Source organism: Trachypithecus francoisi, unplaced genomic scaffold (genome assembly GCF_009764315.1).
Source record: "Trachypithecus francoisi isolate TF-2019V2 unplaced genomic scaffold, Tfra_2.0 Lachesis_group15, whole genome shotgun sequence".
NCBI lineage: Eukaryota > Metazoa > Chordata > Mammalia > Primates > Cercopithecidae > Trachypithecus > Trachypithecus francoisi.
In genome coordinates this window covers 72,329,688-72,549,796 of record NW_022681460.1, presented here as the reverse complement: position 1 = coordinate 72,549,796, position 220,109 = coordinate 72,329,688, and the positions used below count along the sequence as shown (strand labels likewise).

Here is a 220,109-nt window from a genome sequence, read left to right as displayed (position 1 = left end):
CCACCCGGAGAGGGAACCTGAAACTTGGCGACCCCAGCACCCCAGCGGGGTGGTCGCCTCCCTTCCGTGTCCGTGGCTTTGTTTTATGGTTGGGAATAGGTAAGGGACACAAGTCAACGGCGATGCTAGATTCGTCCCCTCTGGTCTCCGTAGAGGGAGTTATAAAAGGAGGTTCGTCCACAAGCAGAAACCCCTCTGTAGCGCCTCAACGCTAAAGAGGCCCGCCATTCCCTTTCCCCGGCGGGAGACTAAAGTCAGGAAAAACACAGCCCGCTCAGGGTTGAGAGCTAAGCCAGCCCCACCTCCCGGTAGCTTCTCGCGATCGTGTAGACGCAGCGAGTTACGTAACTTCCGGCCACGACCCATCAGCTCCTCGGCGATTGGTCCATTTCCATGGCCCACTGGGTGGCGTTATCGCCGGGTGCTGGGGTCGCACGTGTGGTGAGGCCTACAGAGGCGGCCTTGGGCTGGGCCTTGGTCTCCCCGCCGGACTTCGAGGGTGTCTTCGCCGCCCCTGTTGGGGGTGAGCGCCGCGCGGCTGCAGCATGGTGAGCAAGCCTTACTTGTTTCGGCGGCCGGGCGCTGCCGTTTTGCAGAGGCCAGGCTGCTTCCTGTAATGCCTTGGCTATTGCGGCCTGGGTCTGGGTCGTGCCAGAGGCTGCTTGCGGCACAGTACTCTGAAATGGGCCATCCTCACTACCCCGGGCATTCTTTGCTAATTACAGTCTCGCACCGCCGAGCCTCCCTGCGATGTGGCCCGGAGAGGAGAATGGCCTCCTTTTTATCCCTGGGAGCCTGCAGCCCTGTGCGCTTTCTGTTAGCTAAAAGCTTGTGACTGCGGACACAAACGCACTACCCTGGGCTTCTTGGGGGGTCGAGCAGAGGGAGCTGCTGGTCTCCCTCAGCATTGGAGTGGCAGTTTGCTTTGAGAAAGGGAACTTGTGGGAGAGCATAAGATTGGGCCCAAAGTAAAGCCACTTAATTGGTTTCACAGTTTAGAGAATCAAAATTGAATAGCGAAGTAAGAATGTAGAACTGGATGATGGATCTTACTAAACTTTAGCTGTTTGTATCGTGATTTTATTTGCTGGTTGGTAGATGCCCTATGTGGAGCTGTCTACTCCAAATTATGTTGTGGCAGGCTTCTTGTCATTCTGGTTCAGTCGGCCAGGGGCCTTCCCTGAGCAGCCAGTGTAAAGTAGCTTTTAAGTCATTTTCACGTCACTGTCTTATATGTTTTCACCGGAAATTATCTTGATTTTCTTGCTAAGAACAGGGACTTTATCTGACTTTCCCACTTCTGTATTATCAGTTCCCATAACAAGGTCTGGCACAAAGTAGGTGCTCAAGGAATGTATGTTGAAGGAAGGTTAAGTATGGATTCTACAGAACACAGCTGATGTTGCCTGCCCTAGAAGTGTAGATTTTTAAAAAGTATTTATCTTTAACATGACTACTAAAGATGGATATGTGAACTATGGAATTGTTCTCTGTCGTTTTGTTTTGTTTTAACTAATTGTGGTTTTGTTCCTTTGAAGCCTCACAGGAAGAAAAAGCCCTTTATAGAGAAGAAGAAAGCTGTGTCTTTTCACTTGGTCCACCGGAGCCAACGAGATCCTTTAGCAGCAGATGAGACTGCACCCCAGAGGGTTCTATTGCCCACACAAAAAGTAGGTCCTGTTCTTTGGCCAGTCAGTTTGTAGGTAGACAATAGTTTTTGTGTGTGTTTGTTTCTTTTTCTTAAGTAAATAGTCTCGGCATGTTGCCCAGGCTGGTCTCGAACTCCTGGGCTCGAGCAGTCCTCCCAGCTTGGCCCTCAAAAGTGCTGGGATTACAGGCATGAGCCACCGCGCCCGGCCATGTTAATAGTTTTAATAAATTGTTAAGTCAGCTGTTATTCTCAGATAACTTATATTCTGGGAAATAATCTATAAGTTAATTTTCAGTACAGTTTGCTGATTTTTACATCATTCGTGTTATTTTGATTGGGAAGACAAAGATCTTTATTAGAGGTGTTTAAATGAGCAAATCCTGTAGAATAATGGTAAATATTTACCAAAGCACCAGCTACAATGTGACATGATGTTATTTGGGGCACCCGTATATGCTCAAACTGTGCTTTCTCTAAGATCCTGCCGTTTTATAACCACAAACTGCATTTTGCCTCCTGGTTGCTCATCTTAGGAAATGATTAGCTTGGTTAGCTCAGGGAACTTTGCAAGGGAGCCTCGAAAAGATTGACTTAATGTTAGACTCTACTTATTAAGTGTAGATATTATGAAACAGAGTGTTGGGAAGCAGAGTATTGGGAGACATGGGCCATGTTTAGCTTTTCAGTAAAACCAGTTTTATTGTATGTTGAGAAGGTTTTTTTTTTTTGCATATAAATACAAGAAATTGTACTTACCTTTCAAGGCACCCAAATATCTGTTGCCCAGGCTGGCATGCAAAGTGGCTCCATCTCAGCTCGCTGCAGCTTCTACCTCTTGGGCTCAAGCGATCCTCCCACCTTAGCCTCCAGAGTAGCCGGTACTACAGGCACATGCCACCGGGCCTGGCTGATTTTTAAAACTGTTTTGTAGAAACGAGGTGTCACTATGTTGTCCAGTCTGGTCTTGAACTCCTAGGCTCAAGTGATCCTCCTACCTCAGCCTCCCAAAGTGCTGGGATTATAGGCATGAGCCACTGCACCTGGCCCCCCAAGTCTTTTCTTATAACCCTCCAAATAGACGATAAAATAAGTTGTATGTATATTTTGTGACTCAGAATGTTGCACATAAATGTCTAGTGGAAGGAGCAATTGTTATTTATTTTTATTGCCCTTTTGAAAGCATGAGTGTTTTCATTCCTTTTTAATGTTATGTAGCACTCTGGTTTTGAAGCTGTACATTTCCTGTTTGTCAAGAATTGTCTTTTTCCCATCAGCCAAAACGTTCATGTGCCATCCGCTTCCTACTTGGAAAGCTATACTCATTGTAATATTCCCTTGCCTTATCCTTGGAAGGTGTACTGATTCCATTTTGTTTATAGGTAAACAGTGAAGAAAGTACTAATTCCATTTTGTTTATAGATAGACAGTGAGGAAAGGCGAGCAGAACAGAGGAAGTATGGAGTGTTCTTTGATGATGACTATGACTACCTGCAGCACCTGAAGGAACCATCTGGGCCCTCAGAGCTTATTCCCTCAAGTACCTTCAGTGCACACAACCGGAGAGAGGAGAAAGAAGAATCGCTAGTCATTCCAGTAAGGCTTTTCAGCAATTTAAGTGTGGGAGTGAGGTGAAGAAATCATTTTTAAATCAAGATAACTGTTTGGGGCAAGAAATGGTGTCCATATGAAGAGCACAAAGATAGACCATGCCTCCACTTAAAATTATGTATGTGTATGCACGTGTGTACCATCAGGAGAGAATAGGTCACCTCTTCTCTGGTGGCAGGTGTCAACGCAACAGCCTTTTTATAGGTTTAGAACTTTCGATTGATAGACATGGCTATATTAGCACTTTTCAATAGGAGAAAAGCAGCTGACATTCTACATGTTAACAACATAACTGTTTCAGGATCATAAACTCTGTTCTAAGATAGGACTTAACTTTTATGGAATATTTAGATCTTTAACACTTTTATAAAAGCTGCAGGCTACTCATAAATCAAAAAAAGAATGAGTGGATGATAATAACATTCCTGTCTTGTAAACTAATGTTCGGTCCACTTTAATACTTTCAGGAGAAATGATAGTACGTCTTTATATGAAATTAGTGCTGTTAGTCTAAGTTCTGTTTTCTCTCCCGTTTATGTGAAGAATGCCCATGTTGTATGCCTTTGTGACCTTATTTTTAATTTGATGTAGAGTAAATTTCCCTGTGGGAAACTTTTACATCACCTAGCACTTTAAAAAAAGGAGACATTCATTAGGTTTATAAGCAAAAGGTAAGAGATAGAAAGGGCACCAGTTTACCCTGCCCCTTATTCCCCAATTCTGTCATGGTCTAGGCATGCCTTTCCTTGGGGAAGATGTGATTGTAGTTCTTAACAGGCAATAGCTGGTTGCTTAAGGAGACTTAGAAAGGTTAGATTTCAGGATATCATCCCAAAGAAAGATAGTAACTGCAGCTGCTTCTTCACTAACTAGGTTGTGACTCTTTTGTAACGCCCCAAATCCCACCACATCTCTGTCATAGAGAACCAACTTCTTTATTTCTTCTTCCTCAAGGCTTTATTGGTAGTAGGGACTTACTGGCTCACTTCCTTCTATAACCTATTGAGGGAGAGAAGGGATTCCATAGTAGCTCAACTTGTTTATCTAAGGGAGAAAATTCTTAGTAAAGTCTTGGCTGGCTTGTATTGACCAGTACTTTTAATCCTTAATTCATTTTGAGTAAAAGCAATCACTAATTGATTTTTTAACAGGACAAGGCTCTTAAATGGACAATTCAGTGATGTTTACAGGGACAACTGAATTGTATTTAAAAACAAAAGTGTCGTTGGTTTTCTGTACAACTATGAAAAAATATGGATTAGTCCCATGTACTTTTTTTACTTTAGTTTGTAACACACCACCAAATTCAAATAGATTAGAAATAATGAATAACCCCTAGAAACAGTGTGAGACAGTGTGAAAAGGCAGCATAGAAATGATTGATGCTTGAGCAGGCCCTGATTTTGACATGAAAGAAAGAGGGTGGTGCCATTGTGGAAAGTAGCTGGGCAAACACCATGTAGTTGAGAAGTACTGCAACCAATGAAAACACAGTACTCCTCTAAAAAAAAAAGCAATTCCTCTTTAAACTCTAATCGTGTATGTGATTCTTTTCTTTCAAGATTTGAAAAATATCTCACAAAGGTAAATTCATTTAACACAAGCTGACCTTGTGTTTAACCCCAGACTTCTAAGGATAAATATCACAAAGATACCTTTTTGAAAGCCTAAAGGCTAAAACGCTATGTAGATTTTACTATAATTTTAAGTAATTAATAATGTAATATACTTAAAAAACATTAAATTGTACATTTTAAATAGGCAAATTGTGTGTGAGTGATGTCTCAGTAAAGCTATTTTCTTAAAAATATGCTCTAAAGCAAAATAACAGATCTTTGCCCATGTTTATGCTACTGAGAAACTCATTTTGGAAGCCATAACATCTTGCTGTGTGTACACTGCCATATGTAGCCTTTACTCATGCTCCTCAGAGGCTTCCAATTCAGAGAGCTTTCTCAGTGAGCCAATGAGGATGCACATTCCAGCTTTGTGCCTCCTCCTGGGCTAAGGATAGGGCAGGTGGTAAGGTGCACAGAGATAAATAACACATGGTGGTTGTCCTCACATTATCAACTGTTTGGTCAAGGAGAGGAAACAAGCATAAGAACCAGTCAGGGAATGTAGGCTAGCACATGTTTAAGTAGATTGCAGTGTGTGAAGAAGGCGGGGAGTTCACACAAGGGAAGTTCTAGGACAGTGATCAGAAAGAGCTTCATGTGGGAGGGTAGGAACTGAGCTGGCCACCAAGTGGTGGGTACTGTTGACAGGAGAAGGAACTTTTTCAGTCAGGGTGCTGAGACAGCTAGCATTGTGGTTCAGTGTCAGGCACCTGCATGCCAAGTAAAGTGTTTTGCATTATTGCATGACTGAGGAATGAACTTGATTTGCGTGGTCATATAGAATAACTGAGAAATTTGGATACACAGAGTAGCCTTGATTTTATAGGGCCTTGAGAACCAGGGCCTTAAATACAGAGTGAAAAATTGAGACCTGTTAGAAACTCAAGAAGGTCACATGATAAAATTATTAAAGGAGCTTAATCTAGCCATGGGTATGGAGGTTGTACTGGATATAGACTAGCTATATGAGCGGTTGCAGTCATTTATGTTTTGGTTAACTATAAATGAGATGATGCCCCCAAAGAATAGAGTGAAATCACTATAAGTAAGAGATTTCTAGGGGACATAGGACAGAGCAAAATGATTTATAACCACCCAAGGATTTAAGAGAGCCAATTCATACAAGGGCTGTGCCATTACTAGAGATTAGGACATTATCTCTAGTTTAAGAGGAAAAAGTTTAATTTTGTTTTGAAACTTCAGGCAAGTGGAGTTAAGAAACTCTGGGATTTGAATCCCAGAATCTCACTTACTGATCATTCTCAGGGAGGTGGACCATTTAAACTTTCTTAGTTCTCGTTCTTTTGCTAAAACATGGTGAAAACTCATGGGATCTGAGGGATAAATGGAATAATTTACTAGAGAAAGCGCTGTGATGAATTATAAAGAGTTGCTTTTGAGTTTATGATGGCATATACATGTTTTGTTTTTTCTTTTTTGAGACGAAGTTTTGCTCTTTTTGCCCAGGCTGGAGTGCAATGGCACGATCTCAGCTCACCGCAACCTCTGCCTCCCAGGTTCAAGCGATTCTCCTGCCTCAGCCTCCCGAGTAGCTGGGATTACAGGCATGTGCCACCATGCCTGGCTAATTTTGTATTTTTAGTAGAGACGGGGTTTCTCCATGTTGGTCAAGCTGGTCTTGAACTCCTGACCTCAGGTGATCCACCCGCCTCGGCCTCCCAAAGTGCTGGGATTACAGGCCTGAGCCACCGCGCCCAGCCACATGTTTAACATATATACAACCTGGAGCACAGGTGAGAGAACACAGAATGTAGTTGTAACAGTTTCCTAGGACTGCAGTAACAAATTAGCACAAACTAGGTGACTTAAAACAACAGAAATTTCTTCCTTCATGGTTCTGGAGGTCAGAAGTTTGAAATGAAAGTATTGGCAGAGTTGGTTTTTTTCTTGGGGGCTTAGAGGGAGAGGCTGTTGCATGGCTCATTCCTAACTTCTGAAGGTTACCAGTGAGCATTCCTTGGAGTTCCTTGCCTTATAGAGGCCTCACTCCAGTCTGCTGTCATCTGCACATGGCATTCTCCCCTGTGAGTCTCTGTCCTCATTGGTCTCGTTACAGGACCATGGTCCAGTAAGACCTCATCTTATAGTTGAGAGGACCCTGTTTCAAATATGGTCACAGTCTGAGGTTCTGGATGGACATTGATTTTGGGGGGACTTCAACCCAGTACACTAGTTAAGAAGTATTTCCAAATAAACCTAACCATTGTGCAATTTCTTTTTCAAGAGCACTGGAATTAAGTTGCCTTCATCGGTGTTTGCTTCAGAGTTTGAGGAAGATGTTGGATTGTTAAATAAAGCAGCTCCAGTTTCAGGTATTTTTAGTTCCTTTATCTTTTTATGTGGATAAGTGTATTTTGCAAAACATAAATGGTCTAGGATTTTTCTATCCCCGTTGAAGTATTGAAACAATTGAGATATGTCTGGAATTCAGATCAGGGATTATTAGGAAGGGATGAGTGTGATCTTTGTATTTTTGTATTCCTACCATCAAATCCTTGCATCTTTTGAGTTCCTGTTTGGAGAAGAAAGTGGGGAAACTATTCTTGGTAATCTAGTAGGGGAATTGTAACCTTCACGTAACCTCTTACAAACATAGTGGTATTTATTATTCATTACTTGTAGTGTAATTTTGAAAAATAATCTGTTGTCTTTCAGAGTTTCTCCCAAGAGCATACAGGTATTTTTATAGAAGTTCATTTTACCATCTACACATATATTGGGGGAAAATGTTTTTAATTTTTAGTACCAACATTGTATTTCAGAACAAACACAAAAGTTCATAGAAGTGGTGTTGGTATTTTCTCCTGAGTTGCCTTAATTATTAACTAACACCTGTCCTGTGACATTCATTCATTAATTTATTCTACAGATTTTTGAGTTGCCACTGTCTGTGTGGTAGAGCCTTGGGTTAAAACAGAATCAAGCATAGTCTCGGACCCAAAAATTTACCTCGTTTGGGAAAAATAAACAGTAAATGATAAATTACAGTATAGATAGATAATACTAGTGGGGTGAGGAGTACCAATCCCAGCCTCACAGAGTTGAGCAAGGCTTTCTAAAGGAGGTGATGTCTAGTTTGTTTCTTAAGTAAAAGTTAGGTAGATAGAAGAAGGAGGGGAGGGGTGGGGACAAGAGAATGTTCCAGACAGTGGACTGTATGTGCTAAGGCAACAGAACATGAATATAGGTGACTGTACACATTTTAGCAGGCCCAGAAGGAAGGGTATGGATTAAAAAGAAATGAGGCGGGAGGGTTAAGCAATGGCCATGTAGCAGAGGGTGTTGGAGGCCATGTCAGATGATAAATTTGGAGTTGAAAGTTTGTCTTGAACTTGAGTTTTGTTGTTGTTGTTTGTTTTCATTTTCTCCTTGTGGAGCCGGGCTAACTCCTAAGCAGTGTGCCTAGAGCTAGTGTTTTTATAGATGGAAGGATATATCTGAATAAACAGGTAGATATTTATTAAAATCTCATAGTCAGAAAAGACAAAGTATAACAGTCTAAAAATTATTCATTTGAGTTACTTTTAACAGGTGAATTTAAAGCCCAGTTTCTTCCTGCAGACAAAACCTTTGAATTATGCTAGACAAGGTTAAACATTATAGATGTATAATGGAACAGTATTTTTACCAGTGGATATTAAAAGGAGAAGCATCATTGCTTTTTTCTTTTCTTTCTTTTTTTTTTTTTTTAGTTATACTTTAAGTCCTGGGATATATGTGCAGAATGTGCAGGTTTGTTACATAGGTATACACATGTCATGGTGGTTTTGCTGCATCCATCAACCCATCATCTACATTAGACATTTCTCCTAATGCTATCCCTCCCCTAGCCCCCCATCCCCCAACAAGTCCCAGTGTGTGATATTCCCCTCCCTGTGTCCATGTGTTCTCAATTGTTCAACTCCCTCTTATGACTAAGAGCATGCAGTGTTTGGTTTTCTGTTCCTGTGTTAGTTTGCTGAGAATTATGGTTTCCAGCTTCATCCATGTCCCTGCAGAGGACATGAACTCGTCCTTTTTTGTGGCTGCATAGTATTCCATGGTGTATATGTGCCACATTTTCTTTATCCAGTCTATCATTGGTGAGCATTTAAGCTGGTTCCAAGTCTTTGCTATTGTGAACAGTGCTGCAGTAAACCTACGTGTGCATGTGTCTTTATAGTAGAATGATTTATTATCCTTTGGGTATATACCCAGTAATGGGATTATTGGGTCAAATGGTGTTTCTGGTTCTGGATCCTTGAGGAATCACCACACTGTCTTCCACAATGGTTGAACTAATTTACACTCCCACCAACAATGTAAAAGCGTTCCTATTTCTCCACATCCACTCCAGAATCTGTTGTTCCTGACTTTTTAATGATTGCCATTCTAACTGGCGTGAGATGGTATCTGCTTGTGGTTTTGATTTGCGTTTCTCTAATGAGCAGTGGTTTGTAGTTCTCCTTGAAGAGGTCCTTCACATCCCTTGTAAGTTGTATGCCTAGTTATTTTATTCTCTTTGTAGCTATTGTGAATGGGAGTTCACTCATGATTTGGCTCTCTATTATTGGTGTATAGGAATGCTTGTGATTTTTGCATATTGATTTTGTATCCTGAGACCTTGCTGAAGTTGCTTATCAGCTTAAGGAGATTTTGGGCTGAGATGATGGGGTTTTCTAAATAGACAGTCATGTCATCTGCAAACAGAGACAATTTGACTTCCTCTCTTCCTATTTGAATATCCTTTATTTCTTTCTCTTGCCTGATTGCCCTAGCCAGAACTTCCAATACTATGTTGAATATGAGTGGTGAGAGAGGGCATCCTTGTCTTGTGCCAGTTTTCAAAGAAATGCTTCCAGCTTTTGCCCATTCAGTATGATACTGGCTGTGGGTTTGTCATAAATAGCTCTTACTATTTTGAGATATGTTCCATCAATACCTAGTTTATGGAGAGAGAGTTTTTAGCTTGGAAGAGGTGTTGAATTTTATTGAAGGCCTTTTCCGCATCTATTGAGATAATCGTGTGGTTTTTGTCATTGGTTCTGTTGATGTAATGGATTACGTTGAACCAGGCTTGTGTCCCAGGGATGAAGCCGACTTGATTGTGGTGGATAAGCTTTTTGATATGCTGCTGGATTTGTTTTGCCAGTTTTTTATTGACAATTTTCACATTGATGTTCATCAGGGATATTGGCCTGAAATTTTCTTTTTTTGTTGTGTCTCTGCCAGGTTTTGGTATCAGGATGATGCTGGCCTCATAAAATGAGTTTAGGGAGGAGTCCCTCTTTTTCTTTTGTTTGGAATAGTTTCAGAAGGAATGGTACCAGCTCCTCTCTGTACCTCTGGTGGAATTTGGCTGTGAATCTGTCTGGTCCTGGGCTTCTCTTTTGGTTGCTAGGCTATTACTGCCTCAATTTCAGAACTTGTTATTGGTCTGTTCAGGGATTCGACTTCTTCCTGGTTTAGTCTCGGGAGGGTGTATGCGTCCAGGGATTTATCCATTTCTTCTAATTTTCTAGTTTATTTGCATAGAGGTGTTATATAGTATTCTCTGATGGTAGTTTGTATTTCTGTGGGATCAGTGGTGAAATCCACTTTATCATTTTTTGTTGTGTCTATTTGATTCTTCTCTCTTTTCTTCTTTTATTAGTCTGACTAGCGGTTAATCTTTTCAAAACACCAGCTCCTGGATTCATTGGTTTTTTTGAAGGGTTTTTTGTGTCTCTATCTACTTCAATTCTGCTGTGTTTTAGTTATGTCTTGTCTTCTACTAGGTTTTATATTTGTTTGCTCTTGTTTCTCTAGTTCTTTTAATTGTGATGTTAGGGTGTCAATTGTAGATCTTTCCTGCTTTCTCCTGTGGGAATTTAGTGCTATAAATTTCCCCCTAAACACTGCTTTAGCTGTGTCCCAGAGATTCTGGTATGTTGTGTCTTTGTTCTCATTGGTTTCAAAGAACTTACTTGTTTCTACCTTAATTTTGTTATTTACCCAGTAGTCATTCAGGAGCAGGTTGTTCAGTTTCCAAGTAGTTGTGCAATTTTGAGTGGATTTCTTAATCCTGAGTTCTAATTTGATTGCACTGTGGTCTGAGAGACTGTTATGAGTTCTGTTCTTTTGCAACTGCTGAGGAGTGTTTTACTTCAGTTATATGGTCAATTTTAGGATAAGTGTGATGTGGTGCTGAGAAGAATGTATATTTTGTTGATTTGGGGTGGAGAGTTATGTCGCTGTCTATAAGGTCCACTTGGTCCAGAGCTGAGTTCAAGTCCTGAAGATCCTTGTGAATTTTCTGTCTCATTGATCTGTCTAATATTGACAATGGGGTGTTAAAGTCTCCCATTATTATTATGTGGGAGTCTAAGTCTCTTTGTAGGTCTCTTAGAACTTGCTTTATGAATCTGGGTGCTCCCATATTAGGTGCACATATATTTAGGATAGTTAGCTCTTCTTGTTGCATTGTTCCCTTTACCATTATGTAATGCCCTTCTTTGTGTTTTTTGATCTTTGTTGGTTTAAAGTCTGTTTTATCAGAGACTAGGATTGCAACCCTTGCTGTTTTTTGCTTTCCATTTGCTTGGTAAATAACCTCCATTCCTTTATTTTGAGTCTGTATCTGTCTTTGCACATGAGATGGGTCTCCTGAATACAGCACACTGATGGGTCTTGACTCTTTATCCAATTTGCCAATCTGTATCTTTTAGTCGGGGCATTTAGCCCATTTACATTTAAGGTTAATATTGTAATGTGTTAGTTTGATTCTATTATTATGATGCTAGCTGGTTATTTTGCCTGTTATTTGATGCAGTTTCTTCATAGTATTGATGCTCTTTACTCTTTGGTATGTTTTGCAGTGGCTGGTACCAGTTTTTCCTTTCCATATTTGGTGCTTCCTTCAGGAGCTCTTGTAATGCAGGCCTGGTGGTGACAAAATCTCTTAGCATTTGCTTGTGTGGAAAGGATTTTATTTCTCCTTCACTTATGAAACTTAGTTTGGCTGGATATGAGATTCTGGGTTGAAAATTCTTTACTTTAAGAATGTTGAGTATTGTCCCCACTCTCTTTTGGCTTGTAGGGTTTCTGCTGAGGGATCCGGTCTTAGTCTGATGGGCTTCTCTTTGTGGGTAACCTGACCTTTCTCTCTGGCTGCCCTTAACATTTTTTTCTTCATTTCAACCTTGGTGAATCTGACGATTATGTGTCTTGGGGTTGCTCTTCTCAAGGAGTATCTTTGTGGCATTCTCTGTATTTCCTGAATTTGAATGTTAGCCTGCCTTGCTAGGTTGCGGAAGTTCTCCTGGGTAATATCCTGCAGAGTGTTTTCCAAGTTGGTTCCATTCTCCCCGTCACTTTCAGGTACATTAGTCAAACGTAGATTTGGTCTTTTCACATAGTCCCATATTTCTTGGAGGCTTTGTTCATTCCTTTTCTTTTTTTTTTTTTTTTTTGAGACGGAGTCTCTCTCTGTCGCCCAGGCTGGAGTGCAGTGGCCGGATCTCAGCTCACTACAAGCTCCGCCTCCCGGGTTTATGCCATTCTCCTGCCTCAGCCTCCCAAGTACCTGGGACTACAGGCGCCCGCCACCTCGCCCGGCTAGTTTTTTGTATTTTTTAGTAGAGATGGGGTTTCACCGTGTTAGCCAGGATGGTCTCGATCTCCTCACCTCGTGATCTGCCCGTCTCGGCCTCCCAAAGTGCTGGGATTACAGGCTTGAGCCACCGCACCCGGCCTCATTCCTTTTCATTCTTTTTTCTCTAATCTTGTCTTCACGCTTTATTTCATTAAGTTGATCTTCAATCGCTGATATCCTCTCTTCCACTCGGCTATTGTTATTTGTGTGTGCTTCACAAAGTTCTCTTGCTGTGTTTTTCAGCTGCATCACGTCATTCATGTTCTTCTCTAAACTGGTGATTCTAGTTAGCAATTCCTTTAACCTTTTTTCAAGGTTTTTAACTTCCTTGCATTGAGTTAGAACATGCCTCTTTAGCTCGGAGGAGTTTGTTATTACCCACCTTCTGAAGCATACTTCTGTCAATTCGTCAAACTCATTCTCCATCCAGTTTTGTTCCCTTGCTGGTGAGGAGTTGTGATCCTTTGAAGAGAAGAGGCATTCTGGTTTTTGGAATTTTCAGCCTTTTTGTGCTGGTTTTTCCTCATCTTCTTGGATTTATGTACCTTTGGTCTTTGTTGTTGGTGACCTTCAGATGGGGTTTCTGTGTGGACGTTCTTTTTGTTGATGTTGATGCTATTCCTTTCTGTTAGGTTTATTTCTAACAGACTACTCTGCTGCAGATCTGCTGGAGTTTGCTGGAGGTCCACTTCAGTCCCTGTTTGCCTGAATATCACCAGCGGAGGCTGCAGAACAGCACTGATTGCTGCTTGTTCCTTCCTCTGGACTGGGTATCACCAGCGGAGGCTGCAGAACAGCAAAGATTGCTGCTTGTTCCTTCCTCTGGAAGCTCTTTCCCAGAGGGGCACCCGCCAGATGACAACCAGAGCTCTCCTCTGTGAGGTGTCTGTCGACCCCTGATGGGAGGTGTCTCCCAGGCAGGAGGCATAGGGGTCAGGGACCCACTTGAGGAGGCAGTCTGTCCCTTAGCAGAGCTTGAGCACTGTGCCGGGAGATCTGCTGCTCTATTCAGAGCCAGCAGGCAGGAAGGTTTGAGTCTGCTGGAGCTGCGCCCACAGCCGCCCCTTCCCTCAAGTGCTCTGTCCCAGGGAGATGGGAGTTTTATTTATAAGTCCCTGACTGGGGCTGAGGCAGCATTTTTTTTTTGTCTTGGAATGATCACTCTATTCTTCACTAGACTGAACTTAGTTCTTAATCATTCTTTTATCTTCAATATATTAATAGACTCTTGCTATCATAGGTCCTTATATGAATGAATTGTTGCTACTTTGGGAATTGTTGCTCAATTTTTGTTTTCCTTCTAGGACCTCGACTGGATTTTGATCCTGACATTGTTGCAGCTCTTGATGATGATTTTGACTTTGATGATCCAGATAATCTGCTTGAGGATGACTTTATTCTTCAGGCCAATAAGTCAACAGGAGAGGAAGAGGGAAGAGATATACAGTATGTGTGGTTTGTTTCAAAGCAGAGATGATGACCTAAGTGTTACTTCTTCAGTGGGATGGTAACCATAGAACGTTACAGTTGGAAGAGACCTTCAAGAGCATTTAATCTGAGACTTCTGTATTTTAGAGCAGAAAATGTGAGATTTATTGCTTTTCCTACCAAACCGGATTGATCAAACACCCTCCTGCCTAGACAAGAACCTTTCCTGAAATACTTTCCAGTTTTACTTGTGTAAAGTGATTTTGTTCTGTTACTTTTTAAGTTGTTTTGGTAGGTAATTTATGACCTTTACTTTAGGAAATCTGAGAATGAAGATGACAGCGAGTGGGAAGATGTGGATGATGAGAAGGGAGATAGCAGTGATGACTATGACTCTGCAGGCCTATTGTCAGATGAAGATCGTATGTCTGTGCCCGGAAAAACCCACAGCGCTATAGCAGATCACTTGTTCTGGAGTGAGGAAACAAAAAGTCGCTTCACCGAGTATTCGATGACTTCCTCAGTCATGAGGAGAAATGAACAGCTGACCCTACATGATGAGAGGTTTGAGAAGGTAAGGTCCCCAAATAAGGGATGCTTTAGTACTATCTTATGATATATATATATATTTTTTAATACCTGTCAACTTTAGCCCAGGTTGAAGTGCTCACCAACCGCAAAGTCAATCATAGGAAATTTGCAACTATCCAGCTATAGGTTCATGTAGCCAGCATAAAGCAGAAGGGTATCAGTGCAGTACAGGAGCACAAAGACTGCAAAGGGAGCATAGAACTGTGCAGAAGAAAAGTAATCGTCTAGGAGGATGTGACTTTTCCAATTGATATCACACGCTTACACCTGGAGGTGATTCAAATGATGCCTCATTCAACCTGAATGGATAACCAAAAGTAGCTGTAATCGTTTTATTCTCAGTAACTGTGGTAGGACAACTCACATGAGTTTCTATTTGGCCCTTAAAACCCCCAGAAGTGGCCCTGAAAACCCCCATCATCTCTAATGTTGTGCTTCTTTATTGTGTGTGTCATATAGATTTGTCTCAGATTAGAATGTGAATACCCCAAGGGCAGAGAGTTTTTTGTATTTTGCTCACGGATACATCCGAAAGCCTAAAATGGTGTCTTGGCATGTAGTAGAAGTTTAAAGTGTTCCATAAATGATAAATGTATGAAGGAATAGTTTCCTTCAAGGTGAATCTAAAGATAGAAGCAATCCAGTAGAGGACCTTGATGAAGCCAAGCGGGTTGAGGTTGATCTGGAAGCTGGACCATCCTCTGGCCAAGTCAACCAATCCGCCCGTGAGCTAAGTAGATGTTAGGCACCTTGCTTTGTGCCTTATTTTTTAAATTTTTTTAAAAAGAGAGATTGGGACCCAAAGCTAAAACTTTTGAGTGTTGAAAACAACGTATCTCTTTATTAAAACAGAGCATAAAAGCACCCTAGTTATTGTTGTTTTCCTTTACGCACTCTGTGAGGCCAGTCACCCTAGTTTTGATTCTGGAAGGAACGTGTATAGGTCAAAAGGAGTTGACTGATCAAACGTTCTTATTGTCCCCCTTGAATTCTGACATCCTGATTCTGAATTTCTCCAACAGTAATCCGTAAGATGTATTTCTGAAGTATTGGCCTCATTGAGCACATCAAAATTCCATTTCTTTCCATTTCTCATCTGGAGTTTTCAGACATAACTAACACTGAGGAACATAATGGAAGTAGAGTATAAGACGCTTTTGCCGGGCGCGGTGGCTCAAGCCTGTAATCCCAGCACTTTGGGAGGCCGAGACGGGCGGATCACGAGGTCAGGAGATCGAGACCATCCTGGCTAACACGGTGAAACCCCGCCTCTACTAAAAATACAAAAACTAGCCGGGCGAGGTGGCGGCGCCTGTAGTCCCAGCTACTCGGGAGGCTGAGGCAGGAGAATGGCGTAAACCTGGGAGATGGAGCTTGCAGTGAGCTGAGATCCGGCCACTGCACTCCAGTCCAGGCGACAGAGCGAGACTCCGCCTCAAAAAAAAAAAAAAAAAAAAAAAGACGCTTTTGAAAGTTTGAATTTTCATATACTGTATTTGGTTCTGTTGTAACAGATTAGCTCCAGGGTTTGTGATCCCAGCCTATAGACTGTTTATAAGGTTTTTAATCCCACCTATCCTGTTGTTGGTTCTGTAGCACATAACACCTCCTAACATCATGTCTAATGTTGTGCTTCTTTATTGTGTGTGTTGTATAGATTTGTCTCAGATTAGAATGTGAATTCCCCAAGGGCAGAGAGTTTTTTGTATTTTGCTCATGGATACATCTGAAAGCCTAAAATGGTGTCTTGGCATGTAGTAGAAGTTTAAAGTGTTCCATAAATGATAAATGAATGAAGGAATAGTTTCCTTCAAGGTGAATCTAAAATAAAGGCTCTTACCTTGCTACCTTCTCACCTAATACTATTTTCCCTCTTCTCTTGAGGGAGAAGCAAACTGTTGCTACACATCTCACACTTCAGGAGATATATCCCCCCCATTTACTCTTTGTCAAAGCTTAACAGTGTCAACACCATTTGCATAATATGATAATTATTGTCTAGACAAGAACGAAATATGTACATTAGTGGGAAAATTTTCAGTTGCACAATCTTTTAGTTTGCATAACTAAGGAATTTGAAATATCTTCAGACTGGGCATAGTGGCCCATGCCTATAATCCCAGAACTGTGGGAGGCCAAAACAGGTGGATCACTTGAGCCCAGGAGTTTGAGACCATCTTGGGCAATGCAGAGCCTGTTTCTATTAACAAAAATAAATAAAATAGCTGGGTGTGGTGACATGTGCCTGTGGTCCCAACTGCTTCAGAGGCCGAGGAGGGAGGATCACTCGAGCCTGAGAGTTTGAGGCTACAGTGAACTATGGTCGCGCCACTCTACTCCATGCTTGGAGACAGTGAGATATTTAAAAAAAAAAAAAAAAGAAAAGAAAAAGTATCTTCAAAAATGTTTTGATGTAATCTGTGCTGCCTAGCATTTTGTTCTCCAAGCTGAGTAGAATAATGCCTTTCATTTACATGTTAAATGGAAGCCTATTTTTAGTCTAAATGTAAGTCTTAAAGTACTGAGCAGAAATATCTTCCACATCCTATAGCATTAAATCCCTACTAATATTTTAATGGTAATTGTGATAGTACCTACTGATATTTTAATGGTAATTGTGATAGTACCTACTGATATTTTAATGGTAATTGTGATAGTACCTATTGATATTTTAATGGTAATTGTGATAGTACCTAAATAACTATTATGTAATAATAAAATTAATGTAAAAAATTTTAAATGTGTAGTCTTACTGAGTACATTTGCTTTTCATGGTATCTTTTCTCTGTTTATATTCAAGTTTTATGAGCAATATGATGATGATGAAATTGGAGCTCTGGATAACGCAGAATTGGAAGGTTCTATTCAAGTGGACAGTAATCGCTTACAGGAAGTTTTGAATGACTACTATAAAGAAAAGGCAGAGAAGTACAGTGACTTTTCTTTCCTTGTTTATTTGTTCTTTTTTTAAAAAAAGAAAAAATTCCAAAGAAAGGTCTATAGTATAACTGAATTGAGGAAAAAATTAACCTAGTCAAAATCCATATTAAGAAAATGAAGAAGGAAAAAAAAAGATAGGAGGGGGGAAAAAAGAAAGTGGTACATTTTCCATAAACTTTGGCTCATGTATAGCTCATCTGTTTTGCCTACATTTTGGTGTTAAGCATTCTGAAGTAGAATGTAATGGGAATATACGAGGAGCCACTTTTCCATATCTTTGACTTGAGAAGAGTCATGGTAGAATGTGTTTCGTTTTCTAATTTTTTTTTTTTTTTTTTTTGAGATGGAATCTTGCTCTGTTGCCCAGGCTGGAATGCAGTGGTGTGATCTCAGCTCACCTGCAACCTCTGCCTCCCAGGTTCAGGTGATTCTCCTGCCTCAGCCTCCTGAGCTGATGTGATTACAGGGGCATGCCGCCATGCCCAGCTAATTTTTGTATTTTTAGTAGAGACGGGGTTCCACCATGTTGGCCAGGCTGATCTCAAACTCAACCCCATGTAATATGCCCGCCTTGGCCTCCCAAAGTGCTGGGATTATAGGCGTGAGCCACTGCGCCCAGCCCATTTTTAATTTTTTTTCCTTTGGTTTATTTTGCTTAAAAGTTTTGATAGAAGCATGAGTATTATTAGAGTGTGAAATATAAGGACAAGCCAGGCATGGTGGCGTACACCTGTAATCCCAGCTATTTGGGAGGCTGAGACAAGATCGCTTGAACCTGGAAGACAGGGATTGCAGTGAGCTGAGATAGCACCACTGCTTCCAGCCTGGGTGACAGGGCGAGACTCTGTGTCAAAAAAAAAAAAGAAATAAAGGGACACATTCCCCTTGGGAAATAAGATGATATTTTTAGTCTTTTGGGCTGAAGAATTATTCCAAGTATATGCTCTTTTCATCTTTCTGAAATGCCAAGTGTTTTGAGAAGTAGGTATTTACATCTCGTGGAAAGATAAGAATTTGTCTCTCCAGCTAGATTAGAGGAACTGACCAGCTGGTTATTTTGGCAAATCAGCATCCACATCAGGGTGACTCTTCTCTGAGAGAAACTGATGAAGTGTTCAAATCTGCTAGAAAGGTCTGATGTTCCATGATCACTATAATATATAGATCCCATAGCAGGACAAGGAGCTGTATAGTTTGAGTAAAATATTTGAATACTTCGCAGAGAAAGATGAGTTATGCTTTTTTAGGCTTTAAAAACCTGTTTTCTTAGGAAGCTGCCTTGGAAAGACACAGCTAGATGTTACCTTCCTATCAGCTAAGTGAATATCCAAAACTCACTGGAGGGAAAAGGCAGGGCTGGATAGAACAGAGTTTGACAGAAAATGACAGATAGGTCACTGGAATATGTGCGTTTTAAAACGCTGGTTTTTTTCCACAGCTAGAAATTGCAGTTTTAGTGACATAGTATATAATAAGAGGTCATTTTCTCCCTCTCTCGGTCTTCACTTTTAAAAACTCATCCAAAAGTTGTGTAAAATTGAATACCCTTGAACCCTTGGAGGATCAAGACCTGCCAATGAATGAGCTTGATGAGTCTGAGGAGGAAGAAATGATTACTGTAGTCCTTGAAGAAGCCAAAGAGAAGTGGGATTGTGAATCTATTTGTAGTAAGTATATTCACTTTATGATAGTAATTTTAAAGTATTAAAGTATATCAACTTTAGTCTGGGCGTGGTGGCTCACGCCTATAATCCCAGCATTTTGGGAGGCTGAGGCAGGTGGATCACCTGATGTCGGGATATCAAGACCAGCCTGGCCAACATGGTGAAACCCTGTCTCTACTAAAAATACAAAAATTAGCCAGGCATGGCAGCGGGCACCTGTAATCCCAGCTACTCGAGAGGCTGAGGCAGGAGAATAGCTTGAACTCGGGAGGTGGAGGTTGCAGTGAGCCGAGATCACACCATTGTACTCCAACCTGGGCAACAAGAGCGAAACTCTAAAAAAAAAAAAAAAAAAAAATCAACTTTGAAAAAATGCTTATATTTTAATAAGAGTTACGCTTTTAGGAAGTTTGTGAAAAATTATTTAGAAAGAGTAATATTCCAATATTGAGTTGTAAGCAATTTATAAAACATTGATCAGAGACTCCAATGTTATTTTGCACCATGAAAACACAAAGTCAGAAATATAGTAGGAATTCAGTAATGCTTGGTGGAACTGAAAGTGTGCTTATTGATACATGACTTTTATTTGTTTGTTTAGGTACATACTCAAATTTATATAACCATCCACAGCTAATCAAGTATCAACCAAAGGTAAGTCCTAGTGTGCTAAGCTATTTGAAGGATGCAGTGCCTAAAAAATAGAGTGCACATTTTCACTCAGTAACTTTTTATCTTGGTGGCTAGCCGTGATATTAGAAAAAGCATCTACAGTATGCCATTAATGAGCTATTTTTTAATAGGAATGAGAAATAACTCTAGTACCATTTTATCTGTATTTCAGCCCAAACAAATTCAAATATCTTCTAAAACAGGAATACCTCTCAATGTCTTACCAAAGCAAGGACTGACAGCAAAGCAAGCTGAAAGAATACAGATGATTAATGGCAGTGACCTTCCTAAAGTATCAACCCAGCCACGTTCTAAAAATGAAAGCAAAGAAGATAAAAGAGCAAGAAAGCAAGCTGTCAAAGAAGAGCGCAAGGTAAAAAATACTTTTCAAATGTGAGGTTTACAAAGAGCTGGTGGAGGGGAAATTAGGGGAATTTTGTAAAAGCAGCCTGTATCAGTTTAAAGATAAGAATAATACAAGTATATTCTTGTACTTACAACAGGAACGAAGAGTGGAGAAGAAAGCTAACAAGTTAGCATTTAAACTGGAGAAAAGAAGGCAAGAAAAAGAGCTGCAGAACTTGAAGAAGAATGTTGAGGGTCTAAAGCTATAGACAGTGGAGCATACAGGGCAAGGCACTTTATTAGGGGCTCTTCATTATCTTTAGTCATTGACTAGAACCTTCAGAAAGACATAACTGTTTGCCATTTTACTGGCAGATAAGAGGAAAATACAGTATTTGTATTATTTTTATACCAGCAAGTGTCCCCTGCCAACTGTCTTGTAAATACTGTAATGTTTTAATTTTTAATATAAGCTTACATTTGCTCTGAAATAAATGACTTCATGAATGTGAAATGTTTGGATAAATTAAAGGAAAATATCTTCATAACTTGAATGGAATTGTATTCATTTATTTGTATGGTTGTCATAGTTGTTTTTTGCAGATGTTTTCAAATATTTCTTTGAATCCTCTCCATGCCTTTTCAGGAATTACATGGTTTAATTTGCTGTAAATAGAAAAGTGGCCTGGTTAAACTCAATTTTGAAATGCTGACTTTATTCTGTTTAGTGTAAGATGAGTTTTTCTGAGAAGTTTCCACTGTTAGGAAGCTAAGTTTTTCCTTGCTGTATACAAAGGACTATTTCAAAAGGGTGGTAAAACTGAATATTAAGGTTCTTAAGATTCATATTTCCTGTTATATTACTGGATGGCTTGCTTTTGAGATTTAGGAACAGTGAAGGCAGGAAACAGAATAGTCAAGGAAATAAGAAAACTTATTTGACTTCAGTGAGTCCCTAGTTCAAAATCAGAAGTATTTATTTCAGTTTAAACTGGAGAGTTTGTCTTTTCAACATTAGTTAATCCTCGGAACCATTCATGCTTGATTAAAATACATAGTTGAAAACTTTCCCTGTTTTTGATGAGTTGATTTTTGTTTTAACTGATTCAAACTTTTTCAAGGTTTAGGCAATGACATCATCACAGTTGTTGATTATTTGGTAAACTGTGACTTCTTGCAACAGATTAGTGGCCCTGGTTTATGTTCTTGACTAGTATGTTGTTATCTGGACTAAGCTGTAAAAATCTGTGAACACTGTTGCTCTGAGTTAGGAACAGAATGGCTGGGGCAGAACCATTTTTGGCAGGTGAGCTGCACTTGGTATCTAAATTATTAGAAAACTGCCTTCATCTGTAATCATTTGCTTAGGCTTTTCAAAGCTGGTTGGTATTAGCTTGTTCTACCATGTGTGATCTGTTTAAATCTAAGTACTGTAGGATTTTTAAAGAGTTGTCAAAACTGATGGCATTAGGTATTCTACCAACATAGGCTAGAAAAAAATCTTGACTGGAGCTTGTCATTGCAGAAGTAGGATACTGGAGAGAATGTATTTACGTGCCAGCCTGTGAAGTAAAGGGTCAGATGATGGTTTATGTCAATATTGAGAACGTAAGTACTAAAAGGATTGGCCATTTATTTTGATAGCTGTCTCAACTGAAGATTCTCAAAAACAGCAAGAGTCTTATAGGCATTGGATGTTCCTTTGTCATGTTACTCAAATTCTGTGTTATGAGGTGCTAACTTTACTTCACTGTGTTTAAATCCATGTATTTTATACTTTGCAATTAAGAGAAAAAGACTAGGCCATGAGTCTTGATGAAACATACTGTGATTTAGGCAGATTATACTCCAAACTTAAATATTTTAATTTTATTCTGAAGAACAAATTCATGATACTGTAAATGAATTTTCTGATATCTTTGTTGTCTAAAAATCTATAAATGATGATTGGGAACTGAACATAAAAGCTCCATGTTAAATGTTGGGAGCCCAAGAGATCAGAGGGTTTTTGCCTTCAGGAGCCACATGGTCTGAGGAGGCAGGATAGGTGCAGTGAAATGTAACTGGCGATACTATCACTGTTGTGGTAAGTACCACTTTTAATGAGAATCTTGGTACTTGCTGTTCCCCGGGAAGTGCTCTCACTGCAGACAGACCTTCCTCATGGTTGGTGCTCAGCTGTCACCTTCACTCTAGGCTATTCCCTGAGCTTGTATTTAAAAATACTGCATGCATCCCTCTCCTGCATCCTTGACCCTCCCTCCCTGGTTTATGTTCTCCACAACATCTGTTGACACAGAGGACTGGTTTTCAGTCTCCTCTTGCAGGACAAACCCTGAAGGCACAGTGTTTTATTTATTGCTTTATCCTCCCGTCTGGAATGGTGCCTGGCATTCAGTATACAGTCACAAAGTAGTGTATGGATGCATGGATAGATGGGAAAGATTTCAGAAAAGAATTAAATGTGGAGAAAACCATAGCAGGGCCTAGACTCACTGGGGTTAGGGAGGAGAGAAAGGCCTAAGAGATCCCAGGCAGGGGGCAAAATCTTGAAGAATTTGTATCTTAAACCTTTTTTGTTTGTTTGTTTGTTTTGCCAAGATGGAGTCTTGCTCTGTCACCCAGGCTGGAGTGCAGTGGTGCGATCTCAGCTCACTGCAGCCTGCAACTTCCAGGTTCAAATGATTCTCCTGCCTTAGCCTCCCGAGCAGCTGGGATTACAGGTGTGCGCCACCACGCCCAGCTAACTTTTGTATTCTTAGAGACAGGGTTTTGCCACGTTGGCCAGGCTGGTCTCGAACTCTTGACCTTGTGATCTGCCCGCCTCAGCCTCCCAAAGTGCTGGGATTTCAGGCATGGGCCACCAACACCCGGCCCACCTATTTTGTTTAAGCATTGCCTGTGATTGGTGTTAAAACCACCTGGATATTGTGGTACCACAGATGCTCCTTGACTCATGGTGGGATTATGCCCTGATAAACCCACCATAAGCTGAAAACATGGTAAGTCAAAAATGCATTTACTATACTTAACCTACTGAATATCATAGTTCAGCCTAGCATACCTTAAACTTGCTCAGAATAGTTTCCATTAGCCCACAGTTGTGCAAAATCATCTGGCAATACAGTACGCTGTAGAGTTACCAGTTTGCCCTCGTGATCACGTGGCTGGCTGGGAGCAGTGGCTCGCCTCTGCTGTCCAGCATCATGAGAGAGGATTGTACCACTTTCTACTGAATACGTATTGCTTTCTCACCATCATGGAAAAATTGTGAAGTTGAACCATCATAAGTTGAGGACCATCTGTACTGTTACTTTACAAGTCTAAGTGTCTGAAGTGCAGTTACCGCTTGTGTGTATTACCTGTGATGCCCTGTATCTACACCTCCATTGTGATGTCATCAGGTCACCTCAGTTGAAAGAACTCTAACCTCTTGTACTTTACTGTTATATTTTCAATACTTTTATGTTACTTCTTCATATAGGTTGACATTGCTGTGCTTTATCAGTCTTGTTCCAGTTAAAGGGCAGAGAAGGTAGAAATTCTAATGGCCTTGCATTTTTATTGTGAAACTTACAGGAGAATATTTAAAGCAAACACAGGGCCACTGTTAAAGTTAAGAAATACAACATAGAAGTCCCCAGTGAATCCATCCTTGATTTCTTTTTTTTTTTTTTTTTTGAGACGGAGTCTCGCTCTATCGCGGGGGCTGGAGTGCAGTGGCCGGATCTCAGCTCACTGCAAGCTCCGCCTCCCGGGTTCCCACCATTCTCCTGCCTCAGGCTCCGGAGTAGCTGGGACTACAGGCGCCTGCCACCTCGCCCGGCTAGATTTTTGTATTTTTTAGTAGAGACGGGGTTTCACCGTTAGCCAGAATGGTCTCGATCTCCTGACCTCATGATCCGCCCGTCTCGGCCTCCCAAAGTGCTGGAATTCCAGGCTTGAGCCACCGCGCCCGGCCCATCCTTGATTTCATTTCACTCTTTGCCCTCAGATAATCCAGCTGTCATACAAGTTGAACATCTCTAATCCAAAATCCAAAACGTTGAGTACCAATGTGAGACAACAAATAGGAAACACCACGCATAAGTACTTAATACAAGCTTTGTTTCATGCACGAAATTATTTAAAATATTGCATAAAATTACTTTCAGGCTGTATGTATAAGGTGATATCTGAAATAAAGTGTTTAGACTTGGGTTCCATCCACATGATATCTTGTTCCAAAATCTGAAAGAAAAATCTGCAACACTTCTGGTCCCAAGCATTTTGGATAAGGGATACTCAACCTACATTAAGTATTTCCTTCTTTTTTAAAGCTACTTGTATAGTATCCCTAAACACAACACCTTGTTTCATTTTGAACAACTGAAAAAAACAAACCTAAAAATATTGCTTTTTGAGGGCAATATTTGCTACCAATTAGATGAAAGCTTCCTAGGGAAGATGAACTGTGAACAGTCCCTGGGTCTGACTTCCACTTCTAGAGTTTACAGGAACCCATATTTAGATGTCAGTGAGCAAGGTGATGAGTGAGTTTTAGGGAACTTGTCACAGTTTAGGCATCCAGAATGTGCAGAAATATGCTTAGAGGATTGTATTCTTGTTTTATATTTTCTGCTTCTAAACTCACCCTGACCTCTCAAGATCAATGCAGAACCTTCCTATGGGGTGAAATGAGTGTCTCCAACTGATTTAGAGATCAGGATATGGAAGGGAGAGCAGGCACTTTATTGGAATGTGGCCAAACATACCAAGTGTAGAACAAAATGGGAGCCAGGACTTCCTTGAATATACTGTCTTGAGATTATGAAGGCAGTGAATATCTTAGTCGTGATAGCCTTCAACACGTCTGTTTCTTTAATCACACACCTCAGACCTCGACTGGTTGCCTTGGTTGTGGTGCCTAGCTGTCATACTGGGAATTCTCTTTTCTCTATCCATTGTATAATTGCCTTTTCCTATATCTCATTCACATGCTTGTGGATCACATCCTCCAGTAATTCATGAAATGGGGTACAGGGGATGTAGACTTTTTGGGAACTTGGATGTCTGGAAATATATTCTACTCTTATGCTGGATTGACAGCTTGACTGGATATATAATTCTTGGTTGTAGATTACCTCAGAAGTTTAAAGGGTTTCTTCCATTAGTTTCCATTTCCAATTTTGCTTTTTGGGAATCTGAAGCCATCCTGATTGCTGATCGTTTGTATCTAATTTTTCTGTGGAAGGCTGTAGAATCTGTCTTCAGTGTTCTGAAACTTCCATTTTACTGAGTATTTTAAATCAGAAGGTGTATTAGGGTTCTCTAGAGGGACAGAACTAATAGGATAGATCTACATATAAAGGGGAACTTATTAAGTATTAACTCACAATCACAAGGTCCCACAATAGGCCGTCTGTGAGCTGAGGAGCAAGGAGAACCAGTACAGTGCCCAAACTGAAGAACTTGGGAGTCTGATGTTTGAGGGCAGGAAGCATCCAGCACAGGAGAAAGATGTAGGCTGGGAGGCTAGGCCAATCTAGTCTTTTCACATCTCTGTTTTCTGCCTGCTTTAGATTAGATCCACGCTGGCAGGTGACTAGATGGCGCCCACCTAGATTAAGGATGGGTCTGCCTTCCCCAGCCCACTGACTCAAATGTTAATCTCCTTTGGCAACACCCTCAGAGACACACCCAGGATCAATAACTTTGCATCCTTCAATCCAATCAGGTTGACACTCAGTATTAACCATCACAAGTCCACCTCTTGTCAACTTGAACCCATACCCATCTCCTGAGATCATACGTAATCTCCAAATAAAGACAATAATGAGGTCATAATTACGCCTAACGTAATACAACTATCCCTCCTACAATCAGAAATGCACCAATCCCCAACCCAAATACTATTACATACTATACTATATAGTATACTTACTATACTATATACTATATATAAGTATACTATATGTAAGTATACTATATAGTATATACTATATACTATATAGTATGTAAGTATACTATAGTAAGTATAGTATATAAGTATACTATAACAATACTTAAATGGTGATGTGAAGTCAATAAATCTTATGTCACATGATGAAGGAAAAAGGAAATAAAATGAAGATATCTTAGTATAAGTGTGTACGTGCACAAACGTGTTTTAACAAAAGAAGGAGGAAATACTCATGACAATTACAGTCCTCGTTTCTGCAGCTGGTCAAGTGGTCATAGCTGGTATTGATGACCACATTCTTCTACTACCCATTCTGTATTGCCTTTGCCTTCAGCAAGCACCTCAGCAGGTTGTGGTTTTTTCATGGTGGAGTGACCCAAACCTTCATTCCTGAAGGGTCTGGGCCATTTGTAGTTCTGCCTGGATTGGGCTGTTGTAGTTTCCCATTGACCTTAATCACAGGGCATGATAATACTAAGAGACACCCTAATGAATCTCCTGTATTCATGCATACTCTTCCTTACCTCTGTTGTGGAGTAGTAGAGTATACACGGCCTTCTAGAGAACTTTACCCAACCCTTCAAAGTATTGTCACCTAGTTGGTGTTGTGATTGTGACTTCAAAAGGCCATTCCACCGTTCTATAAATCCAACTGCTTCAGGATGATGAAGAACGTGGTGAGACCAGTGAATTCCATGAGCATGAGCCCACTGCCACACTTCTTTAGCTGTAAAGTGAGTGCCTTGGTCAGAGGCAATGCTTTGTGGAATACCATGACAGTGGATAAAGCATGTTATGAGTCCATGGATGGTAGTCTTGGCAGAAGTATTGCATGGAGGATAGGCAAACCCATATCCAGAGTGAGTGTCTATTCCAGTGAGGAGAAACCTCTGCCCTTTCCATGATGGAGGAGGTTCAACATAATCAACCTGCCAGCAGGTAGTTGGCTGATCACCCTGAGAAATGGTGCCATATCGAGGTCTCAGTGTTGGTCTCTGCTGCTGGAAAATTGGGCACTCAGCAATGGCTGTAGTCAGGTCAGCTTTGGTGAGTGGAAGTCCATGTTGCTGAGCCCATGCATAACCTGCGTTCCTGCCACCATGGCCACTTTGTTCATGGGCCCATTGGGCGACAGGGTTGACAGGGTTGGCTGGGGAAAGAAGTTGAGTGGTGTCCACAGAACAGGTCATCCTATCCACTTGATTATTAAAATCCTTCTCTGCTGAGGTCACCAGATGGTGAGCATTCACATGGGATACAAATATCTTCCCAGTTTTTGACCCCTCAGAGAGGTCCATCCACATACCTCTTCCCCAAATTTATTTGTCACCAATTTTCCAATCATGCGTCTTCCAAGTCCCTGACTATCCAGCCAAACCACTGGCAACAGCCCATGAATCAGTATATAATCACACATCTGACCAGTTCTCCTTTCATGCAAAGTGCACAAGCAAGTGCACTGATTAAAGTTCTGCCCACTAGGAAATTTTTCCCTCACCACTTTCAGGAATGTCCTAGGAAGGGGCTGTCCTTCAGGGATGTCCTAGAAAGGCAGCTGTCCACTTTTGGGTGGTGCCTCCATATTGTGCAGAACCATCTGTGAACCAGACACAGTGTTCTCTTTTTCTGTCAGCTGATCACCAGTGGCCTCATAGGCCTCCCTATGAGTCCATCGGTGCAGGCTGGGGGAGAGAAGGCAGGGTGGCAGGAGTGGAGACCATGGGCATTTGAGCCACTTCCTCATGTAACTTACTTGTGCCTTTAGGACCTGTTTGAGCCCGATCACGTGTATACCACTTCCATTTGATGATGGAATGCTGCTGTGCATGACCCACTTTATGGCTAGATGAGTCAGAAAACACTCAGTTCATGATAGGCAGATCAGGTTGCATGGTGGCTTGATGACCCACAGTCAAACGTTCAGTTTCACCAAAGCCCAGTATCAGGCCAAGAGCTGTCTCTCAAAAGGAGAGTAGTTATTTGCGGAAGATGACAGAGCCTTACTCCAAAATCCTAGAGGCCTCCGCTGTGATTCACCTTTGGGGGCCTGCCAAAGGCTCCAAACAGCATCACTATCTGCCACTGACACCTCAAGTACCATTGGGTCTGCTGGGTCATATGGCCCAATTGACAGAGCAGCTTGCACAGCAGCCTGGATCTATTGCAGAGCCTTCTCCTGTTCTGGACCCTACTCAAAACTGGCAGCCTTTCAGGTCACTCAATAAATGGGCCACATTAACACACCCAAATGATAATATGTGTTGCCTCCAAAATCCAAATAGACCCACTAGACATTGTGTCTCTTTCTTGGTGGTAGGAGGGGCCAAATGCAGCAACTTATCCTTCACCTTAGAAGGAATATCTCGACAGGACCCATACCACTGGGCCCCTAGAAATTTTATTGAGGAAGAAGTTCCCTGAATTTTCATCAGATTTCCCATCCTCTGGCACACAAATATCTTACCAATAAGTCCAGTGTGTTTACTACTTCTTGCTTACTGGATCCAATCAGCATAATGTCATCAATGTAATGGACCAGCATGATATCTTGTGGAAGCAAAAAATGAGCAAAGCCTCTCTGAATAAGATTGTGACACAAAGCCAGAGAGTTAATATACCTCTGAGGTAGAACAGTAAAGGTATATTGTTGGCCTTGCCAGCTGAAGGCAAATTGCTTCTGATGGGCCTTATGGACAGGAATGGAGAAAAGGGCATTTGCCAAGCCAATGGCTGCATACCAGGTATCAAGAAATGTGTTAATTTGCTCAAGCAGTGAAACCACATCTGGTACAGCAGCTGCAGTTGGAGTCACCACTTGGTTAAGCTTATGATAATCCACTGTTATTCTTCCAGATCCATCTGTCTTCTGCACAGGCCAAATGGGAGAGTTGAACAGGGATGTGGTAGGAATCACCACCCCTGAGTCTTTCAAGTCCTTGATGGTGGCACTAATCACCACAGTCCCTCCAGGGATGTGATACTGTTTTTGATTTACTATTTTTCTAGGTAAAGACAGCGCTAGTGGCTTCCATTTGGCCTTTCTCACCATAATAATCCTCACCCAACCAATCAGGGAGCTAGGGTGGGGCTTCTGCCAGCTACTAAGTATGTCTATGCCAATTTTGTATTCTGGGGCTGGGGAAATGACCCGGATGGTCCGGGAACCCACTGGACCCACTGTAAGTCAGACCTGAGTTGAAACTCCATTATTACCTGACCTCCATAAGCCCGTACTTTTAACTGGAGGACCATAATGATGTTTTGGGTTCCCTGGAATTAACATCAGCTCAGAGCCAGTATCCGGTGGTTCCCAAAATATCTGATCATTTCCCTTTCCCCAATGCATAGTTACCCTGCCAAGAAGGCCAGAGGTCTTCTTGGGGAAGGATGGGAGAAAGATTAACAGCATAAGTTGTCAGTAGTGTAATGGAGTCCTTTTTCAAGGGGACATGGCCTCCCCTTCATTCAAGCAGCTCTGGGTCTGTAAACTGGCTCAAGTCTGGAAATTAAGGGGCCATGATTCTCTGTTTTTATAATTCAGATTGGTCTTTTGTTCATTTGACCTAGAAGTTTTCTGCTTATATAAATTAAGTAAAAATGCAGTAGGCTTCGTATCAATTTCACTTCTAGAAACACTGTGATTAATTAGTCAGTGCCAGAGCACTATATGAGTCAGACTATTCTGATTGTTGCCACTTTGCCTCTGTAGTCCATTACAGTAGCTAAGTGCACCTTGCCTTTGATGGCTGAGTGCTGCCACTTGACCCCTGCCACCTTGGGATCCAAATATTCCCACTGTATTTATTTCTTACTTTTTAAATTTATGTATTAGTCTGTTTTCATGCTGCTGATAAAGACATATCTGAGACTGGGAAGAATAAGAGATTTAATCAGACTTACAGTTCCACATGGCTGGGGAGGCCTCAGAATCATGGCAGAAAGAAAATGCATTACTTACATGGTGGCAGCAAGAGAAAATGAGGAAGAAGTAAAAGTGGAATCCCTGATAAACCCATCAGATCTCATGAGACTCATTCACTATCACGAGAATAGCATGGGAAAGACCGGACCGCACTTAGTTATCTTCCTCTGGGTCCCTCCCACAACACATAGGAATTCTGGGAGACAAAATTCAAGTGGAGATTTGGGTAGGGACACAACCAAACCATATCATTCTGCCCCTGGCTCCTCCAAATCTCATGTCCTCACATTTCAAAACCAATTATACCTTCTCAACCATCTCCCAAAGTCTTAACTCATTTCAGCAATAACCCAAAAGTCCACAGTCCAAAGTCTCATCTGAAACAAGGCAAGTCCCTTCCACCTATGAGCTGTAAAAATCAAAAGCAAGCTAGATATTTCCTAGATAAAATGGGGGTACAGGTATTGGGTAAATACAGCCATTTCAGATGGGAGAAACTGGCCAAAAAAAAGGGGTTACAGGGCCCAAGCAAATGTGAAATCCAGCAGGGCAGTCAGATTTTAACGTTCCAAAATGATCTCCTTTGGCTCCATGTCTCACATCCAGGTCATGCTGATGCAAGAGGTGGGTTCCCATGGTCTTGGGCAGCTCTGCCTCTGTGGCTTTGCAGGGTACAGCCTCCTTCCTGCCTGCTTTCATGGGCTGGTGTTGAGTGTCGGTGGCTTTTCGAGCCATACAGTTCAAACTGTCAGTGGATCTACCATTCTGGGGTCTGGAGGACGGTGGCCCTCTTCTCACAGCTCCACTAGGCAGTGCCCCAGTAGGGACTCTGTGTGGGGATTCCAACCCCAGATTTCCCTTCCTCACTGCCCTAGCAGAGGTTCTCCATGAGGGCCCCGCCCCTGCAGCAAACTTTTGCCTGGGCATCCAGGTGTTTCCATACATCTTCTGAAATCTAGGGGGACGTTCCCAAACCTCAATTTTTGACTTCTGTGCACTCGTAGGCTCAACACCATGTGGAAGCTGCCAAGGCTTGGGGCTTCCACCCTCTGAAGCCACAGCCTGAGCTGTACATTGGCACCAATCAGCTACAGCTGGAATGGCTAGAACACAGGGCACCAAGTCCCTAGACTGTACATGGGGACCCTGGGCCCTGCCCCACGAAACCACATTTTACTCCTAGACCTCCGGGCCTGCGATGGATGGGAGGGGCTGCTGTGAAGGTCTCTGACATGGCCTGGAGACATTTTTTCCATGGTCTTGGGGATTAACATTAGACTCCTTGCTACTTATGCAAATTTCTGCAGCCAGCTTGAATTTCTCCTAAAAAAAAAAAAATGGGTTTTTGTTTTCTACTGCATCATCAGGTTGCAGATTTTCTGAACTTTTATGTTGTTTCCCTTTTAAAATGGAATGCTTTTAACAGCACCCAAGTAACCTTTTGATGCTTTGCTACTTAGAAATTTCTTCTGCCAGATACCCTAAATCATCTCTCTCAAGTTCAAATTTCCACAAATCTCTAGGACAGGGCAAAATGCCACAAGTCTCTTTGATAAAACATAACAAGAGTCACCTTTTCTCCAGTTCCCAACAAGTTCCTCATCTCCATCTGAGACCACCTCAACCTGGACCTTATTGTTCATATCACTATCAGCATTTTTGGTCAAAGCCATTCAACAAGTCTCTAGGAGGTTCCAAGCTTTCCCACATCTTCCCGTCTTCTTCTGAGCCCTCCAGACTGTTCCAACCTCTGCCTGTTATCCAGTTCCAAAGTCACTTTCACATTTTTGGGTATCTTTTCAGCAACACCCCACTCTACTGGTACCAATTCACTGTATTAGTCTGTTTTCACATTACTGATAAAGATGTACCTGAGACTGGGAAGAAAAAGAGGTTTAATTGGACTTACAGTACCACATGACTGGGGAGGACTCAGAATCATGGCAGGAGGTGAAAGGCACTTCTTACATGTTGGCAGCAAGAGAAAATGAGGAAGAAGCAAAAGTGGGAATCCCTGAAAAATCCATCAGATCTCGTGAAACTCATTCACTATGAGGAGAATAGCATGGGAAAGACCAGCCCCCATGATTCAATTACCTTCCCCTGGGTCCCCCCCACAACATGTGGGAATTCTGAGAGATAAAATTCACGTCGAGAGTTTGGTGGGGACACAGACAAATCATATCAATTTATTTATTTATTCTTTTATTTTTTTTTTGTTTTTGAGATGAAGTATCTTTCTGTTACCCAGACTACAGTGCAGTGATACAATCTTGGCTCACTGCAACCTCCACCTCCCAGGTTCAAAGGATTCCCTGCCTCAGCCTCCTGAGTATGTGGGACTACAGGTGCCCAGCACCACACCCAGCTAATTTTTGTATTTTTAGTAGAGATTGGATTTCATCATGTTGGCCAGGGTGGTCTTGAACTCCTGACCTCAAGTGATCTGCCCACCTCAGCTTTCCAGAGTGCTGGGATTACAGGCATGAGCCACCACTGCACCTGGCCTATTCTCATTGTATTTAAATTTTGTAGTTGGGTGACTGTGTATCCCACTGTTAGATCTGACATACAGAGAAGGGCAATTATAAGACTCTTCAAAGATACAGGTGTATTTGCAAATTTACCTACTTGCTAAAACTTACTTGTAACCCTAACATCATGGCACTTTTACGGTCATTTGCAGACATGCACATAGTGATAAAAAAGTTGTCATCCAGCACATTTTCCCAGCTGAGGCTGAACAAGGTAATACTCTACTTTCTAGTTTTAATGCTCATAATGTACTCAAGTTCCTTCCATGGGCTATATAGTGCCACATTTTCCACATCTTTGTGCTTTTTCTTTGGTGATTTCACTGTTTAAAATGGCCGTGTTAGTGGCTCACACCTGTAATCCAAGCACTTTGGGAGGCTGAGGCAGGAGGATCACTTGAGGCCAGGAGTTCGAGACCAGCCTGGCCAACATGGTGAAACCCCATCTCTACCAAAAATACAAAAAATTAGCCAGGTGTGGTGATGTGGGCCTGTGCTCCCAGCTACTCGGGAGGCTGAGGTGGGAGGATTGCTTGAATCCAGGAGGCAGAGATTGCAGTGTGCCAAGATCGCACCACTGTACTCCAGCCTGGGTGACAAAGCAAGACCTTGTCTCAAAGGTGGAAGGGGATGGGGAAAGGCCACCTAGCACAGTGCTGAAGTTCTGTCTGGTGTTCCTAAGCTGAAGGCTGTGATTTGCCCTAAGGAGAAAATATGTGCATTAGGTAAACATTCAGGCATGAATTACAGTGCTGTTGGCATGAGTTCAACATTACTGAATCAACACTATAAAGAAGGTGTCTTTAAACAGAACTACACATAAAACAAGGTTTTTGTATTGATCCATTAACAAAAATGTTGTGACCAGAGACTAACAGAAACCTAACTCTGTATTTCCCCTAGGAGCCACAGTTCAGTATTTGCTAATTCAGTGCTCACAGTGACTTTATAGAACTTAACTACCAAAAATAATGAGAATTGACTGTATGTATGTCTGTATCTATACCTACCTGTCTGTTTTTGCTGTAGTAATGCCTTCAGATGTGCCTCATATTGACTAATGCACAGATTGCTTATTTTTACCTTTCCAGAAAGCAGAATCACCTAGAGATGGGGAAGGGCATGTATCCAAGGAGCAGGAGAGTTGCAGTGTGGGGCAGGGATTGGGGGCGGGGCATGATCTAGAAATCTTAACTTCTTTCAAAGAGTTTCCCCTTGGTCCTCCATATTTTGACAGTCTCTTCCTCCTCATTCGCCTGCCCCAGTTGTCCAGGAGTTCCTGTGACTTTTAAGAGTCTGTAGGGTGAATCTGGATCGTTCTCAGTTCTCCCTTACTGTTAGTTTGGGAAGTAGAGTTTGATGTTGCTTTAAGTCCTCCAAGTCAGTTACAATGTCTATTTGCTTTCCAAATTTTAGGTTTCTTGTTTTCTTTCCTCCCTGTCCTATGTTTCTCTGTCCCTTTGTCCCTTTACTATAGCTTTGTTGGAGTTTAGGGGGAAAGCAAAATTAGATGGGAAGCTCTAAATTAGATAGGATCTGCTATCCTAACTGAGTCTTTTTTTTTTTTTCTGAGTCTTAATTCTTTTTCTTGTCTCATGACTCATGTTCCTGAGATAAATTTTATTGATAAGTTGAGGCCATTATTCCACCCCCTTGCCATAGGGCCTTGGAAGATGTTGATATTGCTAAATATTTGCATGTTCTGGACTGCAAAGAACTTAAGAGTTCTGTGATTTGCAGGCATCTGAATGAGAAAGTGTCTTTCTTTTTTCTTCTCTACCTTGTTCATTTAAGAAAATGTGGATAGCTTAGTTCTCTACGAAGCATTCTTTTTTTTTTTTTTTTTGAGACGGAGTCTTGCTCTGTCGCCCAGGCTGGAGTGCAGTGGCCGGATCTCGGCTCACTGCAAGCTCCGCCTCCCAGGTTTACGCCATTCTCCTGCCTCAGCCTCCCGAGTAGCTGGGACTACAGGCGCCCGCCACCTCGCCCGGCTAGTTTTTTGCACTTTTTAGTAGAGACGGGGTTTCACCGTGTTAGCCAGGATGGTCTCGATCTCCTGACCTCGTGATCCGCCCGTCTCGGCCTCCCAAAGTGCTGGGATTACAGGCTTGAGCCACCGCGCCCGGCCAACAAAGCATTCTTAACAGAAGTAAAACTTCTTCAATTTTAATCTAACCCTAATTCTCTCCATGCTTCTTTGTAATGTTTGTTTGTTTTTGTTTTTATTTATTTTTTCCTGCTCATGTTGTCCCTGATTTTTGTTTGTTTGTTTTTTGGGATAGGGTCTAGCTCTGTTGCCCAGGCACAATCAATCATGGCTCACTGCAACCTCAGCCTCCTGGACTTAAGCAATTCTTCTTTGGCCTCAGCCTCCTGAGTAGCTGGGACCACAAGTGCATGCTACCATGCCTGGCTAATTTTTAAATTTTTTTGTAGAGATGAGGGTCTCACTGTGTTTCCCAGGCTGGTATTGAACTCCTGGGCTCAAGCAACCCTCTCGCCTCAGCCTCCCAAAATGCTGGGATTACAGGTGTGAGCCACCATTCCTGGCCTATATTTTATTTTTGATGTGTTAAACAAAGCTTTATCACTCCCAGATTACTTTCTGTTACTCATTTTTAACATTTTCAAAGATTACAAACCAATGTTTAAAAATAATAGCCACTATGATAGTTTACCAAGTATGATTCCAGGTAGACAGGAAAAAGAAATTGCTGAGGTGATACTCATTGTTTTAGAACATTTTTTACCAAAGGGGTTCTTTTTTATTTTTTAAAAGGCACTCATTTGTTCTGATTTTTAAAACAGTAATGCATAATTCTCATTAAAAGTTTGGAAATACAGAAAACTAAAAGTAATATTCATCTTTATTCATACCCAAAGTAATTACTCTGTGTGTTCCCTTCCAGTCTTTATTAGTAAATATATGAATAAAAATGTTTCATTAATATTTTTCCATGTTATTCTCCCACAAATTCCTTTAAATTAATATAAAAATGGTTCAGCAATTTTTGGCAACCTATTTCTGTCAGAAGCCAAGTAGTATAATTTTTGGCTTTGTAGGTCATATGGCCTTCATTAAAAGTATTAAAATCTGCTCTTGGAGCAGGAAAGCAGCAATAAATACTACGTATACAGATGAGCATGGCTGTGTTCCCATAAAACTTTATTTACAAAAAAAAAAAAAAGGCTCAGATTTGGTCCACTGGCTACAGTTTGCTGACCCCTAGATATTATTTTTAAACTTTTAATTTTGACATAATTATAGTTTTACAAAATGTTACAAAACAACACAGAGAGATGCTGGATGCCATTTACCCAGTTTTCCCCAAGTTGTATCTTAAATAACTATAGTACAATATCAAAACCAGGAAACTGGCATTAGTACAAGGTGTGTTCACAGTCTGCACAATTTGATAACATGCAAAACCACCTCACAATGAAGATACAGAACTATTCCATTATACAGAGATCTCCCTCATTCTAACCTCATAGAGTCACAATCACCTTCCACCCCACTCCCAATCATCTTTATCATTTTACAGTCTCTAATCTGTGTCCTGTTTCTCTAATTTTGTCATTTTTTAATAAGTTGTGTAGGTGAAATCACATAGCATGTGACCTTTGAAGATGGGCTCATTTCACCCAATATTGAAATCCATCCAGGTTGTTGCATGTATCAGTGGTGTTCTTTTTCGGCAGGGCACGGTGGCTTACACCTGCAATCCCAATACTTTGGGAGGCCAAGGTGGGAGGACTGCCGGAACCCAAGAGTTCGAGACCAGTCTGAGCAATATAGTGAGACCCCATCTCTACAAAAAATAAAAAAAGCTAGCTGGGTGTGGTGGCACATGCCTGTTGTCCCAGCCACTCAAGAAGCTGAGGTGGGAGGATTGCTTGAGTCCAGAAGGTAGAGGCTGTAATGAGCCGTGATTGTCCCACTGTACCCTAGCCTGGGCAAAAGACTGAGGCCCTGTCTCAAAAAAAAAGGCATTTTTATTGCTGAGCAGTATTCCAGGCTCACCATTCACCTATTGAAAGGCATTTTGGGAGTTTCAAAAGGTTCTGTTAATGTTCTAGCAATCACCTATTCCCTGTGAATCAATATACAAAACAAACACTGCAGACCTCATTGATCTCCATGTTTGATTCAGCTGGCTAGCTAGGTGTTCCCTTCCTTCCTTATACTCAAGCTTCTGAGTTGAATGTGGTTCAGAATGTGGTGGTCCATCTGTATCCAAGTATTGAATTGAATCATATCATTTGTATCTGTCAGTATTTTAAACTCATTGAACTCACTGATTTCAACCAAAGGTCATTGATCCTCTAGGGACTTCTAGTTGCTTTGCAGGTGAGTACTAACATCTCTCTAGTTGTGGTGATGGTTGAATTAATAGTCTTAATACTTGGAAAGAGACTCAAATTCAAGACCCAGTATTACCACTTACTACCTGCAGTCTTAGAGAAGTTACCTACTTGAGCCTCCGTTTGCTCATTTGTAAAATAAAAATAGTACTAACCCTGTCTCATAGGGTCACTGTGAGGATCACATGAGATAACATAGGAAAACACCACACAAATGTTACTGTAATATTCATAAAAATAGATTATCCTTCACTAGTGTTTTAGAAAGAAGAGCAATAGTTTTATAATCCAGATGAGTAGTTTCAGGTTGTGGTATCCTTGCTTAAAAATATGTATACATATTTTATATACATTTATATATATTTAGATGAAGTTTTACAAACTGCACCAAAAGAACAGGGAGGGCAAGAGGTATTTCTGTGTGCTGTGATGGACAACCTGTGTTAAAAATACAATACCAATTAGCAGATGTGAGAAGAAATCATTTAAATCAACAATGTCTCTAGCAGGCTACCATCTGCTTCCTGTTAACTAGGGCTTCCTTTTTCAAACTGTCTTCCTTGGTTTCCATGACCCTGTTCTCTCCTGTTTCTCCTCCTGGCTTATCATCATCATTTTCTTGGCCCTAAATATAAGTTTCCCTAAGGATCATCTCTGCACTTCTCTTTCCATGACTTCTTCCCTGGCAATATCATGCCTTTACTTCATTTCTCAAAGCCTACATCTGTGTCTCTAACCCTGACCTCCCTCATTTCCATCCTGCTGGCCGGACAACTCTATTTCAACTCAGTGTTTCCAAAGCTGAGGTCATTTTCCTTCCTAAGATGGCCCTTCTTTTCAAGTTTCCTGTTTCTATCCCACACCCCAGCATCTTCTCAGTCCTTCTGCCTCTAAACATAGAACGATCCTCAAGCATTCTTCTCTCTTTGCCACCTCCTACCCCCCAAAAATCTAATCATGCTGTTGACTCTGATACAGAACATTCATCTCCTCTTTCTTTTCCATTTCAGGCCTCCACCTTCAGCTTTTTTGTGTGTATGTGGGGGAGACAGGGTCTTGCTCTGTCTCCTAGGCTGGAGTGCAGTGTTATGATCATGGCTGACTGCAACCTCTGCCTCCTGAGCTCAAGTGATCCTCACCTCAGCCTCCTGAGTCGCTGGGACCACAGGTGTGAGCCACCAAGCCCCACTAATTTTTTATTTTGTGTAGAGACACAATCTCCCTATGTTGCCCAAGCTGGTCTCGAATCCCTAGGCTCAAGCAATCCTCCTGCTTCAGCCTCCCATAGTGTTGGGATTACAGGCGTGAGCCACCACACCTGACCCACCTGCAGCTTTTTCACTAAACTCTGCTTTACTCCCACTGTACTCGCAATCCATTTGTCTTTCCTTGCCTTTCTCACATCAGTCTTCCACAGTTCTGTTTAGGTTCTTCCAACTTAATGTCCCTTGTTGCTTTCCTTGCATGTAGAGTAAAGCCCAGATGATTGGTCTAATATAAAGTTTATGCTCAGACCTCAAACTGCTGTCTTTATTAACCTAAGATATCATAGCTTTGATCAAAGTGCTTTTGAAATCTTTACACATTCGACTCCTGATGAACCAAAAGGAAGTAATACAAAAAACCCTTTTTCAGAATTTCATAGTATTTTGTTTTTCTCATGATACTTTTCTAATGTCATTTATTTATCTGCACACTTTTTTCTACACTAGTCCCATGTATGATTTCTCCCAATATTTCCACAGAATTGCATATAGCCAATATCTATTTATCGAATGAATGACTGTTTCTATGTTATAAATTCAATTCTTGCTTGGCCCATGCATTCAATCAATAATTATTGAGTACCTTACTATGGTTCAAGTACTTGGAGGCATTGGGCATAAAATAGGCACATTCTCAGCCTTCATAGAACTTACCTTCTAGTAGGAATCCCAAAGATGTTACCACTGGATTATTTATGACTGACCTTATACTAAGGTATTTTTTGCTTATGTCTCAAGCAAAGTTATCAGGCACTTCATTTAAGAATATATTAGATATTAAATCAAATAATTATACTCTGGTTGCCTGAAGATATGGAATTTACTTGTTTAGTGATATGAGTTTATATCAGGAAAGGAAAACACAGGTGAGTTTACACAGGGTCTTCCCAAGGGGAAGAAGCAGTTGGTGGGGAGGGAAAAGAGAGTGAGGATATCAAACTATTGAGGTCACCTCCAGTCAGTCATTTCTTCTTGGCCAGGCAATTCCATGAAACTAACATAATGTGCTCTTGAATTTTACACAGATGGCAATCAGGAGTTATTTCCCTGTGAAGTCTGTGGAAGACGCTTTGCAGCAGATGTTCTGGTAAACATAAAGACGTTTTGTAGATGTGTTTCATTGGACTTAAATGAACTGTCAAGTCAATGAGGAGGCGGCAGTGCAAAGATTAAAGACAGATGTGGAGGGGAAGCAAGGGAAGAGAAGTACATAACCTATGGCTGGTGGGCCCAGAGAACACTGAGGCAGACTGATGCTGCCTCCCTCAAAAGCGACCCTGTTGAACATGGTCCTCCTGAAATGACGCCAGATGGAAGTCTCTTGGTATGGTCAATGATCCCTCAAGAGGTTTTGGCTCTTCCGCCTTTTCTTTAAGCATCAAAAATTCAAATTTCAAGGCCAAAGCACCAGGGAAATTAGCTAGTCAAGAGGAATGAGCATTGAATTTTAGACATCTGGAAACTTGGCTTTTAGCCGCAAATTTGTCACTAATCCTGACAAGTCCTTTAACCTTCCTGTTTTCTGCTTTGCCACGTATACAGAAGCTTCCAATTTCAGGGTTTTTATACCATTTGAACAAAATGATACGTGGATGTAAGGCCTGTTCCCAGATCTAATTGTTGTCCAGATTCAAGCTAATGACATGTCAAGTCCCCTGATTGATGACTATAAAGTTGAATAAAAGCTTGATTTATTTCAAAATTAGGGAATCAAATAGATGACATGCCCCAATATTATAAAGGGGTTCCCAAGAAAGATGATTTTTTTCAAAAAGAAAATCTAAGATGATAATACAGCTGTAAGTTGGGACATTTTAGATAAAGGAGACTTATCTGGAACTTAAAGGATGTGAACTGTAAGCCTGACTATGTTTGGGACAAAATACTATTATAAAATTAGGTAGTAGGTTTTATTTTTCTGGGGAATTTAAAAAATGAAACAGCTGTCTTTTTTTTTTTTTTGAGACAGAGTCTCTCGCTCTATCGCCGGGGCTGGAGTGCAGTGGCCGGATCTCAGCTCACTGCAAGCTCCGCCTCCCGGGTTCCCGCCATTCTCCTGCCTCAGTCTCCCGAGTAGCTGGGACTACAGGCGCCCGCCACCTCGCCCGGCTAGATTTTTGTATTTTTTTAGTAGAGACGGGGTTTCACCGTGTTAGCCAGGATGGTCTCGATCTCCTGACCTCGTGATCCGCCCGTCTCGGCCTCCCAAAGTGCTGGGATGACAGGCTTGAGCCACCGCGCCCGGCCGAAACAGCTGTCTTTTAGTTAACTGTGGTTAGAGCTTCCTGAAACTAGAGGGAGAGCTTGCGGAGCTGGTTGTGGCCCTGTAGCCCACCAATGTGTGTCACTGCCTTTGCCAGCCTGGAGCCGCACCCCCCCCAAGAATCAGTTTGAGACCTGGGAGGTTCCATTTTCAGAGGAAACTCTAAATGTCAAGTACATCTTGGATACTTTTGAGTTTCATTTCCTAAGCCTATTTCTAAGCTATGGAGGGCATTGATCAAATGATTTGATCTTTCTCTCTCCTTTAGCTTAAAATGCATGGGTTGTTCTTAGGCAGTGCAGTGATTTTTATAGAGCTTGTATTTTGTGGGGTCTTACAAAGCTACTGTATCAATGACAACTATTACGTGTCACACATCCACCAAGGGAGAGGGCAAAGGTCCCATAGTGGTACAGTAGCGTACTTTATACAGGTGGTACACAGGCAAAGCTCTGCGTGTTAGCTCCTCAGTTTTTGTATCAGAAATGTTGAATACTTGAAGGATTACTGGTTGGAGTAAAATGTATACTGCCCACATTTGAGTTAAATATATAAACCCAAATTTGAAGTAAGTCTTTGAGCTATAAAGGCATTTTATTGTCTTTGCTCAAACACAATATCCAGTTATATGTAACATGGATGAGAAGAGCCAGATGGATTCGCTCTGCTGTGATCTGTTAGAGAATGAACTAGGCTCTGAGGAGCAAACATCGTCCCTGGAGTAGGGGCTGTCTAGGAATGCCTAGGCATTAAAAACTGATTGTGCACTTTAGAAATTCCAATCCCTACCCTTCATTTTCTAGGAAAGGCATGGACCAATATGTAAAAAACTCTTCAACAGAAAGCGTAAAACTTTCAATTCTCTGAAGCAAAGATTACAGGGCACCGACATTCCTACTGTGAAGAAGACTCTGCAATCCAAGGTACTCCTGATATCTTCTTTATTGTTTGTTATTACATTCTGTGGCCTATTTCTGGTTTCATTTTTGCTTGATAATGCAGTAATGTAACTGTAATCCACCTTTATTGTTTTCTTTATAATCTTGCTCACTTAGATTTCCAAATATACGTCAGAAATTAATCTTGTTTATGTTTTCGTTAGAATGGCTTTAAATCTAGCAATTAACTTGAGAAGAAAGTAACTTTTAATCTTATATTTGTCTTTCTTTAAAGTTTTATAGTTTCTTTATTTTTCTGATTTTTCTTTTGTGTTTTCCCTCACTATTGTGGCCTGCAAATTATATTACTATATTTTCCAAACCTCTTTAAGGAGTACTTTTGAAAAAGAAACTCTCCTTTTCTCCAATTTTCACAGTTCTGTTTCCTGTGAATTCAAATTCCAGCTTTAAACAAAATTGTAATGGAGAGGTATATAGTCTAGGGTATTGTTTGTTGGTTTTATTTTTTACAGTCTCCACCTGTGAGGAAGTCTAACTGGAGACAACAACATGAAGACTTTATTAACACAATCCGATCAGCAAAGCAGTGTACGCTAGCCATTAAAGAATGCCGACCCCTCCCACCTCCACCCCCTCCATCCTTGAACCCAGGTGTGTGGACATTTTGGGTTGCTTTTGAGGCTATGCTTGACTTTTGACCAAATCATCATGCCCTCTATGCACTCTGAAATTGACAATAACAATTACATAGAAGTAATTTTATTAATTATATAAAAGTAAACTTATCCTATTTTTTTCAGTTCTGCATAAAGATTCTGTCTCAACACGGGAACACCAGTGTAGCTATGCTGTAGTATTACATAACTCCAAGGGACACCAGACACCTCTTAGCTGATAGGCATGGAGCTATGCAGAGCAAGCTAATCAACTCTGCAACAGCTCCGTCGTGTCAGATACCCACAGCTCTTTTTCTTTTCCCGGGTAAAATTCCCAAAACATGAAATTTAGCATTTTAACCATTTGAAGCTGTACAATTTAGTGGTCCACAGCTTTTTTTTTTTTTACTGGAAACATTTTATTTGAAAATTTAAAAATCTGTAGAAAAGAGGAAGGAATAGTACACATGCCCTCCACTGAAATTTGGCAATTGTTGATGTTGTTGTCATAATTTCTCCCTTTCTCTTTTTTATCTTTGGCAGAACCATTTAAAAGTAAGTTCCAAGCATCATCAATACTTTATCTTTAGCTATTTTAGTGTGTATCTCTTAAGTTCATTTTCCTGCATAATCTCAATACTATTATCACACTTGATATATATTAATATGTTTTCCCAATTACTTTAAGAATGTTTTTTAAAGCTTTCTTCTCACCCATATTCAGCCACAATCCAGGATCCAATCACAGTTTACATATTACCTTTTGTTATCTCTTCAGTCTTTATTAAATCTTGAACAACATCCCTACCAGGCTATTTATCCTTTACAACGTCTCATGTTCTGTATTTCTCCACTTATTTAGTCATGTTGGTAAACTTTTTCCTCTATCTCATCTTTCTGTAAACTGGAAGTTAGGGCTAGAATCTCAATAAGATGAACATAAATATTAATATAAGATTATTAATATGTCAATATTAATCTTATCAGATACAATATATGATTTGCAAATATTGTCTCCAATTCTGTGGACTGTTTTTTCTCTCTCTCGATAATGGCCTTTAATACACAAAAGTTTTTTGTTTTGATGATGTCCAATGTATCTGTTTTTTCTTTTGTTGCCTGTGATTTTGATGTCATATCCAGAAATTAATCACCAAATCTACATCATGAAGCTTGCCCATGCTTTCTTCTTTTAATTTTAGCTCTTATGTTTAGATTTTTAAAAATTTATTTTGTCTATTTTTGTGTGTAATACAAGTTTCCAACATCATTTTTTGCATATGGATATCCAGTTATCTCAGCACCATTTGTTAAAAAGACTTTTCTTCCCCATTGAATAATCTTGGCACCATTATCAAAAGTCACTCGATCATATGTTTGAGGATTTATTTCTGGGCTCTCTGTTCTATTCCATTGGTCTATATGTCTGTCTTTATGCCAGTACCAAAATGTTTTGATTACTGTAGCATTCTAGTAATTTTGACATCAGGAAGTTTGAGTTCTGCAAAATACACTCAAGACTGTTTTTGCTATTTAAGGTCCTTTGAGATTCCATATGAATTTTAGGATTTTTGTTCTGTTTCTGTAAAAATATTATAATGAAATTTTGTTAGGGATTGAATTGAATATATAGAATGTTTTGGGTAGTATTGTCATCTTAATAATATTAAGTTTTCCAATCCATGAACATAGGATGTCTTTCTATTGTTTACATTTTCTTTAATTTCTTTTAGCAAAATATTGTAGTTTTCAATGGACAAGTCTTTCACCTCATTGGTTAAATTTATTTCTAAGTATTTTATTCATTTTGACATTATTATAAATGGAATTTTTAACTTTCTTTTCAGATTGTTCATTTTTAGTGTATGAAAATGTAACGGATCATTGTATGTTGACTTTGTATCCTGTAACTTGTGGTGAATTCATTTATAATATTATTTATGATAGTGTTTTTGTGGGATCTATAGGATTTTCTACAATAAGATTATGTCACCTGAAACAGAGATAATTTTGCTTCTCCCTTCCCAATTGATATGTCTTTTATTTCTTTTTTGAACCTAAATCCTCTGGCTAGAACTTTTAGTACTATTTTGAATAGGAGTTGCAAAAGTAGACATCCTTGTCTTGTGTTTTCCATTGAGGATAATATCAGTTATGGGTTATGACTTACTTTTTAAAGCATAAATGATAGAATATAATGGGTATTATAACATGGAAGTGAAATGTATGAAAACAATAGCACAAGGTTGAGTGAGGAAAATGGACATATATTGTAAGGTTCTTACATTATACATGAATAGGTATAGTGTCATTTAAAGGTAGACTATCATGTGGTAAAGATACCTATTGTAAGCTCTAGAGTAACCACTAAAAAATACTGCAATTTAGCTAATAAGACAATTCATGGAGTAGAGATAAAATTGTAAAAAAATTCAATCAAAGGGGGAAACAGGCACAAAGAGCAGGTGGGATAAAGACAAATAACAAGATGATAGACTTAAACGTAACCGTATGCATAATTGCATATTAATGGCCCACACACTCCGGATAAAAGACAGAAATTGTCAAATGGAATAGTAAAGCAAGGCCCAACTATAAGTTTTCCATAAGAAAAATACATTGATATAAAGACACAAGTAAGTTAAGAGCATGGGAAAAGATATACATGCAGACAATAATCATAAAGCTGGAATGAGTGTATTAATATAGCACAAAGTTAACTGTGGGGCAAGTATTAACAGATGGATTCAAAAGATAAATACGTCAAGAAGACCTTTCAGTTTTAAATATTTATATGCCTAGTAACAGCTTCTAAGAATGTGAAACAAAAACTGACAAAACTGGAAGGAGATGTAGACAGATTCACAATTATATTTGGAGATTTTATCACTCCTCTCTTAGTAACTGATAGAATACACAGCAGGAAAATCAGTAAAGATATAGAAGAGTTGAGCAACAGTAACCAATTTGACCTAATTGACATTTATACTTATCCTATGACACATAGCCATAGCAGAAGACATAGTGTTTTCAAGTATACATAGAACAGTCACCCAAGAGAGACCATATACAGGACCACAAAATAGGTCTCAAATTTAGAATTGACATCATACATAATATATTCCTGGATCAGAATGGAATTAAATTAGAAATGTATGACAAAATATATCTTGACTATTTGGAAATCAACAAGTCATTCCTAAACCTGTGGATCTAAGAAGAAATCACAAGATAAATTAGAATATATTTTTAACTGAATGATAATGAAAACATCTAACTTTGTGGGATGCAGCTTAATTAATTCTTAGAAGGAATTTTATAGCTTTAAATGTTTGTAATAGAAAAGAGAAAAGGTTTACTTCAATTATCTTAAACTTTCTCTTTAAAAGATTAGGAAAAGAACAAATGAGACCTAAATTAAGTCAAAAGAAGAAAATGACATAATTCATTAAATTAACAAAATATTTTTAAAAGCATATGATCATCTCAATAGAGAAAAAGCCTTCCACAAAGTGTAATTCCTTACACATTAAAAACAATACAAAAAAAAAAAAAATTCTCAGCAAGATAGAATTATAAAGGAACTTCCTTCATGAAGGTCATTCTTGAGAAATCTACAGCTAACATCACACTTAATAGTGAAAAACTGAACACTTTCTCACTGAGATCAGGAAAAAAACAAGGTTGTTCATTCTGACCACTTCTATTCAACACTGTACTATTGATAATGCTCAGTGTAATAAGGCAAAAAAAAATCAATTAAAATATTATATTTATATGTAAAAAGCAGGTAAATTGGGGAAGAAGATGTAAAACTATCTTTAGTCACAGACAACATAATCATGAATGAGTATATATAGAAAAGTCTAGGGAACTACAAAAAAGCTACTGGAATTAAAGTGAATTCAACAATGTTTCAGGATATAAGGTATACACAGGTGAGTTGTAGTTCTATATACTAGGCATAAACAATTAAACAATGAAATTTAAGGCTGGGCGTGGCAACTCATACCTGTAATTCCAGCACTTTGGGAGGCCGAGGCAGGTGGATCACAAGGTCAGGAGTTTGAGACCAGCCTGGCCAAGATGGCGAAACTCCATCTCTATTAAAAAAAAATACAAAAATTAGCCAGGTGCAGTGGCGGGTGCCTGTAATCCCAGCTACTCCGGAGGCTGAGGCAGGAGAATCACTTGAACTGGGAGGCAGAGGTTGCAGTGAGCTGAGATCGTACCACTGCACTCTAGCCTGGGCGATAGAGCAAGACTCCATCTCAAAAAAAAAAAAAAGAAAGAAAAGAAAGAAATGTAATAAATGTATAATAACATAAAAAATAGTAAATATTTAGGGATATATTTAATGAAATATATGAAGAATCTATAAAATGAAAATCTCATAGCATTCCTTCAAGAAATTAAAGAGGACCAGACTAAATGGTGAGATTTACCATTTTTCTGGTTTGGAAGACTCAAGATTGTGTTATGATGTCGGTTCTACCCAAATTAACCTATGGATTAAATGCAATTCTAATAGAAATACTTAGAAGTTATTTTTGCTGAGTAGAACTAGCTGGCCAGGTGTGGTGGCTCATGCCTGTAATCCTAACACTTTGGGAGGCCGAGGCAGGTGGATCACTTGAGGTCAAGAGTTCGAGACCAGCTTGTTCAACACAGGGAAACCCTGCCTCTACTAAAAATACAAAAAATTAGCTGGATGTGGTGGCGGGCATCTGTAATCCCTGCTACTCGGGAGGCTGAGGCAGGAGAATCCAGGAGGCAGAGGTTGCAGTGAGCAGAGATGGTGCCACTGCACTCCAGTCTGGGTGACAAGAGCGAAACTCAGTCTCAAAAAAAAAAAAAAGAAAGAAAAGAAAAGAAAGAAATTGACTAGCTGATTCAAAAATCTTACGGAAATGGAAGGATCTGGAAGGATCTGGAATACACAAAATAGTTTTTTAAAAAGCATAAAATTAGAGTATTTACATTACCTGATGTCAAGACTTATTGTAACAGTGATCATGACAACTTGGTGTTGGTGTATCAATTTAACAGAAAATAGAATCTAGATACAGATACCCCCTTATCTGTAGGTAATCGATTTTCTTAAAAGATGCCAAGGTAATTCACTGGGGGAAAGGCTAGTCTTATCAACAGATGATGGTGGAACAACGGATATCCATATGGAAAAATGAACCTTGATTCTTATACCATTGTCTTAATCTGTTTGTGTTGCTGTAAAGAAATACCCGAGGCTGGGTAATTTATAAAGAAAGGGGGTTTATTTGGCTTACAGTTCTGCGGATTGTACAAGAAGCATGACACTGGCATCTGCTTCTCTTGAGGATCTCAGGAGTCTCCAATCATGATGGAAGGTGAAGGGGAGCAGGCGTCACATGTCAAGAGAGAATGCAAGAAGGAGGGGAAGGAGGTGGGAAGGAGGAGTGACAGGCTCTTCTTCTTCTTCTTTTTTTTTTTTTTTTTTGAGAGGGAGTCTCACTCTGTCACCCAGGCTGGAGTGCAGTGGCATGATCTCAGCTCACTGCAACCTCCACCTCTCAGGCTCAAGCCATCCTCCCACCTCAGCCTCCCTAGTAGCTGGGACCACAGATGCATGCCACCGTGCCTGGCAAATTTTTTTGTATTCTTGGTAGATGTGGGGTTTCTCCATGTTGCCCAGGCTGGTCTTGAATTCCTGGGCTCAAGCAATCCGCCTGCCTCGGGCTCACAAAGTGTTGGGATTACAGGTTTGAGCCACTGCACCCAGCCCAGGCTCTTCTTAACAATAAGTTGTGATGGGAGGTAATAGAGCAAGAACTCACTCCATACCAAAAGGACAGCGCCAAGCTTGTTCATAAGAGATCCACCCCCATGATCCAAACAGCTCCCACTAGGCCTGCCTCCAACATTAAAGATCAAATTTCAACATGAGATTTGAAGGGGACACATATCTAAACTGTATCAACCATATATAAAAGGTCATTCAAAAAGGATCATTGACCCAATACAATTGTTACAACAAATGGCCAACAAAGATTTCCCAGGCAGAACACAAAATCCACTAATAATTTTTTTAAAAAAAAGGAAATTAGCAAATTAGGCCTTACCAAAATTAAAAATTTCAGTTTGAGACTTAAGAAAATGAATCTGGTCTGAAGAAATGATCAATAAAGAAAACAACAACAAAAAAAATGGAAAGGCAAGTTACAGACAGGGAGACAAATAGTCATAATATGCATATCTGACATAACAGGAGCATATAAAGAACTCAATAATGAGACAACCAATAATGGGACAACCCAATCAGAAAAGGTCAAGAGATGTATTTAAACAGACACATCACAAAATAATAGCCAATAAGCACATGAAAAGATACTGAACATCATTTTCGTTAGGAAAATGAAAATTAAAAACCATAAGATACCACTATACATCCACTTCAATGGCTAAAATTAAAGACTGACAATACAATGCCTGTAATCCCAGCACTTTGGGAGGACGAGGTGGGTGGATCTCTTGAGGCCGGGAGTTCGAGACCCGCCCAGCCAACATGGCAAAACCCTGTCTCTACTAAAAATACAAAAAATTTAGCCGGGCATGGTGGCTCACTCCTGTAATCCCAGCTACTTGGGAGGCTAAGGCATGATAATCATTTGAACCTGGAGGCAGAGGTTGCAGTGAGCAGAGATTGTGCTAATGCACTCCAGCCTGGGTGACAGAGCAAGACTCTGTCTCAAAAAAGAAAGAAGAAAAAGACTGACGCTGTAAGTGTTTGCTGTGATGTGGACCAACTGGAAGTCTCGTATGCTGCTGATAGAAGTATAAAATAGTACAACCACTTTGCACTGGTATGTTCTTAATAAGTTAAACATACACTTAGCCTATACTGCAATTCCATTTCTTGATATTTATACAAAAAATGAAACGTGTCCATAAAAAATATTTACATGAATGTTTATTCATTTAGCATAAGCAAGCTTTATTCATATAGCATAAACTGGAAACAACTAAAAATATCTGTCAACAATTGAATAGGTAAACAGATTGTGGAATATTTACAAAATAGACTAGTATTCAACAATAAGAAGGAAATACATGCAGTAACATAGACGTTCTATTATATGAAATTATAGGTCAGGGAAATCTTATGAATAGTAACAGGAAATGGATAATTGGTTGCCTGAGACTGGGTTTTGCAAAATATTGACTGAGAGGGGGCATGAGGGAACTTTCTGGGGTGATGAAAATGTTCTATATTTTAATTAGGGTGGTTAAAATGGATACATTTGTCAAAACTCATTGAACTGTACATGTAAAATAGGTGCATTTACTTGTGTGTAAATTATTCCTCAAAAAGACTATTTAAGAAAGTGCAAAAACGAAAAGCCACAGTGTAGTCATACTATAAAATCATCTGAAAAATAAGTCATCTGAACTTCTATACCAGAAAATAATCCTCATATTTGCTTCCCTTTTATTGAGTGCTAATGAAAATATGTCTTGAAATAATGTGTTGTCTTAAGATATTCAGTAGAAAGATCTGTGCTGTGATTTTAGTAATAATGTAAGTACTTTGGTAACAAGTTTCATATAACAAAAAACATCTTTTATAAGAAACATATTCATGTTAAGATCAGAAGCTACAGGGTTGATGGCTACCTTATGGTTCTTTAATTGAGTAAGTGAAACCATGTCAGATGTCCTGCTGTGTGAATTTCTCTCATATTTTAGATCCAACTTGGATCTAACTTGGATCTAAAATGTAGGGATTATTGTTTCTCCAAAAAAAATTCCTTTTGTAAGGCCTCATCAAATGTTCAATTTATTTTTCTTTTCTTTATATTTCTATGCTAACATATCATTTTATAATGAACTTATTTCTTGTGCCCTTAACATAATTTTATGCAACAAACCAAATGATTATATACACTCCCAACATTTTCACCACAATTGGATGATTTTGTTTGTGCAGGGATTTTATATTAGCCCAGAATTCTCAGGCTTAAGTACTAGAGAATTTATTTGCTGTTGTTGTTGTTCTTTCTTTTTTTTTTTTTTGAGACAGAGTTTCGCTCTGGTTGCCCAGGCTGGAGTGTAATGGTAGGATCTCAGCTCACTGCAAACTCCACCTCCCAGGTTCAAGCAGTTCTCCTGTCTCAGCCTCCTGAGTAGCTGGGATTACAGGCACCCATCACCACGCCCAGCTAATTTCTGTATTTTTAGTAGAGATGAGATTTCATCATATTGGTCAGGCTGATCTTGAACACCTGACCTCAGGTGATCCACCCATCTCGGCCCTCCGAAGTGCGGGGATTATAGGCATGAGCCACTGTGCCCAGCCAGTTTGAGAGAATTTATATACGTATAACTAGAATTATATATAACATGCCCTAATATGCATGAATGTGCCAGTAATTTCCCTTTTTTTCTCAGCATGATTCCCTATTTTCATGATTCAGTTTTTGAGACATGCCTATATTCTGCTTTTTAGTGACTTAGCTAAGCCTGTCAATGATTTAAATTTCTCGGATACTGTGACAGTTTATGGGGACAGTGATATAGAATATTTATAATTGTTATTTTTCTGTAAGACCTGGGACATTCAGTTACCATTTTATATAGCTACATAGACATGGATATACAGCACAATGTTGGCATTTTAACATAATGCTTGGTTTTCCACTTTTCTGTGAGATCTGGCCACCATATTCCTCATAAGAATTCATTTGTACTCTGACTTTTAAAATCATTACCTATTGAAATAAATAGGACGTGGTGATTTTCTGAAAACATTATTGATAGAGGAAGAGAGGTGACTCCGATTGAAATGAGAGTAGAACAAGTAACTCGGTCATGCTGGGTTCAGATTATTGTTGCAGAAAACACAACAATTCTCAAAGTATGTGAAGTTCAACATAAATAGAATCAGCAACCTTGAATGCTCAGCCACGGGACCCTCTCCTGCCTGCTCTCTGCCCCTCTGGTGGGGACTTATGTTCCTTCTGTAGGTTCCCAGAGGCCCTAGTGCCTCCTCTTCTACAGTTTATCCCACCAAGGAGTAATTGTCTGTTTGCCTAGTCATCTCTGAGATTTTCATTGGCAGAGAAATAGACTTCAACTGCTGTCTCCATGGTGATATGTAGTACCAAACACACAGAAGGGTGGCAGTGAGTGAATGAGCAAGTGGGATTGAGGAATCTACTCAGTATTGCCATGATCATTGTCTTTGCCTAATGTGAGTAGGGTTTATGGTTGCGGCATTTCTTATGTAAGACTTTGATTTCCAGCTGGCAAAATTGAAGAAATAACCACCAAGCTGAGAGCCATGTTCTAGATGGTTCTTCTAAACCATTGTAAATGAATTCTGAATGATAATGGCACTTTCTATTGTACTTTTTTCCTAGGCAGTTTCACTTCTATTTGGTAGTTGGAAACATAACCTTGCTGAACCTGTTTCCTTATAGCAATAGCTAGCATTTATAAAACATTTAGTATATTCCACCCTGCCCACTGTGCCAAGCCTTTATGTGGATTATCATAGTTAACTTTCACAACAACCCGATGAAACAGGTGATATGTAGGTGCTGGGAAAATGGAAGCTTAAGGAGGTTGGGTAACTTGCCCGAGTTCACACAGATATCAAGTAAAGAACTCAGGCAAGCTCTAGCACTGGGCTTTTTATCATTTCCCAATACTGTCCTGTTCTGTCTTTTTCAAAGCATTTATCTCCGTGTGAAATTTTTATTTATTTGTTTCTGTACTAGAATGCTTACTCTTTGATTTCAGAGACATTGCATCCCCAGGCGTAAGACAGCACCTGGCACCAAGTAGATGCTCAATCAGTATTAAATTAATGATGAGGTACTGCCTTCTGGATGGAGTAAGAAATAAAGGATAAGGTTACCAGATAATTTGTAAGTGCTTAACAATTGTTACATTTTATGAATATACATTTTAGGAAATGATTTGTTCAAATAGAAAACTCCCCAAACTGCTTTAAAAGGTGGCTTACAAAAAATTCTTAATATCTCTTCATGAAATATCCATCCACACATGTAGGAATTTTGACTATACACTAACACAAGTTCTACACTGAGTTTGAGGTTGATGCAGTTTCACAACCTTCTTGGGGTGCGGGGCGGGGGATTGTTTTATGTTGCTGATTTCTAGTGTGTTATCCCTTTAAGGTGCCTAAAACAAAACAAAGCAAACATCAATCCCTGCTTGATTTAGAGGGGTAGGTGCCAACCTAGTTTTGCTATGAGCAGCTCCACGTTCTAAGAAGATCTTGGCTCTTTCCCAATTCTCATTTCTCTCACTCGCCAATTATGTCTGGTAATTGCAAATGAAAGAAGAATTTAGACAAAAAGATATTATACAGAACCACAGAGAACCTGAGGCCGACAGGAGCTGCCTGGGCCATTGCATCTCTGGAAGCTAAAGCTGTTTTTGGTGAACTTTCCTATCATCCCTCCTTTTCTCCCTTTTCTATTTTTTGAGTCCTCACCTTTTATCCTATTACTATCTCCTTCCTGAATATAGCCTGCTCACTTAGTAGTTAAGTGAAAAAAAAAAATCTAGCCACTGCAAAAGCAGTATGTCTTTCTGCCAGTGACACAGTCCCATTGACTTCCGTTCACATCTCCCAAACCCACATTTTGAAACATCCCATCTCCCTCTGTAACTCCATAACTTCTGTAAGACCCACCCAGCACTACAACCTAGGTTTTGAATATTCTATGCCCTTCTGTGCCATCAATATTAACATTCTGTGATTCTAGAACTACTTTCTTTACACAGGATTTACTAAATAATTCATTTCATTGAGAAGTTCTTAAGTATAATCTTCTTTGTTTTTCTGGAAAAGTACATCACTTAAACATTTCAAGGGCACATACTTGAAATGAATGCACAGGCTGTGACATTTTTCCCTGCCATGTCCTTTAGTTGAGCCCTGCATGTCTCCTCCTTTGGAATAGTCTCAAACCAGAGTTTGGGACCTTGTTCTTTCATGTTGGAGCAGAGTTCATATCATTGCTTATATATATATTTATTTATTTACTTATTTGAAATAGTGTCTTGTTTTGTTGCCCAGGCTGCAGTGCTGTGGCATGATCACAGCTGACTGCAGCGTTGACCTTCTGGGCTCAAGCTATCCTCTCGAGTGGCTGGAACCACAGGCACACACTACCACACCTGGCTAATTTTTTGTAGGGACAGGGTTTTGCCATGTTGCCCAGGCTGGTCTCAAACTCCTGGGCTCAAACAATCCACTCACCTCACCCTCACAAAGTGCTGGGATTACTGGCATGAGCCATCGTATCCTTACTTCACTTAATGTAGTTCACTCTATAATTCTGTAGTTGTTTTTGAAATGTTAATTGCCATTTGTTATCTTTACATTCAGATTATATTCAATGCCCATATTGTATGAGGAGGTTTAATGAAGCCGCAGCCAAGCGACATATTAATTTCTGCAAGGATCAGTCTTCTTGCCGAGTCTTTAATCCAGCTCAGCCAGCAGCCAAATTGACATCCAGAGCTCAGGTAACTATCTCTCCCCCGGTGTTGGCTCTTGTGCCCTTGCATGCCTGGGGTGAGCAGGTAGAATTCCCTAGAGAACCTCAATTACCCATCCTAAGAAGTGTAAGGGTGAAGAGAACTGATCACCATTGCTCATCCCTATGGGAGCTGACTTCTTTTGAAGGAGAATGTTTTCCAGCTAACGGCACCTTTGGGTGTTGTAGAAAAAAACATTTCTAAAGTATTTGAAGCCTTTGGGTGAAGACTTGAATATATAGTGTTTCTATAGTATTATGGCAAAACTCTTTATCAAACAGTAGGTATCAACCTTAACCATCCAGAAAAGAATCGTGAATCTAAAGTGAAACTGCCTGAGTGGGACAGGCTGTCCCAAGGCAACTTCCCCACAGGTCATGTGTTTTGCTCTGTAGAGGAGGGGTCTTCACCTTTTATTTAAAGTCACAGAATCAGCAAGTTAAAGGGATATGTGAAAGAATGGAAGCAGCTGTTATAATTAGGTGCAAATCAGTAAAATAACAACCTGAAGTGGAAGACAGTAGATTTATAAACCACAGAACTGGAGCCAGCAAACAGCACCATACACATCAAAGGTCTCAGGTACATACCTACAATATAGCATGAAAACTATTCATTTCATAGACATGCTTAGATGCCATGAAAAGTTGGTTTGAATACTTTAAGTGTATACTGACTGTTTGTTTATTTTTGAGACAGGTCTCACTCTGTTGCCCAGGCTGGAGTGCAATGCTATAATCATGGCTCATTGCAGCTTTGACCTCCCAGGCGCAGGTGCTTCTCCCACCTCAGCCTCCTGAGTAGCTGAAACTACAGGTGCATGGCACCACGTCCAGCTAATTTTTTGTATTTTTAGTAGAGATGGGGTCTCACTGTGTTGCTCAGGCTGGTCTCAAACTCCTGGGCCCAAGCGATCTGCCCCCTTCAGCCTCCCAAACTGCTAGGACTGCAGGTGTGAGCCATCGTGCCTCACCCCTGCAGCCGGTTTAGAAAGCTTCTGGTTAAATCTGATATCTAATGGGGTGGGACCCTTTCCAACAAAAGCGGATCCCACAGACTGTGGATCCTGAGCTCTATTCCCATAAGCATTAGAGAGTTATTGACTATCACACATGTGCCAGAAACTGTGCTAGCTACTGGTTGATCAAGAATTTGTCATTGAAAGATGGAGGAGGACTTGGAGCTGGTACAGTTAGCATATATAGGAGAGCTATGGAAGAAGTCACTGCAATTCCTGGAAGTCTTCAAAGGCAAGCAAACGTTTTGCCCTTAAATATCAAAATGGGTTCACCAGCCTAGAGTTGGGGTTGGGAAGCGCTTTATGCACAAAACATCCAGCTTGTGGCCTGAGGCACCCATCTGGGGGGCTAAAGCATACAGTACCTATGAAAGAGGTACAGGATGCTGGATGTGGTGGCTCACACCTGTAATCCCAGCACTTTGGGAGGCTGATGTGGGCAGATCACCTGAGGTAGGGAGTTCGAGACCAGCCTGACCAACATGGAGAAACCCTGTCTCTACTAAAAATATAAAATTAGCCGTGCGTGGTGGCACATGCCTGTAGTCCCAGCTACTTGTGAGGCTGAGGCAGGAGAATCACTTGAACCTGGGAGACGGAGGTTGTGGTGAGCCGAGATCACGCCATTACACTCCAGCCTGGGCAACAAGAGCGAAACTCTGTCTCAAAAAAATAGAAAGAAAGAAAGAAAAGAAAGAAAAAGAAGGGAGGGAGGGAGGAAGGAAGGAAGGAAGGAAGGAAGGAAGGAAGGAAGGACGGACGGACAGACAGGGACAGGCAAGATAGGCAGCCAGATCTAGAAAGGCTTTAACTCAAGTCCTTTAACTCAAGGAAGAAAAGAGGAATTGATTGAAGAGACATCCTAAAATCCAGGACAGCCAGACCTGAGGTCCCGGAAGCAGGAACTGGAAAGTCCTCAGGAAGTCAGGCAGTCTTCCTTTGCACTTTGCCATCCTGTCTCTTCCTCCTGCTATTCACTGCCTTCTGTTCTCTCTGAAGATGGGGTTTCTTGGCCTTTCTGTCCAGTTGGCCTCATGTGTCATCCTGCAGGCGGTGTGGGTTGGGTGAACAGTGGAGGCTGGAGTGACATGGAACTGGCTTTTAAGGAAGGTCACTTTTGCAACTACTGTTCCACATGGATTAATGAGAGACCAAGTAGGACCCACCACAACAGGGAAAAAATGAGGGCCTAGAATAGGAAGATTAATAGGGTGTGTGGGAGGGAGAATCTAAGAAATAATTGGTGAGACTGAGAAAATGATTAGACATAGGATAAAAGAGGGGATCAGGGTTGACAATAAGGTTTTCAGCTCCAGAGCCTGGACAGATAGGAAGACAATCTCTGTAGATAATAGAACACAGGAAGGAGGACATATTTGTGTTGAGGGGCAGTGGTTATGATAAATACAGTTTTATAGATTCAGTTTTGTTTTTGTTTTTGGTTTTGCGATGGAGTCTCACTCTGTCACCCAGGCTGGAGTGCAGTGGCGCAATCTCGGCTCACTGCAACCTCTGCCTCCCCGGTTCAAGTGATTCTCCTGCCTCAGCCTCCCAAGTAGCTGGGATTACAGTCACCCACCACCACTCCCAGCTAATTTTTGTATTTTTAGAAGAGACGGTGTTTCACCATGTTGGCCAGGCTGGTCATGAACTCCTGACCTCAAGTGATCTACCTGCCTCAGCCTCCCAAAGTGCTGGGATGACAGGCATGAGCCACCACACCTGGCCTAGATTCAGTCTTGACATCTGAGATAGCATGGGAAGAAGTGCAATGTAGAAAAAGCCAGGATTCTATATTCAGTTGTCAGGGTTTGAATTTTTTTTTTTTTTTTTTTTTTTTTTTTTTTGAGATGGAGTCTCACTCTGTTGCCCAGGTTGGAATGCAGGGGTGCAATCTCGGCTCACTGGAACTTCTGCCTCCCGGGTTCAAGCAATTCTTGTGTCCCAGCCTTCCAAGTAGCTGGGATTACAGGCGCCAACCACCATGCCTGGCTAATTTTTGTATTTTTAGTAGAGACGAGGTTTCCCCATGTTGGTCAGGCTGGTCTCGAACTCCTGACCTCAGGTGATTCGCCTGCCTTGGTCTCCCAAAGTGCTGGGATTACAGGCATGAGCCCCCGTGCCCAGCCAGGGTTTGAATTTTAATTCTATAATTTACGTAAACTTGGCCGAGTTACTTAAATTCTTTGAGATTCACTTTAATCTGTCAAATGGGGTTAATCATGTGTGCCTTGCTGAGTTGTTGGGGGACTTATAGATAAGTGAAGGACCCAGTTCAGTGTCTTGCACATAGGGGCTCCTCCTTTCCTCTCTCTACATTACCCCACCCTCCCCTTCTCCAGTAGCCTTTTTCTAGTTGATACAATTGGCACCACACCTTTGGAGGAATATGACTACTTTGGGCTTGATTGCAGCCTAATTATGGAAAAGTTTCTATGTATAAGTCTACCTACATTCTGTAAAGCAGTAAAGGATGAGTTACATTTCTGCAAATGGTTCCTCTTACCAGTCTCCACAGTTAGTCGGCTTTAGTGGGGCCAAAGAGAGCACAGGAAAGCAGCAAACGGAAGTGTTTTTATTCCTGAAGAAGGCCAGCTGGCTGTCAGTGTAACTAGTGACTTGGCCCCATTCCTCTCCTTGTTTTCCAGAGCTGAGTGGTGATTGGGAACACAGAAGAAAACTTGCTTGCTTTGTGAATTCCTTCACTCACTGTAGAGTATATCTGAACAGCCGTATTTGTTTCCCTTGTGCCAGCTTCACCACTTTGGGGCCTTGTCTAATAGCGAGGCTTACTCAAAAATGGAACAGGAAAGGAGGGGTTCTTTCAGTTTTGAAGGGCTGTTAACAACACAGCCGAAATATGTTTCTATTTTAAACATAATCAGCTTTTAAAATGTGTCATACCCTTAACCAAAAGACACCAATATGGGCCTCTAAAAATAGCTTTATTTGTGTGAATGGGGATGAGCTGTGTGTTATAGTCTCTCAGCCATTCTTACCCAAGTGAGAATTCTCACTTGGGGTAACAGGTTATCTTTATACTGCAGTTTCCATGGAACTGGAGGTGGGATCAGTGACAAGGTGAAAGGAGCATGTGAGAAACCTTTTGGTCCTTATTTTGTTTTAATATAACTATTCTGCTGCTGCTGCTCTGCAGGGAGGGGGATGGTATAGGGATGTTGTAATTTCATGCTTAAAACATTTGCTGCCTGCCAATCTGTTTTTCTTCTCTGTTCATGTTAAAAAAAAAAAAACAAAAAACAAAAAACAACTGTCTTCAACTGTAATGAAAAAGTAAAATGTTCTTTAACCTTTATTGACATTGAGTGATTTCTTATGTCTCCATACAACTAATTTTATAGGATAAATATACCACTAACAACCCCAAGGGCTTCATTATGGAAGGGAAGCTTCAAAACCCAGATATGGCTTTGAGCACCAGCTGGGAGGACAAGAACCAGGCTAACTGAAGTGCAGGGTGTGTGTCTGTCCCCTTCTCCTAGATTCAGGGAGTCCCTGCAGATGATGCCAGTCTGCTGCTGGTGAAGTGGGAACAACTGTACCTCCTATGTGGTACCTGAGGTTACAGAAGGTGTTCTCTTTGTCTCTCTTTCTTTCTCTCTCTATAGGGTAGGGCTCAGATGGGTCCAAAAAAAGAACCAACTGTTACTAGTGCCGTGGGAGCTTTGCTGCAGAACAGGGCCCAGGTGGCCACAAATGAAGTCCCAACCAATTCTGGTGAGTCAGAGAGTGCATTTCAGCTCTCAAATGATGGGGGTCAGAGGAGATCACTGTTGGGTTTGGGATTCACCAGTAGTCTGCAAAGGCTGTAAGACATTCACTGTTGCTTCTGGATGCAAAGATATTTGGGTTAGAGGTTAAAGCTTATTTGCCAAAAGGGAGTATTTCTTAATTTATCAGGATTACACAATTTTCACAATGTAGAAGTCAAATTCCATTACTGCAATGGGAGGCTAGAACCGTTGTTCTCCGGTCTAGTAAAATTGAAGAGATTGAAAACAAGAGAAGACCATGTGTCTTATGTTTGTGTTGAAAATAAAGGGAAAGTTTCTTCTCTAGAAATAAATACAGATCCTCCTTAATGTATGATGGGGCTATGTCCTGATAAGCCCATTGTAAATAGAAATATTGTAAGAAAAAATGCATTTAACACCCCAATTTACTCATGTAAAGTTGAAAAATCTTATGTCGAACTATCATAAGTCAAGAATTTCTGTACAGTCATCCCTCGGTATCCACAGGGAATTGGTCCCAGGGCCCTAGTGGATACCAAAACCTGAGATGTTCAAGTCCCTGATATAAAATGGTGTAGAATTTGTATATAACCTAGGCACATCCTCCTGTATACACTAAATCATCTCCAGATTACTTATAATACCTAAGGCAATATAAATACTATGTAAGTAGTTGTTATGCTATATTAAAATTGTTGTATTATTTTTTACTATTGGTACAGTTGTGTTTTATTTATTTATTTATTTATTTTTAAATGTTCTCCATCTGTAGTTGTTAAATCTGCAGATGTGGAACCCATGGGAACAGAGGCTGACTGTAATTTCTTCAAAGTAGCAGCAAGGCAGAACCATAGGAGCCATCCTAATGGGGATGAGGTGGTATCTCATTTTAGTTTTAATTTGCATATCTCTAATGATTTGTGAGGTTAAGCCTCTTTTCAAGTGCTTATTGATCATTTGTATATATTGGTTGAAAAAATGTCTGTTCAAGTCCTTTGCCCATTTTTTGAATTGTTTTTGTTGTTTTGGTTTTTGTTAACTTAATCCCCAGTTTAATTAGTTGTTTTGTTGTTGACTTTTAGGAATTCTTTATGTATTCTGGATATTAACCCCTTATCAGCCATATGGTTTATAAATATTCTTTTATTTCCTATTCCATGGGTTGCCTTTTTACTCTGTTGATATTCTTGTGTGTGTGTGTGTGTGTGTGTGTGTGTGTGTGTGTGTTTTGTTTGTTTGATTTTGAGACAGGGTCACTGTTGCCCAGGCTGGAGAACAGTGGCACAATCATAGCTCAGTGCAACTTCAACCTCCCAGGCTCAAGTGATCCTCCCACCTCAGCCTCCCAAGTACCCAGGACTACAGGCATGTGCCACCATGCCCAGATAATTTTTAAATTTTTCATAGAGATGAGTTCTCACTATGTTGATATTCTCTTGATTCATAAATTTTTAAAATTTTCGTGAAGTCCAATTTGTCTATTTTTCTTTGGTTGCCTCTGGTGACCAAGAAATCCAAGAAATTGGATTAATCTTTGCCTAATCCAGGGTCAGAGAGGTTTACTCCTATGTTTTTGTCTAAGCTAAGGCTAGCTTTAGATCTTACATTTTAGGTCTTTGATACATTTTGAGTTAATTTTTAATATATGGTGTTAGGTAATGGTTCAGCTTCATTCTTTCGAATGTGGATGTCCAATTTCCCCATTCAACCAATGGTCTTGCACCCTTGTCAAAAATCATTTGACTATGTATACAAGGGTTTATTTCTGGTCTCTGTTCTGTTTCATTGGTTTATATGTCTGTCTTTATGCCAGTATTACATTTCCTTGATTACTATAGCTTTTAATAAGTTGTGACATAAGGAACTATGAGTCCTCCAAGATACAGCCAAGATTGCTTTGGCTATTTGGGATCCCTTGAGATTCCATGTGAATTTTAGGTTGGGCTTTTTTATTTCTGCAAGAAACATCATTGAGATTTTAACAGTGATTGCACTGAATCTGTAGATTGCTTTGTTTAATATGGACATCTTAACAATAGTAAGTCTTCAAATCCATGAACATCTAATATATTTCTGTTTATGTCCTATTTGTTGGTGTGTTTTTTTTTTTATCATGAAAGGGTGTTGAATTTTCTCAAATGCTTTTTTATGTATCAATTGAGTTGGTGGTGTAATTTTTGTCCTTTATTCTGTAAATGTAGTGTACGTTGATCAATTTTCATGTGTTGAACCATCCCTTTATCCCAGGAACAAATCTCACATGGTCATGGTGTATAATCCTTTTAACATGCTACTGAACTTGATTTGTTAGTATTTTATTGAGGATTTTTGCATTAATGTTCGTAAGGGATGTAGTTTTCTTATAGTGTCTTTGAAGTCAGGATACCCTTGGCCTTATGGAATGAATTAGGAATGTTCCTACTTCTTAATACGTTTGGGAAAAGTTTGAGGTTTGGTATTAGTTCTTCTTTAAATGTTTGGTAGAATTTACCAGTGAAGCTCTCAGGTCTGGAGCATTTTAATGTCATAAGATTTTTTATTATTAATTCTATCTCCTTACTAGTTATAAGTCTACTGAAATATTCTATTCGTTCATGATTTGCTGTAGGTAGGTGTTTTGTTTTTTAGGAATTGATCCATTTCATCTAGATTATCTGATTTTTTGGTATATATTTTTTCATAATACTTTCATGAAATCCTTTTTTATTTCTATAGCATTGGTAGTTATATCTCCACTTTCATTTCTGATTTTAGTAATTTGTGTGTTTTCTCTTTTTTAATTTTAACTTTTTTTTGAGAGAGAGAGAGAGCCTCACTTTGTTGCCAAGGCTGAATTGCAGTGGTGAAATCTTTGCTCACTGCAACCTCCCTCTCCTGGGTTCAGGTGATTCTCCTGTCTCAGCCTCTCCAGTAGCTGGGACCACAGACACACACCACCACACCTGGCCAATTTTTGTATTTTTAATAGAGACAGAGTTTTGCCGTGTTAGCTAGGCTGGTGTTGAAATTCTGGCCTCAAGTGATCTGCCTGCCTTGGCCTTGCAAAGTGCTGGGATTACAGGCATTAGCCACTGTGCCTGGCCCCTCTCTTTTTTTTTAATTAGTCTATCAAGCTAATGGTTTTCTTTTTAAGTTCAGGGGTACATGTGCAGGATGTGCAGGTTTGTTACATAGGTAAACATGTGCTATGGTGATTTGCTGCACAGATCATCCCGTCACCTAGGTATTAAGCCGAGCATCCATGAGCTATTCTTCTTCATGCTCTCCCTCCTTCCCCCGTTCTCCAACAGGCCCCAGTGTGTGCTGTGCCCCAGCGTGTGTCCATGTTTTCTCATCATCCAGCTCCCACTTATAAGTGAGAACATGTGGGATTTGGTTTTCTGTTCCTGCATTAATTTGTGGAAGATAATGGCCTCCAGCTCCATTCATGTCCCAGCAAAGGACACCATCTCATTCCTTTTTATGGCTGCATAATATTCCATGGTGTATATGTACCACATTTTCTTTATCCTGTCTACCATTGATAGACATTTAGGATGATTCCATGTCTTTGCTATTGTGAATAGTGCTACAGTGAAAATACATGTGCATGTATCTTTATAATGGAATGATTTATATTCCTTTGGGTATATATTCAGTAATGGGATTGCTGGGTCAAATGGTATTTCTGCCTCTAGATCTTTGAGGAATCAACACACTGTCTTCCACAATGGTTAAACTAATTTACAGTTCCACCAACAGTGTAAAACTATTCCTTTTTCTCCACAACCTTGCCAGCATCTGTTATTTTTTAACTTTTTAATAATAGCTATTCTGATTGGTGTAAGATGGTATCTCATTGTGGTTTTGATTTGCATTTCTCTAACGTTCAGTGAAGTTGAGCTTTTTTCATATGTTTGTTGGCTGCATGTATGTCTTCTTTTGAGAAGTGCCTGTTCATGTCCTTGGACTACATTTTAATGAATTTGTTTTTATCTTTTAAATTTGTGTAAATTCCTTGTAGATGCTATGTATTAGACCTTTGTCAGATGGATAGATTGCAAACATTTTCTCCCATTCTGTAAATTGTCTGTTCACTCTGATGATAGTTTCTTTCGCTGTGCAGAAGCTCTTTAGTTTAACTAGATCCCATTTGTCAATTTTTGCATTTGTCACAATTGCTTTTGGTGTCTTCATCATGAAATCTTTGCCCATGCCTATGTTCTGAATGGTATTGCCGAGACTTTCTTCTGTGGTTTTTATAGTTTTTGGCTTTACATTTAAATCCTTAATCCATCTTGAGTTGATTTTTGCAGATGGTGTAGGGAAGGGGTCTAGTTTCAATTTGCTGCATATGGCTGGGCTGTTATACCAGCACCATTTATTAAATAAAGAATTCTTTCCCCATTGCTTCTTTTTGTCAGGTTTGTTGAAGATCAGATGGTTTTAGGTGTGCAAACTTATTTCTGGCTTCTCTATTCTGTTCCATTGGTCTCTGAGTCTTTTTGTACTACTGTAATACTGTTTTGGTTACTGTAGCCTTGTAGTGTAGTTTGAAGTTGGGTAGCATGATGGCTTCAGTTTTCTTCCTTTTGCTTAGGATTGTCTTGACTATCTGGGCTCTGTTTTGATTTCATATAAATTTTAAAACAGTTTTTTTTCTAATTCTGTGAAGAATGTCGGTGGTAGTTTAATGGAAATTGCATTGCATCTATAAATTGCTTTAGGCAGTATGTCAATTTTCATGATATTGATTCTTCCTATTCATGAGCATGGTATATTTTTCCATTTGTTTGTGTCATCTCTGATTTCTTTGAGCAGTGGTTTATAGTTCTCTTTGAAGAGATTCTTCACTTCCCTTGTTAGCTGTATTCCTGGGCATTTTATTCTTTCTGTGCCAATTGTGAATGGAGGTTCACTCATGATTTGGCTCTCAGCTTGCCTGTTGTTTGTATATAGGAATGCTAGCAATTTTTGCACATTGATTTTGTATTTTGAGACTTTGCTGAAGTTGCTTACCAAACTGAGAAGCTTTTGACCTGAGAAAATGGGGTTTTCTAGATACAGGATCATGTCATCTGCAAACAAAAATAGTTTGACTTCCTCTCTTCCTATTGGAATCCTCTTTCTTTCTTTTGTCTGATTGCCCTGGACAGAACTTCCAATACTATATTGAACAGGAGTGGTGAGAGAGGGCCTCTTTGTCTTGTGCCAGTTTTCAAGGAGAATGCTTCCAGCTTTTGCCGAATCAGTGTGATATATGCTGTGGGTTTGTCATATAGGGCACTTATTATTTTGAAGTGTGTTCCTTTAATAACATAGTTTATTGAGAGTTTTTTATATAAAGGGATGTTGAGTTTTATTGAAGGTCCTTTCTGCATCTATTGAGATAATCATATCTTTAGATCTGTTTGTGTAATGTGTCACATTTATTGATTCGTGTACATTGAACCAACCTTGCATCCCAGGGATTGTAGTGGATAAGTTTTTTGATATGCTGCTGGATTTGGTTTGCCAGTATTTTGTTGAGGATTTTTGCGTTGGTGTTCATCAAGGATATTGACCTGAAGTTTTTGTTGTTGGTGGTGTATCTCTGACAGGTTTTGGTGGTGGGCTCCTGTAATCCCAGCTACTCAGGAGGCTGAGGCATGAGAGTCACATGAACCTGGGAGGCAGAGGTTGCAGTGAGCTGAGATTGACCCACTGCACTCCAGCCTGGGTGACAGAGTGAGACTCCATCTCAAAAAAGAAATGAGTTAGGGAAGATTCCCTCCTTTTCAAGTTTTTGAAATAGTTTCAGTAGAAATAGTACCAGCTCTTCTTTGTACCTCTAGTGGAATTCATCTGTAAATCTATCTTGTCCTGGGCTTCTTTTTTTTTTTTCCTGACTGGTAGGCTATTTATTTCTGCCTCAATTTCAGAACTTGTTATTGTTCTATTCAGGCATTCTGTTTCTTCCCGGTTCAGTCTTGGGAGGATGTATGTGTCCAGGAATTTTCTTCTAGAATTTCTAGTTTATGTGCATAAGGTTGTTTATAGTATTCTCAGATGGTTGTTTGTATCTCTGTGGGATCAGTGGTGATATCCCCCTTATCATTTCCAATTGTGTTTATTTAAATCTTCTCTCCCTCTTTATTAGTCTAGTTAGCAGTCTATCTATCTTATTAATCTTAAAAAAAAAACAGTTATTGGATTCATTGATTTTTTTGAAGGGTGTTTTTGTGTTTTTACTTTCTTCAGTTTAGCTCTGATCTTGATTATTTCTTGTCTTCTACTAGCTTTGGGTTTGTTTGCTCTTGGTTTTCTAGCTCTTTTAGTAGTTAAGTTGTCAATTTGAGATCTTTCTAGCTTTTTGGTGTGGGCATTTAGTGCTATAAATTTCCCTCTTAACACTGCTTTAGCTGCAACCCAGAGATTCTGGTACATTGTATCTTTGTTCTCATTAGTTTAAAAGAACTTGATTTCTGCCTTAATTTCATTATTTGCTCACAAGTCATTCAGGAGCAGGTTCCATGTAGTGTTCAGTTTCCATGTAGTGGTGTGGTTTTGAATGAATTTCTTAATCTTGAGTTGTTCAGTTTCCATGTGATGTAGTATGGTTTTGAGTGAATTTCTTAACTTTGAGTTCTAATTTGATTGTGCTGTGGTCTGAGAGACTGGTTGTTATGATTTCAGCTCTTTTGCTGTTGCTGAGGAGTGTTTTACTTCTGATTATGTGATCAATTTTAGAGTTTAGTGGCAATGAGAAGAATGTATATTCTGTTGTTTTGGGGTAAAGAGTTCTTTAGATATCTATCAGGTCCAGTTGATCCAGAGCTGAGTTCAAGTCCTGAATATCTTTGTTAATTTTCTGTCTCAATGATCTGTCTAATAGTGTCAGTGCAGTGTTAAAGTCTCCCAGTATCACTGTTTGCAAGTCTAAGTCTCTTTGAAAGCCTCTAAGAACTTGCTTTATGAATCTACATGCTCCTGTATTGGGTGCTCATATATTTAGGATAGTAAGCTCTTCTTGTTGAATTGAACCCTTTATCATTATGTATTGCCCTTCTTTTGTCTTTTTTGATCTTTGTTAGTTTGTTTATTTTTGAGATGGAGTCTCACTCTGTCTCCCAGGCTGGAGTGCAGTGACACAATCTTGGCTCATTGCAGTCTCCACCTCCTGGTTCAAGTGATTCTCCTGCCTCACCTTCCCAAGTAGCTAAGATTACAGGCACCCACCACCATGCCCAGCTGTTTTTTGTAGTTTTTGTGGAGACAAGGTTTAACCATGTTGGCCAGGGTGGTCTTAAACTCCTAATCTCAGGTTATTCGCCTGCCTCGGTCTCCCGAAGTGCTAGGATTACAGGCATGAGCCACTGCGCCCAGCCCTTTGTTGGTTTAAAGCCTATTTTGTCAGAAACTAGGATTGCAACCCCTACTTTTATCAATTTTCCATTTGCTTGGTACATTTTCCTTCATGCCTTTGTTTTGAGCCTATGTATGTCTTTGCAAGTAAGATGGGTCCTTGAAGACAGCATACTGATGGGTCCTGGTTCTTTATCCAGCTTGCTGCTCTATGTCTTTTAATTGGGCCATTTAGTCCATTTAAATTGAAGGTTAGTATTGTTATGTGTGAATTAGATCCTGTCATCATGACGCTAGTTGGTTATTTTGTAGACTTCTTTCTGTGTTTGCTTCATAGTGTCACTGGTCTGTGTATTTCAGTGTGTTTTTGTAATGGCTTGTAACGGTTTTTCCTTTCCATATTTAGTGCTTCCTTCAGGAGCTCTTGCAAAGCAGGTCTGGTAGTAACAAATTCCCTCATCATTTGCTTGTCTGAAAAGGATCTTGTTTCTCCTTTGCTTATGAAACTTAGTTTGGCTGGATATGAAATTCTGGGTTGGAAATTCTGTTCTTTAAGAATGTTGAATTTTGACCCCCAGTCTCTTCTAGCTTCTAGGGCTTCTGCTGAGAGGTCTGCTGTTAGTCTGATGGCTTCCCTTTGTAGGTGACCTGGCCTTTCTCTCTGGCTGCCCTTAACCATTTTTTCTTTCGTTTCAATCTTGGAGAATCTGATTATTATATGTCTTGGGGATGATCTATCTTCTCATGGAGTATTTTAATGGGGTTTGCTCTATTTCCTGAATTTGAATATTGGCCTGTCTTGCTAGGTTGGGGAAGTTCTGGATTATATCCTAAAGTGTGTTTTCCAACTTGGTTCCATTCTCTCTGTCTCTTTCAGGTACGCCAATCAGTTGTAGATTTGGTCTCTTTACGTAATCCCATATTTCTCAGAGGTTTTGTTCATTTTTTTTCATTCTTTTTTCTCTATTCTTGTCAGCCTGTTTTATTTCACAAAGATAGTCTTCAAGCTCTGAGATTCTTTCTTGCTCTGAGATTTTTTCTTCCACTTCGTCTATTCTGCTATTAATATTTGTGATTGCATTGTGAAGTCCTGTAGTGTGCTTTTCAGCTCTAACAGATTAGTTATGTTTCTCTTTAAACCGGCTATTTTGGCTCTCAGCTCCTGTATTATTTTATCGTGATTCTTAGCTTCTTTGCATTGGTTTACAACACGCTTTTTTATCTCAGTGAAGTTTATTACCCACCTTCTGAAACCTACTTCTGTCATTTCAACCATCTCAGCCTAGCCCAGTTCTGAGCCCTTGCTGGAGGGGTGTTGCAGTCATTTTAAGGAAAAGAGGCACTCTGGCTTTTTGAGTTTTCAGTGTTTTTGCATTGATTCTCTCTCATCTTAGTGGGTTTATCTACCTTTGATTTTTTACGCTGCTGACCTTTGGATGGGTTTCGTTGTTGTTTTCTATTTGTTTGTTTTTCTTTTAACATTCTGGCAACTCTTTCATAGGGCTGCTATGGTTTGCTGGGGATCCACTCTAAACTTTAGTTTTCTTTTTTTTTTTTTCTGTACCTTGAGATATCACCTGTGAAGCCTATGAAATAGCAAAGATGGCAGCTAACTTTTTCCTCTGGAAGCTCTGTCACAGGGGTCCTGACCTATTGCTGGCCCAAATTTGCCTGTAGGAGGTGGCTGAAGACTCCTGTTGGGAGGTCTTACCTAGTCAGGATCAGGAACCCTCTTAAAGAAGCAGTCTGCTTTTGATAGAGCAGCTATGCTGTATTGGAGATCCCTTCAGTCCCTGATCTGTTTGGGCTCTCCAAGGCCTACAGGCTGGACAAGATGATAAGCCAAATGGCCAAGTTGGCAGCCTGCCCCACCCTTCAGACACTTTGTCCCAGGGAGAACACAGGCCAGGGTGACCAGAGGACACTGTGGGTGGGACCTGACTGGGAGTACCTGCCCCACAAGGAGGAGTGGATCAGGGTCTTGCTTAAAGAAGCAGTCTGGCCATACCTCAACAAAACAGCTGTGCTGTGGTGATGAGCTGCCTCTGCCCCTGTCAACTTGGCCTCTCCAAAGCCCAAAGGCCAGAAGGGCTAAGTCATCCAACCAACCCAGGTGACAGCCCTCCCCTCCTCTGGGCACTTCACCCCAGGGAGAGATCAGAGCTCTGTCTCTAATATGTGCGGGCAGGCATGGCTGGAGGGTCCAGCTGGAAGGTTCTACCCAGTGAGGAAGAAACAATCTGGCCATGATCTGGCAAAGTTGCTGTGTTGCACTTCTAGGGAAACCGTTCCTCGTCTGGACCGTTTTGACTTTCCAAAGCCCACAGGCTGAAATGGCTGAATTCACCGAACAGCAGAGGTATTGCCCTCCACTCTCCTCTTGAGGCTCCATCCTGTCTCAGGCAGGCTCCACCCTGTTGCTGATGGCTTGCTGGAATTCCAAGACAGTGGGTCTTATCTTGTGAGGTGCGGTGGAAGTGGGGTCTACAGAATGATGCTTTTTGGCTCCCTGGATTCTGCCCCCTTCCTAGGGGTATATGTGGACCACCTACCTTGCCTGAGTTGCAGAAAGACTGGTGTGTTTAAAGTTCCTGGGTTTCTGTGTGTGCCTGAGCAGTTGCTGTGCCAAGTCTTTACCCAGTTCTAAGTGACAGATCCAAAGCTCTGGTGTGTGGGCTCACAAGGGGATCTCCTGATCCACAGGTTGCAAAGATCCATGGGAGAAGCATGGTTTCTTGGGTCACATAGTCACTAATTGCTTCCCTTGGCTGGGGGTGGGGGTTTCCTTGGCTCCATGTCAGTCCTGGTGGACCATCGCACCACCCTACTCTTCTTCATTCTCCGTGTATTGAGTTGATTCCCTAATTAGTACCAATGTGAGAACCTGGATGTTTCAGTTGAAGGTGCTGTCTTCCCTTGCCTGTTTTGTTCCTCTCTGTGAGTGCTGTGGACCACAGCTGCTTCTAATCAGTCATCTTGCCCCCTGCCCCCATGGTTTTTCAATTTATTGATTCTTTTCAAAGAACCAACTTTTGGTTTTATTGATTTTTCTCTCTTGTTTTTCTATTCTTGATTTCATTTCTCTCTGTCTAAACTTTATTATTTACTTTCTTCCACTGGCTTTTGATTTCATTTGTTCTTCTCTCTTTCCATAATTTGCAAAGTTGGATTGTTGATTTGAAATCTTTTTTGTTATTTTAATGTAAGCATTTATAGGTGTAAATTCCCCCTTAGCACTACTAAGTCCCATAAGTTTCAGTGTGTTTTTTCTTGAGCTTCATTCATCTCCAAATATTTTCTGATTTCTCTTGTGATTTCTTCTTTGATACATTGGTTGCTTAAGAGTATGTTGTTTAATTTCCACAAATTTATGAATATTATAGTTTTATTTCTGCTTTATCTCACTGTGGTTGGAGAAGACACTTCATATGATATATGTCTTTTTAAATTTACTGAGACTTAATTTGTGGCCTAACATGTGGTTCATTCTGAAAAATGTTGCATGTGCCCTTGAGAAATATATATTGCTGTTTTTGAGTAGGGTGTTCTGTATATGTCTGTTAGATCTAGTTGGTTTATTGTGTTAAGTCCTCTATTTTCTTACATATCTTTATCTAGTTGGTATTGGAGTGGGGTATTGAAGTCTCCAACTATTATTGTAGAACTATCTATTTCTCCCTTTAGTTCTGTTGATTTTTGCTTCATATATTTTTATGGTCCGTCAGTAGGTTCCTCTTTGTCTCTTGTAATCTTTTTTGATTTAAAGTTTGTTTTTGTCTAATATTAGTGTAGCCACTAATATTAGTGGCCTCTGCTCTCTCTGGTTATTATTTGCATGCTATATCTTTTTCCATCCTCTCAATTTCAATCTATTTGTGTCTTTGGATCTAAAATGAGTATTTTATAGACAGCATGTAGTTTTATTCATTCTGCCAATCTCTGCCTATTGCTTGGACAGTTAAATCGATTTACATTTCAAGGAATTACTGATAAGGAGAGACATTTGTCATTCTGATATATGTTTTGTATATGCCTTATAGCTTTTTTGTTCCTCATTTCCTGCATCACTGTTCATATGATTTGGCTGTGTCCTCACCCGAATCTCATCTTGAATTCCCATGTGTTGTGGGAGGGAACTGGTAGGAAGTAATTGAATCACGGGGGCATGCCTTCCCTGTGCTATTCTCATGACAGTGAGTAAGTCTCATGAGATCTGATGGTTTTAAAAAGAGGAGTTCCCCTGCATAAGCTCTCTGTTCTCTTTGCTGCCGTGTGAGATATGCCTTTCACTTTCCACCATGATTGTGAGGCCATCCCAGCCATGTGGAACTGTAAGTCCAATAAACCTCTTTCTTTTGTAAATTGCCCAGCCTTAGGTTTGTCTTTATCGGCAGCATGATAACAGACTAATACAGTAAATTGGTACCAGTAGATTGGGGCGCTGCTGAAAGGATACGTGAAAATGTGGAAGTGACTTTGGAACAGGGTAACAGGCAGAGGTTGGAACAGTTTGGAGGCCACAGGAAAATGTGAGAAAGTTTGGAACTTCCTAGAGACTTGTTGAATGACTTTGATCAAAATACTGATAGTGATATGGACAATGAAATTCAGGCTGAAGGGGTCTCAGATGGAGATAAGGAACTTGTTGGGAACTGGAGCAAAGGTTCCTCTTGTTATGTTTTAGCAAAGAGACTGATGGCATTTTGCCCCTGTCCTTGAGATTTGTGGAACTTTGGACTTCAGGGAAATGACTTAAGGTATCTGGCAGAAGAAATTTCTAAGCAGCAAAGCATTCAATATGTGACTTGGGTGCTGTTAAAGGCATTCAGTTTTAAAAGGGAAACTGAGCATAAAAGTGTGGAAAAGTTGCAGCCTGGAACTTTTATAGCACAGGAAAGACTTGCCCCCATGATTCAGTTACTTCCCACTGGGTCCCTCCCAAAACACATGGGAATTCAAGATGATATTTGGGTAGAGACACAGCCAAACCATATCATTTTGTACCGGCCCCCCCAAATCTCACATCCTCGCATTTCAAAACCAATCATGCCTTCCCCACAGTCCCCCAAAGTCTCAACTCCTTTCAGCATTAATTCAAAAGTCCACAGTGCAATAGAAAAGAAAATCCCATTTTCTGGGGAGAAATTCAAGCTGGCTGCAGAAATTTGCATAAGTAATGAGGAGCTGACTGTTAGTCCCCAAGACAATGAGGAGAATATCTCCATGGCATGTCAGAGCCCTTTGTGGCAGCATCTCCCATCATAGGCTCAGAGGTTTAGGGGGAAAAATGGTTTTGTGGGCTGGGCCCAGCATCCCTCTGCTGTGTGCAGTCTAGGAACTTGGTGCCCTGTGTCTCAGCTGCTCCAGCCCTGACTAAACGGGGCCAAGGTACAGCTCAGGCTGTTGCTTCAGAGGGTGGAAGCCCCAAGCCTTGGCAGCTTCCACGTGGTGTTGAGCCTGTGGGTGCACAGAAGTCAAGAACTGAGGTCTGTCTAGATTTCAGAAGATGTATGGAAACACCTGGATGCCCAGGCTGAAGTTTGCTGCAGGGGTGGGGCCCTCATGGAGAACCTCTGCTAGGGGAGTATGGAAGGGAAATGTGGGGTCAAAGCCCCCACACAGAGTCCCGACTGGGGCACCGTCTGGTGGAGCTGTGAGAAGAGGGCCGGCTGCCATCCTCCAGACCCCACAATGGTATCTCCACCGATAGTTTGCACCATGCACCTGGAAAAGCCCCAGACACTCAACACCAGCCCACAAAAGCAGCCAGGAGTGGGGCTGTATCCTGCAAAGCCCCAGGGGTGGAGCTGCCCAAGGCTGTGGGAGTTCACCTCTTGCATCAGAGTGACCTGGATGTGGGACATGGAGTCAAAGGAGATTATTTTGGAGCTTTAAGATTTGACTGTCCCTCAGGTTTCAGACTTGCATGGGGCCGGTAGCCCCTTTATTGGGCCAATGTCTCCCATTTGGAATGGCTGTATTTACACAGTGCCTGTATCCCCATTGTATCTAGGAAGTAAATAGTTTGCTTTTGATTTACAGGCTCATAGACAGAAGGTAATTGCTTTGTCTTGGATGAGACTTTGGACTGTGGACTTTTGAATTAATGCTGGAATGAGTTAAGACTTTGGGGGACTGTTGGGAAGGCATGATTGGTTTTGAAATGTGAGGACATGAGATTTGGGGCGGGGGGGCAGGTACAAAATGATATGGTTTGGCTGTGTCTCTACCCAAATATCATCTTGAATTTCCATGTGTTTTGGGAGGGACCCAGTGGGAGGTAACTCCCACTGGAGTTACCTCATGGGGGCAAGTCTTTCCTGTGCTATTCTTGTGATAGTGAATAAGTCTCATGATATCTGATGCCTTTAAAAAGAGGAGCTCCCCTGCACAAGCTCTGTGTTCTCTTGTCTGCTGCCATGTGAGACATGCCTTTCACCTTCCAACATGATTGTGAGGCCTTCCCAGCCATGTGGAACTCTAAGTCCAATAAACCTCTTTCTTTTGTAAATTGCCCAGTCTTGGGTATGTCTTTGTCAGCAGCATGAAAACAGACTAATACAATTGTCTTATTTTGTTTTTAGTTGATTTTTGAAGCAAAACATTTATATTCCTTCCTCATTTCCTTTTGTATGTATTCTGTAACTATTTTCTTAGTGGTTACCATGGGGACTACATTTAACTTCCTAATCTTATCACATTCTAATTTGAGTTTATACCAGCTTATCTTCATAACATACAAAAACTGCTCCTTCAGCAACTTCTTTTCCACCCATTTTGGTTGTTGATTTCACAAAATTATGTCTTTATACAGGTTGAATGTTCCTAATCTGAAAATCTGAAATGTAAAATGCTCTAACATCTGAAACTTTTTGAGCACTGACATGACATGCAATTGATTTTTGGATTAGTGATGTTCAACCAGTAAGTATAATGCAAATATTACAAGATTTTAAAAAATTTGCAACACTTTGGTCCCAAGCATTTCAGATAAGGGATCCTTAACTTGTGCTTTGTATACTAAACTATAATTCCTCTATTTGGCCTGTTAAATTATGTATAAAACAAAATGTGGAATTACAAACCAGTTACAATACTAATTTTTAGACTAATAATTGTTTTTAAAAATGTATTAGTCTCAAATCATGCAGAAAACAAAAAAGTGGAGTTACAAACCATTATTACAATAGTACTAGCTTTTATAATTGTCCATGCATTTACCTTTATTGAGATTTTGATTTATTCATACAGCTTCAAGTTTCTGTCTCGTATCCTCCCACTTCACCTTGCAGGATTCCCTTGAGTATTTCTTGCAGGGCAGGTCTCATGATAATAAACTCCCTCAGCTTTTGTTTATCTGGAAATGTTTTAATTTCTTCCTCACCTTTTTTTTTTTGGAAGAGACAGGACCTTACTATGTTGCCCAGGTTAAACTCAAGTTCCTGGGCTCAAGCAATCCTCCTACCTCAGCGTCCTGAGTAGATGGGACTAGAGTCATGCACGTCTGTGCCCATCTCCTCCCTTACTTTTTGAAGGACAGTTTTTTTGTATATGGGATTTTTGGTTGACAGTTTTTTTCTTTTAGCACTTTGAATATATTGGCCCACTGTGTTTCATTCTCTAAGGTTTCTGTTGAGAAGTCTACTGATCTGATTGAACATTCCTTGTTTGTGACAAGTCATTTTTTTTTTTTCTTGCTACTCTGATTATTTTCTTTCTTTTTCTTTTGGAAGTTTGATTATAATGTGTCTCAGTGTTGGTCTCTGAGTCCATCTTACTTTTAGTTTTTGAATGATTCTTAAATGTTTATAGTCATGTCTTTTGTTAAATCTGGCAAGTTTTCAGCCATTATTTCTCTCCCCCCTTTTCTCTCTCTGCTCCTTCTGGTATTCCCACAATGCATATGTCAGTCAGTTTGACAGTGTCCCACAGATCCCTAAGGCTCTGTTCACCTTTCCTTAATTTTTTCTCTTTCTCTTCCTCAGACTCAATAATTTCCATTGTCCTGTCTTTAAGTTTGTTGAGTCTTTCCTCTGTTTGCTGAAATGTGTCCTTGAATCCTACCAGTAAAGTTTTCATTTCATTTAGTCTATTTTTCAGTTCTAGAATTTTATTTGGTTTCTTTTCAGGATTTATCTCCGTGGATATTTCCATTTTGTTCACATATCTTTTTCTTGAGTCTCTTCACATCTTTCTTTGAACATCTTCAGTTGTTTGAAAGTATTTGTTTAATAGATCTGTTTAGTATATCTGTCATCAGGTCTTTTCTGGGAACAGTTTGTGTTGGTTTTTTTTTTCTTTGAAGGGGCTAGACATTCCTCTTTCTTTGTCTGGCTTGTGATTTTCTTTGTTGTAAATTGGACATTTGGACCTAATAATGTATAACTGTGGAAATTAGATTTTCTCCGTTTTGCAGGGTTTGCTATTCTCTCTCTCTCTCTCTCTCTCTTTCTCTCTCTCTCTGTGTGTATGTGTGTGTGTGTGTGTGTGTGTGTGTGTGTGACTGTCTCTGTGCCAAGGATCAGTCTGAGGTGTCAACTTAAGTAAGGTTTTCTCAGTCTTTTTGAGTCTGTGCCTTTCTCTGGGTGTGGCATGTTCACTTTCTAATTTCCTAATATATGTAATTGTTTTTTTAAAGCCTAGTTTTTAATGTCTAGTTTCCAAAAGGGGGAAAAGACAAAAATAAAAGGAGAGAAGGGCACTATCCCTTTAAATCCCCTGGAAGTTACTTCAGCCAGAGGAGAAGGGGCTTACAACAATGATGGAAGGTACGACAACAATGACCACCTGCCCCTTTGTCCCTCTTTGATCAGAAACAACAATCAGTGATCGGAGAATAAATCTCTGATAGTTAGAAATTTTATTTGGGTTCCTATTTGCCTACCATGGCTCCCACAGGCCATGTCCAGATTGATCCAGGAATATGTGCAGAGCTGCCTGCCACACAGCTGAGGGGTGGAGGATGTGTAGCTGTTGCTATGCTAAGATCTGAAATTGATGAAATTAACCGTATCTTACTGTTCAAGCCTTGCCCTGGAAGTTTCGAGTCTTCAATAGACTCCAGAGTCCAAAATAGTTACAGGGGACACATTCTGCCAGTGCAATTGTTATCTAGGAGGGGAGACAAATTCCTGGTGCTTCCTACTCTGCTATTTTTCCAGAATTCTGACAAGTCATTAGTTTTTTCCTCATTTGGGAAAAACTTAACAATCAGGTAGATATTAGTTTTAAGTAAGAAAAAAATTTAAATTGTATTCATTTGGTAAAACTTTTACTAATAAACTCTTTTCTAAAGTACGATGCTAGTGTCCTTCAGAAAAATAAAAAACAATGTCTTTATATTATGGTTTCTTTTTTTATTTTTCAGAGATAATACATATGAGAATGCTTAAAGGGGCAAAAAACACTCCTTGAAGTTTGAGGTCAAATCTTATTTCTCAAGAAGGAATATTTCTTAAGTTATAAGAATTAGATAACAAATCAACACGAGGGTCTAGAACCATTGAGCTCTTGTTTAGTAAACTTGGAAAGAGATCATGAATGGGAAAAGACAGCATGTCAGTTACGGTGTTGAAAATCAGAAAAGAATTTCCTTCCTTGAACTAATTTCTTTAAAATAGCAACAAGACATAAGTGAAAAGGTCCCAAGTTAGGAATCAGAAGTCCTGTGTCCTAGTATGTGATGTTAAGCAGAACGTTACAAAGATACCATTCTAATACATAAGAAAATAGACTAGTAGATCAGTAAATCTAAGCAAAATGGTATTATGTTTGCTCTTGACTAGTTAATGATAATTTGTAAGTACTGTGATGTCACTAAGTAAAAGGCAAAGTTCTTAAAATAGTTGGCATGACTGGGCACGGTGGCTCATGTCTGTAATCCCAGTACTTTGGGAGGCCGAGGCGGGCAGATCATGAGGTCAGGAGATGGATACCATCCTGGCCAACATGGTGAAACCTGTCTCTACTAAAAATACAAAAATTAGCCGGGTGTGGTGGCACACACCTGTAATCCCAGCTACTTGGGAGGCTGAGGCAGGAGAATCGCTTGAACCCAGGAGTTGGAGGTTGTAGTGAGCCAAGATCACCACTGCACTCCAGCCTGATGACAGAGTGAGACTCTGTCTCAAAAAAAAAAAAAAAAAAAAGAGGTTGACGCTAGGTTCCATAAAACTATCTGAGCTCACCTTCTTCTATTTCTTCTTTTTCTTAAAAAACTGAATCCCAAATGTAATACTGTGCTCTTTCTTCTTAATCCTGCTCCAGCTTCAGGTGACCCCAGGTTGTTCCTTGACCATAGCAACCATGCACACTCCTGTCTCACGACCATTGCACTGGCTGCCCCCTCTGCTGAAAACAAAAACATTTTCCCAGTAATCTGCACTGTTCACTCATTCACTTTCTTCAGTTCTTTGCTAAAGTGTCATCTCAGTGAGACTTCTCCAACCTCTGTATTTAAAACTAACCAAGCCTTCCCTAATTCCTTTGTTATTATTTCCACATAACATTTATCACTATCTAATATTCAATATATATTTAACTCATTTGTCTCTCCTGCACCAAAAAGAAATGGAATGTAAGTTTCAAGAAAGAGGAATTGTCTACTGTATCTTTCTCTATTGTACTGGAATATCCCTACTTTTTAGAGTTGTTTGTGGCACACATGAGGCACTCAATAAATACTTGTTAAATAAAATGTATGAGGAGAAGTGGAAATCTTGATTCCATAATTTCACATCCAAATTATTATCATAGAATAGAATTATCATGTTAATTAGCTTCAGGAGATAGCTTTATTTTATTTCAAGTTCAAGATGCTTTTTAAATTTAATTTCTTACTCTCTACTTGCTTACGTTAAAAAATATAATTGCTGGCTGGGTGTGGTGGCTCACATTTATAGTCCCAGTGCTTTGGGAGGCCAGTCAGAGGATCGCTTGATGCCAGATGTTCAAGACCAGCCTGGGAAACATAGCAAGACCTTGTCTCTACAAGAAAAATTTAAAAATTAGCTAGATGTGGTGGCACCCACTTGTAGTTCTTGCTACCCAGGAGACTGAGGTGGAAGGATTGCTTGAGTCCAGTACAGGTGTTCAAGGGTGCAGTGAGCTATGATCGTGCCACTGCACACCAGTGTGGGTGACAAAATAAGTCCTTTTCTCTTAAAACAAAATAACAAAAATAAAGTTGCTAGGGTTAATGTGTCTTTAAATTAGTCGCATGCAATTTGAAGTCATTCCAGGGAGGAATTAGAAGCATACTGGGTGAAGGTGAATCTCTAAAGTGTTTAAGGACTTGGAGAAAAGTACCAAATGCCTTTCATTGATGCAAACAAGCTCGTGCATTACTTAGAATCTCACTTGGTGAGATTTCCTTTGTTCTGTTCTGGTATTAGTCTACTTGTAATATAGTGGTCTTTTTGTTGATATATACTATTTGTACATATTTATGGAATGCATGTGGTATTTTTGATACATGAATAAAATGTGTAATGATCAAATCAGGGTATTTAAGATATCTATCACCTCAAACTTGTATTATTTATTTGAGATGGGAACATTTCAAATCTTCTTTTCTAGTTATTTTGAAATATACAATATACTATTGTTAACTGCAGTCACCCTACTGTGCTATCAAACACTAGAACTTACTATTTCTATCTAACTGTTTTTTGTACCTACTAACCAACCTCTCCACCACCACCCTGCCACACACATACCCTTCCTGGCCTCTGGTAACTATCATTCTATTCCCTACCTCACTGAAAAAAACTTTTTTAGCTCCCACATATGAATGAGAACAAATATTTGTCTTTCAGTGTCTGGCTTAATTCATTTAACAATAATGACCTCTAGTTGCATACACATTGCTGCAAATGACAGGATGTCATTCTTTTTTATGGCTGAATAGTATTCCACTGAGTATATATACCACATTTTCTTTTTTTTCCAATTTTATTCACATTTTTTATTCATTGATCCATTAATGAACGTTTAGATTGATTTCATATGTTGCTATTGTGAATAGTCTTGCCATAAACAAGAGGATGTGGGTATCCCTTTGATATACTGATTTCCTTTCCTTTGAATAAATACCCAGTAGTGAGATTACTGGATTTTATGTTAGTTGTATTTTTAGTTTGTTGAGGAAACTTCATACTGTCTTCTGTAATGGCTGCACTAATTTACTTTCCAACAACAGTGTATAATATAGTTTCCTTTTCTCTGCATCCTTACAAGCATCTGTTATTTTTTGTCTTTTTGATAAGAGCAATTCTAACAAGGGTAAGATGTTGTCTTATTGCAGCTTGGATCAACATTTCCCTGATAATTCATTATGTTGAACATTTTTTCCACATACCTGTTGTCCATTTTTAAGTCCTTTTTTCCCCCCACCTTTAACCAGAGGTGAGAGAGGTATGTCTTCTTTTGAGAAATGCCTACTCAGATCCGTTGCCCACTTTTTCATGGGATTATCAGTTTTTTTGCTGTTAAGTTGTTTGAATTCCTCAGTTGTTTTTGTGTTGTGTTAGATAAAAAACACAAAAGATTGTTTGAGTTCCTTGCTTATTCTGAATATTAGTTCCTTGGCAGATGAATGGTTTGCAAATATTGTCTCTCATTCAGCATGTTGTCCTTCTCACTCTATTGACTGCTTCCTTTGCTGCATAGAAGCTTTTTAGTTTATATAGTCCCATTTGTCTATTTTATTTTTGTTGCCTGTGCTTTTGAAGTCTTAGCCATACATTTTTTTGCCTAGACCAATGTTTGAGAGCATTTTCCCTATTTTCTTATAGCAATTTCGTAGTTTTAGGTCATATGTTTAAGTCCTTAATCAATTTTGGGTTGACTTTTGTATATTGTGAGACATAGGAATCTAGTTTCATTTTTCTGTGCTTGGATATCCAGTTTTCCCTGTACCATTTGCCTTTCCCCAATTTATATTCTTGATGGCTTTGTTGGAAATCAGTTAGCTGTAAATGCATGCATTTATTCCTGGAGTATCTATTCTGTTTCATTGGTTTGTGTGTCTGTTTTTATACCAATACCTTACTGTTTTAGTTGCTACAGCTTTTTAATATATTTTGAAATCAGGTATGTGATGCCTCCAGCTTTGTTTTTTTTTTTTACTCAGGAACACTATGGCTATGTGGGCTCTTTAATAGTTCTATACAAACTTCAGGATTTTTTTGTATTTATATGAAGAATGTCATTGCTGTTTTGATAGGGATTACGTTGAGTCTGTAGATTGCTTTGCGTAGTATGGTCATTTTAACAATATTAATTCTTCTGAGTCATGAGCATGGGATATCTTTCCATTTGTTTGTGTCTTCTTAACATTCTTTCATCAGTGTTTTGAAGTTTTCCTCGTAAAGGTCTTTCACTTTCTTGGTTCAATTTATTCCTAAGTATTTTATTTTTCTTAGCTATTGTAAATGAGATTGTTTTCTTTTTTAGCCAGTTTATTATTGGCACATAGAAATGCTGCTGATTTTTATATGTTGATTTTGTATCCTGCAATTTTACTAAATTCATTTATTGGTTCTAAGAGTGTTTTTGGTGGAGTCTTTAGGTTATATACATGCATACACATAGAGGTATATATGTATTTTTTTATATATATACACATATAGGTATATATGTATTTTATATATATATATCCATGTATATATAATACATACACACACACACATACATATATCCATGTTATTTACAAAGAGGGACAGTTTTACTTCCTCTATTCCAATTTAGATGACATTTATTTATTTCTCTTGCCTGATTGCTCTGGCAAGGACTTCCGGTACTATGTTGAATAAAAATGATGACTCAATCTCTAAATAAATAATAAAAATGAAGTGATGGAAGTGGATATCCAATATCTTGTTACAGTTATTTCAGCTTTTCCCCATTCAGTATTATGTTAGCTATGCATTTGTCAGATATGACCTTTATTATGCTGAGGTATGTTTCTTCTGTGCCTAGTTTGTTAAGAGTTGTAATCATGAAAGGAAGTTGGATTTTATAAAATGCCTTTTCTCTATCTATTGAAATGATCATATTGTTTTTGTCCTTCATTCTGTTGTTGTGAGGTATCACATTTATTGAGACTTGCATGTGTTGAACCATCCTTTCATCTGATATATTATCCTTTTATGGTGCTGTTGGATTCACTTTGCTAGTATTTTATTGAAGTTTTTTTGTGTCTGTGTTCATCAGGGGTATTGGCTTGTAGTTTTCTATTTCCATTATGTTCTTGTCTGGTTTTGGTATCAGGGTAATACTGGCCTCACAGAATGAGTTAGGAAGAATTTCTTCCTTTGAATTTTCTGAAGTTTGATAGCATTTGGAAGTAAAACCATCCGGTGCTGAGCTTTTCTTTGTTGGGAGACTTTTTATTACTGATTCAATCTCATTACTTGTTATTTTATTTTTATTTATTTTTTTGAGATGGAAGATCGCTCTGTCGCCTAGGCTGGAGTGCAGTGGCACAATCTCCCCTCACTGCAAGCTCCACCTCCCAGGTTCACGCCATTCTCCTGCCTCAGTCTACTGAGTAGCTGAGAGTACAGGCACCCGCCACCATGCCCGGCTAATTTTATGTATTTTTAGTAGAGACGGGGTTTCACCATGTTAGCCAGGATGGTCTCGATCTCCTGACCTCGTGATCCACCCGCCTATGGCCTCTCGAAGTGCTGAGATTACAGTCATGAGCCACCCCACCCGGCACATTACTTGTTATTGGTCTGTTCAGGTTTTTCTTTCTTCCTGATTCATTGTTTTTTTGTTTTTGTTTTGAGAGGGAGTTTCGCTCTTGTTGCCCAGGCTGGAGTGCAGTGACTCAATCTCGGCTCACAGCAATCTCCGCCTCCCGGGTATAAGCAATTCTCCTGCCTCAGCCTCCCAAGTAGCTGGGATTACAGGCATGTGCCATCACACCAGGCTAATTTTTTTTTGCATTTTTAGTAGAGACAGGGTTTCTCCATGTTGGTCAGACTGGTCTCGAACTTCCGACCTCAGGTGATCCACCCTCCTTGGCCTCCCAAAGTGCTGGGATTACAGGCATGAGCCACGGTACCTGGCCCTGATTCATTCTTGGTAGATTGTATGTGTCCAGGAATTTATCCATTTCCTCTAGCTTTTCTAATTTGTTAGCATATAGTTCTTTATAAGTCTCTGATGCTTTCTTGTATTTCTGTGGTATCAGTTATAATGTCCCCTTTTGTTTGTGATTTTGCTAATTCACATCCACTCTCTTATTTTCTTGGTTAGTCTAGCTAGTGATTTATCTATTTTATCTTTTCAAAAAACTAACTTTTCATTCCATTGACCTTTGTATTTTTTTTAGTCTCTACTACATTTAGTTCTGCTCTGATCTTTATTATTTCTTTCCTTCTGCTAATTTTGGGTTTGATCTTCTCTTGCTTTTCTAGTTATTGAGGGGTATCATTAGCTTGGTTATTTGAAATGTTTCTACTTCTTGATATAGGCATTTATTGCTATGAAATTCCCTCTTAGCACTCCTTTTACTACATCCCATGGGTTTTGATATGTTGTGTTTCCATTTTCATTTGTCTCAAGACATTTATTTCCTTCTTTCTTCTTCATTGACCCAATGACTGTTAAGCATGTTATTTAATTTCCAAGTATTTGTACAGTTTCCAAAGTTCCTGTTGTTATTGATTTCTAGTTTTATCCCATTGTGATCTGAAAGGTACTTGATATGATTTTGATTTTTTTTAAATTTAAACTTGTTTTGTGGCCTAGCATATGGTCTATACTAGAGAATGTTTCATGTGTTGATGAGAAGAATGTGTATTCTGTCACTATTGGATAAAATATTCCATGCATGTCTTTTAGGTACATTGATCTGAAGTACAGTTTAAATCTAATGTTTCTTTGTTGGTTTTCTGTCTTGATGATCTGCCTAATATGGAGAGTAGGATGTTGAAGTCTTCAACTATTATTGTATTGGAGTCTATCTCTCCTTTAGATCTAATAATATTTGCTATATATTTGCTATATAAGCTAGAGGAACTGGATGTTCTGGTGTTAAATTCATATATATTTAGAATTGTTATATCTTCTTGCTGAACAGATCCCCTTATCATTATACAGTGACCTTGTTTATTTATTTAAAATAGATTTAGGGGGTACAAATACAGCTTTGTTAAATGAGTATATTGCCTAGTGCTGAGGTCTGGGCTTCTAGTGTAACCATCACCTGAATAGTGTTTATTGTACCCATTAGGTAATTTTTCATCCCTCACCCACCTCCCACCCTCCCACCTTTCCAAGTCTCTAATGCCTGTTATTCCAATCTGTATGTCCATGTATGCATACTATTTATCTTTCTCTTACAAGTGAGAACATACAGTATTTTACTTTCTGTTTTTGTTATTTTACTTAGGATAATGGCCTCCAAATCCATACATATAGCTTCAAAAGACATTATTTTATTTTTCATGGATACATAGTATTCCATATATATATATACCACATTTTCTTTATCCAATCATTCATTGATGGTTACTTAGGTTGATTCTGTGTCTATTGTGACTAGTGCTGTGATAAACATGAGTGCATGTTTCTTTTTGATAAAATGATTCTTTTCTTTGGGTATATGCCCAGTAGTTGGATTGCTGGATCAAAGGGTAGTTCTATTTTTAATTATTTGAGAAATCTCTATACTGTTTTCCACAGAGGTTGTCTAATTTACATTTCTACCAGCAGTATATAAATGTTCCCTTTTCTCTGCATCTTTGCCAACATCTGTTATTTTTTGACTTTTTAATAGTAGCCATTCTGACTGGTATAAGATGGCATCTCATTATGGTTTAAATTTCTATTTCTCTGATGATTAGTGATGTTGAATATTTTTTCATCTGCTTTTTGGGCATTTTTATGTTTACTTTTGGAAAATGTCTGTCCATGGTTCTTTGCTCACTTCCTAATCCTTTTGTTGTTGTTGTTGACTTGTTTGAATTCCTTGTAGATTCTAGATATTAGTCCCTTGTCAGATGCATAGTTTGCAAATATTTTCTCCTGTTCTGTAGGTTGTCTGTTCATTGTCTGTCTATTTCTTTTGCTCTATAGAAGCATTAGTTTAAGTCCCATTTGTCTATATTTGTTATTGGTGCATTTGCTTTGAAATCTTAGTCTTGAGTTCTTTGCATAGGCCAATGTCCAGAAGAGTTTTTCCTAGGTTTTCTTCTAGAATTTTTAGTTTCACATCATACATTTTAGTCTTTAACTCATCTTAATTTTTGTATATGGTGACAGATAAATCCAGTTTCATTCTTTTGCATGTGGCTATGCAGTTTTCCCAGCACCCTTTATTGAGTAGGATGTCCTTTCTGTGATGTATATTTGTCAACTTTGTTAAATATCAGTTGGCTATAGGTATGTGGTTTTATTTCTGGTGTAGCAGGAAGAGCCATAGACAAAACCCCTCAGACACCGAGTTAAAGAAGGAAGTGGTTTCTTCAGCCGGGAGCATCGGCAAGACTCCTGTGTCAAGAGCTGAGCTCCCCGAGTGAGCAATTCCTGTCCCTTTTTAGGGCTTGCAACTCTAAGGGGGTCCATGTGAAAGGGTCGTGATTGATTAAGCAAGCAGGGGGTATGTGACTGGGGGCTGCAAACACCGATAATTAGAGAGGAACTGAACAGGACAGAGATCTTCACAGTGACTTTTTAATGCAAATAACCAATTAGGTCGGAGTGGATCTTTAACTTCCAGGCCCAGGGTATGGTGCCGGGCTGTCTGCTTGTGGATTTCATTTCTGCCTTTTAGTTTTTACTTCTTCTTTCTTTGGAGGCAGAAATTGGACATAAGACAATATGAGGGGTGGTCTCCCTTACTGGGTCCTCTATTCTGTCTGTTGATCTATATGTCTATGTTTATACCAGTACCATGCTGTTTGATTACTATAGACTTGTAGTATAATTTGGAGTTAGGTAATGTGATGCCTGCTTTCACTAATTGGGTTCTTTTCAGTTCCATATGAAGTTTAGGATTTTTTTTTCTAATTCTGTGAAAAATGTCATTGTTATTTTGATAGGAATTATATTGAGTCTGTAGATTGCTTTGGGCAATATGGTCATTTTAACAACATTGATTCTTCTTTTTTTTTTTTTAACAGAAACTCTAAGTTTATTAGATAAAATGATACAAATGTCCACAGACATGTGAATGAACAAAATTTGATATTATTTATTAGCTTACATAAAAGTAAAATAATCACCAATAAAAATTAACTAATATACACAATTGTATAAATAAATATCAAAAAAGTATGCTGAGTTAAAGAAGCTACACACAAAACAACACTTTATGCTTTTATTTAATTAAAATTCTAGAATAGGCAATACTAGTCTATAGTGATGGAAAGCAAAAGAATGGTTGCCTGGGATAGGGAGTTAGAGAAAGAGACCAAGACAACTTCTGAGGGTGATGTAAGTGTTCTGTAACATAAGGATGATAATGATCACACAGTGTTGAATTCATTTGTCAAAATGCATTACATTTACGTTTAAAATGAGTACTTTTTTTGTTTGTTTGTTTGTTTTTTGAGATGGAGTCTCGCTGTCTCACCCAGGCTGGAGTGCAGTGGCGCAATCTCTGCTCACTGCAAGCTCTGCCTTGTGGGTTCACGCATGAGTACTTTTTTTTTTTAATTAATTTATTTTTATTTATTTATTAATTTTTTTTTTCTCGTCAGCACCCATCAATTCATCATTTATATCAGGTATTACTCCCAATGCAATCCCTTCCCCCTCCCCCCTCCCCATGATAGGCCCCGGTGTGTGATGTTCCCCTTCCCGAGTCCAAGTGATCTCATTGTTCAGTTCCCACCTATGAGTGAGAACATGCGGTGTTTGGTTTTCTGTTCTTGTGATAGTTTGCTAAGAATGATGGTTTCCAGCTGCATCCATGATTCTTCTAATCTATGAGATTGGAATGTTTTTCCATTTACTTGTGTCCTCTTAACTCTCATCAGTATCTTGTAGTTTTCCTTATAGGCATCTATTACTCCTTGGTTAAATGTATTCCCAGAGTAGTTTTCTTTTTTTTTTTTTTTTTGACTATTGGAAATGGGATTGACTTTTGGTTTGGTTCTTAGCGTGATTATTATTGCTGTATAGAAATGCTACTGATTTTTGTCAATTTTGTATCCTGGAACCTTACTGAATTCATTTATTAAATCTAGGAATCTTTTGGAGAGGAGTCTTTAGAGTTTTCTAGATATAAGATCAGAAATATCTTATATCTAGAAATCTTTTATCTTTTATCTTATATCTTAAATCTTTTATCTTATATCTAGAAAAATATCTTTTATTTAGATAAATATCTTATATCTAGATCAGAATTTTCTAGATATAAGATCATCAGCAAATAGAAATAATCTAACTTCCTCTTTTCCCATTTTGGTGGCTTTTATTTTTTTCTCTTGCCTGATTGCTCTGGCTAGGACCTCCTGTACTGTGCCAAATAGCAGTGGTGGACATGGACATCTTTGTCTTGTTCTAGTTCTTAGGGGAAATTCTTTTAACTTTTTCCAAGTGTGTTATTGGCTGTGGGTTTGTTATACATGGCTTTTATTATTTTGAGGTATGTTCCTTCTATGCCTTGTTTCTTGAGGGTTATCATCATGATAGGATGGTGAATTTTATTCAATGTTTTTTCTACATCTATTGAGATGATAATATGGTTTTTGTTTTTCATTCATTTGATGTGATGAATCACATTTATTGATATGCATATGTTGTACCATCCTTGCATCTGTTGCAAAACCCACTTGATCATATTGTATTATCTTTTTGATGTGCTGTATGATTTTGTTTGCATGTATTTTGTTAAGAATTTTTTTTTCTTTTGTATTATACTTTAAGTTCTAGGGTACATGTGCACAACGTGCAGGTTTGTTACATATGTATACTTGTGCCATGTTGGTGTGCTGCACCCATCAACTCGTCAGCACCCATCAACTCGTCATTTACATCAGGTATAACTCCCAATGCCATCCCTCTCTCCTCCCCGCCTCCCCATAATAGGCCCTGGTGTGTGATGTTCCCCTTCCAGAGTCCAAGTAATCTCATTGTTCAATTCCCACCTATGAGTGAGAACATGTGGTGTTTGGTTTTCTGTTCTTACGATAGTTTGCTGAGAATGATGGTTTCCAGCTGCATCAATGTCTCTACAAAGGACACGAACTCATCCTTTTTTATGGCTGCATAGTATTCCATGGTGTATATGTGCCACATTTTCTTAATCCAGTCTGTCACTAATGGATATTTGGGTTGATTCCAAGTCTTTGCTATTGTGAATAGTGCCGCAATAAACATATGTGTGCATGTGTCTTTATAGCAGCATGATTTATAATCCTTTGGGTATATACCCAGTAATGGGATGGCTGGGTCATATGGTATTTCTAGTTCTAGATCCTTGAGGAATCACCGCACTGTCTTTCACAGTGGTTCAATCAGTTTACAATCCCACCAACAGTGTAAAAGTGTTCCTATTTCTGCACATCCTCTCCAGCACCTGTTGTTTCCTGACTTTTTAATGATTGCCATTCTAACTGGTGTGAGATGGTATCTCATTGTGGTTTTGATTTGCATTTCTCTGATGGCCAGTGATGACGAGCATTTTTTCATGTGTATGTTGGCTGTATGCATGTCTTCTTTTGAGAAATGTCTGTTCATATCCTTTGTCCACTTTTTGATGGGGTTGTTTGTTTTTTTCTCGTAAATTTGTTTGAGTTTTTTGTAGGTTCTGGATATTAGCCCTTTGTCAGATGAGTAGATTGCAAAAATTTTCTCCCATTCTGTAGGTTGCCTGTTCACTCTGATGGTAGTTCCTTTTGCTATGCAGAAGCTCTTTAGTTTCATTAGATCCCATTTGTCAATTTTGGCTTTTGTTGCTGTTGCTTTTGGTGTTTTAGACATGAAGTCCTTGCCCATGAGTATGTCCTGAATGGTATTACCTAGGTTTTCTTCTAGGGTTTTTATGGTTTTAGGTCTAACATTTAAGTCTGTAATCCATCTTGAATTAATTTCCATATAAGGAGTAAGGAAAGGATCCAGTTTCAGCTTTCTACTTATGGCTAGCCAAATTTCCCAGCACCATTTATTAAATAGGGAATCCTTTCCCCATTTCTTGTTTTTCTCAAGTTTGTCAAAGATCAGATGGCTGTAGATGTGTGGTATTATTTCTGAGGACTCAGCTCTGTTCCATTGGTCTATATCTCTGTTTTGGTACCAGTACCATGCTGTTTTGCTTACTGTAGCCTTGTAGTATAGTTTGAAGTCAGGTAGCGTGATGCCTCCAGTTTTGTTCTTTTGACTTAGGATTGTCTTGGCAATGCGGGCTCTTTTTTGGTTCCATATGAACTTTAAAGCAGTTTTCTCCAATTCTGTGAAGAAAGTCATTAGTAGCTTGATGGGAATGGCATTGAATCTATAAATTACCTTGGGCAGTATGGCCATTTTCACGATACTGATTCTTCCTATCCATGAGCATGGTATGTTCTTCCATTTGTTTGTGTCCTCTTTTATTTCACTGAGCAGTGGTTTGTAGTTCTCCTTGAAGAGGTCCTTGACATCCCTTGTCAGTTGGATTCCTAGGTATTTTATCTCTTTGAAGCAATTGTGAATGGAAGTTCATTCATAATTTGGCTCTCTGTTTGTCTGTTACTGGTGTATAAGAATGCTTGTGATTTTTGCACATTAATTTTGTATCCTGAGACTTTGCTGAAGTTGTTTATCAGCTTAAGGAGATTTTGGGCTGAGATGATGAGGTTTTCTAAATATACAATCATGTCATCTGCAAACAGGAACAATTTGACTTCTTCTTTTCCTAACTGAATACCCTTGATTTCTTTCTCTTGCCTAATTGTCCTAGCCCGAACTTCCAACACTATGTTGAATAGGAGTGGTGAGAGAGGGCATGCCTGTCTTGTGCCAGTTTTCAAAGGGAATGCTTACAGTTTTTGCGCATTCAGTATGATATTGGCTGTGGGTTTGTCATAAATAGCTCTTATTATTTTGAGATATGTTCCATCAATACCGAATTATTGAGCGTTTTTAGCATGAAGGGCTGTTGAATTTTGTCAAAGGCCTTTTCTGCATCTATTGAGATAATCATGTGGTTTTTGTCTTTGGTTCCGTTTATATGCTGGATTACGTTTATTGATTTGCGTATGTTGAACCAACCTTGCATCCCAGCGATGAAGCCCACTTGATCATGGTGGATAAGCTTTTTGATGTGCTGCTGGATTCAGTTTGCCAGTATTTTATTGAGGATATTTGCATTGATGTTCATCAGGGATATTGGTCTAAAATTCTCTTTTTTTATTGTGTCTCTGCCAGGCTTTGGTATCAGGATGATGTTGGCCTCATAAAATGAGTTAGGGAGGATTCCCTCTTTTTCTATTGATTGGAAGAGTTTCAGAAGGAATGGTACCAGCTCCTCCTTGTACCTCTGGTAGAATTCGGCTGTGAATCCATCTAGTCCTGGACTTTTTTTGGTTGGTAGGCTATTAATTATTGCCTCAATTTCAGAGCCTACTATTGGTCTATTCAGGGATTCAACTTCTTCCTGGTTTAGTCTTGGGAGAGTGTAAGTGTCCAGGAAATTATCCATTTATTCTAGGTTTTCTAGTTTATTTGCGTAGAGGTGTTTGTAGTATTCTCTAATGGTAGTTTGTATTTCTGTGGGGTCAGTGGTGATATCCTCTTTATCATTTTTTATTGCATCTATTTGATTCTTCTTTCTTTTCTTCTGTATTAGTCTTGCTAGTGGTCTATCAATTTTGTTGATCTTTTCAAAAAACCAGCTCCTGGATTCATTGATTTTTTGGAGGGTTTTTATGTCTCTTATCTCCTTCAGTTCTGCTCTGATCTTAGTTATTTCTTGCCTTCTGCTAGCTTTTGAATGTTCTTTGAATGTTCATTCAGGAGCAGGTTATTCAGTTTCCATGTAGTTGAGCAGTTTTGATTGATTTTCTTAGTCCTGAGTTCTAGTTTGATTGCACTGTGGTCTGAGAGACTTTGTTATAATTTCTGTTCTTTTCCATTTGCTGAGGAGTGCTTTACTTCCAACTATGTGGTCAGTTTTGGAATAAGTGCAATGTGGTGCTGAGAAGAATGTATATTCTGTTGATTAGGGGTGGAGAGTTCTGTAGATGTCTTATTAGTCTGCTTGGTGCAGAGCTGAGTTCAATTCCTGGATACCCTTTTTAACTTTCTGTCTCATTGATCTGTCTGATGTTGACAGTGGGGTGTTAAAGCCTCCCATTATTATTGTATGGGAGTCTAAGTGTCTTTGTAAGTCTCTAAGGACTTGCTTTATGAATCTGGGTGCTCCTGTATTGGGCGCATATATATTTAGGATAGTTAGCTCTTCCTGTTGAATTGATCCCTTTACCATTATGTAATGGCCTTGTCTCTTTTGATCTTTGATGGTTTAAAGTCTGTTTTATCAGAGACTAGAATTGCAACCCCTGCTTTTTTTTTGTTCTCCATTTGCTTGGTAGATCTTCCTCCATCCCTTTATTTTGAGCCTATGTGTGTCTCTGCATGTGAGATGGGTCCCTGAATACAGCAGACTGATGGGTCTTGACTCTTTATCCAGTTTGCCAGTCTGTGTCTTTTAATTGGACCATTTAGTCCATTTACATTTAAGGTTAATATTGTTATATGTGAACTTGATCCTGTCATTGTGATATTAGCTGGTTAGTTTGCTCGTTAGTTAAAGCAGTTTCTTCCTAGCCTCGATGGTCTTTACATTTTGGCATGTTTTTGCAATGGCTGGTACCGATTGTTGCTTTCCATGTTTAGTGCTTCCTTCAGGATCTCTTGTAGGGCAGGCCTGGTGGTGACAAAGTCTCTAAGCATTTGCTTGTCTGTAAAGGATTTTATTTCTTCTTCACTGATGAAACTTAGTTTGGTTGGATATGAAATTCTGGGTTGAAAATTCTTTTCTTTAAGAATGTTGAATATTGGCCCCCACTCTCTTCTGGCTTATAGAGTTTCTGCCAAGAGATCTGCTGTTAGTCTGATGGGCTTCCCTTTGTGGATAACCCGACCTTTCTCTCTGACTGCCCTTAACATTTTTTCCTTCATTTCAACTTTGGTGAATCTGACAATTATGTGTCTTGGAGTTGCTCTTCTTGAGGAGTATCTTTGTGGCATTCTTTGTATTTCCTAAATTTGAATGTTGGCCTGCCTCACTAGGTTGGGGAAGTTCTCCTGGATGATATCCTGAAGAGTGTTTTCCAACTTGGTTCCATTTTCCTCCTCACTTTCAGGCACACCAATCAGACGTAGATTTGGTCTTTTCACATAATCCCATATTTCTTGGAGGCTTTATTCATTTCTTTTTCCTTTTTTTCTCTAGACTTCTCTTCTCACTTCATTTCATTCATTTGATCTTTAATCATTGATACTCTTTCTTCCAGTTGATCGAGTTGGTTACTGAAGCTTGTGCATTTGTCATGTATTTCTCGTGTCATGGTTTTTATGTTGTCGGGTTGTTTATGACCTTCTCTGCATTGATTATTCTAGTTATTCATTCATCCATTCTTTTTTCAAGATTTTTAGTTTCTTTGCGCTGGGTACGTAGTTCCTCCTTTAGCCCTGAGAAGTTTGATGGACTGAAGCCTTCTTCTCTCAACTCGTCAAAGTCATTCTCCATCCAGCTTTGATCCATTGCTGGTGATGAGCTGCGTTCCTTTGGAGAGGGAGATGCACTCTGATTTTTTGAATTTCCAGCTTTTCTGCCCTGCTTTTTCCCCATCTTTGTGGTTTTATCTGCCTTTTGTCTTTGATGCTGGTGACATACTGATGGGGTTTTGGCGTGGGTGTCCTTTCTGTTTGTTAGTTTTCCTTCTAACAGTCAGGACCCTCAGCTGTAGGTCTGTTGGAGATTGCTTGAGGTCCACTGCAGACACTGTTTGCCTGGGTATCAGCAGCAGAGGCTGCAGAAGATAGAATATTGCTGAACAGCGAGTGCTGCTGTCTGATTCACGCTCTGGAAGCTTCGTCTCAGGGGTGTACCCCGCCGTGTGAGGTGAGAGGTGCGAGGTGTCAGTCTGCACCTAGTGGGAGATGTCTCCCAGTTAGGCTACTCAGTGGTCAGCGACCCACTTGAGCGGGCAGCCTGTCCATTCTCAGATCTCAGCCTCCGTGCTGGGAGATCCACTGCTCTCTTCAAAGCTGTCAGACAGGAGTATTTACCTCTGCCAAGGTTTCTGCTGCTTTTTGTTTAGCTATTCCCTGTCCCCAGAGGAGGAGTCTACAGAAGTTCCTGGGTGGCATGCATGGGGTTGGCAATAACATCAATAGTGGTAGACCAACCCTCTGGCTCCTAGGCAGCATCCATAGAGTACTAGTGGTGGCAGTAGCAAGCTGGGTGGCTCCATCCTTAGTCCCTTAGGAGGATTATGTGGACGCTGCTGATGCTGGTGGTGGTGGGCAGGGTGGGTCAATCTCCAAGTCCATGGATGATGTATGCAGGTGCCAGCAGGCTGAGCAGACTCACCTTCAGGAACCTGGTAGGAGGGGGTAGAAGCTGATCACAGTCAGAGTGAGTTGATCCCCAGGCCCCAACAATGCACAGAAGCACTGCTGGGCATGACACCAGATGGGTCAAGCCTGTCATCAGCCTCCAAATGGTGGGCACAAGGCTGTGGTGGTCAGGGCTGCTCAATCCCCAGGCCCCCAGTCAATGTCTGTTGGTACCAGCAGGGTGGGTGGTCCTGTCCTCAGGTCCAGTGAGGTTTTGCATGGGTTTCTGTGGCAGGGGCAGGGCAGCTCATGAGAGTTTTTTTTTTTTTTTTTTTCTTTTTTTTCATTATGCAATGCCATTCCCATAAAAATAAAGGTCTTTAAAAATTGCTGTTGTTGGTTTTTTTTGCTATTGCTATTAATATATTCAGACTGAGAATCAGTAGTTTAGGCCACTTGCTGTCACTTCTTTTTTTTTTTTTTGAGACAGTGTCTCTCTGTTGCCCAGGTTGTAGTGTAGTGGCTCAATCATAGCTCACTACAGACTTGACTTCCTGGGTACAAGTGACCCTCTCACCTCAGCCTCCTGAGTATATGGAATGACAGGCATGCACCACCATATCCAGATAATTTTTTTTTATTTGTGCAGGTGAGGTATCACTATGTTTCCCAGACTGGTCTTGAACTCCTGGGCTCAAGCAATCCTCCTGCCTTGGCTTCCCAAAGTGTTGGCATTACGGATGTGAGCTAGGTCTTCTTTTTAAAATAATATCTCTTTACAGTATCGTGTATTATAAATCTAGTTGTTGTCTTTCATCTAGATAGCAGTTAGCCTCCTAAAACTCTGACTTGCATCCTTCAACTCTCTTGAGTAAAATAAGCATTTAGTACCTCCTACCTCCCACATATAAGTTTTAAAATTCTTACCAGAGGAGATGCATGCATATACAAGTCAACAGCCTTATTGATCCCAGAGTCTTATGAGAAGACATAGCATGCACAGGAAAACTTCTAATACAGAAGAGCACCTGGTATTAAGTGAAGTTATCATGCCAGGTAAGCAACTGGCGTATGAACTCATTTAATTCCCACAATAGCATGAGGAGGCCAATGTACTATTCATATCTCTATTTTACAGATGAGGAAAGCACAGAGAGGTTAAGCAACATGGGCAAGCTACTTAATAGGAAGGGGCAGAGCTTTTTCCCAAAGCTTTGTATGCTTTGGGAGAAATGGGTCCAAAAATACAATTATGAAGGCTATTGATACATATTTGGAAATTATTTTAGAGAAAGATATGGCTCTTCTTGCATTCCTAAAAGATTCTAATGTTCAGATGGGAAATGAGTGTATAGCCTAGTCAGCAAATATGTACTGGTGGCTGTTTTCTGGAGGTTTTTGTTATATGAGTGGTAAATATACTGGAAGGTACTGCCAAGAAGCTGCTTCTCCGAGATCTTTGTACAGAGACTAATGTCATGATGAGCATGTAGTTCTGGGATCTAGACCTGCATTGCTTTGCATATTTAGTAGTGGACTGGATTAGTACAGCTTTGCTGGTGTGGGCTCTACTTTACTTCTAGAGCCAGTGGAATTTTATCAACTTAAGCATTTTACCTGCACTAGCATTCCATTCTTTACCTAATTTACTTGTGTAGCAAACCTGTTGAGCATTAAAGTGTCAGTTGTGGATTCTTTGGCAGAAGTAAAACCAGTTTATGTTTCAGTAAAACTAACACCGAAAGCTCTTTCTATTCCTATCCTTTGAGAGTTTGATCCACAATTTCCTTGTTATTGCTCCTTCATAAAACACTGAGTAGAAAGGAGGCTTCTTAGGACAGAGGGGACTTGTTCCTTTTTTATTTTTTAACAAAAAAGAACCTCTGAGAATCCTGTCCCCTACGATGTGGTCAAAACTAAGTCATGCTGTGGTGTGCCCATATCCATAAACTTGTGTATCTCCATACCTAACAGCGCTGCTGGGCTCAAGGGAAAAGAATACTGTTTGCGGAATGAATCCATTGTCACGTAGACAACCTCAAGCAGGGAAGGAAGCTTGTGCTTCCATAAGGCTTAGCAAAGTCTTCTCATATGAGAGCTAGCAAAGAATTTGAAGATCCAAAATATCAGGGTCCATTTTGAAAGCTGGGGCAATAGTGGAGGGGATGTCGAAAGTCCTAGTGTATAAAAGGTGGGTTACCTGAGGTACAGTCCAAAGTCCATGAGTAAACAGAGGCTAGGGGCAGAGGAAAGAAGACACCTGAGGGAGCCCCTGTTTTCCTTATTTGGTTCAGGCCAGAGAGTGGGTATTTGTCTATAGCTACCCCACCCTTACTACCCTCCCCACAACACTCCCCCACCTCTCACCAAAAAAGAAAAAAAAAAAAAAAAAGGAAGAACAGAAACTTTTGAACCCATGTGGGGATTTCACAATCATGTCTTTTTTTCTTAATAATGTTCTGCTTTGACATAATAACAAATCTGTTTGTGTTTGCAAAGGATTAGCTATGGACCCTGCTTCTGGAGCAAAACTCAAGCAAGGATTTAGTAAATCTTCTAAAAAAGATTAACTCCTAGAAGCCAGGTAAGAAAAAAAAAAAAATCACCTCTACTCCAGGTGTTCCTGGTCAGTTAATGACCTTTAAGAGAATGGATGCATAGTAGGCAAACTGAAGAGACGTTTAGACAAACTCCAAACTGGGTTAACAAAATGTATGCTCTTGAAACTGACTCTTCTGTTAAACATACAGTCCAAAGAGGATATTCAGTTTTCAATTTATGACTTAATAGGAAAGGGGAATGATCCTTCACTTTTGACCGGAAAGGTTATTGCCTTGTCCCTTTTTCTAAGTACTTACTCTCAAAAAGAATAGTTCCCTGAGAGTGTGAATTGTTTGTAAAACAATTAAAAGTCTAAAGAGGCCTATGTTATTTACCATTCTCAATGTGGAAACAATGACGTTCTAAAGTAAATGCCTCTTCTTTCTGCTTTCAGACTGGCTCCCTGAAACCCATCAGCCTGGATGGCTGTGTACCCCGGAATGCCACCTAAGGGGAGGGAACGGTAGATGTGACGTCGGTTTATATACCCTCGATTATTCTTGAAGCATCACTTAGAACAAGTAAAACTAGCTTCAAATTTTTATTTACTCCCTTTGAATTTTTCAAAACAAAAGCATGAAACACATCAACCTGTATAATGCATGATTCAAATTCACTTGATGTTTTTTAATTGGACATTTGATGGGTTTTTAAAGACAATGTTGCTTTGATATTAGAACCTTTTTAGTAGACTAGTAATTGGAGTACTAACATTATTTACTTACTAGGAAAATCTTTCTTTAACTAGCTTCATTTTATGTACTAGCTGTGAAATCTCAGTTTTGATATTGGCATCTAGTAAGTATTAAATTATAGCTATTATACTTATTTTAAATGTTTATGTATATACTGTGTAGAAGTGTCTTACATATACCAGTCACACAGACCATATTTGGTGGGAAACACTGAAGTGGAGGAGAAAAGATGACCAAAATCTTCCATCCTGTGGGAAGAATGTTCTCAGTGGCCTCAAGGCATTTATTTATCATGGCCAAATCAGAAGCTATCTATTCATTTCGTTAGCATTGATTTATACAGAGCTCTGTTGGGAGGTGACTCTCTCTTCTCTTTACAGTGGTTTTTTTTTTTTTGAGACAGGATCTCAGTCTGTCACCCAGGCTGCAGTTGTGTGATCTTGGCTCAAGCAGTACCTTCCACCTCAGCCTCCTGGGCAGCTGGGACCACAGACTTGCACCACCACAACCGGCTAATTTTTTCTATTTTTTGTAGACATGGGGTTTCGCTATTGGCCAAGCGAGCCTTGGATTCTTGAGCTCAAGCCATCTGCCTGCCTTGGCCTCCCAAAGTGCTCGGATTACTGGCATGAGCCACTGTGCCCGGCCTCTTTGCAATCTTAAGGGTCAATAGACCTCTTTTTGTAGAGTCAGTTGTACTTATACTTTCAAATCCAAGAACTTTTTCTTAACCTCATAAAATTTTAATTAGGACAATTAAACCGTTTCTTTCTGTCCAAATGTAAGTAGGAGAATCCCAGCCTACCCCGGCTTGTAATGCAGAATATCTGAAATTCTTATGCTCTGTATTGTGGGGACCAAACTCCAAATGTTATGTTCTGTGTTCAGGAAAATCAAGTATGTGTTGTGGAACTGACAGGAGACAGTAGTAAGCCATGTAAAAGTATCTGTGGAAGCTTCTATAAATGGAAGTCAGGAGGTTTTAGCTGAGATGAGCTACTCCTTTTTCCCCTTTTGCTCTGGGAGATTGCTTTGCCTCTGAGAACAAAGAGGGAATATGGGAACTGACTTAAACATCCCCAAGCAGTGGACTCCTACTAATGGAATAACTTACATCACTTTGTCTCATTTCCTCCCCGCGGGTTTCATTGTAGTTTAAAGACCCAGGTCTGTCTGGCAGGTGGGTCTCACAGATTAAGCTTCCTTCTCAGTTCCAACCCTGGGTAGCGGTTTGCCCCTTAAGTGGTCATCAGCATCATTGTTAAGGACTGTGAGTGGGTCAGGTTTTTCTCACATTTGACCAATAGGCTTCTTGGATAGACAGATGAATTCGTCTTCCCTTTCTCTACCTACCCCCACCCCATTTAGTGGTAAAATAAACAGAAATAGGCCTGTCAGATTTAAGGGGCATAATACTTTGAGGAAATCCCAATAAGAAATAAGTAAATTTCTAATTTGGCTAGAAATTAATGGTAAACACCATTGTAAAAGTGGATCATGGTAGCCCAGGTTAGACTAAACTCTGGTAGATAGTATTCTGATCTATACATTAGAAATAAATTATGTCACATTATAGACTGATTTAAAATATTGTATAGTATTTTTAGAAATAAGATCTTAGCACTGTGAATTTAACAGAAGCATATAAGCTTCTATCTTAAGTCATAATTATTTTACTCAATAAAAGTGAAGTTTCTAATAGATGCTCAGTAGAGCTCCAAACAGTAGTTTCTGTGGGGGAAGTAATGACCAGGAGGGAGCAGGAGGGGGCAGGAGGGGGCAGGAGGGGGCAGGAGGGGCCATGAGGGAGCCAGGTGGAGCCAGAAGTGTTTTCTGTCTTGATCTGAGTGTATGTAGTTCATGTTGACACAGGTGGAGCGGTATGAAAAATTAATCAAGCCAAATTGCAAGATTTGAAAAGTTTATTATATGTAAGATATATGTTTATGGAAAAGAAAGCCTCTAAAAACATAAGCCAATGGAGCTTTAAAAAAGGTTAGGTTTTACATCTTTAAAACTCATTAATAAGATACCAAATTCAAGAGATTATAGTTACATTGTAAAACATAATCCTCTTTGAATAAAAGCTAATAATGACAAACTGATGAATTACAAATGCACTTATTTATTGGTGATTAAAAACAATACTTAAGAACTTAAGCAGCTTGAGTAGTAGTTTAAGCTAGACAGAGCGAAGAAAATTCTTGTTTAATATATATATTTTTAATTCCAGTAATATTTTCTTAAATTCCTGTTAAAAATATAATCATCAATATTATAGTCAGCAAAATGCCTTTGACTGACGCCTGGATTATTTTACCACTTAACCTGGTTACACAGTGATTTTTTTTTTCTGTCAGATGTAGCTGACAACCAGTTTAGTCTTTAAGATAAATGAAGTGATAACTCACATTGCAGCATCTTGTGGAAAATATTCAAACTACGTTTAAAATGCTTCTGTAAAATGGAGAACTCTATTGCTCCACAAGAAATTGTATATGTAAAACTACAGGTTGGCTATGGTAATAGTAACTAAACTACATCCAACCCTGAAGGTAGAAAAATCCCTGAAAAGAAATACACAGCCTAGTCATAATATATCATATAAAGGTTATTTTCTTATTTTTAAAATTCTCCCAATTTGGAGAGATCCAAACCTTTCCATAGTTCCCTTACTAGGCAGTGCCACATAAAGTTATTTAGTTAACATTATGATCATGGCTTACGATTAAATTCCATACAACAAACACTTATATATAGCAGCCGTCATTTTGGATGGTTATGACAATATTTGCAGTTTGATTACAGAACACGCGTTCATTAAATTTGGTACAAAGCATGAACACTCAGGACAGATTGGCACAATACATGCAGTTTGAGAATTCTCTTATTTCAAGCCAGTCATCACTGAATAAGCCATAGTCTCAGTTCCGTTTTCCAAATCTTTCTCATATTGTAACTGATATTTAAAATGCTTCTTAAAACATCTTCCAGAATATGAAAAATACACTTTAAAAATCATTTATCTGAATGCATGATGGAAATGAGGCAGGATGGCAGAACCAGTGCCAGCTGAGAACACATGAGGGATGGGGGGCAGGGGGAGCTGGCCCAGGCTCACAGTGCCCATGGCAAGTGGGGGTTCTTGCTGCTGCTGCCCCAGACAGCTTAACCTGTGGGGCAGAGATTCCCCAGGCCCCAGGGCAAGAGTGCTATTCCCAAAGGTATTTTGGGTAGCAGGAGGAGGCAGCTGCCAGAAGCCCAACAGGGGGGACAGGTCCAGAGAGGCAGGTATTGTTAGGTTCACAGCATCTGCAGGCAGCTCCTTGGGCAGGTTTACTTTACCAGCATTTCCCTTAGCCAGATCAAAACCTGGGATGAGCTTTTGAGGTGACTGAGGCTCTTGCAGAGGCAAGTCCTCAAACAAACTGATATTGCAAAAACCTTTAGTATCTGCTTTGAGAGGCAGGCTTGCAAGTGGGGAGTATGAGGTAGAAGTGGTGTACTTGTGACTGGGAAGGGGTGGCGGGGGAGAGCTAGGGGATACCGAGGGGTGGAGGGAGGCCAGGGACTCTGGCAGCGGCTGCATAGGCTGGGCGGCTTGTTCTGGGGGACTGAGGGTGAGGCTATGGACCTCAGCTGGCAAGCTACTTGCAAGCCCGTTCTGGGCAGAAGCTCCTAAAGGGAAAGGAGGCAAGGCAGCAGCCTTCAGTTGGAATGAAGGCGAGATGGTGTGGAAGGTGCTCAGAAGGTCTCCGGTCTGCAAGCTCTCTTTCATCAGCTCCTGTGAGTGGGTCTTCTTGGTATGCCGGGTAAGGTGATCCTTGCGCCCAAATCTCTGGGCACAGAACTGGCACAGGAAGTCCTTGCATCCTGTGTGGACCACCAGGTGGCGTCGCACATCCTTCCGGGTGTAGAAGCATCTTTCACAGTGGTCGCACTGGTGCTTCTTTTCCTTGGTTCCGCTAGGGGGCTTCTCTTCCGCATGGGCTTTGAGGTGGTCCAGAAGCACCTCGGTGCTCCCTAGCTCCAGGGCACAGACCCCACAGGTGAGGTCCCCACTGCTGGCCGCATGGAGGGCCAGGTGCCTCTTATAGCCCAGCATGGTGTTGTACTTCTTCCCACACTCCTCACACCCAAAGGCCATTTTGTTGGGGTCGTGGGTCTGGAGGTGGTTTTTCAGGTGGTCTTTCCGGTTGAACGTCTTCTCACAGTGAGCACACTGGTGAGATTTCTGGGGAGAATGGGTAGCCATATGCCTAGGAGCAGAAGGAGAAATTTCACAATACAGAGTTGTTTTAAAGAGCTGAAGAAAGGTGTAGAAACAATATTATATCAAAATGTTAATAGTTTTCTCTGGGTCTTGGTATAATTTTCAAAATTCTTTCTTATATTTTCCAAATATATAAACTTTTGTAATTAAAAGAGCAAGCAATACTAAAGCCATAATACATTTTTCACACCTATAAAAAACATTTTATGAGACAGGATTTCAGTCTTTTGCCCAGGCTAGAGTGCATTGGTCCCATCATGGCTCACTGCAGCCTCAACCTCCTGGGCTCAAGCAGTCTTCCCACCTTAGCCTCTCAAATAGCTGGAACTACAGGCACACACCACTAGGCCTGGCCAGTTTTTTAAATTTTTCATTTCTTATTTTTTTTGTAGAGACAAGGTCTCACTATGCCCATGCTGGTCTCAAACTCCTGGACTCAAGTGATCCTCCCGCCTTGGCCTCCCAAAGTGTTGGGATTACAGACAAGAATCACCCTGCCTGGCCAGAATATTCTTTAAGAGAACATGTTTTTTTAAATGTTCTCTTAAAGATGTATACAGATTTCTAAACAAAGTATGCAAGTATTTAAAAATATGTGACCATGAAAAATCTTTTTCAGGAAGGGGTTAAAGGGGTCTTTTGTACTCTGGAAATTCAAGTGACTCAATTTGCCTGCTACCCAGAACCACATAAAGCCCCAGTTTTAGGTTATCGCTCCTAGTTCCTATGTTTCTGTTGTTTGAGACAGAAAGTTCAGGCCATGGACAGGTAACTCTTAGGAGACTCTTAAAAAGTCCATCCTTAACCTCAGAAAAGTGTCTAATAGGACTGTGAACATCAGCCCGCTGCCTGTGCTTTCAGCCTCAGCCTCTGCCCACCGTGAGATCTCACCACTGTCTTGATTTCCTTCATTCAAAGCTTGCCTATCAGCTCTTATCTCTGATGCTGCTGCCTGTCTCCATTACTTCAAATTTTCCCTCTAAGACACCTTCAACTGACTTCTTAAAGGTCACTGGTAATTTAATTGGCAAAATTGAAAAAGACTTTCTGCTTTAAATATGAAGCTGCTACTCCTAATAAGAGTTGTAAGTCTGTCTTCAACAATGGCTCAGGGACAAGCCATAGTCCATCTAGTCAATTTGGAATTTCAAAATAGCTATTTTATATTTGTGAAGAAGAAATTGTTATGGAAAGCCATCACAATTCCATCTCTTTCACAGTTCCACTGAATTGCTAACATCTAAACTCAACATTGGCTTTTAAAAGCTCAGTGGATAAGGAAACCCTGAGTTTGTCATCCTTAAATTTAAAAGGGTTCATTTTAATAACTAAAACGCAGAGCACTATATATGTTAGCATCTCCTATAAGACAATCCTTCATTACAACTTGTAGCTTCATATCCCTCAGGGCAGTTACCTCCTTTACGGGTTTTGTCATGAGAGGCTAAAGTTTGTCCTAACTGACAATTTAAGTGCAGTTGTACCCTGTGAGCTTTCACATTAGATACAAAAGAATTTCTAGTAACTCATTCCATAAAAGAGATAGGATCTCTTTAAGACAGTATGTTTAAGTCAAAAGTGTACTGAATTACACCTTTCAGCCAACATCTGCCCTATACTGTTTATTCCTGCTCCTCTTGTGGAGCCAGGATTGGTGAGGGGTCTACAACAGCAGCTGTTGAGTGGAGGCCCCCACCTAGAGGCCGACTGGAAGCCAGTTCAAAAAATATAAAGCTAATCTCAATCAAACTGTCATTTTCTTAAAAATAAAGTACAACCTCATACTTCCCTCCTTCCATTAAAAATAAAAAATAAAAAAGCCTGCTGTGTGCATCCCTTCCCTTCCCTCCAGGACACCACGGCTGGTTTGCACATAAATGATAACATGGTGGGTATTGTAAGGCAGGGACAGGAACCAACACGATGGGCATCTGAGAAATCAGATTGTGCTCGTGTCTCCACGTTCTAGGTCTATCTAAATAAATGCACAGGTTGGAGAAAGGGTTTTTAGAGCATGTTAGAGGGCAAATAGCCATGTTGTTCTACAAGATATCTATATGTATACATATATCGCAGGCATAAATATGAAGTGGGGCTGGCTTACACACTTGGTATTTAAACTTTTTTTTTTTTTTGGCCCAGTACTGGTGACCCACAGCTCTTGGGTCAGTTTGTACCTCTTTCTTTTCTTTCATTATAGAGGATTTTCATCTGATTTGATTTCATTTATCACCCATGGGTAGATCAATACCAGGTTAATGACTGCACCTGGTTATTTCCTACCCACTCTTTCCTGTCCTACACCTGTACTACCTGTAAGTGGGGTGCAAGCTGACACCCCAGTAGTACTTGAGCAAGACCACTGCCTTCCAAACTTCACTAGCTCCCACACTTCTGAATTGCTTGACTCTTTCCCTTGCCTGGCATCTACTTCTTTCCCTTTTAATTTATCCCTTACTTACTTATGCAACAATCCTGATCTAGAACATTCTCATCCTATAGCTGAAATTACTTCAACGACTTGTTTCTTTCCCTCAGTTTTTCATCTTACCTTATAACCCGTGAAAACAGCTTTAGTATGTCCTAGAGTCAGTACCCAATGCCACCATCTTTGGGTATCATCTGGATCATATCCATGATCTTAGAATTATTTAGAGGTTGATTGCTCACATTAGGACTTCCAACCTTGCCAAATCATCTGTTCTTGCCTGTTGCTGCCTCTAACTGGTTTCATTATTTGCTGCACTGGGACCCGCATTATGTTTTCTGGTTAATCAAGTCAGTTATTTTTTCCTTCAACCTCTGTTGCCCCATCATTTTTTTGTTTGTTTGTTTTTTGAGATGGAGTCTCGCCCTGTCATCAGGCCGGAAAGTGCAGTGGCTCGATGTCAGCTCACTGCAACCTCCGCCTCCCAGGTTTAAGTGGTCCTCCTGCCTCAGCCTCCCGAGTAGTCGGGACTACAGGCGTGCACCACCACGCCCAGCTAATTTTTTATATTTTTAGTAGAGACAGGGTTTCACCATGTTGACCAGGATGGTCTCTATCTGTTGACTTCATGATCCACCCACCTTGGTCTCCCAAAGTGCTGGGATTACAGGTATCATCCTTTTTTTAAAAGCAAAACCGAAAGCATCCTGACATCTCACACTCTTCCAGTCCTTTATTATATCACTGCTTCAGGCAAGAGAGGCAAGACATGCTGGGGGCTGAGGTAGGGAAGGTGGTTCTTACATAAAGTACACTGACAGTTTCCCTTTTTGCCTCTCTTTATGCCCTTAACTGAACAAGCCAGTTTCCTTGCTCAGAACAACTACCTTCTAAACATGACTTAAGACTTCTTTTTCAGTGCAGTTTACCAGAGTAAATTATTTCTTGGAACATGCAGGGTACTGATTCTACCTGTCATACCCAAATACACGTATACTCAAGTCCTGCTGTCCACCCTGTGGACCACGTGTGTATGAAAAGTCAGCCTTCAGTATACACAGGTTTCACACCCTGCAAATACTGTACTTTCAATCTGCATTTGGTTGAAAAATATTTGTGTATAAGTGGACCCGCACAGCTCAAACTTACGTTGTTCAAGGGTCAACTGTAATCCTAATAGTTCTACCCCACTAATTCTTCTTTTCTAAACATTAATCTCTTATATGTGTCTCAGTCTTTATCCACAGTTTTAGTGTCCTCACTGTGACTCAGCTATAGCCAGCGCTGCTCTCATGTTTGGATAAGGACCCTTACCCTACGCACACGCAAGAAGCTTCATGCAAAACAGGGAGCCTCTGCAACAAAATCATGCACATGATCGGCACTCAGTACTTCTGCTCGTGACAGCTAGAGGGGGGCCCATGTACAGAAGACATTTGAATTTTAAAATACGTAAGCATTTGCAGGCTAATTTTTAAAACCAACTTATTACATTACATTATGTATAACAATGGTATTCTTAAGGGCCAGGAGCATAATTTCCATCTTTTCAATTCTTTCAAGTGCCTTCCTCCAGGGTCACTCCAAGATTTCATAATGTGGTCTATGGTAGTACCAGTCAGATGGAAAGTCTCACTTGCTAAAGCCTGGCTGTCTCCAGGCGTTTGTATGTGAACAGTCAAAGTTGAAACTTCAAAGTTTATTTCATGAAATTAAGGGCAAATGGTGCATTTTCCTTAACCAAGTATCAAAAGCAGCGCATGTGAGTGGGCGTGGTATGTGTGTGGCTCTGAGTGCACAGACACAACACACACCATGCTCATTACCAGTTCCGGTACTGTGCAGCACAGCCACTGCATGTACACGGAGTCTTTCCTGTGATATTAAAAAGATCCTCTGGGGCAGAAACTACATCAAATGTGTTCATATCCCTCATGGAAGTAGGTACCTAACAGGCATTCAATAAATAACTTAGATTAAATGTAATTTTTTTTAAAGACTCGTCTGCTAAAACAGTGCTTTTTATCCTTTGGTGTGTCATGGATGCCTTTAAAACTTTGATTAAATGCGCATGCTCTTCATCTGCATACCACCTGAACTCCACTTCCTAGGGTGGCTTTCCACCCAAGCTGAGAAACTGTGTTCTAAACACTTAAACTTGGAGATGTCTCCTCCTAGCCTCACTCTCAGGACCCGGACCAGCTCCCCACATTTCATCCCTGGACTCTGAGAGCAGGTTTCAAATCAGCCTACCTGCCACTTCTTCAAATTATTATCAGAGTCCTCTTTCTAGGATACTAAACAAATCATATTACGTCACTACTTACACACCTGAATGAGACAAACCCTCTCAGACAGAGGTAAGGCCTGCTATATGTGGTTTCCTTCCTGCCTGCACTATTAGCCTCATCTGCTCCTCCTCGGGTAGTACCCTCTGAACATGGGTGCTTTAAGGCCAAGACTTATGGCTTTCCCAGAACATCCTCTCTGCCTCCTCCTCTTTCATTGTGTCACAGCTTAAAGATTGTCCCCATCTGGGAAGCCTTCCCAGGTTTCATCAGGCAGTGAAGAACAACTTCTTCCACCTGTATAGCTCTGTCAAAGCAGTGAAGTTGCATTTTAATTGCGTTGTCCTATTTCTCCAGCCATGGGAAGAGGCCTGGTATATTGTAGGTGCATAAGAAATCTCTATTGAAGGAATGAACTGACGCTACATAACAAGACTGTCACATAAAACCACAGGAATCACTGGATGCAGCTTTAAAGAATCCCTCAAAGGCCAAAATGCATCCGTATCCTGTGTTCCTTTCACCTTGCATCGTGTGGTCTGAGGGCTAGAAAAGCCATTTAAACATACTTCTAAAAGTGCATACCTTTGCTAAAGCCTCTCACCTCATCAATTTATATCTGGAAACAAAGGCTTTGCCACAGTCAGGCTGCACGCACTTGTACGGCCGCTCCCTGGAGTGGGAATAATTGTGAATCGTGAACTTCTCCAGGGTGAGGAACGTCTTGCCACATAATTGGCAGGGGAACGTGGCCATGGGCTTTGCTTCTCACACCTTCCTTTTCAGATGTGCTGACCAAATGCTGTGCCATTTAAGCACAAACAGAAGGATGGTGCTGGGCACATCAGCAGAGTCCCTGCAGCTGAACTCCAGACCACGGGAAAGGCAGCATCGTGGGCCTGGTTCTACCCAGACACGGGCCTCTCAGCTGTCACTAGCTTTGCTTCCTGCTTTCACACATCCCAGTTTACATGCAGTCTCAAGCTGGGGGGAGAAAGTCTGAGGCACAGGTGCGATTCAGGAGCAGAAAGGTAATCTGCATCACTATAGCTGGGGCATGTCCTGGGTCCCCGGATTGGCTGTGGAGAGAAGAGGAACAGTTTTCTTGCATTAGCCATTTGAAAACAATGCTTTTCCTCCCTGACCGCTTCAGAATCAACTACCCACAATCACCACGTTCCTTTAAATGGTGCTCATGGAACATAATTCTCCCTGCGAGAGGGCCGTCTGCATATAAATCTACACATCTAGCTTCTCAGAGTGTGAGGAGTCAAGCACTGATGGCCAGTGGAGCACACTTTTCCTCTGATAAGGACAGTTCTTTCCACAGATCCAGTATTGTCTATTTCAGGTCAGTGTGAAGCTCAGTTGACCAAAGAAGAAAACAACAACAACAACAAAAACCTCCCTCAGTGTGTTCAAGTGTTTTTACTGGTCCATAAACAAACATCACCCATGCTTATTCAAACCATGGCCTCTTCCTCGTCACTCATTGTTGGCATAACATTAGTTGCTTATCACACCTGTTTAAACTTCCAGAGGATAAGAAATAATTTGTATATACCTAAGTTAATTTGTTTGTAAGATTACTCTGCAGAAGGGCTGATATAAACAGAATGTGCATAAAGCTAGTCTAGTCTGTCTATTTGCACTGATGTGGTGGCACAAAGCTGATAGCTCAGGAACCAGCTCAGGCCACATTCAGATTTGTAGGCACCATCCTCTAGTAAGTTCTACTAATCTCTTCCTCTTTTGTTTGTGGACCTTTCTTCATTCCCTGGCCCTACCCTCGAGGGCCCATCCAGCTACCTGCTGGTAGGCCACTTCCAGGAGGTGGGCCTACTGCCTCCTCAAACCCAACTTATCTCAAACCCAAATCATTATCACCCTTCTGACTCAGCCACAGTCACCAAAAACCATGTTCTCTTTCTACCAATTGGCCATCATTGGAGGAACCTAAAGTGTCTGAGGCTGCATCATGAACAATACTTCACTTACTAGGGTGGCTTTCCAGCCGAGCTGAGAAACTGTTTCAAAAACTTACACTTGGAGATGTCTTCTCCTAGCTGCACTCTCAGGACCTGGACTAGCCCCCTACATTTCATCCCTGGACTCTGACAGCAGGTTTCAAATTGGCCTCAACCTGCCACTACCTGCCAGGGTAAGGCCCTGGATCACTACCACCCTGTGCTATTCTAGAGAGAGATTCTCAGGTGGGTAAATGCTCACCTTTCAAGTGCCAATACTTAAAAAAAATAAGAGTACTGTATGCTTAGGTGAAGTACACTTAAGTAGCTTTTGTCCACAGGCCAGCATTTGCTGAACTTTGCCAGTAAGCAGAGCACTCATGGTAAGCTGACCAATTGCAGTGAGTCTTTAAAACCCTCCCTGCTCCTTGCAGTCATTTATTGCCATGTCTCTAGAGTTGCTCTTTATTGTTAAAAGTTAATTTTTACTTACCTTTTTGGTTACTTTCAGATCAGAAAGTATGAGTCTAACTAGATGAAACTTTATTGCAATAACAGTTTAAGCATGTTTAAATATAGTATTACGTAGTACACAGACATAATCAAACACATATTCCTTTTCTAACCAGCAAAAATTCCAGGAAACTTGTAGAGTTCCTCATCTTCTGTTGTAGATGTTTTCAGTGTCTGGACAGAGTTCACAGTGCCAAGCAAATGCCCCTCACCATCCTGCCCCACCCACTTGGAAACTTGAAAGCTGACTTAGGCACCTTTGGTCAGCACTAATCCAAACCAGGGGACACACAGGCATCCTCGGCCAGCACCTTGGCACCACGACTTCTTTCTGATGGCTTTGATTCTAGCAGCACGCACAACCTCTGCAATTATGTGTGACTTTAACTAATTACCTGTCCTGGCTCTGTCCAAACCCCTTTCCCCCAACCCCTGGTTCCCTTCCAGTATTCTAGTTCATGCCTAAGGCCCTACCTTGAGGAATCCTCAACAGACCTGGTTACAAACAAAATAACTCCTTCTAGGAATTCTATTCCGCCTGCCGAGTTTGCTCTGCTAGGTATCATGAGCTGTTCTACTTCTCATCCAGCCTAAGTTTGACCATAATACCGGCCCAGCTATAAAACACACTCATTCACTTGGAATTGCTCTGTGTTCTTTTTAATTAAAAAAGACTAACACACACAGAGTATGAAGTTTGAAAATGCATCTTTTTCTCCTTCCCTTTATAACTGAACTCAAAATAGCCTTCATCCCACTCGCCCCTTCAGAGAAGGAGCTGGTTTGTTGGGGAAGGTTTTGTATTTCTCTCACCTACTTAAGGCCCTGCATATATACTTTTTCCAACTTATCTCAGTAAGCTGATTCTCCCCAACTCTTGCTTTATGAGATGACCAGTATGTCCAACAGAACTTTCTGCAATATTGGAAATGTTACAGATGTGATGGCTATAGAACACTCAAAATGTGCCTCTGAGAAACTGAATTTTTTTACTTTAATTTAAATTGCTACATAGAGCCAGTGGCTCCTGTACTGGATGGCACAGGCAGACTCTTGGTGTCCCCATGAAAGGAGATGAAGGCAAGGCTATGCTTTCCTTGCACACAACTGTGCTACTGATTCAGCCTCAGGTGTTTACCCTGAAGCTGTAAATCCAGCCACTTGTTCTGTGAATCCAGTGGAAAGATTCCCCAGTTCAAATTCCAGCTTATCCATGTTATCTGTGTCCTGAGTTTCAGTTTCCTCATTTGTGATAGTTACCTGATGTATGTAAACAGGTTGCTGGGACAATTGACTGAAACAAAATGGATGTGAAAGCACACTGTAATCTAAATGAACACCCTACAAATATGCAGTATTTATGAAACACTGGCATTAAAAGTACTGTAGAACCACGTGTCAATGTACAGCTCACGTTCTAACCATTTAGCTATGGATGTAATGGGAAAGAGACACATTCTCTCCCTATGGATGCTATACTGTATCAATTATATAGAAAGAAGTGGCAGTTTGGACAACACATGTGCAGAAAGGACACAAGAGGTGGCAAGTAAAACGCCGGCATTCTTTCTCAGCAGATGTAAACCTTGACTAATTGCTTACCAAACGCACTGGGAGTACAAAGAAAAAAATAAAGCTTATTCAATTGAAAAACTTGCCCTTTGGCACTGAATGAGGTTTTCCAGATCTCTTTCCAGCCACTTCTTCTCGAGATTCAAAACGCCAGCAGTCATAGACATCGCCCATGCCTACATTTCCCCTGAGCCCTCAAAGATGAAGGGGACAGTCTGAGCGTTAGACATGGCCATGGTTTATTTAAAGATGAGACACATTTCCTCCAACTTCAAGTTTCCCTCAAAGACCAAAACATTTCCCTCAAAGACCAAAACACAAAGCCTCTCGTTTTTATGCTTATTTCATGATATCTTTCCCCAAGGCTTTATCTTGAGTTCCAGATTCGTGTGTTTAATATACCTAGCCTAACACTAAGTGCAAAGTTGGTCCTCAGAACTAAATTAGTTATATGATAGTGAACATTCTTTAATTTCTTCAGAGAGTCCTTAATGAATTCAAGTTCATAGTAATTTTTAATCACCATAACTATGTATTTCTTCAATATGGGCCTTAAAATACAAATATTTGTTTTCATGATATAATAATAAACTTCTGCAAAAATAAGACTGTCTTCCCCAACAGACTATAAACTCTTTGTGGCTGAGGGTCAAAGCTTAGTTATTTAAAAAAAAAAAAAAAAAACCTGTGTGGATATATACAACATCTCTTATCACCATGCACTTGATCGGCTCTGGCTGTTTACTGATGAGCCCAATCTTTGGTTGAAACCCGATGCACTTTCTGGCCACATCCTTAAAACAACTTAGGACAGCTTTCCATTATCTGGCAGACCACCATCGATCCTAACAGAACTGACAGAGCAATGGTCCTGATGAGAGTCAGTCTGTTCTGACTTCACATAGAGATTGCATTTGAGTCTTAAATACGATGCTGTTTCAACACCTGTCACCCTGGAAAGATAGTAAGTCTTACCCCAAAACATCTCAGGACATAATTTTCAGTCCCCTTGATTCTAAAAATACTGAGTGAGTGATACAGATCTGCCAGTATGCCAAAGAAGGCTTGTGCCATCTGCTTCGTTCTGCTCATGTTGATTATTTTGGGGATGAGAGAGGATCAGACTGGAAGAAGAACATATATATATATGGTAACAGCCAGGAAAGACTGTGTTCCCAGGGGACAGGGGTATACGAGGGTGGAGGGGGAAGTCAGAACACACGTGTAGTTCCAGGACTTCCCCAATGCTACGTAACACAATCATCTAATGGGGGCACAACTGCTTTACAACATTCTTAAAATAAACTGTGACTTCTGGCTTCTATTTCTATTGTCCCCACTGACCCAATCAATGCAAGACCCATTTCTGAGAGGAAATTGAATTTCCACTTTTGATCTTCCAACACAGTTGTTTTTCTCAATATCAGTTCTTCGAAGGACTTTGGTAGCAGTCTCTATCAAATTTTAAAAAAGCTATTTAGAAATGTCATCAGTAGAAAGATGATGTCCAGACCCTCCAGGTAGTCATGGCTGCCATGTCTGCGGACCTTACTCCCATCATGGCCTAAAGGCAAGGACAAAGCTTAATCCACTTGCTGTTTCCTTCTAGTGCTACTTTCTGTCACGCTTCTGTCTTTCTACCTCCTGGAATGTCCTGGGAACCCTTGTCTACCTGGCAAATTTCTACTTTGTCACTCCCAGGCAGAGACATGAGTTCCTCCTCCACACAGTGAGGCCCAGTAGAGATCTCCACCTTAATGTGTTTGAAGAGCTTTCATTCTAGTTTATCCTTATTGTAGGAAACACTACCTGCCCTTCTATTCTGCTCTGAGAGAGCCACCTGCTGAGCCATCAGGTTTGTTGCCTATAGGTTCTTTTCAGCTGTCACCTTGAGAGACTGAATTTTAACCCAGTGACTAAGCTCTTACTTTCTAAGAAATGAGGCTTAAGATAAACAAGAAAGACAAAGTGAATTATTTCTTTAGTATTCAGGGAGAAAATTGAGAAAGCTGTCCAGATGATGATGCTACAGCTTTGGAACATCAAATCCACATCCTAGCCAGAACATCTGCAAAGGGACAGGGTGTGTTCTGTTTACAAATAGTGTAATATCTAGTTAAAGATGGCCAATTGAATAAAAGCATGTAGCTCTGGTCTCTCCAAAAATTCTACTAAAACAGTAATGGTGGGATTTTTCTAAAACATAGCCTAATATAAAAGGGGGAAAACAATAAATTTTGGAAGCTAAAAAGCAGGTAAACAAGCAGTGATCGACTTGGCCATCCTAAGAAAGCTAAACTTTAAGCCAGCAATAAGAGGCAACAAAACAACCTGCTATACCCTGCAGCATCTACCATACGTCTCCGCAATTTGGTACAGTAAGTACTTCTGGAAGTGAGGATGAAAACAGGTATGAAAGCAGCAGGTGAAAGTCTGTTACTGAAGCACTGAGCCCTCCTGACCTCTCCTGGTGCCTGCAGTGGGGCACTTGCCCTTCCTTCCCCTAGCACAAGTGCTCACTATGGAGAGTGTATGAAAGTGGGGGAGTATTCTGACACAGGGTGAATGTCCCCTCTCTCAGGGCAGGAGGATGGAGGAGTCTTCCCTGGGAAGATGACCAGCCCAAGAGAACAGAGCAAACCATAAGGACAAAGGGGGGTTCCTCCAGGGCTCGCCACCTCACCCTATACAAGGCTCCAGCTGACAAGCCCCACCTAAGTATACAAAGCTCCCATCAGGTCTTTACTGGTTCGACTCACAAATTAGTAGGACAAGGATCACCAGAAATCAGAGGAAGGCACTTAATAGGGAAAACTGACACAAAAACTAACGAGGAAAAAAAGACTATGGAGGGAAGGAAACTTCAAAAAAAGAATCATTAATATCCTAGAGAGAACAGAGGTCATTAAAAGAAGAGCAGGATATTATTTTTTAAAGAGAACAACACCAACAAAAAGGCAGTGGCAGTGCAAGACCCCAGGGGCTGGGACAGGCATTTGAGTCAGACTTTCAAGGGGAACACTTGAGAACCCAGAGAGCATCTGAGAGTCAACACCATGAAGCAACCTCTTATAACTCAGCTAATATAATCCAGAGACTAACATTCATTGACTAAATGGTTAAAATATGTATCATTACACCAAAAAACATGAAAGGAGAGGGGATGATTTTTAAGGCTAGCCCCTGACTGCATCTACATGGAAATGGAGTGAGGCGGTAGAGGTAGGTAGAGGATGCCAATAAAACATTCAAGAGGGAAGGGATGACTCCGATGAGCAGGGAGCTGGAATCTGACACCACAGAAGTGCTTCATCTCTCACAGATCTGGGGCCACTTCCACCACTGGCCTTCCTCATCCGTACAGCACGGAAGCAAGGGGCTGGTGCAGCCAGGATCCCCACGAAAGGGCCAAAGGCCTTCTTCCAGATGGGTCATCCAGTATAGTACCCACCAGGGGAAAAAAAGAGGAAAAGAAATACTGTTGCAGACTCTTGGATCTTTAACACGCCTCCTCACCTCTCCCTACCATATGCATTGTATTTTTAAATAGAAACATTCACACACACACACACACACACACACACACACACCACACACACACACAAAAAAACAAATGTCTACAAGTAAGTAAAATAGATGTGTGCATTGAGAAAGGCAAGGGTTAAGCCCAGGCCTGGTTCTCAAGCTGAGATGGGACTGCCTTGTTTGAAGAGGACTATTTATTACAGAAGACTCTCAGTAGCCTGGTGGGGGGTGAGGGGTGGAGAGCAAGTTCCAAAATCCAGACAAGAGCCTTTCGTATTAGGGGAAGATTTTCTAATCGTTATAGTCAGGAACGGGGATCATTCCTTTATGACAGCTGAAAATATATCCCCCTCCTCCCTCCCTAGAAACCCTTGAGTCTCGCCTTTAGGCCCTTTTAGGGTCTGCTTCTATAGCTGATGGTGGTGATCTCTTTTCCTGGGACTTTAAGTATAGGACATGGAGGAACTGCAGCTCTAATTAGCAGCAGGACCTATTATTTTTCCAATAAGGTTACCATTCAAGGGAAAGAAAAGCCTGTTTCTTTCTCAGGAAGTGTGTGAGAATATAGGCTCACACTGAGAAGAGAAATGTGAAAAGCATATTAGTTGCATTGACCGTGGGATGCCCGGTTTGTGAGTTAAAATGACCTGAATGACCTTGAAGGATCTGAGATCTAGAAATGATGCTCAAGACTTGGGTGGACTGTTTGATCCTAAAATAACATATCACTAAATAAACAGAAAAAGGCCTTGAAGTGCAGATAACTACATGGCAGCAGGGCATCTTGACAGTGGAATTACAGATGACCTCATTTTTTATTTTTATTTTTTGAATATCTGCACTTTCTAAAGTTTGATAATGACTATTTAGGCTGAGTCTAGGAGTATACCAGGTTGATAAAAGGGAGGAGGTATATTGCAGACGCAGAGGGGAGAATAGAGAAGAAGAGCTCGGAGTCATGAAGCAGTATGGGGCATTGTGGAACACGTGGTGCAGACTGGCTGGGATCAACAGGAGAAGGGCCCAATTCAGAAGACCAATAACAGGGACAGCGCACCTGGCAGGGGACATTGGGTTTATCCTATAGGGAACTGGGACCCAGTGAAAGTGAGGATGTCCCATCTACAGAAGAATTGCAGAGAGGAAAATGTTACATATAATCACTTATCCTTCCCACATGGTAATTCAGTTACCTGGAGAGAACAGCAGATTGAAAGGTACTATTCTGAAATGCTAACTGGTTCTTTTTACATGAGATGAACCCAAGACCAAATCGGATTGCCCTAGACACAAATGTGATGGGCAGTTTTAAAGTAACATGCAGTATTTTTTTCAAGCTCGATGTAGAACTATCCAGAACTTATAGTAAACTGTGTACATGCATGGTTATGTGAGAAAAGTGAAGCCACTGCACCTGTTCCAAAGCTCACCCCACTTCCTCCAGAAGCATGCCCGTCTGCCTCTCGGGACACAGGCCGTATTTTATTAGACACAATTATTGCCAGAAGCTTGAGAATTTTCTCTTTGCTTTTCCATGTCATGTCCAATAAATTCAAAGGATGCAAAGCAAATTGTTCATCCAGGAATACTTAATTTGAGAAATAAAAATATTTATCACTGGTCCTTTAAGATTATCCTGGTTCTTGATTTTTTCTTTTTAAACTGATTAACATTTCATCGGGTTTCCATTTTAAAAGAAAATGGCACTGAAGGGACAAGGCAAGTTTTCCAAGCGACAACACTGGCTTTTCTGAAAGGGGAAAGGAATGTTAAGGAAATGGGGGAGAAAGCTTAAAAAGAGTGGAACACTAGCAAGCAGGGCCTCTTCTCCTTTTCACCTTAAGTCTTTTTTCTCTCCCATTCACAGCTTTAGGTCCTTTGTTTGTTTAACAAACCATTACAATCATACCCAGTTCACTGGGGGAGGAATGTGAACTCTCTGAGTAGCTGTCCTTGCAATCCACATGTGTGGTCCATCTCCCGGCTCATCCGCAGGCGGCTTTCATGTGCTGCTCTGCGCTCCCCGTCACCCTGGAGGCCAGCACCTTGCTCACAATAAGCCTCAATTTCCCACCGCTGCCTGCTCGCGGCTCCTCCCCAGCAGCCGAGAGCAATGTCTCAAGTGGCTCTTCCTCTCCTGCTTGCCTTGCAGTCATACTGTCCACCCTGCTTTGGCTGGCCCCCTTCAGCTCCTGAGACAGACAAGGCCTGCTGTGTTAGCCACCCCCAACCTGTTCGCAGCTCATGGACTCGCCACTGAATACTGGGCAGACACATTCCAGGATCTTCCTGGCTAGCCCTCCTAGTCTTCTAATGTCAGGTGCACTGTAAACAGAAGATACAGGCAAGACTCTCCCCCACTTCACCCCAACTCCCAGCCCTAACTAGAACTGCTAGTGCCTCTCTCAGGTCCTAGTAGATATGTTGGCCCTGTTGGGATTAATTTCAATTTCTTGGTCAATAAATCAAAATATTTAGTGACAATATTGTATTTCAGTAGGAGTCGGAATACTATTTAATAAACTATTTCAGTTGAGCTCATAAAGCTTTCTCATGCTATTCTAATAATTTCCATCTCACAGCCCTAAGAGATAGGTAGAAAAGCATCATTGTCCCCATTTGACAAATGAGGAAACTGAGGCTCAGAGGATTTAAGTTTACTGTCCTTAAGCATGGACTAATGAGATACTGCACTACACTATTCTAAGCAAAGCGCCTAGCATAGAGTGAGTGCCCCAAAGGCATTAGCTTCCATTAATATCATTATTTGCTCCCAGGTGTTCTGAACTAAGCCAAGTGCTCTTTCAACTTACGCTTTGCCATCCCTTCTAGCCACACTGTCTACGTGAGCACTGAAGTTCAGCAACAGCTTTTACAACAGTGTTTTCAAATAAAGCCTCAGGAAGTATGACTGGATTGCCTCGTGTGGCTGGGATGTGACCAGCATCTTTCCCAGGCTTATCTTTCAGTCTACATCTGCCACAAAGAGAGGACAACCTCTTACAAATCCTGTGTACACAAGTTAGGAGTGTTGGCAAGGGGCAACTTTCTTCTTTTGAACTGACAGGGTTGTCTTCAGAAAATTCCATAGATCTATGTGTATTACTAGGCTGTGGATGTGGGACAGCAGAGGTCATGAAAAGTTGCTAACTGCATCATCAAATTCCCTGAAACGCATGTGCACTGAGCTTTAAAAAATGAAAGGGCTAAAAGAACCCTGTTCTCGGGTATTTTGCAGTTTGTGGAGGAAATGTGTTTATTTTCTACTAGAACCTTTTTGAAGTACCCTGAACCTCCAGCATGTTCTTGCCTATGATGTGTTTCCAAGCAATCGTTAATAAACATGCCCAACTAGAAATAATCTTAAAACATGCGCACCTACTGAGTGACAGGAAACATCTGCTGCGAGGCAGGGACCGAGTCCTCCCAGAAGTTTGTCTGAAGATTCAAACCTGTGAGAAGAGACCTTGTACATCGTCAGGGAATGAAGCTAGGAAAACATTCCTCCATTATGCTACCCGCTGAAAGCTTCACTTCTAGAGCACACACACAACTGGCAATGTGCAGAGGAGATTTTCTAGTGTTTTTTCATGCATTTTAATAGATGATCTTTAAGTACTTATATCCTTTGTCCTACTTGCAACTGGATTAAGAAAAACTCTCAACTTTTCCCCTGCTTTCTGCAAGTGGAACAAAAAGAACACATGAAATTGCTTACATAAAATATTCAAAACAGCACTCAGAGGAAATGGTATTTTTTTAAACCAACAGTATTAAAATACCATAAAACAGGTATGCAAATCTATGCAATAACAGAACCTAAAACAAATTCTGAATTGAAAGAAAGTCAGCAAATAACCAGTTGGCACTCAACAAAGGGGCTTCATATAAATAAATATTTATCAAATTTGCAGTACAAGAAGGTTGAAGTCTCCACATTGAATATTGAATTAAATGGTTACTAAACCTGGCTATGCATTAGAATCAGCAAAGAACACTTTTAAAAATACAGATTCCTCGGTGGCCACAGGGCAAATCAGTGCAGACTAAAACAGCATCACTGGGACCCCAAGAATTTATGTTTTTACCAAATCTACAGAAGCCAAGTCTACAGCCAGCTTTGTGCCACTGAACCCTGATGAGCATTTGGAAACCAGCATTTCTGTTCACCAAGTAATTATCAAACTTGGCTTCTTCCTACCAAGACTATTCCAATCAATTGCTCCTCTTACAGGAAAGCTTTTCAGGATTTTCTTAACTAGTACAAAGGCAAATCTGTTATGGAATGAAGCCAATTAATATCTCACCTAAGTGATTTATTCACTTGCCTATTTTCTTCTGTGAATTTGATCAAAAAGGCTATGTCCATTTATTTTGTATGATAACATCCTTTTAAGTTAAAAATGGAAAAATCAAGGCCATTTTTGGACAACTGTTTTAAAAATAATGCATCACAATACAGGAAAAAACTGGAGGTGAGCAGGTTATTTGTCTGAGTCATTTAGGGAAATTGTTTCCAACGTATTCCTTGTTTTGCTTATATAAACACTTTACAAATCATCTTCATGGTCCATCTCTTTTCTCAAAATGCTCAACATTTATTGTGGTGGTTTAATTGGGTGGTCTCCAAAGGCTTGTATAAAAATTTTTTTGAAAGAGCTTTAAAAAGACATTAAAGCAAAAGAGTAAAATTCTTCCAGATGATTCTTCCTTTGCGCCTACCCATCTCACAAACGGACAATACCAATTTATGTATTCAAAGAGGCAGGGGTTCTTCTGCTTCCCAGGAAAGGGTGCACATAACGTGAAGTACGCAAACCAGGCAGTGAAGTAGCTTAGCTTCATTGTGAAAATATTCAAATTATCACAAAAAGAAAGCGATTCCTTTCTGAATTCAACAATACTCCTTGGCCTCCGAGGGCTCACACAGGAGCTTATTCTTAAGCTGTTCAATGTAAGCAGCACTCGTGAAAGAGGAGAACTCTGGCAGGGAGGAGATCAAGTCCCTCAGCTTTTCCCACCTGCCATCTCTGCCCCAGTCTAATGCTTAAATAGTTAACAATGCAACAGAGAGCCCAAGGCAGGCCCGACCTGGGGGGAAAATCATGTGCAGTATATGACGATTTAATAAAGCAGAGAAGAGACAGGAAAAATAACACATCTCAGTTTGACAGGATGCTACTTGCAGACTGCTTTTCAGGTCAGAATTTAATTTCTAAAGCAGAGGGAAAAAAGGATTTTCATAACGTCAATTATTCTTTTTTAAGTATGTGGTTAAAAATGACCCTATAAAATTAAACAATCCTACAGATAAATGTTTCCGAGTTCCAGAGTAACAAGAAGAATCACATTTTTCTAGGAGTGAAGACTGGCAGATGGTAAACAGATTAGTTAATTGTTTTAAATGAAGGGGGAAATATTTTTTGGTAAGTATGTTTATTCGTTGATGACAAAAACCAAAGTTTCACGAATCTAGGGTGTATGAGTTCCAGGATGTGTTTTTGCTGTCACAATATGTTTTTCTAGGCATTTGCTTCTGAGAACAGCATTTAAGAACATGTCTTTTTCTCTCTTAATGAACTGGTTTAGCCGCCTGCTGGGCATTCACTGAAACCCACATTGAACAAAGGGATTTCCTTCCAGTTTCAGCTCGTTCACTTCTAGCGACTCCTGGTTTTACTTAAGCAAATTCTCCAGACTGACTTTTTTATTTCTAATGATTTGAGTGGGAAGGAATTGGGCAACCCTCAAACACTGGGAAGTCTGCCCTGGTTCTCAGTGAAAGAATCCTCTAGACTGACCATGTACAAGGTTTGTTTTTGAAAAGTCTCTCAAATATGTTTTATTTTCCAGATGGAAAGGAGCCCACCGGTTTGGTAGATTACAGACAACTAAATTTTATTTCAGCAAGATGGATCATGGTGAACAATGAGACTACATCTTTGAAATGAAGACCCTGAGTGGGATATTCAGATTCACCTCCAAGCAATGATGTCATTTTAAAGGTGACACTGAGGGGCATGGGGTCACTCGAAGTTGGAACAGATTTGTGGGCCTGGCAGCTGGTCTTCTACCTTCTCCCATTATACATGATCTCCCTGGGGGACCCCATGCATAACCCAAGGTTACAATTACTCCTTGAAGTCAGAAGCCTCCCAAATCTCTATCTTCAATCCTGAACTTTCTTTCAAATTCCAGACTAATACATCTACCTCCCTCCTGCAACTCTCGGATACCTTGCAGTGCCCCTTCAAGGTCACATGGTGGGCTTCAAACGTTAACACACAGACTTGCTCCTCCTCCAGCACTGCCTGTTCTAATGGCACCGTTATGCAGTAGCCATCGGGGCTCCCGGATCCTCACCAGGTGATGGCTACTGTTTTAGGAACTTTACTTAATACCCTTAACAACCACATGAGTAGGTAGCATTAACCCTATTTGACTAATGGGGAAACTAAGGCTTAGAAGTTGTGCCGATTTGCCCATCATCCTACAGCCAGCAAGCAGTTAAGCTGGGCTATGAATCCAGGGTGCATGTCAAAAGTCAACCTCTTCCCATGTCACTTCCCAGCCTCTCCAAACTTAGAAGCTCTGCAGTCTAGATTGTTCTCAGAGATTAAGCTTTACAACCTTATTGTCTCTCAAATCTGTTTCCTTCTCTTAATTCCCATAGCTACCTACTGTTCGAGTGATGTTTTGCCTTTATTAGGGCCTCCAAATTGGCATAGCACGACAACTTTGGAATTTTACTTTGTTTGAATTCCCAATGATTTTCCTGTCTAGCTCATTTAAAACAGGTGGCAGCCTTTGTAATCCCTTGTATTTTCATCCAGCTGAAGACAGAAGCATCCTGAAGAAGTCTGTCTTTGTTAACAATATCTAAACCTAGAGAAGAAATTCTGCTGGACTTCTGGGAGGGGAGAAGGAGAAGCAGAGGAGAAGCTGCCAAAATGACACTCTTCCTACCATCCCCCCATGGCCAACCCCCCCATCCCAGGGCCTGATAAGGAGATATGTCAGCCCCCAGCAAGAGAGGCCCTTGCACCCCTCTGTTCCCTAAGGCAATGAGTAGAATCCTTGAGAAGACAGCTACATGAAGAGTGTGCCTCGGGAGGCCAGACCTGAGGCAGGTTTCCAGCCCTCACTGGTGACCCTGAGGCAGACAGCTACAAGGATTCAATAAATCACTACTTTGATAAACTGAAGGTCAGAGGTGGGTTCCTCATCTTCCAGAGGCCATGAAAATCTCCAGGTCCTAGGACACACTCCATGGGGGAAGGGGAAGCACCTAAAACTTACTGACATGAAATTTTCCTCTAGGTTGGCAGAATGGGAACTGGAGTCCGTTTTCATTATGGGGAATGAAAACAGTAATGCTTCTTGCATACTTGACGATCTGAGGTGAAATGCAGACTTGTGGGGCACCTCAATAAAGTGCAGAATCTTAGAACAGTGCATATCTGTGCTATAGACTAGCTACAACTGCTGGAACTGGAGCTGATCTAGTTTTCAAAAAAAGCCACTGCTTGGTTAGAGAGAGGAGCACGGATTCTGCTTAGGCTCTGGTGACCTAGGGCAGAGGGGTGGGGTGGCGGGGAGGGCAGCAGGCTTATGCTTTAAAACCCTGATGCAGATAGAGAAGGAAGGAAGGAAACAAGGGCAGATGTTAGAGTATACTCACAAGATTAACTCCTCTGATTCCTATGCAAATACCTAGAAAGGGAGAGACACACAAAGTTATCTTTAAAGTCTTTATCATCAGCTCTGAATTGCTAAAATAAACAAAAACACCCAAGTGGGGGGGTGGGGGGAACGGAAGTCTACTTGGAAGAGGAAAGAGAGCAGCTGGTGCTGAAGTCATGAGATCCAGGACACCCCTGTTTCCCAAGCCTGGACGTGCCTCCCAGTGTAGCATGCTGGCACGGAGCGGGAGGGATGATTTCCATAAGATGGAAATGATTGTGTGCTGGAAAATGAGGTGCTTTATGGGAGAGAAGATTCCTAACCCAGAGGAAAGGATATAAATCTTTAATATGTCAAATTTGTTGACTGTAAGATGTTGCAGTAATGATTGGTACTTGCAGCACTAAATGGGCATGTCTAAGGGGTCCGGGCTTTGAAATCAGTCATGTCATCCAAACAAATTCCACTTGAGCTCCATGGCTGAATGTTTGAGACCTTCAGAAGGAGCTTATAAAGGCCCTGGTGGAAACTGAAGAGGATTTTAGATACGCCAAAGACGTGCTGGCCATTACACAGAGACTAGAACTTTTAGTGCCGAGAGCTCTGGCTAGGAGAACCTCACATTCCCGAGAATCAGCAACCAGGGACCCCATTTTCCTACCAAGTAGGCACACTATTAAATCTGATGGGCATGTCCAGGGGAAAGATGACCTGGGAAAGGAGCTGCCCGGGGAGCAAGTGCCCTGTCGCGGAGGCAGAGATTGCCAAGATGGTCTGCTAGGGATTGAGGCACAAAGCCCCCTCTATGTATTTTAGTTATAAGGAGGTGAGAATGCTGTGTTAAATTGTACCCAAGAAGATAACTCATAAGCCAAGGAACATGGAAGCTAGGGTGTGTTGGGCAAGTAAGCAGAGGTTGCTTGCTTTACTGAAAGTGGGGCTGCTCTGGTCTCTCAAGGGTCTAGCCTTGGTTGGCACATGCTTCCCTTGTCACACCAGACAGGTGAGACCAAGAAGGGAAGACAGAAAGAGACAGTCAGTGAACACCTGCATGGCCCAGCCCTAACCCCACCACTTAACATGGACAACTACCTACAGGAGGCTACTTTCCAATCTGTGGTGCCCAGAAACTTGGCAGAGATAGGGGGTTTGCATGGAGAGGGATCCTAGAGAATGGAGAACCAGTTCACTCTATTGTCCCAAACTCAATTTTCATGTGCTTCCTTTAAACAAGCCACAGGCTTAGTGTGTCAGTTACGTCACTGGAGAGAGAGATTTCTGCACGCTAGAGGCAGATCCATATTGCTTCCCCAGTCTCTCTGTTTTTGGATGGTTCCCCTTCATTCTAATCACAATGCTGCTGCCAGGGTGATTCTTCTAACATGCAGACATGTTCCTGTCACTTGCCTGTTTGGAATTCTTCAATGGTCCCATTAGGTTTCTGTCGACTGCAACGAAAAGTCTTGTCTAATCAGAACCACTGAAAGCTTTTAATCAAGAGAGCAATATGTTCAGGCTTGTGTTATAGAAAGAAACTGAGAGAGCAGACATACAGATTATCCTCCTGGATTTATGAGTTATATACATTAAAATGGTCAAACAGTAATTCACATAGCAAAACAAACAAAAAACCCGACTGTGCACACACACACACACACACACACAAATAAGTGCAATAACTGAACTCTGAAGTTCAGTATACAGCTGTTCACAAAGCATTCTAAATCTTCCCTGACTTAGAACAACATCTTCGTGCAGTCTGATTTGAATATGTGGGGCAAATGAGAACCATTTTAGGGAAACAACATAAGATGACTATGATCTTTTTATTTTTATTTTTTTATTTATTTTTATTTTTTTGAGACGGAGTCTCGCTCTGTCACCCAGGCTGGAGTGCAGTGGCCGGATCTCAGCTCATTGCAAGCTCCGCCTCCCAGATTCACGCCATTCTCTTGCCTCAGCCTCCCAAGTGGCTGGGATTACAGGCGCCCGCCACCTCACCCGGCTAGTTTTTTTGTATTTTTTAGTAGAGACAGGGTTTCACCGTGTTCACCAGGATGGTCTCGATCTCCTGACCTCGTGATCCGCCCATCTCGGCCTCCCAAAGTGCTGGGATTACAGGCTTGAGCCACCGCGCCCGGCCATGACTATGATCTTAAGGTGGTTTCAATTTACATGGTGATTGTGTGTTTTATGAACCCCCTCTAATTCCTACTGCTGGAACAAAAAGTGAAAAATTACCTTGGTAAACACCACATCATGGATCAATTAAGTTATTCCCCAAATAAAGTATCCTTTGTTATAGTATAAGCATGTATAATTTCTAGCATTTTAAACATTGATAGAGAAATGTACTTTTTTTCTAATTTTAATATTTAACACTCCTATGTTATGATCCCCAACTCCCTTCATCCCACCACTGATTTCATTTTAACTTTTTGTTTGTTCATGGAAGGAAGTAAGGAAATTTTAATGATATTCCTTAGATAATACATTTTCTTACCTAAAAGTAGTACAATAATGAGTTTTACTCTACCTCAGTCTACTATGCGGCATGCACACTCTACTTAATACTAGGTTGTGTTCCTACAGTTAGTTAAAAAAAACCAACCAGCTGGTAGAAAGACGGTGTGGTCTAGTGTACAGGGCACTGGCTTTGGAGTTGGATGGATCTAAGTTCGAATGCTGGCTCTGCTACTTGGAAGGTATGTAACCTTAGGTAAGTTGCATAACTTCTCTAAGCCTCAGTCTCCGTCACCATAAAATGGGTATATCTATATATCTTGCAGAGCTGCTCTATGATTATGCATAACACATGTATATTTAGAGGCACAATGACTGGTACCGAGTCCAAAATACATGTACGAAGTAGATGTGGCCTGTGAATAAAAAGTGTTAGGGCTGATTTTACATGATGGGTAAGCTCACAACTAGGAAACATGAATAACTTTTTTTGGAGTAACATATATATATATATATATAATAGAAAGTCAGAGTATACATAATGGATTCGCTTCAATCATATTTCTTTAATGTGGATCATCATGACACAATTCCATCTCCTAGCATGTGTTTATAAAATAAATTTCTACTATCCCTGTGCTTTCACATTTTCTCACATATTTGAGAAATTCCTAGATTCTTAAGCATCGTAATCCTATTTACTGAGATTTTAATGGCAATATCATGTTTAACTAGAGAAAACAGTTACAAATGGGCCTGGCATGAACTGGTCCTGCAGGTGCCATAAAGTTACTCAAATGGTATAATGAAGTGATTGAGGGCATTTGGGGATTTTGCTACATTTTTTTCCTTCTGAACATATTGGTGGGGGTAATGGACTAGTTTTAATTAGAACCGTTTGGAGAACAGGAATCCAAACACACGACCTAATATTCTCCTAGTTAGCCTTCTGACTGGGGCAGCTGTGGACAGCCTTCCTTTTTTTTTTTTTTTTTTTGAGACGGAGTCTTGCTCTGTCGCCCGGGCTGGAGTGCAGTGGCCGGATCTCAGCTCACTGCAAGCTCTGCCTCCCGGGTTTACGCCATTCTCCTGCCTCAGCCTCCCGGGTAGCTGGGACTACAGGCGCCCGCCACCTCGCCCGGCTAGTTTTTTGTATTTTTTAGTAGAGACGGGGTTTCACCATGTTAGCCAGGATGGTCTCGATCTCCTGACCTCGTGATCCGCCCGTCTCGGCCTCCCAAAGTGCTGGGATTACAGGCTTGAGCCACCGCGCCCGGCCGCGACAGCCTTCCTAGAAGTCAGCCTCACGATAAAGAATAGAGCGGGAAATGGTTTATCTAGTGAGAGGTTTGCAGGGGGAATCGAATGTAAGATGGGACATAAGAAAACTTACAAAGACAACTGGAATTTTTAAAAAATACACCATTACGACCTTCAAGGACATTTTGCAAAGAAAAAAAAAGTCTGGAGAGAGGCCAAGAGTTATGGTTAAGCAACAGCACTGCAGCTGCAAAACAAGTGAGGGCTGCTTTAGGGTGACATGGCCTTGAACCTAGAATTAATGTATATGACAGGGAAAAACAACAACCATGTTAGATATGAAATTTAAGGCTGGGATTTGGAATCATTATCTTGAAATAGGCGGTTAAAACAAATCCTAATCTTTACATGAGTGGTAGAAAATAAGAAATAAAAACTTCTGATATATAATGGGCCCCTGCCAACCATGAATTCCCTCAAATAAACACTGGATTGAGCGACATAACCTATTTCATAACTCCAGAAAATTTGGCAAGCTGAGAATCATCTCACATTATGATTTTAGAAGAGTAGTTTAGAGACTCTGAATTGTAACATATGTTACATTCTGGATGTCTGATTCTAAATAGTGGACCCTATCTCAGTTTTTTTCCTAATATTTCTTTAAGATAAAACCATTTAAAAACACCTTTTTAAAATATAACAGAAAGAGAACAAGAAGTTTCTAGTGAGCAAGTCATGATAAGTAAAAATCAACTGTACAATGCCCATGATTTCTAATTTAAGACAAATAAATAGCAATGATCATTCTTAGCGTGTCCTCTTGATTTTTTTAGAGTGAAAAACAGGCTTTCATTTAAGTCCACATCTTAATCCCCCAACCTTATTTTCCCCTCAAAGCCTGAAGTTCCTCAAATGTAAATTCTCTCACAGAGTCTCTTCTGGGACATAAGCCCCTCTCCTGTGGAGGAGGCCAGGGCTCTGGTTTGTGCTGCAATGTGAGGAGAGAATGAGAACAGAGCCATGACTGATGGCGGGAGTGCTGGGGGGCAGGAGTTGGAGGGTGTGGCACAGACGTATTTACCTTTCTAAGTGAGGTACAGATGAGTTTCAGATGTGACACGAGACAGAAGCCACATTAGACGTAACAGCAATCCTAAAGAAAAAAACAGTATCAAAAGTTTTTTTTTTTTTTTAAAGCATCAAGAAAAAAACACATTGGTACTATGAATGCTGAAATTTACCCAATCAGAATATGAGTTCAAGGATACCAGGGGTCAAAAATCTCTCTCCATCAACATGCTATGCTATAATGCCATATCCCAGCATTGCAGAGGCACACATTTAACTCCTTAGGGGATCTTTAGTTTTAGAGAAGGCTATACAGTGATGTGGTGAAGACCACAGTATGGTGCCAGAAAGCTTAAATTTCAATCTTGGTGCTACGTGGAGCCACTTAGAGACCTCATGCAATTGGTTTTCTCTCTCTACCTCAGCTTCTTCTCCTGTAAAATGGCAATAATGATTACACCCACATCACAAGACCCTTTTGAGAATTAAATAACCTAATTTGAGATAAATGCTTGACACTGTCTGGTAAGCAGGGAGTATTCATGTATTTGTATTTATTTTTCAGAGACCCCAAGTAAAAATACCTCACAGCTTCAAGCAGAAATTACAAGATAATCATGGCTGGGCACAGTGGCTCACGCCTGTAATCCCAGCATTTTGAGACACCAAGGCAGGAGGATTGCTTGAGAGCAGAAGTTTGAGACCAGCCTGGGCAACATAACAGGACTCAGTCTCTACCAAAAAAAAAAAAATTTAAAGATAATCAGAACCTTTTTAAGAGTGTCAACTAATCTTTTTAAGAGTGTCAACTAAGAAGAACACTATTCCTTTGGGTAAGGGAAACAAGAACCTCAGCAGGGATGAGGGTGAAGAGGGGGAGGGAAGTAAACGCCACTAAAAGACAAAATATGGGGGGAAAAACACCCCACTTTGGCTTGACTTCAGATTTTTTAAAAAGTCAAGACCACTATTATCAGCAGAGGCCTGGAGACAAGAATTTGCTGTGCAGACCCAATCATTCACCTTGAGATAAGGAAAAGGACAGAAACTGGACAGCAAATGATGAGAGGGCAGCAACGAAATGTTTACAGACTGAAAAGAGATGGAAATATAGCTTTCAGTGAAAATAATGAAGACAGGAAATAGATCAATAACTTAAACCCATCAACCCTCACCTCCACAGATATAAATTAATTACTGATTAGCAGTGTAATCCAATTGGATGAATACTTGAGCACCAACCCTAAGTAACCTCCTTCTCTGAGTAGCCCACATTTATGCCTTGAACAAAAAGGCTGCTGTTGTATGTGTTTTTAAAATAACAGAACGATATGAATTTGAATCTTACTAATGCAAAAGACATAAACTTTTAGGTATAAGCTGAGTTGGGGTTTTTCCTCCTGAATTGAGGTTTTTCCTTCAGAAAAATGTCTCACTAAAGGAGACAATATGTAATGTTGCAAAGTAAACATTTGAACTACTTAAAAAATTTTAACAACCTCATTAATATACAAATGATTAATTACAAATGATTAGGTATCTAATTATTACAGATGATCTTTATAATAGTCATATCTGATCTTATACAACTGACACATTAATTTTAAATAGTTCTGTATTTCAGAATAGCTTTCTTGCAAATAAATCTAGTGGTAAGGAGGATGTCTTGTTTTCAACGGCTAGATACATGTTTATTAGGGCTGCTTTATTTGGTCAGTCTGGGTGGACGGGAAACTGTCTAAGAGGGAAATATCTGGTATTTTTCTACTAGGAAGTTAGCTTACGTAGATTAACACACATGTAAACAAACAGACATAACATATGTCCATTCCCAAACTTATTTTGAGAGTTTGACTCTTAAGTTACTTGAAATTATTCTTCTGGGATATTACAGCAGTCTTCAGTCTAAAGAAAAAGGCTCTTTTCTGAAGAATCACATAGTTGAAGTTATCTGATTCTACAAGCAGAGCAAGAACACAATTTTTAACTGCAGTTACTTTCCTGGACTGTCTGTAGTTCTTTTTTTATTAATGTAGACAAAGATATGCCTCACTGCTGAACGCTGAAACATCAAATGGAAAAGATGCAGTTTGATTTCCTACATTCCCTCCACTCTCTGCCTCTCCCTACTTCGGTATAAGTCACACAGAATTACTTCCAGAAACTGGGAGGATTGAGCAGCCAAGTGATGAAGCCTAAAGTGCTATGCTTCATGCTTTTTTTTTTTTTTTTTTTAATCTTCAAGTTAATACTTATCAGGGTGACAGTCTACCAATGATCAAAGTCATGGTAATTTTTCTGTTTCATGAGAAATCTAAAATCTCAGAATCACAACCCGCTGACTCGATCTTATTTGTAACAACCTATCATACAAGTGCCCCTTCCTCTAGGAGATTCCTCCTGCAATTCACAAATGTGAATTTCACCTCTACCATTAATCAAAACAGAACTGCAAATAAGTTTCTTTAAAAATAATCTTGGTAGTGAACATAAAACAAAAATAACATGGAGAGTAAAGTATTAGCCCGTTCCTGTACTTGTCTGCTTACTTACTCCCTCCTACAACACTTTCTAAAAATTTCCATTATGATTTTAAGATGTTATTTTCCCAAAAAATGTTGACAATAATTTCCCACTTCAAGCTCTGGCTTTAAAAAGAAATAGGTTATAAGTTGAGAATAGCTAAAAAAATTGTTTTTGTCCTAGGGTTCTGTGAAATCAGACTAGTCAGTGCTCTAGAATCAAAATTTCCCTTAGACTTTTCACTAAGAAGCAAAGCTGTTTGTTTGCTTTATCTGATAAGGAATTCAAAACATGCAGTGGTAGTAAATCTGGTTAAAGAAATTGTCAAGGGAGGTTTTGAGTTTTGCCATTATTTAACATTACATCATAGAATTAAATCATGTAAAATGGCAGCCTTATCCATCTCAATCACTAAATTTGGTCAAGTGAAAGTCTACAAAATTCTAAATGAAAAGCTTTTTCATCTTCTTAATGGAAATATCTAAACATTACATTGAGGTTTATTTTTAGGAAAGAATAACAGAGAAGAGAGCTTGGATCTGAAAAGAAAAATGCCACACACTGGTGTTGCTTCTTTCTAGAGGCTGTGAACTGCCTGACAAACTTGCTAAAGCAAAAAAGGGCGTAATAGTTCTCCACAGAGGAAGAATTTTAAAAAGCAGTAGCAACAATCAGGTAACAACGGACCAATCAGGTCCTCCTAAAATTTAGTATTTGCAGTTGAAACTGGGATAAATAATTACTTTCTAAGGAATGTAGAGAGAGCCAGCAATCCCTATTCATTCAGCTCGCATTTACTGAGCCAAGAGCTCTGCTAGGCTTGAGATATAAAAATGAATACAACACAGCTGCTTTACTTCCAGCTAAAAGAATACACCTAAATAAAGAGCTACAGGGCCATGTGTTAAGTGCTATAATAGAGGTGTACACAAAGGGCTGGGGGCCAAAGGAAGAAGCCATAAATTCTTCCTGGGAAATCAAGCGAGGGGAGATGTGAAAGAAGGTATCTCAGAGATGTTTCCTTGTGATAAACTCAAGACTTTTTCTTTAGTGTGTACTATAAAGGTGGTAATTTTAAGACTTATCAACTATTGCAATGCCAGGCACTAATCTTGGTCTACTAGCCAGTTTCTGTTTGACACACACTTCCAGTTACAATATCCCAGGAATATAAATATTTTAAAATAAATATATTATTGTAATATTCCCATGCAATGCACACAATCCAGAATGGCATGAATCACTGGCTTGAGTGGAACATAGCTTCCAAGTTCAAAGATGTTTTAAAATATAACGAATGAAAGATGAATTTTAGAGAGTTTCCATATAATATCAATAATGCTTACTGTATCACTTTTCTTTTCTCTCAAGGCAAAAATAAAAGAATCACCTGATTGTATCATGGTTAATATTTGTTTTTCTCTACTTCTGTGTTTAAAAAAAGAGGGAGGGTAGAGAATCAACTTCTACTTAACATTATTTATTATGCAGACCATATTCCTACTTATAACATAGTTGTGACAAAACCTCCATTGTTCATTACACACTAGCCCCAAACTTGAGTAATTCTAATGTAAGCATGAGAAACTCCCGTCTCCTTTGGGGTGAATTTCCCAATTCCTCTGTGTTAAATTGAGGTCTAATTTTCCCTGTGCCTGGTTTTCACAAGAAGGTCCCTTCCACCCCATGTGCTCCTTTTCAGCTGTCAATAAACAGAGGCAGTGAATTCCCCACGGCTTCACAAAGCTAGTTAGGCAGAGCCATTCATTCCTTCAGGAAAACAGGGCATTGATTTCAGCGAGTTCCCAGGGAGCAGCTGCAACAAAGAGATCAAAGGCCCACCTCTCTTTCCCTCCATTGCTTTCATTAGGCCCAGCCCAGACAAACAGCGACAGGTTTCCTTGAGACAAGGAGAGGGCCCAGCAGACCACCTCATGGTTCAATTCAAATTCATCCGTTTCCTACATTCCAGTGACAGTCCAGAATGCTAACCATGACAAACCAGCACAATCACCCAGCATAATATACTGCTCGCTAGTTCATCCAAGGTCAGAGGGAGAAAACAAGCACGGGGGGAAGTCCTCTGCTTCTAGGGCCTGCTGAGCTTCAATGGCCCCCTGACATTCCATAAATAAACTTCTCCCTCTCACTCTCCCTTTCTTCCTCCATCCTACAACCCTACAAGCGACGATCTCACTGAACAATCTGCAACTTCTTTCATGTCACCATATCCAAACTATATGGAAACTTTATTCTCAGTTGAATAGTTCGTTTTAATAGTCAGAGGAAGCTGGCTATACATGCAGCCTCTATTAGTTCACTGCTGTGCTAAAAGCCAGTCTGCTACACCCAGTAAGCTACTACAACGTGATGAATTCAGAGCTGCAGTTTCTAGGATTACCCAAGGGGTGATCTCCAGGGAAGGCAACACAACTTAAAGATGGAGTTAGTTTGCATAAATTCTGTTTGTACAACAAAAGTGTGAACAGACATATAATAGTTTTTTTTTTTTTTAATTGGATCCAGGTAATCACCCAAACTGGTTAATCCAAGCTCCTGTGTATAAATGAGTTGTGTGTTTGTTGGGGTGAGAATGGTTAGTCAAGGAGAGAGGGACAGCAAGAGGGACTATGAAAGAAAATGAATTATTCTGACTGGTTTACCTACACGGAACAAATACAATTAAGAGGTTTCAAAATTCACCGTTGAATTCTGAATTGCTTATTTCTTTTTTTTTTTTTTTTTTTTTTTTTTTGAGACGGAGTCTCGCTCTGTCACCCAGGCTGGAGTGCAGTGGCCGGATCTCAGCTCACTGCAAGCTCCGCCTCCCGGGTTCACGCCATTCTCCTGCCTCAGCCTCCCGAGTAGCTGGGACTACAGGTGCCGCCACCTCGCCCGGCTAGTTTTTTGTATTTTTAGTAGAGACGGGGTTTCACCGTGTTAGCCAGGATGGTCTCGATCTCCTGACCTTGTGATCCGCCCGTCTCAGCCTCCCAAAGTGCTGGGATTACAGGCTTGAGCCACCGCGCCCGGCCCCCTGAATTGCTTATTTCACACCTTCATGGAAGTCTATGACAGAATGCTTTTATTTCATTGTGCTCCATTCCATTTGTCACTAATCCTGAGTACACATGGGAATCGATGGGTTAAGTTTCAAAATTGTGAAACCAAAAAGAAAATAAACAATATTGGTATGAAAGGTATGAACCCACTGGGTGAGGCAGAACAAAACCTTCCCACGTGCCTACAGGCGTCAGTACTGACCTCGGTAGTGGGGTGGAGGGGCGGTCACCAGTGACCTCCAGGGCCATCTATTCACCAATTACTCACCTTAAACTGTCAAAGATGCTATTTTGTATAGAGAGCTGAACAGCCCTCAAGGAGAAAAGACATTCCTTATATTCAAATTAGGACAGAAATGGACTTTGCATATACAGAACTCTCAATTGCACAGGAAAGGTAGCTTTGACAAAAATGGTGTGACAATTAATTAGGAACCTTAAAGCTAACTCTGGCAATGACTTGCTTTGGGCCTAGGGGACACATTTAACCCCTCTGTCTTCCCACTCTTCCAAAATGATGACAGAAATATCTGTGAAGAATTCCTTGAGGCAGTCCAATGAAATAACATTCCTCAAAAACTATGTATCTCGTCAAAGAAACCGGCTTATGAGTAGAACTTCCTTCTATAATGATCAGTCTGTAACTCAGTAGAGATTCTCTGGAAACTCGCTACATTTCTATAAATCAAATTGCTTTTTTTAAAGCACTCAAGAAAAATACTACTGAAAGAAAGTCTATGGCAAATGACCAAAACCACTTATCAATCTATTTATGTATCTTTCAAAAGCATTTACAAAACACTGAGAAACATTATCCACTGGATCTCCGCCTCAACCACCTGAGAGAGATGGTTTTATTAATCTATTTTTGAATGAGGAGATAATAGGCTCAAGAGAGGTAAACTGACTTGCCAAGGTCATGGAACTAATAATCAGCAGTTAAAACTTTAAATTCAAGTATTCTATCTTTGAGTCTCATGCTGTTTCCATTATACCAGCTACCATGTACTGGGGATATAATTATTCACTGAAGTTCTCTCACCAAGGCTATATTAAATAAGTCATCCTAGTTTTTGAGGCCAATGCATTGTACCACTTCCATTCAATGAGGTAGTTGCTTAAGAGTATGGACTCCGGAGTCAGATCTGTATTTAAATTTTAGTGTCACTTTGCAATAAGTTCATAAATTAAACAATTAACAATATATTTGGAACCTTAGTTTCCCTATTTGTAAAAGAGGAATAATAACCTCACAGGGTTTGTGGAGGATCAAATTAGATAACTTATATAAAGCTCCTAAAACAGTGTTGACATACAACAAAAGTTCAATAATTATAGCTATTATCAATGCTGAAAATCAAAACAGTGTAAAGCTTGTTAAAAGGAAAAATTTCTTTTAAAGAAAAAGACATAAAATTTAACATCCAGTCTAGATTGCATGATTCCTTGCATTAAAAGTTTAGCTTTCAAATCTAGGATTTTATGGGGGGCAACTAATGAACCAAGATCAAACTATTATAAAAGAGAAAGAAACTACTATACAAAACAGAAACACTAATTGAAGTGTCGTTTTAAAAGGCTAATTGAGGCAAATCCTTGCTACTATAAAGCAGCAGTGTGGTTTTTCTGCACCATTCAGCTTTACTTCTTGCCACTTAGCCATTTCAAGTAGAAATGTATTGGTAACAGGAAGATATTCACAGACTATTACCACTTGAAGAGAAAAATACACACAGGGATATTTGTTGTCTGTAGATAGTGCTTTCATGTTTTTAAAGAACTAACACATATCTTACTTCATTGACCCTCACATTACTAAGGGAAAACAGATTAATTTTCTAGCACAAGAGAAGACTGCCAGTGGTAAACAGCAAACCTTATGTTTTATTCCTTGTCTCATTTTTCATGACATCCTATTACTGGGTGGTGGCATAGAGATGTCACAGTACAGGGTGTACAGAATACTGTGGGAAGACAGAGGCCACTAAGACTGGGAGAACCAGAAAAGGTTTTGCAGAGAAGGTGACATTTATCCAACCTTTTATCTACTACAGACGTACTTCTGGAATATTCCTGGTCACCCTTGAGCCTGAGATTTCTTTTTGTTTGTTTGTTTTGGTGAATTCTGAATATCTCATTCAGTGATTTAGTTCTCCTTATACTGCTTTTTGTTCATTTGAAAACTTACATGGATGCCCTCACCCCCTTTTAAAAATTTCATCCAAGGCCTTGATATTAAAGAGGCCGGGAGCTGAAGCCACTATTGTTTGACTTAATAATATTAATACGTAAGGCACCTTCTAATTCTACAGTTCTGTGACTTTTAAAATGACTGCTTGTTCTGTAATAAGTAGTAGGTATATTGCATTCTGTAAGTAGGTTTATTGCATTACCTACTATACAATACATCACTTGAAATGTGCAATTTACTCCCTGTTAATATTTTAGAATATTTTCTTTATTACCATTTATATCAGAAACAGTTTAAAAGAACTCTTATGAACATCTAAAGGACTATGTCTAGCTAAAGAAACTCAGCCCAGAGTTAGTGAAGTATGACAACTGTTTCTGTCCTAAGAGCCGAGTTCCTTTATGTAGGTAACCACCCCTAATTCTATCTTCTCTCACAACATGAAAGAAACACATTTTTTAAATGAAAGACATTCAGATGTTTGAAGATGATTATGACAATCCCTGATGAGTTATTAATTTGAGATCATTCTTCTTTTCGAACATAGGCATGTAGTGCTACAAATTTCTCTCTGAGCTTTGCTGTAAGTTGCATCTTAGTCACTTGAAAATTTGGTTTCATTTTCATTCAGTTCAAAATATTTTCTATTTCCTTTTTGATTTTTTTAAAAAATAGGCTACTTTTTAGAGAAGTTTATGTTCACAGCAAAATTGAGCCTGTTACAGGAATTTCGCATATACTCCCTTCCCTCCCAACACACTTAGCCTCCTCCATTATCGACATCCCCCACTAGAGTGGTACATTTGTTACAACTGATAAACCTCCATTGACACATCATTATCACCCAGAATCCATGGTTTAGAGGTCACTCTTGGTATTGTATATTCTATGGGTTTGAAAAAATTTGTGACAGTTCTCCATCATTATAACATCATACAGAGAAGTTTTGCTGATCTTTTTCCTGTCTAATTTTGCATTTTCTAAAATGTCATATAGTTGAAATTATATAGTATGCAGCCTTTTGAGACTGGCTTCTTTTACTTTAGTAATATACATTTAATTTTCTTCCATGCCTTTTCGTGGCTTGATAGCTCATTTCTTTTTCTTTTTTCTTTTTCTTTCAGTGACAGAATCTGGCTCAGTCACCCAGGCTGGGGTGCAGTGGGGCAATCTCGGCTCACTGCAACCTCCACCTCGCAGGTTCAAGCAATTCTCCACCTCAGCCTCCCGAGTAGCTGGAACTACAGGTATAGTCTGTATACCTGAGATTACAGGTGCCCACCGCCATGCCAGGCTAATTTTTGTCTTTTTAGTAGAGACACAGTTTCACCATGTTGGTTGGCCAGGCTGATCTCGAACTCCCAACTTTCAGTGATCCACCTGTCTCGGCCTCCCAATGTGCTGGGGTTACAGGCGTGAGCCACTGCACCCAGCCAGCTCATTTCTTTATGGTGCTGATTGATTTCGTTTGTGTCACACTTGTTGGCTGGTAGAGTTCACCAGTACAACCATCTGGGTGTGCTGTCTAGAAGGTGTTTTAGTTTATGTGTGTATTTCAAGGAACTAGTCTATTTTATCTAATTTATCAAATATGTGGGTGAGAGCTTATTTATATTCTTCTCTTATTAATCCTGTATTTTATCCATGGGATTAGCAGAATAACACCTCTTTCATTCCTAATATTGGTAATTGGTGTACTCTTTTTTTCTTTGGTTGCCTGGCTAGAGATTTATCATTTTACTGATCATTTCAAAGAACCAGCTTTTTATTTTGTTGATTTTCTCCATTGTTTTCCTGTTTTCAACTTTGTTGATTTCTGCTCTAATTTTCAGTATTTACCTTCTTCTGCTCACTGCAGGTTTAATTTGTTCTTCTTTTTCTAGTTTCCAAAGGTGGAAACTGAGGTTATTGATTTTAGGTTCTTTTTCTTTTCTAATAAATCATTTAATGCTGCAAATTCTGAAGTACTGTTTTAGCTGTATCCCACACGCTTTCATAAACTGTATTTTCATTTGCAGTTAACTTAAAATATTTAAACATTTTTTCTTGAGATTTTTCTTTGATCCATGGGTTATTTGGAAGTATACTGTTTAATTTCCAAATATTTGGAAAATTTCCAGCACTTTTTCCGGTATTAACTTCTAGTTTAGTTCTGTAGTCTGAGAAGGTATTTTGTATGGTTTCTATTCTTTTAAATTTGTTAGGATGTTTTTAATGTCTCAGGATGTGTCCTTGGGTTATTTGGAAGTATGATGTTCAGGTACAAGATATTTTTCCAGATTCCTTTCTAATTAAATTCCATTATGGTCAGTCAACACTCTTTGTATGATTTAAATCCTTTAAAATTAATTGACTTATTTTCCCACCCAGAACATGGTCTATCTTGATAAGTGTTCTGGCTATGCTTGGAAAAAATGTGCAGTTTGCTGTTGAGTAGTGTTCTATAAATGCCAATTAAGTCAATGTGGTTGATAGTGTTGTTCAAGCCTTCTATAGCCTTATTGGTTTTCCAACGACTTGCTCTATTATCTGTTGAAGGAAGGGTGCTGAAATCTGACCATAATTGTGAATTTGTCTATTTCTTCTCATGTATACTGAAATTATTTTACTAGGTGCATAAACATTTAAGATCATTTCTTCATGATGAATTCACCACTTTATCATTATGAAATAACCCTATTTATCCCAGTAATATTTTTTGTTATAATTTCTACTTTGTCTAATATGAATATAGTCACTGCAGTTTTAAAAAATTAGTACTCAAAATGATATTTTTTTCATCCTTTAGCTTATAATCTATTTGTGTCTTTACATATGAAGTGCATTTTTCTGTAGGCAGCATAGAGTTAGTTCTCAGGGGGTTTTATATGTATTAAATCTGACTGTGAACAATCAATTGAGATAACTCACTACCTTTGGACCGGCCAATGTGTGTATTAAATCTGACATTCTTTGCCTTTTAATTATGATAGTTAGACCATTTATGCTTACTTAATGTGCTTACTGATGTGATTAGGCTGAAATGCACCATCTTGTTATTTGTTGTCTAATGGTCTCAATTATTCTTTGTTCCTTTTCTTTCTTCTTTTGAATTGATTATCTTTCTCTAATTTTATCTTCTTTGGCTTATAACTATGTTTTGATATCTTAGTGGTTGCTGTAGAGTTTATAGTTATATCTTTAACTTACCATGGTGTACTTTCAAGGGATATTATACCAGTTCATGCAGAGTACAAAAACTTTATCTTTTTCCTCGCCTGACCTTTGTGCAATTATTGTTGTACCTTTTGCTTTTATATGTTATACACCCCATTTGCTACTATTTTTGTGTAAACCATCTTTTTAAAAATAATAATAATCATCATATGTATTTACCTCGGTGGTTGCCATTTCTGGTGCTCTTTACTGCTATCTGGCATTACTTTCCTTCTTTATTAAATCAATTGATAATAAATGTGAGAGTTTTAAAAAAAAAGATTTCCTTTAGTATTTCTTACACTGTGGGTCTACTGGTGATTAATTCTTTCAGCTTTAGTACATCTGAAAAAGTCTTTATTTCACCTGTTATTTTCCTACCAAAGAAAGTGCTTGCATGTTTCACCTTTTTTGAAATATATTGTCACAACTATAGATTTCTAGATTAACAGTTTTAGCTTTCAGTACTTGGAAGATGTTTTTCCACTGTTTTCTGGATTACATTCCTTCTGACAGGAAGCCTTCTGTCATGTTTGCTCCTCTGAATGTATAGGCTTTTTTCTCTGCTTTAAAATCTGTCTTTACTACTGGTTTTAAACTATCTGATTACAGTGTCCCTTGGTGTAGTTTTCTTCATGTTTTTGTGTTTGCTTGATATTTATTTAACTTAGATTTGTGGATTTATTGTTTTCATCAAATTTGGCAAGTCTTCAGTCATTATATCTTTATTTTCTGTCCTCTCCCTCCTTTGGGGACTCCAGTTACACATATTTGGTCATTTCAAGTTGTCCCACAGCTCACTGATGTGCTATTGTTTTTCTAGTTTTTTTTTTTTTTTTCATTCAGTATCTCATTTTGTATAATTTTAATTGCTATCCAGTGTATTTTAGGATTTTAATCCTATCCAGTGTATTTTTCACCTCAGGTGTTATCTCTAGAAGTCTAGAAGTTCAATTTAGGTCTTTTTATAGCTTCCATCTTTTCTTAACAACCGTATGCTTTCCACTACCATCTTGAGTATATGGAACATAGTAACAATAACTATTTGAATATTCTTATTAAACCTATTTAATTTATTTTAGTATCTCCACTTATTAGATGTGTGTCAATTCTAGGTCTATTTCTATTGAGTTTTCTCTTCACTATTGAATTTTCCTGGTTCTCTGCATGTCGGTAAATTCTGATTGAATGCTACACATTGCATACTTTATTAATGGGTGCTGGATATTTTGTATTTCCTTAAATATCCTTGAGCTTTGTTCTGGGATACAGTTAAGCTACTTGAAACAATTTGATCCTTCAAACCAAGTGTCTGCAAACTAGGCCCACAGGCCAAATCTGGCCCACTGCCTATTTCTATAAATAAAATTTTATTGGAATACATTCTGATACATGTAAATACATTTGCTTACAAATTGTTTATGGCTGTTTTAACAGCAGAAGGGCAGAAGTGAGTAGTTACAACAGAGACCACATGGCCCACATATCCTAAAATATTTTCCATCTGGCCCTTTACAAAACAGTTTTATGACCTGTCTTGAACGGCTTACTTTTAAGATTTTTTAGGCAGGATCAGATTAGACTAGTCTAGGGCTAATTTTGCCTCATGGCGGAAGCATTAGTCTTCTGAGTACTACATCTAATCCCACTTATATACAAGGTTTTTCCACTCTGAATGGTGGGAGGGTGGGAAGGGGCACACTCTTCCCTGCCCTACATGAGCTACTTTTTTCTTCCCAGTGGCTCTTTCCTCATCCATGGGTAGTTCTCTTATGCATATGCACTAATCAGCACTCGGCCGAAGCCTACAGGAGAGTCTTCTGAAGATCTCTGGAGCTCACTCTCTGTGTAACCAACTCTCTCTTCTCTGGTACTCTGTCCTTCAAATTCTAGCTGCCTCAGCCTCCCAGAATTCCTAACTCTATCATCTCAACCTAGGATAAGCTGTGTTTGGTTCTGCTTTCCTGCATTGCAGCCTGCGGCAAATCATTTGTTTTTTCCTTCTCTCAGGGTTCACTGTCTTGTGCCACTTGTCCAATGTCAGAATGCCTTTGTTTCATATATTTTATGGGCTTTTTGTGTGTGTCTGTTTGTTAGGCTATTTTAGGCGACAGAATAACTCCAGTTCCTGTTATTGCAAGATGGCTGGAAGCAGAAGTCCTCTCAGTACAAAGTTCCAATCCTTTATATTTGCCTTAGTGCTTTATAGTTACAATAAACTGTCCCAGCTCAAGCCATTTACCCAATTCTATGGTCAGTCAGCAACTAGAGAAGGGTGTAATAAGCAAAGTCAGTAACTAGTATAGCATCCCTTTACCCCAATCCCACTTTCCTATCTTTGTGGGATGTATATTGTGGGATATATATCACGAACTATATATTACAGTAAAACTTCGTTTTTAAGATTTATCTTTTTCATTGAACCAGTATTTATTGAGTGGTTGTTTTTCCTAGCATTGTTCTAGGTGCTGGGGATTCACCACTGTGAACAAAACACGCAAAAATTCCTACCCTTGTGAAAGATACCTATGAATTAAGCTTATCTTTGAATTAATTGTTTTTAGTAGCTTAACTGTATCCCATAACAAAGCTCAAGTAAAGTATGTATCAGATGGTGATTAAAAAAATAAAAGTAATGAAGAGACAGGAAGTCCTAAGAGATTTCGCAGGGAAAACAGTGTCAATTTAAAACAGGCTGGTCGGGGAAAAAGGCATGGGTGAGAAGATGACAATTTAGTGAAGATCTGAAGGAGGTAAGGATGTAAGTCATGTGGCTATTTCTGGGTACAATAACTGCAAAACTGACGCAGAAACAAGAAAACTGGTATGGCTAAAGCAGTCAGTGAAGGGAAGCGGTAAAAGATTAGGCCAAAGGTAATGGGACCCATAGCACACAGGAGCTGATAAGCCTCTGTAAGTGAGACGGGAGGGACTGGAGACACTGGAGCAGGAAAGTAACATGATCAGACTTACAGTTTTAAATCATTTATCAGGCTGTTGTGTGGAGAGTGAATTCTAGGGGAGAAAGTATGAAACCAAGGAGACCAGTTAGAAGGCTACTGTTATAAAGAGATGATGAAAGTGTGCACCAGTGCAGTAGCAGAAGAGGTGGGGAGAAGTGGCCACCTTCTGGATTTATGGAAGGCGGGACTGACAGTATCTCCTGACAGCTGGCTGTGTAGAGGGTGAGACAGACGAAATGAGGATGCTGCAAAGGCACCTGGCCTGTGTAACTGGAAGAAAATTCTTCCTCATCTAGGTAAATGGCTACTTAGGATGAAGGAAGTTTGGTTGGGAATAGAGAAGAACTGAGGAGCTCAGGTGCAGACACATTAGGTTTGATATGCCTATCAGACATCCAGCAATTGGATATTTGAATCTGAGTTTAGAGAAGAAGTCCACACTGGAGACAATTTGGTAGCTGCCAGCATATATGTATTCAAAGCCATGAAAATGAATGGGAACAGCTAGGGAGTGAGAATCGACAGAGGACAAGTACAGAGACTGTGCCCTGGGACAGCCAATGTTTGGAGGTCAGGACAATGAGGAAGTATCTGCAAGAAAGATAAGAGTAGTCACATGCAATAGGAAAGCAGTTGGGAAAGTGTGGAGACTCAGAAGACAAGGGAAGAACATACTTCACAGAGCAGCATGATCAATGGGGTCAGTGCTTCTGACAGGTCAAGGAAGATAAGGACTGAGAATTAATGGTTGGGTTTGCAATATGAAGGTCGTTGGTGACACTTGAGAACTTTGGTGGAATGCCCAGAAAGAACTGAGAAATTATGTAAAAGGAAGCAGGGACATTAAATGGAGCAGTAATTAGAGAGGAATGGGAGTTAAATTTTTTTTTAAGTAAAGCAAGGAGGTGGGAATGCATGATGCAGGAGAGAGAAGGGACAACTACTGTAGTTACATCCTTGAGCAGGTGAGAGGAGATGGGACTAAGAATATAAGTGCAAGGGTAAGCTTTAAATTGACCATGGCTGGGTATCTTTCTCCAACTATGTTCAGTTGCACTGCTGCATGCATGGAATCAGCAGACCAAAGCACTGGGATATAGATGGCTAAGTACAATGAAGCAAAGGGGAGGGACAGAGAAGATGAGTGGATGAGTGATTTTAATGAGAGGGTAGGCTATTGACATTGAATAAGGGAGGATGTGAGACATGAAGGAAGTGTGTTGCAGTGTAAAAGTTGTATGTCTAAGTGGAGTTAAAAATGTGTTTGAGTGGGAAGACAGATGGAGAATGGGGTGCTGGGACTCAAGATCATGGAGTGAGAGCAGTTCTTATTAATGACTCGGCCCACAGTATGACTATGGGTGGAAGTTGCTAATGTAGTTTGGAAGACAAGATCATTGAAGGAGAGGAAATCAAGAAACTGAGAAGCCAGGATGTTAGGACTCTACAAAGCCTGAAAATCACCAAGAATTAGGACACATTAGTCTTACAGGGAAGGACAGATCCTGAATCTTCAAGGAATAATGAATAATGATGTATTTTAATTTCCAGATTTAAAATTTTTATGTTGTCTTATAACTATATTTATAATAATGATTTAGGCCTTACTCCAAGTCAGCTGTTTTAAGCTAATCCAACTGTCCTTTTATGGTCCAACTTGCATTCTGCCCAAATGTCCTTTTCTTTCATTATCATTCTGAAAAATGTACAATTAATTCTGTCATTTAAATCAGTTTTCTAAATTCTAAAGCAAAATTTCTCAAACTTTTCCATGGAGCACCAGTTCGATGGTATATTTGGTGAGGTAGGGGTTGTATGGTGAAATATGTTTGAGAAACACCACAGACCAAAGGCCATCGATAATCACTTGTTGGAAATAAACAAATCTAATTTGATTTTAACTCAGCTTTTTCCACAAATTTAAATGACCATAGGCTCATTTTCCATATAATATCAGTTAACATCCTAAGGAATGAGTATACCAAGGTAGGTTCTATCGGGAAGGCTGTATTAGAGGTGTGTGTCTTCTTGGTAACTTCCAAAGAGGTGAAACAGAACCTGCTAGAACAAGATTCAAGATACAGACTTAGAATCTGTCAGAGAATGCAAATCCTTGTTAAGTTACTTTGTAACAACATTCTTCTCGCCTGCTAACATGATGAAAAACAAAACCATCTCAGAAAATAAATTCTCAAAGATGTATTTAAAATTGGTTTAGTATATTTCAATTTTCCTCCACAAAAATGACACTTCATAGACTATTTAAAAACAAAGATACATAAATATGTTTTAGAGGAAGACTAATGCCCAACAGGATGTCTGCATCTGTATACAACCTCAGTTCTGCCCTTTGCTCCCACTAACCGTAACTCTGATAAGAAGTCACTATAAGGAAACAAATGCCTCAGGCCAAGACATGTACTTCAGAAATCACTATCAAAATAACTATCATCTAAGAGGACCAGAAAAAGTGAGACAGACTTTAAAATAATGTAAGAACCAAATAACAAAAAAGTTTTGCTCCAATTTTTGCTCTAGAGCTCTAAAAAACCATTATCAAGTTATTAGAGAAGAGAAGGTATTGGGGGAAGAGGATAAAAAAAATTGAAATACCAGCTTACAAAAGTCAATCACGATGTTTATGAATCAGGCAGGAACAATCTGAAAACAAAAATAAAAATTAATAGTTTTATAAAATATTTGCACATACATTTGTTAACTATAATTTTGAGATCATTGTGTGTTCATATGCAGTTTTAAAAGAGCTTTTACTCAGTTTCCTACAATAGTAACATTTCACAAAACAACAGTACAATATTACAACCAGCATGTTTATATTAATACCATTTACTAGTCTATTGCAATTTCCCATTTAATTGTATTAGTGTGTGTGTGTTTTATACAGTTTGAGCACGTGTGTAGGCTCACATATCTACCACTAGTCAAAATATTGAACAGTTCCATCACAAGGATCCACCATGTTGCCCTTTGACAAACACATACCACCTCCTTTGCCACAATCCCTTTCTGCCCCTGACCCATTGCACATCTATTTTTAACACTAAAATAATAACAGCCATTTACAAAAAGTATTACATTCCTTGTCCATAGTTGAATGTCATCTACTACTACCACCACTACTACTACTACTACTACTTCTTCCTAGTTATATGTCAAATCTTGAATGAATACTTTTAGTTTTCTGCATTAAAGTTTTAGTTTAAGGAATAAATTCTCCAGAGAGAAGTCTTTCTCATTGTTAGCACGGCATAGATCACTCATTTCAAAAATCAAAATGCAAAAAGTAAGGGAGCCAGAAGTGGTGTCTGCACTCACAGATTCTGTATTTTCAATATATTACTAACAAGAAACTCTGAGTGCTTACTATGAGCCAAGCTACATATTATATATGTATGTATGTGTGTGTGTGTATATATATACACATACATACATATACATACATATATTCCATATACCAAGCCTTTGATGTATGCACATTGACCCTGTTTGGCCCAGGAGAAAACTGAGGCACCAAGAGGTTTACAAGTTGCCTAAAGTCAAATAACTAGCAAGTGGCAAATCCTGGAACCTGGGACCGGACTCTGGGCACCCAGACTCTACCATCTGTCAAGGAAACCATGATAAAGTCAAGATGTTTTGGTGTCACCATTCATTGCTATGACAAATAAATCATCCAATTATTGGTAAGCTTCACTTTAACATACCGAAATTCAACAACGAAAATGTCCCAAACAATGATGTGTAAAATGGAAGAGGTATTTTATTCAAATACAAAATGATAGGAAATTGCCAAAAACAAAGGTTGGGACATGCAGAAAAGATTTTATATTATGGCAACAAACTGTTCACCAGCCCTGAACAGATAGTCTTAACATACGCTGGGGATTGTCAGGCAGCAGTTTATACATAGCCAAGATTACTCTTGAAAAAGACATATTCAATTGAGCAGAGATGATGATGGGAGAACTGAAATTTTTGAACAGATAAAAGCTTCAAAATTAGGCTCTTCAGCCAATAGAGACATCTAAAACTCCAAAGATAATGTTCAGGTTATAGTAATTTAACAGACACCTATTGTGACAAACTTTCTGTAGGTTTATTAGCTTAATAATATAGCATTATTACTAAGGACTAGTAGATATTCTCTTCTGTGAAACTACACAGCACATTTATGCATAGCTGTGACAGTTTTGCCTATCATTCAACAGTACTTAAAAGGCGCCTACTCAATAAGCCATTGATATGCTGCACCAAATACCCTGGTGAGGCTTTCTCTACAGTGCTAATTTTACAGATGTCTCCTGGATGATCTAAGTTCAAGAGGCAGCCGGGGAGGAGAATGCATTATTAGCATGGTTTGGTGTGCATATAACTGAGTTATACATAGGAACTAGGGAAATGGAGCTCTGTAGTTCATCTTCCACATGAAGATACATGCTATTAGTCTTGACTTTCTGGGAGGGAAGTTAATTCATTACTTCGTTAATACTGAAATATATTAAAAACATTTTCAGTTAAAAGGGTAGCTAAAAAGAAAAACCTTTAAATTAAAATGCTTACATTTTATGAGATTTCTAGAAATCACTATTAATTGGTTTTAACTAGCTTTATAATCTCCCCCAGTTACTTAAGGCTTTTATTTATTTATTTTTTGAGACAGGGTCTCTGTCACGCAGACTGAAGTGTGGTGACGTGATCAAGGCTCACTGCAACCTTGATCTCCGGGGCTTAATTGATCCTCACACCTCAGCCTCCCAAGTAGCTGGGAATATAGGCATGTGCCACCACACTCGGCTAATTTTTTTTTGGTAGAGGCAAGGTCTCACTATATTGCCCAGGCTAGTCTTGAACTCCTGGGCCCAAGCGATCCTCCCACCTTGACCTCCCAAAGTAAAAACTCATATTTTCTTAAAAGTGGGTAAGCAAAGGAGCAGCGTGAAGGAAACCCTCTCCTCCTTTTCAGACATCACCGTACATGATGCCTGTTTGCCCTTCTTTACCAAGAAGCCAGCTGTCTGTGGCTAGGCCAGCGTGACAGACTCAGGGTACATTGGATACAGCTCTCTTTTCAATGTCTCCTAAAGTTAAGACTTCTATAAGCATTATTATTTCAAGAAAACACTGTGTCCTGTTCTTCTTGAGTAAATACAAGGCAGATGGTAACCTTAATTTTCTCTGAAAACTCTATGTCTAAAACATGGGAAAAAATAGATATCAAGGTTCTAAGAATGAGGAAAAATCAGAATTCCTCCATGAGCTACATTTATCTCCAATTCTTTTCCCAGGGAGACACGTACACAAAGCACCCTTTAAGTTTAACATGACTTGTTTCTCATATCTTTCTAAAAGCATGTTGTTTATTTAGAATAAGCTTTCTATCTTGTCTGCCAAGCTTTTCCCATACATATAAGATAAAAACTGAGAAACACTTTTCCATTCCCAGTGATGTTTGCCCAGTAAGTCTTGGTAAATAATAATGACTATGCCTAAACTAACATCACTCTTTCTCTGCTGCTAAACACAGTCACCTGGTGGTGTGATGTGCATGGTTCCTCAGTGGTTCATCATTCTAGAACATCCTACAAGATTAACTAAATTTTTCAAGTTTGTCTATCACCTCAGCTATAACATTTATGTTTATGTCACTGTTTTTAAGTTGTTAAATTCTTACAGGATACAGACTATATCTGTATAACTTAGTTTACAAAGAATAGCCATGCACGAACATCCCATAAATGCCCTTGGCAGTGATGACCACAATCACAGCAGAGTTAATGGCAGGTTTGCTCCACTTCTTCAGAGGTTCTGAAGGAGGAAAGCAAGATCTTCCCTGAAAGGCAAGACCTGGCATCAGGGGCTACTGTGCGCACTTTCCTTTGAATTGCATTTATCTGCCAGGAAGATGATATCCTTTATCATTTTACATGAAAGCATTTGAAAATTCTAAAAACTGACCATGCCTGTCTTGGTCAGTTCAGCCTGCAATAACAAAGTGCCATAGACTGGATGACTGACAAAACATTTATTTCTCACAGTTCTGGAGGGGAGAAGTCTGAGATCATGGTGCCAGCATGGGCAGGTTCTGGTGATGAACCTCCTCCAACTCTCTACTGCTAACTCTCCTATCTTCACAAGGTGGGAAGAAAAGCCAGCTAGTTCTCTGCCCTCTTCTTATAAAGGCACTAATCCCATTCCTGAGGGCTCCACCCTTATGGCCCAATTTCATCCCTAAGGCCCCACCTTCAAATACCATTTCATTAGAATTAGGGTTTCAACTCATGGCTTCTGGGGGGACACACACATTCAGTTCATTGCAATGCCCTTACATAGACATGAAGACAGGTCAGGTATGTTTGAAATAACTCATGATCTGCAAAATCTCACACCAAAAATAACAGGGGGAAAAATTCCGAGTAGACCACTCAAAACCTATGCACATTTGTAATCACAGCGCTAACCAAATAATAATGCATACCTCAGGGATAACTTGGAAAGCCCAGATAGGCAGCTTAGTGTGACTGAGGGTACCCCAGGGGACATTAAAATGCACAGAAACAATAGAGTGGAAAGGCTACTACAGTAGAAATGCACGGAGGATTCAGAGATGAGTTCTCATCGCTGGAGAGTGTGATATGACAGTGAATTGTGTCAATGTGACTTTGCCACAGGTGCCAGGTTAAACATTATTTCCGGCTGTGTCCATGCAGGTATTTCTGGATGAAATCAGCACTTGTGTTGGTGGAGCTGGGAGCATACCACCCTCCCCAATATGGGCTGGCATCATCCAATGCATTGAGGGCCCAAATAGAACAAAAAGGCGGAAGAGGAGGAATGCACCCCCTTTTCTTCCTGCCTGCTTGAGCTGGGACATCAGTCTCCTCCTGTCCTTGGACTGGGATTTACACCCCTGGCTCCTCTGCTTCTCAAGCATTCAGACTCGGACCAGAATCACACCACCAGCTTTCCCAAGTCTCCAGCTTGCAGACAGTTGACTGTGGGATTTCTTAGCCTCCATAATCATCAGGGTCAGTTCTTTGTAATCAGTTTCTCTTTCTGTCTCCATATATGTATCCGTGAGTAAACATACATGCACTCTAACTCTGCCAACTCAGATTCATTTGGGTTCTAGAGACTGCCCAACAATTATGCAACATTTCCCTAATCTTTGGTCATTTCATTTCACACCTTCTCTCCTATCTTTCAATTGCCTTCCCCACTCCTAATACTTACATATAACATCTCTCTGTTAACATCCCTACTTCATGCTTCTGTGAGAAAACAAAAGCTGTTGGATAGGGTATCTCTGCTTTCTATCTCTAAACTCACAAACTTCCCTATATCCACAGGAGGATGCACTCTCCCTAGAACCAGAGGCCAACTCCACCTCTCTATTCAAAATTTCTTCCTCATTATCTTCTCCCTTTCTACTAAAGATACTTGTCGTCGACACACGCGATGCTCTGATAGTCCCAATTTTTTATTTTTTTATTTTTTGAGACAGAGTCTTGCTCTGTTGCCAGGCTGGAGTACAGTGGCGTGATTTCAACTCACTGCAACCTCCACCTACTGGGTTCAAGCGATTCTCTTGCCTCAGCTTCGCAAGTTGGTGGGACTACAGGCGTGTGCCATCACGCCCAGCTAATTTTTGTATTTTTATTAGAGACAGGGTTTCAACATGTTGGCCAGGATGGTCTCGATCTCCTAACCTCGGGATCTGCCCGTCTTGGCCTCCCAAAGTGCTGGGATTACAGGTGTGAGCCACCGCGCCCGGCCAATATTCCTCAATTTTTAAAGAACAAAACCGTCATTCACCTCCAGGTCCCACTTTTTCTCAGACAAACTTCTGAAAAGAACAGAAAACTTAGATAATCCCCATTTCCTTACCTCCCACTCACTTTGCAACCCATTCCCCAGGCTCTTATCTCTACCACTGTATCAAAAGATCCTTATCAAGGTCATCAAAGCAATTCTTATTATCCTCATTTTAAAAACCAGGACACTGAGGCTCAAGAGAGATTACTAGGTTGAGATAGTAAAAACATACCTTGCCTTCAAGATATGCAAGAGCCCAGGGCTGCCCCAAAGCACTCTTTTCAGGATATTAAAGACTTCATCTTCCAGGGACCCAATCCCTCTTTCCTCCCTTATGTCATACCGCTGCATTATATATCAGACACACTCCTTAGAATATCTCATTGTTTTTCATTATTTTTAATTGAGAAAAAGGACCTTGCTTTGCCTATGAATGTTTTCTGTGTTGACCACTTGGTGTAAATAATTTAATTGTTCCAACCACATGAGAATAGGTGGCTTTAGCCCCTTTGTACAAATAAGAAAGTTGTGGCTGAGAAAGAATAAAACCTTTCCCAACATCAGACAGATAATAAGCATTTCATTATTTCTTAGTTGTTTCCATTAGATGATGACAAGATAGGGGCATCGCTTTGACAGATGTGACATTGTCCCATTATGTCCATGAGGTTGGAAAACCTAGAATTGATGCAAATTTGCTATGAGGAAACACCTCAGAATCTGAATTATATATCATAATGGAACTTTATAATGAGGATTTTAATTTACCATACATCTAAATATTTATAAGTTATAAATTATGCAGACCAACAAAGCTAAACAACCAAGTCCAAAATATATCTTTCCTTGACCAACTTAGCTCATATTTCCTGGAAAACCATGTTTGAATGTGGACTTCTTGGAGCCTGTACCTCTAGAACATGGCACTGGGGGTACATGATACTGAATCTTGCTGATTAGGGCATCTTTCCTCCCTAGTTCTACCATGGAAGCCAAATTGGTGAGCATGAGGTGTGGAACAGAGATATGTGCTCATCCCATAACCTGTCTGGTTTTCTAGGTATTCAGACATTGCACTCGCTCAGTACTGCCCTTAACCCGGGCGAGTGGAGCTCTGCCTTAGGATCTATGCTCCATTCTGGCCTTTCTCTAGCTTCACCATTTCCTTTATTGTGAGGAGTCCAAAGGCCTAAGGGGAAGGTGCCCACCCAGGCCTACATTCCCTCTCCTAGGCTATGCTCCTGGTTTCTAGAACCATGGAATTCCTTGTCCAAAGAGCTTCAAGTCTGCTAACCAGGGACTGCACAGGTTCTTTCCTAGATTTGTGTTTTTAAGGGCAGACTGTGTCCCTGTTACATGCAGCCCCTAGACCCAAGGGGTGGCCAAGGGGTGGCTGTTTGCAGGAGATGTGGACATAGCGGGTAGAGTGATCCCAGAACATTAAGAGGAGGGAAGACAGGCCGGGGCCTAGTAGCCAGTTTGCCCCCCAGTGCCATGTTCTAGAGGTACAGACTCCAAGAAGTCCACATTTAAACATGGTTTTCCAGGAAATATATTTTGGACTTGGTTGGTTAGCTTTGAACTTAGTTGGTCTGCATAATTTACAACTTATATTTAGATGTATGGTAAAAGTGTTTCTATTTATATTCTGACTTGAACTCTAACCCCGTATAGTTAGGAGGGGCATGAGATTAGTTCTAGACTTTAATACCAAGTTGATAACTGAGGGAAAAATCATTGAACATTCTCTTTCTGAACCACAGAGGCTGAGAAAGCCAAGTGTTCCAGAAAGTGTACAATGACAAAGGTGGTACATTCACAGGCTTGAGTCTTCCTGTGTGAAGCAGAGTCTTCTGCAAATCCACAGTGGATGTTTATTGTAAGCAAAAAATAAACTGTTTTTGAATTAAGCCACTGAGGTTTGGGGATGGCTTGTTAGCACAATATAATGTTAACCCATCCTGACTACATAGAAATTGGTACCAGAAGTAGGATATTGTTTTAGCAAAATCCTAAAATACATGACCTTGGTTTAGTGGTCAGCAAGTAGTGAGGAAACTGATCTTAAGGGCCAGAAAGATAGTGATGTGTTTTATACAGTGGCAACATATCTGGTAAAACATTTGCTTCTGTTAGTTCAGGAGGCAGATCTCCTGCCAAATTTACTTGTAGCTGTAAGAGAAGAGGTAAGAAAAAACAATTGAAATATGGTTGGATGAGGTGGCTCACAGCACCTTTGGAGGCCGAGGCAGGTGGATCACTTGAGGTCAGGAGTTAGAGACCAGCCTGGCCAACATGGTGAAACCTCATAAGTACTAAAAATACAAAAATTAGCTGGATGTGGTGGCGTGAGCCTGTAATCCCAGCTACTTGGGAAGCTGAGGCAGAAGAATCGCTTGAACCTGGGAGGTGGAGGTTGCAGTGAGCCGAGATCCTGCCACTGCACTCCAGCCTGGGTGACAGAGTGAGACTCCGTCTCAAACAAACAAACAACAACAACAAACCAGAAAATGGCTGGGTGCGGTGGCTCACACTTGTAATGCCAGCACTTTGGGAGGCCGAGGTGGGAGGATCATGAGGTCAGGAGTTCGAGAACAGCCTGGCCAACACAGTGAAACCCCGTCTATACCAAAAATAGAAAAATTAGCTGGGTGTGGTGGCGGGCACCTGTAATCCCAGCTACTCAGGAGGCTGGGGCAGGAGAATTGCTAGGACCCAGGAGGCAGAGTTTGCAGTGAGCCAAGATCACGCCACTGCACTCTAGCCTGGGTGACAGAGCCAGACTCTGTCTCAAAAAACAAACAAACAAACAAACACACACACACACACACAATGGAAATGTGTATTGGTTATTATTGGCTTCATTTGACAAAGTATTTCAAGAAAGAGCTGAGCTTGGAAAAGAACTATCCGGTTTCCAGGAAGTGAAAGGGAATGAGGAGACAGCAGACATTTCAGATTTTGCAACTACAAAACCTAACTTCTTTTCCACCCCTACACTAACAGTTAACAGTAAGGCTTTGAAGATCATAAGCCCAGGAAAACTTTTTTTTAAACTAATTTGTCTCAGTTCAAGGATAGATAATATATCCATTAAATCTTTTCATGTGGATAAAATGACTGAGAGAATAGATCAGATTAAAAGTAAAGCTTTCCAATAGAAGCCAGCCAGTCCTAAGATAACTTCCTTTAGGACCAGAAAGACAGCTATGGGAGTGAGAATGCAAGTCAGTGTAGCAAATCTGAGAGCCAGGACTCATACATGACAAAAGAAAATTCTAGGGCTGTGTTTACTAGCACACAGAATTGATTGGAGACAAACAGATAAGAAACCTTCCAAATTTTGTAGAGCACTGTGCTGCCAAAAGAATAAGCCTATCAGCTGAAGTCTTAAAATGATCCTTTGGTCCCCAACACTCTATATGCAAGAAGTGGATAGAAAGAGTTGCTCGGTTCCAACTAGGGCAGATTCTCAAATGTCCACTTCATATGTGGCTAAGGAAAAAAAAAAAAAAAGAAAAGAAAAGAACTGCTTAGTGCGCAGGGCCAGTAATTCTGAAAATGATGAACAAGAAGGGCCTAATCAGGGCCTAATCAAGAAGCAATTTACTCCCCAGCCTTCCTGGAATCTGGTGAAGAATTTCAAAATTGTTATGGACCAGGGACTCCCTAAAGTATACTGGTGAAATTTATAACTTACAATGTGGGAAAGACTAGATTTGGATCTGTATTATTTTGATAATCTCAGAAAGGTATCAGAAAAATGAGGAATTTTCCTATATATTGTAAATTTTAAAACCTCACAGTGCATGGGATGTCCACATGTTCCACATCATGTCCTCTGAGAATATGAACATCTTTCCCCTGCTGTTTAAAAGCAATTTTCTAGATTGCAGTTTTAAACATCTCTGAATGTGACAAGGTATTACCATTAAAGTGTATGACACTGATTTTACACTCCACAGAAGTGCAGACAGATTTAACAAGGCAGCCCTACTTCACACTAGCTCTTGAAACCTCAAGTAGGAATGAAATGAAACTAATGACATTATAACTACTACTATTATTCACAAAAAAAAAAAATATATGGAAGATGATGAGAGACAGCAGTGTGACCACTGGAGCAGCTCGTATTCGGTCCCAACATTTTATTCCTGCTTGCGTTTCTGGAAAATCCACTGTTACAGATTCAAATGTGTCCTCAAAAATCAAATGTTGAAAACCCAACCCCTAATGTGACTGTATTTGGAGATAGAACCATCAGGGAGGTAATTAAGGTTAAATGATGCCTTAAGAGTAGGGCTCTAATCCAATTAAAATTCTCATTATAAAGTCTCATTATAATACATGTCAGTTTCTGATGTGTTTGCTCATAGTAAATTTGCATTAATTTCAGATTTTCTGACCTCATGGAGGTAATTGGACTATGTCACATCTCTCAGAGTGATGTCCCTATCTTGTCATCATCTAATGGGAACAATTAAGAAACAATTAGACAGAACCATCACAAAAGAACAGGCCTCCTGTGCTCAGAATCCAAGTGATCAGAGGTCAGATGCTTGCTGTATTACTTATTAAGTGTCTGATATTGGGAAAGGCTTCATTCTTTCTCAGCCAAAATTTTCTCATTTGTACAAAGGAGATAAAACTATCTATTCTTAGGTTGTTGGAACAATTAAATAAAATGATTCACAACAAGTGGTCAACACAGAAAATACTCACAGTAAAGCAGGGTCCCTTTCAATTTATCCTTAAAGTTAATTAACAAAAAACTTAAATTTCAGTATTATACAGATATTTGTATGCATGTATTGAGCTACCTTTTCATATCATTCAATAAATGATGCATAATTTTTGGCTTTTGCTTTTTTGTTGTTACGGTTTTGGGGTTTTTTTTTTGCTTTGCTTTGGGAAAGGGGATAAATGTTAAACTAATTTGAGGAGTAAGTTAAGCCAAGGAAACATGACTCTAAACTACATAATTTAAACATATTTCTATACTTTGTATTTATGTGTGAACCACTTTGGTCAAAGTTTGAAATTATGTTTACCTCCTATAAATATTTGTTGAATAAATTTATGAATGTTTTCTAAGTTAAATATCTTTAAAAGCTATACTGTCATAAGATACTCATACCGCTTAAAATTCAAACACTGTTATGATATATATGCTTATATAAAATGTTTCAAATCTGAAATATAAAGTTTTTTTTGCCTGAAGACTAAAGGAAGAAGATCACCCTTTCTATAAATTTCATAATATATTTTCCAGGGATGAAAGAGAAAAGAAAATTTAACACTAGATGGGCTCAAATCTTAATTATAAAACAGGCTCTTGTTTCAAAGCCAAGTAATAATAAGTATTTCCATAAAATACCTACATTACTGGCTATATTAATGGTGGCCAGCCATAAAATTAAAGCAAAGAGAAGAACTGAAATCTAGACCTCTAATCTTTTTTCCAAAAATATCAAGGATAAAGGATGGTCAGGAGTTAACCAAAACCAAAAACTGTTTAACCTGGTCACCCTCCCACCATTGTTCACTCTATTTTGAGACCTGCTGAGCCACATTGTCCTTTAAATTTTCTTGATTTAGGGTCTCATTTTCTCCAAACTGCTATGATCACAATAGTGACACATAAAGAAGAAACACTGGGTGATTTGAGAGAACTTTAACAAGGTCTGGATATTTCTCTCACTAGGAAGTAGCTGACCCCATTACTACAGGGCACGCTTCTTATTAGGTGGATCTGGGAGAGTCCTATCACAGAGCTGCAATGTCTGCATGCATGATTACAAGCAAAAGTTGACCAAGAAGGCTTCAATGAGAAGTAGATGAAATTGAATCAAATGAATGTTTATTAAGCACCTACAAAGTGCTCGTAAACAGAAAGTATGGCAAAGACTGCCAGTTTTCTCTAATATTCATTCTTCCCTTTTTTCTTTGTAATATAATCTCCGAATTTATATGGGCACATGATTCCCCAGAATAAAAACATTTCTCAATGTCCCTTGAAGATAAAGGTTGTCATGTTACTGACAAGATATAGGCACAAATGTCATGTGCAAATTCTGGTTATTGTCCTGAAGCAGGAGCAGATTCTTATTTATTCCTTTTTTTTTTTTTTTTTTTTTGCTGACTGAAATACAGACATTATAGCTAGAACTTGGCTAGCCATCTTCGATCATGAGGTAGACAAACAGAACAAGGACACAGACCTTAGAGTTCAGAAACAGACGCACATACTCAGGCATTTGATTTTCAACAAGGGCACCATGCAATTCAATGGAGGGAAAGAAAAATTCCTCAAAAGATTCCAGAGCAATTAAATTTCGATCCTGAAAAAAATTAACCTTGACCCTTATCTCACATCATACAGAAATTAATTTGAGATAGATGATGGAATGGGTCACAGATCTAAATGTAAAAAGAAAAATGGATATCTTCTTGATTGAGGGATAGACAAAGATTTCTTAAATAGGACAAAAACCAAACTATTAAAAAACTGATAAACTGGATTTCATTAAAACACCACAAGACAGCATTAAAAGATAAACAGAAAAGTCATGAAATCATCAAGGAAATGCACATGAAAACCATGAGACCATGAAGCCAGGAGATATCACCTCAAACCCACCAGAGGGCTTAAAGTGAAAAAGACTAACAATATCAGGTGCTGATGAAAATGTGCACTACAACTACAACTCTATTGCTAGCAAAAGTGTACACATACGCATTCAATTTTGTAAACTGTTTGGCTCCCCTATGGCCTAACAATTCTAGTTTCAGATTTGTTCCTTGGTGAAATACTGCAAATGTCCACCAAAAGACTTGTGAATGAGTATTCACAGCAGGTCTATTTGTAAGAACCCAAACTAGAACACACCCACATAGCTATTAACTGAATGGATAAACAAACTGTGGTAATGGATTCCTACTCAGAAAAAATACAAAAAGAACCACCTATTGATAGATGCATCAGCACAGATAACTCTCAAAAATTTATGCTGAATTAAAGGCAGACACAAAAGAGTACATCCTATTTGGTTATACTTAAAATTCAATAATAGACAAAACAGGGAGGCTCAGGTGGGAGGATCGCTTGAGCCTGGGAGGTTGAGGCTGCTGTGAACTGTCATCCTGTCATCATGCAACCACACTCTAGCCTGGGTGGCAGAGTGAGATACCATCTCGGGGCGGGGGGAGGAGGGGAAGGAATAGACAAAACTAATCTACAGTGATGGACATCAGAAGAGTGTGATCCACAGGAGAGGTGTTGGACAGGAGGTAGATGAGAGAATTTTCTCCTCGATGGATGTAATATTGTCTATCTTGTTCTTGGTTGTGATTACACAGGTGTGTGGATGTGTGTGTGTGTGTGTGTGTGTATATAAACTCATCAAGCTATAAAGAATGGCAGACTTCATATGTTTTTCTTCCCCAAGTATTTCATGCCTCAACAGAAGCAGAGAAAAAGTACTTTATGAAAGATAAGTAGACTCTTTTTACCTTATTCATTGCCCAGCAAAGGTTATTAGGCAAATGCAAAATTTTCTACTTAAAACAAACACCAAGCAAAGTGTGACTAAACTTTACTTTTTTTCTTACCCCCAAATAAGCCAAAATTAGAATATTCAAATCTTATTCATTAGTATCAACAAAAACTTAGAAGGAAAGTCCAAAGAAAGTAGGAGTACACCAGTTAGTCCATAGCAACTCTCATGGTCACCAAAGTGAAGATTCTATAGTATAATGGCAATGAAAGCAAAGTTTTCACTGTGTATGTCATTTTCAGTGTATGTTTTACCATAAATGCTTCTGTTCACGATTTTAACTATTTCTTTATTTTTAACACAAAGGCAGTATGGCATAGAAGAAAGAGCAAGATACCTGAATCAGACAAACCTGTTTTGCCACTTACTAACTACATGGTGTTAGGCAAGTTTCCTAATCTCTTTGATACTAAGTTTCTTCACAATTTAAGAGAGATAATAATACTTACTTTGCAAAATTGTAGCACAATGATAGTAGGTACTTAGTAGTGGTAGCTATTTGGCAATAGCTCTTTGTATGCAAAGTATCATGTCAGCCACTTGAACCCTATCTAAGAACCTGACCATCTGGAAATTTAGATATAAAGATTGGTGACAAAAGGTAAGAATTTAACACGGGCTATAGATTATAAATTATAGGGTTTCTATGTAGCTAGTAGGGTTGTAGAGTGGGTATTCTCTGAACAGAGCTTGAAAAAAAATGGTTGAAAATTAGTTGGGGAGAAAACATTTAAGGCAGAGGAAATGGCACAAATAAGAACACAGCTGCAAAAGCAAGAGAGTGAATCCTTTAGGGGCTGATGAGTGGTTAGGACCACTTGTATCACTGGATTAGTTCTGAGAAATCAGAGAAGAAGGTCAGCAAAGTAAGTTAGGAACAGGCAAAAAAGGACCATTGTCATGCTAAGAAGTAAGTATTGGGATGCCACTAAAGGACTTTTTTCAGGGAACTGATCCCAGTGGTCATTACAATGATAGGAAGGGAAGAAGTCAATACAGGGAAAAATAGCATAGGGTGACAAGGGCCTAAACCAAGGTGCTGAGGGGAGTGAAAGAAACAGGAAGGAAAGATATTAGAAAGTTCAAATTTTTTTCCTGTGTTTCAGAATGCAAATGGAAGAGAAAGTTCAATTGTATTAATTAAAAAAAATGATCATTGAGTTTCCCTGAATGATACAAATAGGCCTGTCTTCAACTTCAAGATTGATCCTAATTGACCCCTAAGTTCCTCAAGAGCAAAGATATGCCCCCAAGCCAACAAAACACATTGCCTGGCACAAAGAAAGTGCTCAGTACATCACTGGTGAATGAATCTTTCCAAATATTCCACATACGGAAATCTCCATATGCAAATAATACAATGTATTAATGATGCAATGTGAAACACATAGAAAAGCTAGAATCACTTTTCCTTTTTGTTTAGTGACGATTTTCCACAATATATGCCAAGTTCAGAATTTGATCATGCAAAAGCTACCTCTGTCTCCAGCTTATCAAAAGACTCAGATATAAATCACTCCAGAAAGTTAGGAATGTTGCCACCTCAGTTGCTAAGCTCTTGTGTAATGTTGTTCTAGGAATCCATCATTCCTTATGTCCTTTGCTATAGCAAAAGAACAGTCACTTTATGACTCATGAATATTACATGAAAAAATTAAAACAGTAAATTAAATCCAAATTATGTAAACAAATTGTGTAAGGTTACTTAAGAGTGCAAGATGATTTAGTAATTAATTTGCTTATTACAATAATTTAAATTAAAATAACTTAACACTAAGAAATGAAGAAAAAAAATGAGTACTTCCTAGGGATAAGCACAATTCTTACCCCATATTATGGATTAACTCATTTAATCCTCTCAACAACCTTATAGAGTAGACAGTTTTACCTAAATTTAAAGATGAGAAAATTGAGATACAGAGAAGTAACTGCCCAAGATTACACTACATAGCAGCAGAGCAGCAGAAGTAGGAATTGAATGCAAGCAATCTGGCTTCACAGTCCAATAGATTCAGAAAAAAACACTTAATAAATCCAATACGATTCATGATATAAAACTCTTAGAGAACTAGAAGAAGAGAACTTTAAATATCCAGCAACAACATCACACTAAGCTTCAGTGCTACAGAAGTATTCTCATGTAAGTCAGGAACAAAATAAGAATGTCCATGATCAGTACCACTATTCTTCATTGCACTGGGGGTCCTAGCCAGTGAAATCAGACAAAAACAAAAGAATAAGAGATATGAAGATCAGAAGGAAAAGAAAAAAATAATTTCTTGCAAATTATGTATTTATGTAAATGGAAATATAATATTATTTATGAAGTAATAACTAGCTGGTTAGAAAATAGGAAACTAAGAGAACCTATTCACAGTAGCAACAAAAATCATCAGGATTTAGAAATAAATGTAAAAAAAAATGTACAAGTCCTTTGTTTATATCACATCATTGAAGGACACAAAAAGGACATGACAAATGAAAAAACTGAATATTGCAAATATGCCCATTCTTCTCATATTGATCTATAAATTCAAAGCCATTTCTATAAAAATCCCAATAGGACTTTTCAAGAAACTTCATAAACAGGTACTAAAACTCATATAGAATGGGAAATGTCCAAAATAGCCAAACAATTCAGCAGAAAAACAAAAGAAGGTTTCTGCCCTATGACATATCAAAATCATGAGAGTTATCTTAGGAAGATTTGTTCAGGCAATATGGAGAGCTAGACATTCTAAAACAAACCTTTTAATACTTGCAAAGTTCTAAGGAATACTGGAAAAACATCCTTTAAAATGTCAGATATTTGTAATTCTTCATGTCATCAAACTAAGAAAAGTCATAATCTCAATAGATGCAGAAAAAACATTTGACAAAATTAAAAATTGAGTATACGTACAAATAACTCCTAGCTCTGTTCACAGAGGGCCAAGAAACAGTAACATCTCAGTAGCAGCAAGGACACATAGCACACAGATCTTGGTTTCTAATACCATCCTCCAGTAAAAGGAATCAAGACATTTTGGAGAAATGGCTGATTCTAAGGTTGAGGAAGTGAAAATACTAAATGAGCCTGGAGCATCTCATAGTAAGGAAATTATAAAAAATAAAAATTTTTAATGGCGACATTTCAAAAGGACAAAAGAGCCAACTTGAAAAAATCCCAATGTCAAAGCTGGAACAATTTAAGCAATATAAAAATGATATTAGATAATAGCTCAAAGACTAAAATAAATATCCATCAATATACATGGATATAAATATCTGACTGAATAATAAACCCATGGGAGAAAAGGGACCAACCTTTCTTTTTTTTTTTTTTTTTTGAGACGGAGTCTTGCTCTGTCACCCAGGCTGGAGTGCAGTGGCCGATCTCAGCTCACTGCAAGCTCCACCTCCCGGGTTTACACCATTCTCCTGCCTCAGCCTCCGGAGTAGCTGGGACTACAGGCGCCCGCCACCTCGCCCGGCTAGTTTTTTTGTATTTTTCAGTAGAGACGGGGTTTCACCGTGTTAGCCAGGATGATCTCGATCTCCTGACCTCGTGATCCGCCCGTCTCGGCCTCCCAAAGTGCTGGGATTACAGGCTTGAGCCACCGCGCCCGGCCCAGGACCAATCTTTCTTAGAGAAGAATTCCTATTAATAAATGTAAAAAAAGGAAGAAAATGGAAAATCACCATTAGAATACCACAATAATAAGTGTTGCAGGCAAGATCCACTGAACACTGAAATTACTGGACAAAATTTTAAAGAGAAATAGAATATCTGTACTACCTCAAAATATTTATTAATCACTGTGGTAGTTTTAACATATGTCCACAAATTATTTGATACCTTCCCTTCCCTTGACTGTGGACTTTCTCCTAACAAATAGACTATGGAAAGGGGGAAAAAGGAACATTACAATAAGAAACTCTGCCAGACACCATCTGGCCATGTGATCAAAGTTATCATCAGTCGATGTGATTACCATATGCTGCCATATGTGATACAATGAGAAGGGCACAACGGCTCTGCAATATTCTTCTCTCAAAATCCATAACTTCAGTCTAATTGTCAGAAAACATCGCATAAATCCAAACTGAGATGCATTTTACAAAACACATACCAGTACTCTTCAAAAGTGACAAGATACGAAAGACTGAGAAACTGTCACAGATCGGAGTAAACGAGGGAGACATAAAAACTAAACACCATGTGGTATAAGGGTTGGATCCTGAAATTAAAAAAAGAATATTAGAGGGAAAACAGTAGTAATACGAACAAAGTGTATAGTTTCATTAATACTATTGTGTTTTTTTTTTTGTTTTTTTTTTTTTTTTTTTGAGACGGAGTCTTGCTCTGCCACCCAGGCTGGAGTGCAGTGGCCGGATCTCAGCTCACTGCAAGCTCCGCCTCCCAGGTTTATGCCATTCTCCTGCCTCAGCCTCCCGAGTAGCTGGGACTACAGGCGCCCGCCTCGTCGCCCGGCTAGTTTTTTGTATTTTTAAGTAGAGACAGGGTTTCACCGTATTAGCCAGGATGGTCTCGATCTCCTGACCTCGTGATCTGCCCGTCTCGGCCTCCCAAAGTGCTGGGATTACAGGCTTGAGCCACCGCGCCCGGCCAGTACTATTGTGTTAATGTTAATTTCTTAACTTTGGTACTTTACAAGGGTTATGTAAGATGTTAACATGAGAGGAAGTTGGTGAAGGGTATACAAAAACACTGCACTATCTTTGCAATTCTTGTAAATTTAAAATTATTTCAGAATAAAATGAACATGAAAATTCAATACTCATTTGTGAAAGCAATTCTCAGTTAACTAGAAACGGAGAAAATTTCCTCAATCTGGTAAAGAACATCTACCAAAAAAAGTACAATAAACATCACCCTTAATAGTGAAATATAGATGCATTCTCCCCTTAAGATGATGAAAAAGCAAGGATATACATTGTTAATACTTCTGTTAAATATTGTTCTAGAGGTCCCAGCCAGTGCAATCAGGCAAGAAAAGGAGAAAAAGATAATAGAATTGTAAAGGCATATTTAAACCGTTTTTTTTTTCCAGATGGCATGACAGCACATTAAAAAAAAAAAAAAAAAAAAAATCTGCATACTACCAGAACTATAAGTGAATTTAGCAAGGGTACAAAATACAAGATCAATATATAAAAATAAATTTTGTTTCCATACACTAGGCAAGATGTTTGGAAAATAAAACTGGTGGGTGAAAAAACAAAACGCCACCACCTGCAACAGCATCAAAAATCATTAAATGTCTAGAAATAAATTGAATAATGTGTAAGTCCTATACACTGAATATACAGAACATGTTGAAAGTAACTGTAGAAGAATTTATTCAATGAAGGGAGAGACTCAATTCTGTTAAAATGTTCACTTTCCCAAAGTTGCTCTGTAGAGTCAATGCAATCCCAGTCAAAAATCTGGTAGACCTTTTTTTTTTTAATGGACATTGACAAGCACATTTGAAAATTTATATGGAAATATAAAGCACTTAAATAATCAAAACATTTGTTTAAAAGAACAAAACTGGATGGTTTACAATACCATATCAAGACTTACCATAAACTACAGTAATTAAAAAAGTATGGTACTGATGCAAGAATGGATAATTAGTCCAAGTGGAACAGAATAGAGTCCAGAAATAGACCCAAATATATGACCATTCATTTATCAACAAAGTCCCCATGCAATTCAATGGGAAAAGAAAGGTGCTGTTTTTTTTCAGTAAATGTGTAGAGTAGATGAATGTCCATATAGAAAATAAATCTTGAGGTTGGGCACAGTAGCTCACACCTGTAATTCCAGCACTTTGGGAGCCTGAGGCGGGCGGATCACGAGGTCAGAAGATTGAGATCATCCTGGCTCACACGGTGAAACCCTGTCTCTACTAAACATACAAAAAATTAGTTGGGCATGGTTAATGTGGGCACCTGTAGTCCCAGCTACTCAGGAGGCTGAGAATGGCATGAACCCGGGAGGCAGAGCTTGCAGTGAGCTGAGATCACACCACTGCACTCCAGCCTGGGTAACAGAGTGAGACTCCGTCCTAAAAAAAAAAAAGAAAAAAAGAAAAAAAAAGAAAAGAAATCTTGATCCCCACCTCACACCATACACGAAAATCAACTGGTGATAATCACAGACCCAACAGCTAAAACTGTAAAGTTTCTGGAGGAAAACAAAGGCAAATGTCTTCAAAACCTTGAGAGTGGGCAAATTTGAGGGTAGGAAGAAAATTTTATAGGTAGGATGCAAAAAAGCACTAATTTCCACTCCCTTCCCCTTTTTACCCACTCCCAAATCCTGATAAACCAAACTTCAAAGGAATAATTCTGCTCATCAAAAGGTACTATTAAGAGAATAAACAGCTGGGCGCGGTGGCTCAAGCCTGTAATCCCAGCACTTTGGGAGGCCGAGACGGGCGGATCACGAGGTCAGGAGATCGAGACCATCCTGGCTAACACAGTGAAACCCCGTCTCTACTAAAAATACAAAAAAAACTAGCCGGGCGAGGTGGCGGGCGCCTGTAGTCCCAGCTACTCGGGAGGCTGAGGCAGGAGAATGGCGTAAACCCGGGAGGCGGAGCTTGCAGTGAGCTGAGATCCGGCCACTGCACTCCAGTCCGGGCGACAGAGCGAGACTCCGCCTCAAAAAAAAAAGAGAATAAACAGGCAAATTTCAGGGTAGGAAATACTTGCAAACATGTACCCAACAAAGATTGCCTATCCAGATTATATTAGGAACTAAAAATCATTAACAAAAAGATAACCTATTTTTTTTTTAAATGGGCAAAATATTTCAATAGGCAGGTCACAAAGGAAATCTAAATGGCTGATTAAGATATTTTAAGATGTTCAACATTATTAGTGTTTATGGAAATGCAACCAACCTACCAAAGACCATCAATTCAACTCCTTGGTATATAGCTGAGAGATGTATGTCTACCAATGGAAGTTGGAAGAACATTCTTCACAATTTAATTCTTAATGGCCCAACAAGAAAATGAATAAGTAAATTGCTCATATTATAGATCCACATAATGTAATACTATAGAAGAGGGGTCAATAAATTTTTTCCTGTAAATGGCCACTTGGTAAATAGTTTAGACTTTGTGGGCCATATGGCCTCTGTAATAACTGCTCAACTCTGCCAAATGGGCATAACTATGTTCCAGTAATTTTTCTTTTTTAAGATGGGGTCATCTCACTGTCACCCAGGTTGCAGTACAGTGGCATGATCACAGTTCATTGTAAGCTCAAACTCTTGAGCTCAAGAGATTCTCCTGCCTCAGCCTCTTGAGTGGCTGGGATTATAGACAGGAGCCATGGAACATAGACAGGAGCCACAGATTATAGACAGGAGCCAGCCCAATAAAATTTTATAAACAAAAATATGCAGTGGGTTGGAATTGGCCCACAGGCCACAGTTTGCCAACCCTTGATATAAAGCGAAAATAAAAAACAAACAAAAATACTTATACATGCAACATGGATGAATACAATGTGAACAAAAGAATAAACTCTATGACTCCATTTATATGAAGTTTTAAAAAACACTTGAAAATAATCCATGATCATAGAAATCAGGACAGTAGTTGACTGGGGGAAGTGAGTGGCTCCATTGATAGGAAGGGGCAGAAGGAATGAAAATGTTTTATATGTTTATCTGGGTAGTAATCACAAAGGTATACACATATGTAAATTTCATCAAGCTACAGGCCTTTTTTGTTGTACATAAATTATAGAACTAAAAAATGTATGTAGAATTCAACATGGATAAAAAATATATTAAATACATTAAATGTACCTTAAAAGATGTGGGTGACAGAGTGAGGAAGTCTAACAGAAGTCTAATCATAGCTCCTAAAGGAAAGAATATGACAAAAACAGGTGAAAATAAAGAGATAAAAGACAAAATTTTCCTGAATTGATGAAACATAAACCTTAGAGACAGGAGATTTTATTTATATATATAAATTATACAAATATATTTAATTTTTATATAAATTCTACAGTGAGATTATACATATAATCTATATATAAAGTGTGTATGTATATACATTATGTATATACACACACCTACATACCTTGCCTCAAAAGTCTGTGACTACAGATTATTCTTGATGATACAAGGAGCAGTGAAAACCATAAAGCAATTCTCGAATTTCAAAGAATTAGTGGCCTTGACATGTATGCTGACTATAGGGCAAATTAGAAATCAGTAACAAAAGGATAACTCACAAAACCTTCCACATTGGCACTAGACTACTTTCTACAAATCTGTTAGGGGAAGAAAAAATATCACAATGAAAAAATTTTAAATTCTTAGAACTGAATAATATACTACATAGAAAACAACAGTAAATGAAAATCAGCAGTATTTTCAGATGACAAATAAACAAACCAGGATTAACAGCCTGGAAATAAGCCCAAGCATATTTGGGTACTGTATGTGACAGAAGCGGCACTGCTAATCACTGATATTGGAACAATTACCTTTTCACATGGGAATCTGAAAATGAATTAAGCTTGATCTCATAACATAAAATATATACATCTAAACATATACATGTCTGAGGTAAATTAAAGAACAAAATGTGGACAAAACATAAACTTAATTCTTAGAAAAATATTCAGAATACATTTCATTAATAGTAGAGTATCTTAAGACAAAAGCATACAGATTAATGTCTATAGTTTAATATCTGCAAGTCTATAACAAATATTTGTATCCGGAATGTTTTCCAAGAAAAATTTCTGCAATGATGGGAATATTCTGTTCTATAATATATTATAATGTAAAATATATCACATAATAAAATATAAAAGTAATATGTGGCTACTGAGCACTAAAAATGTGGCCTAAAAGAACTGAGGAACAGAAATTATTGCGGTAAATATAACATGTTAGCATTTTAAAACACTGAAAGTCTGTAAAGTTCTGTGATTTTTATATACTTTTTAGTATTTCATTTTTCATAACAAAATTTGATTTTAGTAAAATTACTATATAAAATATTCCAGTTGTGTACAAAATATGTAAATGTGACTTTTGGGAAAGCAAACACCCCAAATGACATTTTCTCCTAAATGCTTTTTGAAATGTTATAAATTAAGTTATAAGAATAAAGAATAATTTAATAAATACTGATATGTCCACCATAGAATTTATGAAATAAAACATTATTGATAAGTTCCCTAGGTGCTCCTCCCTGAGCAAGATTTTTTTTTTTTTTTCTAAAAAGAAGCCAGGCAATAACAATAACAGACGTAGAGCCCTAGACTCAGGCTTCTTCAGTTTGTGACACCCATATTTTAACATATTTGGGGAGAAATGTGACATTCAAACCTAGTGTGTATCATTTAACAAAGAGTTACAAAGCAAAAACCCATGTAACCATTGCACAGGTCAGGCGATAAAGCATTTCCAGCATCTCTGAGCCCCAGACCCTCTCCTCCCCACCAGGAGGTGACCATTAGCTTGACCTTTTTTCTTTACTACTTTTAATGCCTATATATGCATCCCTAAACAATAGCTTTGCTCCATCAGGTTCTGAATTTTACATAGATGATATCACACAACACTCTCTGGCAACTTTTTTTTTTTTTTTTGGTTCAACACTGAAAGGCATTTGTGTTGAAACACAAAAATATTTCATTGGCCACTGTACAGTGTGCTCTTTTTATGACTGGTGTATAATTTATCTTTCTCCTTCAGGTGGGCATGAAGGTGGCTTCCAGTTTTCTGCTATTACAGTCAACCTTCTTGTACACGTCTGCTTGTGAACATGTATTAAAATTTATCTAGGGCAGTGGCTTTCAAACTTTTTTGTCCATGACTCATACTAAGGAATGACGTTTTACATCATGACACACATTTGTGTATGTATGAAACTGAGGAGAGGAGGAGAGATTCATAAAGCGAACACCCCATGACCTGAGAGACACTGACGTTCTATTCTCTGTCTCTGTTTTACAAATTCTGATCATCCACTTAAATGACTTTACGACCCACTAAAATGGACTTCAAATTCTGAAAAACATTGTTGTTAAGGATGAATACCCAGGCGTGCAACTGCTGGATCAGGAAACACGGACAACGGACGTCGTCAACTTTTCCAGATCCTTAACTGTTAAATGTTCTTATCTAAGTGCATATAAATTTACCACTATTTAACTTCAGAGCGAAAAGCGTGAAACATCAGAGAACATTTTATCTTTTCCCTCGGTCATTAAACAGTATTAATCACTTACCATGTGCTAAGTAAGCAATCTCTGGGCCCAGCGCGACCCGTGGGTTAATATGCGGAGGGGCTGCGGGGGAGGACTTAGGGGACCAGGACCTCAGTGAGGCCCCAGAAAGCACCCAGGAGGGGCCTTCGATCCTGCCTGGGAGGGGTTAGAGGAGGATTCCTGGAAGAAGGAGGACCTAAGCTGGGTGTTTCTATTTTTGATTTTTATTGGTTTCCTAAAACATGAAAGTAACATATTTGATGAGGAAAAAATATTCAAAATTACAGGAGTATATTCAGTAAAAGGTAGAAATCCCCACTCCGCCCTGAAAGTTGGATGCGGAGACTAACCGAAGTTGCATTATCAGCTGTCCCGATCTAGGAAATTTTTAGGACCCCACGTTTTTAAATACTTTTAAGAGTATGTCTGATACAGTCTGTAATACTAAAGCATCAAAATAATCATATTTTTCATAAGAGACGAAAGCACAAACAGTTACTGTCTAGTCCCATTATTACTTTGAACAGACTTTTTCTTCTTTTCCTTGTTGTTTTTTTCCTGGCCCGTTGGCGAGGTTAGAGCGCCAGGCTGTAAGAATCGGGTCTATGGACCGCATACCAGATAGGCACAAACGCCTCTGGCAGCGGTGTCCGGGGGACCGGCGGCACTCGCGGTGGGGCGGCCTGGGTTGCGGGTGACGATCTGCGGGATCCCGCACCCGGCCCCGTGGAGCCCGGACCTGCACGTAGGCGGCGCGGCAAAGGCACACCCTCCTTGCGGCCGCGAACCCAGCGCCGTCCTCGCAGCGCGGCAATGCACGGCCACAGCTGCCCCCAGCCCGCCCGCCGCGGCCGCGAGTACCCAGACACCTACCCTGCGGGGCAACGACCCCCGGAGCTCAGGCGAGGCTGCTGGGGCGTGCCGCCTCTGCAGCCATGACGGCGACCCGGGGAAGCACCCCGCGCGCCAAGGCCCCGCGCAGCTGGGCTGTGAGCGCGGCTGCCCCGTCCGTCCGTCCAGCACCCGCCCGGAGACTGAGGCCAGAGCACGCCCCAGCCGTGTCTAAATCAAGGCTCGGGGCGGTACCGACGGGCTGAATGACAAATGGCAGATGCCGTGGGCTTTGCCGCCCGCGGCAGCCAAGAGGATGGCTGAGCCGAGGAGGCCGCGCGCAGGCGGGGCTCGGGAGCCAGAACTGCACGGCCGGGAGGAGGGCGCTGGGGCCCCTGGCGGGGGCGTCACGTGGCTGGAGGAGGCCCCGCCGGGGAGCTGGGGGTCTGCAGCCGAGGCGGGGGGAGCGGAGCGGCACCCGCACGACCGGCAGGCCGGGTCATTGGTGGGGGCAAAGCCAAGGTCGCCCAGGTACAGCGCTGGCGCAGGTAGACCCGAGCCGGCCCGGAGTCCGCAGCGGGGCCTGCTAGCTCAAGTCGCCGCCAGAATGGGCTGCCTGAGCCCGATCACACATGAGGAACGCGACAGATGCTAGGACGCTGCAACAGGCCAAACTAACTTACCTCGTGTGCCAGCAGCGCCCAAGTGCAGCTGCCCAAATGTGAGCAACTGACCGTGAGCCAGGCACTGTCCTAAGTACTTTGCAGGTAAATACGTGTAGTCCTCACAGCAATGCTGGCAGAAATAACCGTCTCACGGCTGAAGAAACGAAGACGCAGAAAGCGTAGACAGAAATAATTTTATAATTATGGGATCACACCATGTCTGCTTCATACAATTTCAAATTTTTCAATGTTACTGGAATTTAAGAAAAATAAACTGAAGGGAATCTCTATTGCTTTCTTCCCTAAAAGACGTGCTTTTTAAAAGGCCTATAAGCATTACGTAAAAAGATTAAGAGAGGTGTAAGGAGCTCACTACATGTTTGGGTTTAGACAGTTTAGTAGCTCTGAAAGATGAAGTTAATTAGCATCATACACCTCCACCTACCTTTACCCCCTGCCTCTCAATTTCCATTACTTCTATTACTTTCAGCTTACTAGCAATGAGAACATTTGCAATTGCTCTGCAACTTTATTTTTCCAGATGTTGTCTTAATTCTATCTTTAAATGAATTTGATATTCACTGTAACTTATCCATCCCTGAACTTTTATTTTTATTTAGTTCTTGATGGACTGCCTTCTTTTTCAAGTCATATTCCTAAGGAGGGTTTATAGAGTGCTGCCATGTTTGAGAAAATCTGGTATTTTTCTCTCTACATAAATAAAAACTGAGTTGGGTATTTTCAATTCATACCTTCCTTCAAAACCTAACAGAACAAGATGGCAATTGCTTTATTTATTTTTTTATTATACTTTTAAGTTTTGGGATACATGTGCAGAACATGCAGGTTTGTTACACAGGTATACACATCCCACGGTGGTTTGCTGCACCCATCAACCCGTCATCTATATTAGGTATTTCTCCTAATGCTATCCCTCTCCCGCTAGTCCCCACCCCTCCCTGTGTCCATGTGTTCTCATTTTTCAACTCCCACTTATGAGTGAGAACATGCAATGTTTAGTTTTCTGTTCCTGTGTTAGTTTGCTGAGAAGGATGGTTTCCAGCTTCATCCATGTCCCTACAAAGGACACGAACTCATCCTTTTTTATGGCTGCATAGTATTCCATGGTGTATATGTGCCACATTTTCTTAATCCAGTCTATTGCTAATGGCCATTTGGGTTGGTTTCAAGTCTTTGCTATTGTGAATAGTGCTGCAATAAACATATATGTGCATGTGTCTTTAGAGTAGAATGATTTATAATTCTTTGGGTATATACCCAGTAATGGGATTGCTGGGTCAAATGTTATTTCTGGTTCTAGATCCTTGAGGAACTGCCGCACTGTCTTCCACAACGGTTGAACTAATTTACACTCCCATCAACAGTGTAAAAGCATTCCTATTTTTCCACGTCCTCTCCAGCATATGTTGTTTTCTGAGTTTTTAATGATTTTCATTCTAACTGGCATGTTATCTGATAAGCAACTTCAGCAAAGTCTCAGGATACAAAAACAATGTGCAAAAATCACAAGCATTACTATATACCAATAATAGACAAACAGCCAACACATCAGTGAACTCTGATTCACAGTAGAGACAAAGAGAATAAAATGCCTAGGAATACAACTTACAAGGGATCTGAAGGACCTCTTCAAGGTGAACTACAAATCACTGCTCAAGGAAATCAGAGAGGACACAAACAAATGGAAAAACGTTCCATGCTCATGGGTAGGAAGAATCAATATTGTGAAAATGGCCATACTGCCCAAAGTAATTTATAGATTCAATGCTATCCCCATCAAGCTACCATTGACTTTCTTCACAGAATTAGAAAAAACGACTTTAAATTTCATATGGAACCAAAAAAGAGCCTGTATAGCCAAGGCAATCCTAAGCAAAAAGAACAAAGCTGGAGGCATTACACTACCTGACTTTAAACTGTACTGCAAGGCTACAGTAACCAAAACTGCATGGTACTGGTACCAAAACAGATATATAGACCAATGGAACAGAACAGAGTCATCAGAAATAACACCACACATCTACAACCATCTGATCTTTGACAAACCTGACAAAAACAATCAATAGATAAAAGATTCCCTGTTTTATAGTGTCGGGAAAAACTGACTAGCCATATGCAGAAAACTGACACTGGACCACTTCATTACACCTTATACAAAAATTAACTCAAGATGGATTAAAGACTTAAACATCAGACCTAAAACCATAAAAAGCCTAGAAGAAAACCTAGGCAAAACCATTTAGGACATAGGCATGGGCAAAGACTTCATGACTAAAACAACAAAAGCAATGGCAACAAAAGCCAAAATTGACAAATGGGATCTAATTAAACTAAAGAGCTTCTGCACAGCAAAAGAAACTACCATCAGAGTGAACAGGCCACCTACAGAATGGGAGAAAATGTTTGTAATCTATCCATCTGACAAAGGGCTAATATCCTGAATCTACAAGGAACTTAAACAAATTTACAAGAAAAAAATCAAACAACTCCATCAAAAAGTGGATAAAGGGTATGAACAGACACTTCTCAAAAGAAGACATTTATGTGGCCAACAAACATGAAAAAAGCTCATCATTACTGGTCATTAGATGAATGCTTCACTGATTTTGACACAGAAGATTTCTGTGGAAAGATCTTAATCCCATGTAATTTTCCTCTTGGAGGTGGCTTGATTTTTCTGCTCGGACACCTGAAAAATTCTTTATCATTAATATATCTCTTAATATTCTTATCTGGGCTATGCCTCTGTGTCAGTTATTGTAGATCAATTTTCCCCCCAGCATACAGTATGATCTTCCAATTTATAGATTATATTCTTTTCTAATATCCCATGCATATTATATATCTGAATAAACTGCATTTTCAGGGCTGAGTGTTGTTTTTATCTACTTGTTCTGTGAACCGAGGTTTTTCAGACAAGGAGAGGTGGGAGAAAAGGGGATGTGTGGAATTCAGCTCAGACAGAGTATAAAGCTTGCTGGGGGAACTCAACGTTCACATCTGAGATTCCTTTAAGTCCCGGCCGGGCGCGGTGGCTCAAGCCTGTAATCCCAGCACTTTGGGAGGCCGAGACGAGCAGATCACGAGGTCAGGAGATCGAGACCATCCTGGCTAATACGGTGAAACCCCGTCTCTACTAAAAAATACAAAAAACTAGCCGGGCGAGGTGGCGGGCGCCTGTAGTCCCAGCTACTCGGGAGGCTGAGGCAGGAGAATGGCGTAAACCCGGGAGGCGGAGCTTGCAGTGAGCTGAGATCCGGCCACTGCACTCCAGCCTGGGCGACAGAGCGAGACTTCGTCTCAAAAAAAAAAAAAAAAAAAAAAAAAAAAAAAGTCCTCTGGCAGCTGGACTTCAAGCTAGCCAAGGGAATATCCCATGCCTCAGAGCTTCAGTTCATTTGCTTAGTTCAGCACAGTATCCCAGAAAGTGGGAAACCTTCCTGCTTCTGGCAAGATCCAACAGTGGTATGCAAAGGTTCCTCAACATTTCACAGGTGTGCCACTGCCTTTCCACATTGGAGGACATTTGTGAGAATTCTTAGGACTTGGTCTGATCATCTTTTTCCTCAACATGTCTTGCAGCGGTGGGTGGAGGGCTGGGCAGACATAGGTTCATCTGGACACAAATCACGCCTCCATAGAATCTTCTGTTCTCTTTGCTTTTGCCATCTATTTTCAAAGTTTACATTATAAGATTGTACTTTTTTCTTCTTTGGTTGCAGCATGTAAGTTTTTTGCTGCTTTCTTTCCTTTGGGTGATTTAGTGTTTTGTTTTTGAGACAGAGTCTCGCTCTGTCACCCAGACTGGAGTACAGTTGCGTGATCTCGGCTTACCGCAACCTCTGCCTCCCAGGTTCAAGCAATTCTCCTGTCTCAGCCTCCTGAGTAGCTGGGACTACAGGCATGCACCATCATGCCCAGCTAATTTTTGCATTTTTAGTAGAGGCTGGTATGGGGGTTGGGCGGGGGAAGTTCTCCATGTTGGCCAGGCTGGTCTCAAACTCTTGACCTCAGTTGATCCACCTGTCTCAGTCTCCCAAAATGCTGGGATTACAGGCATGAGCCACCATGCCTGGCTGATTTAGTGTTTTAATTTTGATTTTTTTAGTGCTTTCTTGTGTCGTCTTTATCCAGAAGTCAGTCAAGCAGTTTTTCTTTCTCACTGGTAATGAATTACATGAAATCCTTTTTTATCTTTAGGTTATTTCCACAGTGGTCTCTTTGAACATGACTGTGTTGACCTGGTAGCTGTGACACACTCTTTTTCCCCTAAGCTTTCCCTTGATGACACATGCTTTGGCATTACAGCATGCCCCAGCAACGTTTCTGGAGCAGGGGTTGCAAACTCAAATCTCTACAAAGTTTAAAACAGTGAGGAACAATGGGACTGTGGTAAAGTGAAAAGGAGATTATTTGTGTAAGGGGCAGATGCTCAGCTCAGGCCAATGGCTGTCATGTTTGAATTCAGGCCAGGGTTGCCACATCTGTATAATTTTCAAGGGAAGTATGCTAGCTAACATTTTAATATAAAATCTCCTAATTTTAGAAACACTGTAGAGGCCACATGAAGTATTTATCCAGGTCAAACTGGACCCAAGGGTTGCCAGCGTGGTCCCTGTTGTAGAGAGAACCCCTCAGGACAAATTCCGTAATCCCATTTTTTCTTTAAGTATTTGGAGATTCCATTTTATTCTGCAGACTATTGAATGACTTCTTAAAATTTCTTTAGCAAACGCAGAACAAGAAAATTCATCTGACACATCTATAAGTTGATACAATGTGTCAAGACCCAACACTTTCAGGAGCAGGTGTTACCAGGGGTAACAGCTATGATGGGGCTAAAATTAATAACACATGGGCAGACAGTCATACAGATTATGCCCACATTAACAAAATAATGGAGAGGGGAATGTTATTTTCAATTGATGCAAAAAGAACATTTGACAACCACACCCCATCCTAAACCAACTAGGAATGGAATGGAACTTCCTTAGCCTGATAGTGGCTGTATTTTATCCGATAGCTGCCATAACAAATTACCACAAACTGGTGGCATAAAACATGAAATGTATTTTCTGAGTCCCAGAGGCCAGAAGGCTGAAATTAAGATATCAGCAAAGGCCGCAGGCGCCATCTAGTGGCTCTAGTGGAGATTCCTTCCTCACTTCTTCCAGCTTTTAGTGACCATTGGCATTCCCTGGCTTCCTCGGCTTCCTTGGCTTGCGGCCACAGCATGCCAATCTCTGCCTCCATCTTCACAACGCCTTCTCTGTGAGTGTCATGTGGTTTCTCCTGTGTGTGTCTCTCTTATAGGGATAGATGTCACTGTACTTAGGACTCACTGAAATAACTGAAGGTGGTCTCCTCATTTCAAGATCCTTAACTTAGTCACATCTGCAAAGATTCTTTTATTCAACTCAGGTTACATTCTGAGATTCCAGAGATTAGGACACAAACAAATATTTTTGAGGGTCATCAGTCAGTCCTCATGTCAAAGTTGACGTGGGCAAAATCCATGTCAGCTTTGCTGTTGAAATTGACAAGCTGATTCTAAACTTTATATGGAAATGAAAAGAACCTAGAAGAGAAAAAATCATCTTAAAAAGAAAAACAAAGTTGGAAGGCTAATTCTATCTGATTTTTAGGCCTACTATAAAGCTAGACTAATCAAAACAATGGGGTACTGGCTGGGTGTGGTGGCTCACACCTGTAATCCCAGCACTTTGGGAGGTCGAGGCGGGCAGATCACTTGAGGTCAGGAGTTCAAGACCAGCCTGGCCAACATGGCAAAACCCCATCTCTACTAAAAATGCAAAATTTGCCAGGCATGGTGGTGCACACCTGTAATCCCAACTACTCAGGAGGCTAAGGCAGGAGAATTGCTTTAACCTCAAGGTGGAGGTTGCAGTGAGCCAAGATTGCACTACTGCACTCCAGCCTAGGCGACAGAGCAAGACTCTGTCTCAAAAAAAAACAAAAAAACAAAAGACAGTAGGGTACTGACATAAGGCTACCAACAGTAGGGTACTGACAAAAGACAGCAGGGTACTGACATAAGAAAAAACAATATTGTATTGAGTCCAGAAATAGACACACACATAAGATCTATTGGGTTTTGTTTGTATGTTTGTTTGTTTGTTTTGAGACACAGTCTGGCTCTGTTGCCCAGGCTGGAGTACAGTGACGTGATCTCAGCTCACTGCAGCCTCTGCCTTCCAGTTTCAAGCGATTCTCCTGCCTCAGCCTCCAGAATAGCTGGGACTACAGACAGGTGCCACTGTACCCAGCTGATTTTTGTATTTTTAGTAGAGATAGGGTTTTGCCACGTTGCCCAGGCTGGTCTCAAACTCCTGGGCTCAAGTGATCTGAGCACCTCGGCCTCCCAAGGTGCTGAGATTACAGATGTGAGCCACCACCCCCAGCCTAGATCTATTGGTATTTTGACAGAGGTATAACGTAATTACATTGGAAAGAGATAAATGGTGTGGGAACTGGTTATCTACATAGAGAAAAAAATAAACTTCTACATTCATTTCACATCCTTCACAAAAAAAAAAAAAATCAAGTGAAATCTCAGACTTAAATAAAAAGCAGGAACTATAAAACTCCTAGAATCACTCTAGAATCACTTCTAGAATTCAATACAGTACCCATTAGCCACGTACAGCTATTACGTAGCTAGTCCAAACTGAAATTTGCTGTAAGTGTAAAACGTATGCTGGCTTTCCAAGACATGGTATTTTTTAAAAATATAAAATATCCCATTAATTTTTATATTGATTACATGTTGAAATAATATTTTAGATACGTTGCATATAATTCAAATTAACTTAAATTATTTTTAAAACATGGCTATTGGAACATTTTAAATTACCTATGTAGCTCACATGATATTTCTGTTTGACAACACTGTTTCAGAAGAAAACCTAGGGATAGGCAGAGACTGACTGGGCAGGACACAAGAAGCAATGGCAATTGGACTCTACTAAAAATTGAATAAACTGGCAATTGGATTCTACTAAAAATAAAACTTGATCTTTAAAAGAGACTATTAAGGAAAAAAATCCAAGCCACATGGGAAAAAAATCTTCACAATGCATATATATGACATAGGACTTGCACTAAAATATTTGAAGGACTCAATAATACAATAAACAATACACTTCACTAAATGAGATGTGTGAAGGGCCAAGAAGCCCAAGAATGACATTAAACGTCATTTCCCCAATGATTAATGCAAATCAAAACTATAGTGAAATACCACTACATACCCACTGGAAAGGCTGAAGTTGAAAAGACTGACAATACCAAGAGTAGGTGACAATGTGGGAAAACTGGAACGCTCATACATTGCTAGAAGAAATATAAAATGATACAGCCACTTTAGAAAACAGTTTGATAGTTTCTTATAAAGTTAAACATACTCTTTATAAAATAAAATGGGCAAACTGCTGATACTGTCAACACAGATGAATTAAAACAACAGCAACAGTGTGCGGAGTCAAAGAAATCGTATTGTATCATATCAGGGTCCTCTAGAGGGACAGAACTAATAAGATATATATATATATGTATATATGTACACTCACACACATATACATACATATACAAATTATATATATATGAGTTTATTAAGTATTAATTTACATGATCGCAAGGTCCCACAATAGACTGTCTGCAAGCTGAGGAGCAAGGAGAGCCAGTCCGAGTCCCAAAACTGAAGAACTTGGAGTCTGATGTTAGAGGGCAGGAAGCATCCAGCATGGGAGAAAGATGTAGGCTGGGAGGCTAGGCCAGTCTCTCCTTTTCACATTTTTCTGCCTGCCTTATATTCATTGGCAGCTGATTAGATTATGCCCTCCAGATTAAGAGTGGATCTGCCTTCTGTCTTCTCCAGCCCACTGACTCAAATATTAATCTCTTTTGGCAACACTCTCACAGACCTACCCAGGATCAATACATTGTATCTTTCAATCCAGTTAAGTTGATGTTCAGTATTAACCATCATAATATGTAAACAACACGTGGTCCCATTCATACGAAATTTTAGAAACACAAATTTATAGTCTTTCTAAAGCAGATCAATAGTTTTCTACAGTGGAAGGAGGGGAGGTGTTGGGGAATTTTACAAGGTGATAGAAACATTCCACCTCTTGGTTAGTAAGAAGATTACATTGGGGCTATGTATTTGTCATACTGCACTGAATGATACACCTAAAATACATCCATTAGATTACATGCAAATCATCCTTCAATAAATGTCATTAAATTATTTCCTTTCTTATTTGGATAGGATAAGGAGAAATCACATGACATTGGTTTTATCTCTATTACCAGCAATTTGAATTAGAATTGAACCTTCTGCTACTTTTTTGTTGTGAGCTTTTTCATTAGCACTCCCTTGTGCATTATTAGTCTGTTTTCTAACCTGCGAGTGTGTCAGTGGCAGTGACCTAGAGCCTTCTCTTGGACTCCTAATCCTGTGTTCTTTTACAATAACAAGCAGCCACAGAGCCTCATTATGGCATTTTCAGTCTGCTAAACAGATTATGCACCATAAAAACTCAAAGTTGAACACACGTTCAACTCAACAGATATTCACCAAGTGCCTAGATTTAATTTTCTCTAATCACAATATAAATAACCCCTAAAAACCTATAAACGTGTAGTTTTTTTTTAAGGCTCATCACTTCTGGCCAAACTACCTCTCGCTCGTCTTAATGCTGGCCATTCTCAAGCTTCAAATCTCTTTTCCTTTTTTTTTGAAATGGTAATCTTGGCTCAGAGGATTCCTACCCCCTTCCCCCCTCTTGCCACTATTTGCAATGACTTCTCTATCTAGGTATCACTTCCCCACCAGGGCTCCCATGAGAACGTCTTAAAATTTTTCCCCAAGCAAAACTGACTAATATCCATTTCTATCTTCAAGTGACTGACATTTAGTGAACATAGAAGACCCACAAGGTGAAGTTTGGTGCCTCTACTAAAATGTCCTACTTTACGTGATACAGTTTTTCCATAGACTCATTATCGAGCCTGCTCAAGGGATGATTTTGGCACCTGCTGGTTAAATGTCCCCACTAGTTGCCCCATCATCCTGGGCCAATTAGACAACCATGTGAATGATTTATTCAATAGCCTAGTCTTAGAATTCCTTCACTTCCTCCTAATGGAAAACCTCCTCTCCATTCAAACAGTTCCCTGAATCCATGGCAACCCCCTAGACTTCAACAACCAGGATCTGCTCTCCCCTAGAAATCTTCCAACTCCAAAATTCCCACCACTGATCATAACTTCCAGTTCTTCCTGGTTTCTCACTCTTTTACTCACAGAATGTTTACTCTGACTGCAGTGAGATTCTCCAGTCTCCACTGGACTCCCTCCTTGTTTCCACACCTTCCCTAGCCAGCCTACACCACAAGGTTCAAGATTGTAATCATTTTCTCACCACTGTCCAGATCTTAACATCCTGTCCTTGCACCAAACCAAACTCCAAAGCTCCAGCCCCACTAGTGAATGAGCACAGAAGGAATAATTTAGAAAAGTTACATTGTGTAACCATCATAGTAATAATGAATACACGAATTATCAATGGATGCTAAAACTACTGGGGGGAACATTGAAGAGGAATAGGATATCTACGTAGTCTCTATAGTCTCAAAAAATTAAAGAAAGAAATCCTATCGTTTACAACAACATGCATGAGCCTGGAGGACATTATGTTAAGTGAAATAAGTCAGACACAAAGACAAATACAGCATGATCTTTCTTACATGTAGAGTATAAAAAAGTGAAACTCATAGAAGTAGACAGAGAGTATAATGGTGGTTACCAGGGGCTGCTGGGGGTGAGAGGACGGGGTAGCGGGTATTGGTCAAAGGACACAAAGTTTCAGTAAGGAGGAATAAGTTCAAGATTTCCATTGTACGCCATGGTGACTATAATTAATACAATTTATTGTATACGTGAAAATTGCAGATTTTAAGGAAGTATTCTCACCACAAAAAATAAGTATGTGACGTCAAGGATTTGTTAATTAGCTTGATCTAGCCATTTGGCAAGGTATACAAATATAAAAACATGTTAGACACCACAAAATATATTATTTTTATTCATCAATTTAAAGAAAAATAATTTTTAAAAAAGTGATGTTCACTCTAACACTGATTTAAATTCTCTCTGCAAGAACTTTAAAAAAAGTTACTATCACCAATAATGCCACAAATTGACATGTACCTCCTAATGCGATATACTGATCAAGACACATCATATATGTACTATTCCTGCCAAAGACACACAAATTAAATCTTAGAATGATGGAGTAGTTAGATGGACCAAAATTGAGAGACATTAGGAAAAAATAAAGAGCCAGGCACAGTGGCTCATGCCTGTAATGCCAGCAACTCAGGAGGCTAAGGGGGGAGTGTCACTTGAGCCCAGAAGATCAAGGCTGCAATGAGTTATGACCGCACCACTACACACCAGTCTGGGGTACGCAGAAAGACCCCATATTTAAAACAACAACAACAAACTAGACTATGTTGCAAAAATATCAATGTTATAAAGACAAAGGCTGAGATTTCAGATTAAATGAGATTACAATCACTACACTGAATACAATACTTGATTCTAAAATGATCCCTGGATTTTTAAAAAAATGCTATAAAGGCCGGACACTGTGGCTCATGCCTGTAATCTCAGCACTTTGGGAGGCCAAGTGGGTGGATCACAAGGTCAGGAGTTCGAGAACAGCCTGGCCAACATGGTGAAATGCCATCTCTACTAAAAATACAAAAATTGGTCAGGCATGGTGGTGGGCGCCTGTAATCTCAGCTACTCAGGAGGCTGAGGCAGGAGAATTGCTTGAACCTGGAAGGCGGAGGTTGCAATGAGCCGATATGGCGCCACTGCACTGCAGCCTGGGCAACAGAGTGAGACTCTGTCTTGAGGGGAAAAAAAAATGCTATAAAGACATTGAACAACTGGATAATCTTGAACATGAACTCGACATTGAATAATAATATTGTGCTAATGTTAAATTTCCTGAGTGTAGTAATAGTCCTGTGGTTATGTAGGAGAATGTCATTGTTCCTAGGAGACAAATGTTGATGTAGTGAAACAATCATAAATCCAGTTTAACCTCAATCAGTTCAGCAAAATAAGTAGGTGTTCTATATTACTGAATCTAAGTTGAGGGGTAGAGGAGCACATTGTACTGTTCTTCCAGCTTTTTGTTTTGAAAAATTTCAAAACCACAAAAAAATTACTTAAAAAAAAGGAAAACCCTTCAGCTCAGATTCAGCCACCTGATTATGATGTTCCTTTATTCAAGTTGTCAGGAACTGCTGGAACAACTCCCACAAATGTAGAAATGCATAGCTCCTAACTAAAGTATGCCCAATATTGACCAGAAATCTGACTGAATGTTTGTGTACCCATGCAAATTAGTATGTTGAAATCATAATCCCCAATGTGATTGCATTTGAAGATGGGGCCTTTGGGAGGTAATTAGGTCATGAAGGTAGACCCCTCATGATGGGATTAGTGCCCTTACACCAGAGAGCTCACTTCCTCCTTCTCTCCCTCTGTCTCCACTCTGTGAGGAAGCAACAAGACCGCTGTCCACAAACTAGAAAGACAGCCCTCACCACACACTGAATCTGATAGCATCCTAGTCTTGCACTTCCCAGCTACCAGACTATGGGAAATAAATTCAGGTTGTTTTAGCCACCTACTCTATGGACACGTCCTCATTGTTTTTTTTTTTTTTTTTTTTTTTGGCAGAGTCTCACCCTGTTACCCAGGCTGGAGTGCAGGGGCGCAATCTCGGCTCACTGCAACCTCCGCCTCCCAGGTTCAAGCAAGTCTCCTGCCTCAGCCTCCCGAGTAGCTGGGATTTTAGGTTCGGGTCACCCCACCCAGCTAATTTTTTGTATCTTTAGTAGGGATGGAGTTTCACCATGTTGGCCAGGCTGGTCTCGAACTCCTTACCTCATATCCACCCACCTCGGCCTTCCAAAGTGTTGGGATTACAGGCGTGAGCCACCATGCCCGGCCCCTTGTTTGTCTTTAATGTTAATTTTATTAATTAATTAATTTATTTATTTTAGAGACAAGGTCTTACTATGTTGCCCAGGCTGAATTCAAACTCCTGAGTTCTAGTGATCCTCCTACCTAAGCCTCCCAAGGTGCTGGGATTACAGGTATGAGCCACTGCACCCCTCCACCACCCACTCTATATATTTGTTTTATATATATATCAGCATGTAATATATATATACACATACACAAATATATATATAAACAGATATATAAAACAAATATATAAATATATTTGTGTATATATAAAATAAATATATCTGTTATATATATAAAAAAGATATATTTGTTTTATATATAAAACAAATACATATAACTATATATTTATATGTAATACATTTATATAATATATATCATATATAACATATATAATATATACAAACATATTTTATAATTTATAACATCAATATATTTAATATAGAATGATAGATATAAAAATATATATAAAACAAATATATATGTATATATAAGCTGGCTAAGACATACATGGTACATGTGAGGACACAGTTTTTAGAGAGGTTAGGGAATGTGCCAAAAATCTTCCAGCTAGTAAATAATAAAGTTAAAACTCTCCTTGTGATTTCATAGGCTGTGCTGTGCTCCTCCCACAAAATCATTGAGCCATGACAACTGGGCATAATGTAGAGCACAGAAACAGAACTACCTATGTGGTTTGAGTGAGTTCATAACACATTATACTCGCTGAAGCTGAAAAAGGACTTCACATGCCTGATTTATTTAATAATATTGTAGGGTAGGATAAGATTCTCTAAAAGTTCTATTTCATCAGGAAATTTTAGCAATTATTATTGTATTTTTGTGTTATTGGGCTAACATTAACATCTTTTTCAAAATTATTCCATCTATAGATAATCTTTAAGATACTGTACACTTTGTGAACCTTTCTAATATCATGTGGCAGCTTTCCTGTTCTGCCCTTCAGGGGACATTTTTGCAGGGAGAAAAACAACTTTTATAGAAATGGGACCTGCTTTTTAATGATGGAATAACTACATGGAGGAAGAATGTAGAGCAATTCTATATGCCAAATAGTTTCCTCATCTATCTACAAAGTTTGTAACACATGGTAAACATGGAGGTCATTTCTGAGATCAATTTGATTTTTCTCCTATTGTGATTTTAAAGTCACTGACTGATTTATTTCACTCTGGCAGGCCATCATAACAGTTGAGCTTTTAGGCAGTGGGAGTAATGAAATGCCACAAAGAAATTAAAGACTCTCATTGTCTGGACCATATAGTTCTTTTCCTTTGTGAAAGCAATTAGAAGGGTAAGGAGAGCTAACTATATATTGGTAGCATTCCAGGAAGGTTTCAAATGGTCAGGTAGTCATGGAATCATAAAACTGAAAGATACTGGCTCTCTGGGAGGTAACTTACTATTCCTGTTTTATAGATGAGGCAACCCAGAAAGGCTGACTAGAAAGAAATAAAAAAGGAGAGGAGAAGATAGCTTCAAAAGAAGTGATCCAACTCTCCTACCTTAGGCAGGTGTAGGGCTCTGAACAAGAGGCTGAGAATCACCAAAAGAATTTTTTAAAAACCCACATTCCAAAGACAAACCACACAGACTGGGAGAAATATTTGCAAATCATATACCTGAGAAATAACTTATATTAAATATACAAAGAGCACTTAAAACTAACAAATAAAAATAATCAACCTAATTAAAAGATGGGTAAAGATCTGAACAGACAACTCACCAGAGGAGATACGTAGATGGCATGTAAGCATATGAAAAGATGTTGAGCATCATTTGTCTTTAGGGAAATACAAATTAAAACAAGATACCACTACGTACTTACTAGAACGGCTAAATTTGTTTTTAAAAGTTGACAATACAAAATGCTAACAAGGATGCAGAGCAATAACCCATCATTGGTGATGGGAATGCAAAATGGTACTGCCACTTTGGAAGACAGTTTGGCAGTTTATTACAAAGCTAAACATAGTGATATGGTTTGACTATGTTCCCATCCAAATCTCACCTTGAATTGTAGCTCCCATAATTCCCATGTGTTGTGGGAGGGATCTGGTGCTGGTAATGGACAGGTCTTTCCCATGCTCTTCTCATGATAGTGAATAAATTTCACAAGATTTGATGGTTTTATAAAGGGGAGTTCCCTTGCACAAGCTCTCCTGCTTGCCACCATCTAAGATGTCCCTTGCTCTTCCACCGTGATTGTGAGGCCTCCCCAGTCATGTGGAACTGTGAGTCAATTAAACTTCTTTCCTTTCTAAATTACTCAGTCTCAGGTTTGTCTTTATTGCAGCATGAGAACAGACTAATACACACAGACTTCCCATACTACCTAGCAATCACACTCCTTGGCATTTACCCAATTGATTTGAAAACATATCCATACAAAAACCTGCACATGAATATTTATAACAGCTTTACTCATAATTGCCCAAAACTGGGAGCAACCACAATGTCCCTCCATAGATGAATGGACAAACTATGATATATCCATAATGCGGAATATTATTCAGCAATCTAAAGGAATGAGCTATTAATTCATGCTACATCATGGAAGAACCTTAATGTGTACTGCTAAGAAAAAGGAGCAAGTTTGAAAAGACTACATACTGTATGATTCCATTCACATAATATTTTTAAAAAGAGAAAACTATGAATATGAAAAACAATTCAAACTCACGAGGAGTTTGTGGAAGGAAGTAGACTGACTGGGTGAACAGAGGGGATTTGGGGATTATTTTTTAGGACAATGAAGCTATTGTGTATGATAACGTAGTGGTGGATACGTAACAGTATGCATTTGACAAATCCCATAGAATTTTATAGCACAAAGGGTAAACCTTACCATAGGCAAATCCCAGGATGGAACACAGACAGCGACAAAAGAAGCTCACTGTAATACTAATATGTACAGCATAAACTCATTGAAGGGGGGCTGGAGGAAAAAAGATGCTGATTTAAGTAACTTTAGAAATAATTACAGACAAAAAGGAACTGTACAAAACATAAGCACCGCACTCTAGTTGGTAAAGTTGTTTCGCGTGGGGGTACAGATGAACAGTTCCAAAACCACAGTCCATGCACAATGGGAATGGCCAAGTAAGTAATTAGATGGTAGGTGGTGGGAACTAGGTTTCTCTGTTAGGGGAATTACAGATAAGCAAGAGGGGAAAGCTAGAATAAGCCAGGTAGGACTGGATTAGAGTTGGACATCATTATGAACTGAACTGATATTTAGCTTTTTTTTTTTTTTTTTTTTTTGAGACAGAGTCTTGCTTTGTTTCCCAGACTGGAGTACAGTGGTGCAATCTTGGCTCACTGCAACCTCCGCTCCCAGGCTCAAGTGATTGTTGTGCCTCAACCTCCGGAGTAGCTGGGATTACAGGCATGCACAACCATGCCCAGCTAACTTTTGTATTTTTAGTAGACACAGGGTTTCACCATGTTGACCAGGCTGGTCTCAAACCCCTGGCCTCAAGCAATCCACCTGCCTCAGCTTCCCAAATTGCTAAGATTACAGGCCTGAGCCACTGTACCTGACTAGCTTTAGAACGATATATGTTGATATATAAATATAATTGTAGCTATGTGTATATGCATAGGTTAGTATCCACCCCTATATTTCCTAGCTCTGTCTACTGAGAAGGCCTACATGCAGTGACACCCTGTTGATGATGAACATACATGGTCAGATTTCTATGTCTAATATTATTTTCCAATAAAAGGAACCACACCCCTTGGAGAAAGCATTCATGCGAGGAGTGGGCAGGGAATATACAAGATGTACCTTGATGATATGGTTTGGCTGTGTCCCCACCCAAATCTCACCTTGAATTGTAATAATCCCCATGTGTCAAGGGCCGGGCCAGGTGGAGATAGTTGAATCATGGGGGCAGTTCCCCCAAACTGTTCTTGTGGTAGTGAATAAATCTCACAAGATCTGATGGTTTTATAAATGGGAGGTCTCTGCACAAGCTCTCTGGCCTGCCGCCAAGAAAGACGCTCCATGCTCTTCCACCATGATTGTGAGGCCTCCTTAGCCATGTGGAACTGTGAGTTAATTAAACCTCTTTCCTTTATAAATTAAGCAGTCTTACATATGTCTTTATTAGCAGCATGAGAACAGCCTAATACACTTGAGCTTCCTGAATACCAGAAAGTAAGGAAGTGCTCAAAAATAAAAACAATAATGGTGGTATGTCAAAGGGACACAAGAGCCAACCTGAAAGAGTTCCTAATGATCAACACTGAAACCATCTGAGCAAACAAATCATTCATGTAGCATTGAATTATAACCCAAAGTAGAAAATAAACATCCATGTATATCAGTATGATCTCATACTGATATAAATAATTGAATGAATAAGTAAATAAATGAGGGGGAAGAGACAAATCCTATGCAGGAGAATTTCAAATGATTTATGTAGATACTCCGCTCTCAAGGAGACGAGGCATAACTCCACATTCCTTAAGCATAGGCTACATGTACAGCCCTTCTTACATTATTATACAACATGTACATTATGGAGTAGGGAGGGGTGACTTTGCCAATGGAGAAACCAGACAAACATCACCTCAGCCAGGTGACCAAGGTCAATCTTAGTAGCAACAAGTCATAGTTACAGCTGTACCCTTTTCCTTTCTTTTGTAGTCTTCCCCCAAACCCAAGTCTAACCATAAGAAAAAACATTAAACACATCCAAATTGAGGGACTTTCTACAAAATACTTGATCACTACTCTTGAAAACTGTCAGGGTTGTCAAAAGAAAAAAGGAAAATGTGAGAGACTGTTACAGCCAAGAAGTCCCTAAGGAGACTTTGTGACTAAATGTAATGAGGAATCCTGGAATAGAAAAAGGACTTAGGGGAAAATGAGTGGAATCCATCCAAAGTATGAGGTTTACTTAATAATAATATGTATCACTATTGGTTCATTAGTTGTGACAAATGTACCATAGAAATGTAAGATGTTAATGCTCGGGGAAACTGGGTGCTAGGTATCTAGAAACTCTCTGTACTGCCTTTGCAACTTTTTTGTAAATCTGAAACTATTCTAAAGTAAAAAGGATATTTTTAAAAAACACCTTCTGGATGGGCACAGTGGCTCACACCTGTAATCCCAGCACTTTGGGAGGCCGAGGCCGTTGGATAACTTGAGGTCAGGAGTTTGAGACCAGCCTGGCCAACATGGTGAAACACTGTCTCTACTAAAAATACAAAACATTAATTGGATATGGTGGCATTCACCTGTAATCCCAACTACTCAGGAGGCTGAGGCAGGAGAATCACTTGAATCCGGGAGGTGGAGGTTGCAGTGGGCCGGGATCATGCCATTGCACTCCAGCCTGGGTGACACAGTGAGACTCCATCTCGAATAAATAAATAAATAACACCTCCTTGCCCAAGTTCTACCTGAAGAGATCTGGATTCAGTCAGTCTGGGAACACTGCCACATATATGAATACTAACTGACAACTAACAATGGACAAAATCTACCTCTAAAGAATTTCTCCAGTTTATCCCAGCTCCTTATTCATTCATTCATTCATTCATTCATTCATATATTCGATAAGCATTTATAGAGGACCTAACGTATCCTAGGGACTCTATAAGGTACTGGGAATTAAACACCAATAAACCACTGTTTTGTAAGCAGCAGGTCACAACCCATTAGGAGGTCATGAAATCAAGCTGGTAAGTCATGACTAGCATTTTCTTCCTACTAAAAGAATAAAACGTATCAGAATCCAACTTATATAATAAAAGACTGGGTTGGAAAATTATTTGTTTTGTGTATGTTTGTGTGTCCTGGATATAAAACACAATTCTTAATATAGATTTAAAGCCAAAAGAGTTTGAAATATACCATAATAAATTATGTTCCTGGAGTTTCAGTTTGGCAGAGGAAAAAAGACAAGTAAATCTTAGAAAAAAGAGTTTGCTTTAACAATAGCAAAATAGAACTGTTTTCTACAGTTTATACAAAAAAAAGTACTGTGTTAACTAGTTCACAAAATCTTAGCCAAAGAAGTATCATAGCATATTTATACTTATTCATTTATAATTTATTTCACTATATCTCCAGAAAGAATTTACAGCAGCTGTCTAGTTAAGATAGTCATCCCTGGCTATGAAATTTAGAGACCTGGGGTTCAACTGCCACATAAGTCTTCTATACAAATAGCCTGACAAATTTCTGATGGTATATTCTTATAGAAACCTATGTTTTCCAATAATTCATCTATACCCAAGCCAGACTTGTCCAAATTTCTTTGCTTGTTGTTTCAAGTTAGAATAAATACGTATTTTCAATCTCTAGATTACATTCACAAGAACACAGTAGTGCTCAAGCTTAGTTAGTGCTTAATCCTTTGGATGCCCTGCAAACCACTGTAACTACTGGCAAAGCAGATAGGAACATTTATTTCTAAAGACAAAAAAAAGTAGCTTTTCAGTTTCAGACTTCCAGGTTAGATCAATTTGCTTAGACTTCTCAGTGCAAATTAAGCTCATCAATAAAACTTAGTATTAGCATTATTTTGTCCAGATGCAGTGGCTCACACCTGTAGTCACAGCACTCTGGGAGGCCGAGGCAGGAGGATCACTTGTGTCCAGGAGTTCGAGACCAGTGTGGGAAACAAAGTAAGACCCTTGACTCTAGAAAAACAGTATTAAAAAATTAGTCAGCCGTGGTGGCATGCATCTGTGATCCCAGTTACTCAGGAGGCTGAGGTGGGAGGATCACTTGAGCCCAGGAGTTTGAGGCTGTGCGGAGCCATGATCATGCCACTGCACTCCAGCCTGGGTGACAGAGAAAGACTCCAACTCAAAAAACCAACAAACGAACGAATGAATGAACAAATGAGAGAAAGAAAGGAAAAGAAAGAAAAGAAAGAAAGAAAAAAAGAAAGAAAAGAAAGAAAGAAAGAAAGAAAGAAAGAAAAAGAAAGAGAAAGAAAGAAGTAGAAAAAAACTTATTTGGTCTACAGTACAATGTCTTTAAGAAGTGAAATCTGTAAGTTTTCAGAATAAGAAGGAAAATTGCAGGTGAGGATCTTTTTGTTTCTTCCACGATCCCATGAGAAACAACTAGGGAAGAAGAGAAAACAGGACAAATTAGTAGGAAGAAATAGAGAAGTAGTTAATAGGAGAAATAGAAGAATGCACATACCACTCAAGACTGAGGGAGTAGAACAAAAACAGCCGATATAACAACACTGACCTCCACCTCCCACCATCCTTCAGCACCAACTGCACCCATGGAAAAGAACCTATAAAAGCACCACAGTAAAATTCTAAGACTGTACAGTACTTTGATTTACATAAATATAACCTCTTGCTCCAGCAGATGAAAGCTCCTTTAAGTGTTCTTGTTTTGAAATAAGGTTAGATATTTTAAATAGTCTCTTTACTGGGAAACACTTTGCTCTGTCAGGGAAATGTTAATCATATTTGCTAAACTTACTATTATATATCCATTCTAATAATCTCCATTCTCCAGTCTTGCAAATATGTACACAGATTCACATATAAGATCCTAAAGAAAGGATTTTGCTGATGCTTCCCAATTTTCTCAGAGTGTCTTTCATTTTGATATAAGAATATACAGATGCCTGGCAGCATTTGTTTTTGAAAAAAGAGAGAACAAGGAAATAAAAGTATTCAAAACTCCAAAAATGCACAGGATTGTCCCTTTGAAGTCTCAGCACCTCAAACAATTTAAATAATGGCTTATATGGTTCCTTACCACTCTTACTTATTATAATTTTATGCTATAACCAAAGCAGGCTTTCTTGGTGAAGTTAATTATTTAACTGTATGCAGTTACTATATAAGCCATTAACTTTTCAAACATTTATTCCTTTAGAATACTCTATCTAAAATTAACTATTAGTCTTGTAAATGTTCCAAAGTATATTAGTATAAAACACATTATATCTTTTAAATTATGTATTTTAAAAGTCAGTTCTCTGTAGTCCCGTGAAAATGTTCTATCTTAATTGCAGTCACAGCTCCAAGGGTAAACACATTTGTCAAAATTCAAGCTGTGTATTGAGACTGGTTGCATTTTACTGTGTGTAAACTGTAACTCAGTAAAGCTGATGAGGAAAAAAGACTCTATCAAGTGTGATGAAGATGTGATGGGAGGGGAGCGGGAAAAGGGCCTAACTTTAAAAGAAAGTCAAATCACTAAGAATTTTAAAGGGAGAAATAAAGATTTACTGTTAAGTGCTAATTTTAGGGTATGGTTGTAAATGAGCTGCATCTTCTCCCAGTGAAATACATAAAGAGCACATTCCCTGCAATCCTGATACCCGTCTATAAAAGAAGAAAATCTGGATAAACTAACTATATTCAGGACAAAACAATGATCAGTTTTCTTTGCTCTACTTTTGGCTGCAGAGGTTGTAGAGAATGTCAAATACCCAAAGTAAGTGGATCCAAAGCAAATGCGTGTTACCTGCGTCCTGAGACTACAATACCATCCATGACACTGTGTTTTTTATTATAAAAATACATGCTTGTTTTAGAAGTTTTCAGAGACCGTAGAAACATTTTAAATAAAATAATATCACTATCAAATTACAGTAATTAATCTGCCTTCCATTTTTTTCTCCTCTTTTTTTATATAATTGAGATGATCTGGAATAATTAGTCTTGATTCTGGTCTCAACTTGTACAAACATAATTCCATGACCTTCATTTGTAAACATTCTATTGCTGTATGTTTTGAGGAACTTCCTGTAAATATTATTTATACAAGTTGCATAATAATCTATTGTGTAGCTATATCACAAGTAAAGCACTATTCTTCAGTTGTTGAACTTCTAATTACCTTTTTTAATTTATAAAGAATAGAATTAACATTTTTACATATAAATCTTTCAATATATTTAAAATTATCTCCTGTGGTAAGGAAGGCATTCCCAAGTTTGACACAAACCCCAACAGTCACAGAAAAATTAATAAATTCAACCATGTAACAAAATCAAATTCTCTGTATAAAACATACCATAAAAAAAGTCAAAAGACAACAAGAACCTGATGGGGTGGGAGCGGGGTAACTGTGATTCACAATAAAGGGCTAATTTCCTTAATATAGAGAAAGCTTCTGCAGATAAGTAAGGAAAAGATTAACTCAATAGAATAATGAACAAAGAATAGGAAAAGACACAGCTCATTTCATGAAGAATAGAGAGATAGCTCTTAAGTCTATTAAAAGATGCTCCTCATCCTAAGAGAAATGCAAATTAAAATTATGCTGAGATTTTCCCCTTATCAGATTGGCAATGATTCAAAAATCTTAACACATATTATGCTGTCTAGCATTTGGAGAAAGGCACTCTCATCTCTCACATATTGCTGATGGCAGTAGAAACTGGTACAGCCTTATGGAAGGCAACTGGGTAATATCTATCAAAGGTATAAACACGTGCACTGTTTCATCTCACATTTCCACTTTTAGGAATATATTCCGTTGATAAACTAACATGCTCAATATGATGGAAGAACAAGGTTAGGCAATAAAGCTGTATTTCTAATAGCAAAGTTCAATAATAGAAGACATAAATTTTAATACAATGGATATAAGTTCATACAATGGAATAAGGTACAGCTTTTTTATTTTAATTTTTTTATTTCAATAGGTTTTTGGGAAACAGGTGGTGTTTGGTCGCAGGAATAAAGTCTTTAGTGGTGATTTCTGAGATTTTGGTGCACCCATCACCTGAGTAGTGTACACTTTACCCAATGTGTAGTCTTTTATCCCTCACCAGCCCCCAACCCATTCCCCCAAGTCCCCAAAGTCTAATGTATCATTCTTATGCCTTTGCGTCCTCATAGCTTAGCTTCCACATATAAGTGAGAACATATGATGTTTGTTTTTCCATTCCTGAGTTACTTCACTTAGAATAATTGTCTCCAACTCCATCCAGGTTGCTGTGAATGCCATTATTTCATTCCTTTTTATGGCTGAGTAGTAGTCCATGGTATATATACACCACATTTGCTTTATCCACTTGTTGACTGATGTGCATTTGGGCTGGTTCCATGTTTTTGCAACTATGCTGCTATAAACATGAGTGTGCAAGTATCTTTATCATATAATGACTTCTTTTCCTCTGGGTAGATACCCAGTAGTGGAATTACTGGATCAAATGGTAGACCTTCTTTTAGTGCTTTAAGGAATCTCCACGGTGTTTTCCATAGTGGTTGTACTAGTTTACATTCCTGCCAACAATTTATAAGTGTTCCCTTTCCACTGCATCCACATCAACATCTGTATTTTTTTTTTTTATTATTATTATGGCCATTCTTGCAGAAGTGAGGTGGTATTGCATTGTGGTTTTGATTTGCATTTCTCTGATAGTGATGTCAAGCATTTTTCCATATGCTTGTTGGCCATTTGTATTATCTCCTTTTGAGAATTTTCTATTGATGTCCTTAGCCCACTTTTTGATGGAATCGTTTGTTTTATTCTTGCTGACTTGTTTGAGTTCTTTGTAGATTCTGGATATTATTCTTTGTCAGATATATACATTGTGAAAATTTTGTCCCACTCTGTGGGTTGCCTGTTAACTCTGCTGATTGTTTCTTTTGCTGTGCAGAAGTTTTTCAGTTTAATTAAGTCCCATCTATTTATATTTGTTTTTGTTGCTTTTGCTCTTGGATTCTTGGTCATGAAGTCTTTGCCTAAGCCAAGGTCTAGAAGGATTTTTCTGATGTTATCTTCTAGAATTTTTACAGTTTCAGGTCTTAGATTTAAGTCTTTGATCCATCTTGAGTTGATTTTTGTATAAGAAAAGAGATGAGGATCCAATTTCATTCTCATACACGTAGCTTGCAAATTATCCCAGCATTGTTGAATAGGGTGTCTTTCCCCACTTTATGTTTTTGTTTGCTTTGTCGATGATCAGTTGACAGTAAGTATTTGACTTTATTTCTGGGTTCTCTAGTCTTTCCCATTGGTCTATGTACCTATTTTTATACCCGTATCATGCTGTTTCGGTGACTATGGCCTTACAGTATAGTTTGATGTTGAGTAATGTGATGTCTCCAGATTCGTTCTTTTTGCTTAGTCTTGCCTTGGCTATGCAGGCTCTTTTCTGGTTCCATATGAATTTTAGGATTTTTTTTTCTAGTTCTGTGAAGAATGATGGTGGTATTTTAACAGGAATTACATTGAATTTGTAGACTGCTTTTGGTAGTATGGTCAATTTCACAATATTAATTCTACCCATGCATGAGCATGGGATGTGTTTCTACTTCTTTGTGTCACCTATGATTTCTTTCAGCTATGTTTTGTAGTTTTCCTTAAAGAGCTCTTTCACATCCTTGGTTAGGTATATTCCTAAGTATTTTGTTGTACTTTTTTGCAGTTAATGTGAAAGGGGTTGAGTTCTTGTTTCTCAGCTGTTCAATGTTAGTGTATAGCAGAGCTACTGATTTGCGTACATTAATTTTGTATCCTGGAACTTTGCTGAATTCATATGCCAGTTCTAGGAACTTCATGGATGAGTCTTGAGGGCATTCTGGGTATATAATCATATCATCAGCAAACAGTGACAGTTTGACTTTCTCTTTACCAATTTTAATGCCCTTTATTTCTTTCTCTTGTCTGATTGCTCTGGCTAGGACTTCCAGTACTTTGTTGAATAGAAGTGGTGAAAGTGGGCATTTTTGTCTTGTTCCAGTTCTCCAGGGGAATACTTTCAATATTTCTTCATTCAGGAAATTTTTCCTCATTCAAGAAATTGGTATTAGGGTGATAGTGGCTTCATAGAATGACTTGGGGAGGATTCTCACTTTCCCTATCTTTTGGAATAGTGTCAAGATCTTCATTATTTCTTTTCTTTTGCTAGGTTTGGGTGTGGATTGTTCTCATTTCTCCATTTCCATGAGGTGTGACCTTAGATTGTCTGTTTGTGTTCTTTCGGACTTTTTGATATAGGCATATAATGCTCTGAACTTTCCTCTTAGAAACACGTTTGCAGGCTGGGTGCGGTGGCTCAAGCCTGTAATCCCAGCACTTTGGGAGGCCGAGACGGGCGGATCACGAGGTCAGGAGATCAAGACCTTCCTGGCGAACACGGTGAAACCCCGTCTCTACTAAAAAATACAAAAAACTAGCTGGGTGAGATGGTGGGCGCCTGTAGTCCCAGCTACTCGGGAGGCTGAGGCAGGAGAATGGCGTAAACCCGGGAGGCGGAGCTTGCAGTGAGCTGAGATCCGGCCACTGTACTCCAGCCTGGGCGGCAGAGCGAGACTCCCTCTCAAAAAAAAAAAAAAAAAAGAAACACGTTTGCTGTAATCCAGAGGCTTTAATATATCACTATTATCATTCAGTTCAAATAATTTTTTAATTTCCATCTTGATTTCATTGTTAACTATCATTCAGGAGCAGGTTACTTAATTTCCATGTATTTGAATGGTTTTGAGGGTTCCTTTTGGAGTTGATTTCCAATTTTATTCCACTGTTGTCTGGGAGAGTACTAATTTTGATTTTATTAAATTTACTGAGACTTGTTTTGTGGCCTACCATATGGTCTATCTTGGAGAATGTTCTATGAACTGATGAATAGAATGTATGTTCTGCAGTTGCTGGGTAGAATTCTCTGAAAATATCTGTTAAGTCTATTTATTGACTTTCTGTCTTGATGACCAGTCTAGTGCTGTCAGTGGAGTATTCAAGTCCCCCACCATTACTGTGTTGCCATCTATCTCATTTATTAGGTCTAGTAGTAATTGTTTTATAAATTTGGGAGCTCCAGTGTTAGATGCGTACATGTTTAGAATTGTGATATTTTCCTGTTGGACTAGCCTTTTTATCATTATATAATGTTCCACTTTGTCTTTTTTAACTGCTGTTGCTTTAAGGTTTGTTTTGTTTGATGCAAGAATAGTCACTCCTACTTGCTTTTAGCATCCATTTGCATGGAATATATTTTTCCAGCTCTTTACCTTAAGTTTACGTGAGTATGTGTTAAGAGTTTCCTGAAGACAGCAGAAACTTGGTTGGTGAATTATTATCCATTCTGCCATTTTGTATCTTTTAAGTGGAGCATTTAGGCCATTTACATTCAATGTTAGTATTGAGATGTCGGTACTATCCTATTAATTGTGCTATTTGTTGCCTGAATAGCTCGTTTGTTTTCATTGTGTTTTTGTTATATAGATCCTGTGAGATTCATGTTTTAAGGAGGTTCTATTTTGGTGTATTTTGAGGATTTGTTTCAAGATTTAGAGCTCCCTTTAGCAGCTCTTGTAGTGCTGGCTTGGTAGCAGTGAATTCTCTCAGCATTTGTTTATCTGGAAAAGACCATCTTTCCTTCATTTATGAAGCTTGCTTCACTGGATACAAAATTCTTGGCTGATAATATTGTCTTGTTTAAGAAGGCTATAAATAGGACTCCAATCCCTTCTAACTTGTAGGGTTTTTGCTGAGAAATCTGTTGTTAATCTGAGAGGTTTTTCTTTACAGGTTACCTGATGCTTTTGCCTCACAGCTCTTAAGAGTCTTTCCTTTCTAGTGACTTTTAGATAACCTCATGACTATATGCCTAGGCGATGATCTTTTTGCATGAATTTCTCAGGTGTCCTTTGAGCTTCTCGTATTTAGATGTCTAGATTTCTAGCAAGGCTGGGGAAGTTTTCCTCGATTGTGGCCTCAGATATGTTTTCCAAACTTTTACATTTCTCTTCTTTCTCAGGAACACCAATTATTCTTAGGTTTTGGATGTTTGACATAGTCCCAAACTTCTTGGAGGCTTTATTCATTTTTTCAAATTCTTTTTTATCTTTGATGAATTGGGTTAATTTAAAAGGCTTGTTTTCAAGCTCTGAAGTTCTTTCTTTTGTTTGCTTGATTCTACTGCTGAGATTTTCCAATGCATTTTGCATTCACTAAGTGTGTCCTTGATTTCCAGAAGTTGTGATTGTTTTTTATTTATGCTATTTCACTGAAGAATTTTCCTTTCATATCCTGTGTCATGATTTTGATTTCTTTAAGTTGGACTTCACCTTTCTCTGGTGCCTTCTTTACTAGCTTAATAATCAACCATCTGAATTCTTTTTCTGGCAATTCAGAGATTTTATCTTGGTTGGGATCCATTGCTGGTGAGCTGGTATGATCTTTTGGGGATGTTAAAGAACCTTGTTTTGTCATATTTCCAGAATTGTTTTTCTGGTTCCTTCTCATTTGGGTAGACTGTGTCAGAGGGAAGATCTGGGACTCAATGGCTGCTGTTCCGATTATTTTGTCCCACCAGGTGCTCCCTTGATGTGTGGCTCTCTTCCTTCTCCTAGAGATGGGGCTTCCTGAGAGATGAACTGCAGTGACTGCTTTTGCTCTTCTGGGTCTAGCCACCCAGAGGAGCTACTGGGCTCCAGGCTGGTATTGGGGAGTGTCTGCAAAGAGTCCTGCAATGTGATCCATCTTCACGTCTTGCAGCCATGGATACTAGTACCTGCTCCAGTGGAGGTAGCGGGGGAGTGAATTGGACTCTGTGAAGGTCCTTGGTTGTGTTTTTGTTTAGTGTGCTGGTTTTGTGTTGGTTGGCCTCCAGCCAGGAGGTGGTGCTTTCAAGGGTGCATCAGCTGCAGGAGTATAGGGAAGATACAAGCTCACCTCCTGCTGTGCAGCCCAGTTCCTAACAGGCCACAGACGGGCAATGGTCCTGGGAGTTGGGGACCCCTGCTTTTTGAGACTCTAATGCCTGATGATCTGAGGTTGGACAGTTTCTTCCCAAAACCACCTGTGCCCACCCCCCAACCACTCCATGGAAAAAATGCCTTCCACAAAACTGGTCCCTGGTGGTGCCAAAAAGGTTGAAAACTGGTGATCTAGTCAGAAGGTCTAAACGTTGTAAGACTTTTAACTGTGAAACTGCTTTCTGAAAGAGTTCCTCAAATTATATTTCTGGTAGTAGTATGTGAACATCTTTCCCAGGCATTACAGAGAACATAAGATCCTTATACTTGATAACATGATTAAAAAGAGGTGGCATTATTTTGACTTGCATATACTGATTACTAGTGAGTTTAAGCATGTTCTCAAATTTTGTTAGTTCTTTATATTTGCTCTCTTGTGAGCTACCCAGTCATGATGACCTTTTCACCTTTACCAATTGGGCACAATGGTTTTTATAAAATATATTATATGGTATATCAAGCTTCTCCCTACACCTTACTGAATTTTTATTTTTTATTATTATTATTATTTTTTTGAGACAGAGTATCTATCTCTCTGTTGCCCAGACTGGAGTGTAGTGACACAATCATAGCTCACTGCAGCCTCAACTTCCTGGGCTCAAGCGATCCTCCTGCCCCAGCCTCCTGAGTAGCTGAGACTAGCTGAGACTCCAGGCATGTGCCACCACACCCGGCTATTTTTTTTTTTTTTTTTTTTTTTTGGTGGAGATGAGGTTTCACTATTTTGCCCAGGCTGGTCTCAAAGTCCTGGGTTCAAGTGATCCTCCCATCTCAGCCCCACAGAGTACTGGGATTTCAGGTGTGAACCACCATACCCAGCTACTTATTGCAATTTTTAAGCCAGTTTTTATCTGCCTTCTAATTTTTAGCTTCTAGGCAGAAGTTTTAAGTTCTATGTGGTAAAATAGTGTCATAGTTTCTTCTACCTCCTAGTTCAGTTTTGGTTGTGTTTTTTGGGGTTTTTTGTTTTGTTTTGTTTTGTGTTTTGAGAAGGAGTCTTGGTTTGTCACTTAGGCTGGAGTGCAATGGCACAATCTCAGCTCACTGCAACCTCCACCTCCTGAGTTCTAGCAATTCTCCTGCCTCAGCCTTCCAAGTAGCTGGGATTACAGGCATGTGCCACCCTGCCTGGCTAATTTTTGATTTTTAGTAGAGACAGGGTTTCACCATGTTGGCCAGGCTGGTCTCAAACTCCTGACCTCAAGTGATCCAACGTGCTGGGATTACAGGCATGAACCACCATACCCAGCCTACCTAGTTCAGTTCTAAGCATTCTTTGGTTGCTACTATGTTCCAGGCAATTACTAAGTAAACCCTGAGAGGTAAGAGATTACGAGGGATACCATATCAGGGGCAATAGACATGTGATAGATAATTCCATATGGCACGATAAGTGAACATGAAGGACCACATGCTACTATGGACACACAGATTTGGGCCACTTAGCAGAACTCAGTAGTAGAGCCCACATTTCCAGAAGAAATTATTCATTAGATGAATTTTAGAAGACAGGATATCAACCAATAAACAAAATGGGAAGAGCATGCTAGGTAAAGGGCATACCACAAGAAGTGCACAGATATGTGAGTGACATGAGGACTACTGCCTGTAATTGCTAAAGCCTGGAATATACAAAGAATGGTGAGAGACAATGTCAGAGCTATTGCAGGGTCCTCTTGGACTTTTTATCTACAGACCTAGGACATAAAAAATACCGGGTTTAAGCCACTAAGTTTGTGGCAATTTGTCAGGGCAGCAATAGAAAACTAATACAAACTTTGCTGCCTGGAAGTGGTGTGCTGTTGTAACAAATATCTAAAAATGTGGAAAGCCTTGGAATTGGGGAGTGGGTAGAAGCTGGAAGAATATTGAGAAACATGATGGAAAAACCTAGATTGTCTTCAGCAGACTGAAACACAGACAGGAAAGGTGGTACCAGTGAGAGTTCAGACATGTTACTAGAAACTGCAGAAAGGATGATCTTTGTTATATACTAGTAGAATGCTTAGTGAAATGTGTCCTGTAGTTACGTGGAAAGCTAGAAGTGTAAACGGTGGACTGAGATTTTTAGCTAAAGAGATAAACAAGTTTAGAACTGATCAAGTAACTTAACTGCATGCCAGAACAAAGTCCAACACTATTCAAAGGAATAAAACAAAATCCAGCATAAAACAATGTAAAATCATAAGGTCTACCTTCACATCAAAAAATTATCGGCATGCAAAAAAGCAGGAAGATAAGATCCATAACTAGAAAAAAAATCTGTCAAAAGAAATGGTCATTTCTAAGTCTGAGGTAATGAAACTTGAACATAAAAACCGCTATTATAAATGTGCTCCAAACACTCAAGAATGTAGAAGAACCCAGATAGAATTGCTAGAGATGAAAGATACACTATCCAAAATCAAAAACACATGGATGCTTTTACTACACTACAGGACATGGTCTCCATGTAGTACATACAAAACTGCAGATTTCAATTTCCATGGAGTGTTTTATACTGTTAATTACATCTCCATGCAGGGCTGAAAAGAATGACCTGTGTTTACATATAAAATCATGCTGTTGGAGGAGGGGGTGCCCCAGCTTAATGAACCCCAGCCTCCCTCCTGGGGTACCTCACTCCAGGGCTCTTCCATCTTTCTTCAGCTGCCAAGGCCCAGGCTGACGACCCCCCATCCCCACTACACCCCTCTGGGCTAAAACCTCTAGGCCCAGGATTGCTGACTCAGGCTGCTGGGCACACAGCCCCCAGGCTGACTAGAATATGGGGCTCACTGCACACTCATCTCAAGGGCAGCAATGAAGGACTCTCCAGTTTTCCTGTTAACTAAGTAAGCCTCAAGTCCTTTTAGTGTTTGTTTCTCTTCGAGAAAATAAAAGACTTATTTGTTTCCTTTGTATCTTCCTCTCATTCAGGGGGTTCAAGAAATTATCTGCTAGAAAGGAAGTATGGAGCTGATTCAGTCCTCCAGCAAAGAAAAGTGGGGGGCCCCGAGGAACTGTCATTATGCAATAATGAACCTTGAACAGCCAAAATTTCATCTACAATATCAAACATGGAACTTAACTTTGGAGTTTATTTTATTCTAAAAATCAGGATTTCCTCCTAGCTTTTAAGATTGAAAAAAATCCTCTTTGGAGGTGATTGTCATCTTTCATAGCTGACAGTAATTTTCAGATTTGTGGAGTTTTGCAAACTTTAAGCAAAGTAGATGAACCAGGCCCAATGCATCAGCTTTGTTTAACATCACTGAGTAGACTAATACTCCTCCCAGAGCCTGATCTAGGACTTCAACTGAAGTCTTTCAGGTTTGGACAAAAATCTTTGAGTATTAACTTGGAAATAAGGTAAATTGATGGATGGGTATGTAATACATTGAGAACAGTTAAATGTTAATGATAGAATCTAGTGGTAGGTATAAGGGCATTCACTATAAAATTCAACTTTCCTGTACATTTCAAAGTTTTTCATACTAAAATGTTTCAGGGGTTGGGGGGTATATTAGGGTTATCTAGAAGCACATAACTAATAGGATAGATGTATATATGTGAGGGAGTTTATTAAGGAGAATTGACTCACACAGTCACAAGGTAGTCACACAATAGGTTGCCTGCAAGCTGAGTAGCAAGGAAGCCAGTGGTAGATCAATCCAAGCACCAAAAACTCAAAAATAGGGAAGCTCACAGTGCCGCCTTCAGTCTATGGCCAAAGGCCTGAGAGCCCCTGGAAAACCACTGGTGTAAGTCCAAGAGTCCAAAAACTCAAGTACTTGGAGTCTGATGTTCGAGAGCAGGAAGCATCTAGCACGGGAGAAGGATGAAGGCAGGAAAACTCAGCAAATCTGCTCTTCCATCTTCTCCTGCCTGCTTTATTCTAGCTGTGCTGGCAGCTGATTAGATGGTGCCCAACCAGACTGAGGGTGGGTCTCCTCTCCCAGTCCACTGACTCAAATGTTAATCTCCTTTGGCAACACCCTCACAGACACGCCCAGGAACAGTACTTTGCATCCCTCAATCCAGTCAAGTTGACATTCAGTATTAATCATCATGGGGGCAAGAGGCTTTGTGTCAAATCCTTGTTGCTATGAGTGGTAAGACTAGAACAAAATGCCCAATACTCAAATTACCTTATTTTCTTATTTTTGCCTCTAGATATGATACTCTGTTTTTTTATATGTGTAATGTAGATCATTACTGATCTCACATGGTTGATAGAAAAATGACAATGTCAAGAGCATTTCTGGCACTACTAGAGGCCCTCAAATCAAGGGTAGCCAACTGATGGGTCAAAGAAATGCAGTTCAGGGATCACTGGAGTGGGCTGGTGAGAAACTTCTTTAAGGAGGTGGAGGAGCAGGGGCATTTCTGGGTTTTATTGTGCCCAGATTGCCATCTGATTATGTGTGGCTTAGCCTGGAAACCCTCAATGCAGGACTCCAACCCCAAGAAAGTGCTTCAAGGACACCCCAGATGGATCCAGAGGGCAGCTGCAAGCCGACTTTTATGTTCTGCCTCCAGAATGCCTCCTTCCAATGCTCACTAATGCTTAGGGACCTGAGGAGAAGACTTTTATGCCCAGAAATGACAACCACTTCCTCTGACTCTAAGAACAGTCCATTTAGGCTATTTCATCTTTGCCAGTTTCATTTTAGTAAACACAAGCCTTATAACAAAATCCCAAGGAAACCAGATGTGAAATACACAGACTTTGTGCAGAGAAGTGGTACAAGTGTGCAATGCTTCAGTCTTAGTGACTGAGGACAGCCAGCCCACATGCCCAGTACCAAAGGGGCACATGCTCCGAACCAAATGGACAAAAATTCCACAGCTGAGCCTGCCCAGAGAAGGGGACCTGCTACACAACTCCTCACCCTTAGCACTTGGTGACATAGGACAATTCCTGCCACGTGACAGGACTCCAGTCCTGGGGCTGCTACCGGGTGCAAGTGGCGTACTGGAAAGAGCGTGGTGGACATCTAGGGGCCAACTCTAGGAACATGCATTTCTGATTCAGAATAGCTTTTTGGTTTTTGTTTGTTTGTTTGTTTTAACTTATGAGGCTTCTTCACTACTCAAGGACAAAAGAAAGAGGCAAGAATGGAAAAAGTGAAAATACAGAAGTTGTGCAACTTCCAGAAAACTGCTCTAAGACAAGCAAAAAGGGAGACCTGTTAAATGCCCATTATGAGACTATTTAACTAAACAGATTTGAAATACTCTGTCATAAAATGAAGGCCATCCTTAATGGTTTGTTCTTGGTGTTGGGCAAATCATAAAAGGAGCAGACATTGCTGTGATGAATTATATGCCCTGGAGACAGGCAGAAAGTGAATATACCACCTTCATTTGCACATGGAAAGGAAAACTAAAGGTAGTACCTTAACTCTTTCCTCTGCACTATCTGCTTGCCTCTTGTCACAGACCACGCCTGCATGTCTTTAAAAGCATGTGATATTTTAGTGCTTTAATTAAGGACACATGTAAAGGCAAGATTCCACCTGATACACCACTGATTTTTGAGACTGAACTTTATGTTGTGATCAGAGGACCACTGAACCATTTAAACAGAAAGACACCATGACAGACAGCTCTCTAAAACAGAGCTAATCATTATCTAAAAGAGAAGTTTTGAAAAGATGAGAAGCCATGTGACAAGTAAGTCATATCAGAATGCAGTTTTAGGCCAGGCACAGTGGCTCATGTCTGTAATCCCAACATTTTGGGAGGCCAAGGTGGTACAATAACTTGAGCCCAGGAATTCCAGACTAGCCTGGGCAACACAGCAAAGCATCATCTCTACAAAAAAAAAAAAAATTAGCTGGGTGTGGCAGTGTGCACCTGTAGTCCCAGCTACTTAGGAGACTGAGATGGTAGGAGTGCTTAAACCCAGGAGTTTGAGACTGCAGTGAGCTCTGATATGACTGTGCCATTGCACTCCAGCCTGGGTGACAGAGCAAGACTCCAATTTTTTTTTTTTTTTTCTTGAGATAGAGTCTCGCTCTGTCGCCCAGGCTGGAGTGCAGCGGCCAGATCTCAGCTCACTGCAAGCTCCGCCTCCCGGGTTTATGCCATTCTCCTGCCTCAGCCTCCCGAGTAGATGTGACTACAGTTGCCCGCCACCATGCCCGGCTAGTTTTTGTATTTTTTTTTTAGTAGAGACGGGGTTTCACCGTGTTAGCCAGGATGGTTTCGATCTCCTGACCTTGTGATCTGCCCGTCTCGGCCTCCCAAGACTCCATTTTTAAAAAAAGCAAAAACAATGCAATTTTAGAAGATATTTTAAAGGAAAATGATCACAATGGTGACAGTTTCATTTCTTTCAAGGAATACAATGCATATCAACATTATGAACTATAGTATATTTTTATTTCTATATTTTCTTAGCTATTTACTGTATAAAATAAAGTCACTTTCATAAGAAAACCCAAACCCAAACTACTGCTTTTGATGTTGTGCTATTGTACATAGAAATGTACACTGTAAGGTTCTGCAATGAAAAGCACAGTACTCTTGAGACTTAGTACTGCTTTGATTCATTGTTCAGGCTACAATTTCCCCATTTAGAATGTAAGTAGAACTTAGTGCTTGTCACCAATAAATGGTAATACTAAAATGAACTAACTCCCACCTATGCAAAGAGAAAAATAATTGAAAAAAATAAGCAAAGTCTCTGAGATCTGTGGGAACAGTATCAAGTTGTTTAACAGATAGTAGTTGGAGTCTCAGATGGAGGATAGTAATAGCATTTGACAAAATAATGGCTGAAAATGCTACACATCTGATGAAAGTGATAAGCCCACACAGATCTATGAATCTTAATAAACCCCAAAGCACAAAAAATAAAGCCATATGTGTTAAGATGGTAATACGACTGAAACTTACCTTCTTACTGTTTGTTTGTTTGAACTTGTGAGGCTTCTTCACTACACTAGGTTGCCCTATCAAGATTTTGGTTAATGTCTTTGTAGAAACTGACAAGCTGTTCATAAAATTCATATGGAAATTCAAGGGAACCAGAATTACCAAAAAATCTTGAAAGAGCAGAACAAAGTTAAGGGGTCACCCTTCCTAATTTCAAAAGTTACTACAAAGCTACAATAATCAAGACAATGAGGTACTGGCATTAAGGCTAGTTATAGATCAATGAATAGAATCAAGCATCCATAAATAAACCCATACATCTGTACCCAGTAGATTTCTGACAAGAATGCCAAGACAATTCAATGGGGAAAGAATAGGTTTTTTCAATGAATGGATAAATAAATTGATATATCCATACAAAGAAATTCATTTGGCAATAAAAAGAAATGAAGTACTGATACATGCTACAACATGGGTGGCCTTTGAAAACATTATACTGTGTGAAGAAATCAATCACAAAGAACCACATATTGTATGATCCCATTTATATGAAATGCCCAGAGTAGCCAAATCTAGAGAGACAGAAAATAGATTAGTGACTGCCTAGGGCTAAAAGTGATGAAAGGTGTGGGGATGATGACTAAAGGATAAAGGTTTCTTCTTTGGATAATGAAAAAGTCATAAACTTGATTATGGTGGAAAATGCACAACTCTATGAATATACTAAAAGCCATTTTAAATGGGTGAATTGTATGATATGTGAACTATATATCAGTAAGTTGTTTTTTACAAAAAGAAAAGAAAACCACACCAAGATATACCATAAAATTGCTGAGAGCCAGTGATATTAAAAAAAAAATATCAAAAGTAGCTCTGGGACAGGGGAAAGATATAAAGTAAAAACACAACCCACACATTTTGGAGATAAGTTTGCTATTCCAGAATTACAAAAAGTTATTACAAATAAATAAGGAAGAGACAATCCAAAAGAAAAACGTGCAAGGCATATAAACAGGTGTTTTACTGAAGAATAAACAGAAATGGCTGTGAAACAAATGAAAAGATGGTTGATTTCATTAGTCATCAGATAATGAAATTTTAAAATATCACATGCTGGCCAGATGCAGTGGCTCACATCTGTAATCCCAACACTTTGGGAGGCAGAAGCGGGTGGATGACTAAAGGCCCAAAGTTTGAAACCAGCCTGGCCAACGTGGCAAAACCCCTTCTCTACAAAAAAATTAAAAAATTAACTGGGCATGTTGGCACATACTTGTAAATCCAGCTACTCAGGAGGCTGAGACATGAGAATTGCTTGAACCTGGGAGGTGGAGGTTGCAGTGAGCCGAGATCGTGCCACTTCACTCTAGCCTGGGTGACAGAGTGAGACTCTGTCTTAAAAATAACATCAAATAAAATATCACATGCCATTTTACACTCCCAAAATGCAAAGGTTGACAAGAAGAGATTTACACTTCTGATAGGGGTATTAAATAGCACAACAACAAATTATACAATAATTTGTAATCGTCAGTGAATACAAAGGGGTATATAGTAAATGCCACAGAAATTCCATCCCTGGTTATAAATCCTGGAAACATTTGCACATATATACACCAGGATATATGTGCAAGAAAGTTCATAGCAAATCTGTTTGTAGTAGCAAAAGGCCAAAAGTTTCATCAACAAGAAAATTAATAAATTGTGGCACATAATGGCATTCTTTATGCCAATAAAAATGGATGAAATTATAGTTATGTTCAAAAGGCAAGCCTCCAGATAATTTATATCATATAATTCCACATACAACATTCAACAACAAGCTAAACTAAACATATACAAGTGTTAGGGAAAATGATGAACAGGGTTAGAAAATGATTAATATAAAATTATTGCACAGTGATAACATTTAATGAGGAAAAAAGAAGGAAGGACTTAGGGAGTGACCTACAGGGAACTCCAAAGTTCATGGTAAGTAGTAAATACATAATCAAAGTACTCAAAATAGAAAATATTTTAGTAATGTTTAACTAGTCAATATCTTATTTAAAACAAGGTCTAGGCCAGGCGTGGTGGCTCACACCTGTAATCCCAGCACTTTGGGAGGCTGAGGCGGGTGGATCGCTTAAACCCAGGAGTTCAAGACCAGCTTAGGCAACATAGTGAAACCCTGGCTCTATTAAAAAAAACAAAATTTAGTTGGGCATGGTGGCACATGCTTGTAATCCCAGCTACTCAGGATGCTGAGGCAGGCATATCATTTGAACCCAGGAGGCAGAGGTTGTAGGATCACACCACTGCACTCTACCCTGGGTGACAGAGGGAGACTCAGTCTCAAAAAATAAATAAATATAAAAATAAATAAAACAATGTCTAAAAAATATTAAAAGCTACTAGGAAGTAGCCAGGCACAGTGGCTCACACCTGTAATCCCAGCACTTTGGGAGGCCAAGGCAGGCAGATCACTTGAGGCCAGGGGTTTGCGACCAATCTGGTCAACATGGCAAAACTCTGTCTCTACTAAAAATACAAAAAAAAAAAAATTGTGTGGTGGCACATGCCTGTAATCCCAGCTACTTGGGAGGCTGAGACATGAGAATTGTTTGAACCTGGGAAGTGGAGGTTGCAGCAAGCTGAGATCACGCCACTGCACTCCAGCTCAGGTAACAGAGTGAGACTCTGTCTCAAAAACAAACAAACAAACAAAAACTAATAGGAGATGAAGAAGTAAAGATAGCTAACCTTGAATAATCTTTAAAACCCTTAGGTGGGAAAAAGAGAGAATGTATTAGTCAGAAAGGGATCTGTGGTCAAGAGACAGTTTGACTTTATTCTTTTCCAGAACAGGAAATGCTTTGCAGACATAAGAGCTGTGAGTTGAAGACCAATGAAGAGTAGCAAGTTAACAGTAGTAGAAGCCGTAGTAACAGGAAGAGTAAAAGCTAATATTTATTGAGAGTTTGTGGCAGATAGTATACCAAGTTTATTTTTTTGGTATATACTTTAAGTTCTAGGGTACATGTACACAACGTGCAGGTTTGTTACATACATATACATGTGCCATGTTTGTTTGCTGCACCCATTAACTCGTCATTTACATTAGGTATTTCTCCTAAGGCTATCCTCCCCCACACCCCCACCCCAGGCCAGGCTCCCGTGTGTGATATTCCCCACCCTGTGTCCAAGTGTTCTCATTGTTCAATTCCCACCTATGAGTGAGAACATGCAGTGTTTGGTTTTTTGTCCATGAGAGTTTGCTGAGAATGATGGTTTCCAGCTTCATCCATGTCCCTACAAAGGATAGGAACTCATCATTTTTTATGGCTGCATAGTGCTCCATGGTGTATATGTGCCACAGTTTCTTAATCCAGTCTATCATTGATGGACTAAGTTTCTTTGTAGGTCTCTAAGGACTTGCTTTATGAATCTGGGTGCTCCTGTATTGGGCGCATATATATTTAGGATAGTTAGCTCTTCCTGTTGAATTGATCCCTTTACCATTATGTAATGGCCTTCTTGTCTCTTTTGATCTTTGTTGGTTTAAAGTCTGTTTTATCAGAGACTAGGATTGCAACCCCTGCTTTTTTTTTTCTTTCCATTTGCTTGGTAGATCTTCCTCCATTCCTTTATTTTGAGCCTATGGGTGTCTCTGCATGTGAGATGGGTCTCCTGAATACAGCACACTGATGGGTCTTGACTCTTTATCCAATTTGCCAGTCTGTGTCTTTTAATGGAGGCATTTAGTCCATTTACATTTAAGGTTAATATTGTTATATGTGAATTTGATCCTGTCATTACGATGTTAGCTGGTTGTTTTGCCCATTAATTGATGCAGTTTCTGCCTAGCATCAATGGTCTTTACATTTTGGCATGTTTCTGCAGTGGCTGGTACCGATTTTTCCTTTCCATGTCTAGTGCTTCCTTCAGGAGCTCTTGTAGGGCAGGCCTGGTAGTGACAAAAGCTCTCAGCATTTGCTTGTCTGTAAAGGATTTTATTTCTCCTTCACTTATGAAGCTTAGCCTGGCTGGATATGAAATTCTGGGTTGAAAATTCTTTTCTTTAAGAATGTTGAATATTGGCCCCCACTCTCTTCTGGCTTGTAGAGTTTCTGCCAAGAGATCCACTGTTAGTCTGATGGGCTTCCCTTTATGGGTAATCCGACCTTTCCCTCTGGCTGCTCTTAATACTTTTTCCTTCATTTCAACCTTGGTGAATCTGACAATTATGTGTCTTGGCATTGCTCTTCTCGAGGAGTATCTTTGTGGTGTTCTCTGTGTTTCCTGAATTTGAATGTTGGCCTGCCTTGCTAGGTTGGGGAAGTTCTGGATAATATCCTGAAGAGTGTTTTCCTGCTTGGTTCCATTCTCCCCATCACTTTCAGGTACACCAATCAAATGTAGATTTGGTCTTTTCACATAGTCCCATATTTCTTGGAGGCTTTGTTTGTTTCTTTTCACTCTTTTTTCTCTAAACTTCTCTTCTCACTTCATGTCATTAATTTGATCTTCGATCACTGATACCCTTTCTTTCACTTGATCGAATTGGCTACTGAAGCTTGTGCATGCATCACGTAGTTCCCATACCATGGTTTTCAGTTCCATCAGGTCATTTAAGGTCTTCTCTATACTGTTTATTCTAGTTAGCTATCATCCAATCTTTTTTCAAGATTTCTGGCTTCCTTGCAATGAGTTCGAACATTCCCCTTTAGCTCAGAGAAGTCTATTATTACCGACCTTCTGAAGCCTACTTCTGTCCACTCGTCAAAGTCATTCTCCATCCAGCTTTGTTCCATTGCTAGCTAGGATCTGTAATCCTTTGGAGGAGAAGAGGCACTCTGGTTTTTAGAATTTTCAGCTTTTCTGCTCTGGTTTCTCTCCATCTTTGTGGTTTTATCTACCTTTAGTCTTTGATGATGGTGACCTACAGATGGGGTTTTGGTGTGGATGTCCTTTTAGTTGATGTTGATACTATTACTTTCTGTTTGTTAGTTTTCCTTCTAACAGTCACGTCTCTCATTTGCAGGTCTGTTGAAGTTTGCTGGAGGTCCACTCCAGACCCTGTTTGCCTGGGTGTCACCAGCAGAAGCTGCAGAAGAGCAAATATTGCTGGCTGATCCTTCCTCTGTATGTTATTCTCTTTTCTTCTGTCTGAGGAGAGAAAAATTCTTCTACACTCTTTTAAGGCTGTCCCTTCTTATATGTTTATGTCTCTATGATTACATTATAGGCTTATTCTATGGAATAAATATCTTATTCCTGCCTTGCAAAGAATAAGCACATGATATTTATACACCTCTCTGGGTCAGGTGCAGTGGCTCACATCTATAATCCCAGCACTTTGGGAGACCAATGCAGGAGGATCACTTGAGGCCAGGAGTTTGAGACTAGCCTGGGAAACACAGTGAGACCCTGTTTCTACAAAAAAAAAATTTTTTTTAAGTAAATCAGGTGTGGTGGCACATGCCTGTTGTCCCAGCTACTCAGGAGGCTGAGGTGGTAGGATCACTCGAGTCTGGGAATTTCAGGCTGTAGTAAACTACAATTGTGCCGCTGCACTCCAACCTAGATGACAAAGCAAGACCCTGTCTCAAAAACAAAACAAAGCCAAAAACCTTAGGGAACTGTATCTGTTACTCTTTTATTACAAATGATATCTTCAGGCAAAATCTACTGACAAACATTTATCAATTAAATGTAAAAATAAAATCTTAAATCAGCTTTAAAATAATTTGGTATATGATATGTAACAACTCTAAATCAATTTTCATAGTTTGTAATATGTAACAACTTAAAATCCAGACACCTACACACTATCGGATAATGTCTAGGAAATCACCTCAGTTACGTACTTTCTCTAAGTTTTCTATATATCACACAATGAAATTACAATAAATTTCAGAAAATGATGAATCAACTCAATACAGGAAACCACAATCAGCAAAAGTACAGGACACAAGGAAACCAATAACTGCAACATGTTTGTGCTTAATGAAAAAAGATCCATTCAGGCATATACTCAGATGCCAAATAGCTTCTACTAGTACTTTCCTCACACTAATTCTACTTTACTACTTTGAATCCTTTTGGTAAACAATACCCACCATGCATGAGGCACACATACAATCGAATAATGACCAAGGACAATCATTTACCCCTGTTTTTTTTCACAAATGTATCTTATTGGATGTGTTTTAAACCAATATGTTTCAAATGTTTTTACCACAACCAACACTAAGAAAAACACTTCATGTTGCAACCAAGTTCAAACATATTGTATTAGTCTGCTTTCCTGCTGCTGATAAAGACATGTCATAACTATGATAGATAGTTAAGACTGGGAAGAAAGGGAGGTTTAATGTACTTACAGTTCCACATTGCTGGGGAGGCCTCACAATCATGGTGGAAAGTGAGGAGGAGCAAGTCACGTCTTACATGAATGGCAGCAGGCAAGAGAGAGCTTGTGCTGGGGAACTCTCATTTTTAAAACCATCAGATCTCATGAGACTCATTCACTATCACGAGAATAGTGCAGCAAAGACCCTCCCCCATAATTTAATCACCTCCCACTGAGTTACTCCCACGACATGTGGGAATTATGGGAGTTACAATTCAAGATGAAATTTGGGTGGGGACACAGCCAAACCATATCACATATATTTATGAATTACAGTTTAATCTAACAATATTTACCTTACTACTCATGATGTACTGTAAGATTTATTTTTATGTTTACTGGTTTCATTTTACCAAATTAAAACTTAAGAGTTTGAAAAATACTGCTCCAACTACTTTATTCAGATATTATTTTTAATGACATGATCATAGGTTGCTATTCAGAAAAATGAATATTTGTCCTAAGATCCTGAGAGATAGCATATATGTCCTTCATTCAATATGGCAAGGAAAAGAGCAATGGCAAGGAAAAGACTACCACCAAAGAAGGGCAATCAGTCAATCAATCCATCAGTCAATCAACCAAGGCAGATAGAACATTTTTGCTGATATTCAATCAGGGTCCTTTAAAATTATGTGAGGCAGTGTGATACAAAGAATAGAGCACTGAATTTAAAATGTGTATACTTAGTTCAAGTCCCAGTTCTACCACTTCGGACAAGACATTTTGCAGAGATCTAATTTTTTCTCATCCATAATGGACATGAGGCAGGGACTCTATTTCCTGTCCAGCACTCTACTCCCAGAGCTTAAACAGTGCTTGATATTTAATAGATGTTGTTAAACAAATAAATGGATGAATACATATCTTGTTCATATGGTTGCAAACAGGATGTCAAACAAATGCTTGGTTTTTAAAAATTCAGTCTGAAATAATTGGAAACTCAATATGCTGGCAGCTTCACACTATGCTGATTAAGCACTTTTCTTTTTCCACAACTCCTAAACCAAAAAAAGAAAAAAAAAATGTGGGGAAGGGGTTGTGGAGGGACTGATTTTCTGTATTTTTCCTTTTCTAACAACTAGTCCTTAAGATAAAAAATTCTATCAACAATGTGTTTAAATTCTCCACATCTAGGATAGATGCAACATTGGTGCCCTCTTAGACCAAAAATGTAAAAATTGTACTACTCCTTGTTTAAACATTTAAGCTATTTCATTCTTTCTTGGTGTCATGAACCGAGAAGATTGAAGGAGTCACAGAAAAATATTATAATCACAATACTATATTTTTTCAGGTTAGCATCAATACTTGTAAATGTTTTGATAAACAAGGATGAAATTATTTATTTTAATTGATGCTCGTCTGTATTGGGTCATCCTAATTAGCTACAACTACACATTGCCAAAATAAATGTATCAATCTTTTTTTTGAGATGGTCTCTCTCTGTACCCCAGGCTGGAGTGCAGTAGCGCAATTTTGGATCACTGCAACCTCTGCTTCCCAGGTTCAAGCAATTCTCCTGCCTCAGTCTCCTGAGTAGCTGGGATTACAGGCATGCATCACCACGACAAGCTAATTTTTGTATTTTTAGTGGAGACGGGTTACACCTTGTTAGCCAGGCTGGTCTCAAACTCCCGACCTCAGGTGATCAGCCACCATGGCCTCCCAAAGTGCTGGGATTACAGGCATGAGTCACCATACCTGGCCTAATTACTCATTAATTCTTGAGTAGTTCATTCAGGTATAACATCTTGCTACCATCTATGAGGGATACAAAAGGTCCCAGTGCTTGTCATCTTAACATGATTTGTCATGAAACCACTCAATAACTGTGCAAAATACTATTCGATTAAATACAATAGACAGTACATCCAAGAAGCCCCTATGGGATTTGGATAAAAAGGAATATACTACCTTCAGAAAGAAACTTACCACCTAAAAGTCTAGGCTTCAGGGATGGCAAATACATGGAAAATGATCAGCTATGTTCCTCATCCTCTACTAACTATGTCAGGCCAGTTACTGGTATTCTTGCCCAGTGAACATAGTTATAACCTCAAGATCCTTATCAGCATATCCTTCTAGGCAGCCACAATAAAATACAATGAAACTTATTAGTCATCTCTGGGCTCAGCCTCTTTAAGAAGCTGCAGGAAAGTCTTTGGTTATATTAATTATCACATGAATCCTGTCCAAGTACACACCAAGAAGAACACTATCAACTTCAAAATCCATCAGGAAAGGGATATTCATTTCTCTATATGGTCTAACAAAATGACACTATTTAACTCTAGGTCTTAACTTACTTATGTCAAATGACAATTGTACCTATAAATTCAAAAAAGTACTTTATAATCACAAAGTCTCATTCTATAACAAACCACATGCATGAAATTATAAAATATATGCTCATTTTAACAAACAATACAAAAGTATATAAAGTAAAAACTGAAAGTTTACCAGCCCCTACAATAGTCCATTCTTCAGAGATAACCAAGACTAAGTTTAGTATACATCCTTCCAAACTTACTTTTTACTTATGCAAGAAAACAATGTGTGTGTCGTGTGTTTACTGCAGCACAATTTACAATAGCAAAGACATGGAACCAACCCAAATGTCCATTAATGATGGACTGGATAAAGAAAATGTGGTACATATATACCATGCAATACTATGCAGCCATGAAAAGGAATGATATCATGTCCCTTGCAGGGGCATGGAATGAAGCTGGAAGCCATCATCCTCAGCAAACTAACACAGGAACAGAAAACCACACTGCATGTTCTCACTCATAAGTGGGAGCTGAACAATAAGAACACATGGACGGACAGAGGGCAACAACACATACTGGGGCCTGTCCGGGGTGGGGGGCAAGGGGAGGGAGAGCATTAAGGCAAATACCTAATGCATGCAGGGCTTAGAACCTAGATGACGGGTTGATAGGTGCAGCAAACCATGGCACACGTATACCTATGTAACAAACCTGCATGTTCTACACATATATTCCGGAACTTAAAAGAAAAAGAAAAAAAAAAAAAACCTAAAAGAGAGAGAGAGAGTGTGTGTGTATGTGTGTGTTCATGTCTAAGATGTACTAGAGCTAATTTCCTTACAAAAGTATTTCTAGCAAAAGTATTTCTTTCCTAAACTTTAAATTTGTAAAAGAAATGCAACATGTAAATAATAGAAATTTAATGCCATTTTATTCTGTACTTAACACAGGTCAGTGTTTGGACATGTACAAATTAAAACATGGGGAAAATACATTAACCCAGCACCTTTTCAACATGAATTGTCATAATAAAGGATTCCATCCAAGTGTTATTGAGGCTCAAAAAATAGAACTTTCTATTGAAAAACACCCTTTACATATAGTAGTGCCATATATTTTGAAAGAGAAATGTCTAATGAGCCCGGAGAGGCACATCCACAGATATTCATAGCCACAGATATTTATGAAAACACACTTACCCAGAAACACAGTGTGTTCAACAGAGAAGAAAGCTCACTGAGTGCTTAGTTCAACACTTTCATTTTACATATAAGGAAGCAGACCCAAAGGTCACGAAGCCAAGAACAGAAGCAGCACCAGAACCACAACCCACCATGACTTGCTGTGCTTGTTATATAAAACCACACTGGCATTCTTTAACATGAGGAATTTTGTTATACAGATGAGACTTATGGTTTAAATGGGGGTTCTTATCTGTACTAAATTGTTTTTGTCCCCAAATCTAGCTCCTTGATGCCCTGGGTACCTCTATCGTAGGACCCCCAACTACCCTCAAACCTGTGATTCTTTCTCCTCCCTCCAGTCTCATCTCAACAGTCTCTTCCATTGATGGCCCTTGTGCCGGTCTGTCCCTAACCCTGACGTTCACTTTCATCCTTAGCAAAGTTTTGGGGCTTAATAAAGGGAAATGTGTATGTGCTCATCTCCAGATCCAGAACCACAGTTGTCAGAGATATAAATCATAACGATAGGTGCCTTTAGGAAAGTGAAAGCTACATTTACATTATTAATGATAACAAGGCCTGGAAGAAAGAACCTCATCCCCATGAAAGATTACACAGCCACTGTCTTTATTTGGGTACTACATTCACACACACACAGAGATTCATGTTCCCAATATATGATAGTCCTGTGATTCAGGTTAAAATTTAGCCTTCAAAAGCTCATAAAATAGTGGTGCTCTTACTTTTGAAAGCAGATACACCCTTTTCATAATGATACATCAGAAGATCAACATATAAGACAGAAGTACCACACACAAGTTAAACATGGTAAAAGATTACTCACTTTTCTTTCCCCTATCCCTTCCTCCAGCCCACCCCTACCTCTGAAGAAATCTAGAGCTCCAAAGGATCAGGTTGAGAACTGCTACTTTAAATATTTTAACACATTTACTTTTTTAAAAGCCTATTTTTTAAAGCAGTTTCATGTTCACAGCAAAACTGAGAAGGAAAGAGGCTTCTTACATGTCCCATCCCCAACACATGCACAGCCTCCTCTATTACCAGCATCCCCACCAGGGTGGCACATTTGTTTCAACTGTTGAATCCACACTGACACACCATTATCACCCAGAATCCATAGTTTACATTCGGGCTCACCTTGATGTTATACATTCTATGTGTTTGGATATTTATAACAGCATATATCTACCAATATAGTGCCATACAGAGTAGTGTCACTGCTCTAAAAAAAAACTCCTCTGTGCTCCATCTGTTTAACCCTTTTTCACCCCTAACCCTTGACAGCCACTGATCTTTTTATTGCCTCCATAGGTCTGCCTTTTCTAGAATGTCATACAGTAGGTAGCCTTTTCAGGTTGGCTTCTTTCACTTAGTAATATGCATTTAAGGTTCCCCCAGGTCTTTTCATGGCTGGATAGCTCTTTTTTTTCTTTTAATTCAGACAGGGTATCGCTGCTGCCCAGGCCAGAGTGCAGTGGCACAACCACTACTCACTGTAGCTACTTTTTAAAAATTTTCTTTGTGTTTCTTTATGTTGCCCAGATGTTGCCCAGACTGCTGTCAAACTCTCGGGCTCAAGTAATCCTCCTGCCTCAGCCTCCCAAACTGCTGAGCCACTATGCCTGACTCTCATTTCTTTTTAGTGCTAAATAATGTCCTGTTGTCTGGATGAACCACAGTTTATTAATCCATTCACCTACGTATTGGTTGCTTTCAAGTTTTGGAAATTATGAATAAAGCTGCTATTAACATCCTCATACTGGTTTTTGTGTGGACTTGAGTTTTCAGCCCCTTTGGGTAAATACCAAGTAGTGCAATCACTGGATTATATGGTAAGAGTATGTATAGTTTTATAAAAAACTGCCCAAAGTTCCGCCAAAGACGTGTTCACTTTTACTAAACAACGAGAAGACCTACATAAAGACAAGGCACATGGCACTTTGCAAGCTGCAAATCGGTAATAACCAGCAGTATTCTATTTATCCTTGCTTGATAAAATGTAATGCTTTTACTTCTCCTAAACAAGTTGTTTATAAATATGTTGCTCTGTATTGAGTAATATATTAAAAATCACCTTTCTTCTGACCAGAGGCACCCTACATGTATATCTGGCCAAGGGCTGGCCCATCAGTGGCAGGAGGAAGCATGTGCCAGCACCCACGCCACTGCGGCACACTGCATACCACATACAGTGCTCCAGAGAATCGCACCCTTCCCTGCGCCGGCGCCATTTCCCAATGTACTCAAAAGATTCCAAACCCACAAGCTGATAAAAGATGCTACATTCCCTTCAACCTTTCTCTGAAAATGCCACACCCATTAGCTTCATTGGCTCATGTCTCTTGCTCCTCTCCCCAAAAGCCCAGTCTAAGTAGCTGTGCCCCAAGAGAAAAGGAGGATTCCACACCACCACTCATCTCCATTTTTTTTAAACTTCTATATGCTTCGTCTCTCTTCCTTCAGCCCAAAGCCCTCAGGTTCATGGACTCATGCAAATTAATGTCTGAAGGAACCTATTATTACTATTGCAGTTTTAAATTCGGCCAGATCTCAAACCAAGATTAGGCTGAGCCAATGAATACTTGACCGTCTCTAATAAGATTGACTCCAAATTTATACACCTATACCAAGCTAAAATTGGTGTCATTTCCAAAATATCACTTGTGCTAGGCCATCTTTGCATCACTATACAGGAATAACTGAGACTGGTTAATTTACAAATAAAAGAAGTTTAATTGGTTTATGTGTCTGTAGGCTGTACAAGAAGCATAGTGCTGACATACGCTCAGCTTCTGGTGAGGGCTCAAGGAGCTCTTACTCATGGCAGAAGGTGACAGGGAACCAGCATGTCACATGATTAAGAGCAAGGTGAGGTCGGTGCCACAGCACCACACACTTTTTAAACAACCAGATCTTGCACGAGCTCATTCATCACCAGGAAGATGGCACTAAGCCATTCCTGAGAGATCCATCCCTATGATCTCAACATCTCTCAGCAGGCCCCACATCCAACACTGAGGATTACATTTCAACATGAGATTTAGAGGGGACGAATTTTCAAACCACATAATTCTGCCCCTGCCCCCCCCAAATCTCATGTCCTTCTCACATTACAAAGTGCTATCATTTCTTCTCAACAGTTCATTAAAGTCTTAACTCATTTCAACATCAAGTCCAAAGTCCTAAGTCTCATCTGAGACTCATGACCTTCAATTTTTGGGCCTATAAAAGCAAACAAATCATTTACTTCCAAAATACAATGGTGGTACAGATATTGGGTAAATATTCCCATTTCTAAAGGGAGATATTGGCCAAAAGAAAGGGGTAATTTTCATGCGAGTCTGAAACCCAGCAGGGCAGGCATTAAATCTTAAAGCTCTGAAATAATCTTCTTTGACTCCATGTCCTGTATCCAGGACACATGGGTGCAAGGAGTGGAACCCCAAGGCCTTGGGAAGCTCTGCCCCTGTGGCTTTGCAAGGTACAGCCCCAGCAGCTTCTCTCACAGGCTGGAGTTGAGTGTTGCAGCTTTTCTAGGCAAGAGTGCAAGCTGCTGGTGGATCTATCATTCTGGGGTCTGGAGGGTGGTGGCCCCCTTCCCACAACTCCACTAGGCAGTGCCCTGGGGGTACTCTGTGTGGTGGCTCCAGCCGCACATTTCCCCTCCACACTGACCAAGTAGAGTTTCTCTTCAGGGACTCCACCCCTACAGCAGACTTCTGCCTGTGCACTCAGGCTTTCTGATATGTCATTGGAAATATAGGGGGAAGCTGCCAAGCCTCCTTCATTCTTGCATTCCATGCACCCACAGGCTTAACACCACATGGAAGCTGCTAAGGCTTATGAAACCTTGTACTCCCCAAAGTCATAGCCAGAACTCTACCTGGGGCTCTTTGAACCAAGACTGGACTGCAGCAGTAGAATGTGAGGAACAGCTTCCCAGGGTGGTATAGGGCAGCAGGGCCCTAGGCCTGGCCCTTTAAGCCATTCTTTCCTACTAGGCCTCTGGGCCTACAATGTGACTCAGACCTACAGGTCTTGCTAAGGCTCCTCCACCAACTGGGCAGGATTCAAGGGCCTTTGTGTCTGTTAACAAAGCCTCAAAGTCCTCTCCAGATACCTCCTCTCAATTCCCTTTCCTGGGGACACTGTGACTTCCTGCTCTGTAACCTCCCTTCTCAATAATAGGGAAGAATCACATATATTTTGATAAATACTACTCACAGCCCTAACCCTAACTGTAACTTTCCCAGATATTTTTAATATATTGAGGAAATGTATTCAGCAAAATTATTCAGCAAATAGCTACCACCCATCGTAGCCACTCATGAAATCTATCACCTATTGTGAATTTAAGGGAATCTTGTCATTGGCTACATTAAGCTTTGTCTTGCCATTAATAATATTTTCCATCCCTGAGGCTGCCCTGTAAGTAAACCTGCTTTAGTCTTTTGGGGTACCTGGGGCCATTTTGAGAGATCAGCCTTGAAGTCCATTTTGGGATATAACCTCAAGGTTATTAGTACCTTTACTGTTTATTTCTCTATCCCTAACGCCACTTCATTGTCCCCAGGTGGCCAGGGGTCTGAAAGGTCATTTCCCCTCCTCTAGCCAGAGCAAGTCCTCTTTACTCCTTTACGAAGCTTTCTCAAATTTTATGAGAACCCTCTGATCTATCTGTGCAGCCTACCAAGTTCCACCAGGATCAAGTAAAGTGAGATAAGACAAGAAAGCAGCCACTCCTGAATGTGGCCTTTTCATAGCCAGGTGCCTCTGAAACATCATAGCTGTTAATCCTCACAAGTCTCCTGTAGATCATATTATTATATCCCCATTGTACAAAGAGCAGACACAGCTGATTGAGGACCCTGTTCAAGGTCACCAGCCAGTAAATTATTCAAACTTGTTTAGCCCACGTTTAACCTCCACACTATACTGCCTCCTTCTATATTTTGAAATAACTTTAAAACTACAAATCTATACAGTTCTATTAAAATATATATGAAAAAATGAGTCCCTGAGGAAGAAGTTGGCAGCCAGATTTGATTCACTTATTCCTTTTCTACTCCCCACCCTCCACCATCAATTTTATCAAGTTCCTTCCTCCTCCCAATCTCCCTCTTCTAGTTATTCCTTTTTTTATTCTTCTTACGATTTTCCTTTTGTGCACCTCTCCTGTTTTCATTCCAACCTTCTGTAATTAACATAATGAGAACAAAAACCCCTACAACTTGAAAGTTTGTGCAATTAAAACAATGTATCAGTTATATTTACTATGAATGTAGGACACATTTTGAACTTTTTCTTTGTTTTTGTTTGTTGGTTTGTTTTGTTTTTTAACCACCCCTTTATTGTGTTAACTTTAGACATAGCTGAGACTTTAATGAAGATGAAATGACAGAATGCTTAGAAAACTTAAAAAAGAGACATCATGGGCCGGGTGCGGTGGCTCACGCCTGTAATCCCAGAACTATGGGAGGCCAAGGTGGGCAGATTACAAAGTCATGAGATTGAGACAATCCTAGCTAACAAGGTGAAACCCCATCTCTACTAAAAATACAAAAACCTAGCCAGGTGTGGTGGCACACACTTGTAGTCCCAGCTACTTGGGAGGCTGAGGCAGGAGAATCACTTGAACCGGGGAGGCAGAGGTTGCAGTGAGCTGAGATCGCGCCACTGCACTCCAGCCTGGGTGACAGAGTGAGACTCTGTCTCAAAAAAAAAAAAAATACATCATGAAACAAAGTAATTTCCATTTTAGATGATCAGCACATAATTACACTGGAATGTTATCAGACTAAACACACACACACACGCACACACAGATTTGACTACACAGTGAATCCTAAATTCTATATGTGGCTAGTACAGAAGGCCACTGTTTACCCATCCCTATTTTTGCCTCCCTTGGATGCTTTTCCCCCCAAACCTAGGCAGCTGCTCCTCTCTCTGGGCCACGCAGTACTTTGTTCATTTTCTACCTTAGTTATCATCATAGCCGGGTTATATTGCAGCCTGTTTTCACCTTAGTCTCCCCAGCTTAACAGAGGGGGCTAGGGCAAAAAGCAGCATTTATTTATCTTTATATTCCAAGAATGCCTGGTACATGAAGATCTCCAATACATGTCTGTTGAATGATGGAACAGAAATTCACATTTAGCAGGAAAACATGCAGCCTTCAGACAGACCGGGGTTACCACAGGGCAGGACACATTGGCGATTACTGGTTCTTAATTTGCTTACAGGAAAATAATCTAAAGCCTTTGGTTCTTGAGGAACAGGAAGCAGAAATGGTGCATTTTTCAAACCATCCTCCACAGGCTGGAGCTGGCTCACTTTTCAACCTGCTGACAATTTTCTGAGTTACAGTTTACGCCAACATTGTCACAGAGCTGATCGCCTGAAAACCAGCCCTCCTTTCCTTCCCCGTGGCAAGGGTATCCTGCCATACTCCTCTCGGCGGAAAGATCACTTGCAGAACCAAAGAATGAATTTGTTGCAACCTGCACCGGAACTTTGTATTATTCCAATTTCTCCCTTTTTCACACACTTCCATAACCCTATTTCACCTCTATTACAAATTCTCTGGGGCCACTTTACAGATGATAAAACTGGGCTGAAAATGTGTTTAAGGTCACATGAGTGGAACCCAGTTCTTCTTCCTGATCCCTAACTAGGCGTCCCCAGCCACATCCCCGGGGCAGCTTTTACCAAAAGGCACACGCCAGGGCTTTACCCTCTCATGTGATTCAGGACCTCTGGGGTAGGCCTAATAGGTGTGTTCTGAAAAGCTCTCTAGGTGCTTCTAGGAGGCGCCTCGGGTTAGGCAGCGACGCGCAAAACAACATAAACCCTGTCATATCATTATTCCCTTAACACATCGGAGTTATGTCTTCTTTCAGTGGCCACAAAGATGCTCAATGTCACTACCCTTGAATAACTGCCATAGTTGTCACTTCACTTGGTTTTTTCAATAAAATGAACAGCTCCCGCGCTCCCAGACCTCTGAACACTCGGGAAGCCCCAGGGGTATCGCTGTCCTCGACACAGCCCGGGCCCTACAAACCCAACACGGTTGTCCACCTGCCAAAGTCCCCACGCCCACCACGGCGGGGCGTGTCCTGCCCGCCCCCATCAGGGGAGTCCTGCCCCCGAAATTATCCCGCGCGCCGCCGGCAATCCGGGGGGAAGTCACGGCCCAGGTTTCTTTTCTCCCGAAGTCTGCGGGGACCTCCCAGGGGCCACTCGGTCACTTTCTTCCTATTAACTCAGTCTCTAGCGGACGGGCTAAGCTGGCACTTGAGATTCTCCCGTTGGGGTGGTTCAGCAATGACCACCCCGCCGTCGGCGCAGACAGCCCCGCCCCCAGCCTCCGCAAGCACAGGACCCGGGAGGCGGCGACAAGCCTCGGCGCGGGGACAGGGGACGGCGGGGCGGGCGCTAGATGGCGGCTGTTCAACTCCCACGTCACCCAGCCCGCCCTCCGCCCAGCGCAGAAGCGAAGAGCTGCAGACGACGGGGAAAAGGGAAGCGCGCCCCAAGCAGCACAAAGGTGGCCGCCGGTGTCCCAAGCACCGACCGCCATCCCCGGCAGGACGCAGGCAGGAGCCTCGGCCAGGCTGCCTAGCCGGGCCCGCGGGCTCCGCGCGGCACGTGGGCACCTGCGACCCGGGTTGGAGCCCTCGCCCCTCGCTCCCACCTGCACGCTGCGTCCCTGGCTTCCCGCCCCGCTGCCAGCCTGTTCTCTCGCTAGCCAGTGCCTCACCTGCCCTTCCTACCGACCCGCAGCCAAGTTTCCCCCGTTTGGAAAGTTCTGGAGTCCGAAGCCTGTGGCCCACTGGGGCAGCTCCGAGAGCGGCGAGCGGGTCCGGGCGGCAGCTGGGTGTGCGGCCCGGCTCCTACTCGGCGGCGCGGAAAAGGGGAAGGGGAGGAAGGGGCGGGAGCCTCGGTGGGGCGATCCCCCTCCGACCCCAGCCTGCCCGCGGTAGCCGCCCTGGGGACTTCTGCGCTATGATTATCCGCCCCCGCGTTGGGGACTTTGCCTCTCTTCCGTGAGACTGTTGTCATCGCCGCCCGCGGTTAAGAGTTGGGGCTCCGGGTCGGGCTGCCTCGGTTCAGATCTTGCTCCTCCACTTAGGAGGGTGTGATCTGTGGCAGCCTACTCTACCCCTCTGCAAAAGGAGGGAAATTAATAATAATAACAATAATAATAATAATTCCTATCCAGGGGCGAATCCACGTGTTGTGGGGCTTGAAACTGAAACAACTGTGGGTGGGGGTGGCGAATCCTCAAGGGAAGTATAAAATGAGATTCTGGGATTAGAAAGCATCTGTGCTCGTGAGGGGGCCCGAAGCTTAAGCTTCATTAGCTTCACGTCTCAAACTGCCTCTGCAATGTTCCTCCTGAATTTAATTAAGTGCGAGAATTAAATGAGGTGAGCGGCGAACTGGGCCTAGCATAATGCGGGGCGCACTTAGCAGGTGTTGTTTATAGGGATCATTTCCCTGTAACTGGCCAGGTGGACCTGGGAGAGGAGGAAATAATGCTGATTGTCAGTTATGTGCCAGGTGTTAGAATACGTGTTAAACTCAATTCATATGCCAACGCGTGCGTAAGCAATATGCCAGTTTTATAGCTCAGAACACCGAGGCTCAGAGAAGTCATGTAACTTGCTCATGGTTTTACCGAAAACTCAATTCTGCCACGTTGCAAGGACCCGCTTTTTCCACAGTTCCATCTAACAAATGTGAATATGTAACTATGTTCCTATAACTTGTTGTTCGGGCAAGAGAAGAAGAAATTCCCCCATGAGAGAACTGTTAATGAATTTTCAGTGCAGAATTTCCCCAGCTCATGCAACAGCAAATGAAGACTTGCCCTGCATATGAAATACCCTCCTGGAAAATCAATAAATTTACTGAAATGTGTTCAGTTTACACATTTGCTTGCTCTGTTAGCACTTTGTAGTTTTTATATTGGTTATTAACATACTGCATTTCAGATGAATGAGTTTATAAACTCTCCTCAAAGGGCTTATAAACGAAGACAACAACATAAGGGAAGGAACTTTCCTTGTTCAAGGCACTTCATTCTTTTTCTCATTGAATTTCAACATCTCTATACTGTAGTTGTAATACCCTCAATTAACTGATGAAAACTCAAAAGTAGATTAAGTTGTCTAAGTTCACACAGATAATCAGGATTTGAACCCACTTGATTTGCCTGAATTCTAAACCTTAGCTCTTTTTTCTACACTCTGGGGTAGAAGAGAAGAAACTATTTTAAATACATGAAGTCAGGCCGGGCACGGTGTCTCACGCCTGTAATCCCAGCACTTTTGGAGGCTGAGGCCAGCAAGTTCGAGACCAGCCTGGCCAATATGGTGAAACTCCTTCTCTACTAAAAATACAAAAAATTAGCCAGGCATGCTGGCAGGCTCCTGTAATTCCAGCTACAGGCTGAAGCAGGAGAAGCGCTTGAACCTGGGAGGCAGAGGTTGCAATGAGCCCAGATTGGGCCATTGCACTCTAGCCTGGGCAACAAGAGTGAGACTCTGCCTCAGATAAATAAATAAATAAATAAATAAATAAATAAATAAAATACACAAAGTAATTTATGTTTTGCAAAGTGGAAGAAAAAGAGTATATCAAATGCAAGTGGCTATTTTCTTAAGTTTCTGTTGCAGGAGAACTATACAGAAAGCTTAGATCCACAACTTAGTTATTTAGGGTGAGGAAGGGAGAGTACCTACTACAGTGCCAGGCACATAATAGGATATTTGTTGTATGAATTAATGAGTTCATAAAAGAATTAGTGAAATTCTTTTGGGTCCTTGGTTGTGCCTCTTAAGTCACAGCCTTTCAATATGTGCTTCTTATAAAATGCCAGTATCGTGAAGAGATTTTCCCCCTCTACCTTTTTTCTCCCTCTTGGGTAATAAAAGGGACAAATCAAATTTTTAGGGTGAGCAAAAGGAGAGTGGAAGAAGGAAAGAACAGAGAAGAACAAAAGGATCGTAGGAATAAGGAGAAGGAGAATGAGACATATCCTTTCTCTTGCCTCCTCAGAGTGAAAAGGTTTTATATCTGTCAGAAACATGAATAAAACTGCAAAAGTGCATTAAAATTTCTAACTAAATTGTGAAATAGTTTGATTGTTATTGTATTGTTATAAAAGCAGCAATATTTTGTTAAGACCGAAAATAAACCTTGCACCCATGCACAATCCCACCCCACAACATGTGAGTTCAGCTGTGGCTTGGATGGGGTAGGCGGATGGGAGGTTGCACATTTAGATAAAGAAGGCAAGTTCACTACCTCTCCCTTAGGCAGGTAGTGAACTTTCATACAGGAAGTGAACTTTCAAAGACTTTCAAAAACAAATTCAATAAAGGAAGTGAGAGAGGGAGGATACATACAACTTTCAAGGAATAGACGATTTTTCCGAAATTTAGAGGAAGGAAGGAAATGATGGCTCTAATGAAAGGAATAAGAACTACCGTTCTAGTCCTTATCCAGGCAAGCTGACCCCAGAGCCCATGTTCTTTTGCTCATGCTGTTGGGCACTTCGCAGGAGAACAAGTTAGACCAACTTATCTAGAAATGGCAGAATAGAAAGTGAGAGTGAGGAGGGAGGAGGAACTCTGGGTACTTTCTTTTTCTTTTTCTTTTTCTTTTTTTTGAGTCAGAGTTTCACTTTTGTTACACAGGCTGGAGTGCAATGGTGCCATCTCGACTCACTGCAAGGGTTCAAGTGATTCTCCTGCCTCGGCCTCCTGAGTAGCTGGGATTACAGGCACCTGACACCACATTCGACAATTTTTTTTTTTTTTTGAAACGGAGTCTCGTTCTGTCACTCAGGCTGGAGTGCAGTGGCACAATCCTGGCTCACTGCAACCTCTGCCTCTCAGGTTCAAGAGATTCTCCTGCCTAAGCCTCCTGAGTAGCTGGGATTATAGGCACGTGTCACCATGCTGAGCTAATTTTTGTATTTTCAGTAGAGACGGGATTTCACCATGTTGGCCAGGATGGTCTCGAACTCCTGACCTCAGGTGATCTGTGCACCTCGGCCCCATAAAGTGCTTGGATTACAGGTGTGAGCCACCATGTTCGGTCTCTGAGTGCTTTCTTAAAAGACCTACAGAAGATGTGAGGCCCTTGAGCCTGAAGATTAAAGCAAAGTTATTCCCCAATCCCAGACTGAGAGTACAGCCTTCCTTACCTGCATACCTAGTCAGAACATCTCTCATTTGCAGATGTCAGTAGCACATCCAGCAGTCTTTAAGTTTTTTTTTTGTTTTTTTTTTTTTGTTTTTTTTGAGGCGGAGTCTCGCTCTGTCGCCCGGACTGGAGTGCAGTGGCCGGATCTCAGCTCACTGCAAGCTCCGCCTCCCGGGTTCACGCCATTCTCCTGCCTCAGCCTCCCGAGTAGCTGGGACTACAGGTGCCCGCCACCTCGCCCGGCTAGTTTTTTTTTGTATTTTTAGTAGAGACGGGGTTTCACTGTGTTAGCCAGGATGGTCTCGATCTCCTGACCTCGTGATCCGCCCGTCTCGGCCTCCCAAAGTGCTGGGATTACAGGCTTGAGCCACCGCGCCCGGCCTTTAAGTTTCAAGTACAAGATCTTTGGTTATATACCATCAGTACAGCTGCACATTGTTTATTAATACACATCGCACCCCCTGCCCTATAACCTGCCTCTATCTTTCATACACCGAATTCCATTTTGAGTCATCATCTGAGAGATGACACCAACCATTGAGTGATGGGTGTTGCTGTTAGCCACTCATCAAAAGGAGCACAGATGCCGGAGGTTTGTGGTCCCAACGCCCATCAGCCCGTGCCAAAGAACCGTGTTCTTGGACCTCTGCCTCCACACAGACGGCACTCATGAAGGAGGCTCAGAGGTCGTGTCCCAGTGCCTAAAACCTGCTCTCCTGGGTTGGGGAATGGGGTTAGTTCCAGCAGACACAGCCTCAACTCTTTGGTGAAATAAT

The 220,109-nt window shown here is 40.0% G+C and overlaps 3 protein-coding genes across 29 annotated transcripts; 2 read left to right on the top strand and 1 right to left on the bottom strand.

The window, feature by feature from the left end:
- The first annotated feature begins 341 nt into the window (after positions 1-341).
- LTV1 (LTV1 ribosome biogenesis factor) lies at positions 342-20,705 on the top strand. 2 transcript variants are annotated; one of them, XR_004442922.1, is made up of 11 exons: positions 342-548; positions 1,539-1,670; positions 3,071-3,244; positions 7,124-7,211; positions 13,816-13,957; positions 14,258-14,513; positions 17,331-17,458; positions 18,998-19,137; positions 19,736-19,788; positions 20,010-20,179; positions 20,310-20,705. XR_004442922.1 is itself a non-coding variant. In XM_033235172.1 (11 exons), exons 1-11 carry the CDS (start codon positions 546-548, stop codon positions 20,418-20,420), a joined length of 1,428 nt encoding a protein of 475 aa, XP_033091063.1. In that variant the 5' UTR covers positions 342-545; the 3' UTR covers positions 20,421-20,705. The 2 variants fall into 2 exon arrangements, 1 of the variants encoding a protein (XP_033091063.1); XM_033235172.1 differs by having other exon boundaries at positions 19,979-20,179.
- Positions 20,706-20,839: 134 nt separating this feature from the next.
- On the top strand, positions 20,840-120,566 carry ZC2HC1B (zinc finger C2HC-type containing 1B). Of its 6 annotated transcripts, none has more exons than XR_004442924.1 (8): positions 20,840-21,457; positions 39,204-39,265; positions 41,245-41,364; positions 41,853-41,991; positions 53,398-53,537; positions 58,197-58,305; positions 116,864-117,015; positions 117,844-120,566. XR_004442924.1 is itself a non-coding variant. In XM_033235197.1 (8 exons), the coding sequence occupies exons 1-7, from the start codon at positions 21,430-21,432 to the stop codon at positions 93,716-93,718; spliced, it is 669 nt and encodes a 222-aa protein (XP_033091088.1). In that variant the 5' UTR covers positions 20,840-21,429; the 3' UTR covers positions 93,719-93,732; positions 94,144-94,348. The 6 variants fall into 6 exon arrangements, 3 of the variants coding, with proteins under 3 accessions (XP_033091088.1, XP_033091087.1, XP_033091086.1); XM_033235197.1 differs by lacking the exons at positions 116,864-117,015; positions 117,844-120,566 and adding exons at positions 93,648-93,732; positions 94,144-94,348; XM_033235196.1 differs by having other exon boundaries at positions 116,864-120,566.
- Positions 96,349-216,005, bottom strand: PLAGL1 (PLAG1 like zinc finger 1). Of its 21 annotated transcripts, none has more exons than XM_033235180.1 (8): positions 215,879-216,005; positions 140,043-140,082; positions 123,501-123,572; positions 120,101-120,141; positions 118,692-118,723; positions 114,389-114,462; positions 104,038-104,512; positions 96,349-98,703 (listed from the first exon to the last, which is right to left on the bottom strand). In XM_033235180.1, the coding sequence occupies exons 7-8, from the start codon at positions 104,187-104,189 to the stop codon at positions 97,467-97,469; spliced, it is 1,389 nt and encodes a 462-aa protein (XP_033091071.1). In that variant the 5' UTR covers positions 104,190-104,512; positions 114,389-114,462; positions 118,692-118,723; positions 120,101-120,141; positions 123,501-123,572; positions 140,043-140,082; positions 215,879-216,005; the 3' UTR covers positions 96,349-97,466. The 21 variants fall into 21 exon arrangements, with proteins under 21 accessions (XP_033091071.1, XP_033091072.1, XP_033091070.1 ...); XM_033235181.1 differs by lacking the exon at positions 215,879-216,005 and adding an exon at positions 163,923-164,553 and having other exon boundaries at positions 114,389-114,476; positions 120,101-120,180; XM_033235179.1 differs by lacking the exon at positions 215,879-216,005 and adding an exon at positions 163,923-164,553 and having other exon boundaries at positions 120,101-120,180.
- Between the last annotated feature and the right edge of the window lie 4,104 nt (positions 216,006-220,109).

Bases quoted from the DNA above. Each gene is read 5' to 3' on its own strand.
- LTV1 (XM_033235172.1), top strand. The intron at 1,671-3,070 runs GTAGGTCCTGTT...TTTTGTTTATAG, and splicing joins TTCTATTGCCCACACAAAAA to ATAGACAGTGAGGAAAGGCG. The intron at 19,789-19,978 runs GTAAGTCCTAGT...TCTGTATTTCAG, and splicing joins TAATCAAGTATCAACCAAAG to CCCAAACAAATTCAAATATC.
- ZC2HC1B (XM_033235195.1), top strand. From the start codon at position 21,430: ATGGCTGGGGCAGAACCATTTTTGGCAG. The intron at 21,458-39,203 runs GTGAGCTGCACT...AATTTTACACAG, and splicing joins GGCAGAACCATTTTTGGCAG to ATGGCAATCAGGAGTTATTT. The intron at 58,306-94,143 runs GTGAGTCAGAGA...TTCTGCTTTCAG, and splicing joins TGAAGTCCCAACCAATTCTG to ACTGGCTCCCTGAAACCCAT.
- PLAGL1 (XM_033235180.1), bottom strand. From the start codon at position 104,189: ATGGCCACGTTCCCCTGCCAATTATGTGGCAAGACGTTCCTCACCCTG. The intron at 98,704-104,037 runs GTGAGAGGCTTT...TTCTGCTCCTAG, and splicing joins TCCAGATATAAATTGATGAG to GCATATGGCTACCCATTCTC.